Genomic DNA, 239,485 nt, shown 5'->3' with positions numbered 1-239,485 from the left:
TTGATGGACATACTAAAGGGATAGAAAGGGAGGACGTAGGGATTTGTAATGCAGGGATCTGGGTGGAAAAGCCGTAAGTGTGCCAGCTTCCTCCTCTTTGTCTTGGTGGGGGCTAGTGCCAAGTGCAGAACTGGCTCACAGTAGGTGCTCAGCAGCTCTGAATGCATGAATGAATGAATGAACGAACGAATGAATGAGTGATAGCCTATTCCTGTGGGTTCACAGCTGTTGGGAACACCCGTACCCAAGTAATGCTGGTGAAGAGGCTGGCATCACCCGGGAGGGAGAACTTTGATGGTGTACTTCAGGTCAACAATGATATCTGTGACTCGGGTGAAGTTGGACAAGCCATGCTCAGAGAATTCTCAGACGACTCAAGACTTGAAGGAGTGAATAGCTTCCTGGACGACAGATGGAAGAACCCCAAAGCATCCAAAACACCAATTCTGTGAAATTTCATGGGGAATAAGGGCCAGTTCTTTCTTTGGTTATAAATGATCAGTTGCTCAAGGCAAGGGGGATATCTGGCTTGATCAAACTCAAGGTCCAGGTGGTGTCTGCTTCTTAGGCTGAACTAAGTTGAGTACAGTGTCCAGATCAAGAGCATTTTAGTTGAAGAAAATGGGGCTGCTTAATCTGGTGAAGAAAGCAGTAAGGACTGATTAAATAAATGCCTTTCTTCCTTAGTGGAGGACAGTGGACCCAGAGGAAGAGCTGTTCGGGCAGCAGAGGCACCCAGCGTGATGATAGCAAGCTCCTTGTCAAGGTAGTGATGGCTGACCTGGTGAAGGGTGGTGCTTCCCACATTCTTTCTTGTTTGTTCCCCACAACAGTCTTCAGGTGCATTTGAGGTGGATGGCAGTGTGCTCTCATTAGCTAAAGAAGCTGGGCCACTAAAGAGTGTTTAAGTGACCCGCTCAATGTCACATAGCTCAAGGAGCAGAGCTAAGCTGGAACCCAGGCATTCTGAGTTCCAGGCTACCCGTGAAAAGCATTGAAGGAGAAGCTGGAAAACTGTGGCGGGGACTCCCGTGGGATGCCATAGAGGTGATTCCTTCCGTGGGAGGGAGAAGGGCTACCTGGAAAGATGCCTAGCTCCTAGTGTCTGTGACTTTGACGAGGTCAGAATGTCAGTCTCTGCTGCAAACTCTCTGTGTCCCTGACTACAGACGATGAGAGGTGGTGAGCAGTTAACATTTTTCCTGCCTGTATGCCCTGCACCATTTCTGAATGAGTTACGTCATTTATGCAACAGGATAATTTAATGAAGTAGCCACTTCCGCCGTGTGGAACACTACGTTCTGATACTCAGGGCTGTACTTCAAGAGTTGTAACTTCTGGATTAATTGCAGAATCAAGCTTTCATTTATCTGAGATTTCTTAATCAGCAGGAGTGGGAAATCAGACACACGTTTAACGTGGGCTAAAAAGCACTCGGCAATATAACAACTAAATGCAACGTGTGATCCTGGACTGGGTCGAGTCAGCAAACAAAACAAAACAGCTTTTAAAAAAAATATTGAGCTCACGCCTGTAATCCCAACACTGGGAGGCTGAGGCGGGTGGATCCCTGGAGGTCAGGAGTTTGAGACCAGCCTGGCCAACATGGCGAAATCCCTAAAAATACAAAAATTAGCTGGTTGTGATGGTGGGTGCCTGTAGTCCTAGCTACTTGGGAGGCTGAGGGGGTGAGAATCGTTTGAATCTGGGAGACGGAGGTTGCAGTGAGCCAAGATCCCGCGGCTGCGCTCCAACGTGGGTGACAGAGCGAGACTCCGTCTCAAAAAAAAAAAAAAAAAAAAAAAAAATTATTGGGACAATTGGGGAACTTTGAATATTGACTCTGTGTGTGTGTGTGTGTGTGTGTGATCACATTGAGAGTTAAGTAGAAGCATGTTCTTGTTCGTAGGCGATTTTGTGCTGAAGTACTTACGGGTGATTGCTGCACTGCTTGCAATTTACTTTCAAATAGTTCAGCAAAAACGATAGGCAGGGACCAGGAGAGAACAAACGTGGTGAAATGTTAACAACTGATGAATCTAAGTGAAGACTGCATGGCGTTATTTGTACTGTTGTTTCAACTTTTCTGCAGGTTTGAATATTTTAAAATGAAAGCTGGGGGGACATGGTTAACACTGAAATAGAGGCAAATTTCAGGAAATAGTTTTACTGTATAGTAAGTCTAAAAATGAAAAGCTCCAGTGGTAAGTAGGCAAGTTGAGGCAAACCATACTGCCTCTTTTCTTTTCCTAGCAGTGGAAAGCCAGAAAGCTACAGAATGAAACAAAGGCTATTTTGTGTGGTAGATGAACTCATTTATCAGCTGCATTCAGACTAGAAAGGCAGAGGCAGAGATCAGCCTGTTGAAGGTTCTTTTCTGCATCCCGTCCCATCACTCTGATTAACCCTGTCGTGACTTCCCAGTGTTTATCCAGGAGGCAGCCCTATCCAAAACTTGGATATAGTCAGGATTCAAACATGCAGCTAGGCATAAAACATCTTTGGAATACGAGCCATAATGACTTTTGTTTTTCTGGCAAATACTTTTTGTTTGAAGGAAGTACAGAATTTAAGAATCTATTTTAAAAAATACTTTAATGTTGAAAAGTCAGATAATTTACCAAATAAAAAAGTAATGTTTGCCTTTCTAATTCATTACAAATTTACTACAGTTCATCTAAGAGCAACAAAATACAAAATTCTTTACGAGTAAGTGCTGCTGGAAAGTGTTTGGGTGGTCAACGTGCAATTTGAAAGGTTATTCAGCTTGTTAGAGACCCATTTATGGATCAAGGAAAACCTTATATAAGCCCAACCCGGTTGTCCATCTGGTGCGCCTCATTCAACTCCCAGGAGACAACTTGGTGTGGACTTGATAGCTGGCCAGATCTGGGTTAGAATCTGGACTCCTGTAATTTACTTATTCCTGATATTGCCTATCTGTGTTCTCTTGCTTTTCTCCCCAGTTTGGTTAGAGGTTTATCAATATAATTAATTTTCTCAATAACCCAGCTTTTCATTTTATTGGTTTTCTCTATTATTTTTTCTTTTTCTATTCTGTTGATTTCTATTCTGATCTTTATTATTTTTGTTCTTTTGCTTACCTTGGATTTTCTTTGTTCTTCTTTCTCTAGTTTCTTAAGGTTGTTGATTTGAAAGTTTTCTTCTTTCCTCATGTAGATGTTTAGTGCTATAAATTTCCCCCTAAGTACTGCTTGAGCAGAATTCCATACATTTTGGTATCTTATATTTGCATTTTCATTCAATTTGAATACTTTCTAATTGCCCTTTGATTTCTTCTTTGATGGGCTACTTAAAAACATATTATTTAATTTTCAAATATGTTTGGATTTTCCAGAGTTCTTTAATTCCATTGTGGTTAGAGAATTTCTTTTGTATAACTTCTTTTAAATCCATTGAGATTTGTTTTATGTTTTTAGAGTTGTTCAAATCTGTATTTTTACCGAATTTCTGTCTGTTTTTCCTATCACTTCTTGACAGAGTAGTGTTCAGATCTCTAATTATACATGTGATTTGCCTATATTTACCTGTAATTTACATCAATGATTAGTTTGTGTATTCTAAAGTCCTGTTATTATGTGAAATGAAAGGGCTAAAAGTATGTCTTGTTGACCCCTTTATCGTATGAAATGATCTCTTTATTTCTGGTAATACTCTTTGCTCTGACGTCCACTTTGCCTGATATTAATATAGCAACTCCAGCTTTCTTTAGATTAGTGTTAGTTTGGGATATGTTTTTCTATGCTCTTCCTTTTAACCTATTTTTTTAAAAAATTGGAAATTGATTTCTTTTAGGCAGTATATAGTTGGGTGTCATATTTTTAGCCAGTCTGACGATCTTGTCTCAATGGAGGTGTTAGGCCGTTTACATTTAATGTGGTTATTGGTATGGTTTTGTTTAACTATATCCTCTTGCTAATTTTTACTTTTCCCATCTGTATTTTGTTTTGTTTTTCTTCTTTTTCTGCCTTCTTTTGGATAAAACGAGTACTTTAAAAAATAATTTCACTTTATTGGCTTCTGTTGCATTATTTTAGTAGTTGCAAGGTTTATAGTATTATCTTTAACTTATCACAGTCATTTGTCAAGTGATTTGATATCACGTAACATATAAGAATCTTATAATTTCATTTCTCCCTTCCAATATTGTTACGAATGTTACTTCTACATAAGCTATAAACTCATGATGTGTTATTTTTTTTCTTTAAATAGTGATCTTTATAAAAATATTAACAATAAAGAATAAAGCCCTTTATGTTTACCCACATAGTTATCATTTTTCGTGCCCTCCATTCTTTGTATAGAAGCTGATTTCCATTTGTCATCATTTTCTGCCTGAAGGACTTCCTTTAGCATTTTTTATAGAGGAAGCTGCTGGTGATATAGTCTGTTAGATTTTGTCTTCCTGAAAAAGTTTTTATTTTACCATTGTTTTTGAAAGATAATTTTACTTTGTTGTTCCAATGTCTCTGGCTTGCATGTTTCTGATAAGAAATCTGCCGTCATCCTTATCTTTCCACCTTTGTCCATAAAGTATCTTCTCCCTCCCCCACTAGCTGCTTTTAAGATTTTTTCCTTATCATCGGTTTTAAGCAATTTGTTTATGATGTGTCTTGGTGTGTTTTTCTTTACACTACTTTTGCAGAGCTCATTAAGGTTCTTGGATCTATGAGTTTATACTGTAGATGTTGTCAAATTTGGAAAATAGCCATTATTTCTTCAAGTATTTTTCTGTTTCCCCCCTTGACCCCTTGAGGGAGACTGCAATTACATGTGTATTTTTAGGCTGCTTGAAGTTACTCCACAGTTCAATATGCTCTGTTCATTTTGTTTCAGAGTTTTAAAGACAAGACTCTGTGCTTCATCTTAGGCAATTTCTATTGCTATTTAATATTATCTTCAAGTTCACTAATTTTTTGTAATCTGCTGCTAATCTCATCAGGTGAGTGTTTCAGACATCATAATTTTTATTTCTAGAAATTTGATTTTGTTCTTCTTTATATTTTCCATGTCACCATTTAACATGTTAAGTCTTTAGCTCCTTGAACATATAGAATAAAGTTTATTAACTATTTTAGTGTTTTTGTCTACTGATTGTATAATGTCTCATCATTTCTAGGTTGGTTTATTTATTTTTATTTTTATTATTTTTTTGAGACAGAGTCTTGCTCTGTTGCCCAGGCTGGAGTGCAGTGGCACGATCTCGGCTCACTGAAACCTCTTCCTCCTGGGTTCAAGCAATTCTCCTGCCTCAGCCTCCCGAGTAGCTGGGATTACAGATATACGCCATCATGTCCAGCTAATTTTTGTATTTTTAGTAGAGATGGAGTTTTACCATGTTGGCCAGGCTGATCTTGAACTCCTGGCCTCAAGTGATTCACCCACCTTGGCCTCCCAAAGGGCTGGAATTACAGGCATGAGCCACCTGTGTTGGCCTCTGGGTTGATTTAGATTTATTTATTTTATTTTATTTTTTACTATGAGTTATATTTTCCTGCTTCTTTGAATGCCTGGTAATTTTGAAAATTAGAGGCCAGTTGTGAATTTTACCTTATTGGGTGCTGAATATTTGTGTATCTCTATCAATATTTTTTGACTTTGTTTTAGAATGAAGTAGAGTTACTTGGAAACACTTTGATCCTTTTTGGGATTTGCTTTTAAGCTTTGTTAGGTAAGATCCGAGCTGTGTTTAGTCTAGGGCTCATTTCCCTCCAGCACTCCAGCATTCTGAGTATTCTAACCAATGCCCCATTCGTTATGAGGCTTTCTACTCTGTCTGCTGAGAGCAGGAACTATTTCTGGTCCTGGGTGGGCTATGGGGATTGCTTTCTCTCATTCTTCTACGTAGCTTTTCCCCTAGGCTTGAGTGACTTCTTCCAACACATGCACTGATCAGTACTCAGCTGAAGAGTCTCTTCTGTTCTTCAGTCTTCTCTTTCTCCATGTATCTCTCCCTTCTCCATTGCTCTGCCCTGTGAATTCTACTTGCCTTGGCTTCCCTATGCTACCATCTCCATCTCTTCAACTCAGGGAAAGCATTAGTCTCTGTATGGGTTACCCCTCCCTGCAACATGGCCTGGAAACTTCCTCAAGGCAGTTAGCCAGGGCAACCATAGGGCTCACCTTGTTTGCTCTCCACCTCACAGGCCTCACTGTGCCTCATATTCAATGTCTTGAAAATCATTGTTTCATATATTATGCCCAGTTTGTGAGTTGTTTCAGGAGGGAGAGTAATCTGTTACTTCATATTGGCCAAATGTGGAACTCCTGAATGACTTTAGATTAGGCAAAATCCAAAGTAAACATCAAAAGAACCAAAGTGCTTAAGGGATTTAATATTACTAGTAATTGATTCTCTAATGTCAGTTATTATACTTTACATTAATTCTTATTTAATTTAGTGCTTATGAGTAGAAATAAGTTCTCTAAGTGTTGGAGCGAGGAACGTGAAACCCATACTCTGCCTAGTTCTGCAAATAATAGACTTCAGTTGTGCATTTCATCTGTCATCGACAGTCATTTAGTTAGCACTTACTAGGTGCTAGGACATAAATAAGTCAGATGTCTTCCACTGAAGATCTTAAGGATGGCCATTAGATTAGTAAGCATATACATGTAGATATTTCAATATTAAGTGGTAAGTATGATAATAAAAGTACAAATCGGGTGCTTTAGGACCATAGAGAGGGTCACCCATCTGAGGAGCACATGAAAAGGTGGTGATGGGTAAAGAGGGTCTTGAAGGATGAGTGGCAAGTGATTAAACAAATAACAGGATAAATGTATTACAAAGCAGGGAGACTCAGAACAATATGACATATAGGGCATGGTGGCTCATGCCTGTAATTCCAGCATTTTGGGAAGCTGAGGCAGGAGGATTGCTTAAATCCAGTTGAGTTTGAGTTATGGGGGAGACCCTATTTCTTTTTTTTTTTTTTTTTGAGACGGAGTCTTGCTTTGTTGCCAGGCTGGAGTACAGTGGTGTAATCCCGGCTCACTGCAGCCTCTGCCTCCTGGGTTCAAGTGATTCTCCTGCCTCAGCCTCCTGAGTAGCTGAGATTACAGGCATGTGCCACCACGCCCAGCTAATTTTTGTATTTTTAGTAGAGATGGGGTTTCACCATATTGGCCAGGATGGTCTCGATCTCTTGACCTTGTGATCCACCCACCTTGGCCTCCCAAGGTGCTGGAATTACAGGCATGAGCCACCGCGCCCAGCAGTGAGACCCCATTTCTACACAAAATTTAAAAAAAAAAAAAAATTAGCCAAGCGTGGTGGCAGGTGCCTAAAGTCCTAGCTACTCGGAGGCTGTGGTGTGAAGATCACTTGAACCTGGGAGGTCAAGGCTGCAGGGAACCATGTTTGTGCTACTGCTGCACTCCAGCTTGGGCAACAGAGTGAGACCCTGTCTCCAAAACAAACAAAACAAAAAACAGCAAATAAAAAAAACCAAATATGACACTAAAAGTATTTTGTAGGAGGCCAGGGGTGGCCCCAGGTGAGGCTGAGGGGTAGGTAGAGTTAGATCAAGGAGGCTTGGATGCCACACTAAGGAGACAAGATGATTCTAAACAAGGAAGCACTGTCAGGATTTTAACAGGGGAGTAACCAGGCTGCAATGTGGAGGATGGATTTTAAGGGGTGACAATCTCAATTCTCAACAGGCAAACCAATTAAGATCCTATGGAAATGGTCCATATAGGAGGAATTGATAATATGACATTGGTAAGTGGAAGTAGGGGTGGAAAGGAAAAGACCGATTGAAGAAATAGTTAGATGATACTTTCTGTAGAACTTAGTGACCATGTAAGTATGGGGATTGCAGAAATGGCTCCCTGATGTGAACAGAGAGGAGCATCCTGAACTGAAATAGGAAATCTAAAAGGGGAAACAAAAGGCCCAGTGACCAAAATAAGCTCTGTTCTTGATAGTCCAATGGAAATGCTTGGCAGATCCTACATCTATCATTGCTTATGACACAATATATTGAAACGATGGATTTACATGGCTTACCCTCTTGCCTGACTAAAAGTCAAATGGCAAGGTCATGTCTTATTTGTCCTGTATCCTCAGGGCTGGCTACCCCACCCAAGCTCTGGGAGAGGTCTGCCTGCAGCACAGGTGACAGGAAAGCCATCGATGGTTGAGATCTCCCAGGGAGAGGAGAGGAGACTGAGAAAAGCAGTGACAAGCAAGAAAAAGATATCCACACCTGGGGTAAGAATTTGAGAAGTAAATGACCTGGTGGCCTTGCATTGTCTGTGGCTCTTCCGTGGGCCCTGTGAAAGGCCACCTCAGTGCAGGCCTTCAGCCCCGTCAGTGTCCAGGCAAGCCATTCCCTTTGTATGCTTTTAATATTAACACGAAGGCTTCTAGTGATTGTGCAGAAGTCATCTCCATCCATCACTTGACTAACTTTGCTTGGAAGAAAAGTGGGGAGTGGATGGTGGAGGAGGGGTGTTATTGCAGACTGGACAGAGGCAGGAAGTTATTGGAAGAAAGAATTTGGGGTGTGCATGTAGTTTTTCTCCCACTCCTTCCCTACCTAGAGGAAAATAACTCTGATTTTGATATTATAATGGCAGTAGGGAAAAGATTATACAGGTCAATATTCTGTTTTATAAACACATCTACTATGCTTAAACTAAGAGCTATAACTGAATTATTTTCGTGAATATGCATTCTACTTCGAATTTCAAATTTTCTGTTATTTATGTATTTAAGAGACCAAATATTTAAGAATATGACTTACAGAAGAACAACATCTTAAATAATGTTTTAAAATTTCAAATAAAGAGCAATAATGGATGAAAATTTAAATTTTAGGGGCACATAAGCCATCTGCCTCCCACCATTGCCCCTTCCCAAGCCAGTTTCCCATTACTGCTGATTCACTTAAAAACCCAGCTGCGTCCGATTGCTCAAGTTGCAGATCTTTAGATGATCCTGGAAGGCCTCCTCAAACTGGATTTAACCAACTGATCTTGCTTCTTTTCCAACAAGTGTGATCCTCTGTGACAAGGATTTGACCTTCAGCTTTTGGGACAGGCTTTCCGAGTCAAGTTCCAAAGTTTGAATGGAACGCGCAATACATGTTTCTGTGGCTTTTTCAGTCCTGCTGATCAACAGCATAATTTAATACTTGTACTGTCTGTTCCCTTTTCTGACAAGCACAATCTGATAAACAGATTGGGAGGAGCAGTGCAGCACTGTGTGATTCACACTGCGAATGAGGGGAAAAGGAGAGGTGGAGAGAGAATGAACCTGGAGTCACATGAAATGCAGCAGATTGAGCCCTCTGACGCGAACGTTTCAGCATGTGCGAGGGAGCTTTGTGGTAAGTGGTTAGGGTTATCGATTTACATTCCCCTTCAAATTCGGAAGTTTTGAAATCATTCAGTTTCAGAGAAACTCACCTAGATTAAAATACAAGGGAAAAGACGGACCTATACACCTACAGTAGGCTATTGTTACGGGTGGTAGATGCTATGGTAATTACTTCCTGTGCTCGTTTCTGTTCACTCGAACCTCTGACAGCTTTTTAAGAGGAGGTGTAAGAATTCTGTAGTTGGTGGGCTATTTCCACTGGATTGGGCAGTTTTCTGCCTAATTAGGAAAGGATGAAGGCCCTTGGATTAAATGCCACTTAAGGACTTCCCTGCAACGCCCCCAACACACATCCCCTACCTCCTCCATTAACTGCATTTGGAAGAATTCAATCTGAGCTTCAAAATAGGAGATGCCAACTATTGTTTACATCAGTGAAATCATAAAAAGGCACATCACAAAAGCACACTCAGAAGATCCTTATTTACTGTTCTGAGGCTACGCTGGGGAGCACAATGACATTACCCAGTGTTTTTAATACTTGTCTGAAGAGTCACTGTATTGGGCATTATTAAAATATGGAGTCCCAGGCTTTTCACTTAGAAAGTGGAATTCAGACCAGGCATGCTGGCTCACCCCTGTAATCCCAGCACTTTGGGAGGCTGTGGTGGGCAGATCATTTGAGGTCAGGAGTTCGAGAGCAACCTGGCCAACATGGCAAAAACCCTACCAAAAATACAAAAAACTAGCTGGGCATCGTGGCATGTGCTTGTAATCCCAGCTACTCAGGAGGCTGATGCAGGAGAATCACTTGAACCCAGGCGGCGGAGGTTGCAGTGAGCTGAGATCGCGCCACTGCACTCCAGCCTGGGTGACAGAGCGAGATTCCATCTCAAAAAAAAAAAAAAAGTGAAATTCAGAAATCTATGGGGAGATGGGGTACAGGGGTGGTGGTGGGCTGGAATTATAACTTAAAAAAATGCCTTTTGTGTGTCTTAAGAACAGGCAAGTTTGGAAATCACTGATAGAACCCATGATCAACTTTCATGGATAAAAGCTGCCTGACAGTGATAAAGTCAGACACAATGCATATTCTCAGGGTTTTAGTCTTATATATGAATATTAGTCAGTCACAAATGTTATTAGTAATTCCTACCAGTAGATTCCTACTAATAGTTACTGCAATGCCATTTGTCTAGTGTCTTGCAGTGGAGCACACTGCAGCTGCCGATGCCAGCAAGCTTATTTTTTGCATGGGTTGGAAAGGGAGAAAGAGTTGAGCTCAAAGTATGATTCAGACCTGGTGTATGTGTATGTGAATAAGTGTTGTTTTTGTGATCAGATTATATTATCAAATCAAACTAAAAATTTGCATCAAATTTTGATTTTTTATAAAGCATGTCCTCGATCAACTTAGTTTTTGTGATCTCACATGCAATCCCACCCAAATGGAATTTTTCTAGAGTGTCTAAAATTGTTTTATTTCGTAACTCTCAGAGTTACAAACTCCTAGTTTGCAGACATCTTGTTTGGGCTGTACATTTGAAAAAAAAGAGTTAGCTCCAATATTTACACATCTAGAGATTTCACACAAAAGTCTGGATTCCCAGGTTTTCTAGAAAAATGAGATGTTTAAGTACAAGGACGCTGTTCTCCTATAGCTGCAACCTGCTGGGGTTGAGTAGGGGCTGCTCCTTCGAATACTCCGGTTCAGCTATCTCTTACTGATTCATGTAACTTGCCCTGCCCTTGGAGGCATCTGAGTTTGCCGCCCCAACTCTAAAGGTGATATCTTATTTTCTCATACATCTTTATGTCATCAGGTCTTAGCCTGCTTTGTAGATCATGAATGGATGAATGGGGAAAACAGCCACTTAACTGCCCCTCCCATAAACAGACTGTTCCCGGACAGTCAAGCCTACAGACTCCCTAAATGAGTATCTGCCCACCTTCTGTGATTCTCCAATGGTTCCTAAATAAAGTCCATATCCTTGTCTGGCAGTCAAGATCAGCTCCCCTCTCACACTCCCAAAATCCAATTCCACCTTCCTTTTCTAGCCCATGCTTCCCTCATCCCTTACTATGTGCTGACCCTGTCTTGTGCTCCTCCAGCTCAGAGCCTCTGACCCCCCCCCCAAATACTCCTTCCTTGCAAAGTCTACCCATCTTTCAAGCGCCAGCTCCCCAAGGATGGTTTTTCTAATATCCCCGACTAGATATGATCCCATATGATTGGGCATTTCTAGAATCCTTGGTTTGTAAATAGGAAATGACACATATCCCATTGTGCCTTGGACTGTAGTTAGGTGTGCACATACCTTAATTCACCGCTGGATGTGCAGAGAGCCCTGCTCCTCTCACTCCCCAGAAACCCACAGCAGAAACCATGTCATGGTCACCCTAGTATGAGCAAAGCCAAGTACCCAACATACTGAAGAAGATGGTCAAAATACTTAACTACAGCAGTACATTTCCGTTATAAGGAGAAAATGCTATTAATTAATAATCTACTCCTTTCTCCTATTGCACATAAAAACTTACTTTTTCTTAAATAGTTGTTTTGGGTCCTCCTTATAAAACTTAATCGAACATTAGCCTTAATCATATCCTTTATTTGATGTCTTAGGGTCTTAGTTACTTTAACCAAGACATAGTGATGGATAATACAACCTCCAGTGTGGTCAACGGATTGAATGAGTTAACAGGTAAAGTGCTCAGTACAGGTCTGGCACACAGCAAACACTAAACGGATGACTATTACTATTATGGAGAAACTCATCTAATATTTGGAACCAGTTTATAAGTGGCTTGCCTTATTCTAGTTTTCTAAAATACTTCTTAGAAAAGAGCAGGTCAAATAGTGTAGCTTGTCTGCCCTAAAGATTTTTTATTTTGCTAAAAAAAAAAAAAAAAAAAAAAAAAAAAAAAAGATTATTCCAACTATCAAAGATTCAGGCAACAGTGGCTTTTTTTGAGACAGTCTTGCTCTGTCACCTTGGCTGGAGTGCAGTGGCACGATCTTGGCTCACTGCAACCTCCGCCTCCTGGGTTCAAGTGATTCTCCTGCCTCAGCCTCTGGAGTAGCTGGGACTACAGGCATGCGCCACCACGCCCAGCTAATTTGTGTATTTTCAGTAGAGATGGGGTTTCACCGTGTTGGTCAGGATGGTCTCAATCTCTTGACCTCATGATCCACCCACCTTGGCCTCCCAAAGTGCTGGGATTACAGGCGTTAGCCACCAGGCACGGCCAACAGTGGCTTTTTAAAAAGCAAACTTTTAGCGCTACCAAGGTAATGATTGATTTGGGAAAGGATTACCAATGGATGTTAAAACCATTTGGTGAGAGTGTGTTGAGATACAGGATATTTATAGTCTCATAGCATCATCCCATAGGTAATCATTACTTACAAAAAGAAAAGGCTACCTTTACACTGGGTAATTTGGTGAATGTTACTTCAGCCAAGAGGCCAAAACTGCCGTTAATAATATGGGCCAAACTGAGTCTTGTGATATGATGCACTGAGGACATGTTATCACCTATGTAGTATTCTCGAAACCAAACAAACCTGACTCTACCAATGAGGGACAAATTGGACAAATCCAAATTGTGCAACAATCTACAAAACAGTTGACCTAGACTCTTCCAATAAGTTGATGTCATGGAAAGATCCCCCCAAAGAAAAGCAAGGGGTGGGGGGTATTATTAATAAATGTAATGCGTAATCCTTGATCAGATCCTCTAGGTGCAAAGCACAGCTATTAAGATCCTTTTGGGGACACTGGTGAAGTTCGAACATGAACTTTACATTGAATAATAAGCAGTAGTGAAAACTAAGATTGTGATTCATTCACACCTGTAATCCCAGCACTTTGGGAGGCCGATGGGGGTGGATCACTTGAGTTCAGGAGTTCAAGATCAGCCTAGCCAACATGGCAAAACCCATCTCTACCAAAAAAAAAAAAAATTAGCCGGGTGTGGTGACACACGCCTGTAGTCCCAGCTACTTGGGAGGCTGAGGTGGGAGAATCACTTGAACCCAGAGGTGGAGGTTGCAGTGAGCCAAGATTGTGCCATTGTACTCCAGCCTGGGTGACAGAGTGAGACCCTGTCTCAAAAAAAAAGAAAAAGAAAAAAGAAAAAAGATGATTCAATTATATTTTGACATTTTGATTGACCTGCTCTTTCCTAAAGTATTTTGGTATCTGGGAATCTACATGTTTCAAGACCTAAAAAGGTGAACATTACAAGTGAAATGTTTGCTCCATTGAACTGGATCAGAGTTTCTGTAGAAACAATGTGCAACTGGGATGCGGTCATATAAATAGACCGAAGAACTTAGAAAAGAACAAAGTGGATGCCAGTAGCCAATGTACACCATTCTGTGCAGTATTTGGTTGGGACAATGCTAACTGCACATAAGCAGTGCTGGGTAAACATTAACTGATGATAATAACCAGCAGAGTCCCAAAGTGAGGCCCTTGCATTATTGATTTGAGGAAATTCTGCCTAACGAGAATGGATTGCTAGTAAATCATAGAGCAATTTTATTCTCCTTTCAGTGGGACGTGGATGACTGAGCAGCTGGTGGGAGCAGCCCTGTCTGTCCCCATCTGAGAGAGTGGTGTATTAGTGTCAAATAGGGAAATTACGCAGCAATGTGGAAGCCTGGCTAGCCATCATTAAAGTAATTCAGCGTTTGGGCCGCCTGTGTTTCAGGCAGTGATAGGAGCCATTAACAGCTCACTTTTAGTTTCAGAAGCCAGAGATATTTTCATTACTAGTGTCCTCAGGCATACACTTTTTAATTTAAAAAAAGAAAGTAAGTTCAGGATGGAAATAACCCGTCACCACAGGAATATCTCTGCACCAGAAACACATTCTCGTTGACCTGTCAATCTTACCAACATGCCAGATTTATTTTGAGTGTCTGGAATGAGGAAGAGGAGGGAAGAAAGGTGGGTGTAGGGCTGATCGAAGAATCAGGGTCACTAATACCTTGGAAAAGCTGAGGACTTCATTCTAAAGTGAAATCTCAGGTTTTTTACTTCTCTGGCTAATAATAAAATGATAGTTTTGGCTCTGAGATGTTCCCTACTTTTTGCAAAACCATAATGCCCTACTTATAAGATGCTTTGGACAGGTGTTATGGTAGACTGAAGGTGGTCACAAATGCTTTGTTACTTTCCCCAACAGGAGGTTCTTATTTCCCCCTCCTTGAGTCTGGGCTGGCCATGTGGCTGTTCAACAACAGGAAGCAGCGGAAGTGTACCGTGCCGTCCGGGGCCCAGGCTTTTAGAGAACTGTGGCTTTCTCTGCCTTCTTCTTGGAATCCGGTTACCATGTTGAGGGGCCCAAGCCACACAGAGGCCAACAGCCAAGTATTTGCAGCCATCTGGGTGAGCCATGTAGGACATTCCACACCAGTAAGACCCCCTGGATTGCAGCAATGGAGCAGACTCGTGGAGCAGACCCAGCCCAGCGAAGGCCAGTATCGCAGGTCAGAACAAAATGTTTTAAGCCATTAAATTTTGGTGTGGCTTGCTCTGCAGCCTGAAATAGGTGTAACCAAAAAGTCCGTAAGAAGGAAGATTTACCTTGCTAACCAATGCAGAATAACAAAGCACATGAAATAACATTTGCTGAGTCAGAAGACCACTGTCTGGAACAGGTGATGACATCCTTAGCCTTTAGTAGGTTTTGACTTCAAAACTGACCCTGGCTTTCAAGCCTCTTTTTGATGCTCAACACGGACAATTTCAAAAAGAAAAAATTTCACTTTAATCCAGCCTCACCCCCACATGTGTGTTTCACACAGACCATCTTTTTTAAACAGAATTTATTGTATTTAATACATTATAAAATTTGAAAAATTGTAGGAAAGCAGCAGACTTGAACTGGAGCAATTCTAACAAGGAATAATTCTGGCCCCTTGGCAAAACTGATCAGTTTTAAAACAAAGTAAAGTTCACATCTGTGAGGTGGACAAAAAAGTGTGACTTCTGTACAAACTACATGTAAAATTTCATGTCTAACATCTTTGCAATGTGCTCATGAGGGTTTTTCTGAAGTCCCGCCTGGTCCCAGCCTAAAGAGGGACGTGGAACCTCCATATACAAAAAAACTGGATTCAAGGTGTTTGGTTTTTTTGTTTTTTTTTAAAAAAGGAAAAAGAAAGATAAAGGAAAAAGAAAGAATGGATGGCTGTTGGCAATGGAAACTGTAAGGAGACTGTGTCCTCACCGCTCATGGCTTGTTTATTAGTCAGAGACCTCGGGAGGCCTAGGACACTTCACGGCCATCACAGCACCAACTGCGGCTATCACCTTTTTTTTTTTTCTTTTTTGCATTTCCTACCTTTTGACATATATATATATATATATATATTTATATATTTTTTACACCTTGAGGATATCACTATTCCAATTGTTCCCATATGAATACAGGTGTGGTCTCTATTGGATATAAATGTGTCTTTTATTCGATTTTAGGTCCAGGACTTGGTTTGCTGTTCCAACTGCACAGAAATGTCCCTTTTTTGTTTGTTTGAGTTATTGGTTTTGTGTGTTTTCCTTTTTGCATAAGAAATATGTCCATTTAGTCCAGAGGCTCTTGCTTTATCCGGATGACGGAGGGGACGCGGGGCGTCCGCCTCAGTTCCCGCCGAAGGACGTATTCGCTGAACTGGGACGAGTCCACTCCTCCCCCACAGGAGCCCACGATTTCAAATCCTCTTTGCTGCAACCTCTCAAGGACCTGCGAGGACAAGACAAGCATCCAGTTAGGGGTGAGGTAAATCCTATGGCTACATAAACACCCCAAAGTTTGAGATTATGTGCAGCTCTGGTTCATCTCATCCAGCACCCATGTCCCTGTGAGCTGCTCCTCTCAAAGGAAGATCCTGGATTAACGGGCAGGAGAGAGGAAGTAAGCATTTCTAGTGCCTAAAATGTGACTTTACATGCTTGCTTTACACACACCAGCTACAACACTCGGTGGTGTTAGGCCCGTTTTATAGATGAGAAAACTGAGGCCCATGGCTAGTCAGTGATGGAACTGGGTTTCCAACTCAGGTCTGTTTCGCTTCAAACCTGTTTTTTTTTGTATATGCAATGCTGCCCTCTCTGTCAAAAATGAGGGTTCACATTTCAAAGCTCATTTATCACTAAAATACATCCTATGAGATGATAAATCTGGAAAGGACAGTGATGGCAGAGTTTACTTAGCCAGTGATTCATTTGTATTCTCAACTCCGCCTTTGTTCGAGTTTCCTAATACCAAGTTAATATATATGTTTCAACCTGGAAGATTGATGTAATTTCAATAGCAGAACAAAGGGACTACTGAAGACACTAGAGGATTATCTACAGATTTTCAAGTTTATAGCATTTGAAACAGATGTATTTCCCTGCATGCATTCAAGGAGACAAGAATCAGCACAATGATTACATATAAGAAAATGTATGAAAAATAAAGATATTCTAAACTTTTTATACAAATGTAAACCATAGAATCTGTTTCTTAATTTTGAAATCAAATACCTAACGCCAGCAAGATTCCCAGGTTTGGCACTACATGTCTGACACTCTTAAATGCAGGAAACAGTACCTGTGACTCTTAGACACAAATACAGGAAACTGATCTGGAGCATTCTGTTTCTTTAGGAATCCAACAAATATTAGACTTGCAAATATTTCCTGCCAGAGTTCTGAATATAATTAAATTACCTCCACACCACCTTGAAAGCAAAGTGATTCAGCCGTAACTCAAAAAAAAAAAACCACCATAAAAAACAAAAAACGCCCACCTCAAAAAAACTTTTATTAGAAGGAAGTGAAATGTAGTCAATGTAACGTGAATCCTTACGTTTAAAAAAATTATTATTTTTTAGTTGCCTACTTCAATATAGAATATAGTCTGCTATGTTGCAAAACAGCTTACTAGATGAGACTGGAAAGCAAGAGAGTATGTTTTCTAAAAATTAAAACCTCAAGTGCTGGCAAATTAAAAAAACACACACAAGTCCTTATGAGAACAAAATTAACATTCTACCCAGCAGTGCGCTATTTCTGTAGGTAAATTCACAATGCATATGATACCCGTCAGCATAAGGACAGGAAGAAAACAATCCCTAATTTCAAAATCAAGACGTGCTTTGGTGGCAGGTAGATACAAAGACGAATAACAGCTCCCTCCACGTATTCCCCAGCAGAGGCAGGAATGCAGCTTTCAGCAAGAGGCACCCCAGCTTGCTTGGCCAAACCAGACCCTGGAAAAGATTCCTTGCCATGATTAGGAGGGGAAATCCAAAGGGGAGGAAGCTGTGAACAGCAGAGAACCTAACCCTGATGTCCGTTTTTCTTTGAGTCTTAAGGTCACTAAATGCTAACAGGAGGAAATCTCTAAGCTCTTCTTCAGAGTTCGATAGGCATCATGTGATAATTATTCAATGTGATCCAATGTTACCTTGGATGTGGTCAAAAGCTTATTTCAATGTAATGCAAACAGCTGATGGAGCCATTACTTTGGAAACAACAACACGTTCACAGCAAAGTTCCTTAAACTGAGTGATCATATAACAACTTAGTGAGGTATAGGGTGTCATAAGCCTTATCCCAGAGTCTCTGCGTGCCCACAGGCTGGTGACTATTTCTTGGTCAGTGGAGCAGGAAGCAAGGGTAGGTCATGGCTGTGTCATACGATCACGTTAATCCAGATGAAAATTTCCACATCTGGCGTGGGAAACTGTCAAGCATATGAATTGACGATCGTTATTCACTGGCCCCAGGGTGTGGCCGAGGCCTTCCTGTCCTGGCTCTGAATGGTTCTGCCCCTCTGTCTGCTCCAGTGGCAGCCAGGGCAGGCTGTCGTGTGGAAGGGGACCGGCTTTCTGGCTTTTAAAGAGGTTTAAACTGCTGAGACCGTCTCAGGAACGCTGTGCAGGGCCATGCGGGAGCGCCACACACCTCCAGGGGGCGCTCTCCACACAGGTGAGAATGCAACCCTGCGACCCAGCGGCCGCCCCGCCGCCTGGGAGCATGTGCCTTCCGCTAGCATGCTTAGGGAACATTTTCTGCCAGAATTTTCTGCTCTTCTGTTCTCAGACATCTGTTCATACATTTAAAGAGTTATAAATAATCATGGAACAATCCTTAAGAGGCAGCACGGAAGAGTGGGTGCTTCGAGTCTCTGTGCTTTGGGAAGGGTTCTGCTGACTAAATACTGAACAACTTCATGGGCCCATTCCAGTTAAAAAGAGGGAAAAAACTAGAACCCTCACTCTATTGACTTCCAACGGTTTTGTGTCACACGGAGCTGGAATCGAGACCCAGGTGCGCCTCTGCCTTCTCATCAGAAAGACAGAGGGGATTAACAGTGCTCACCTGTTACGGTTGTAAGACGACAACGCATGTTCAGGCCCTGGCCCAGGGTAGGGCAGAGAGTCGGTGCTCAGCACATGTTAGCCTCTGAGTTCTGAATTCCACCCCCACATCTCCTGCTCCCCTAGACTTCTCCATCTCAAGAAATGGCAGTTCCACTCACCCAGTTCCTCTGTCACAAATCTTAGTCATCCCGGGCTTATGTCTCACAACCCACAGCCGTCAGAAAACCTTATTAGCTCTATCCTCCAGACACTCAGAACTGGACACTTCTCAACTGCTTGTACCACAGCTTGCTGCCTGGTCTCCTCGCTTCTCCTATTCTCTAGCTGCTGTCACAGTGTTCACTTTAAAATACGAGTTCTGTCAGTTCTCCCTTCTGCTCAAAACCCTCCAGTGGATTTCCATTTGGCTCACATACACAAATGAACCCAAACCAAAAGGGGCCAAAATGAACAATCCTAGGGCACTTGCCACCCCCTAACGAGGCTCTCCATGATCTGTCCCTGATCTTCCCTCCTGTCTGGGCACTCTCTCCCTGATTCACTTTCTTCAAGCCAAACTGGCTTTCCAGATAGTCCTCAATATGCCCAGCATACTCTACCCCAGAAATCCACTTACCACCTCCTGGGCAATATATTTATGTTGACTGTTTGCCTCCCACTCCACTCCCATAATGCAGTTCCATGAACACAGAGCTGTCCATCTTGTTCTCTGTTTGTCTCGCTGAACCTGAACTGCTGGGCTCAAGTGATCCTCCTGCCTTAGCCTCTGGAGTGACTGGGACTATACGCGTGTGCCACCGTGCCCAGCTGTTGTGTTCTATATCTGTCCCTTCTGTATCTCCAGTGCTGATCCCAGCACCTGGCATAATCACAAGACTTACGGAATGACTGCTGTAGAGGGTGATAATTCACCTACCCAACAGAAGTGTCACTGAGAGCTTCTCAGCTCTTTGGAGGAAAGGCACTATGTGAGGGCAAGGTTAAGTGACAACGGTGAGAGTGACATTTGATGCACACAGTGTGTAACAATGCTATACCTGGACTGAGTTGAGGTGACAATAGCCATTTAGTGGAAACCTGATGACGTGGGTCGAGTCGTGATTCCAGCCTGCATTGACAGAGTTACACATCACGTCGCCAATTTCTGGAAATACTTCTTCTATCAAGGATTTGTCACCGCTTAGTGTGATCCTTTCTCCGAGGTCTGGGGCCACACGCACGACGAGGCACTCACAGGGCCTTGAAAAGCGACCAGTTTCTCTGTCCTGTTTCCATCTTTCCATCTCCAACAACATGGGCTGAAGCTGAAAATATTTTGCCTCTTCATATAACAAAGTGTAGTCCTGGAAAAAAAAAAAAAAAAGTATTTCACAGTGCAAACTGCAAACATAAAGTACTGAACATGTCCACATGTAAGAGGTGATTTTTTCCACCTCTTGTTATGTCAATAATCAAATCTGCATGTGCGTTTTTCACTTGCGACAGGTTCGTAGAGGCTCAATTTGCATTCATTCATTCAGTGAGGATAAAAGGAGCTAAGCAGATTAGGGCTGGTCAGGCCTTTTTACATGATTTAAATCCTGTAACCCTCATCATTGCCCAGTGAATTAGGAACCTTTATTATTCCCATTTGCAGATGAGAAAAGTGAGATGTGAAAAGATTCACCCAAGACTTGTTCCTTTTAGTAGAAAAAATGTCTCTGGGTGTTTCAAGTTTGCTTGTGTCGCTGAGAACCCGATTTCTGTCCTCTTGGATGGAACGCATACATTGACCAAGGGGAGGCACAACCTTGCCAATAGGTACCCTTCAGCAGAAGCTCCGGGTCACCTTTGGTGGCTACAGGAGTGTGTGGGACAGATATGAGGCTACAGACAGGCGGGGATGGGCACCTGGAGGGCAGGCACGTGGCTTTTACTTGAACTTGGGTGTTGATCTGTGATGGTTCGGGGGAGGCTGGTGGAGATCTGGAAGGCGAGTGTACTGCCCTGTGCCACCTGTTGGAGCTGCCATCATAGAGTCAGAGACATAAACAACATTAGGCCTTGATTCCTGCAAGATGTGCAGTGAAGAAAACCTGTCCATTTCTGCATTTCTGAAAGCATGAACACCTGGTCTTTTGGCATGGTTTCCTTTCCTCCACCCTCAAAATAATCTATTGAATTGAAACAGAAATCTAACAAAACAGGTATTAAAACACACACGTAAGCCACTGAATGGGAAGACAAAAGAGAATGAGGGGGAGGCAGCAACTCAGGAACAATGTTAACAAGCAGGTCAATGTTATGGCTAAACGTAGCTATGGCCACAATCATTTCTGGGTGTGAGATAAGTGGATACTTGTCTAGACACGTTGACTGAGAACATTTTAATCAGCTGACACAGGCATTTGTGCCTTCCGTCCATGGGCAAGAGCTGGCAGGGGATGCCCGGTGCCTGCACGACAGCCAGTGTTGCAAACATGTGGTCCGAGTGCTTCAAAGAGGCCCCTGATGTCCAGATGGGTTAGAGCAAGAGAAGCAGAAGATGACCATGGGATAATTATTTTCATTTTGCACTTTGCTTCTTCTCTTGCAAATCAAGCAATAGCAGGAGCAGCAGTAGGGGCATTATTCAACACTTCCAGAGAAAACAGCATGGAGAGATGAGAGTACTTGGCGGCCTTGAGGTGGGTAATCCACTTTCCATATAAAGAAACTCGGACCCAGTAGAAGATGCTGATGACGACACTCATCTCAGTGGAATGGGCTGCTGCTTTATTCTGTCCTTTTCCTGGCAACCCCCTTACCACAGGAGTCTTGGTTCCTTGCAGGAAAGGAGCCCATTGCTCTGAAAATCTTCCTTGCACATGTTTCTACCTGCTTAGCCTCCTGACCCAGAGGAGATACTGTTTTGCTTTAAGGAGTTGAAAACTAGGCTGAGGTGTGGCCACTCTTAAGACAGGGCAGAACCAGGGCCCCTAGCCCAGCCTGAGGGGTAGGAGTGGGGAAGCCACTGCAGGTTCCTCCTGGTTCTACCTGGGATCCCCACTCCAGGCCTTTGTCATCTTGGCATCACACCAACTCTAAGATACTGACCTAAATACTTAGTTACCAAGATGACAGCTCTCAAGATTTTAAAACGGCAATGAGAGTTACACAAGAAAGAGAAGTGAGAACTTACGCTATTGCTTTTATTTTCTTGTGAGATTTAATTACAAAATTTAGCACAAGGAAGGATCTAGACTCCAGTGAAAATACCACTTATCGGCTGGGCGCAGTGGTTCACGCCTGTAATCCCAGCACTTTGGGAGGCCAAGGTGGGTGGATTACCTGAGGTCAGGAGTCTGAGACCAGCCTGACCAACATGTCGAAACCCCATCTCTACTAAAAATACAAAAATTAGCTGGGCATGGTGGCGGACAAAGCCCTGATCTCCCAATGTGTCCAAAGTGAATGAAGTGAATGAAGCTAACAGGACTTGGGGTTAGAAGTCCTCCCCACACTGACCCTGAGTCCTCACCATCTTTTCTTCCCTCTAGGTTCACAAGCCACTTGTTTAATAATCCACTCTGAGGTCTGGCCCTGGATGGGTAGTGAGGCTCGCAACATAATGTTGCTCCAATTCCTTGTTACCTACTCTTGGAAAAGTCGAGAAACACTGGCCCTTTTCAGATGTTGGCCCTGCTCAGTGACCACTCTGGGATCCTGCTAGGGTTTATTAAAGCGAGAATTCAGAAGTGCTCCTATGAAGGTCATGTTGCCCCTGGGCTATGGTCTCACGGGCCTAGCCTTGAACTGCTTTAAGCCACCAGGTGTTCTTTTATTCTCTCTTGACCATCCTGGCTCCATTTTTTCCTTTACTATGTTGTTCTATCTGGTCTCCAGAGTAGAGTCACTGCTGCGCCATGGGGAGCAGATGACAGAGAACAGCCAAGTGCTCATGCTTCTCTCCGGCGGCCACTCACCATGCTGCCTTGCCTCTAAGCACTGGCCGGCTGGAGAACTGAAATGGTCCTTGCTGCGTTACCATTTTCTGCACACCGTGAAGTGCACGCTGGCCATTCATTTTCTTGGCAGGCTCCTTTGTGTCTGTCTTTCTATCCTGCCTAACACCCGCTTACAGTTTCAGCTCATCAGAAATGAACCCGCAAAGCAGAGTCAGTCCCGCTGGCTGCTGCCTTTAGAAACCTCCTTTCCTTCCTTAAACGGGATCATTTAACTTGACTCTCTAAGTACCATGGTTTTTAAAGTTTAGTGTGTTTTTGTTAGGTTCTCTGGCCTTGTGCTTATTTCCTTCAGGCCTCTGAATCTTCAGAAATCTTTCCTTAAGCCTTTGTTCTAATCTGGCAATGTCCTTTCTGGGGCTTTTATAAACTTGAGATGACTGGTCTCTTGTTTCCAAGGTTCTTGGTGAAAATAGGCAGGAGTTTATGCGGCAGCAGCAGGTTCAGCACCTGTGTTTCTGAAGGAAATGAATTCACAACATCCGCTTTTCCTCCCTTCTGAGCAATGAGCTTTCAGCAAAGCAACTCAAGAGCGTGCTAGCTGCTGTCACTCTTCTGCCCTGGTCCCATATCCATTTTATCTTCTCTGATTAAGAAAGCACCATCTGGGGCCAGGCGCGGTGGCTCAAGCCTGTAATCCCAGCACTTTGGGAGGCCGAGACGGGCGGATCACGAGGTCAGGAGATCAAGACCATCCTGGCTAACACGGTGAAACCCCGTCTCTACTAAAAAATACAAAAAACTAGCCGGGCGAGGTGGCGGGCGCCTGTAGTCCCAGCTACTCCGGAGGCTGAGGCAGGAGAATGGCGTGAACCTGGGAGGCGGAGCTTGCAGTGAGCTGAGATCCGGCCACTGCACTCCAGCCTGGGTGACAGAGTGAGACTCTGTCTCCAAAAAAAAAAAAAAAAAAAAAAAAAGAAAGCACCATCTGGCCAGGCACAGTGCTCACACCTGTAATTCCAGCACTTTGGAAGGCGGAGGCAGGAGGATTACTTGAGGCCAGGAGTTCCAGACCAGCCTGGGCAACAAAGGGAGACCCCGTTTCTACAAAAAGTGAAAATATCAGCTGAGTGTGGTGGTCTGGGCCTGTGGTCCCAGCGAAGTTGAGGCTGTAGTGAGCTATGTTTGCATCACTGCACTCCAGCCTAGGAGACCAAGAAAGACCCATCAAAAAAAAAAAAAAAAAAAAACACCATCTGTATTTCTTGCTTAGCCCCCTATATAGTTAAAGGGAAACCAGTTACTCACAGACCTATTATCATGTTTAAATCATTTCAAAATCTTAGAATACTATTTTTTCTTTTTTTCTTTTTCTTTTTTTTTTTTTGAGATGGCATTTCGCTTTTGTCGTCCAGGCTGGAGTACAGTGGCATGATCTCGGCTCTCTGCAACCTCTGCCTCCTGGGTTCAAGTGATTCTCCATCCTCAGCCTTCCGAGTAGGTGGGATTACAGGCGCCTGCCACTATGCCCGGCTAATTTTTTGTATTTTTAGTAGAGACGGGGTTTCGCCATGTTGGCCAGTCTGGTCTCGAACTTCTGACCTCAGGTGATCCGCCTGCCTTGGTCTCCCGAAATGCTTGGATTACAGGCATGAGCCACCACGCCCAGCCTGAATACATACTTCTAAATAATTTAAGAATTACAATAATTTCACACATGAGCTTCCCTAAGATCCCGAGGACAGGTACATGGGACAAGAAAACAGACACGGGTGGTGGACTCCAAAAAAACAGGCCAGGTTTTGAAACTTCTTTCTTGATTAAATAATTGGAATTCAGAAAACATCCTCCCTAGAGGGAGGAAAACGATATATTCAGTGTAACAGGTTCCTACTGCTGCTGTGAGAAACTACCACAACTTTGGTGGCTTAAAACAACACAAATTTATTCCCTTACAGTTCTCCAGGTCAGAAGTCGGAAATGGATCTCACTGAGCTGAAGTCATGGTGCCAGCAGGGATGCCTTCCTTCTGGAGGCTGTGGGGACAAATCCACTTCCTCATCTTTTCCAGCATCCAGAGGCTGCAAAAATTCCTTGGCCCATGGCCAGCAAGCACATCACTTCCCTCATCCCATCTTCTCTAACCCCGGCCCTCCTGCCTCCCTCAAATAAGGACCCCTGTGATTATACAGAGCCCGCCTGGATTATCCAGGCTAATCTCCCCCCATCTTAAGACCCTTAACTTAATCACATCTGCAAAGTCCTCTTTGCCATGTCAAGCATCGTATTCACAGGTTCTGAGGACTGGGGCAAACTTCCCCTCACAGTCAATGGTTCTGCGAAACAGTTCAAAGGCTTATTTTCTGAATGTACCTGAGGTTCTACTCAGTAGCTGACAGGTCCTTAACACTCAAAAGGCAACTCAACTGTTCACCTATTTCATTTTAAAACCTGTGTAGGTGCCAGATGCCGTGGAAGGTACCGTGAGCACAAAAAGGATTTTTCTCTGGGGAATGTCTGTAATACCTCCCAGGAGCTCTAGCTCTCCCCATCCCCAGGCTCAGGGCAGTGGGATCCTGCTCTTGGGACCCTCAGCAGTGGGTGGTTCCCTAGCAGGCAGGGCACCTATGTATCAGGGGTACCACCAACAAAGCAGGGGTGCCCAGAAAATGAGAGGATTTTACCTTTCCCATTTCCAAAACAGCATCCAAGTAGCGGTCATCACAAGAAAAGACAAATCTCTGCAGCACTTACTTTCCTTTGATTGTAAAGATTTTGTTTTTCTTGTCAGGGACGGGAGGTTGGGGGAGTGGCCACTGCAGTTTTTTCAGTGTTTGGGGTACTAAAGCTCTTAATTGCCCTGGCTTGTAATACTCCTTTGGGCTGGAATAATTTATTTCTTTTCTTTTCTTTTCTTTTTTCCTTCCTTCCTTCCTTCCTTCCTTCCTTCCTTCCTTCCTTCCTTCCTTCCTTCCTTCCTTCCTTCCCTCCCTCCCTCCCTCTCTCCCTCCCTCTCTCTCTCTCTCTCCCCTCTCTCTCTCTCTCTCTCTTCTTTTTTTCATGGAGTTTCTCTCTCATTGCCCAGGCTGGAGTGCAATGGCATGATCTCGGCTCACTGCAACCTCTGCCTCCCAGGTTCAATAGATTCTCCTGCCTCAGCCTCCAGAGTAGCTGGGATTACAGGCACCCACCATGAGGCCCGGCTAATTTTTGTATTTTTAGTAGAGATGGGGTTTCACCATGTTGGCCAGGCTGGTCTTGAACTCCTGACCTCAGGTGATCTGCTCACCTCAGCCTCCCATAATGCTGGGATTGCAGGCGTGAGCCATCGTGCCTGGCCCATTCTTTCTTTTCTTCAAAGCCTGGAGGGACTGGCCCATGTGCCCCTTTTCTCCTGCCACTACTTGATATTTCTCACCAGGCGGTCCCCTCCCCATCCAGGGGCACTGACTCCCAGCTTCTCCTGACTACTCTTGTTTCCTGGGTCAAGGATACCCAGACTAGGATTAGTCTTGATGGCTACTGAAAGAAATGGAAGCAGCAGCAGTGTCCCCGTCTATGCCCTGCCACTGTCTCCACTCCCCGTCTTACAGACAGAAGCACACACAGGTGGCCGTGCCAGGGTGCTGATGGCGGGACGGAAGGCAGGCCCACCAGCATTCGGAAACAACACCCTGGCTTGGTAAGTCACGAGGACGCCACACCACAGGAGCTAGGCCTGATGTCTAGAGCGTGCTGAGGGTGGGGACCAGAGACACCATCAGAAATGGTGCCGGGGCTGGGGCTGGCTGCTCTCCCATCCTCCCAGTCCTGCCTCCGGGAAAATATCCTTGGGAGGAGAAAAGAGGGCATGGGCAGTACTAGACAACGCCAGTCAACAGACCACAGATACAGCCTTGGTGGCGGCAGCTGAGGCCGTGGTCTGGGGCATGTCCTGAGTGGGCACTCCCGCAAATACCGGTGAAGAAACTCCAGTGAGTGGGGGCCTACCCAGGTTGCCACTCTGCCTTCTCCGAGAAAGTTCTACCCACAGGAATGAGGACCTAGAAGCAATGTGTGTGCTGCCACATTGGCTAAAGGGCAGGCATCAGAGCCAAGCTGAGCCAATCAGATGGTGTCTCTGTAGGACCAAGGGAGGGAAAAGAGGCCCTGGGCTTGCTGAGACTGGCACATGTTAATAGCAGCTCCTGCAATTGAAGTCCTCAGGGTGGTCCTGGTGTTTCCACCCCTGAGAGAAAGCTTCCACTAATTCTATGAGGTAAACTAGTAAGCGCTTCCTGTCAATACTCCCTTTAACTTTTCCTTAAGCTGGCGACTGGTTCTCGAGCAGGAGTAATTTTGACACTAGAGGGCATTTAGCAAGGTCTGGAGACACTCTTGGTTGTTGCAACCAGGAAGCGGGTGCTAGTGGAATTTGATGGGTAGGGAGGGATGCTGCTGAAAACCCTACATTGCACAGGACACCCCCATCACAAAGAATTGTTTGGCCCCAAATGTTACTCTGAGCTTGACAGAGATCGTTTATATTGCAGCCTAAGGAGCATGCAACTCACCTTGATCCAATGATCAGTTCATTCCTAGCATCATTAATGGTGGCTCAACCACATGCCTTTGCTACTGTGATGTAACATGAAGCAAACAGCATCACTGTGATGTATTCTCCCCAACATGTCTAACTTAAACCCATCATGTCTTTAGAGATGACTTCCAGTTTACAGGAAATTAGGGGATAGATTCATGAGCTAAACTACACACGACAAGGCCCAGTCTCCAGCAAGTTGTAAAAGGCATTGTGGGGTCAAGCAGGGAAACGCGAATATAATTGCAGAATTAGAGGAAATAATTGGTTTTTTTTTTTGAAAATGGAAAGGTAAAGGTTATTGTCCAAAATAAGCACAGGAAAAGATCCAGAAGGCTACTCACTAATGTTTTACCATCGGCAAGCTGAGTGGTGGGAACATATGGTATAGTTTTTTTTTTTTCTTTTGGTTTGTTTATATTTTTAAATTTTCTACAATGTACATGTACTTCTTCTATAATATTAAAACGTTATTAAAAATAAACAATAGAGGTTGGATGTGGTGGTGGCTCACACCTGTAATCCCAGCACTTTGGGAGGCTGAGGCAGGAGGATTGCTTGAGCCCAGGAGTTTGAGATCAACCTATGGCAGCATAGTGAGACTCTGTCTCTACAAAAAATGAAAACTTAGCTGACGCATCTCCAAGACAATCCTAAGTCAAAAGAACAAAGCTGGAGGCATCACGCTACCTGACTTCAAACCATACTACAAGGCTACAGTAACCAAAACAGCATGGTACTGGTACCAAAACAGAGATATAGACCAATGGAACAGAACAGAGTCCTCAGAAATAATACCACACATCTACAGCCATCTGATCTTTGACAAACCTGAGACAAACAAGAAATGGGGAAAGGATTCCCTATTTAATAAATGGTGCTGGGAAAATTGGCTAGCCATAAGTAGAAAGCTGAAACTGGATCCTTTCCTTACTCCTTATACGAAAATTAATTCAAGATGGATTAGAGACTTAAATGTTAGACCGAATACCATAAAAACCCTAGAGGAAAACCTAGGTAGTACCATTCAGGACATAGGCATGGGCAAAGACTTCATGTCTAAAACACCAAAAGCAATGGCAGCAAAAGCCAAAATTGACAAATGGGATCTAATTAAACTAAAGAGCTTCTGCACAGCAAAAGAAACTACCATCAGAGTGAACAGGCAACCTACACAATGGGAGAAAATTTTTGCAATCTACTCATCTGACAAAGGGCTAATATCCAGAACCTACAAAGAACTCAAACAGATTTACAAGAAAAAAACAAACAACCCCATCAAAAAGTGGGCAAAGGATATGAACAGACATTTCTCAAAAGAAGACATTCATACAGCCAACAGACACATGAAAAAATGCTCATCATCACTGGCCATCAGAGAAATGCAAATCAAAACCACAATGAGATACCATCTCACACCAGTTAGAATGGCGATCATTAAAAAGTCAGGAAACAACAGGTGCTGGAGAGGATGTGGAGAAACAGGAACACTTTTACACTGTTGGTGGGATTGTAAACTAGTTCAACCATTATGGAAAACAGTATGGCGATTCCTCAAGGATCTAGAACTAGATGTACCATATGACCTAGCCATCCCATTACTGGGTATATACCCAAAGGATTATAAATCATGCTGCTAAAAAGACACATGCACACGTATGTTTACTGCGGCACTATTCACAATAGCAAAGACTTGGAATCAACCCAAATGTCCATCAGTGACAGACTGGATTAAGAAAATGTGGCACATATACACCATGGAATACTATGCAGCCATAAAAAAGGATGAGTTTGTGTCCTTTGTAGGGACATGGATGCAGCTGGAAACCATCATTCTTAGCAAACTATCACAAGAACAGAAAACCAAACACCGCATGTTCTCACTCATAGGTGGGAACTGAACAATGAGATCACTTGGACTCGGGAAGGGGAACATCACACACCGGGGCCTATCATGGGGAGGGGGGAGGGGGGAGGGATTGCATTGGGAGTTATACCTGATGTAAATGACGAGTTGATGGGTGCTGACGAGTTGATGGGTGCAGCACACCAACATGGCACAAGTATACATATGTAACAAACCTGCACGTTATGCACATGTACCCTAGAACTTAAAGTATAATAATAATAAAAAATAAATTTAAAAAAAAATTAGCTGAGTGTGGTGGTGCAAGCCTGCAGCCCCAGCTACTTCGGGGGCACTGAGTCGGGAGGACTGCTTGAGCCTGGGAGGCTGAGACTGCAGTGAGCTATGATCGCACCACTGCATTCCACCCTGGGTGACAGCACAAGACCCTGTCTCAAAAAAATTTTTTAAGGCTGGGCACAATGGCTCATGCCTGTTATCCTAGCACTTTGGGAGGCTGAGGTGGGTGGATCACCTGAGGTCAGAAGTTCAAGATCAGCCTATCGATATGGTGAAAACCCATCTCCACTAAAAATGCAAAAATTAGGTGGGCATGGTGGTGGGTGCCTGTAATCCCAGCTACTTGGGAGGCTGAGACAGGAGAATCACTTGAACCCTGGAGGTGGAGGTTGCAGTGAGCCGAGATCGTGCCACTGCACTCTAGCCTGGGTGACAGAGCGAGACTCTGTCTCAAAAAAAAAAAAAAAAAAATTTTTTTTAAATTAATTATTTTAAAAAATACCCAATAGACTTTTGAACATATCCAGGGCTAGGTAAGGGAGCTGCCTGCCAGAAAATTTGTCTATGTCTAGGAATGGTGGACATTCATACAGATAGAAAATGAAAGATGTCAGCAACATGGGGGACACTTACCAAAGACAACATTAAAGATAAAAGGCTACAGAGAGAGAGAGAGAATTGTATGGTTCTCCATAAAAAATGGGGCCAAAGCTCTAGACTCTTGGTGTGCTGAGAGCTGCAACCACATGTGTGCATGTGTGAATATGCATGCGTACATGTGCATGTGCAGGGCATAAAGCAAAAATGAGCAAATCAGTAAAAGTGGAGAGAGGGGAAAATTAAGGGAAGAGGGGCAGTCATATCCATAATAAAACACTGCAGAAAAGTTCTGTAATCACTTATGCAGAGAACAGATCTCAACAGCTTTCCATGGAAGCCAGGACACAAGCGGCTGCCACTTAAATGGTGTTCTAAAATATGAAATTATCTCAAAGATGAAATGGGTATCCAGCTTGGACAGCACATTTGCAGAATGAGATTTTAGGGGTGGAGGATCTTGTTTTTTCAGGATTGCATGCACTTGCTCACGCAGTATTAAATGGCTAGGGAGAGAAGCAGGTAATCAACAAACATTCTCCCCAGCAAACGTAGTGAAAGAGATTCTCTCCTCATGCAAAAAACCATGTCCCAGTCGGGCGCGGTGGCTCACACCTATAATCCCAGCACTTTGGAAGGCTGTGGCAGCCAGATCACTTGAGGTCAGGAGTTTGAGGCCAGCCTGCCCAACATGGTGAAACCCCATTTGTATTAAAAATGTAAAAATTAGCTGAGCGTGGTGGCACACGCCTGTAGTTCCAGCTACTTGGGAGGCTGAGGAAAAAGAACTGCTTGAACCCGGGAGGCAGAGGTTGCAGTGAGCCGAGATCACGCCACTGCACTCCAGCCTGGGCGACAAAGCAAGACCTCAAAGAAACCAAAAAACCCCAAAAACCATGTCCCTCCCAGGTAAAAGAGAAAACTCTGACGAGGAAGAAAGCACCAATAGTACTGTTCGGGACGCACAGACTCAAAGCTCCTCTGTGTACCTGTATTTGTGACTCCTGTAAACTGCACTGCTCCTGCTGATGCAGTTCCATCACCAGCCACCAGAGCGGAAGGACCCCTTCAGCTTCCGCTGCCCCTCCCAGGTTCCAGAACACCCAGTACTGTAATTTACAGCCTGTCACCCAGAGGTTCTGTGGGAAATGTTTTAAGGCCCTGGGATAGGTGAGTTTCATTTGACATGCTTTTGTTTGTTTTTCCTCAAGCGTGGGTTACAGCTAAATCCTTAGCCAATTAAAGGGTGTGTTTGGTACTTAGGATTGATAAATAGCAGGTCTTTAAAGGCTCTGGAATCCGCAGGAAGCACGCAAAAGGTGCAGAGAAGCAGCTGTGCCAATCCTAGGCAGGTGGGCGGGTGAGTCCTTAAGGAAACCGGCCACAGCTGAACTCCGTGTGGAAGTTTTTCCCTCCCCAGCATCTAACCTGAATGCTCTTGGAGGAAAAATAACACCTGCTATGTAGGTTTACGTGCTGAGGGTTAAACCAAAGTACATGCCTAAAATACCTGGCTCAGTTTCTGGAACATACTGCAACTAAAAATGAACGGCTATTATCATTTCTAACTGTAATTCCCAATATATTCGTTTGTGATTCCCTGCAGCCTGCGTCCTTTTTAATAATGGGAATTATAAATTAATATTATTCTGATAAGCAGCACACAATGATGATATTACACGTTTTGTATTTTCTACTTAGTCCCGTATAACTTTGAAAAGAAGTGCATTGCCTACTCATATTTAGATTGCAGCTTCCTGCATCTCTTTTAACCCTTTTTTGCTGTATTTCAGTGAATTAATACTAAGCATTGATTATGTGCCCAACACACAATGTCCTCTGGAAAAACATAAAAATGTCCCTGCCTGGAGAATCGCTTGAACCTGGGAGGCAGAGGATGCAGTGAGCCAAGATTGCAACACTGACCATCTCAAAAAAAAAAAAAAAAAAAAATAGTCCTTGACTGCAAGAACTTTATAAAATGCGGCAAGGAAGTGAAGATATATACACAAAATATCCAGAGTCCAAACATCAGGAAGTAAATCAGCAGGTTTCAGATGAACTGGTGGGAGCCAGAGCCTAGTTTGAATGTGAAGCTCACGCCACTCATCTATTTACCCATCCATGCGTTCATTCACTCACGCCACAAATATTTACATGCTTAATATGTGGCAGGTGCTGAGCGTGTGGGACAGATGCTGCTGGCTTGCTTCCCTAACAGCCATTTCAACCTCTCTCCCTTGCCTATTTCTCTTACTACAGAGGCTAAAAATAAGCAAAAAAAAAAAAAAAAAAAAAAAATCCCTTTCTCAGCCACCAAGGGGAGGCTCCGTTCTGGCCGATGAGCCACAAAGGGAAAGTCTTCTGTGGGATTGTCTGACAAGGACAGAGTCTTGTGAGTTGAAAAGGTGTCTGCCCCTTTCTCCTGCCTTGACTGAGGATGTGACGCCTGGAATGGCGATGCCTGGTGCCGTGATGCAGTCACCATATGATCTTGAGGTGACAGGTATGAAGCCAGAATGTCAACACTGAGGATGGCAAAACGAAAAGACAGAAAGCCTCCTGGTCCTCGATAACATTGCTGGGCAGATACCTCTGCCAACAACCACAGGCCTCTGACTTCTCACGTGAGAAAAATGAATCTCCAATAGTGTAAGCCGCTGTTCATTGGCTATTCCCACTCTCGTAGCCGGAAGCATCCCTACCTCACAGCCGGCCAGATGGTGCTGCACAGTGAGTGACAGACGCACTGTGTGTGCATGCAGAATCGGGGGTACAGGTGAGCCTAAGCTACATTGGGCCCAGGTAGGTTTGCTGGGGGACGTGGTGAAAAAGATGAGTCCTAAAATCCAGTAAAGGCCAGGAGAATGGCTGTGTAGGCCCACAGAGGGGCATTTGTCAGGGGGCAAGAGGAGGGTGTGTCTGAGGCACAGAGAGAAGTCCTGTAGGGACATGTGGAGGGTGAGAGTGGGTGAGGTGGGCAGAGGCTAGAGCCTTCTGGGCCTTGTGGGCTGTGACAGGGATGTAGTACTTTGCTCTGTGAGACAGAGGAATGAATGGAAGAAGCCGTGGCTGCTCATTTCTGCTTGACCCTCTGACTCTGGGAGGACGTGCAGCTCTCCAGGAAAATGCCTTGAAGACACAACAGAGCCGAGCATACGGCCCCCCCAGGTCTCCTGCCTGAGTCACTACATTCCTTAAGAGATACATGACCCTAGTCCTTGCCTTTTCTTCCATATGAGATAACGTCTGACAGGTTGGTGAGGACGCTTCTGTAATCTATAACACGCTGTACTCTTACACCCAAAGCTCGATGTATTCTGCTTGTGGCGTCTGAGCAAGCATCATGTGATTTTCCGTGTACTGAACCTCCACCGCCTGTATACAAGCTGTGGGCTGAAATCCTGTGTAGGACCTCAGTAAGACTTCTGAGTCAAACTAACTTTAATTCTTGAAAAGCTTGGTTTATCTTCTTCATTCCACAGTTTCAGGAACAAGAGAAAGTTCCTGCAGAGTTTCAAGCAGGAGCAACTCCTGATACAGTATCCTTTTTAAAAAGTGTCACATGGTCAGGGATGGGGTAGGAGATAGTGGCAGGGAGAGAGAAAAGGTGGGTGTAACTGTCAAAGGACTAGAGGAAGGATCCTTGTGGTGATGGAACTGTTTCGAACCTTGACTGTATCAGTGTCAATATCCTGGTTGTGATAGTATTTTGCAAGATGTTATTACTGGGGGGGCTGGGTAACACCACATCTCTATTATTTCTTACAACTGCATGCAAATCTATAATGATGTCAAAATTAAAAGTTGAATTTTTAAAAAGCATCTCAGTTTCCATGCAGAGAGTGAGTCAAAAAGGGGTTAAGAGTGGGAGCGTGGACTCCAATTATGAAGCCATTCCAAGGAGTCCAGAGAGCTGCTGGGCCTTGGGCTAGGGAGGTAGGATGAGGGCAGCGGACTGATTCGCGATGCGTCCAGGAGGTTAAGATGACGGACGCACTGACAGATCACGTGTGGCAGGCGAAGAAGAGGAAAAAGTCCAGAAGGACTGCAGGTTCCTTCCTTGAGCAAGCAGGTGGATCTGGCATCTTTTACTGAGATAGGATACAAAGGAAGAGGAGCAGATTTTGTTCTTGGTGGTGGTGGTGGCAGAGGGGGAGGCAGGCAGAGGGAGCTCATTTTTGGGCATGTAAAGTTTAAAGAGCGAATGAACTATCCAGGCAGGGATTCCGGGTCAGTATTTGGAAATGCGATTAGCTAAACATGAGGTGATTTTCATATTTGTACTAACCAAACCTTCTCCTGATGAAGTCCAGGCTATATATAACTTAGCAAAAAATATGAAATCCTATGGCAGTTTTTCTTTACTAGTATACATGTCTGTAGCTGTGACGACTTCTTTTTTGACAACTTTATTTTAAAATTGTTATTTTATTGTTTTATTTTAATGACCTAAGTCATATGTGAATGCCTGCTCACTGTAAAAACTAATGATAAAATTCATACCAAAGCACATGGAACTAAAAGTGAAATATTCTCCTTTACCCCTTTCCAATTCCACTGCCTTTCCTCTAGGAAAAGATGAGAGAGTAAGAAGTCATTCCCCCACCTCTCCAAATCATGCTTTGGCCCTTCTCTCTACAAGAGCTTACTTGCTCCCCAAAGTGGGAAAGGGTCCAGAGCTGACTGGGGAGCGCCTGACATTGGTGGGGCCAGGTTGGACGAGTGGCCGGTCACTGCTGGAATCTGTGCCCTGAGCAGGGACCCAGCTTCCTGACTCCTCTTCCTGTCTCCACATGCAGCAAGCACCTGCTTTCAAGAACAGGCCTCGTTCTCTCCCTAGGTCTCTCTGTTCCACCTGCAGCTGCTGTGGGATGCTGGCCTGCTCTCTTCAACTATGCTATTCATCAGCCGTGGCCTCGAAGACGTGGGGCTGCCGTCTAAACCCAGTCAGTTCCCTTGATCATGTCTGAGAGTGTGTGACCCCAGGTGCAGACTGAGGGCTGGAGGTAGAGACTGCACTTTGGCCTTGGGCCTGCAGAGTGTTGTCTAATTCAGCTATGATCTGAGAGCCCTGGATAAAATTTTTGCTCAAATTAATAAAGTAGCCTGGAGAACAAGGCAGGAAAGAGGTTCAAAAGTTGTCAGGCCAAGAAAAAACTGTATACACTACGTTGAAAATTATCCTTGAACAGCCTCTAGGAAGGTACCATATTAGAAACTGCTCTTTGGAATACCATGCAGCCATAAAAAGGAACGAGATCATGTCCTTTGCAGGGATATGGATGAAGCTAGAAGCCATTAGCCTCAGCAAACTAACACAGGAACGGAAAACCAAAAACTGCATGTTCTCACTTATAAGTGGGAGCTGAACAATGAGAACACAAGGACATAGGGAGAGGAACAACACACAATGGGGCCTGTAGGGGTAGGAGGAGGGAGAGCATCAGGATACATAACTAATGCATGCGGGGCTTAATACCTAGGTGATGGGTTGACAGGTGCAGCAAACCACCATCACATACGTTTACCTATGTAACAAACCTGCATGTCCCGCACACGCGTCCCAGAACTTGAAATAAAATAATAGTAATAACAATAATAATAATAAAAAAGAAATCGCTCCTCAATATGCTTCCTTTCCTGAGCTGGAAGATATCACTACTGATGAAGTGGCTTTTGCTTAGGAGCCGTGTTGCACAAATCAAGCCCGCATGTCTTCAAAGCCTGGAATCAAGCTCAGTGCAGTGAGATGCACGCCATTGAGGTGGCCTGGGGAACTGCCCTTGGCTGAGAGCAGTGGGCTCCTGCGCCTTCCTCAGGCTCAGTCCAGGGCTGCGGGAAGCTCATTCACTGGCTGCAGTTATTACACTCTCTCTATTTTCTTGCCAATTGCATATAGTTGTTTCCATGTAAAATAAATGTGCACATGATGCAACTCCTCTGTGTTCTCTTTTCCATTTGGCTAATAATCCTTGGCATGTGCCCCACTGTTCAAAATCCTGAAGGAGAAGATAAATAAGGGGCCCCTGAGCTTCTCATTAACTTGGGATCTACCCTTCTGGATCTTTTTCTGTGCTTTTATATATGCATACATACCTGATCTTTTACATAAATAGAAACATACATATGGTTCTGCAACTTAATATTTTCACTGAATCACGGAATTATGGGATTTCCCCCGCACATATCAACAGATATAGATCTAACACATCTTTGAAACTAGTCCATAGTATGGATAGTCTATAATATTTGTAACCATCTGTCACTGTTGAACTTTTTTAGAAAGTCCAGTTTTTGCTATTATAAACATGACTATAATAAACATCCTACATATAAATATCTTTACATATTTGAGTATTTCTAGCAGATTAAAGAGTATGTATATTTGAAACTTTAATATTTACTGCTGAATTGTCCTCCAAAAATGTTTAATGAGTTTTACTTCCAACCACACTGTACGTTCCCTAACACTGTATATTATACATCTTTTAAAATTTTGCCAATCTAATGGATAAAAGGGAGTATCTCATTTTATTTTTGTTTCTTTGATACAAAAGAGACTGAACGCCTTTTCAAATGTTTATTGCCAATTTCTGTTTTTTTCTTTGGGAAAATGTTGTTCATAGCTAAAAAATTTTTTCCACTGGGTTGTTTGTACGTTTCTTATAGATTTTTAAGATAGATCTTTTAGGATGGGTATTCATCGTGTGTTGAAAATATTTCTTATGGTCTGACACTTATCTTTTATTTGTATATGATGTCTTTAACTCAACTTTTTTTTTTAAAAAGATAGCTTCTGGGTAGGAAGTCTCATTTAGACAGGCCCTTTCTGCCTCAAAATTATACTTTTAGAAATTTCTTTGTATTTTTTCCTAATACTTTTATTGCCCTTGTTTTTGTATTTATTTCTGAAATTTTGTGAATTTATGATGTAGGATAGGGCTCTGGCTTTACAATTCCCTCAAATGTCTCAGTGCTGATCGTCTCAGCGCCTATTGCTGACTACTGCTTGCTTTTCCCACTGATGTGAAATGCCACCTTTATAGTACATCCAATTCCTGTGTCCCTGTACATCTATCTCCGGACCCTACTCTTCTCCATTGATTTGTATATTTCAGCGCTGTCAGAACCACACCTTTAAATTAACATAGCTCGAAAGTCTGTTTTGACATTGGTAGGACACATCCACATTACCCACCTTTATCACCATTACTATGACCAGAAATACTTTTTTTTCTAGCTATCCTTACACTTTTTTTTCTTCTACACAAACTTTATGAATGGTTCAAATTTCATTTTGAAAAATCTATTACTTAAGTGGGTTTGTCCTGACTATATAGAATAATTTGAGGATAACTGACATCTTAACAATATTGAGGTTTCCCATCCAGGAACCTAGAATGTTTCTTCATTTATTCAACTGTTTTACAGTTGTATGTAGAGATTTGTGGTTTTCTTAATCAGCCTTCGCTTGTCTCTTGTTAGGTTTATTCCTAGGTGTTATAATTTTTGTTGTATATTTTTCTATTATAGTTTATAATTGGCTCTTGCTATTCTCTAAAAAGGCTATTGACTGGCCGGGCACAGTGGCTCATGCCTGTAATCCCAGCATGTTGGGAGGCTGAGGCAGGCGGATCACCTGAGGTATGGAGTTTGAGACCAGCCTGCCCAACATGGCAAAACCCCATCTCTACTAAAAATATGAAAACTTAGCCTGGCGTGGTTGTGGGCACCTGTAATCCCAGCTACTCAGGAGGCTGAGGCAGGAGAATTGCTTGAACCCAGGAGGCAGAGGTTGCGGTGAGTCAAGATCACACCTCTGCACTCCAACCTGGGAGACAAGAGCGAAACTCCTCAAAAAAAAAGTGTATATTGATCCTCAATTGAGCTGCTTTAATGAGTTCTTTATAAGTTCTAATAGTATTAAGTTGGCTCTTTAGAATCATCCATTTGAAGAAACATTATCAGCTGCAAAAATTACATTTTCGTGAATTCCCTTCTAATATTAACACTTTCTATTTGTTCTCCTTGTCTGACTCCATTGCCTAGAGTTACCAGCATAATGTGGGCTATCTCAGCGTGACTAACCTTAACACTTGTTACTACCTGTAAAAGGAACAATTCTAAAATTTTACTGTTCATGTATGCTTTCGATTTCTGGGAGCGGGGAGGGGAAGTCTTCATTAAGCTAAGGAGGTTTTCTTTTGTTCTCTAGCTCTCTAAGACATATCAGAAATGAGCTTTGAATTTAATCAACTCCTTTTCAGTTTGTTCAAGTGAATTATAATTCAATTCTTTAAATGCAAAGCGATCCTATTTTAGTCATGTAGAAGTTTAATGACCATATCCACTATTTCATGAATACAGCATAACCATGTGAAAGAGAACTCTGGCACCTTTCAACTTGGTGTATGTTAATAATGTAGAACTAGAAATATATTTTTGGAGCACATAAAAAAATCACATATTTATGCTATTGGTGATTTAACATGGATCCCTCACCTTGAAATCATCAGGAATGAGGAGTTTGGATGTTCGTAGAAAATTCAAGATATATCTGAACATCTGTCCATCTCTGTCAATGAAATAGTGCTGTTTGAGACTGTCCAAAACAATGGGCTCTGTACCATCAAAAAGTCTTCCGATTCTGTGATAGAAAAGAGGGAACAGTGAAGACAATTAGATCAACTATTTGGCCACTGAGACTAAGAGGTGACTTTTATCACTGTCAAAGGTAGCACTTTTGAAGATGGCAGTAGGGAAAAATCACGATTGTCTGCAAAGTGTTGGTCCCCACTTGATAAATATCTCAGGATGAGACCATTCAAAATAGTCCTAGGCTTTGTCAAATAAATTCTTTTATTCACTGTCTTTCACCCGCAAAGAAAATGTTCCTGACGTGGTGATTATGGCTAAGTGCTGTCACTGTAATGGAAGGTCACATCTTTCCCCGTGTTACTTAAAACAAGCTTCTCTGCTACTTAAAAAATGTTATTGCTCCAAAGTGTCTTTGAAACAGATTCTACTAAAAAAGCAATTTTGTTTTTAAGAAATCGTTTTCTGAGTTTTTGTCACCCATGAATCCCAAACTTTCTAAAAATAAGGCAAAGCCTGTATGTTGACACCTACATTTAATGATAAAAAAAGAATAATTTAAAATACCACTCATCTAGGTGAACATGTTTTCCAATAACAATAGACACTACAGTTTCTTAGGTCTCAGCAAAAAGCATTTTTTAACAGCCAGGCATCATTACAAAAAAATATTTGGCCACCCACAAAATATGACCTGTTCAGGAACATGGGTAACTATGCTTAAAAACAAGAATCCATAATATGCTTTTCCCAGTTTTGGAATGAACATTTGTATGGTGTACTGCAGTTAAAGTGTTTTGCATCTATCATCATTTATCCCATTAATAAAGGCTGAACCTACACACATTAGTATATGTTCAGTTAATAGAAAGTGGTCATATCTATACTGTGAAAACACAGAGGGCTGGCTAATGACATGCAAACATTCCATATCAGAGAATAGAATTTACATACTAGAAATCAGTTCCTGTACCAAAAGGTACATTTTACTTTCATTAACAGTGTGGGCAGGCAAATGGCTCCATTTTTTAACGAAAAGCTTTTGCTGATCTCCTAACAAATCTCTCTCTGATTTGGAATAACATCATTCTGTTGCTCTGAAGATGATTTTGAAATTACACATTTTCTAATCTTAGGTTGAAGCGGGGCAGGTGTAATGATAAATCAATAATTCCACCCCTCTTAAAATACAACAAACAAACAAGTAGGAAAGCTACTTTCCTCTCTCCCCCAAAACAAAGGCATGTGAATTTTTGTTTCAACAAAAATCTTTTAAAGATAATTTTAAAACTCATGTTTTAAAATCATTTTTAAAAACTCATGTTACCTTACTCTGAAGGCAGTAAGGGCAAAGAGGAAAGCAAGTACATATGGTAGGGTTATTTTCTAAAAGTCAATAAATATTTTTGAGCTAGTGTTTTATCCAACTTTCCATGAATTGCCCGTGATTATCCAGGGTGTGGATTATAACCTTTCTGGGATTCTTTCACTGCATGCCACCTAGTCATTCATTTCTCACTGACACATCAATCAAACAGTAGGCTTGAAACTAAACTATGCTTAGTCACTTACTTCTAGTGTTTCCAGGACAATTTGATACAGGATGAAAAAGAATGAGATTTGTTTGCCTATTATTAAAACATTTTACTCTTCACTCTTAATAACATGATGAATTTCCAGTTGACAGGGGAAGAAAAGGGAGCTATATTAAGTACTTTCCAGATGCCTTATACCATCCTTAGTACTTTATATATGTAACAAACCCATTATCTTCATTTGAAAGATGAAGAAATAGGCTTGAAAAGATGATTAACTTGCCCAACTAGTTAAGCAGCATTGGGGGATCTGTGCACAGTCTGTCTGGTCCTAGAGGGGCCTCCCTTACAACGATCGGAATGAAAAGAATTACCAATATCGAATGAAAGCTTATGGTCTAGAGTTTTATTTCTGCCATATATTCGGGGAGTGAGAATTTTACAATGAAATCCAAGCACCTATACCGAAATAAGTCAGTATCAGTGATCCTGTCACTTTAGTAAGAGAGGAAAAGTAGGTATTTTGTTCTTTTAAAAACCCTGTTTTAAAATTTTTAGATAAACTCTCATTTTCAGGTCTAGACTTGGATGTACGCTTGCACAGAATGAGTGATTAATAAACCTATACGGAGTGAACGTGTAAAGGAATCAGGACTGAGGAGTGTGGAATGAGAATGGGGTTTGGCTAGCTACTAGCTGTAATCTAGGTGAATCGACTTCTTTGTCTCCATTTCTTTTTAAAAATTAAGTCTCACTTTGTTTTATAAAATAACTTTAACTTTTTCTCAGGGTTGATGAGGAAATTCAGTGTGCTCATGGTGAGCTCAAAAAATGCACAGCAATAGAAAGTATTTCAAGCCAGCCAACAAAAATTTCTATAAAAGCAGCTCTTAGAAGACTGCAAGTGCTAAGGCACAGGGTTTAAGGAGAAAAAGGAACAATCCTGGAAGTGCATTGTTTATAGACCTTTCTAAAAATAGGAGAGAAGTGTCATTTAAATGGTTTTTAGGATGCAAAAACCAAGAATAAAAAACAACCTCGGGTGTGGATACAATGAAGCATCTTCACTTCCAACGTAGTTAAAATAGAAAAAAGCTGCGAAGAGCAGAGCAGGAGGGAGATGTGAAGCGGGCACTAGCAGAGCTGGCCTGCGAGTAACCTAGAAGCCGCCTGGCCGTCCGGGCGGGAGAGACAGTGGGGAGAACTGGACTCTTCAGGCGGCCTCCACCAAGATCAGAGGAGACGAAAAGCTGAGGAAGGCCTGGATTCCACCCAGCACAAGAGGAACCCTAGCCAGGGAATTTTTCTCATGAGGGGGTCCAGTCAAAGGGCAGCAAGCAAGGCCCAGGCCCTGTCAAGGGGCCCCCTTGCCTGGTGGAACCGCAGGCCCCCGCCAGGCGGTGGGAAGGAACGCGGTCGCCAGCTCGGCCAGACCTGATGGAAGGGGCTGAAAAACGCGCGCGGCCAGGGCAGGAAAGGCCGCGTGGGCTCCGTGGGAGCCGAGCCGGCAAGGGTTGTGGAGAGAAAGGGGGAATGGCTGGAAGGGAAGAGCGCTTGGGCCGCAGAGGCACAGGCCTGGCGGAGGTGAAAGCCTCTCGGAGAAGAAAACGTTCCCCATTGGAAGCAACAAACGTTAGGAGTAATAACAAGAAACGCAGAGCTGCTGATTTCTGCCAACTAAAAGGAGGAACGCTGGAGTTGTGAAAACACGGCGGAGGGGCATGTGGTGCCAAGGGTCGTAAAATGGCGTCCCTGGGTGGTGTCTGAGATCGCAGGGCTGTGTTGTGGAAAAGTATTGTTTGGCTAAGCAAATAATGGGGAAAATCGGCACAGGCTGTATTTCTTGTGGACATGTGAATGGAGTTACAAATCAAACTGCAGTGATTTGTAAACTCTGGTGCCTGAAAACTATGTGGAACTCATTACAGTTTACTAACCTTGGAGAACATTCCTGTTTTCCAACTAACCAAGACCAAGCTGGCTCCAGACGATGTATGGCTGGTTTTGGATTTTTTTTTTTTTTTTTTTTTTCCCACTCATTGAGTCAAGTGGCAATGCTGAGAATGACTTTCTTCCACCAATTTCTTTTTGTTTTTTAAGGATGATCATTACTATTTTAACTAACTTTTTTTACTTTTTAAAACATTTTATTTTGAACAATTTCAAACTTATGCCAAAGCAGAGAAAATAATAGAATGAACCCCCATATGACCATCAACCAGCTTCAAAAGCTGTCAATTCCTGGTTAATTTTGTTTCAACTCTACCTCGGTGCCTCACTGTCCTTTCAACTGGTAATTCTGAGGTAAATCTCAAACACTGTATTATTTTACTGTACATATTTCATAAACTAGTAAGATTAGAAAGTTCACTAAAAATATGTTCACTAAAAAAAGTTCATTAAAAACAACAGATACTGAATTCCACTGTTAATATTAGCTTGTTAATATTAGCATTCTGAGGCCGGGCGTGGTGGCTCATGCCTGTAATCCCAGCACTTTGGGAGGCCAAGGCAGGCAGATCCCAAGGTCAGGAGTTCAAGATGAGCCTGACCAACATGGTGAAACCCCGTCTCTACTAAAAATACAAAAATTAGCCGGGCGTGGTGGCGTGCACCTGTAATCCCAGCTCCTCGGGAGGCTGAGGCAGATAATTGCTTGAACCCGGGAGACGGAGGTTGCAGTGAGCCAAGATCGCATCACTGCGCTCTAGCCTGGGCAACAGAGCGAGACTTTGTCTTAAAAAAAAAAAAAAAAGTGCTCTGTTGATTACTCTTGTTTATAGAGCAAGTAATGCAAGACCTAATCTCTGAGGAAACCAAGCTTATTTGGTGGTTTTCTCCACTCTCCCTGGCATCATGTGCTGTCCATACTGTGCATTAAAGAATAGTCTTAAGTCAAAGAGAGTATGGGGCTAGGATCCTACATTTGGCTTAGTGTGAATCATTCATTAAGAATTTTTTTCTTGTGTATTCGTTCATTTTATGAACCTGATTTCTCTAATTTCCTGTGACTCAGGTTCTTAAGAATTTCTCTTTCTTTCTTTCTTGTGTAATCATTCAGTTACTCATTCACTCTTTCCACCAGTATTAGTGGGGGCTCACTATGCCAGATACAGGGGATGCAATAGTAAATCAGCCACAGTCCTTGCTTTTGTGGAATTTAAGTCGTCGGGGCTGGGAGTGCAGGTCAGGTGCAGTGTGATCGAGTGTGTCACTGGGTGTGTACGGTGGGCTCAGGAGGTGCACCTGGATCACCTAACTCAATCTGGGGTTGGCAGGGAAGAAAGAGAAAGCTCATCAGAGACCTGAAGGAGAAGAAGTTGGCCAGGTACAGGGGCGGGCGGTAAGGTTAGGTAAGCAGGGAGAAGGGTGGGGAAGATACAAAGGCTTGTAGCCAAACCCTGCCACGTGATTACTCTCTATCGGGGTGTACTCAGGCTGGCTGAGAACCGAGGCTGGAGCAGCAGAGGCCAGATCGTAAAAAGCCATGTGAGCCGGGTCAAGGAGTTTAGATTTGGTCTCAAGGGCAATGGGGACCGGTGTCAGGCTATGTTGTCAGGGATAGTAAGTAAAAGAGCACATTTAGGAGTGAGACAGAGTCAAGATACCACATCTGAAATCACACCTTCTCACAGACACAGCTTCTGGCTTACCCAAATCCTGTCTGTTTTGCCTTGCTTTGACTACGTCATTTGCATAATGCAGTGGTCCTTAACCCTGGCTACACGGTGGCATCACCTGGGCAACTCTGAAAAAATAGTGATGCTGGCTCCCCACCCCCAGCTATTCTGATGTAATTGGTCAAGAATGAAGCCCAGGCATCTGTATTTCTTTAAAAAAGCTCTGTAAGTCTCAACTGAGTTGAGAACCAGTGTAAAGAAGGTTGAGCAGAGAGACAAAAGAGGAGGCAAGTAACTCTCAATGGAGACCCTGTCATTCTGAAGTGTCACAGCATACTTTCTTAAACTGTGAAGGATCTCCAGGACAACCAAGTTCAGCCTCTCATTTACAAATGGAGACACCGAGTCCCAAATATATAACACTCAAGGATGCATGACTAGACAGACACAGGGCTGGCTCCAGACCCCAGCATGCTGCCCCGTGACAGGGTGATTGGCACAATGGTCAAGTTCAAGCCTATAGGGGACAACGGCTTTAATGCCAGTTACTACTCACTGAATAGCATTATGTGCCAAAGAGTGAGCCGGCTGCTTTAAGGGTTTGTATCTCATTTAATCTTTACAATGAGGTCAAGGAAATCATTGGTAGACTGAGAAGATACCCTACACTGAATTGAACCAAACCAAACTGAAACACCCCAAGGCTTCTTAGGTTCCTTTCAAACTGCTGTTACAACCGTAAAGAGGCCTGAGGAGGGATGGGAAAGAGGATTCCCAGGGAAATGGAAACCTCTGAGAAGAGGAGTATACGTGACGCTCCGTCTCCATTTACCTTGCAGCTCTTGTTCCATTATGTGCCGTGTCCCTACACTTAATCCTGAAAACTCTTACGGGATTTGTCGCTTTACAGCTAAGGAAGTTTAGCTTGAAGAGGCTGCCAACTCTGCCGAAGCTGCCTTCTGGCTCCAGGCTCTATATACCCCACCCTTCCCATACTGCGCTGTCTAGGGCACCCCATGCCACCTCATGCACCAAGGCATGTAACTCAACACCAGGCCCGGCTTTACCGAGAGGCCAGCAGGTTAATCCTTCCAACTCTCCCCTGAGGTCCATGCGTGGTAATTACAGAGGGAGGGCTCATCTGCATTGCTGCAGGATCGACCAACCCAGAGCGGGCGGAGGCATCCTGCTCAGGGGTGAGGCTGGGGAAAGAAGTGCAAAGGGAAGGGCACCGGTGGTTGGGCCCTTTTATCCATTTGGCTCTCCTTTGCCAAGAAATGCCTTTTTTCCTCTATGTCTAGGCTTCCAAGCCATGGGAAATATGGTTTGGATTTTAGGAAAAGATTTCATTTAGATTCTGGTCCAGATTTATTTTGCTAGCCAAGAGATTCAGAGGCTACTTACAAATGACATCTTTAGCATTTGGAGATATTTAATTACAAAAGTGATACCTGCTCATGTTGTCAACGGGAAAAGTATAGAGGGTGAACAAGCAGCAAAACAGAAGAACAATCTGCTGTGAGCCCACCACTCAGCAGGGAATTACTTTTTAAAATCTGATTTAAAGAGTATTTTTCTTTCTTTTCCTTTTCATTTTTGTTTTGGAGTGAGTCTCGCTCTGTTACCCAGGCTGGAGTACAGTGGCATGATCTCGGCTCACTGCAACCTCTGCCTCCCGGGTCAAAGTGACTCTCCTGCCTCAGCCTCCTGAGGAGCTGACATTACAGGCACCTGCCACCACGCCCGGCTAATTTTTGTATTTTTAGTAGAGTTGCGGTTTCACCATGTTGGCCAGGCTGGTCTTGAACTCCTGACCTCAGCTGATCCTCCCGCCACAGCCTCCCAAAGTACTGGGATTACAGGCATGAGTCACCACGCCTGGCCTAATGAGTATATTTCCATTGAACCATTTTGTTTTTGGAAGCACTTGTAGCTTCATACATTTTTATGGCTACTAATTTGCATTCCCAACCAACTTTTTTTCCTAATGTCTGAAACCTAAGATAGATAAATCCAGGGTGGAGGCTGGGTGAAGGTGTGGAAGTTGTGTGCATGCACAATGGAGACTGTGTGTGTGTATGTGTGTGTGTGCACATAAGAGGCATGTGCAGAGCTGACACCACAGGTGCAACCTAAACTCAGGACAGCAGGAAGCAAAGCAGTCCTGGAAAGAGGAGATGGTGTTGCAAACAAAGGGTTCCTTTGCCTCCTTTCTGCTGAGATGAGAGAGGAACGAAACAAAGTGGGTGGAAGGGAAGGAAATGCTAGGTTAATACATGAAACCTTTGGAAAAATAGGGGTTCAATATTGTATTCTCCCTGTGTTTGCAAATATTTTTAAATGTCCATAATAAAACGTTTTTCTGTTAGAAAAGGGAATGCAATGCTGGAGATAATTATAGTGTAAAAAATATCATTAGTCAATTAGTTGTTTCAGAAGTCTGCATTATCATAAACAGCATTTAATTCGTTTAAAGTATTATAACTGTTAAAAATTCCAGGAATAGCTCTTTAAGATTTCCAGACTCAAGAAATTTCATCTATATTTCATGAACACAGATAAAAATTAAGTCAGAGCTTGTTACAGAAATGGATAGAAGTCATTTAAGAGAAGGGGGAAATACCTTCTAAGTAAAAACAAACAAAACAAATTATATCTGCTTATGAGGAGATGTTTCTAGTACCTGTTCCCTGAGGTGGCATCATTTTCTTAAATGATACATAGAACTGAAGAAAGTAGGGGAGAAAGGAAAGGCAAGTTAGAAATATAAGAAAAAGTATGAGCGCAATAACAAGTCAGGAACTCGGCGTTTTGGGGAATCCATCACAGGGCCACTCAGGGGCAGCTGATTCTCCAGTAAGCTTATTAATCCTCCCCTGACTGTGGTTAGAACATTTTTAAAAATTAGAGGGTTACATTTTTTTACTATGAAAAGTACTATTACAATGAAACGGAACTTTTTAAGAACTGACATAAGTAGACTTTTTGTTTCTTCATTTACTGAATGCCCACCATGTTCCCTGTGCTCTTTGGGGCCTTAAACTGGGCATGACATGGTCCCATTGGGTGTCATGGAAGGACAGAGGAGAGGGAACCAGCTGGCCTAGGCAGGCAGGGCAGGCCTCCTGCTGGAGGCGATGACTCTGCAGGGTCTGGAGTAAGGGGAAGTGCACAGGGCTTTGGAGAAGAGATTTTAGCCTGGGGGCTCAGCTGGAGAGAGGCCACGGAGGCAGGAAAGAACATGATGTGTGATGGGCGAGGTACAGACACAGCCAGTGAAGAGCATTTCTCTCAGTATTGACCTGAGCGGGGTAGGTAAGGGCACCATTATTCACAAGAGTTTTGGCACAGCCCTTCAGTCATGTCTTAGGAACTTCCTGGCATGTTCAGCTCCAAGACCCATAGACCTGGGTTTGAAACTTGCCTTGAGTTTTGATTTCTTCACCTGAGCAATGGGATAATACCTACCTCAAATAATTGTCATGAGGAATAAGTGGATATCTAATAAGCCCTACATTGAACTGAGTGTTCATCTGTGCAGGGCACACTATAGAATCTTGACACCTCCATGAGGTAGGTACTGTTATCCCCGTTTTACAGGCAAGGGGATAACTAATCAACTAATCAACGGTGAGGCTAGAAGTCACAACCAGGCGGCTGGACCACAGGGTCCAGCTGGGACCCACATCCTCACTGTGGCCATTCTGCTGCTCAGTAAAGCACTGTGCATGGCCTTGGCAAATGCTGACAGATTTGCATCTTTGGGAGACGATGTGCTATGCCAAAACAGAGTTCTGACTGAACAGAAAATCCTGCATGCATCTTGAATTGAAAGAAAACTTTTAAGATCACCTGGGCCTGTTCTCTGACTTGAGTGTTTAAACATGATTTCTAGGGCAAATGGCTATTTGTCTAAGATCAGTCCAGGATCAGATCATCATAACCTCCCTGGGAAGCCCAATTTAGTATTTTTTCAGCTAGAACAGTTTCTGTTTAGGTTTTCCCTTGCTTTTTATTTGGGCAGGCGAGCACGAACATATGCACAGAGCCTGCCCCCACAGCCCACGCCCACCCTCCTCCCAACACTGTTCTATATTTGGAGGTATTTCTGACACACTCCTTAGTCTATTCTCTTAATTTAAAACTCCATAATTTGTTTTCCATTTCACAATAATAATTACTATTCAGAGAAAAAAATGTTAAAATAGCCAACACGTATTAAGCATATCAAGTACTCTGTTAAAAACTTTATGGATTATCTAATTTAATCTTTTTTTTTTTTTTTTTCCCAGGCTGGAGTGCAGTGGCATGATCTCGGCTCACTGCAACCTCCATCTCCTGGGTTCAAGTGATTCTCCTGTGTCAGCCCCCTAAGTACCTGAGATTACAGGTGTGTAACACCATGGCCAGCTAATTTTTGTATTTTAGTAGAGACGGGGTTTCACCATGTTGGCCCCCATGTCTTGGACTCCTGACCTCAAGCGATCTGCCCCACTTGGCCTCCCAAAGTGTTGGGATTATAGGTGTGAGCCACCGCACCCGGCCCTGATTTAATCTTATTGCAGCTCTATAAAGTATTTTGATTTTCCTGATGGAGAAACTGAGTTACAGAGCCATCGAGTAACTTGCCAAGGATTTCTGAGCTACATAGTCTATTGTCCCTGAAGAGTGAGGGCCAGCCCATGCTCCATGCTGTCCCCGAATCACAGTGTCCGTCTGTCCCAGAAGTCCCAGCTCCTTTCCTGCTCTGGCACCTCCTGCCAATCTTTCTTCATCTCGCAGTTGTGCTGTTTGTTACAGAACATTCTCTTTTGCATGTGTTCCCAATGAACTTAATCTGTGTTGGAAGAACGGTTCCTATTCCTGGGTTTCTCAGTATTAGCAACCCTAACTACTGGACTGGGGCCTTCCTGTGTGAAGAAACATTCTTGATTCTTCATCTGTGGTGTCAACAGCTCTAACAAATGGAACAGACTCTGGGCCCTTCCCTGTGTGACTGCTGGTCTCCAGGTGGCCCCATCTCTCCCTATTTTTTGATTATTTCCCTTGGTGTTTTACTGTTCCAGACTGTTGGAATTAACTTACATGTCACTGCGGTCACTTCATATAAAAACGTCAGATTAATTATATGACACTATGAGAGGAGTATGGCCAAACCAGCTATATATATTTTCAATTTTACAATTTTTCCCACTTGCAATCATGCCAGCAAAAGAACAGCCTACAATGAAAGTATTTAAACCTTTTGCTTTTTACCTATACGTGAAAAACCAGAGGCTTAACACAGTGCTTAATTCAGAAAAAGAGAACTAGAAAATAGATGTAATTTACTTACAGACTAAGTAAATACTTTTTGGACACCTAACAGAAGATATTTGGAAGCAAATAACTGAATCTACCCTGATTCCTTCACACCCCCGCTTTATCCCTCCATACTCAGACACACACACACACACACAACTTCATTGATGGTATCAGTCAACACAATATCTCTTCAAATATTTACAGTATTGAAACGTGGTTGGATGAATGAAAAGGAATGAATTATTCTGTTGTTTATGATGTTAGAGTGACTAGGAAGCTTAAAAACACATTCAGAAGCTAAGCCTTGCAATGACCAAGTCAAAGGCAGGAGACAGCCTCAGGACGGTGAGCTATATCTCTTGAAAAGGAGGACAGAAAGCTGAAAATTGGACAAGAATCCTAATATACAACTTCAAAAGTATATAGACATTTTAAAGAATCTATACCCAACATTTTAAGAATGTCTAATTGCTTCTTCAAATCACCGTGGAGGATGAGGCTTTATGCTCTGAGAAGCTTTTAAGGTTTCTAATTTATGTCGCAAGCTTATTTAAATAGTCACCAAATCAAAATGACATGTGAAAAATATTAAGTTTATATCAGCTCATGATTCAAAGACAACACTTGTGGGTGTGTGTGGTTGGGAAATACCCAAGAAGGCGCTGACAGCATTCTGCCCTTGGGTGCACTGTGGCCAACAATGCACGGTCTGTAGGTGTGCGTCTTGTGCAACCGTCTACGCCCTTCTGGGCTTAGTCGTGGTTTATCATAGTTCAAAAATTTACCCAGAGGCCCCAAGCCAGTCCATAGCCATGCTAGGTGATAGGAATATCTATCAATATTTCTCCCTACCCCTCTAACAAAGAACAGAACCAAGCCCTAACCTGAAAATCATTGAAAGAAATAAAAGTTTCCCAGCTAACAAGGATTCCTCATTTTTTTCCTCTTCCTTTTAAGATGATCATGTATAGACACTGACAAGTTTTAGTAGTAGTTTGATGACTTCACTTCCCATCACTTGTGGTTTCCACTAGCTTTTCATTCAGAAGGCCTGGGTGCGAAAGAAATACTTTTCTCATTTAAAAATCTGCATAAAGAATTGTCAGTGGGTTCCTCCAGAGCCTGACACCTGGTGTACTTGGAAATACAAACCATATCTTCCCTGTTCAGCTTTTCCAATCGTTAGAGACATCAAGCTAGGGTGAAGAATGGAACTTCATTTTTTTTAACGTGGTTTCCTAGGTTTTCTTAGTTGTTACAACAACCTTTATTCCAGTCCATTTTCTCCGAATTCCACCCTTAATGCCATTTTGTTCCTTCTGCAATGTATCATCAAAATGATGCTGTTTTAATAAAGTACCTTCTTTAGGGCCCCTAAGATTACAGATCCGTGGGATATACTTCAAAGAGCATTCTTATTTTTTTTTCTTTTATATTGACTGTTTTTGTTGCTTTCGGACTAGAAGAGTTTTCCGTTTTTAGCTAAGCTCTAAAGCCCTCAGGACTTTTTAGCTTTTTTTTGAAAATCAATTTTTGGTGGGGTCGAAGGGGCCTCACCACGTTTAATGAGGCTGGGTGGGAGTTCTGGAACACACTCAGCTCCGATCACAGAAACAAGTTCGGGCGAGCTCAAATTCACCCTTCAGCTATGAAGCCCTCCCAGCCTGGCAAGGTTTGCCACTGTTTGAAAGTGGTGGTTAGCTGTTATGTACGCTTGTAATTTATCTTCTGAATATGGAGAACACAATAAGAAAAGTTGCATAAGAATAAAAATAATCATTACCACCAGAAAAGATAAACAGCAATGTTATTACTAAGCAAACTGACACTCGGCATTTGATACTCGGTAGCAGCAGGAAGCCATTATCCAGCGACAGTGTCTTTTCCACTGATACCACGTCTTGAATAGATTCAGACAGTCGGGCAAATAGCTGATATGATTGTGACACTGAAACATGATTTTTAAAAAACATTTTCATTTGCAAATGTCACTGCCATCAGATTGGAGCTTCCAGGTGCCTACTTTTGAAAGATGAATGCATGAAAAACACACATCTTAGAAGATTACACCTGACTCTCATCCCCTGCCCGGACCAGGACCATCCTGGGTACCTTTGAAAGGCAGCACAGAAAACATTCTGCACCCACGCAGCTGGCTGCTTTGGGGACAAACTGTCACCACTTCCTATCTCCAGGCGGCTTGAGAGTCATATTTCAGAAGCCAAATGTTGGTAATTCATCGAACTGAGGCTATAAATCCTGCATTTATAGTAAAAAGAAATGGTATTTTTATAGGCGATTTCTATAATAATAATAGACTGAACTGTCTGGTAGATGTGGTGGCCCAGACTCTTCTCCTAACATAGCTCATGTTTCAGTGGAGGACGTTTATGTGGCAGTTTTGTGGACCCATGAGATATCTTTCAGAGGGACTTTCTGATACTACTCATAGGAAGTTTGGGTTATTTATTTATTTCAGAGATAGTGTTTTCCAGTGCTTCCCAGACTGGTCTTGAACTTCCGGCTCCAAGCGATCCTCCTGCCTGGCTTCCCAAAGTGTAGGGATTCCAGGCCACTGTGCCTGGCCTGTTTTCTTTTTTTAATCCTGAATATTTAAATGCAAATTATAACATCATGGTTTTGGGGTATGAATAAATGCTTCTTTTTGGGAGTTGGGGGCAAAGGTTATTTTCCACATTGGCCTAATAAAAAACATTTCCCCAGCTTGAGAATAACTTGTACGGGATTTTCTTCCAGCCTAGCATACATATAGCGTAGATATCCTTGAAAGGAGATGCGTGAGATTCATGGGCTGGGCTGTATGAAATAACATCTAAAATATTAAACCCCTTTGAATGGAACTGTTCTCAAGACACAGTAAAGTGGTGCATATTTGTCACATGTTAACGTTGTAAGAGATTTATCTGAATCTTCTATGAAATGCCTATGAATTTTTCAAACAAGTAATTCGATTACATGGTTTATTATTATAAAAGTTCTTTCTGGTATGATGAGGGTAAACTCAAAATACGATGAAAAAAACAGAGCAACAATGCCTGGGGTGTTGCTCAATGATACTATTCATGACTGATCAAAAACGAGTACAGTCAGTATTATTGTCCCAAGCGACGTGGATCGTGCCAGAGTCAATAGGAAAGGCCTCACTCTGCCAGTGAGTCTCCTGCCACACCACCATGGTGCCCACGGTACTGCACGGTGACGCGTTTACATGTCATCACCTTTCTCTGCAGCTCAGGTGCCCCGACTTGGAGAGGCATGTGGATTGCGGGAAAACTTACTAAAACTAAAGATTTCCCTCACAACCTGGGAGATACAGATTAAGTACACAGCAGGTGGAAACTCAGGAATCCGCATCATCTGAAGTACCCTGAGATGACGCTGATACAGGGGGATTAGGGAAAAGCTATCAATTGGAGGAAAGCACTCTGAAGGCAGGGATCACTCTTCTGTTAATCTGGTCCATTGCTCTTTCCCTCCAGGATAGTGAGACCAGGAGAATCCTTTCTGGTTTGTGCCTTGAATGAAAAACGATGTAAATCTTTGCTACCCATATTAAACTAGGCCAGGCAGGTCCTAAGGCTACTCTAGCACCTAAGACTCAAAATGTTTGACTTTCACGCTGCAGCTGCCCTGGGGTGGCTGAGTTGTTCCAGGACATAAAGGGAGATACTAAGCAAAATTCATTCACATTCAACAAATATTTATCAAGCATTTGCTCTATGCCAGGCACCAAAGACTACTGGTGGATCTATTATCTGTTTTAAAAGCTAGGGCATAGGTTTGGAGGTCTTTTTTTTTTTTTTTTTTTTTTTAGGTAGAGTCTTGCTGTGTCACCCAGGGTCTGGAGTACAGTGGCATGATCTCGGCTCACTGCAATCTCCACCTCCCAGGCTCAAGCGATTCTTATGCCTGAGCCTCCCGAGTAGCTGGGACAACAGGTGCATGCTACCATGCCCAGCTAATTTTTGTAGTTTTAGTAGAGACAGGATTTCACCAGGTTGCCCACGCTGGTCTCAAACTCCTGAGCTCAAGTGATCTGCCCACCTCAGCCTCCCAAAGTGCTGGGATTACAGGCGTGAGTCACCGCACCTGGCCCAGAGGGCATATTTTTACAATAAAAATTTAAACAAAGTTTCCTGGATTGGTGTGTGAGTGTGTGCATGCAGGCATGCTTATGCGTGTTCCGTGTAGGAGTGTGAACCTTGAGTGTTGCACTGGTTGATGCATTGGCGGGGTGTTTTGGGGTCTACTGTTCCATCAGCAGCAGGAGGGTGGTGACTAACACAGCCACGGGCCTCAATCCTCCCAGCCTGGGGAACGGCCCTCAATATCCCAGCGTCGTCAAGCGCACCATTCTTTCCGGTGGGCACACCGTGCAAGGATCGAAGCTGGTCACTGACTGTTGCTAACAACTTTCTCTTCATAGGTACAAACAGCAAGCCATCAGACAAGTGGCAAGGTCACTGGTCCAAAGTCAACTTTGTCCCTGGCTGCAGGCAGACCTGTACACTGGACATATGGGCCTGAAAGAAAAGGACTTCAGAAACCCACAGGCAAATAAGAACAAGACCCACTTATCCCATTGCCCAGTCCAAGGCGGTCCTTTCCAAACTGTTCCAAGTCATGACACACACAGAAAATGATGGTGCCGTATTTGTATGACACGAGGGTAGCAAGAATTTTGTTCACGGCAGGAAGTGACTGGCCTGGAGCTCTGGCTGCCTTGGGGGCTGAAGGGCTCCACAAGGGTAACCCATGTCCCAGCACTAATGGAGATGCCCTTGGCTAGGGAATAAGGTGAAGGCTGCCTTGAGAAGAAAGTGGCTTGAAATATCGTAGACAATTTGACCTTTTGTCTAAAAACCACTCTAAGAACACAGTTCCAAAAGGGGTGTGTTGGATTATACAGCTGAACATGGGAAACAGTAAAAAATCCTGTGCCCAGTACCTGCCCCAGACCAATACAATTGGGATCCAAAGAGCCCACATGGGCTGGGCACAGTGGCTGATGCCTATAACCCTGGCACTTTGGGAAGCCAAGGAGGGAGGATCACTTGAGCCAGGAGTTTGAGACCAGCCTAGGCAACAAAGTGAGACCTCGTCTCTACAAAAACATAAAAAATTAGCCAGGCATGGTGACATGCACCTGTAGTCCCAGTTACTTGAGAGGCTAAGATAGGAGGATTGCTTGAACGTGGGAGGTTTATGCAGCAGTGAACTGTGATTGTACCACTGTACTCCAGCTGGGGCAACAGAGTGAAAAAAAAAAAAATTGGAATCTTTGAGGGGTAGGGGTAGGCAATTTTTTGTTGTTGTTATTGAGTCCCAGTTGATTCTAACCTGCCCCTAAGTTTGAGAACCATCGTTATCAGGCTGGGAGCCCTGGCTCATGCCTATAATCCCAGAATGCTGGGAAGCTAAGGATGGTGGATCGCTTGAGCCCAGGGGTTCAAGACCAGCCTGGGCAACATGGTGAAACCCCGTCCCTATAAAAAATTAAAAATTAACCAGACATGGTGGCGTGTGCCTGTAGTCCCAGCTACTCGGTGGGAGGAAGGCTTGGGCCTAGGAGGTAGGATCATGCCACTGCACTGCAGGCTGAGTGACAGAACAAGATACTGTCTCAAAAAATAAAAATAAATAAATAAATAAATAGAGAGAACCATTGTTATCAAAGAGGAGGAAACAATAAGCATCGTGGAGTCAGAGTGGGAGCTGGAGGCCTGGCTCTTACCCCATTTCCCAAAGAAGACTGACTCTTAAGGTGAAGCCACTTAACCTCTCAGAGTTTCAGGGCTCTTCTCTGTAGGGATAGAGGGATAAATACAGTCTCTACCTATAAGGTTATACATGAAAATATATGCAATGAAACCAGCCCAGCCTTTACATTTAACTTTATAATTTGAATAACGTTACTCAATTATTTTCCCTTCGCTCTTTGGAGGATCTGGCCTCCGAATACAATATTTTACCCAATCATTAATTTATATATGGAACAAACTTTTGAATGTTCACCTGTGGCTGGGATGCTACCAGGTCCCAAGGATACAGGATGAAAAATAAGTGAGAAAGGGCTTTCCAGGGAAAGGGTTTCTGTCTATGATGAGACTAAGTTTTGGGTAAGTGAGAAGTTACTGGAAGTTGAGCGTATGATCCGGAGTCCCGCCCTAAGTTATTTCACATTAGGATACCCAGTATGACTCATCTGGCCATCAAAGGCTCTGGCAGGGATGCAAATGTGAGATGTCTGTGGCTAGCAGAGTGGCCTTCACCTTCACAGATCCAGGGTGATGTGTGATAGTGACAAAGTCTGCTTCTAAATCTAAACTAACATGAAAACTAGATTTTGTCTTGAAAATACAGATGAACAAATAAAGATGTATTTTTTGGGGAAAAAACATGTAGGAATAAAACTAGTTTTAATATAGGCAGAAAACTATATGTCAAAGTAGGCCTATTTATCATGTGTGTTCTTTTTGTTTCTTGTTCTAGAAAAAGAACACCTAGATGTCACACTTCCATCTAGACGTTCTTTTGCTTTTTTGAAAAATTTTTGTGGGTACATAGTAGGTATATATATTCATGGGGTACATGAGATACTTTGAAACAGGCATGCAATGCATAATAACCACATCATGGAGAATGGGGTGTCCATCCCCTCAAGCATTTATCCTTTGTGTTACAAACAATCCAAATATAACTTTTAGTTATTTTAAAATGTACAATTAAATTATTATTGACTATAGTCATTGTGTTGTGCTATCAAATACTAGGTCTTATTTGTTCTTTCTGGATACTTTCTGTACCCATTAACCATCCTCTCTTCCCCTCCACTCCCAGCCCACTACCCTAGTTGCCATTAGCAAAAAGCTCAATTACTTTTGCACCAACCTAAATATTTTTCTTAATATCACTACTCACTGAAACCTTGCTTACTGGTGGTTTACTTGTTTCCTGGCTGTCCTTCGCCCTCACCCAGGTAAACTATAAGAGCAAGGACTTTTGTTGGTAACCATGCGCTGGCAGATAAGGCAAATACAATAAGTCTGTTGAAAGCATGAAAGAACAGGCCAGGCTCAGTGGTTCACACCTGTAATCCCAACACTTTGGGAGGCTGAGGTGGGAGGATCATTTGAGGCCAGGTGTTTGAGACCAGCCCTGGCCACACAGTGAGACCCCCATCTTTACAAAAAATATACAAATTAGCTGGGTATGGTGGTACATGCCTGCAGTCCCAGCTACTCACGAAGCTGAGGTGGGAGGATCACTTAAGCCCAGGAATTTAAGGCTACAGTGAGCTATGATCCTGCTACTGCCCTCCAGCCTGGGTGACAGAGCAAGACCCTTTCTCAAAAAACAAAACAAACAGGACAAAACAAAAACAAACACAACAGAGGAAACTCCGGCACTGTATGGCATCTTTCCTTTAAATTATGCTCCAAGACTTATGAGCTAGATTACTTTAAAAATAAGGCCTTTTTTGTTCCCTAGTGGCAAAGGAAGTTTGCTGAATCTAGCAGTTGTGCAGGGTAAGGAAGGACTGGCTTTTCAGCACGAAACATAAAATCCAGTTTCATTTTTTTTTTTAAAGTCATTTGAAGCCAACCATTTCATTGACTCTTTACCTATATAACTGAGGAGCAGTTTTGGAAAAGCAATATTGTAAGATGAAAAGAAGAGAGAGAGAAGAGGAAAATTTCTTCTATTACCCTGGAGAAACTTTCCATTTCTCATTTGCCAGGTGCTTTCCCCCCTTTTAAGTTCCTCCATAAACTAACTTTCTTTTTTCTTTTTTTAAAGATTAACCCATCTTACCAATCAAAACTGTTCATCATTTTATGCGTTTCCTTAAGACTTTTCATAGCAGCAGGGGTATGCTCTCTTTCCATCTGTGCCAAGACTATACAGTGAAGGTTGATTTCAACTCATCTAAAAATCCCTAATACCTATTCTGTGACGTTTACATTTGCTACTGACACTGAATTATAAAGCATGTGGATATAGAGAGCAGGTTATAATAAAAAGCTCTCTATTCAATGCCATGCAGTGATTCCGAAAGCAAGTGCAGTGAATATACTGAATGCTTTTTTTTTTTTTTTTTTTTTTTTTTTTTGGCATTTCTGTTGAGATCCTAAAACAACGGCCTGCACGATGAGGCTGCTGGACCCATGTCTAGGAACTGTAGTGTTAAAACTGGAACTGTAAAGTCATAAAAAGTGATGGCACAGAATCCCCAACCTAATACAGGATTACAGCAAACTCCCTAGGCTGGCATACAACAATTACACAGAAAGCCAAATATTTGAATGCAATTATCCTCTGAACGTATGCACCAGTCCCTTAGTGTTGCAGTTGTCTGGTTTTCCTTTTGGTGTAGCTCCACATAAGCAATCCGGTAATGGCTAACACATCCGAGAGTGACGCACGCCAAAAGCTGGATTGCTGCTGGCAGGGCACACATGTTTGGCATCTCCATCCTAAAGCTCCAAATACACACACCCCTGGGTGGCCATGGGTGTCGGCTGCAAGGCTGAAAGTAGAGTCTCTTGTGTTTTGCAATTACCTACATATGCCAGCGTGCTTAGTAACTCTACTGCTATTTAGAAGAGACCAATTTAACATAATCTACTTATGTGGGAGTTAACTCATGTACTGGGTTTAAAATATACAAAAGCTTTGTCAAGCAGTCAGGTTGGATGGCTCAGGGGACTGAAACATGAGATCTTGCCTTTTACCTCCAGGTCACTGGTTGACAATCAGTGCTTTTAGCTAAGACCCCCGTCTTATTACCACTTGATAGGTTCAATGAATTAGTAGTATCAGTCTACTTCTTGGTTTTAAAAATGGTTATCCACATCTGAATAACCATCAATACAGCTGCTATTAAGATTGTTTTTGTTGGAGGTGATAGTAGAGAATGAATAGACCTAACTTTGAAATCAGACTTGTGTCTTCTTTTAAAGCAGAAATAGAATGTATTTTCAATATTATGCATGTGGCTAAGAGGATATTTCAGTGTCAACAGCAGATCTTAAAGAGGTCATATAATATGGTACCAATATTAATTACTTATGAAAAATTACTTAGTTACCTAGATCTTTTATTACCAATGATGTTAATAAAGGGTACCTTGGATTTTTGACTAAGATATAATCAGGTCTGTTCTTAAAATTTTCAGAGTCCAGGGCAACAGTGCAAGTGGAGGGTCTACTTTGCATACTTCTAGATATTTACAAGCTATAAATCAAGCTAACAAACTATTAATAAAATATGTTCTATCTTCTTTGTCCATTTATAATCCTTTTTTGATGGTGATCTATTTTTCTTGACTTAAAACATACTTATTTAAAGTGAAATTATTGCAGATCTGAATTGGGTGTTTTTCTTGGGGATTACAATTCAAAATGGCAGTGAGAACTGGAGACTCTTATGATCCTCTGAAAGGAATCAGTGTTTACCACTGAGATGGTGGAGATTAACCTCTGTCTCAGAAACACCTCCTAAAGAGCTATTTTGCATCTTACATACACATTGGTTAAGACAAAGTACATTAGTGATATATGTAATACTTCAGTTAATTTGAAAACTTTAGTCCCTTTAGCTAAAAAAACATCTGATGATGGAAATGAATAACAACATGAGTGGTTAACCGTGAGGTGTAAAAGTCAATTTACTCACTGAATCATTACTCAGGGTTTACAAGCTAAAAAAAAAGCACGCCCGCACGCACACACGCGCACACACACACACACTGGAACCACTGGCAACCTTGGTAATTAGAGAAATGAAGATTGAAAGCTATTTTCTTTTGGTGAAATGGCCATTATGAGATACATGAAATATTCATTGAGGAAGAGACCTACATTCTCTAGAAGGGATCATACATCTTGGTGCCATTCAGAGCCAGATGGTGAAAATCAAGACCTCTTTGGAAAATTGCAGAGGTTCCTATTTATTGGTCTGGAGCAGGGCCTTGCATGGCTTTTTAATGCTTCCCAGGTGCTTCTAATGTTTAGCTATATAGTCCACCATACTACTTTTTGGAGGACAAAGTTCTAAGGGTGCTCTTTAGCCAAGAAGGTAGGTTAAGTAGAGACAGAATTTTAAAAACACCTACAACATTTCAAAATGGAGTAAAGGTTCTTTGCAGGACCTCTGAAATTGTAGAAAGATAATATTACATCTTTTATGGTCACTTGTTACATACAAATTAGTAGTTTTAAACTACAAGTCTTTCCCTTGAAATCTAGGAAAAGCCCTCCTATCCTCTGCGTGACACTAAGGAAGAGAGGTAGGTGAGAGTGGAACCAGGGAATCCAAGAGGGTGGAGCAGAGAATGGTCCCATAGGGTAGGAAGGGTTTGAAGCACCCCAGAATCTACAAAACTAATTGGAGTTATTTGTGATTCCATGGCCATGAGCAACCTAATGTCCTCAGATTTATCCAAGAGAGGTTAATAATATGCAAGAGATTTTCCCAGTAATTGGAAGGAGCACCTGATGCCTATGGGAAAAGCATGAAGAACTAGTTCTCTGTATCTTTGATTACTAAAATTTGTGTATGGGTCCCATTAAATTGGATATTGCTTTGAAATGAACATTTAATTACCTACAAAAATACGCCCCCCAAAACCCAAGAGGAAACAAAGCAATACCCAGTGGTCAATTCAACAGCAAAACCAGTGTTACCTGAGCAGTGTCATTTGCTTTAGTAATAGCAGCTGAAACAGAGGTTACCTTGTAAGGCTTGTTTCAAAGAGTCTTGACAAATTCTTAAAGATATCTCCTAATGATAAGGATGTCTCGGAACTTGTGACCGGCTTGGCTATTTAAGATAAAGGAGGAGAAGGTGCAGGCCAGGAGTCCCCCGAGATGGGAGTCATCCAGGCAAGAATCCAGATGTAAAGCTGTTTCCATGGCTAGGAAAGCAAGAAATGGAAAATATTTGGAATTTGAAAGGCAGTTTGAAAAGAAACAATTCCTGGGTTTGGCAGAAGATTAAGTATGAAGACAATATTATGTGTTGGGTACAGGGCCATGGTGTGCTTTTCATAATCACATTTAATCCTCCCAATAACCTTGCAAGGAGACCTATTTGTGCCTATTTTACATGAGAGACGACAGGTGTTCAGAAATTAGACCTTTCCATAGCCAAAGAACTGTTCGCCATTTGCCAGCATCCAGTCCTAGAACTAATGAATCACAAATTATTTTTGCTCTTGCTCCCGTGATCCTAGGACTCACTGGTGACAGAAAGCAGAGGGAAAGTCTAGGAAAGGAAGATCAACAATTCTATCTTTTCTAATCACATTGGTGAAAGAGACATTCACTTTTTGATGTATTTCAGTATCAGGTTGGGGGAGGGGGAGGTTCAGTGAGATGCTTTTATAAAAACATCTGTTTCATAGTTCAGCGCTGTCCAACAGAAATAAAAACCAAGACACATGGAATTTTACATTTTCTAGTAGCCACGTTAAAAAATCAAAAGAAACGAGTGAAATTAATTTTAATAATATGTTGTATTTAACTCAACATATTATCATTCCAACATGAAATCAACATAAAAGTTATGAGTTTACATTTTTTTGGTACTAAGTCTTTAAAAATCAGTGTATATTTCACACTTAGATGATATTTCAATTTGGATTGGCCATATTTAAAGTGCTCAATAGCTATACGTGGCGACTGACTACTGTATGACACAGCGCAGGTAAAGAAAGTGATGAGATCCATGCTATTCGATGCATGTTTCAGGGTGTGGATAAGAAGGAACAAAAGTAGACTCTTAGAAATATCCATGGAAAGATGGACTGAGAAAGAATCTCCAAATGGGACACTATATGAAGTCTTTACCTCATAATATATAGCGACAGAATAATGAAAGTAACAAATTATTTGAGAGATACGAACTGAATGAATAGAGCCTCTCTCCCTCTATCTTCTACTTTGGCCAGCCCACCAAGTGATACTAGGGAGCTTCCTAGGGGCTAAACCCTGGGGAATGAGTCAGTGGAAGGAGACCCACCTAGTTACAACGAACATAGAAGAAAACCAATTTCTTAAGTCACAGAAAATGTAGTTTTTATTAACTTCCCTCCTGTCTCAAGGTTTAATTTAAAAAAACTGAAGCAAAAGGCCATCAGATCAGACCAGTAAATCTTGCTACAGTTTAAGGTTTGCTTTTTGTCTCTTAATATGCATTTTGTGACTTAAACCCTAGAATTAAGTGTTCATTTAAAGAGGCAGCTGTGATTTTCTGTAGTTGATGGTGGTATTAACAGAGGGTTGGAAGGAATGGAAATAGGCATTTTCAAAAAGAACACTACTTATATAACAAAATACTTGAAAAATAAAGCCATTATAATAAAATGATTTTTTGTAGTCCCTATTCCAATATACTTAGGGAAGGTAGTGACTAAATAATAGTAATAGATGACTAATACGATCATTTCATTTTAAAGTATATAGTCTTTTGGATAATTGAACCAATGGAAATCTATTTTATTTAAAGCATTTCTATTGTAGAAATTAAATCTGGAAATTAAGAGAGAAAACATTTCATCTTTCTTCTTTTCATCCTTCACATTCTTTCATCAATTATCAAGTAATGGAGTGAGATTTTAAAACAAAAAACAAAAAAGTTGGCCTTCATGTAGTATGCAAGGTGATAGTGACTTTTATGTCAGTGCTGTCTACTTAGACTGTAAGCTATCTGTTATCTGTCACTTCATAAGATATTCTTAAAAATGTGCCCTTCTGAAGCTCAAGGGCTTCATCAGAAACAGAGAACCACCCTGTTTCCTGACATTACTCCACATGAGTGCATGCCTCCTCCCCTATCCACCAGCAAAAAAACTTCCCTTACAGGATCTGGGCATAGCCCCCAAATCTGGGGCAGAGCCAGGAGGGTTGTCCCAGGGTAGAAAGGAAATTATTTCTTTGAAACTCCTTTAGAAATGGGTGGTTGGGGCCAGGTGCAGTGGCTCACACCTGTAATCCCAGCACTTTGGCCACGGCCAAGGTAGAAGAACTGCCTGAGGCCAGGAGTTCGAGACCAGTCTAGGCAACATAGTGCAACCCCATGTCTACAAAAAATTTAAAAAATTAGCCAGGTGCAGTGGCTCACACCTATAGTCCCAGCACTTTTGGAGGCTGAGATGGAAGAATTGCTGAGGCCAGGAGTTCAAGACCAGCCTAGGCAAAATAGTCTGTCCCTGTCTCTACAAAAAATAAAAAAAAAATTAGATGGGCATGGGGGCATGCACCTATGGTCTCAGCTCCTGGGAAGGCTGAGGTGGAAGGGTCACTTAAGCCCAGAAGGTCAAGGCTGCAATGAGCCATGTTTGCACCATTGCATTCCAGCCTGGGCGACAGAACAAGACCCTGGCTCCAAAATAATAATAATAATAATAATAATAAAGAAATGGGTGGGCAGGGGCATGGGAGGAGATAAGTCATAAACATAAATGTATACTGCCTATTTGTAAATCACCCTCTATCTTTAAACAATTTGTATATTCATTTATCTACCTTACGTTCGTAAGTTCCATGGCCCGCCCTTTTTTTAAAACTATACTATTTTGGCTTCATGGATTTTTGCATACAGATCTAAATATAATGCCTCACTGCTGAGAATCTCTTTTTTTTTTTTTTTTCTAGTTCACAAGTTGATGAACCAACTCATCTCCTATAAAATTATCAGAACCTATAAGAAAGCATGTTTTTAAAGAAGGAAGGAATGAAGGTGTTGGGGAGAAATCACCATCTTTTTGGTACTACATTGAGAATTATGAATATCATTGTAGAGCAAAATATCACAGTATTCCATTCTCCTGTGACATTTTTACATGGACTCAACTAAGCTGCGGGTCCAATCCTGATTCGAAGATGTCCAGCCTAGGCAGCAGGGCGGCTCACGCACTTTCACGTCCTGCCCCCTGCCTCCACGAGGCTACGCTGCTATGCTTGTCAAAGGAAAAACAGTTAGGTTATCAAATACATGCACGTCAGAGTCTGATTTTTCAGTTTTTCAGATTACCTGGATTCAGGGTATTTGGTGAGGGTGGCCAGGCTGCTGGTGTACATGTGGCCGCCCACATCAATGTGGACAGGCGCATTGGATTTTGTGAGTTGTGCTGGAGTAGGGATGCCTTGGTTGTTCAGTGGAGATGCAGGGGATCTAGTGATCAGAGGTCTTGACATATTGGGCCGACTGTCCTACAGAGAGATAAGCAAGTTTAGACACTTTTTCTCTTTACAGCAGAAAGATAGGAAATACACATAGCATAAGGAATGAACAAGTGATTAACGATACTCATTCAGTAATAAAACCTGAAAAACCGGCAAGCTCTTGCTTTTGTTATCATGAGTATCAGAAAAACAAATTCTGTATTAAAGAAAAGGAAATCTTCACATGCTCAGAAGTAAGGAGCTGAACTAATGTTCACTTCAAATAACTCTGAGGACTATGAAGGCTTATTATACTAACAAATTCTTGCATTTATCAACTGACAAATCGCAACTAGTATGACATGAAAAGTCTATTCATTCCAAATAAAACAACAATCAAACACTTCAAACAATACATATCTAAATAAAATGCATATGAGTTAGCCCTCTCTTTGAAAACTTCCTTATTTCTATGCACTTGGAATAAAAACAGACCTCTGACACCTGTGTTCTACAAAATGTTTTCTTAAACTTTTCTTTTTCAAATCGGGAAAAAGACAGCATACTGGTCTAGCCATCAGCTCACATACTCAAAGCAACCTCGCAAAGAGGTACCACAAATTTATCAGTCAATATACCCTCAAATGATAAATATGTGCTTGCTCATGGACCACAAGCGAACTGCTCTTCTGCCTGACTTCTTGAAGAAATCAAGTTCCCAAAGTGTAACTGAGGCAGATGTTGATGTGCGGTTGCACAAGCGAAGGTGCAATGGGAGCAAACAGACCAGAAAGAGGATATCACCTGCTGGCAGCAAGAACATGTTTAAGAAATTGTACCCTTTTCTTTTTTTTTTTTTTTGAGACAGGGTCCCCAGGCTGGAGTGCAGTGGTGTGATCATGGTTCATTGCAGCCTCAACCTCCTAGGCTCAAGCAATCCTCCCGCCTCAGCCTCCCTAGTAGCTGGGACTACAGGCACCCGCCACTACGCCCAGCTAATTTTTATGTTTGTTGTAGAAACAGGGTTTCTCCATGTCACCCATGCTGATCTTGACCTCCTGGGCTCAGGCGACCTGCTCATCTCAGCCTCCCAAAGTGCTAGGATTACAGGTGTGAACCACCTCACCCTGGCAGAAACTATACTCTTGAGAAAATAAATTATTACATCCTTTCCATGGATACAATATAAATATTTCAAATGCTATCAAAACATGGTTGTTTGCTTTTAAATTAGAGCCCAAACCACAGACAAGTAAAGATAGGTCTCTGGTATTCAATGAAGGGGTCAAACATTTAGAGTATCTAACTGAAGAATAAGCTAAAATAGCATTTATGCACGAATTCTGTAACACCAATGACACACGTATACTCTCAGATTTCTAATTCAGCCAGAGATTGCTTTCAAACATGCAAACAATGTATGGCAAAGCCAGGGATTTTGAAAAATGCCTTTGATGGAGACCACAAAGGGGAAGTCATCTAGCTTTTCTGCATAAAACACAGCATGATAAAATATAAATTTGCAAAACATCATAGATTTTATGATCTGGAACAGCTTCAGGAGTTACCTGGGGCACAACTGTTAGACCACTTAGCATTAACCACATGTCCAAGCAAGACTGTGAATGCACATGCTTTCTGAAACTCAACATCTACTGTGAATGGGGTGGTGACTGGGCCTTTACGCAAAATGTTTCCCATCTGTGTTATGTGTTTCTACATGCTGAATTAACAGAGCCTAGAAACAGTTACAGAAAAAGAGTTAATGTTTTAGTTCTGAAATCGGCTGGTCGGCTCAAGGGTGTTTACTACATTATTCTTTATATGTTTCTAGATATTTTTAACAATGCAAAATAGATATTGAAAAACACAACAGGATGTTTGTAACACACAAAGAAGGAGAGTTAAAGGGGTATTGGGTATTGGAAAAAAATTTAAAAACCAAGACAGTTGGTAGTAAATATAAAACAGGTAAGGTTCAGAAATACTAAAAGTAGCATTTTAAAAGGATGACAGAAAACACATTTTTCCTTTAAAAATGCTATCATACAACCTCCACTTTTAACAGACACATACTGACTTCCTTTTAGAAAATGATTCCCTGGGACAGACACACACACGCACACGCGCGCACACACAGGCACACGCACACCTCCCTCCCTGTTACATTTTAGCCCATCACAGTGCGGCACAGTCTGTAATAGTTTTTCAATTGGACACATTCTCTATCCTGCCTGAGGGTGCTCAGGCGAAAATGAACAGATTTGCAGGGTTAATATTGTCGTTAGACTGTGACCTCATTCAGCACGGCTCTAACACTGCCAGGTCTATATAGAAAGAGAAAAAAATGAAAGCGTAACTGATCGGTTGAAGCATTCCAGATTTCTCAGAATATATACCATTTACATTGTAAGTCATAAATGCAATGGATATTGCTAAATTTAAAATTAAACTAGTGTTTCTTCAGCTCAGGGTAGGGGTGGGGTGGGGTGGGCACTGACCCTTAAGGGCGAGGATTAGAACTGCCCTCCTTTGGTGAACCCTCTTGGTTCTCCTAGGCGCTCTCCCCATCGTGGATGTTCTCCTCTTTCTGCAGGGTTGCTCTGGCTATGCTCATTTCTAAGGCATTAACTGATATTAGTTAACACAGTCAGGGCTTTTCACTTCACTTGGTATTTTCCATATGGGGCAGATTGTAAGAACTTTTTTTAAGAGACAGAGTCTCTCTCTGTTGCCCAGGCTGGAGTGCAGTGGTGTGATCAAAGCTGCTCACTGCAGCCTCAAACTTCTGGGATCAAGCGATCCCCCCACCTCAGCTTCCCAAGTAACCAGTACTACAGGTACGTGCCACCACACCTGGCTATTGTTATTATTATTGATATAATATCTCACTCTGTCACCCAGGCTGGCGCCATTTCATTTCATTGCAACCTCCACTTCCCAGGCTCAAGCAATTCTCCAGCCTCAGCCTCCTGAGTAGCTGACACTACAGGTACAGGCCAATAATGCCCAGCTAATTTTTATATTTTTAGTAGAGACAGGTTTTTGCCATGTTGCCCAGACTGGTCTTGAACTCATGAGCTCAAAGTGATCCTTCTGCCTCGGCCTCCAAAGTGTTAGGATTACAGGCATGAGCCACCACATCAGGCCTCATTTTATATTTTTAATGTTTTTAGAGACAGGGGTCTCACTGTGTAGCCCAGGCTTGCCTTGAACTCCTGCCTTCAAGCAATCCTCCTGCTTCAGCCTCCCAAGTCACTGGGATTACAGGTGTGAGCCACTGTACCTGATATATAAGAACTTTTAAAATCCTCAGACTGGTGTTGGAGGAGGATATTTGGGGCTGAGAGTATGGACACTTGTAATAGATGTTGGAGTTGATGCTCAATATCTATCCCATTGACTCCAGATGCTTCATCTAACACAGTTGTGGCAACCTCTTTCCTTGGCCAGTAGCTGGAGCTGACACTTTCTCAACTTTACCTAGATGGACACTGAAGTCCAGGATGGGACGCTGCTACCTGCAGCTGCCATCTCCCTGCCAGTTTAAGGATGAAGCCAATGCCCAGGATGGCAGAGCTGAGAGCTGGAAGGAAACCAGGTCCTCACTGACATTGTTGACACACTGCATCAGCCATCTCTCAGCCTCCCACCTCTAGATTTTCTGTGACTTGGGAAAATAAATTTCTGTATTTGTAAATCGAGTTTGAAGTGGGATTTCTGCCACCTGTCTTGATAAGTAATCCTTCCTGTTACACAGCTGCTTCCCTGCGAGGTTGTTTGGCTTGGGGGGCCTTGGCCAGGGATGCCAAGCATGGCTACCCGCTGAGACGCAGCAGAGCCTTCTGTCGTTCCATCATCGTCCTCAACTCTACTTTCCCATCACCATCTTAGTTTGTGTATGTCTTTCAGGATTACTTCTAGAGAAAAGAAAACCATAACCTTTAACCAGAAAGAGTGCAAGTGACTTGGATGCGCCGTCACACTGCTGAAGAAACAACTCAAGAGTGCTGAAGACTATTTCGATTTCTGTGCATTGCTCAGGCAGAGCGCTCTGTGCCAAAACTCCTTCCGGAATACAGAGGAAGAATCCGGGAGACGAACCCTGTCCTAACACGAAGCTACTTGATTACTGCTCCTCCCTTGTGCAGTCCATTGTTCTCTCCTTCAAAACATTTTTATTTATTTTTATTTTTTAGAGACGGGGTTTCACTCTCTTGCCCAGGCTGGAGTGCAGTGGCACAATCATAGCTCACTACAGCCTTGAGCTCCTGGGCTCAAATGATCTTCTCGTCTCAGTCTTCCCAGTAGCTAGGTCTACAGGTGTGCACCACCACACCTGGCCAACTAAAAACATTTTTTTGTAGACACGGGGTCTTGCTATGTTGCTCAGGCTGGTCTTAAACTCCTGGCCTCAACTGATCTTCCCACCTAGGCCTCCCAAAGTGCTGGAATTACAGGAATGAGCCACCAGGCCTGGACCATGACATTTTATTATTATTATTTTGAGACAGTGTCTCACCTCTGTCACTCAGGCTGGAGTGCAGTGGCATGATCTCAGTTTGGTGCAGCTTCCGCCTCCCAGGTTCAAGCAATTTTCATGCCTCAGCTTCCTAAGTAGCTGGGACTACAGGAGTGCACCACCACACCTGGCTAATTTATTTTTTTCATGTTTTTAGTATAAATGGGGTTTCGCCATGTTGCCCAGGCTGGTCTCCAACTCTTGAGCTCAGGCGATCAGCCCGCCTCGGCCTCCCAAAGTGCTGAGATTATAGGTGTGAGCCACTGCGCCCAGCCCATGACATTTATTAACATCTCTTGAGTGCCAGGCATTGTTCCAAATGATAAGTGAACAAGAGTAAACAAAACAGGCTGGTCTCTGGCCTCACCAGTCCTGCCGTTCAGTAGAAGAGAGCCCATGAAACATGCGACTACAATCAGGACAGAGGAAGGCCGGGCTACTGTGGCAGCTGATGGAGGGGACATTTAGCCCAGGGTTGGGGGCTCAAAGGATAGGGAAGGATCCCTAGAGACTGAGAACTGAGAACTTAACAAACACTGGGAGGTAGGAAGGAGAGTCCCAAGTGGTATTCCCAAGGCTCCAAAGTGGGAGAGTGCATGGTACCTTCCAGAAATTAAAAGTTCAGCATAGTGTCGCAACCACTTATTTTTTTCTCCCAGGTTGAGGGATAATGCGGGAGACAGAAGCTTGTATGGTGATCTGTGGTCTGAGAACCACAGAATTAAATGATAATTTACAATGAAAAAATAAATGAAGCCCACCATAATAACATCCTTGTGTCTGGAGAAGAAGAGGTAGAAAGGTAGGGAGCTAAGACCCCACGTTCTAAACAGAGCTGTCCCTAGAACTTTCTGCAGTGGAGGAGATGCTCTGGACCTACACAGTTCAATACGGTCACCACCAGCCACAAGTGGGTGTCATAGTGAGACTGAATCTTTAATTTTATTGTAGTTAATTTAAATTTTAATTTAGGCCAGCCGTGGTGGTTCATGCCTGTAATTCCAGCACTTTGGGAGGCCAAGGTGGGCAGACCACCTGAGGTCAGGAGTTTGAGCCCAGCCTGGCCAACATGGCAAAACCTCATCTCTATTAAAAATACAAAAATTAGCCGGGTGTGGTGGCAGGTGCCTATAATCCCAGCTACTCGGGAGGCTGAGGCAGGAGAATTGCTTGAACGTGGGAGATGGAGGTTTCATTGAGCCAAGATTGCACCACCCTACTCCAGCCTAGGCAACAGAGCAAAACTCTGTCTCAAAAAATAATAATAATAATAAATAAATTTTAATTTAGATAGCTACCTGTGGCTAGTTGCTATCATTTTGGACAGTGTAGTAACTTTGGGTAGAAGTAAACTTTGCTAGAATTTTTTTTAATATTCTATGATTGGAATCATTCAAAATCATGATTGGAAGCCCAAATCATGACCAACTTGAATTTCCCACTCCTGTGATGGAGAAGCGGGGGTATTTTAGAACTGAATACAATTTATTCTTATTTCTTAGAGACAGGGTCTCACTCTGTTGCCAAGGCTGGAATGGAGTGGTGCTATCAGGGCTCACTGAAGCCTTCAGCTCCTGGGGTCAAGCGATTCTCATGCCTCATTTTCCCAAGTAGGTGGGACTACAGGTGTGTGCCACTACACTTGACTAATTTAAAATTTTTTTTTTTCTTTTTTTCTAGAGATGGGAACTCACTATGTTTATCCGGGCTGGTCTTGAACTCCTGGCCTCAAGTGATCAAATGCCTTATGACCCCTCACACACACATTCATTTCCTTCTCCCTTTCTAACAGTATTTCTCCCTTCTTTACTGACATTATACTTTTTTTAAAAAAAAAAGAATGATGCCCTACGGATTTGGTAGAGCACTGAAGAAAAGGTGTCAGGAACAAAAGGGCACGTACTGTATGACTGTATTCACATGAAGTGACAGGCAGGCAGGATGATGACAAAGATCAGAACAACGGCCACCTTTGGGAGTAGTGGCTGGAAGAGGGAGTGACCAGCAAAGCTGCACATCTTGATCTCAGTGGTGACACAGTTGTATACACATGCATGCGGAGGATTCGTTCACTTTAAGTTCTATTAAATAAAAATAAGATAAACTGAAAATAATCTTGGGAAAAAATCCTCCAATTAGAACACTTTACTGTTGAAATACTTAAATTTCTGTGAAATAACACTTTTTTTAAAGCCAAAAGAAGTGCTTATTATTTCCTTTGATAGAATTCACCAAATCTGACTAAAATATACTCTGACCTGAACCAGCCCTTGGGAATTCTATTTCTAATTCCTCCTTTCCCATATCTGTCCTGTACAGATTTTCCAGGCGTGCTGATCAGTGCATCTTTAACATTTCCATTTCCTAGCTCCTTCCCATAGCTTCATCATCCATCTCACCTATCCAACAGAGGAGCGATGATTTTTTTGGTAGTAGAATCCTTCAAGGGATTTGACTTCAGGCATCTTTCAAAAGAAGCAAATGAAAAATCTGCCTTCTAACCTAGCTGTGTGCTGTTCAAACAGGAGCCCTAGGGGTACTGCCTTGAACAAATGAGCTGAAGTTTAAACTGAAAGTTTTAATGACTTTATTTGTTAAGAATGTATGTCCCTGTCTTATGTCACGTTTCACGATTGAGTTTGACCATATTACCTCCTTCACTAGAGAAAGAAACAGGCTTCTTAGTGATAGCTCCAGAAAAGCATGTCAGTGGTAAAATACCCATATTCTCTGACATTTTAATTCATAACATTCAGTAGAGCAGTGAAAGAATTTAATACAGATTGTAACTTTTCCACAAATTTCAACCTCGATTTAAATATATTTCTCTCTCTCCCTCTCTCTCTCTCTTTCTCTCTCTCTCTCTCTCTCTCACACACACACACACACACACACACACACACCCCATCTGTATTATATGGCATACTTGGATATGGGAATGTTCTGACTAACTCTGATAGTCTGACAAGGGTAATCAAAAGTGTCTTAGGCAAGGATCTTGCTTCCTGGGACGGAAATCTGTAGTTGCCTTGGGAGTGTTGTTTCAAGAATGACATAATCGTTGGACTCTCAATAAAGGTTCTTACAAGAAAACATCACTTGACTGACCATAGCTACTTAATTGTATAGCAAGACTCTCAACCATAAAGTCAATGTATTTTGAAAGAGGCCTCACTGGTTTCTTCACTCATTCAAGTGCTATTTATTGGGCACCTATCACCTACCAAACTCTATGTTCTCTATTGACTTTAACTAAATAGCAGAATGAGCCTGAAGAGAAAGAAAATAATCTTTCTGGTAATTTCACTTAAGTAAAACAAAACAAAACAAAACAAAACAAAACAAAACGCAGCAGTGATTCAAAATTGATGAGTACTGTATGCATAATTTATTTAGAGAACAGTTTCTGTCAATCTTGACCATTTGGGAAACAGCAAAGAATTAGCCCAAAAGAGTCTTCTGAGTATCCAAATTTGATGTCAAGCTTTCTAGTCACTTTATTCATAGGAGCCCCCTTCAAATTCATAGAGACTACTTACTCTTTTTTAAGAATGTAATAAAAGTTTTTTAAATTTTATTTTTAATTGACACTCAATTGTACATATTTATGAGGTACAGAGTGTTAATTCCATATATGTACACAATGCTCAAATCAGAGTAATTAGGATATCCATCACTTCAACCATTTATCATTTCTTTGTGTTACTTATTCTTAATCATTATAAGAAGTGGGATTATTGGTTTTCTAGCTCACAGGACAGTAGCTACTTGCTAAAATCACCTAAAACTAAGTCATCCAAAGATCAAACCTCAGATGAAATTAGATTGGAAAGTATATAATATATTGAATAAAAATTTCCATCCCAAAACAGTAAAGGAAAACATTTTTCTAAGTTAAGACAATTTTCAAAACTCCATATAGCTGGCAAAGTCACATATACAGGGCACCCTAAGTAAGGGTACAGGAGAAGAGCCCTGTTCCTTCAGAATCTGAAGACCTGGTTTGAACTCAGCCGCCCGCCCTGTACAGTCTCTGAGAAGTTACCAAACTGATCTAACTCCAGTATCCTCATCTTTAAGACAAGAATAAATCGCCCTACCTGACAGAGGGGCAAAGATGGCAGTAGATGAGACAGTGTTTGGGAAGACATCTAACAGAGTGTCTGGCATTTAGAAGGAAAAAATGAAGTTTATTTCTTTCCTCTGAGCACAAATAAAGTGAAATTTGACAAGCCAGATGGACAGACAGACAAGCCTTCTACGGACCTAGTGAGAAGTACAGGGAACTACTTTAAGGTCACTGAGTGGCAAGGTCCAACAAAAAGGCAGTGCTTTGCATTGATGTAACACAGTATTGCATTGTGGGGTGCACATAAATAAAAAGAAAATGGGACAAGATGCTAATTATGTGCCTTGGACAAAGTGTATGAAAGGAAGTAGAGAATGAAATCATTACAGTAGGTTCATGAAATGGTACTTGAGCTGTATTGCTTTTTCTTTTCAGATTAAAATCGTAATTTCACAGAATTAAAAACAAATTAAAAATAGGGTGCTTCAAAGTTGTTTCAAAATGACCAGGGACTGTGTTAAATTAATCTGCAGTTCTCTCCTAATCTGAAGTGGTAAAATGTTACCCTTCTTGCTGTGGGGCAGGACAAGGCGTTACTGCTGTTTATCTATTTCACTGCACAGTCTGTCTGCCAGATACAGAGTGAGTGTCCTCAACATGACTTTTTTTTTTTTCTTTTTCATAGTGAAATATGTACCTGAGAAGCTCCCTTATTAGATTACCAAGCTGAGGCCATGAGAAGAATGACTATTGGCCAACATTTCTCTGCTTTTAGTTCAAAGAGGAAATGAACTTGAGAAAAATAACATCTGAATAGAATTTCGCAAGTTTCTTATAGCCGAATTAATTTTTAAAATAGATTTCTTACATATTTTTAAATACACTTAAAACACTAGAGAATAATTTAAATACATTCTACAGCTCAACTATAGATACTATTCACTTTTAAAAAGCTAAAACATAGCATTAAAAATGACAGAGCAGCTTCAGTAATAATAGTTCTATAGGGAAAGGCCATTTTTGCAAATGTGTGTAGGTACAATAAAAAATTCTAGCATTAAATGCACCAAAATATTAGCAGGCATTAGGACCGGGTGATGATGCTACAGGCAAAAATTTTTAGTTGCTTTTATTTATGCTATATAGAGTTGAATATTTACTACTATTGAATTTTAAAAATGGAAAAAAAATAGCACTCAATGGCCCCATCAAATCATTTAGTACATCCTCTTGACACACTGCTATATTTTACCTTTATAATAGGGATTTTTGACATTTTTAAGAGGCCAGAATGAAGAAACACAGGAATGGAACTAAACTTAGGGATAATACTTCCCTTTCCTTAATTTTCTTGCCAGGAAGGAAATGCGCGGAACTGAGTATTAAATGGGCTTCAGGTCAAGGAAGCTTGTATTCAGCTGACACGCAAGACGATTCCATTTGATCCTGAAAGACAGGGTCAGTCGCCTATGCTTCCCACACTCTCAGGGTCTATCTGGTCATCTGCCCCCTCTTCTAGATCCCTCCATTCCCAGCTCTAAAACACGGCAAGAGCAAAATGATCAAAGCAATCCAAGTACACTGCCTGTGTTTCCTGAAGTCACCCTGCACATGCTCTTGTGGGGGGAAGACGCGAATGACAGCAAATGTTGGCAATGAAACAGCATCTAACACGTAGAGAGGGCCTTCAAGTCTGAAATCAGAAACCTCTGCACAATGTTAGGTATTATCACCATTTCAGAGAAGGAAGTTGACTCTGAGGTCAAGTGGCTTAGCCTATAATTATCTAGTAGTAAATTTACTGTGATATTTTACATGCTAGCCATTGTGTACCCAGATAAGGTTGCCACTCTCTTATTACTAGGCTATACATGCTCTGGCATTCCCTGGAGGAGGGAGGGATTTGCCTTGTTCCTTTCACCCTGTCTGTGTTTGGGGGTGAACATACTGGCTGGAGGCTTAGAAGGAGGGTCAGTGATCAGAGAGAAGGCGGGGACCAGCTGGCCCAGGAAGTGGACACCTCCCCTACCACAGAAAATTGGCACTTTATTCACTCCCCTAACTCTCAGTTCCATGTGCATTTAGCAGGACATATTGGCCTCTACATAAATCATAAACTTACTAACTTCTTAGATGTGGTCATAGAAAGTTCTCATTCAGCAGAGTATCCAAAGCTAAATGTGCTCCTTTTAATTTGAATTGAGTCTCTGGGAACCTCCTCCGAGACTCTTTTTTGTGGAGATGGAGTCTCACTCTGTCGCCCAGGCTGGAGTGCAGTGGCGCGATCTCGGCTCACTGCAGCCTCTGCCTCTTGGGTTCAAGCAATTCTCTTGCCTCAGCCTCCCAAGTAGCTGGGATTACAGGTGCCCGCCACCACGCCCAGCTAATTTTTTGTATTTTAGTAGAGACAGGGTTTCACCGTGTTGCCCAGTCTGGTTTCGAACTCCTGAGCTCAGGCAATCCGCCTGCCTCGGCCTCTCAAAGTGCTAAGATTACAGGCGTGAGCCACTGTGTCTGGCCTCCTCTGAGATTCTTAAGTGCCCATTTGCTTGACTTTTTTGAATTAAAAAAAGAAAAGTTAAAATATACAGGTTTATATGTACATGACTTACTCTATATAATAAATGTGTTCATAAAAAGTTCATTTGCTCATTTGTTCATTCATTTAGAAAATGTTGGCTGGTTGCTCTATTTGGTGCCAGGCTAGGACACTGTGCAAATGAACTCCTCAGGGAGTTTGTAAGTTTAATGTGAGAATTAGTCATATGCACAGGGAATTCCTGATGACAAGAGACCCCACATAAATAAAAATTTTTTGGCCAGATGTGGTGGCTCATGTCTGGAATCTCAGCACTTTGGGAGGCCAAGACAGGTGGATCACTTAAGGCCAGGAGTTCAAGACCAGCCTTGACAACATGGTGAAATCCCATCTCTACTAAAAATACAAAAATTAGCCAGGTGTGGTGGTGCATGCCTGTAGTCCTAGCTACTCGGGAGGCTGAGGCAAGAGAATCACTTGAACCAGGGAGGTGGAGGCTGTAGTGGGCCGAAATTTTTTTTTTCAATCAAATTATGTCTGAAATACTTTGAGAACTAAATAATACTTAAATACCCCAAAGACTGCACTTCTCTGGGTTTTATAAATCCAGGGTGTATTATTTTTAAATAAGACGTACCTATATTTAGTAATTCCACATTACAAAGATCACACTTCTAACTTTTGCCCCAATTACCTTTTAAAGAGCAAACTATTTGTGGCACTTCTAACAGTGTTGACAAGGAGTAAGGGACCTAAACTCAGAACGTTTTCCCGAGGATGCAACAACATAGAGACCAAGTTTTAGCCTAAGCCATGTCACCAATGAGCTATGTGGCCTCGGCAAATTCTTTTCTCCCTCACTTCAGCTTTCCCATTTATAATCTATGCAGTCGGACCAGATGCTCTATAATGCTCTTTCCAGTTCTGAATTTTTACCAGTCTATGATTTTTAAAAACTATAAGCCATAGAGATTCAAATATCTTAAGAAAGCTAACATTTTAGAAGGTCAGAATTGGAATTCAAAATGCCTTTGAAAGAAAGGAGAACTGGTCATGAAATGAAAGGCATTCCAAAAGCATGAGTGCAAAAAAAGCCAACCCAGGGAGATTCCTTAACAATCACACCATTTTCTTTAGCTGATCGGGAAGATTACATTTTAATCACTGCTGCTTTCTATTTGCCTCCACTGGCAGGAGAAAACAGCAAATAAAAAATGGTGCTTAATAAGCAAAATGCCTACTTGGGAAAGACTCTTTACTTAGTGTCATTTTATTGGAGTATCATTTACTTATTTATATCTTTCATTGTTCTAGAATATTAGTCTGAAAGCCGCTTGAGATTCGCCTGTAGAACAGAAAAAAAAAATTGTCTCAATGATATAAAGTGATGCTCTTTAAAAATAAAGTAACGATCTCTTGTAAGCAGAATCAGTGCCAAGTTTTCCAAAAGACATATTCGGTAATAAAAATGTTTAAAGGTGTTGGGGAGGAGAGAGCCAAGCACAGTGGCTTATGCCTGCAATCCCAGTGACTTGGAGGCTGAAGTAGGAGGGATGCTTGAGGCCAGGAGTTCGAGACCAGCCTGGGCAACATAGTAAGACAGTGTTTCTAAAAAGATTAAAAAACTAGCTGGGCGTGGTGGTCTCAGCCTACAGTCTGTGACTCAGGAGGATGAAACAGGAGGACTACTTGAGCCCAGGAGTTCGAGGCTGCAGTGAGCTATGATCATGCCACTGCATCCCAGCCCAGGCAACACAGTGAGACCTCGTTCAAAAAAAAAAAAAAAAAAAAGAAAAGGCAGAGAGATGTTGAGGGAAGTAGTGTCATGTTTACACTCAGACCTAATGGGTCATGTGTCCTGTTGATAGGCTCCAGGCCTAGCGATTTGCCAGAAACACTCCTCCTGGACCTAGGTGACATCTGGCATTCACTGGCATTCATTTGTCCTCAGAAAATATAGACCAATTCTCTTCTGGCCATTGGGCTGTCCAGTTCTTAGTTATATTTGTCCTATTTGGACCAATAATGCCTGCAGCTGAACTGCCAGACCTGGTATTAGCACAGGAGATTTGTTTCTTGGAATATTTTGGAGAGGACAGTGGCGGATGAAACTTCCTGCTTAGGAGCAGATGGGTGAGAAGATATCACTGAAAGCACAGATTAAGAAGCAGGCATTCGAATGAGCCCTGAAGACAGCAGTGAACAATCATCCTCCTCAGTATTTTATTGCATTGAGCTATTCTTTACAATTTTCACACTGTAAAGGAGACATCTGTGTTCTTGGAGATATATCTTAAAATAAAAACCAACAAGAGTACAAAACAAACCAACTTTTAAAAGATCAACCTGACTGGGAAGAAAAGTTTCCTGTAAAAATGGAAATGCATTAGAAAATCATCGTGCCTTGTATCCAGATAGTGCCTTATGCACAGGAAGCCGTCATTTACGAGATCCCAGAACTCCAAAGACTTTACGAACAACCATGACCCTTGTAAGGTCCAGAGGAAGCAGTAGAGAAAGCCAATACCATCTTTTGCAAAGAAGGAACACACGGAGGCAGCAATATTTAGATTAGTTGCTCAAGTTCAAACAAGCTAGTTGATTTAAAAGTTAGAAGCAAAATATTCCAGGATCTAAACTTGCATCCTCCTATCTTAGATGTCTGGGGCAATCTCGTGGCGTCTGACCCACTAGGACTTAGACTCTGAAAACAGGCCTCTTTTTCCTTTTTTTTTTTTTTTGTTTTTTGAGACGGAGTCTCACTCTGTCACCCAGGCTGGAGTGCAATGGTACAATCTTGCTCAGCTCACTGCAACCTCCACTTCCTGAATTCAAACGATTTTCCCGCCTCAGCCTCCCGAGTGAGTAGCTGGGATTACAGGTGTGCGCCATCAAGCCCGGCTAATTTTTGTATTTTTAGTAGAGATGGGATTTCACTGTGTTGGCCAGGCTGGTCTTGAACTCCTGGCCTCAAGTGATCCACCCACCTTGGCCTCCCAAAGTGCTAGGATTACAGATGTGAGCCACAACGGCCAGCGGAAAACGGGCCTTTCATTTGCCCGTGGCAGCAGACGGCACTGCGCTACAGCATTCCTGCCCGAGGAAGTGAAATGGGCGACAGAATTTCTTTGGTATTGTTAAGAGCCCAGCTGAATTTCATTAGATGGTTTTTAAAGCAAAAGACACAGTATAGAATGCCAAGACAATGACAGGGGCTGGGAGAACACAGCGGATAAATGCAATTTTGTCTGAGAAGAAAAGGGGTCAGGGTCAGAGAAGCAGGAAAGGGACAGACAGCAGCTCTAAAGAGGCCAAGAAGTTAGAAGAAAGGGAAGGGGAGCAGGAAGTGAGGAAAGGACAGTGGTGTGGGAGGGAGTGAGAAAGAAACTGATGGAAAGGAAAATATAGGAGAAGAGAGAGACAGGAGGACAGGGGTGTGTGTTAGGGAGGAGGGATCAGACTAGTTTCACCTCCTCATTTTCTCAACCTCCTGTCTACTTACATATTCAGGAGGTCAGGCTAATGCCTGGGTGCTTCCCTATAGATCTTGTTTATCCACGGAAGGAACTTACTTGATCCCTCTGCAAGTGGGCCCTTTTGCATGAGAGAGGTTTGTAAGAAGAGTTTAAAGGGTCCTCCAGCTGCTGCACTTTGCTTCACTCCTCCCGCCAACCATTCTGAAAGATCTCTCTCTGTATGGCTTCCTCCTGAAGATCCTGGGGCTGAGGCCTGATTTTTAGAGAATCAGGTAGATCCTTGGCCCTGATGGAAAGTTCACCACTAAATGAGCTCACCGATAAACGGTTATAGCAAGTAGAACAGAAGATCACAGGCATCAGCTGAAAGCCTGCAGATGCAATCAGAATAAAATCAGGTGGTGAGTACCATCCAATTACTTTTCCTATCAACTCCCCACAGTACTTCATGAAATCCTTTTTTATTTTTGGTACTTGGTAGAAAATGAATACACAGTACTGAAGATGACAAAGCAAGCCGATAAGGCAGTGCTCTGATCTCTTTCCAGTAAGTGACCTCAGTAGTGATTTGTCCCTTGGGACAGCAGGCATCAAATGCTGTTTGATTTGTTACCTACCCAGCCCAAATGTCAATTAAAAGAAAAAACAAACCCCACAATTTCATGCTGTTAATAGGCACACATGGCAAGTAAAGGAAAATCAAACACTCACAAGATGATAGAGATTTTGTGGAAATGAAGTAAACACATAATACTTCCCAGGACAGAAACACTGATGCAGTCACCCCGCACAGTAAAAACTCCAGTAACCAGCAGGAACTAGGCAGCCTGTGCTCGTTGAGGAATCTCTGGGTTATCAGCCCACACTCTGAGAAGCGGGACATTGGGAGTGCTGGTAATACTGCAGTTTTAAAAAATGACAAGAAGGCAGCTGATATGGTTTGGCTCTGTGCCCCCACCCAAATCTCATCTTATAGCTCCCATAATCCCCATGTGTTGTGGGAGGGACCTGGTGGGCGATAACTGAATCATGGGGGCGGGTCCTTCCCATGCTGTTCTCGTGATATTGAATAAGTCTCACGAAATCTGATGGTTTTAAAAAAGGGGAGTTTTGAGGCTGGGCGTGGTGGCTCACGCCTGTAATCCCAGCACTTTGGGAGGCCGAGGTGGGCGGATCACCTGAGGTCAAGAGTTGGAGACCAGCCTAACCAACATGGAGAAACCCTATCTCTACTAAAAAATACAAAAATCAGCTGGGCACGGTGGTGCATGGCTGTAATCCCATCTACTCAAGAGGCTGAGGCAGGAGAATTGCTTGAACCCAGGAGGCAGAGGTTGTGGTGAGCCATCGCACTCCAGCCTGGGCAACAAGAGCGACACTCCGTCTCCAAAAAAAAAAAAAAGAAAAGGGGAGTTTCCTGGCACAAGCTGTCTTCTCTTGTCTACCGCCATGTGAGATGTGCCTTTCACCTTCCACGGTGACTGTGAGGCCTCCCCAGTTACGTGGAACTGTGAGTCCAATAAACTTCTTTCTTTTGCAAATTGCCCAGTCTCAGGTATGTCTTTATCAGCAGCGTGAAAACAGACTAATACAGCAGCCAAACAGCTCTGCAGGGCTGACTCTGGATTCCTGTAGCTATAAGAGACAGATTCAGAGTGGGTAGGGTGGGTCCCCCCAAGTCCCCCAACCAGGGCAAAGTGTTTTCAGAAATGAAATATGGTACTCAGAATTACCCTAGGAAATCAGTCTACCTGCAGGCTCTGCAAGGGTAGAACTGGATTTTGCTTGCTGTACCCCCCGTCTCTAGCACAGAGCAAGACAGTCAGTAGGCACTAAATAAACATTAATATGGCATTCCAGAAGAGAATTTAAAAGGTGGGTGCACCACAGCTCACCATCTTTCACCTCCCTTCACATAAACTTTTTCTTCTCTCCAATAACCATATGAAATATTAGAAAACACTTTAGTATGGAGAATAAAAGCAGAAAGGGAAACAAACTAATTTGTAAAACACAAAGCTATAATTTTTTTTTTTTTTGAGACGGAGTCTCACTCTGTCTCTCTGTCTCCCAGGCGGGGTCCGCCTCCTGGGTTCAAGTGATTCTCCTGCCTCAGCCTCCTGAGTAGCTGGACTACAGGTGCACACTACCATGCCTGGCTAATTTTTGTATTTTTAGTAGAGATGGGGTTTCCCCACATTGGTCAGGCTGGTCTTGAACTCCTGACCTTGTGATCTGCCCACCTCGGCCTCCCAAAGTGCTGGGATTACAGGTGTGAGCCACCACGCCTAGCCAAAGCTATAATTTTTCATGAAGATTTTCAAAATTTTGCAAACAATTATTAAAGATTTAATGATTATTTTTAAGGGATACTTACAAAACGCCAGTCTATACATGTTGCTCACATACCATCCTTATTCCTTTTTCCTTTTTTAAAAATTAAAACAAAATTTTTTAGAGATGGGTTCTTCCTATGTTGTCCAGGCTGGTCTCAAACTCCTGGCCTCAAGTGATCCTCCCACTTCAGCCTCCCAAAGTGTTAGGATTACAGGCATGAGCCACTGCGCCAGCCATCCTTATTTCCTTATTCCCTCTGTTTCCCACTGATTCTGAACTTACTGTGAAATCCCAACACACTTTATACTGCACAGGACACTGTGCTATACAAAGTAAACTTTATTATAAATGTAAACTTTACAAGTATTATCTTTTCTGCTGATGGATAATGTGTACTAATGAACTTCTGATATTATTAATTACAAGAATAATACATGGTAAATTCATTATTTTTCCTGCTTTTATTATATTCTCAAAGCTTTTAAAATATAAATTCTCAATTAAGACATGGTAAATGAAAATTTGCCCGGCTTTTACATTTATGCTTAAATCTCACAAATGATGATTTTCACCTGTATTCAGAAATGCCTAACTTTAATGATGGTCTTAGATAGTCACTGCTTAAAGAATCCTCATGTAAATGAAAAAGTGCCCTCAGAAGTACAGAACATACCTCCTTCCTGTTTGTCTTATCTATGGCAAATATGCAAAAGATGAGACTCTGGTAGGTGCACGATACTAAAATATTCACCTCTTGTTCCTACGTCAGTCCAGTATTTTATGGAAACATGTTTTGTTGAGGCAAATTAAAAAATATTCTAAGTCTAAGTTATTTGAAAATGCTCTGGTCATCTAATGAAAATCCTAAACTAGAAGTAATGAAATGCAGTTAATAATAACGACACTTAACGTTCTGTCCTGTTTATCACCATTTAGAGGGGATGACCTGATATTAACAGTCACTCAACCATTTATATAAACTAAGACTCAAAATAAATTCCATCACTGGAATTATTTTATCTGCTAATAACACACTCGATATCCTGTTTCATGTACTCGGTCTACGGGTATTAAAATGTTAAACAAATTAAGCAGTGATTACCACATCTCTCTCTAAAGATACATTCAGTTGTACTAATATAATTCAGTTGGACAAGAATAAAGAGAAAGATGGGAGGAGGTAAGAAATTAGCATATCTGAAATGTAAAAAATAATTGTGGAGAGGGACTGTGGCTGCTCTAGGTAAAAGTCTATATATTCAGAGCCAATTGCTACCATTTGTTACTCTTAGTTTAAAAATCTATAAGAAAGCATCAAAATCAATTCAGTTCAGTCTTAATGAGACAGCTCGAGTGAGAGCCTATTCACTGTACCTGTTCTAATTAGCATGAATATGTCCTCAATGTCAAATCTGACAATACAGTTAACTAAATTAATGTTAATCCCGTAACACAGGACTATATTTGAGTTAGTAGCTCTAAAATAGATTTTGCATATTAGCATTTTTATAATGAATAGCAAATGAATTCAGGGCTGGAAAAGATCTGGTTTATGATCGTTTCTGAGAAAAGGGAAACTGAGGCTCAGGGCAACTGAGTGGTTTGCTCAGTGCCACAGCTGAGAAGCACCTGGGAAGCACAGCCGCCAGCGTCCACACACACACGTGCCCGCTATTTTCTTTCTGCCATCTCCCCAGAGAGAACTGGAGCCTTCATAACCATGTAAAACTAAATGGAAGTCAGATGATATCCCCCTAAATTATTGATGACTAACAGTATTTGTCAAGACTTTACAACAGAAGACCTCAGGTACCCCCACAGAGGTTATTAAGTATAATCCTTGCTTTTTAATTGCCACTTAAGCTGAAATTACTACCTCTTCAAGATTTATACGAAGATAATTTAGAGATTTAGTTTGAGGTGGATGTCGACACACGCTAATTGACCTTAATTCACACATATTTCTGAAGTGATGTGAAAGATAAGGGATGAGGAAATTTGACAAATTAGAACTCCCCCAAACCCCCAAAATTAAAAATAACTGCTAAAAAGACGGTGTCGGCTGATTCCATATTTTAGCTCTAAAATGTTTGCTGTGTCCCAAACAAGAGGCTGGAAAATTATTAGCTTTCAATTCATGCCTACAAACTCCTCCTCCAGCTTGCCTGGAGATACCGAGATACTGAGATAGTAAGAGTCGTCCTCACTTTGAACTGGCATGGCATTAAAATATCTCAGCGTTGGGCTGGCATCTCCCTGTTTTAATTTCCTAAAGGCTGGAAGTTCAGAGAGCTGGGCTCCAGGCTCCTGCACACACCTGCTGCCCAAAGTCGCTAAGCCTTCTCATGCTATAAAAAGGAGGCAGGAGAACCCCACTGGTGGGGTGCCCATACCTGTTCATTGTGGAACCTCTTCTTTACAGAGGAAAGCTTACATTTTAGCTGCAGATAAAAACCCAGAAGGCAAAGCTGCTGGCAGAACGGGAGTGAAGGACGGGGACAGGCCAAGTCCTCCCTGGAGATGGGGGGAACCTCAGGGCCCTGAAGGGTGGAGCGCTGGCCTGGATCATCACAGAAGGGCTTTGGTTGTGACAGCCTGTGAGTCTGCTAATCACAGTAATGCCAGGTGGCATTTGGGGGTGCCCACTGTGTGTCAGGCACCATTCTCAACCCTTGACATCACTATCTCATTTAATCCTTACAGTGGCCTTGTAACACTTCGCTACAAACACCACTATGGGCATATGCCAATATTCTTAAAAGCTTTTTTGCAAAAGCTCAAAAATCTCTCGGTTCAACGCATTTTTCAGGTAGCAGTCATCAAAGACTTAAAAAAAGATTCCCTAAGAAATTGCCTCTTTTATAAATGGAGAAAAGAACACTTCCTTCACAGGGCTGTCTGGGGATTTAATGAGGGTATGAGGTGTCTCCTACAGGGCTATGGGCACAGTAAGAAAACAATAAATTTTTCCTTAAAGATCTATCAAGATTGTGCCCCAATAGCTACAGAATTCTAAAGGCCGGATTTATGGTTATTAAAAACTTCTATACTCGATTCCTGTGGACTCACAGTTCACATTAAAAGAACATAAAAGCCGAAAGGTCAGCATAAAAAATATATGCTGTATAATTTCATTTACATGAAACTCGAGAAAAGGTACAGCTACAACTAATCTCCAGTGGCAGGAAGCAGAGCAGTGGCTGCCTGGGGGCTAGGACACGGGGGAGGGGCTGCCGGGGAAGGAGCAGGAGGAAATTCTAACCTGACGAAAACGGTCTATACCTTAATTGGGGCAGTGTATTTGTCAAAACTCACTAAACTGTACACTTAAAAACAGATGTACTTGGTTGTATATAAACCATACCTTAATAAAGGTGACTGGAAAAAAAAAAAAAAAAAAGTAGTTCTAAAGAAAAAGATGCAACAACTGGATGCTTAGCCAAATTCCTCTTGAAGGTTCTTCCAGGGACTGACATTCTACACTCATGTTGTGAGCTGAACTGTGTCCTCCAAACACTCATATGTTGAAGTTCTAACCCAGTACCCCAAAATGTGACCTGACTTGGAAATAGGGTTGCTGCAGAAGTAATCAGTTATGAGGAGGTCATCTGAGAAGAGGGTGGGCCCCAGTCCAGTGATTGGCATCCTTACAGAAAGGGGAAACTAGGATAGAGACAAGCACACGGGGAACACGCCACGTGAGCACCAAGGCAGAGATCGATCAGTTGATGTGTCTACAAGCCAAGGAACACCAAAGATTGCCAGCAACCCACGAGCAGCTGGGAAGAATCATGAAACAGATTCCTCCGCACAGACCTCAGAAGGAACCAACCACGCCGACAACCTTGATCTCAGACTTCTGGCCTTCTGAACTGTGAGACAATCCATTTCTGTTGTGTAAACCATTCACTTTGTAGTACTTTGTTATGATGGTCCTAGGAAAATCATATAATCTGGTACACGTGCTTTACTCCAGCTACATAGGATTAGACACTTCAACCAACTGTAACTTTCTCAGGTTTAATCAAATCTCGATGGCACCTCTTTCTGAACCATGCCCATTACCATCCCCAAGACAGAGGCCACTGGGCTCTTCTGAACAGCAAATCTGCTTGGAGCTCATGAACTAAAAATAAAAAGTTAGTATTTTCTGAGCACTGACTATGTGCCAGGCTCTGTGTCGAGTGCTGTGTGCAAGTCGGCTTATTTACCCTCTTCAGTGACCATGAAACAGGAATAAATACCATTTTCTGGTATAGAAACTGAGGCTTACAGACAAAGCTAGTAACTAACTGAGACCTAGACTAGATTTTAAACATCTCCCACAGTGCCTTGTATACCGCTCCATGAATCTGGAAGTATTACTCTTAGCTGACAGCCATGGGGATAACTTTTGGAGTTTCTGAATTAGAGTTAAAGTTATTTTAAACAGAGATACTTTTTTTTAAAGTTACTCAAAAATTACATTTTTGTTTTCCATGGTGATGTTGTAGATTTGCGTCTCCCAAAGTGTTATGAGAAACCGTGGTGCAAGATATTACCAAGTGGAGGCAGGGGAGGATTAACGATCAAGTAAATTTGGGAAACACTGAGTTAAACAGGCTTCTTTATATAGGGCTTCCAAGAGGATGGCACTGTTTGCCAAGCTCCCTGACCCTGGAACTCTATTTCTTTAGATGTCTATTGAAGGGTCAGTGTTTCCTCTACTTTGGGGGAAACTCTGTTGCAGATAGTGACTTACTTTCTGTATGAAACTGTCATGGGATTTGGCTATTTTGAGACTCAATTTCTGCATTTATAAAATGTAGATAATAGTCCTCCCCCGGCCACTCCAAAGAGATCAAATTAGATATACGTGAGAAGCACATTAAAATCTGAAAAAAGCTGAGTGTGGTGGCTTAAGCCTGTAATCCCAGCTACTCAGGAGGCTGAGGCAGAAGGATCACTTGAGCCCAGATGTTCAAGGCCAGCTGGGACCACACAGTGAGATCCTCTCTCAAACAAATAATAACATTTAAAAATTTAAAACAAAAAAATAAAATCAAACCATCATACGCCTAAGGTAAGCCTTGTGTGGTTTTCTGAGAATCTTACTATCTAACAGAGTTTTTTGAGTCTGGAAAAATAGTGGTGGGGAGCCTCCCATAATCTATTGTTGATTCCTCTTTCCTAAATTAAGAAAAGCTTCAAGCAGCTTGGGAAATGCAATTTGTGAAACAACAAAGAGTTTAGGAGATCAAACTCTGGCTGATGCCGGAAAGATGACTTGGATTCTGGGGTCTGAGCACACTCACTGCTGGCCAACGGGGCTTCAAGCAGAGAACAGACTCGAATCTGCAGTCTCAGAACAGCTCAGCCTGAGCAGGATTTGGAGACTGCAGCAGTCCCACTGGAGACAATGTAGGGGACAAGAGGGAATGAATTCATAAACTTCTCAATTATTATCTTGGTATCTTCTGGTGCAAATACTTTGAGCCCATCGTTGAAAAGGTGCATCCTGGGCCGGGCGCGGTGGCTCAAGCCTGTAATCCCAGCACTTTGGGAGGCCGAGGCGGGTGGATCACGAGGTCAGGAGATCGAGACCATCCTGGCTAACATGGTGAAACCCCGTCTCTACTAAAAATACAAAAAACTAGCCGGGCGTGGTGGCGGGCGCCTGTAGTCCCAGCTACTCGGAGGCTGAGGCAGGAGAATGGCGTAAACCCGGGAGGCGGAGCTTGCAGTGAGCTGAGATCGCGCCACTGCACTCCAGCCTGGGTGACACAGCGAGACTCCGTCTCAAAAAAAAAAAAAAAAAAAAAAAAAAAAAAAGAAAAGGTGCATCCTACCCATAACAACTGGATTAGGATCTAGTCCTCACCAGGCACACACTGCCTGCTTTCCAGCAGGGGGAGGGGGATGCCTGTTGCTAGGAACAGCTCCCAACCACCCTTACTTATGGGCCAAGGTGAAGGCGCCAAGGAGCATGCGAGACAGTGTGCTCAGAGGCTCCATCACTATCCAGCTTTAGTGAGACACAGAGAGAGACGAGACTCCCAAAGATTCCCCTATTACAGACAAAATGAGAAAATTCAAGGTCCTGTTTTATTTCAAAACATTGTCTTTACAGATAGAATTAGCTCACTTTAACTGTATGTATTATTTATATTTTTTCCTGTAGGAATGATCTGCATTATTTACATGAGCCCCCAAAGTCACTCAGGCTCAGGAATCAGGATCCCAGTGATATTATTCATCCTGTATTGTTCTTTTTTCAATATTGTTCAATTTTTCCCTAACCTTTAAGCAGCTGCCATACACCCAAACATTAAGAAAGCTCTACCTTTCAAAACCCATATGTGGTATGTACATACATGTTTGAATGTGCATATGATATCTCTGGAAGAATCCATAGGAAAATGTTAACAGTGGTTGCCTCTAAAGAGGAAAATGGGGGATTGGCAGTCAGAAATAGGAGGCAGAGTCATTTTTCATGGTATATTTTTAAATTTTAACATGTACATGTGTTAAATTTTAAGACATTTTTTAATTTAAAAAAAAAATCTAAAGGCACAAACCGCATATGCTCTTCTGGAGTCATTTGTTAGAGGCACAACTTGTAGTTCTCCTTTAACAAAATGCCTTGATCTCACTGTTTATATGTACTGCCTGGATGAACTCCACCCAGAAAGGACCTCTGGAAAGAATGCTGAATATCAAAAAAGTTCATTTCCCTAAAAAAAAACTCTCTCATAGAAAACCCAGCCAATACTAACTGCCAATCCCCAACACCTTCCTTTGATGAGTGGTACAGGGCAGAATGATCCAAACACCAACTTTAAAAATCTTGGTTTCTTTTGCACACGCAAGTCTGTTTTTCTATCAGTATGGACTTTCCAGAAGGCCTTAGGGGTTAGGAGGAAGCTCCATTGTGCTAAGCAGGGTGCAGGCACACTCTGTTGAGGTAGGACCACTAGTATCCCCACAGATCAAATCTAGATTAGAGATACTAAAGTAACCACATGACAAACTGCAACAATGCATGTGCTCTGATCCGCTGGCGGAACGAATCTGCTTCATTTCCAGGGCTGAATTCAGGGATGTGATTACCTTTTGTGAGCCAATATTTAATCATTCCCCACAGCCTCCAGTGAGGTCCAACTAACTGCTCCACCTCATTCCCTTCTCTGCAGCCAAGTCAAACTGAACTAACTTGGTATTTCCCAAAGATTTTCCAAAACCTTTGCATAAGCTGATCCCTCTGCCTGGGATGCTCTCCTATGGTCAGCCTCTTCCTGCCTCTGCAATTTCTTTCCTGAAGCCCACATCTAAGCAGCCTCACTCCCCTGATAACCAACTGTCATGTCCCCTTGTTTTCATTTTCTGTAGATACATTTATATTTACTACTATATAATATTTCCTCCCTCCCTGCCTGGCTTCCTTCCTTCCTTGAGACAGGGTGTTGCTCTGTCACCCAGGCTGGAGTGCAGTGGCATGATCATAGCTCACTGTAACCTCAAACTTGTGGGCTCACACGATCCTCCCGCTTCAGCCTCTCACAGTGATAGGATCACAGACAGGAGCCACTGTGCGCAGCATATTCTCTTAATGTTACCTATTTCCCCTTTCTGTCCATCTCATTCCCCCTACAATATAAGCTCTTGAGAGGGCAGGACGCTTGTCATTTTGTGGCCTGCTGTCACTTCCAGAGCCTACACCTGTAGTAGGTGTTTAGTGAAGAGTAGTTCAGAGAGAGACATACAAATTATTTAGACAGTTTACACAGATCCTATGTTTCTGGAGGCAGGTGGCCAGTCTTTAACAGCATTTTCCTCTGGGTTGAAAAAAAAAATCCAAGGCGGCACAAAATTGTGACAGTTAAATGTGAGAAAAGAGACCAGTGAAGAAGCAGCCCTCTCCGAGGAAAGCCCGTTTGTTGGTTATGCATTTCTGGAGATTTGGGGAGCAGCAGGAGGAGGGAGACCATGCTGCCCATGCACGATGAACCTCCCTGGGCCTCAAGGAATTCATGAAATTCAAGAAATCTGCGGGATTCCTTCCAGCTCTTGGAGGCTGTGATCTAGATCCGGGTTCCCAAATAGAGGACGTCGCACCACTGCAGAGCTGCAGGATTATTTGAGGTGGCACGTGATGACCATTTTAAGGCTTCTAAATAGTCCTACATGTGTTTGAATAGGTATTAGAAAATATAACTAGCACATCAAACCTGGGATTTCGTGGCGACTGTCACTTGAGATGAGGCTAGCATAGCCAAGAGAAAGATGCTAGGGAAACAGAAATATGGCAAAGTCAGAAAGAGCAAAAGTCAAGCCCAAGGCACACGGAAAGGTTCCTCTGTTCCTCTGCCTCCTTCAGTGCATCCAGAGGGATGCTGGAGACCCAGGAGGGGCTCAGTCAACACTTGAAAATGCTGAGCCAATCCCACTTGAGAAAAGATAAAGAAAAGAAAGAAAAGACTAGGAAATGGAGAACAATGTGTGGATTAAAAGCAGCTTCTCTCTGAGGGAGCCTTTCACCTGAAGAATTGGTATTTTCAGTCCCATTTATCTTACATTTTTCTTTTTTTGTCTCCAACAACTTTCAAACCACAGAACATACAATGACCAGTTTCCCTAGGATTTAAAGCAGCCTATTTTCTGTAAAATGTAGTGATGCGTAAACAGTGGAGCTGCGAGCACTAATGCTTTAACCCCTTAATTCCCAAACTACCTGTTTTTTAACTTCCCTGCCCTCTGCCTGAGACATTATCATAAGCAACTTAAAAAGCCAAAGTTTCTCCTCCTTGACCCTTTAGGGACAGAAATTTACTCTGTAATGCCAGGAAGGGCCATACACATCCTCACTGACTGCCCTCTGCAAGGTGAGAGGTCAGGATCAAGGACAGGTCTGCCTGCCCAGAGGAGGGGAAAAAGCATCTGCTGAAACGGAAACTATAGAAAACTTTAAAAGGTGAGGAAGAGAAACTAAGAGAGAGAAGAATAAAGCTAGCATTAGATGTGGAAGACAATTGAGTGACTTACTGCTCTAATGTCATTCCATGTCAGCGGCTGAATTTTTCTTTTGTGTACTCAAACCAAAACAAAGCTATTATTAAGGTTGTGTCAAGATCTTCAAACAGGTGAGGCTGAAAAACACATTTTTAGGTTTACGTGAAAGAGGCCTACTGCAAAACAAAAAAAAAAGTGAGGGGAGTGGGAGGGATGATGAGGTGGAACATGAAGGATTTTTAGAGCAGCAAAACTATTCTATGTGATACCATAATGGCACAGATATGTCACTATACGTTTGTCCAAATCCATAAAATGCACAACACTAAGATGAACCCTTCTGTGAAGTATGGACCTTGAGTGATAATGGTGTATCAGTGTTTCAGCAATTGAAACAAATGCACCACGCTGGTTCTACATGTCAATCTTGTGGTAAGTTGTGCTTTTGGGAGGCAGGAGGTTTATGGGAACTCTACATAATTTTTGCTCAATTTTGCTGTGAACCTAAAACTGCTCTGACAAATGTTAAGGAAAAATAAATAAGAGGAAAAATTATAATTGCAAATCCAGTAATTTTTTTCCAGAGAAAGCCAGCAAATAGCAGCCTAGCTCTTCCCTGATGAGCATCCAGTCTACTCAGGTCCAACTCAGCCTGAAATCTAGAAACTCTCTCTGCATACAGGCACTGCACTTAAAATCAATTAAAGTAATGCTAACAAGAGCCTATTTTAATTCAAAAAACACCAGACCCAGCATGTTGCACAGAATGGAACTCATTGGTTCTCTCTGTGGTCTGAGAAATATTTCTAGACAGTGCTCCTATTTTATTAGCTTTTCTTTCAATACTATGGGCCCCTACCTTGAACTTGATCCTCAGCTTTTGTCTCCTGCTCAAAGTAAAAAGGGTGCTGGAGTTCATCTGGTTGAATGAGGAACAGCCTTTAATGGGGAGCCAGGATCCTTTCCTGGCCAGGACTCCCAAGGGAGTACAGTGGGCCCCATGTGAGGAGGAGGGTCCCAGAATGGTGGGAGGCAGGTGAGACCACAGTGACAGATGAACGTGGGTCAATCTTTTCCTTCTGAGTTAAAGTCTATAAAAAGTTAATAAAATAATCTAAAGCCAATCACTCCACCTGTCCTCAGGATCCCGCCATGCCTACACCCTGCCATCTCTCTTGCTCTTTCTAAACAGGTTCAGGTCCTCTCTCTTCTGAAAAACATACGGGATCCACCTATCATCTCCTCTGGAGCTCTGCCTTCCTCCAGCTGCTGCTCTGCTGCTTGACTCCTTGACAGTCAAACGGGAGCCACGTTTCTGTTCCTCCTTCCTCACCTCTCAGGTTCCCTCAATTCTCGCCAATATGGCTTCTGCTCCTTGCCCCACAGAACTGTTCTTGCAGAGATGACTAATGGCCTCCCTATAGAGCAGCTGCAGGACACACACCCAGGCTTCATCTCACTTGAAATTTTAGCTGCATTGAACAAAATGGACCACTCCCTTTGCCCCTGAAACTAAGGCCCACAGTTCCCCTCCTCCCCTCCAGCCACTTGTTGTGGTTCTATGCCGGCAACACCTTCTCTGCTTTGCCTCCAAAGATTCCAGTTTCTTGAGGCCCTCTTCTCTTTTGTCACTGTAATTTCTTTCTAAGCAAAACAATCTGCCCCAATAGCTTCAATGATCATCTGTAAACAGATGAAATTCCAAATTTAGTCCTCCAGCCCACACCTTTGCCAAACCTGTGTATCTACCTGCTTATCCAACATTTCTACCTAGTCACACCATAAGCCCCTCAAGCCCAATGCTTCTAAAGCAGACTCATCACAGCCCCTTGTATTCCCCTGCAGTGGCCTCTGTTTCCACACGTAGCACCAGCATGTCAATATCTACTTCTGTTCACCCACTACCGCCATCCTAGTCCTCAGACACAATGACCTCTCCCCTTGCTCTGATCCCTCTGCAATCCATGGTCTGCATCTCCTCCTCCGCTCAAATCCCTTCCATGACTGCCCTGCCTATATATAAGATGAGGCTTGAAACCTTTAAATGGCCTTGGCACTTGCACTTTAGGGTCCCTGCTGAACTCTTCAGTTTTCTCTCTTACCACTTCCCTATCCTTTCTAGGTTACAAGCCTATGAACTTTCTTTTCTAGAATATTCTGGAATGTTTCATGTTCTTTCCTGTATCAGAGCCTTTGCTCATGTACATTTCTGTCTACCATGTCTCTTAGTCCAAAATCCTTCTCTTTGTTGCTCTCTCTGCACCCCCAGAAGTTAAAACAGAGTAAATCCCAAAGGAAAAGGAGAACCAAGAGAAACTAACCAGCTGACAAAAAGTACCAAGATAGAAAAACAGGTAAGTTCATCTCCATTTATTAACTGTACTTTGTCCTCTCAGGCCACATTCTTTAAATTTAAAATAAAATGCAACCCAAGGAGGTTGTGCCTAACAGAATACAAATTTCCAAATGATATTAAATAACTCTGAGAACACTGATTTTAATTTCTGCAGTTGTGAATGATCAAAAAGACAAATGGGATCCATGACCAAATCCCATAAAAATAAAAAGTAAAACAGGATTAGTGACAATAGTCACTGACATTTCCTAACAGAGGAATGCTATGTCCTAATAGGAACAGAATTAAACTAGGAAAGCGAGAAGAGGTGCTAAACATAAACAACATCAACAAAACCCCAAGGTGGATGGCTAGACCTACAGACAAGGATCCAGGCCTGTCTCTGGCCCTTCTCTTCTGTAGAAAGGGTGCTTACTTACAAATCAGAGTCTCCCAAGGCAATGGAAATGGAAGACTAAACAGATTCATGCCCTGGGTCAATATTTATTCCCTTAGGATTTCAAAGCAGTATGTCTAGAGTTTTTTTTACTCCTTTCCCTACACCCAAATTATAACATGGATCCCCTCAAGTTGGAGTTATTTCCCTAAGAACTTCTCAATTTTGCCCTGTCAACCCTCTACTTTGAGCAAATATATATTAGGTGATTCTGAACCTCTATAAAACAGTTTATCTTTGTTGTATTTCCAAAGATTTAGAGGTTGAGCCAGGGGAAGACAGAAGAGATATGAGGGTTAAGGGGAAAGGAAAAAAAGAAAGAAAAGAAGAGTAGGCTTGAGGTAAAAGGGAAAGGACATCCATATAGACCCAAAACACAGAAGAGGCTGAAAGTCCAGATTTGGTGACTTTGGGGCAAGTCCATCTTGGTCCTACCCCTCCCTCATGCACAGAGGGCACAACCTACCAAACCAGACCCACGCCTCACTAGGACAGCAGTATTACCACCACAACCACAGCTAATTTGGCTGGTGATTTATTTGGGGTGTATGTGATACCTACTATGTGCTAAGAAATCAACAGAGAACAAATTAAAATTGGAACATACGTGATAGAGCACTTGACCTAACCTTCAGGGCACTGTCTTAATCGTCTGACCCTGCAGAGAACAGCACAGTGCTAGGCACACAGTAGGTGTGTAAAACTATTTAAGGGATGATGTGGGGTTTTTTCTTCATGTGCTATTGGAAGAGCTTTTTATTTCTAACCTTCACAGCTAAGGAATTTGTTTTCATCTTTTCCAATAAGGGTAAAATACTTAGATTCTTTCTGTTCAAGGCAAAGAGGGCAAAGATTATCAAGTAACCTTAAAATGTTACTATAACATATTTTTATTCATTTCTATGAGTACTTTCAGTACTGAGTATGTACCAACCACTGTGGCAGGCATGGGGAATAGGGCAGTGAGAACACAGACCATGTCCCTGCCCTTGAGGAACAGACTTTATTTATTTAAAGAGTAGAAGGAATAAAAATCATGAAAATATTATTTCTCACTCTTAAAAACATATAACCATTACTTTTATGGAGGACTACTCTGATTATGGCAAATAAAAAATAAAATAGGGAGGCCAGGCGTGGTGGCTCACACCTGTAATCCTGGCACTTGGGAGGCTGAAGCAGGAGGATCCCTGGAACCCAGTAGTTTGAGACCAGCCTGGGCAACATAGGGAGACCATGTCTCTATTAAAATAAAATAACCCAAAATCAATTAGAAAATTTCAACCACAGGTTGAAATACTTTAAATCAAATACATACACATTACATTAAGTCAAATATTGTAAAAAAGAAGTATGTGTATATATCCTTAAAACATATAAATCCTAACCAAAAATGACAGCATCGTAAGGTATACCAAAGTATGTTCAACTTTAAAAAGCCTGACCCAGTATCAAAATTCGTATCAAGGGCAAATGGGAGCGATAAAAACAGAATTTCCCTCAGTGTACTTAAACTTTGATCTAATTTAGAAGTGTTTGATTTGCAGACAGTTTTTGCCAGGATAGAATCATAGGTTCTTAGCGTGGAAAGAGATTCTAAATATCACCTGACCAGGTATTCCTGGATCTTAACTGCCCTATTCAGAAGGGCTCTTCCTAAATTTGTTTGGTGAGGTCACCTCATTGACAGCAAGTAGGAGGATCAGGATACAGTTTAGCTGTGAACAGCAGCCTCCTGAGCTGATCTCATTCTCCAAAGCTAATCCCACGATTCGTTAGTATCACAAATATGGATGAAGCGTTTCACAAACAAGTGCTTACCTTTCTTAACAGTTTCTTTGGATTCCATCAATAATACCTTAGCTGCTTTCTTTCATAAGAATGAGGGAGAAAGGCCTGATTTCTTGACAGACCTATCTGGAGAGCGGCAGTTGGAAGGAAAGTGTGTATCCCAGAGAACAAAGATCTTAGCCCTTGAGCGATTCATTCAGATTTTGAGTGGTATACCGGGATGAGGACCGGCTGAATAAAGCAGGATGTAATCCCACCATAAAGGCTACACATAACCTAACAAGTGAGGAGAGGTGGCTTTGTCAAGAAGGAAAGAGATTCTGAGTCTTTGAGTCAGGACCAATTCCTTTTTTATTCTTTTTTTTTTTTTTTTTTTTCTTGAGACAGGGCCTTACTCTGTTGCCCAAGCTGGAATGCAGTGGCATGATCATAGCTCACTGCAGCCTTAAACTCCTGGGCTGAAGAGATCCTCCTGCCTCCGGAGCCGCTGGGACTACAGACATGCACTCCCACAACCGGCTAATTTTTAAATTTTTTGTAGAGATGGGGTGTCATTATGTTGCCCAGGCTGGTCTCAAACTCATGGCCTCAAGCAATCCTCTAGCCTCAGCTTCCCAAAGTGCTGGGGTTACAGGCGTGAGTCATGGCTCCCTGCTGATCACTTCCTGCCTCTAGGCCGGAATCTGCTACTCACCTTCTCTGGGCCTCTGTCTCCTCACCTGTGATGTCTACCCTACCTAACAACGGGCTGAGGTGGTCAGAGAAGGTTGGCTCTGGGTTTATGCAGTGCCTTACTGTGATTATGTTGGTATGAGTGGTCAGTGTGGCTGGCTTCTGTGGGGGTGTGACTCAACCAATGGGGAAAAAGATGACACATTAAGAAGAGGAATCCTGGGGACTAGAGTAGCTGCTCAGTTTCCATCTATATTAATCATGGTTTTATGAGTTTTCCTGTCTTTCCCACTTGACTGTCAAGTCCATGGGAAACAAGACCTTCAGTGCCTTGTTCTTTATTGTGTACTCAGTGATCAGCGAAGTTGGTGCTCAAATGTTTGTTGAGTGAATAGAACAAGTGAAAGACCTGGGATCCAGTCCTAGGTTTGCCATTGACCACCTCCTTCCTGGAGCAGGTCACTTAAGCTCTGTAGCCTGAGTTGCTATGAGGATCATACGGAATAGAGAACCTTGAGTATTTACATAACATGTGATACACAGATGTTAGTTACTGGGTTGACTGTGGGAACAGATTCTTCAGGAATGAGATATGTGGTAGCCCCCTTACCAAGCAATGCATTGAAGGCTAATAATCTAACTGCGATTCACGCTTTATGATGCAGATAATGTTTGCTGACTTTATTTCTAAACAAGCTAGTATAAACTAAACTATGACTAAAATGTGAATTATTTGATGGTTTTTGTCAACTGAGCAAGTATTTTATTTCAGTCAAGTAGGAAAAGGGGGCTAAGAGAATGACTTAATTTGTCTCAAATGAGCACTTTATTACAAAGAGTGCTACTGTTCTATGTAATATGTTGCCATAAAGTTTCATATTCTTTATTGTATTTCGATGAGATCTTTTCTAGCTAAGTGGCCATATGAATTTTTTTTCTTTGTTTCCTCTGTAGCCCAGGCTGTAGTGCAGTGGCACAATCTTGCCTCTCTGCAACTTCCACCTCCCAGGCTCAAGCAATCCTCCCACCGCAGCCTCCAAGTAGCTGGGACTACAGGCATGTGCCACCATGCTGGGCTAATGTTCATATTTTTTGTAGAGATGGGGTTTCACCATATTGCCCAGGCTGGTTTTGAACTCTTTGAGATCAAGTGATCTGCCTGCCTCAGCCTCCCAGAGTGCTGGGATTACAGGTGTGAGCCACCACTCCTGGCCTGTGAGAATATTTTAAAGCTATAATTTAAAAAAAAAAAAAAAAAAAGGCAAGCCATGGAATTTGCAATTTATCACCTGGTTGTATGTGTTAGATTTTAATAATAAAAGTATAAGAGTAGTCTAGCTCCATATTCTAGATGATGAAGATATTTCTTTATTGAAACACATTTGGAATATGGTTTACTGGTATCACAACATTCTAATGAAAATTATAAATAAAAAGTGACTGATCTCTGTAAGTACACTGCTTATAATTAGGAAAAATCAAATTGTATTTTTTATTACGAGATGGATAATCTTATTGAAACCTGAAGATTTCTATTGCCCACACTTGTAATTCATTTTAGTTTTTTATTTATAATCTACTTAAAAATAGACATAGAAAATAAAATCTATTTAGTGTTTGTTCAAAATTAATCCTTTAAATATTTTACATAAAGTATATTTAAACTTTTCTCTCTGTGGCATAAAGGAGAGAAAAAAAGTTTGTGTTTCATTTTATTTTTATATTTTAGTAAGTCACATAATACCTACACCTATAATTTAATATCCATCTTTCTCTAAGCTTTAGTTTCTCTTATTTGTCTCTTGATTATCATTATTTTATCCTTGCCAAAGATGTGAGTTCTCCAACTGGTTTCTTTGTACATCTCCACACTTCTGCCTGTGCTTATAAATATTTTGTAATTTTTTTGGACCCTTTGTCTTATCTTTCAAACAGACTACTGAAGATCATCTGTAAATTGTATATAATCTCTCTCATTTTCCTCTAACCTGTCAATAATCTCTACCCCATAGAATATAGATATATATTTTATACATATGTATTTTAAAGCTATCATTTATTCAGCACTTACTATGGGCTTTCAATACATGTGTATTTGTATTATTCCTATTAAGAAATGTAGTAACCTGCCTAAGATCATTCAGGTCAATGATTCATGTAACTTTAACTTGGTCCATCCCTTGGTAATTCTACCAGAACCCATAGAGAATATGAGTTTTGCTCCAAACTGATGTACCTCTTCCTTTATGACCAGAGGTTCTTTAACCACTTACTTCTCCTATACTTTTTTCTACTGTCATTTCTTCATTGTCCTTTTTACTCTCATATCACCGAAGTGTTCTTTATCTCTTGTGTTATCTGTTGTCACCAGCAAAAGACCTATGTGTCTGTGATTTCCACTTCTGAAGGATGTTCTTGTGGTAAGAAGTCAGGTGACTCCAAGACAGCAGAATCTTTTCACTCACCTGTTCTGGCTGGGCAAGAGCTCCCTGCCAAGGGCATCATGGAGGGAAAAGCCTTGGACTGCAGGGGGCTGTCATCCTTTGCCAAGAGGTAAACCCTTCCCCCATAAAGTACCTCGGTATTACCAAACATTTTCTATTTGTCAGGCACTTTATAGTCATTGTTATTGGTTCTTTTTACTAGCTATAACTGCACAGAACTGCATTCCTTTTCTCTTTTAATTCAGTGCTCTGAATGAAGTGGCAAAGGCTGAGGGCCTTGGGGAGCAAGTCTTCAACTGCCAAACAGTCAGTGAACAGATAAAGAACCACAGAAACACAGGACTGGTCCCAGTGAGCGTCAGACCCCCAGCAAGGAGCCAGTCTGCACTGACCCACTGCAGAAATGGCTCCAGGGGGCTCGACTTTGTATTTTTAAAAAAGTCCCCAACTCAACCTAAGACTGTAGCTTTCTGCCACTGATGTCTCGGGTGTATACCGACATTTGGAAGACTGGGCTGTTCATTTCACCTGAACCCATCATGTTCCCCTTTCTTTTCCTGAGGCTCCAAAAACACAAAAATCACACTAGGATTCACTCCATTTTCAAAAGACACATCCATCAATACACTTGTGATTTGGTGTCCTTTTTATCTTCTCTTTAATACCTAACTGGACCGTATTTATAACTTTATCTACAAGGTACAGCTTTAAAAGTACCACTGTAGAAGTGGCCTGGAGTTGGAACCAGAACTTGAACTTTGTTTCTCGGTAGGTAGGTGAATGCAAAGGTCAGTTTTCCTCACCTGTAGAATGGGCCTGCTGAAAGTTCCTATCTTTTCTCTTCAGCTTGCTAATATTCTGTGCATAGATTCACAGGACTTATCACACAGTCAGCGTTTATTCATTTGGTTACTTATTTGCCTCCCCCATGAGACTAAGTGATTCCTCCAAAAAAAAAAAAAAAAGATTTTTTTTCTGTGTCCCCTCAGTCTGTCTAGCCCAATACCTGACACTAGGAACTGCCCTACAAAGTCCCTGGAATGAAATCACATACAGGAAAGCCCTTTGCCAACTGTGAGGCACTATCTACAAGCACCTTAGTGGTTACTCAGAGTGTGGCCCCACAGACCTGAGAGGTGAAGGAAACCACGCTGGGCTCCAAAGCCATACATTTAGTGAGTGGGAGTTGTAATTAACATGTGAACTGACAGGGTACCAGTTCTGGATTTTGTGGGATTATTGTACATACGCTCAATCTTAAAATATGTGGCTTCACAACAGGGTGAATATTCAGAGTGGCTCATATGTGGTGGAATGTGGCAGCTCACTTGGAATGGGGACACCTAAAATACAAGTGTACTAAGGCTTACCAGAGAAGCCTGCAGTGTTACAGCAAAGAAAAGGCTTAAATTTTTTGACAAGATAATATTTTATTTTTTCCTGGGTTTCCACATTCCCCGTACATGCACTTCAGGTTTAACTGCTTAGTCTTTCAGTTCGGCTTAGGCCAGTTTTGGTCCCATTTCTGAGATACTAATACACACCCCTTGCTCTCCACGGCTGACCTGGGAACACTCACCAATCAGATAAGACTGGATCTCCAGCCAGTCCTTTGGACTTGCCCTAGATATTCCACTGTAGTTTCTCCAGTGTCTTCTCTTAAATATTTCTAAGTTATTCTTTACCTCCAAATTCCTACCTTGCACACAGTAAGTGCTCAATAAATGCTTTCATAAATGAATTTGCTTTTCAGAGTTTTTCTGAATAGCATTCTCTTTCACTTTGCCTTTCTCTCCTTAGATCTTGGCTCACATCCCAAGAGGTGGTTCTAAAAACCCCTCAAGGGAGGAGTTACAGGATGACATGGGATTCTATGACTCCATGATCCTTTTCATAAATTAAAAAAAAAAAAAAAACACGAGACACATTCCTGGAACATTACCACCTCCACCACCTCCATAAAGTGATCCTGAAAAAACAGTAAAATCCAGCATTGTGAACACCCTACCATTAATTATAAAAGACGAACATGTGAAAGAACTCTGGGGTGAGCGGAAAAGAAGCTAGCATAATCAGCTTTCTAATGTTCTTGTTATACTTTTATTTAGGTCTGTGTGTTTCTACAGCAACATGTTTCTAAATTGCTACCTCAATCCACTGAAAAATAAACATTCAGCAAGTCTCTTTTTTTCTGGAGTAAAAAGCAACAACAACAATATTTGTTCAAGATGTAAGAAAATATCTAAAATCTATTTAGATATAGTTTTGTCAGAAAGAATATCACAAAATAGAAGCCAATATTCCATATAAACTGGCTTAATACAATATGTTATTCTATAAAACCCAAAAACCTATTCCATAAGGACTATGCTGGCTGAATACTGTAAGTACTTGAAGGGCAAACTAAATCAGAGGTAATAAATCCCTGCACTGTCACACCAAAAACAAGTTACAAAAGATCATTAACTGGTCAGCAATAATGTATCAAAATACCAACCAATTATCTTAATTCTATAGTCTATTTCAACCGTATATTAGTACACCTCAACTTTAAGTGACATTTCTATTGATTTACATAGTATCCAAGACAGAAGTCAAGTATTAGAAAATTATAGTGCATTTTTGCATTAGGGAAACGTAAACATCATAGCATAAGCTCTAGCCAAATATAGACCCTACTTCTAGAATACTGAAATTAAGAAATTTATGGAGATTATAGCTATAATGACCTTCATAATATTTTAAGAATCCCAGTATAATGACCATTCCCTTCATCTCAAGCCATTCCAAATAAAATTTAATCTCTTTTGAAAAACTGTTGATTTCACTCTGTTCATTGTTGTCTCATTTCATTTGTCAATGTGCTGTAGCCTGGGCAGCAGTTATGCCCATCAGTGGGCTCCCCAAGTCCTAGTGTTAATTTTTTAGCACTAGAAAATTTCCGGTCTGGCATGGTGGCTGACGCCTGTAATCCCAGCACTGTGGGAGGCTGAGGCAGGTGGATCACCTGAGATTAGGAGTTTGAGATCGGCCTGGCCAACATGGTGAAACCCCGTCTCTACTAAAAATACAAAAATTAGCCAGGCATGGTGGCACACGTCTGTAATCCCAGCTACTCAGGTGGCTGAGGCAGGAAAATCACTTGAACCCAGGAGGCGGAGGCTGCAGTGAGCTGAGATCGCACCATTGCACTCCAGTCCGGGAAACAAGAGCAAAGCTCTGTCTCAAAAAAAGAAAAGAAAAGAAAAGAAAATTTCTAAGCCTCTGTAAAGAGCAACAGGAAGGGTCTGCAGAACTAAGTTAGAAGAAGGTGTGGAGTTAAATCCCACGTGGGCCACAGAACATACAAATCTTAAGGAAAAGTAGAGGAGAGAAAACAGGCTTTGAGGTAAAGCATCCACACGGATGGGCTTTTTTAGGTTAATTGTGAGAGGGAAGAGGGCCCAGGTAGGCCAGAGTGCCAGAGCCTGCACTGAGATCTCGTATCTCCCAGAAGACCTGCAAAAGTGCCACTGGCCACAGTCTATGGACACCGCAAAAGAAGAAACGGCAGAGGGGCTCCCTGCACAGCACCTGGACAAGCTACTTCCAAGGGCCAAACTGAAGGCTGGTAAAGATCTGCATTTGTTCAAATGTAAAGCATTCTGCACTAAGATAACAAACTGATAGCAAATATTCATATAGTGCTCATGTTTGAAGCACTTTTCAAGCAGTATCTCATTTAACACCCACTCTCCTGTGAGATCAATGTTATCATCATCCCCGTTTGACTGAGGAGGAAACTGAGGCACCCAGCGGTCTGGGCAGAGCTGAGATTTGCTTCAGGGGATGTGGCTCTGGAGTCTGTTCTTAACGTGGCTCTGGAGTCTGTTCTTAACCACTACGTGATATAGTTTCTCAAATGAGGTTGCTCCAAATCCCAGACTCAGCAAAGGCTGGGGGCCCCACACAGCAAAACGGAAGCATGCCACACACTGGAAATATCATTTTGTGTGTCTCTGCCTACTTATGTCATTGCTTTGTAATGCTGTCTTTTAACACGTTCTCTCTTCTTCAGTTGTTCCAGAAAGCATCACAGGTAATAATGTGATTTCATGTTCTATCATCTTCTCTTTATTGGATTCTTTTATTTGAACAGTTGATAAGAACTCTGGAATCGACAGGCCATGGGTTTGAAAGCACAGACTGTGGAATCTGACAGGCTGGGTTCAAATCCCAGCATAGTTACTTGCCAGTTGTTAGGGCTTAAACAACTGAATCAGCATCTATGACCCTTAGCTTGCTTCCTCCTTTACAAAATGAAAATAATAACCGTAATTCCTGGAAGGGCTGCATGAGGATTAAATGAGAGACCACATCAGCCAGTGCTCAAGATGTTCAGAGCACATGCACTGCCTAGGAGTCTTTTCAAGTGCAGGGGCTGATTCAGGGGCACAGAGTGGCGGGATTTTTGCATTTCCCACAAGCTCCCAAGTGACGCAGATGCTGCTGGTTGGCGGACTACTTTCAAGTTTTCAGTATGTCTTCATTATTATTAACGTTAATCGTTATATTCTACTCCACAGCTACAGAACCAGTTAGAGATTGTGACAGTTTACATCAGAACTCTCCAACGAATGAATCAAGTTTGTCTCAGCAGACTGCAGTACAACGAGATGGGAGCCCCGTGCCTTATGCCGCTACAGTGCTCCCCACATTCACTCCTGCCTGGATCTGGTCTAACAGTCCACTCGCTGACCCGTAACAGCCAGGAATGTGGAAATAATTCACGTTTCTAAGTTCCTTAAAACTGCATGTCAAAAGCCATAGCAACTTGAAATATCAGAATTAATCCACAGGCACAAGAAACTTATCCTCAACACTTATTTCTCAGATTATGATGAAAATGAAGGATTTTTTTCAAATATCAAATTTGCATATACGTGTATATATGAAGATATTATCTATGAACATTTTGTCTAAATAGAGGGTGAAGCAGAGAAATACACAAATAGGAAATTCTATTTTAAAGCTATAGAAAGTGTACTTAACTAGTTTGGTCCCTGGCACATGGTAAAAGGGCCCAAATAGGAACCGGTGCTATAAATAATTGCTTCCGTTTTCTTCTTGTGTTAAGACAGAAAGGATGGGGATTGAATGGGGAGATACTAGGCTGAACTGGGTTAAACCGGACTAGGGACAAGAAGTAAAACTAGAAATTCATGATCACAAGCTCCCAAACTAGTCCTGACATTTTAATTTGCAACTGAATTACTCACAAAGGAAGCAACATCTGTCTCTGTCATTCCTTAGCATTCCTTTCTGAACTCCTCCTCTTCTCGCCTAGAGGCCTACCACCTAATGCTGTCTTAAATCTGCCAGCCTCTTCGGGCAGCACGTTTTACCCGCCTTCCTCCCAGACTGGATCAAAACCTTCCAGGTTCACTGCCAGTTGGGGGAAAGCGGTACACTTGACTCTTGAATGACAGGGGTTTGAACTGTGCGGCTTCACTTACATGCGGATGTTTTTCAATGAAAGTCACACCAAGTGTGCCTGCCTGTCCTGCTTCCCTTTCTACCTCCTCTGCCTCCTCTGCCTCTGCCACCCCTCAGACAGCAAGATCAACCCCTTCTCTTTCCCCACTCAACCTGAAGACAAGGAGACCTTTATGATGATCCACTTCCACTCAATGAATAGTAAATATATTTTCTCTATCTTATGATTTTCTTGATAACATTTTCTTTTCTCTAGCTTGCTTTATTGTAAGAATACAGATGATACATAAAACATACAAAATATATGTTAATCAACTGTTTATGGTATTGGCAAGGCTTCTGGTCAACAGCAAGCTATTACTTAAGTTTTGGGGAAGTCAAAAATTAGTTATAAGCAGCGTTTTGACTGTAGGGGGTTGGCTGGCGTCCCTAAGCCCTGAGTTGAGTTGTTCAATGGTCAACTGTAATTCAGGGTGTGAACGAGTCCAGATACTCCCAGGAAAGATTTGGATTATGAAGAGGATTTTCAAGTGGCATTGCCTCTTCCCAGTGGAGATGGTGTTGCAGGGTTGGAGGTGCAGAATGGGCTGGTGGAGTGGGGATCATTAAGAAGCCTGAGTCCATCCTCAGCCCTCTCCCTCCAGGTCTCTCCAATTCCCTCAGCTCTCCCGGGTTACATAAATGAACTCATCACTAGAGGCCTGCACCATCTTCCCTCTGCCCTGCAGCCCACAGGATTAAAAACAACCAAGGTCCCTGCCTGGAGAAAGAGAAGCTGAATCACACACCTTAGGATCGAGAGGGTCTTCAGAGAAAGGAAATTCTCATTGGGGTTGAAAATGTGAAAAGCTAGCCCAAAGCAAACTGTGTACGTGCAAGAGTTGCCTAAAAGCACATGTGATTAAAAACTCCAAAGAAAACACAGACACTTTTGACTAACGATACCGTAAGATAGCTCCTACCTCCGTTATTTTTGAAAATTCTGTTACCCAAGACTTGGGCAAAATGTATCATATCCACCCCCAACCAAAAAAAAAAAAGCCCTGTCTGTCATGAATGAAAGTTTGCTGTCATATGTAAGTGGATCTTTTTTAGGAAGAAAGAAAAGGCTCTGTCAGGTTGCTATATACTATAAGCTAAAAGGTAAGAAGTCTGACTGTAAAGAAAGTGTTGAAAGGAATTTGGAGAATCACTGAAAACCCAGAACACGCCTCATTAGGTTCAGCTTCCTGTAGTGCTAGTGTGGGCACAGCAGGGTCTGTTGTCCAGTTTACGGTCATGGGCATTAGATAACACAACCTCATATTCAGATTGAATCTCTACCCATACCCTTTGCCGTAGTGTATTTCAAAGGACTGAAAAGATCATTTATTTCCGGGCCATCTAGAAGCTCATGCTGTTATAAAGACTCAAAACCATTCACCACCCATGTTCTCTTGGAAGAGAAGAGTAGGCAAAGGAAAAGTTTTTAAAAAATCTGAAAATCCAAAAGAACTTTATAGAGCCCAAAACTTTAAGAGTTCACCTGTTTCCCCTCTGATGATCATGTAGCAAGCAGAGAATTATTTCAGCTTTAAGGGTACAAGTCCACTAATTGCCCAGCCTCTGTGAATCCCTCTTGAGGGCAAGGACTGAATCCTGCTCCTCTTTGCAGCACTTAGCAAGCAGAAAGATGCTCAGTTAACAGTGGATGAATTGAATTCAGCATCTTAGAGCACTAAAAATGTTAATTAAAGAAGTGTGCCTGTGCAATGTTTCAAATCCTAAAGCACGTTTTCGTTCATGTTAGTTTATCAAGGTCAATCCATATCCCCCTTTTTTGAACAAATTAATTCATACTACCTTATCCCTTATATAAATTGTCCAAAGAAATCTTTAAAAAGGCAACTTGACTATTGGTACAATGCAATGAATGACAGTTAAGTCAAGAGAAGTAAAATCGGTTCTACAAATGAAAGTTCTAACACATGACAGACCTACAGATGACTAGTTTACATTTACGTTCCTAAGATTTTAAAGACACATACTACACCGGAACTCCTGTATCGATTCTGCTTTCGAAATGGCAGGTAAAACACCAAAAGGTGTCTTGAAACTCAAGTTTTATTGGATAACTGAAGTAGCGCTTTGACTGGCCTGGACCCACTTGGGTGAAAATTTCATCCAAGTGGTCTCACATGTAATTAGTGGTTCCCGGAAAAGAAAGGCTTCTTCCTGCTTGAAAACTACTTAGTAATGACAAGAGGGTGGTCTTTCGGTGACATTTGCTTGGGGAGCCAGATTTTAAAATCAGGATGACACAAAGATTTAAGTTTTAGATGAATGGGGTCTACTTTCTCCCTTGGCAGCAAGTATTTCTTTTTTTATTTCATGGGTCAGCTTGAGTACAGAGTGAACTGACATCAGATATGAGTTTATATCAATTTAAAATAATACTCCTGAATACTGGTTGCGACATTAATACATGAGTGCATGAAAGAGAATATAAAGGTTCAGATTTCTTTCCCAAAATGACTGCTGCAAAACACTGAGTGCATCACCTTTTAACTGTCTTTATTTTGATCTCGTTTAAACAGGTAAAGAAGCCAAAATTTTGCCAATCAGACTACTTGCCAGGGGGAAAACGATTAATTTATAGATTCCTGTTACAAAAGCCAAAATAGTAGGTGCTCAGTAACTACTTCCTGAATGAAGAAAGTTATATACTTATGTACAAGACATTTAGTTTCTCCACCAACTTGAACTTTTCATAAAGGAAAGCAAACATTCTTGCAGCAGAAAAAGGAACGTAGCCACAAACTAGTATTAAAAATCAGAAAAGCACCCACTCTTTAAAAGGCAGTTAATCTTAATAGTCCCAAATAACCATGGCAAGAAGTCTTGTTACAATTGCTATACTCCTTTCGTGTTTATAAAAATTTGATTCCATCTATAAGAAATAAAGAACATCCCTCCCTCTTAGTCTTCAAATTCAAACTAGGACTTTAGCAGTTATTTCAATTAATACATAAAACGCATGCCTTTTTCTATTAAGTAGATACATTAAATATTCCTTCTTCCTTGCCCCTACAGCACCTGAGTCGATTCCCTGAGCTGTCAGCCTCTGGCTTCTCCTCAAAGGTAAGTTAATGAACAACTAACTGTGTCAGCCTGCTTGCAGCCTGCTGCAGTTCCCACCCCGCAAACTATAAGGACCAACGGCCCACAGTGAAGACAATAAAACACAAACAGGAGATGTGCACCAGCCCCCACAATCTTTCCACTAATAGATGTCCTCTCTACAGAATTCCTTAAAAGTATTTCTGGAAATAATCTAGGTTAGGGTCAAGCAAGTGCAACTAAAGACACCTTTGCCACAGTTTGCAAATGCTTCACACTTTTGTTTGGCACAGGAGAGAGACATGTCTACAGAAACTGTAGTGACAAAACTATGACATTCAGAATCTAAACTTTATTAGTATTTTTTCCTCTGAGAATGATAAAGAACACAATTTTTAATCTCTATCATCCCTCTAACCTGAAGTACTGTTCTTGGAGGTAGGAAAAATGCTCTATTTTTATGCAAAGGGGATAGTTATAAGGATGGAAGACACAGTGGTAAGCAGTTTAAAATGGACTACATGACCTCCACCTGGGAGCTTGCAAACCGTACCAATAACTGAATCATTTTAGATCACAATAGCTATTTGGGGGACAAGGGAACTAAAACTACCCTTTACTTTTAACACAACCATTCAAGAGAATTAAAGAGTGGACCAGTTAAAGCGACCATCACAACCATCGCCATAATTCCTCACTCACCCCAAAAGCCAGATACTTCACGTGAGCAATCACACATTCCATAATCTTTGTTAATCCTTGAATGCATTCATTATTCAACCAGTCCCATCTATAATATACTTAATAACACCCTCACAAAGTAAAAAGAGCAAATGCATTTAAAGAAACTGGCTCTTCATCTTTTGAGAAACTTGCAACATTAGTAGAAAATCAAAACATCAGTGTGTGACCTCTCTGTTACCAAGAAGTCTCTAAGACGGTCAACAGTGGAATTCCATATGACACTACTTGATGAAGTCCAGACAGTATTAGGCTAGAGAGCCTATGTTTATGATTAAGTAATAATGACTGAAGCTGGAGCTGCACCGGGCATTTCCTGGGGGTTAATGACCAGCCAGAACAGTTGATAACCCAAAGCAATGCCACAGGCCAGCAACCTCTGCCAGGCATTAAGCCCCAGGAAATGCACTGAACCTCAACCCTTACAGTGATTTTAATACATAAAGAAGGAAAAAGTTTGCTATAACTTTCTACTGAGCAATACTTCGATTGCTCAGACTTCGTAAGTGAAAAGCTGACTATTAAATATGTGCAAACTGAACAACTTTTTGTAGTGTTTTAACTAACAGGGACTTGGAGCTAAGATCTTGTTTGAGAGCCATAATAATCATATAAGCCACATATGGACACTCAAATCTATATTTAACTTAGGAGTTACCTGACAATAATGCAAGAATAATAAAAGCATCAGTATACAGTCTTTTTGGAGCTGATTTATTTTACTCAGGTAAATAAAAGATAACGACTGAAAGATTGCATTCCTTAGAACAAAACCAAACCAATGAAACAAAACCCTCTTATCTTTTGTGGTTCTTTACGTCACAATTCTATAGTACACTGGTGTCAAGAAACCAGCAGACAGATGCCAGCAGAAAAACTGTTTCATTGTTATCCCAAGGCCATGTATGCCTTAATAAACTTTCTTAGGCTTTTAACTCTTAATTAATCAGGTGCTATTCTAAACTAGGGCATTTCAAGGGTGTTTACTGTATCAGAAGAACGTGAACATTTATTTTTTCTTTCAAAGAAAAAGCAAACCCTAAATTCTCCTCCCCATTCTTAAAACTCTCTAACACAACCTGTCAGAAATGGACTACACACCCGAAGTACAGAAGACACATAGCCTACAGGTCTTGTGTATTTTAGAGAACTCTGGTGTTTATATTACCACTCACAGCCCCTTTCTCAGTTGGCCTTGAGGCTTGCCCATTAGCTGGTAAACGTTTGAAAGGGTCAGTTTGTCCAGAACTGGAATTTCCACTTTGGAAAAAGCACAGAGGTACCTGCCATATGTTCCTGGAGGGCCTGCACTATACCCTCAGACTTGCAAAATTCCTACTTCTGCTTGATGGCAGGCAGGTGAAAGTTGTAAAACCTCCAGTGGCTACACCTGCCTGCAGAATAGAGCACAGTGTCCGAAGACCCTGGTTCCTGACTCCTACAGAGTGTCCAAAAAATGAATATAACTTTACTAATACTCACGAAAATACTACCCTGGGGAAAATAAGGGAAGAAGCAACTAACACTAGAGGCTCCAATCTCGACCCAGAATTTGGCACTGCTTAGACTTAAATAATGTTAGGGGTGAAATAATTTCTTCCTCTTTGATGAGGACAGTGAAGCCAAGAGAAATGAAGTGATTTGTTCATGCTGACTCAGCTGCTGGGTTAGCACTCTTGCTCTCATTACCCACTTCATAGGTATTATCTGCCCTCTAGATGGTGAGCTCCATGGGGCTAGGGGGAGACAGCAATGTTTCAGTGCCCACAGTGCTGGGCACCACAGGTCCATACTCTAATTTGTAGCCTGACTGAAACTGCAGATACCACGTTCCCACCTGAATAATAACTCTAACAAGAGACTTTAGTTTATGAAAACTGCACCCCACACGGCCACTTTACATTCAGCTACATGTTACAGTATAAACTGGCACTCAACTGCCTGGCTCTCCACTCTCAGGCTCTCCACTCTCCACCCCTTTTCTTAAAAAAAAAAAAAAAAAAAAAAAAGGAAACAAAAAAGCTACAGGAAGTGGGATTGGCACGTTTTCTTTTCAATAATTTATAACTGTTTTTCTACCTTCCAAAGTCATGGCGAATATGTAATAGAGTCTTTTAAGGGACACTTGATTCAAATATGTCTTAAGCAACTGCTTCCTTTACATTTACAGCGTTCTCGCACTCTTTGCCTTATAAAACTCAACACATTCAATGAAGAGCGGCTGCAAGAGTGAGCTAATCCTTTTGTTCAGCCAACTTTGAAGTTTTTCGCCTTACTGCACAGAAGTGATTTGTTAGGTAGCATGCCCTCTCTCACATTTTTTAAGGTTAGGTGTAAAGTTTCCCAAAAAGCACCAAGAGAGTTAACTTCTAAGGGGGAAACCAAATCCGATTCAGTACACTGCCTACTTTTTAAAACGTCCCCCCTGCCCAGAGCTGCATTAGCACAAAAGTTAGTCCCGAAGTGGTACCAAAGAAACATTTCATGCATAGAGTTTGGTTTGGTTACCTGGGTGGGGGAAACAATAGCAGGTGAAACTACTGTGGGAGAATTGGTGCTTCTGTGCCCATTGGCTTCTGGAAGAAGAGGCAGGGGGTCGTGTTTCACGGAAACCACCACCACCGCATCCACAGGCTCCGAGGGGCGGATACAAAGTCTTTTGGGGGAAGAGGGGCCGCAGATTTCCCCCGACCCGAACACCGACTCGTACAGGGCGCGCTTGGGCGCAGCCTCGGATTTCACTTCGGGCCCGACCTGGCTGTCTTTGGGGAGGATGTAAGTGTTCCCCAGCGAGGGCGGCTGGGGGCGGTGGTGGTGGGAGGGATGGGTGGGGGGGGTGGTGGGAGTGGTGCCGTGCCGCCCCGTTCAGAGCCTCGGCGTAGCAGCCCTGCGGGGCGGGCGAGCCCAGCTTGGTGCCAATGCCCGCGATGCTGTTGAGCGTGGCGATGGAGACGGCGCCGATGCAGTGGTTGGTGTAGGTCTTGGAGAGCTTAGCCGCCTTGGACAGCATCTGCATCCTAGTGCCTAGCAAGTTCTTGCCGATGGCTTTGTTCTCGTACCAGGTCACATCGCCCTCGCTGCAGTGGTCCCGGGGCCGCTGGAAGAACGCCTTACAGAGAGGGTTGCGTTTCGACAGGTACTTGACGAAGCTGGCGTAGGGGCAGAACTCGGTGCCCGTCTCATACATGCGGGGCAAGTTCTCCTCGTCGCTGCTCTCGGCGCGCTTCTTGCTCCACGACGACGAGCGCGACTTGTGGTAGGGCCCGAGGGACTTGAAGTAGACGAACTTGCGACCGTCCTCGTCCATGGCCAGCCCAAAAGAGTCCTCCTCCAACTCACGCTGGTTCTCGCGGCCGCGGGTACAGAAGTACATGCACGTCTCGAACCAGACCTTGTTGAGCAGCCCGAAGGGCGTGTTGGTGCTGAAGACGCTGGAGGTGTACAGCTTGCGCAGGTCGGCGCGCGTGATAGCTTGCTTCTGCACCACCGGCCCGGCGCCCTGCTCCTCGAGCTTGCGGATGACCGCGGCCAGCGTCAGGTTGGCGCTGCGCAGCTCGGGATCCTTGGTGAGGTCGAGCGTGCGGCAGTACGGGGGCTCATTGAGGTAGCGGTTGAGGGAGCTGCGGATGCTGATGAGCGACGACTTGCTGTAGAGCTGGCCGCTCTTGGAGCGGGCCTCGGCATAGAAGGAGCGCAGCACGCGGCACAGCGCCCCCTTGTCCATGGTCTCGAAGTCCGGGCTCTGCGCCTTCTCGCTCAGGTACTCCCGGAAGATGCGCACGGCGTAGCGGGTGGCCAGCCGGGTGTTCTCGCTCAGCCGGGCCCGCTCGGGGCGCTGCAGCACGTCGGGGTCCAGCTCGGCGCCGTCCCCGGGCGGCCCGCCGCGGGCCCGGGGCGCCAGCAGTCGCGGCGGCGCCTCGGGCTCCAGCGCTGCGCTCTGGTCCATATTGATCATATGGACCGGCTCGGGCTCCAGCTCCTCCCCGGCCGAGTCCTCGGGCTCCAGGGGCTCGTCCCAGTCCAGCCCCATCTCCTCCTCTTCCTCCTCCTCCTCGTCCTCCTCCAGCCCCCCACCTCCGTCCTCCTCCTCCTCCTCGTCCCCCGTTATCTGCACCTCCTGGATCTCGTCCTCCTCCTCCTCTTCCTCCTCCTCCTCGCCCGCGCTGCAGTAGTGCGGACGGCCGTGGCGGCGGCCGCGGCCCCCCGCGCCGCGCTCGCCCTCGCCCCGCTCCCCATTGTTCTCGGCGGCGGCGGCGGCGGCGCTGGCGCTGCCGCCCGCGCTGGTGTTACAGTCCCCGCTGCCAGGCATTCTCGCCATATTGCCGTCTCTCTGCCAGTCCTCGGGCAGGGCGCATGCGCTATATTGGACCGCAGCGCTGAGAGCTTTTGTGTTTAATGACCTTCAGCTACCGGGAGGCAAAGCCGGGCTCTTAAAGGAGCCGCGCTCCAATTGTCATTCCCGAGCGCAGCTCCGGAGGGGCAGCGGCGCGCAGGGGATGGAGGGGAGGGGGGAGGGGGGGACAAGTTAGACGGGAGAGAGAGGGTAAAGGACGGAGGCTGACCAGACCTTCTTCCTCCCCCACCCGGCTCCCACTTCTAAGAAAACTTTGAAGGAAAAAAAAGGAAAGGGAGGGAGAGCTGTCGGTGGGGGCGAAACACTCCCAACTTACCCTCTGGCGGAGAATTGCGCGGGCCCGGGCAGGAGAGAGGGAGGGCCGGCGGGAGGGCGGGATGGTCTCGTTTCTCTAAGTAATGCCCGAGGAGCAGTGCCCCTTCCACTGCCCCCTCATTGCCCCCCGGAGCCGGGGGGTCGGGGCGGCGGCTGCGCCGGGCGGGCCACGGGTGCTGCCGCGGGAAACCAGTGTCTGGGGCCGCCTGGAGCGGAGCGGAGCAGGCAGGTTAATGAGCAGGGTGGAGGAGGCACGGCGAGGCCCCGCACCCTCTCGGCGCCCGCGGCCAGGGCGCAGCGGGCGAGGCTTGGGAGCGGGATGGGGCTGGCGGCGGCGGCGGCTCCCCCACCTACTTGCTGGCGGCGAGGCGCGGGGGCCTGGGGCCAGCCGCGCGGCTCCCAACTCCCTTTCCGACTCTTGCAAAGGAGCGAAACACGCCCCACGTCAGCCTCATCCCTTTCGACTTTTCCAACAGCCACATTTAAGCTGTCATTAAAGACCTGGGGCGCTCCCCGTAGGTCTGGGGCAAGTCCGCGCCGGTCCAGCCAGCCCCGGGAAGGAGCGAGCGAGAGAAGACTGGGAGGGGCCGGTGGGAGGGGAGACGAGGGAAGAGGCGCTGGGGACCCCAGGGGCCCCAGGGACCCTTCCGCACCCGCCCAGGGGCGCCGCCCTCCCTGCCCCCGGGCAAAGTGACACAACTCCCTCGGGCGAGGCGCTCCACCGGGCTGGAGCTAAAGTCTCCCTAAGGCCCGTCGGGCAGGCGGAAAAAGCGAACTTGGGTCTCGGCCGACCCTGCTACCGCCACAATTCGGCAATTCAGAGCCGGAGCGCACTCTCACTCAAAGTTTGCCAACCGCCATTCGTTCGCCCTCCGGGCTGCGCTGCCTCAGGCGCGCGGGGGCGGGCACCTCGGAAACTGGAAAAGCAGCCAAAGAGCTCGCCGGGTCCCGCTTTCCCATAGGAGACACTGCCCCACTTCCAGCCAAACGCCCGCCCCCGGCGCGCCCAGGCTCCGGGCGCGTCCTTGCGTCGCCGCCTCCCGCTCTCCCGGCCCAGGGGCAGCGTCCCAGAGTCGCCCGGGACCTCGGCTGTTCTCTTTGGAGGCACAGTCCAGGCCACCTTCGGAGCTCGCGCTGCATCCTAACTTTCACCTCCTCCCGCAGCCCGTGTGTCCCCTGGTGTGCGGGCCGGTTTCGAGTCCCTGGGGTGAGGGGACTCGAGGGAGTCAGGTCCCCAGCAGCGCGGCCCGGTGCCAGGCCATCCTCCTGGGAGACAGCCTCGCCTGCTCCTCGGGTGCCCTCGAATTTGCCTCCAAGTCCAAATTCTCGGCAGTTAGGCTGTGAGAATCTTGTCAACTGCCTGTTCCCCCCTTCCCTGGCCCTCCTGTCTTGCTCTCAAGGGATACATTTTACGCATCAATTGAAACTCATCCATCAATTTGTATTTTTTTTTTTTTAAGAAAGAATGAAAGACCAGGTCTCAGGGCCGCGTGGGCTTCTGTGTGGGAGTTGACGATGTCTTTTTCTGCAGCGAACGCTGCTGGTCATCCGCGTGGCTCCCCGGCCCTGGACGCCACCCGAGCTTTGGGGAAACCGCGCCAGGTGTGAAACAAGTTAGAGCAAGTCCCTGCCTCGCGGGCCGCCTCCGGCTCCTTAGGGAAACACACACACACACACACACACACACACACACACACACACACCCACACTCTCATCCGCCTTGCTCTCCGCGGAGAACCGTCCGGGAATCGACCCCGAGGTGTGGTCCGAGAGGTGGCCCGCTTTGTTCACAATGCACTGCCCTCCCCACCCGCCCTGGACACGTGCAGAAAGGCGTGTTCGTTTCTCCGAGGCTGCGGTGAGAAGCTAAGTTAGTTGCACACTCGGACCCGCACATAGTGAGCTGGCACACACTAGTCATACACGGCTACTTCCAGAGGGCTGGCCCTTTGTCCTGGGATGCTCCCAGGTTTTCGGGCCGCGGTGCTCAGAACTCAGGTGGGTGCCCGGCAAGTTACCTACCAGGGGCTGGTCCCCCGCGGCCCTTGCCATAAGCGCAGGGACCCGGGGGCCGCGCTGGCTCCGGGCTGTGCTCGTGGCTTGGTCGGGGACCCAGGCCCACGCTCTAGCCTGGGAGCGGAGCCCCCCCCAAGGTCTCCCCACCTCTGCGGGCGGCGGGGTCCACCCCCGCTCCCACCAGCTCCCCTCCCTACTGGGCGAGCTGCTTTGAATTGCTCGCAGTTTGCCGGAGGCGGTGTGCTGGGTTGGACGCTCCGGGAAACAAAGCAACCCAAAACAGCTCCCAGTTGACGTCAACTTATTTCCAGAAAAGAAAATAGTTTTGTGCTCCCAGGACAAAATACCCTCCAGGGCAGGTCTCTACTGGCAAAAGTCAGAGGAAAGAAAACCCCAAGCGCAAATAACTTTTTAACGGACTTGGAAAAGCAGCAGTTTTGGGTGCTGCTTGGACAGTTTGCAAACAACGGGCAGGACCCGCGCTTAAATTCGATATGAAAAACGCACCTTGGAAAGTATGCCTTGGCCTGATTACCGGGCAACTGTGGATCTGCTTCGTTGCACCAGCTCCGGAAAGGCTACCAAAATGATCTGCCCGTAGGATACGTCATTAAATACTGGAAAAGAAGACGTCTTTGGGCTACTATCTGTAGGAGTGATGGGAAGAACACCCAGAAACACAGATATGAACCCTGCTTCCCCTTGACCAAAAAAAAAAAGAAAGAAAGAAAAAAAAAAGTTGCTTAATTTTTAAAACCCAATAACACAAAATTACAGTGCAGTTCATAAAGTAGTTCAATTCCAAGTTTAATAAATGATCCCTTAAAAACATCCTGTGGTTCCATACAACTCAATTCCAAAATGAAAGAATCAAAAAAGCTTTCTTCTTATTATTTCTGTAGAGGCAATATTGGTTGTCGTTCTGCCTATCAGCCAGCATTCGATTCCTCTACTTGACCTCTGCATATCATGAAGTCCATTGACTACCACCTTGACAATCGAAGCTGCCGGTCACCCCTTTGAAAGGATGCTTTATTTCTTGTGCAGGATACGTGACTTCTTTATAATCCCAGCACTATAGGGAACATTTATTGCAATTATTTAACTGTCAGAACTCTTTAAACTATGGTATGATGTTTACGACTTTTAACAAGATTCTCCATCTTTTGCTGGTGGGGGTGGGGGGAGGTCTCTTTGTATATTTGTGCTTCTCCACTTCTCAGAATACTTGAAAACAGTGAAACGGTTATTTCGGGATGAAAAACTCCAAATGTTTCCCCCTTGATTCATAACCCAACTACTTCCATTTCAGGCTAACATTTTATGAAAGGTTATACTATACAGAATCATATTCAGCTCTTCCTCCTTTTTGCTTCCAGTCTTCTGAGTATCATCCCTGTTAATATACTGGATATAGTTGCTTTTTATCTGTCTGTTTCCTCTCTACTAAAGCAACACACACCCTTGTAGTTTCAGTCTGGTGCCTGGGGACATGGTGAGCACTTGTCATTTATATTGAATGAAGAGAATCTGTGTTTGGTTAAATCTTACATTTTGCAGGGAAGTTTTTGTGAAAAATTAAAAATAACATGAATCTGAAGTTCTATATTAAAAACCAGGACAAATAGTAACTACAAGGCAACATTATTGTTTGCAAGTTAAGATGAATTTAATGGCTGAATATTCCCTCATCATTAATTCTCTCTCCAGTGGAACATGCTTTAGAAAGTTATTGCAGAAGTAGAATGAGGGACCCTTTTCTCTCAGCAGAGTTAATGTTGCCTGTTCTGAAGGCAGATCTGGGGAATGGAAGTGTCTCTATTAAGAGAGGTGGGCTGGGGAGGATTTAAATTGTTAAATTTGAGGAATTTTGTGGGCTCTTGAGAGCAGAGGCCAGAAAAAGCATTTAGTTCATTATTTTAAAGACACAAATTAAAAGAGAACACCATACTCTCTTGATGTAATTACTAAAAGATGCATAAAGGGCTTTCAAGGCTAAATATGAATTCAAATTGAAACTATTTTGGTATATCTTGGTTTTAGAGGTTTTTTGTTTTGTTTTGTTTTGTTTCTTTCGAGACAGGGTCTTATTCTTTTCACCCAGGCTGGAGTGCAGTGGCGTGATTATGGCTCACTGCAGCCTCAACCTCCTGGGCTCAAGTGATCCTGCCATCTCATCTTCCCAAGTAGCTGGGACTACAGGCCTGCTCCACCAAGCCTTCCTAATTTTTATATTTTTTGTAGAGATAAGTTTCCCCATGTTGCCCATGTTGATCTTGAGCTCCTGGGCTCAAGTGAGCCACCACTCCTGTCTCAGAGTTTAGCTATTAATTCTGTTGAATTCAACTGAGGATCATCTTGAGTAATGTTGTTTGAACTCAGATGAAGATCGAACCCATGTAATCTAAGTTGACAAAGTGCAAGAAAAGAAAAATAGCTCCACAGGAGTAGAAACTATGTCTTATTTATTTCTGTATTTCCAGTTCATTTCCTATTCAGTTTCTTGGTATATTTTAGCAGAGTGACTGGCACATAGTAGATACTCAATAAATATACACACATTTATGTGTGGGGAGAAAGCTAACTTCAACAAAACGTCGTATAGCAGAGTGGTGAAAAACTCTCTCTGAAGCCAGCCTACCTGGGTGTGAATCCTCGTTTGCCTTACTAACCACCCTTTTCTATGGCTCAGTTCTCTCATTATATTACCTGGGTGATAATGATAACAGTCCCTACCCCTCAGGATTGTTTTGAGAATGAAATAAGTTGATATGCACAAAACACTTAACACATTGTCTGGAACATTTATACACATGCAACCATTACTTCTTATTTATTAAGGCCCTATTGTTTCCCAAGCTTGATAGCAAACAAGAAAACTAAGGCCAGAGAGGAGGAAAAAAAAAAAGTGAAGACATTTTCCCAAGGTCTCCCAGACCTGACCAGGGCAGGCAAATCTGGTTCCATAGGCCATGCTTGAACCACTTGACCATATTCAGCCTCTAGGAACCAAAGAGTGAAGAGAGGAAGAGAGACAGAGAAGAAAAAAAAAAAAGAAAAGAAAAGAAGGAAAGAATGAAAGAAATAAAGAGGAAGGAAAGAAAAAGTCTTCAATAATTCAGAAAGAAAGGAAAATAAGGAAGGAAGGAAAGAAAGAAAGAAAAAATTCAAGGGAAGAATTCAGAAAGAAAGAAAAAGCAAGAAAGAAGGAAGGAAAAAGAAAGAAAAAGAAAAAATCTTCAAGGGAACAATTCAGAAAGAAATAAAAGAAAAAAGAAAAGAAAGAGAGAAGAAAGGAAGGAAGGAAGGAAGGAAGGAAGGAAGGAAGGAAGGAAGGAAGGAAGGAAGGAAGGAAGGAAGGAAGGAAGGAAGGAAAAGAAAGAAAGAAAGAAGAGAAGAGAAAAAAGAATCTTCAAGGGAAAAATTCCCTACCATTAAAATACCCCTGTGTATAATTGGATTTGGGAAACTTGGAAAGGCAGAATAGTACTTTGCCAATGTCTTGGACTGTGACATAATGTATAAATGGACTGAGAAACAGTGTCACCTTTGTCACTTGGCCACCTAAACACTGGTACAATTTTTCTTGGCTATTGGAAGTAGGGGCCCATCTGTGTCTTAGAAGAAATGGCAGTGAAGAATTCAGAGACAGAAGGAATGCCCAGAGATTCAACCAGACTAGAAAGAGGCGCTTTCTGTTGAAATCCTAGGCTATTGTGAATCTCCTGGGGCAAAGAGGGTATTCCTACTTTTTTCTTCAATGCTTTGTCAAAAAACAGGTCAGAGTAAACTTAATGCAGTAATTGACAGAATATTTAGTTCCTAATTGCTACCTGGTAACTACAATTCTACGTCTTTCCACCTAATAATCACCTACTTGTTTCCTAGGCTATTTGTGAAACAAATAATGTGCAAGAGAAATGTAGTTTTCCGTAAGTAAATTGGGTTTTTATCGAGCGTAAAAGTGTACCATCTTTCATCGTTATAATATTCTGATCATGAAACTTCACTTGGTTAATAAAGAAGTCAAATGTAAAGGTTGTCAAAGTTAAAAGAAACCTAAAATTCAGAATGATTGTCATTTCTTTATCTTCTAGCTGTATGTCTGTAAAAGGTATGTGGGATTAAAGTGGACATTAGTCCTGTTATTAAATAAAATTTTATTTCAATGTCATTGGAATACTAATTATGGTGGAAAAGGAGATAAAGGTATGTGATAATGTCATGTAACAAATATGTATTTTTTAAATAATGGTAGAACTACTTACAATGGTCTCACAATCTAAAATATTCCTGAAACGATTTGCTGTGATTTCAAATAAAGTGGTCTGTTAATTTAGTAAAAGCAAAACAAATAAAAACTTAAACACTTTCTACCCAAATGTTGGTATGAAAATGTTATCCTTATATTCTTTTAACTGTCAATATCAATTAAAATATCCTTTTACAGGAGAATCGCTTGAACCTGGGAGGTGAAGTTTGCAGTGAGCGATTGCGCCACTGCACTCCAGCCTGGGCAACAAGAGTGAAACTCCATCTCAAAAATAAAAATAAAATAGCCTTTTAAGAATGCAATTATTAGGCAACCTCTTCAAAAGTCATGAAAATGTTCATATTCTTTGACCCACAAATTGATTCTAGAAGTTCATCGTCTTAGGAAATATCCTGTTCTACTTGTATTTTGGTAAAGTTTGCTTTATTGCATCCAGGCCACCTGGACAAATGAATTTTTTGGTATATGTCACAAACTATGCTGTAGAACTACATTTTATAATGTCTTAGAGACCTATCTTTGTTCACAGAAGTTTAGAGAATAAGTATTTGTGGAATGGAGAAGAAAGAAGTTAATTAGGGTAAAATCATGTCTTATCAATGTTCTATAGCAATGTCAGTTACCACTGAATGAGTAACGATAATGATAGTGAAAATAAATGATATGTACTCAAAGGGCAAAACGAGATAAATTTTAAAGCTCGTATTTCAATATCTTCATGACATTGAGAAAGTTTAAGGACCAGATTTTTAAGCTCTAGGTATCAGAAATTGGTAGCTGGGTGTATTGGGGCAATTCACAGGATGTGCGGAGGAGTGGGTATGTACCTGCCCTGTGGCTGTGTTTCTAAATGAACTAAAAAAGAAAAGAAAAAAAAAATCCCCTTTTAAATACCCAGAAGCACTAACCCACATTTTGAACTAATTGACTTACTTTTTCTTAGGAAAGCTTAATTTAACTGATAGGGGCACATGGGTTTATCTGAATATTTAAAGAAGCCCTGGGATGGGTTTGTTCTATTTCTTTAATTTGATGCTAGAGATCCAGGCTTTGCACCTGATGGAAGGAGACTGCCTTGGAGAGGGGCAGAGAAGCAGCAAACATTGTGACCTGGTCCCTCTCTTCTGTGACCTAAGTTTGCAGAGCCAGGGCATGATTGCTCCCAGGGGAAGCCTCACCATTCTTCATGTTTAGTCTTCCTACAGCCTGTCCCTGGATTAGGATACCCGGGGGGTCACGTGGTGTCATTATTCCCAATAAAAACAAACTCTCCTGACATGGATTGCATCTGTCGTATTACAGTCTTTTCTCGTTAGAGCTCATTGCCTTAAACTAAAAAGCACAAAACAAAAATGTGGTTTATCATTCTTTTCTGATTATAAAAGCAGTAAGTGTTCATTGGCAAAGATTTGGGAAGTACAGAAATCTGGAAACATATATGTGTCATATTTCTTTCTTGCTAACGTTTAGTGAATGCTTGCTGTGGGCCTGGGTTTTTACATTAACACTCTCGATTTCTTCTTATGAGTATATGTGAGGGTGTTTCTATTCCTATTTCACATGTGTAGAAACACAGAGAGCTTCAATAACTTGCCCAACCTCACAGAGTTAGTGAGGCCAGACTCTAGGGCACACACACTTTCTGAACAACTCACCAGACCATGACCTTTGAGTTCTGTTTCCACTGCCAGAGACAACCACCCAAATACATTTGGGTGTTATTTCCGTGATTTCAATCACATGCCATTTACCGTTTAAGTGCTACATACAGTATTTGAAAATCTGTAATTCAAACTACATAATCAGTGGATTTTTGGCAAACTCTGCCAAGCACCTGCTAAGAGACAGGAAAGAAAGAAGGCTGTCTCCAGGAGCTCCCTGACTCCAGGGAGGGGCAAATTTTCAATAAGCCCAAAATGGTCAATAGTGTTTCTTCTGTCAATAGCATTTCTCCTGTCTTTCTCATGGTTATCGTAGTGCAGTCTGCCATAGAAAACACACAAACTTATTCTCTATCCACCTCTGAGAAGTTAGTTGAACTGTCAGAGTTTGAGGATGAATTCCTCAAGCTTTTCTTGCTATTTATATGGTGTTACTTACAGAATACAGCTTTTAAGTGGATGGTCACTGAAATGCCCAGGAAAGTGTTTGCTGTGGCTACTGTTCCCAGTTAGGTGACACTTTGGATATTGTAAGTGCTTTTTAGACCTCAGTACCATGCTTTAGTGGTCAACATGCTTTCTAAATTCACTATTAACTTTGCTTTCCTAGAATTGCTAGTTTTTAGATTTACAGCCTGAGATATATGAACTTTAGAGTACACCAGAATTAGCTGAATTACCTGGAGAACTTGCTTAAAATATGCAGATTCATGGGTGCCAACTCCAGAGATTCTGATTTAGTAGCTCTTGAGTATGGCCCAGGAATGCATATTTTTAACACACAGCTCAAACAATTCTAATACTAATGTGACCACACTTTGAGAAACACTGCCTCAAAGCTCATATATTAAGCAATAAAATAATTTCCTCTCTAGCAATCATACTGGGGCGGTGAATTCACTTGAAAATTGAATGCAAGTTGGGAAACCTCTTCAGAGGATGCACACACACACACACACACATACACACACCAATTTTGCCTACCATTTCAGCAGGGATTGGAGTCAAGCCTGCTTTCTTGAAGCTCTGCAGCTACCTGGTCTCCAATACCACTTTAATACATATCCTCCCCTGGTCAAAACATCATCGTGGCTCCTTTCTTACTTTAGTTTCAAGTCCAAACTCCCCACGGTCTTGCCACAGTCTAATTTCCTGACATTCTCTGTTTCATCTCCCTGATATGAGTCCAGCTCTCTGTTGGGGAAGACTCCAGAGAGTTCTGGAAAGCTCAGACACCGGGAGGACATTTGGCTGGGAGTCCCCAGGACAGTGATCATGGAACTTGTGTGTGTTTCCAAATCACCCGGAAGGCTTGTTGAAGCAGGGTGCCTACATTTCTCAAAAGAAGACATACAGATGGCAAACAGGCACATGAAAATGTGCTCAACGTCATTGATCATCAGAGAAATGCAAATCAAAACTACAATGAGATATCATCTCACCCCAGTTAAAATGGCTTACATCCAAAAGACAGGCAATAACAAATGCTGGCGAGGATATGGAGAAGAGGGAATGCTTGTACGCTGTTGGTGGGAATGTAAATTAGTACAACCACTATGGAGAATAGTTTGGAGGTTCCTCAAAAAACTAAAAATAGAGCTTCCATACAATCCAGCAATCTCACTGCTGGATATATACCAAAAAGATAGGAAATCAGTATATAGATGAGATATCTGTACTTCCATGTTTGTTGCAGCACTGTTGACAATAGCTAAGATTTGGAAGCAACCTAAGTGTCCATCAACAGATGAATAGATAAAGAAAATGTGGCTTGTATACACAATGGCGTACTAGTCAGCCATAGAAAAGAATGAGATCAGCCAGGCACAGTGGCTCAAGCCTGTAAGCCCAGCACTTTGGGAGGCTGAAGCTGGCAGATCACGAGGTCAAGAGATTGAGACCATCCTGGCCAACATGGTGAAACCCTGTCTCTACTAAAAATACAAAAAATTAGCTGGGCGTGGTGGCACGCACCTGTAGTCCCAGCTACTCAGGAGGCTGAGGCAGGAGGATCGCTTGAATCTGGGAGGCAGAGGTTGCAGTGAGCCGAGATTGCGCCACTGCACTCCAGCCCGGGTGACAGAGCAAGACTCTGTCTCAAAAAAAAAAAAAAAAGCAAAAAAAGAAAAAGAAAAGAAAAAAGAATGAGATCCTGTCATCTGCACCAACCTGGATGGAACTGGGGGTCATTATGTTAACTGAAAGAAACCAAGCACAGAAAGATAAATATCACATGTTCTTACTGGAGACAGAGAGTAGAAGGATGGTTACCAGAGACTGGGAAGGGTAGTGGGGTGGCTGGGGGAGTGGTGGGAGGATTAATGGGTACAACAAAATTAGAAAGAATGAATAAGAGCTGCTATTTGATAGCACAACAGGGGGACTATAGTCAATAATAATTTAACTGTATATTTTTAAATAACTAAAAGAGTATAATTGGATTGTTTGTAACACAAAGGATAAATGCTTGAGGGGATGGATACCCCATTCTCCATGATGTGATTATTATGCATTGCATGCCTTACCAAAATATCTCGTGTGCCCCCAAAATACACACACCTACTATGTACGCACAAAAAAGAAAATAAGAAAAGAAGAGAAGAGAAGAAATAGAGTGCTGGGTTCACCCTCAGAGTGTCTGATTCAGCCAGTCTGGGGTGGAGCTGAGCATGTGCACACCCTCAGGTGATGATGCTGCTGCTGGTTCCTGGACCCCACTGTGAGAACCACTGGCCTAGAACAGGCAGATACACATCCCCAGAGGGAAGAGTCAGCATAGCAAAGGAGGAATGGTGGGGCTAAGGATCAAAGGTGTGGAGCCTGGCGAGCCTCTCTGGGTCAATTCAGGAGGACTGGGGGGCTTCAGAATCTTTTTTATGGCTCCCATGGTAGGAGGGGCTGTTAAAAGGCCCGAAGCCGAATGGACTCAACTCTAAACTATCAACTTCCTTTCCAACGGGGAAATTCCCCCTCTCCCTTCCACTGATTTGAATTGTCTTGATTCTTTAAGGCCCAGCTCCGAATCCCATGTCTTTAGGAAGGTCGAAAGCAGTGACCTTCTGCAGCAGGACGCAATGGCCAGGCCCTTTTGCCAGTGCCCTTCAGTGGAGCACTCTCCCTTTGGTTGTAAGTTGCAAGTTCTCGGATTTGCATTTGGCTTTTCTTCCTTCTACCCTTGCTCCTTGGGGTTCCTTCTCTTTGGGAGGCTTCACATTACATGTGATTCTCAACATTGGCTATACCTTAGAATCACCAGGGGAGCTTTTACAAATTTAAACACTGCAGAATAATGTAAGACAAATATTAGCCCTTGCCACCTTCCCCCAACCAGGAAAAAAAAAAAAAAAAAAAAAAAAACATAAGGAAACCGTGCTAAATTTTGTTTAAGTATTGAACATAGGATACATGAGTGTTCATTCTCTCTACTTTTGTCTATGACAAACATTCTCACAACAAAAAATATGTATCAATGCCAGATCCCACCCCAGATTTGTTCAAATAAAAGCTCCTCCAGCCACGTGTGAGCCCCCCAAGAGCCCCTTGTACACTCTGGTTTTCTGTTATTAAATTCTTTTTAATCCTTCTTCAGGCCTCTCCTAGACTGCAGTGATTCTTGTGATTGGCTGCATATTAATATCACCTGGAGAACTTGCAAAAAATACTGATACCCAGATCCTTTTCCAAAAGAACCAGATCGAATAGGTCTGGGAAGTGGCCTGGACATGAGGACTTTTCAAAGTCCTGCAGGTGATTCTAATGTGCAACTAAGATTGGGACCCGCTGCCCTTAGACTGGCACCATTCACACATGTCTCTTCAGGGGTCCTCAATATCAGGTCTGGCAGGGGGTGGGGAAGGGTGTGTTCTGGGGTATGTTTAGGTTGTCCGTGAACCTGCAGAAATTGTATGCAAGATGTTCTGTATATGTACATCTGTATATTTTTCTAGAATTAAAATCCATAGCTTTCCACATCTTAAAGGAGTCTGTGATGCAAAATAGTTCAAGAAACATCCACGTGGGTGTAGAGCAATAAGCATATGCATCCTCTGTCATTGCTAGAAGGGTAAATGGTACAGTCTTTTTAGAGGACAGCAGAAAAATGCAAATCCCTTTCAACGCAGTAATTCATTTCTAGAAATGGGCTGCACACAAAGATATATGTACAAGGGTGCTCTTGAAGCATTGTTTGTAATAAAGAATCATTGGATACAATCTAACTTCAGAGGCAGATGATGAATAAATAAATTATGTGTCATCTATTCAACAGAACACTATCTATAGATATAAAGAATAATGTAGGTTTGTAAGTGCTGAGTGCAATGGTCTCCAAGACATTTTATTAAGCAAGATAAAAACATTAGTGGAAAGTATAAGCCCATTTGCTGAAAAAAAAAACCTCTGACCTAAAATGATCCATACATATTTTACAAATGTAACTGCAGTGGAATAAAAAGAAAACACATAAAATCATTTACGGTGGTGACTTTGGGAGAAGAGAGTGGCATTGAGGGACTTTAACTTCTTATACTCCATGCTTTGGTATTGTTTGAATTTTGCAACATGAGTATGTGTCCCTTTATTGCTTATTTAATAGGAATTGGGTCCATGTGCTGTCATTTCTGAACTCTGTCTCCGTGGCCTTTGTTGCTCTGTTGAGTGGCCCATGTCTCCAGGTGCCTATTGTAGATATATGTCCTGGATCTCTCTGCTTGCATGTCAAGCAGGTCCTCCAAACCCAATAAGTCTAAAACCAACACAATGATCTTTTTACCACCCCAGCCCTCTGTTCTAGGTGTTTCTATTATAGTGCCTGCCACACCTCAGACCTTTCCAAGGATGCTGCCTTGCTCACAACCACTGATCAAGGGACAGATTTGTCACGTGGTCTATCACATGACCAGCAATTATAATGAATGTGCCCAAGGATGGGTCCCTGGGCAGCCAATCCCTGGGCTAACTAGAAGGCTGGATTGAAACTCCTGAGCCAAGCAGTCTCTCTTTCTCTAGGAATCAGGGTCAGAGTAGTCAGTAGTTAGAAGAAAGGGGGCAGGGCCATGGAATCAGCCCAGTCCCATGCTGGCATGAGCACCTGCTGAGGGCCTGGGCTGCTCTGTATCCAGACCCACAGTCTAGTCAGCCTCCAAGGAGTCTCACTCTTCTAGAGTGCTGATGTTGGGTTTGAATGAGGTTCCACTTCCCTTTTAGTCTCACTATATCCCTACAGGTAATCAGCCCTGTCTTAAATTTCTCTTGCTTACAACCAAGAAATCCTAACTATGCCTTCGCCTTCTGCCCAGGTGCAACACCCAAATCTCAGACTCAGGGAAAGTCACCACAATTCACCCTGTATCCATAACTGAAAACTGGACAATATCCTATCCTCCTTCTCACTCTTTCTCAGACTCCACTTCCACTGAAGCACCAAGCCCTGCCAATTGTATCTCAAGATTTGTTTGTTTGTTTTTGAGATAGGGCTACACAGGCTGGACTCCAGTGGTGCCATCTCAGCTCACTGCAGCCTTGACCTCCCAGGCTCAAGCGACTTTCCCACCTCAGTCTCCTAAGCAGCTGGAACTACAGGCACACAACACCACGCTCAGCTAATTTTTATTTTTTGTGTGTGAAGACTGGTGGGGTGGGGGGGTGGGGGGGTCCCCTTATGTTGCCTGGGCTGGTCTTGAACTCCTGGGCTTAAGTGATACTCCCACCTCAGCCTCCCAAGGTATTGGGATTACAGGCATGCACCACCGCACCTGGCCTCAAGAATTGTTTTTAAATCCATCTATTACGTCTTCATCCAAAGGTTGATTAATAGTCTTTTCCTTTCTATTAATCAGCTTGGGGTACCATTAACAAAATACCATAGACTGGGTGGCTTAAACAACAAAAATTAATTTTCTCACAGTTCTGGAGGCTGGAAGTCCAAGATTAAGGTGTCAGCAGGGTTGGTTTCTGGTGAGACCTTTTTTCCTGGTTGTAGATGACCGCTTCTCTGTGTGAGAGCCTGGAGAGAGAGGGATCTCTGGTATCTCTCTCTTCTTATGAACACATCAGTTCTACCAGATTAGGGCCCACCCTTATGCCCTGGTTTAACCTTAATTACCTCTTTAACAACCCTATCTCCAAATAGAGCCACACTGCAGGGTTAGAGCTTCAGCATATGAATTTGGGAGGAACATGGTTCAGTCTGCAATATCATCCAAATCTGCTCCTCCTGCTTTATTTCCCATCTCTGCAATACACCCAAGCTAGGAACTCTGCAGTCCCCTTCCCTGCTTCCTCTCCTTTACGTCAAATCTATCCCATTCAGCTTGTGCTCTCCAGTTCCAATGGCATCACACTAATTCAGGCCACTTCTGCTCTTCAGTGATGCAGCAAACAAAGTAGAAGGTGAAACTGGAGGCTGCACCGCCCACAGGAGAGTGGGCAGCCTGCAAACGTGTCCAGGCTGAATTTAGTCTCTGATCCCTGGTCCTTTGTATCCTTTAACTTAGACTATTGGTGTAAGTTTGTCTTCCCTGAAAACCAACAAACCAAACTATAATGTACTCCCTGCCTACTCCTTAACGGGGGTTCACCATTCTCCAAAACCAGCCTCACCCTCCAGCTACCAGGAAGTAATTGCTTTTCCTTGAAATCACTTGTCTCTCATCCTACCTTGGCTCTTATGCCCTTGGCCATACTCTTCATCTCCTGGCTCAACAACTCAACTCCCAGAGATCTTTTTGGAATGGTTTCACATGTTACCTCCTCTTGGAAGCATTCCCTGACTTCAGCAGGCCTGGGCTTCCCTCTCTCTATAGCAAGAGAGTGTAGTATAGTGGTAAGTGCATGGGCTCTGGCACCAAACAACTTGGATTCAGATTCTGGCACTGCCACTTATGTGTTGCGTGATCTTGGGCAAAATCCTTCACCGTTTTGTTTGTAGAATACGGGATTGTTTTGACGACTAAATGAGTTAATATGGATAAAGAGCTTAGAAGAGTGCCTAGCATACTGTTAAGTGCTCATCCATGTTAGCAATGATCATGATCTTGCCTTGGTAGTGCCAACTACTGAACTGTGAGTCTTCCGGTCTCAGCTCAAGTCCTCTGAGGCAACTTCTCTCACTCTGTATGGCAGATTTCTCCTTTGGTTCCCCAGCACTTTGGACAGACCCATGTTTTAGCAGTTGCATGTATTGTAATTGCTATTTGTCTTCTTAACCAGACTCCTTAGGCTTCATTCAAAGACAGGGGCTTTTTTTTTTTTTTTTCCTGTGGTAGTCACATTGCCTAGCATAGTTACTGGCACATATTTGACAGATGTTTCTTGCATGTATTGTAATTGTGAATTTATATGCCTGTATCACCCATTTGACTGTGAGCTCCTTGTATCCATTCATTTTTTTGCACAAGGAGAAGGACTGGGGTGCTAACTCAGACTGAGCATGGACTTGGAGCCAGACAGCCTCACTGAGATCAGGCAGTGCTACTTTTTGGCTGTGTAACCTTGAGCAAGTCACTTTTCCAGTCTCATTCTGATTAACTCAATACACACCCCCAGCCTGGGCTCTAGCTGCACTGCAGTGTGCCTTATATCTGAACCATCTATTCCCACCATGTCACAGGCCTTTCTCCAAACAGCTCCCCTCTGCCTAGGATGCCGTTCCCTCTTACACACTTGATACATTCCTAGTTATCTGTTAGGACCCAACTCACACATGTCTTTGAGGCTTTTAGAAAGCCATCTCTGATCTTTGTCCTATGGTAATACTTCTATATTATTTTATTGTAATAATATCTTCCCAGCAAGGCTACTCTCTCTCTGTCTCTCTCTCTCTCTCTCTCTCTCTCTGTGTGTGTGTGTGTGTGTGTGTGTGTGTGTAACAATAGTTTCAGGCCGGGCACAGTGGCTCATGCCTGTAATCCCAGCACTTTGGGAGACTGAGGCAAGTGGATCACCTGAGGTCAGGAGTTCAAGACCAGCCCAATCAACATAGTGAAACCCCATCTCCACTAAAAATACAAAATTATTCAGGCATGGTGGTGCATGCCTATAATTCCAGCTATTCGGGAGGCTGAGGCAGGAGAATCACTTGAACCCGGGAGGTGGAGGTTGCAGTGAGCTGAGATCGTGCCATTGCACTCCAGCCTGGGCAACAAGAGTGAAACTCCATCTCAAGAAAAAAAAAAAAAAGAACAGTTTCAAAGGGTCATAAATACAGCCTGCAATATGTATTCAAAACCAGGCAAAAGGAAACACCACAAAGCATCAAAAGGAAAGAGATACTTGTGACTAAATCTTAGGCTAAAAATGATAATGTTAGTCTTCTAACATAATGTTTAGTCTTCTAAAAAGTTAGACCAACTTTTCTTTAAAGAGTAGCTATTATGGGTAAGATGAGAGAAAAGGAGGTGAAGAATTCATTAATATTGGGAAGATCCTTTGAAGGTGAAGACTGCAGGGTGAGAGTGCTAAGGTGTCAGATTACTGTGTAATTAGGGACCAGTTCTGTTCCAGATCATCTCTATCTCTGGCAGAGTCTCGCTTTATTTTTGCAAACAATTGAATTCTTTCATTCGTAACCTTTCCCTTTATATGGATGTGGTTCTGAGGGGATTCATCAAAGAGCCTGGAGATCATCAGCTGAATCAGGTTGTCTTTACATACCATGTTACGGAAATGAAATCTTTATCTCCCTTTCTGTTTTTAAAACAGGATTTAAATTCTGTCTTTGTAAATGAAAGCCTTCCCAAAGTATACTCTGGAACTTACATCTCTAAGAGATATAAACCCATCGAGAATGCCCAATGGTACATTGAAAAGTTTTTCCTTTTCATCTATGAGAAAAAAACTTGTATTTCTTTATTAAATGACTTTCATTTTGTGGGCATTCATTTGATTCTTCTGGGTCCCAACTTACTTTTCTGGATGAATTAGACTGTCTTTAATTTGCTGCTTGATGCTTGTGTGGGAGTGAGCCAAGCTTTGTTTCCAGAACTTCTTCCCTGTGGGATGTTGATGTGTTAGTGCCAATTTTTTTTTTTTTTTTCAAAGAAGGATGGAAGAGTCAAGTTTAGTACTAAGGATTAGCTCAGCAGTGGTTGCTAAACTCTTTGAAATCATTAGATGAAAAGCAAAAATAGAGCTGTACTAAGTATACATATCATTGTTATTTTTGTTATTATTGTGGGAATTTTCCATTCAGAGAGTATATTATTACTGGATAATTTTCTCTCCAGATTTATGATGTTAAGTTTTGTTTAGGAAAAATGTGTTTCTTTGACAAGTACTTTTTACTTTTTTTTTTTTCCCAAGATAACTTTCTTGTCTTGGTAGAAGCTGAACCCTATGGGATTCATTGTATCCAGGCACTATGTTCAGTGCCTAACACAGACCCCAGCACACAGTAGGGACCAATGTGTTGAACTGAGTTGAATCTAATGGCTTGCCATTTTGAAGTGGTATCAAATAGCTGTAATCAAATATTGTTTCCTCTTCAATGAATTCAATGCAAGATTATGGCATTTGAAACCATTTTCTTCTTGAATTCCAGTTCTCCAGGCTTCATGGTCTGTCCAAGGATCCTAGCACTGTATCTGTGACCTGGGTAGGGAGTAGGAAGCCAGATTCCGTAAGGACAGTTTCTGCCCAGGCTTCTGCCCCGTGTTTTCCCTGGCTGCACTTCCCACCCCACCAGGCCCACACCTGCACTGCAGAGGCACGGGACCAGTTCCACCGAACACCTTCTGGCTGTCCTGAAATAAACCGACAGAACTTGCCACTCCCGGTACACCACCAGGCTCTGAGTTGGTTAACAATTCGCTGAGAAGACAGCTCTAGAATTGCTTCTGCCTACGAAGGGTGAGGATGGGTATATATAAGAGATTTCCAACTTGACAAATCCATTTGGGAAGGCTGAATTTGCAGTTTGAGGAGGGAGTTTGTTCAAGGAGCATCTGCATGAACATTCTGCTGGAGCAGCCTGTGGGCCGAAATCCACGAGGCTGGCACTTTGAGGTTCAACTTGATTCTACAGGCTCTGTGGTCTCATCCCAAAGTCACAACCCACACAACTGGCATTTCCCCTGGTGGCTTGGATTAGACAACAATCCCTAAGCTCTACTTTGGAGGCAAGATATTAAAAAAAAAAAAAAAAAGGTGGGGGTGGGGGCAGACAGGGAAGGGATTATGATCTATGTAGCTGTTCATTTCCAGTCAGGGATTTGTGCCCCAATATCCCCGGGGTGGTGGAGGCATCAGCCTTGAGGATAGTGCCACAAAAGGCTGTTCCCGGAGACAAACAAGCAGGGGAGGGTTCGTTTTCTTGGCTGCAAGTGGCTCTCTGGGAGCTAGGGAAGAATGAAAAGGGAATGACTCTGAGAGGCTCCTGCAAAGCTTCTCTTTGCCAGTGGAGTTCAGATACTGCCCAGTCTTCCCTTGACACTAGTTGCCTACTCTTCCACCAATTACATTTTAAAGAGCTATAGCCAACCACCACCAAGGTCTCTATCTTTTAGGATTTCTGCTAATCCTTACCTTCAGATAAGAGATCCCCAGGCATTGCTCAGTGTTTCAAGAAATGTGTTACTAATTCAAAGGTGCTGAAATCGGAAGGTTATTTACACACAAATTGTGTAACAACCACTCTGGAATCTATTTGCAATTCCAACATGCTTTCTTGAGAGTAAGTTAATTGTGTCTCCATCTTAGGGATGGTGTGGGGATGAGAGGGAAATGCTGTTGTTCTAGAAGCAGAGGTCTGATGCTTTTTTTTTTTTTTTTTGAGATGCAGTCTTACTCTGTTGCCCAGGCTGGAGTGCAGTGGCATGATCTTGGCTCACTGCAACCTCCGCCTCCTGGGTTCAAGCAATTCTCCTGCCTCAGCCTCTCGAGTAGGTGGGATTACAGGCATGCACCACCACACCTGGCTAATTTTTGTATTTTTAGTAGAGACCAGGGTTTCACCATGTTGGCCAGGCTGGTCTCTAACTCCTAACTTCATGATCCACCTGCCTCGACCTCCCAAAATGCTGGGATTACAGGTGTGAGCCACCGTGCCTGGCCAAGTGCTTCTTTGAAAACCTACTGTTATAGCAAATAGAAACTGAATGCACACTTTAAAGAAGATTGAGATTTCTTTTAATCTATATAAAAAAGCAGCTGTCCCTCTCCACCTGCCCCCTCTCTTACTCCCTAAAGAGGAGGAAAACAACAATGAAATTATATTTTTCAGAAAAATATTGTTTATGAAATCAAAATCAAGATGATCAAGGCCTCATTATTTGTAAACATTTGTAGGATTTTAAGTTAGCACAACATTTTCTATCTTTTTCTTCTCTGGCCATTGGAAAATTCATTTCCTACCCATTTCCTTCTACTTAATGAAGCATGATTAACAGATTCCATAAGGTGATGTTAAATGAAACCCTACACACAGCAAGAGTAATATAAGTGGAATTATCAAGAGGGAAAGAGTGGAGTAGTTAACAAATATAAGTGGATCAGCTCATGCAATTATTGTTTGTTTTTTTTTCCAAGACAGGGTCTCTCACTCTGTCACCCAGGCTGGAGTGAAGTGGCACTCCTAGCTCACTGCAGCCTCGGCCTCCCCGGGCTCAGGTGATCTCCCTGTCTCAGCCTCTTGAGTACCTGAGACTACAGGCATGCACCACCACACCCAGCTAATATTTGTATTTTTAGTAGAGACGGGGTTTCACCATGTTGCCCAGGCTGGTCTCGAACTCCTGGGCTCCAGCCATCCACCCACCTCGGCCTCCCAAAGTGCTGGGATTGTGGGTGTGAGCCACCACACCCAGCCTCAGCTCATACTTTTTTTAATGATTTCTTTTCCTACAACATTAAAAAAAAATGAGATAGGTTGTGTACAGAATCATTTATATAATAATTGCATCTAAAACCATCACACTGTAGAATAGTACGAATAAAAAATAAAGTAATTAACATGATCCATGGAGAGCTTAATCAAGGCCAACACTCTGTTTGCTTCCTGTTAATTTGTAACTAATTTGCTGCTACTGGTATACTTTTGATACACAGCTTTGTAGATTGCAAGCAAAACACTGGAAGCTCAACAAATTGTTCTGATATTTTTTGTGCTACATTGACCCTTGTTGATACTGTTGAAAATACAAAGCTGGATTCCAAATATATTTTCTTTGGGAAAATAAAGAATATTTTGTTATTATTATTATTATTTGGTTTGGGCATAACAATTTGATTTAAGAGGAAGGGACAGGAATTACTGTTTAATCTTTTCAAAAGGCAATTAGTCCGTTAACTGATCCCACCTCTATTGCATAAGTAGCATTTTAACAAAAGACTGAGCTAAAGCACTTGTAATAATCATATGTAACTTAATCATATGACCTTTGTATGGTGTGTTAGAGGTTACAAAGCACTTTTACATGTATTATCTCATCTAAACTTCACAACAAAAAATGAGTAAGTAGTAGTATTATTCTACACTCGACAGATAAGAAAACAGGCTGAGAGCATTTAAACAACTTGCCCCCAAATAATCCAGGTATTAAGATGCAGGGCCAGGAATTGAACCCTGTGCTTATATCCCAAATCCTGTATTCCTTCACTACACTACAGCTGCCACCTAAAAATCGCAGAAGTACTACATGGGGCTCTGAGAAATAATCTCAGTGCTTTGGGCAGAGCTTCTCTCAGTAACTGATAAAACCCACTCAGATCCCTTCCTTCCTGACAACTCACAGCTCAAATGTCATGGAAAAGAAACACTTCCTACCTCTCTCGCCTTTCTCCCGCCCCCGACAACACTCTTCTATTCAGGCTGTCAGATTCCTCTTGCAAAGCATTTGGGACACAAATCAGGGAGGTGGGGGGTGGGGGGTGCGGGGAGCACATTGCCTTGATTCTCATGACAATGACAACTAAACTGTTACATTAATTGTTGAGGGGGAAGAAGGGGTACAGATTATTCACAAAGAAAAGATAATTCCCAGCTCACCTCAGGTTATGAAATACCTGCTCTAACTTGATCTTAACCCTCTCCTAGCTTGGATCTGAATTCATCTATTGGAATTTAGTTTTAGACAGAAAGACACACAGCTTATAAAGCTATTCACTCCCAAATAATTAGGAATAATATATTGTCTGAGAAGCTGAATTAATTGGATATTAGCAGTCAATTAACTAAAAGGTCACATAGGCCGGGTGCAGTGGCTCATGCCTGTAATTCAAGCACTTTGGGAGGCCAAGGTGGGTGGATCACTTGAGGTCAGGAATTTGAAACCAGCCTGACCAACATGGTGAAACCCTGTCTCCACTAAAAAGACAAAATTAGCTGGGTGTGGTGGTGCATGCCTGTAATCCCAGCTATTAGGGAGGCTGAGGCAAGAGAATCTCTTGAACCAAGGAAGGGGAGGGGTTGCAGTGAGATGAAATCGTGCCACTGCACTGCAACCTGGGCGACAGAGTGAGACTCCATCTCTCTCTCTCTCTCTATGTATATATATATTTGAAATCGCATTCATTTCAGGTACCTCACTATATAGTGATTTTTGAGGTTATAGGTGAAACTAGGTTATATTATGTATGAATTACATTGCAGGATGGTAAGGTGTTATGAAATATTTGTTACAAAAAGGGGTTATTGCCACTGCACTCCAGCCTGGGTGACAAAGTGGGACTCCGTCTCAAAAAAAAAAAAAACAAAAAAAAAAAACAAAAAAAAAAAACAAACAAACAGGGGGAGCGGTTATATAAATTAAATCATATATATATATATATATGTACTCTGAGTGTAATTCCATTATTCTCTAAGAATGCCTCAGTCATGTATAGCTCTATTATTCTGTGAGGTTGTCTAAATCATATGCTGAGTATAACACAATTAATCTCTGAGTTTGTTTCAGGCACTTCTATGGTTCTAAGAATATTTTTGGCCAGATAACATTTCCAAATACTCCATTTGTATTTTTATTGCTAATTATAAAATATTTTTACTGGTAAATAGCCATTACATCTAAAATTCCTCAGCTTTTTCTTTTATAGAAGGTAAAGGCTTAATAGTAGATTTCTAAGTAACCACTGAATATGAAAAAAAGTCTTTCTCTCACTAATTAGAGGGTGGAGACCGAGTATCCATTCATTTCTGCGTTAACAGAATGTCCCTTGCACATAGCAGGCCAGTAAACACAAGTTATTGAATGAATGAATGGGTAAGTAAATGAACAACTGAGTTATAATTCTCCAAGCTTTGGAAAAACTGCCATAGCCTTAACAAACAGAGAAGAAATAATCAAGAACATTCCATATTGCAATTTAAAAAAATACCCATATCTGGTTATACAGTTGTCCCTCGGTATCTGAGGGGCACTGGTTTCAAGATACCCTCCCCAACAGGATGTCAAAATCTGAGGATGCTCAAGTTACTGATAGAAAATGGTGTTGTGTTTGCATATCACCTACATGCATCCTCCCGTTTACTTTAAATCGTCTCTAGATTACTTATAATACCTCATGCAATATAAATGCTATGAAAATAGTTGTTGCACTGTATTGTTTTTATTTGTGTTATTTTAATTGTTGTATTATTAAGTTTTATTTATTTTTTAGAATATTTGCAATGTGAGGTTGGTTGAATCTGAGAACGTGGAACTTATAGAGCCAACTATATATAGATATTCTTGGATCATGAATATGGTATGGTGACTGTGCATAGTAACTGATGTTCATAGTGTAACCCATTTCAAATAGCCATTCCTTATTTTAAAAAGTCACAGGGTAGCAAATGCAATCTTTGCTAAAAGGTGTCCACATATATAATGTTCCATGTTGCCTCTTTAGACAATGGTATGAAGTGTTTGGTGTAGAGGTCAAGAAGAACAAATTAACCCATTGAGTGAATTTATTCTGTTCAAATGTGAGATAGTACATGATACTTAATTCTGTATTCATTAAAATTAAACCTCATGCTAGTGGTAAGGTTTTATTTTTTATTTTTATTTATTTATTTATTTTTTAGAGACGTAGTCTCACTCTGTTGCCCAGGCTGGAGTGCAGTGGCGCAATCTTGGTTCATTGCAACCTCCACCTCCCAGGTCCAAGTGATTCTCCTGCCTCAGCCTCCCAAGTAGCTGGGACTACAGTGCCACCATGCCCGGCTAATTTTTGTATTTTTAGTAGAGACAGGCTCTCACCATATTGGCCAGGCTGGTCTTGAACTCCTGACCTCGTGATCCGCCCGCCTTGGCCTCCCAAAGGGCTGGGATTCAGGTGTGAGCCACTACTGGTTTTTACAGTTCTTGGCTGGCACCATTACAGAATAACACATGAAATTTCTTTCTGTGCAAGAAAATTAGGTAATTCAAGGAAAGTGAAAAGTCACAGGCATGGTACATGAGTCCGATTATACCAACTTCTTTGTATTGGTTTTGGGTGGTATTTTATTAGGGCCAGAGTAATCAGAAGAGCTAAGGGATGTGAACATCAGAATGGCTACAATATAATGATCCTATTTAAATGAATCAGTGTGTGGGGTTATGGCAATGGGATGAGGCACTCAGTTGCTTTTGATGCAGTAACTGCGAAGTAGACTATGGGGGTTACACCAATGAGCCACTTGTGCTGCCAAACATTCCAACAATTATTCATTCAGGAACTGCCCCCCATGGTAGTAAACCCTGAGATACTAAATAAATTAGACCATGAGCTAGTAAGGAGCTCCCATGTTTGCAGATGAGAGGATATAAAATCTCAAGATAGTTGCAGGTCAAACTAGTGTAGGAGTTGAAATAATGCTGGAAAAACTCAAGTAAACAAAGGCCCTCCTCAAAATGGCTTAGGTTTGAAGGAAATGACTTTATATTAAGTATACAACTAAGTTAATAGTTGAGTTTCTAAGATGCAGACCATGTATTTATAGTCTGATTTATATTGTAACCCTCCAGACCCAATAACCATCTCTGCCTTTTTTTTTTTTTTTGAGACGGAGTCTCGCTCTGTCACCCAGGCTGGAGTGCAGTGGCAATAACCCCTTTTTATAACAAATATTTCATAACACCTTACCATCCTTCAATGTAATTCACAGATAATATAACCTCGTTTCACCTATAACCTCAAAAATCATTACATAGTGAGGTACCTGGAGAAGGCAAATTCATAGAAACAAAATTCGAATGGTGGATGCCAGAGGCTGTGGGGAGGGGAGAATGAGGAGTTATTGTTTAATGGATACAGAGTTGCTGTTGTGCAAGATGGAAATTCTGTGGATGGATGATGGTGATGGTTGTACAATAATGTGAATGTACTTAATGCCACTGAACTATACACTTAAAAATTGTTAAGATGGGAAATATTACATGTATTTTACCACAATTTTAAAAATTGTGATGCTGCCCTACTTATAAAAGAGACAAAAAGGGCAAGATGTTTATTTTGAATTAATACGAACAATAAAATGTTAATGTTTGGGCACAACTATGCCGGAAGACATGATGAGGTGGTGAGAAGCTGGTTATCTCTGGAATCACCATTGATGTGTGTGCTACAAATGCAGTCAGCTATAAGTGCCTTTCCAGAGCAATGCTGCTGTGCACGGGATTTGCCAAATGGTGGCCAACTCTCAGAAAGCTCTGCCCAAAGCAAGGCACAGTTTTGCCTACATGTATATGGTAGTTGCATTTTTGGAAAATTCAGTGTCTTTAAAATCTTGCAAAATAGACATCGTGTTTTTCAATTCAATATGTAAAAACAAATTGAATTCATAGATTATTCTAAGCAATTTTTCACCTACAGAATGGGTTGGATGTGAAAGTCCTGAAGACACAGGAGAAGTTTTTGTGTTTCAAGACTAGTTCTTGCATTTGCTGGACATCCCCTATCCCTGGTCCCTGCCCACCAAATACCAGTATTGCCCCAAAGTCATTGTGACAACCGAAAGACCTCCCAAGGTTTCATCAAACCCCTTCTTGAGAGCCACTGACACATGCTGGTGATACTTTGTACCACAGGTTCAGGCACCCTTTCACTAGTGCTGGTCAGATCCCTCTTTCCACTATGATTTCCTTCATCTTGGAGCTCATAGTTTGATTATCTCTTACTGATTATAATTAATAAAAAATAAAACGGCTTTTTAACAGTGCTGCCTAATTGGCTGACAACCAAGTAACAGAGGATCTTAAATAAACACACTCTCCTCTTTTATAAACCCAGGCTCCTTTTATAAAAGCTGACAAATAAATGAGCTGATGTCAGATATTTGTTCTAAATATTAGCCCTCCGTGCTCGTTGCCATGGGACTCGTGATGCCCTTAGATAGCACAGTATCTTCCAGCCATTTAACAAGGATTAACTTATACTCAAAACGGCTCCCAGTTAACACGGACTTCTACTGTGGTCTTTCAAACACACAAAAAGTAATTCTCAAGAGCACAAGGGCTTTGAGGGTGAGCCTTTGAGTGCCTCCCAGGTAGCTGTAAGCACGGAAGACACTCAATACAGATCTGTTGAATTGAATTTGTCTATGTAAGCTATTTATAGTAACTACCAATATTAATTAATCAAAACACACTAGCTTCAATCCCTCCAGATAGACAGCATTTTAATGTACTATATTTCACTTTCAAGTATGTCATCATCTCACAATTGATAAAGAGAAATGTGAGTTGCGGTGAAGATCAAAACTTTTTGCACAGGTTCTTCTTCCAGTGATTTTATGATAGATAAAATGAAGAACCCGGAATCTGCAGAGTAATTATGTTAGATAGCTTCACATCATCATTTATTCATTCCCAGGATAAAACTGTTTCTCCTGGGCCCTACGAGAAACAAGTTTGGCTAGGACAAGCAACCCTCAATTATAGTGATATCTTTGCTGTGGAAAAAAATAAAAAATAAAACGTGTAATTAAATTTTGCAGGTGCAACAATCCTGCTACTACGAACCATGGAGGAAATCTGTGAAATTATCCTGAGCAATTTTCTCCAGTGTAATTTGGAAATTAGCCCACCTGGAGACATAAACCCACAATTTCCTCTGCCATTGTCTTATCACATCCATCTTGTCTTAAATGCTGAGCCTCCTGTTGCAGAAAGAAACAGGTTTGAACACCCGAATCTCAGCAATGGAGTAGAATATTTCAGAAGTTTGAATTCCAGACCCATTGACTTTCACGGTGGCTTTAAAAGACCATAAAAACCAACCGAAAGTACTGCAGGGCATAAACTAACCTGCCAGCAAAGCATCGCCGAGTCGTGGCAACTCGGATACGCGTGCAGACTTGAAAATGCAGAGCGCCGCGCCAAAGCCTGCGTTCCTGGGAAAGCACATGCAGCGTCTCCCAAGAACGTGGTGTGCGTGCGGGCAGGGCTCGGGAAACAAAGCTAGTTCACGCCAGAGATGGCGACCCCCTGGACAGGGCCGTTTCTAACTTTCCTCTCTCTGTCTCTCCAGGGGTGGAGGGAGCACGATCCAGACACCAGAACAAAGACAGCCAGGTCTAAAATGGTGTGTCTGTTTCTGCAAGTCACGGTCTTTGTGACCTGGGGAAATGGCTTAGTCTCTAGCTTGCCAGCTAGAAAGGGAAAGCCTTTATTTTCTCAAGCGCTTTGGGATCTTCAAAGGAAGACTCTGAACTATTATTCAAATATTTGTACATCATTTAGGCTGCGCTCTTCATACTTCATTATGCTCCCCCAAACTTCTCAGGGAATTTGGATCACTCAGAACCTTTAGCATGCTATCGTCCCTTCCTCCTTCTGCCCTCCCTAAAGCCTCATTGAAGGCACTGATCTTTTGATTATTGGAGCTTCTTCAACAGAGCCAAGGATGAGGCTTTAAGTGTCAGCCACAACGATATCCGGTGTTACTTTGCTATTAGCATGGCTTGCTTGCTTGCTTTTTTTCTTCATACAAATGCTTACACATTCCAGACACATGGACGTGTTAGTAAATACATATATTCACAGAAGGATACACCTCATACATGCCTTGGCACCCCTGTGTCTATACTCCTTATGGATAGCATCGCTTCCAGGAAGCTTTGCTAACATTGCTCCATCCGCTTCAGTAGGGGTAGATGTCCCTTTATAGCCCTCTCCAGGTTCTTATGCATACATCTGTCACAGCACTTTTCACCGTGTTGCGTAATTGTGTGTTATTGTTTGTTGTATCATTTGACTATGAATTCTTTGAAGACAAAAATTGTATTGTTTATTGCTGTTTCTCCTGTGATTAGTACAATGCATAGCACATGGTAGGAATTCAGTATATATTTGTTCAATGGATGAACGGATCCATCATCCATATTCTACTCCCTTGCTGAGATTTGGGTGCTCAAACTTGTTTCCATTCATCCATTTAACACACATATACTGAATTCCTATCGAATGAAATGTATAAAATGCATTTTAATGTATTTTTGCCAGTCTCTTGACTTCCCTTAATGTATTACTCTTTGCAAGTTGCTTTTAAGCTTTCAAGAGTTATACGTGCTCCTGGTAGCCATTTCAAACGATTCAGAAGTACATACAGAGGGGAAAAAATGAATCTGTTTTCATCATTCCTCATCAATCCCACCCACTTCCTCCAGAGGAAAGCACTGTTAAAGCCTTTCCTCACATTTATAAATGCATATTTAAATATACCAACAAAAATATTTTTTAAAAAAATAGGGTTATATTTTAGGATTTGTTCTGTCTTGCCATTTCTACTTAATATATAACATATCTTATTATTTTGTATATATAGGCTCAGAATATTTATTCATCAGGTATTCATCTACATATTTATTTATTAAAATGTTCAATGCACTTGTTTTAACAGGTTGAACAGTGCCGAGGGTATAAAATGAAGAGTGAAACTGCCTTTGTCCATTACCACCCTTTGCTTATTCCATATCACAGAGGTAAACACTTTGTAACTGTGCCAAGTTTTAGTACTTTTGGTGGTTATCCCAGCAACTATGAATCGTTTCTTGATTTCTCAACATTAGAAAGTATCTATGAACTCCTTGATAAGTTGAAGAATTTAGCAGTTTATGTTTAGTTATTTTAGTGGTTACATTAATAACCTTATATAAAATGCTAAAATTCCATCTTGCCCCATCAACCTTACCCAGAAAATACTGGTACCCTGCTGTGCGCTTTGCAGATGTTAGAACACCTACACTCTCCTTCCACTTCTTCAAACTTCTCTCATCTTCACCATCCGTCACTGTCAAGGTTTATGATATTTACATCTGGGCTTTAGTAGTTTCCATTTATTCTGTCCAGTGTCTCTGCTTTTGGCTTCTAGAAATTTTTTGAAATTTCTTATCTGCTAATGACACCTCCCTTGTTAATGTCGTTATCAATCAATTCTTTTCAGGGTATCTTTGTTATCATCTCGATGAGGCTTATGGAGGTAGTAGAGACAAACACAGGTGCTTATTGTGACACCTTGAACAGGGCTCTCCTTTTCTTTTCAATGTGACTATTTCTTTTAGATAAATTCATGAGCATTTCTTAATTTAATTTTTTTTTTTTTTTTTTTTTTGAGACAAGGTTTTGCTCTGTCATCCAGGCTGAGATGCAGTGGCTCAATCATAGCTCATTGTAGCCTTGAACTCCTGAGCTCAAGGATCCTCCCTCTTCAGCCTGTTGAATAACTAGGACTATGGGAGTGCAACACCATGCCTGGCTAATTATTGTTTAGTTTTTTTTTTTTTTCTGTAGAGATGATGTTTCACTATGTCATCCAAACTGGTCTTGAACACCAAACCTCAAGTGATTCTCGTGTCTGAGCCTCCCAAAATGCTGGAATTACAAGCGTGAATCAGCATGCTTGGCTGAGCATTTCTTAATTCTGATCACCCATAAATTCAATGGTGTCTGTGATCTGAATTGTGTTGGAAAGAGTTTAGGGATTTGGTAAGAAGTCAATGAAGATGATTATTTCTGGGCTATCACTATAACTCACTGTAGTATTTTTCTGTTTGCCCCATCTCCACCTTGCTTTTCTTTTCTTTTTCTTTTTTTTTTTTTTTTTTTTTTTTGAGACAGAGTCTTGCTCTGTTGCCCTGGATGGAGTGCAGTGGTCCAATTCTGATCTTGGCTCACTGCAACCTCAGCTTCCTGGGTTCAAGTGATCCTCCTGCCTCAGCCTCCTGAGTAGCTGGGACCACAGGTGTGCGCCACCACACCCAGCTAATTCCACCTTTATTCTTAGTAAACAGTAATATTGGTGTTCTTCTATAAATATTTTTGCTCTTCTATAAATCACTTTTACAAACTTTGGTAGTATATTGTTGTTTATAAAAGAACTGAACTGCCTTTAATGAAAACATATTTATACTAAAATTAAAACTCTATCAAGGATTCGAAATTGCTTGTATCACAAACTATTGTTAGTATTTGCTCCTATTTATATTCCCAAGTGGATAGTAAGCTGCTTGAAGAATTATAAAGAACTTCCAAGGTTGCATCTTACTTTTTTTTTTTTTTTTTTTTTAATTGTTCCTAGCAAAGTACATGCCATGTGGCTGGTGTTCCATTAGTTTTGCTGAACTCAACTGAACCAACCTTGGCCATACCTGTGGATTCTCCATTGCACACTCCAGGCTCTAAGCCATGGGAATAGTATGGTTTTACACATTTCTTCCCTAGGTGACTGTATGAAGGAGCCCTTGAGATACCTGAGAAACTCCCTTTTAATCATAATTATATATGACTTCTCTTCCCCGCCTGTATGCCAATATTAAATGCACCAGGGAAACTGATTTCCGCTACAGTGGATGCCTTACCCCTTCCAGTTGATCAAATTACACATCCACTCTTCCGTGGAGGTTATCCAGTGTAATTCTTAGTACTGGGGAGCATGAATAGGGTACCAATTACTTAAGAAGTGCTCATTAGGAATTAGAAAGCAAACATAATTACCACATGCCAATTGCATAGGAAATAGGAAGGCTTCTCAACAAAGCCAGGCTTATTTTATGCATCCCATATAGTTCCTACAGAATGTGTTTTTACCTGTTTTGTTTTGTTTTTTTCAGTCCACCAAATACTGGATGCATATACAAGATGAAGACTTAATAAGCAGGAAATGTGTAGACTGCAAACTCCTTATTTGTCTCACTCCACTATACTTCCAGCACCTAGCTGGGCACGCAGTCAGTGCTCTAAACATATTTATTGGATCTTTTTAATACCTCCAGTAGAAAATAAGTTAATTTTATACAGTGTGAACTTTTTCTCACCCTCTCACACACATACAAAGCATCCAAAGTTTTGAATGTTCAGTTAGTGTCCAATTAGTGTTGGACACACTTGGCAATCAAAACATATTTGGTGATTGGTTAATTGCTTTATTTTATGCCTGACCTTAGGAATTAATTAAATTAAACAACAGTTTTGCAGATGACTACAGAGAAAACAAAAGTTGTAGATTTTTTCAGTAATTGTCATCTGGTGAGTTCCACCTGATTTAGATAAAGTTAGGGTTTTCTGTACTGCTTCCCCTAAGAGGTTTAATTTCCTTCTTATAATGTAACTGTGGTCTCTTAAAGTGTAAGTGTAACATAGAAATAGTTTGGGGAAAAAGTCAGATTTTCCATAAATTACATGTAAAACCCAGAAGTTATTTCCCATCACCAAATTTTCATATTTTTATTTCTTGTTAGCATGCAGAAATATTTAATAATGATGAAATAGCCCATAAATGGCCAAGCTACAGCCTGAGAACAATAAGTGGCACTTAAAAAGGCTTGTTTTTGACTCCAGCTGGAAGGGGAAAACTGAAGCCATTTCTTCAGCTGGGCACCCTCTCTTGGTGCTTAGTCTCCCACACATTGGAAGGAGCCCTGTTTATCCTTTGAGTCACAAAGGAAGTACAGGATGATGAAACCGTGAGCTACCCCCATTTTTGCCTCATCTTTATCTACTTAGCTGTATGGAGAAGTTGGCCAACAGTAGCCTAGTCCTTGTGGATTCTCTCAGAAGCAGGTAAGTTCCAGTTTTAGTAAAGCTTTCCATGTTTCTGAGAGTTCAGGCTCAGCCTGCCCAAAGCCAAGTGGGTGACTTAGAGAGGTGATTCATTGAGTCAACAAACATCTATGGAGCACCCACCCTATGCCAAGCCCCATTCCAGGCTCTTGGTCTAGGCAGTAAGTAAGGCAAAGTTCCTGCTTGCTTCTGGCCGGGGAGACAAACAAGAATCACGCTAATGCATAATATGATGTCAGGTGTCCTGAGTGCAGTGACAACAAGGACAGGAGGGTCAGGGGATACGGAGTAATAGGCAGAAGGTGCTGTGCAGTGGGTGCGGTTTGCATCTAGTAAGGGATCTTAGGCTACCCAGTGTGATACAGGAGCTCAGTGTGGTTCCCTGGGGAACCTAGCACCTTTATCATTCAGTCAGATCTAAATTCTGATGAGGACAGGGCACACTGTTTACCAACATAGCTGGGCAAGCAGCGGCTGAGAACACACTCTCAGCCTGCCTTAGTGTGGAGCCCAAGGATGTGATTGATTATTGCTATTGTTACTACCTCTGTTGGCCTTGGCCATGAAGTTCGCATTGTTTCTAAATCTGATTCTAAAAGAAGCCACAGAAACTCACATACCAGAGGACACTGGGGAGGCAATGTGGCAAAATGGCTTAGAGCCTGGGTCAGCATACCATGGGCTGCAGCTAAGCCAGCCTGCTATCTATTTTTATAGGGCCCAGGGGCTAAGGATGTATTGTATTTTACATTTTTTAATGGGCAGCCAAAACTACATAAATAAACAGATCAATCAATAGAATACTTTGTGACATGAAAATTTTATAAAATTCAAATTTTAGTGTTCATACATAAGGTTTTACTGGAACACAGCAATGCTCATTTTGAACATGTTGTCTTGGCTGCGTTTGTGCTGAAATAGCAGAATTAATAGTGGTGATAAGATTGTATGGTCCATACAGCCTAAACTATTTACGAGTTGGTCCCATAAGACAGTCTGTTGGCCCTGGTTAATAGTATGGCTTGTGTTCAGCAAGGAACTGGGTATAACATTTTGGTATGTGCTAGAAAAAGAATACTATACAGATATGAAAAAGAATTAGATTTCCATATGGGTGATGTCTATGATATGTTGGGTAAAACAAAAACAATTTGAGTGTAATACATTTGACTTCTCTAAATATTCCACTAGGGTATCAGTTCCGTAAGTGCAGCCCTGTGTCTGTTTCATATATGTTTTTGTTTTTAGAGATGGGGTCTCACTCTGTTTCCCAGGCTATAGTGCAGTGGTTAATCATGGCTCGCTGTAGCCTTAACCTTCTAGGCTCCAGCAATCGTCCCACCTCACCCTCCATAGTATTACTGGGAAGCTGGGACTATAGACACACAACATCATGCCTGGCTAATTTTTAAACATTTTGGATAGATGAGATGGCACTATGTCGCCCAGGCTGATCTCAAACTTCTAGACTCAAGAGATCCTCCCGCCTCAGCCTCCCAAAGTGCTAGGATTATAGGCATGAGCCACCATGCGTGGCCTTTGTTCACTGTTAAAGCCCCAGTACCTAGAACCTTGTGTCCCCTGGTATACTCTCAATAAATATTTGCTGAGCTGGGCACAGTGGTACATACCTGTAGTCCCAGCTACTGGGGAAGCTGAGGCAGGATGATTTCTTGGGTGCAGGAGTTCAAGGCCAGCAAGACCTCATCTCTAGATAAATAAATACATACATATTTGTTGAATGAATGAATGACTATAACACAACACCTAGGGAGCTATATAAAATATATATGAAATTTGGTTTCATAAAAATTTAAAAGATAAAAATAAATTTTTTTTACATGGCCGAAACCATCATAAATAAATGTAGCCAACTCATGATAAACTTCAAGAAATCACCAAGGGCCTATTCCTTAATGAACTCCTACAAATCATTAAGATCAACAACCCAATAGAAAAGTATGCAAATAGGGCTGGGCATGCTGCCTCATGCCTGTAATCCCAGCACTTTGGAAGGCTGAGGTAGTTAGACTGCGTGAGCTCAAGAGTTCAAGACCAGCCTGGGTAACATGGTGAAACCCTGTCTCTACCAAAAAAAAAAAAAAAAAAAATTAACAGGGCATGTTGGTGCGTGCCTGTGGTCTCAGCTTCTTGGGAGGCTGAGGTGGGAGGATCACTTGAGCCTGGGAGGTGGAGGTTACAGGTGAGCCAAGACCGTGCCATTGCACTCCAACCTGGGTGACAGAGTGAGACCCCGTCTAAAAAAAAAAAAAAAAAAAAAACAAGTCAGCAAATAATAACAGGCAATTTATAGAAAGTAGCTGCAAATGGCTCCTTAAACCTATTTAAACATGGCCAAGTTCACTCATAAGAAAAAAGCAAATTAAACTACATGAGTTACTGTTTTTCTACCTCTCAGCTAACGAGAACACATTGTACTAGTGGAATTGTAAACTGGCAGAACTTTCTAGGGAGTACAGTTTGGCAATATGCAACCAAAATTTAAAGTGCATATACCCTTTTCTCTAATGATTCTAATTTCAGAAAGTTATCCTATAAAAATATTCACATTCGAAATGACACAATTGCATGGTTATTTATTGAGACATTGCTTATGATCCCAAGATATGGAAAATAATTTAAATGTCCATCAACGGGTGAAATAAATTAATGTGCAGCCTGCAAGATACCAGGCACCTCTAGAAAAGAAAGAGGCAACTTTTCATGTATAGATATGGAAGGATCTCCAACATATGTGAAGTATGAAAAAGTAGAATGAGCATGTATAGAATAATACCATTTTTTTAAAAAAAGATTTATATGGAGTTCTTTGCATAGACTATCTTTAGAAAAAATACAGAAGAAATTGGTAGTAGTGGTTGCCTTTGAGAACTGTAACTTTTACAAATATAATTAATATTGAAATATGAACTTATGAATTCAATTTAGAGAAAAAATGAGTATACATAGAAAAATCCAAATGAATATAAACAAACAACATTACAGGGAATTTTCAATTTTAAGTTATATATTTCTGTAATGTTTAATAGTAGATGGTAATTTTTAAAAAATATGATGGAGATAAAAGAGAGCAAAAGTAGGTTGGGTACAGTGGCTCACACCTGTAACCCCAGCACTTTGGGAGGCTGATGCAGGTGGATCACCTGAGGTCAGGAGCTCAAGACCAGCAACATGGTGAAACCCTGTCTCTACTAAAAATACACAAATTAGCTGGATGTGGTGGCAGGTGCCTGTAATCCCAGCTACTCAGGAGGCTGAGGCAGGAGAATCACTTGAACCCAGGAGGCGAAGGTTGCAATGAGCTGAGATCACACAATTGCACTCCAACCTGGGTGACAGTGCAAGACTCCGTCTAAAAAAAAAAAAAAGGAGCAAAAGTTTGCATGAGCTTTCAGTCAGAGATAGGGGTAATAGGACTTACTGTGACAGCTACTACAACTACCAAATCATCTAACAAATGTAATCTGGCTTCATGTGTGACCTTATTCTATGCAAATGGTACTCTCTGATGTACTCTGTTTCACCTTATAGGAATTCAAAAGCACTTGGCCATACATAAGTTCCATTAAAGAGGATAAAAGTTTATTTCATCTGATGCTGCTATCATCTAAATCTTTAGCACAACAAAAATACAATGAGGTCCTAATGAGTTATTTCAGCTATCATTTTGATTACATATATTAACAGGTGTTTTAGGAAATTTAAAAATATCCTTTCTGTTTAAGAAAAGTTGTCCAACTTCTTTCTCCATCTATCAAAATACGAAAGTGGCTCCTCAGGACGCTGGAGGAAGACCCTGACATTCTCAGTAATGGTAGCTGTTTTCTTAAGCACAGGACAGCCACCCAGCTTCCCTGTAAATGAGTGCCAGGCATTTCTTGATTTTGAGTTGGGTCTGTTGTTTTGCATCCTCATGTTAACATCAGTCCACAGATCAAGAAATAAATCCTATAGAGTGGCCTGTCTTTGTATTTTCTAGAATCCAGCTGGGTTTGGTGCCGGACCAGAAGGTTTTGTGTATTCGAAGTCATCTCTCATAGGAAAGACCAGGGTTCTGAGGCAATATTGGGATTGGAGTGAGAGCTTTGAGGGCTCATCAAGTGTGCTGGCAATACCCGGAACAGATATTTCTTGGCGTGGATCCACCTATGTTATCCAATACAGTAGCCACTGGCCATGAAATGTGGCAAGACAAATTGAGATGTGCTGCAAGTATAAAATACAGACCGGATTTTGAAGATTGGGGGAATAAAAGGTAAAATATCTCACTAACAATGTTTTATATTGACTACACATTGAAAATAATTTTGTGATGTATTGGGTTAAGCAAAATATATTAATAAAATTAATTTTATCTGTTTCTTTTAACCTTTTTTATGTGATCACTAGAAAATTTAAAACTACATATGTAATTTGCATTACATGTTTGTTAGTGCTAAGTTAGGGGGTTTCCTATTCATTAGCTCTTTCAGTCATTCACTTGACAACTATTTATGAGGAGATTACTATGTGTCAGGCATTGAGCTGGGTCCAGGAGGCATCATGATAAATGAGACACAGTCCCAGCCTTTAAGGAGCTTTCATTTTAGTGCAAGAGGAAGATGAGAAGTACTGAGACAGGTATTCACAGGGTGTTTTGTGAGTACCTAGGAGAAGGGAGCCCGCTGCACTGGCTGTGTAGGGTGTGATGATGGAGGCTGAGGCAAGAAAGGGTTCCCGGAGTAGGTGAAGTATAAAATGAGTGCTGAAAATTGGCAGGAATTAACCAGATCAGGAGAAAAAGGGATACGAGAGAAAGGCGTTGTAGGCGTGGAGAACAGCATGAGAACGGCATGTATAAGACTGGGAGGCAGAGAGTGCAGCTCCCTGTAGGAGGAGCATGTCGTCCTGCTGGAGTGTGGGGGTGAACTGAGGGACTGTGGAGGTGGCAGGCAGGTCTAGATTGCAAGGAGCCCCCCTTCTAGGTGTTTCCTGCTTCTGACTTTGAGTGATGCCTCATGAGCATTCCAGGCCACTCTTGCCCCGGTCTGATGCTGCCCCCCGATACCAGGCTGGAGGTTGCTTTGGGGAGCCAAAGAGAAAAGTGAACTTAGCTGGACCCCTAACTGCCCCACCTGTGTAGCCAGGACCTCCATCTGTTGGGAAGGTACATTTCTTGAACATTTCGGCCACCAGCATACTTTTGGCAACTAATGCCTTTTAACAAACAAGTTTTCAATTACGGTAAGATCATTATCTATCCATATTGGTAATATACTTAAGGCCTAAAGTTACCATCCAAATGGAATTTTCTACCTGTACAAAGAATTCTGTGTTTGACGAAGGCATTGCAATAAATTCTAGAGTCAGAAGTTTTTGTTCAACTATTTAATGAGTGACTTTAAACAAGGTCATTAACATGCAGGGGCCTCTGTTGATTTTTTAATAAGAGTTTTCAACTCAGTGATCTCTAGTTTTCTTTTAGTTTTAACTTTCACAGAGTCTGGTAAATGGTGTGCACACTAATAAATAATTATCTAACTAGGAAAAGGCCAGATACAATACCAAGAAGGCAAAAATGGGATTTCATTCAGTTTAATGGTCCAAGTCAGAGAACCAATTATATATTTTGCAATTATTATTCAAAGTATCATATTGAATTATGCTGTGTGACGCATCTAATTAAAAAAAAAACAAAATTGGCAAATGAAAACAATAAGCACGCTTTGGACAGATTTTCCGTGGTAGTAATTTTTAAATCTCCCAAATATGATTAACTAAAGTCGAAACTTAAAAAGTACAGGTATGCTTGGGCAACATAGTGAGACCTTGTCTCTATTAAAACAAAACAAAACAAAACAAAGCAGATTAGCTGGGTATGGAGGTACATTCCTATAGTCCTAGCTACTTGGCAGGCTTGAACCCAGGAGTTCAAGGCTGCAGTGAGCTAGGATTGGGCCTCTGCACTCCAGCCTGGGCCACAGAGGAAGACCCTTTTTCTTAAAAAACAAAACAAAACAAGCAGTCTCTTCAATTCAATCCAATTGTTTTATTGTATTTCGCTTTATAGCAATTCAAAGATACTGTATCTTTTACAAATTAAAGGTTTGTGGCAACACTGCATCTAGCAAATCAATCAGCACCATTTTCCCAACAGCATGTGCTGACTTTGTATCTTCGTGTCGTGTTTTGGTAATTCTCATAATTCTTCAAACTTTTTCTTATGATTAGATCTGTAATGGTGATCTGTGGTCAATGACTTGATATTACTACTGCAGTTGTTTTGAGGTGCCACGAACTACACCCATATAAGACAGTGAACTTAATCAGTAAGCGTTGCGTGTGTTCTGCCTGCTCCACCAATCAGCTATTCCTCAGTCTCCCTCCCTCTCCTCAGGCCTCCTATTCCCTGAAACACAACAATATTGAAATTAGGCCCAACTAATAACCCTACAGTGGTCTCTAAGTGTTCAAGTAAAAGGAAGAGTCACATGTCTAAATAAAAAACTAGAAATGATGAAGCTTAGTGTGGAAGGCATGTTGATGGCCGAACCAGGTGGAAAGCCTTTTGCACAAGTTATCTAAATTGTGAATGCAAAGGAAAAGATTTTGAAGAAAATTAAAAGTGCAACTCCAGTGAACACACAAATAACAAGCAAGCAAAACAGTCTTATTGCTGATATGGAGAAAGTTTGAGTGGTCTGGATGGAAGATCAAACCAGTCACAACATTTCCTTAAGCCAAAGCCTAATCCAAAGCAGGACCCTAACTCTCTTCAATTCTATGAAGGCTGAGAGGGGTGAGGTAGCTGTAGAAGAAAAGTTTGAAGCTAGCACAGATTGTTGGTTCATGAGGTTTGAGGAAAGAAACCATCTCCATAACATAAAAGTGCAAGGTAAAGGAGCAAGTGCTGATGGAGAAGCTGCAGCAAATTATCCAGAAGATCTAGCTAAGATCTATTTCTTCAATAAAGGTGGTTACACTAAACAGATTTTCAATGTAGATAAAACAGCTTTCTATTAGAAGCAGATACCATCCAGGACTTTGATAGCTAGAGAGAAGTCACTGCCTGGCTTCAAGGGACAGGTTGACTCTCTTGTTAGGGGCTAAGGCAGCTGGTGATTTTAAGTGGAAGTCAGTGCTCATTTATAACTCTGAAAATTGTAAGACCCTTAGGAATTATGTTGAATCTACTCTGCCTGTGCTCTGTCAATGAAAAACGAAGCCTGAATAAAAGCACATCTACTTACAGCATGGTTTACTGAATATCTTAAGCTCCCTGTTGAGATATACTACTCAGAAAAAAAGATTCCTTTCAAAATATTACTGCTCGTTGACAATGCACCTAGTCACCCAGGAGCACTGATGGAGATATACAAAGGAGAGATTAATGTCGTTTCCATGTCTGCTAACATAACATCCATTCTGTAGCCCATGGATCAAGTAGTAATTTTGACTTTGGAGTCTTATGATTTAAGAAATCCATTTCATAATGCGATAGCAGCTGTAGATTATGTGATTCCTCTGATGGATCTGGGTAAAGCAAACTGAAAATATTCTGGAAAAGATTCACCATTTAGATGCCATTAAGAACATTTATGATTCATGAGAGGAGGTAAAAATTATCAACATTAATAGGAGTTTGGAGGAAGGTGATTCTGACCCTCATAAATGACTTTCAGGGGCTCAAGACATCAAGACATCAGTGGAGGAAGCAATTGCAGATGTAGTGGAAATAGCAAGAGAACTAGAATTAGAAGTGGAGCCTGAAGACGTGACTGAATTGCTGCAAGCTCATGAGAAAACTTTAACAGATGTGGAGTTGTTTCTTATAAATGAGCAAATAAAGTGGTTTCTTGAGATGAAATCTACTCCTAGGGAAGATGCTGTGATCCTTGCTGAAACAATAACAAAAGTTTTAGAATATGACATAAACTTAGTGATAAAGCAGCAGCAGGGTATGAGAGAACTGACACCAATTTTGAAAGAAGCCCTACTATGGGTAAAATGCCATCAAACAGCCTTGCATACTACAGAGAAACCTTTCACAAAAGGAAGAGTCAATCAATGTGGCAAAATTCATATCTGTCTTAATTTAAGAAATTGTGGCCGGATGTGGTGGTGTGCACCTGTAATCCCAGTACTTTGGGAAGCCAAGGCCGGCTTGAACCCATGAGCTCCAGGTTACAGTGGGCTCTGATGGTGCCAGCCTGGGCAACAGTGTAAGACTCTGTAGAAAGAAAAGAAAAGAAAGAGAGAGAGAGAGAGAGAGAGAGAGACAGAGACAGAAAGAGAGAGAGAAGGGGAGGGGAGAAGAGGGGAGTGGAGGGGAGAAGAGGGGAGGGGAGGAGAGAAAGAAAGGGAGAGAGAGGGAGAACAAGAGAGAGAAATAGAAAGAGGGAGAGAAAGAGAAAGAAAGAAGGAAGAAAGGGCAGAAGGGAGAGAGGGAGGGAGGGAGGGAGGAAGGAAGGAAGGAAGGAAGGAAGGAAGGAAGGAAGGAAGGAAGGAAGGAAGGAAGGAAGGAAGGAAGGAAGGAAAAAAGAAAAGAAAAGAAAAGAGAAGAAAAGAGAAAGAGAAATTGCCACAGTCACTCCAACCTTCAGCAACCACCACCCTGATCAGTCACCAACCATCAACATTGAGGCAAGACCCTCCACAGCAAAATATTATGACTCGCTAAAGGTTCAGATGAACATTAGCATTTTTTAGCAATGAACTATTTTTAATTAAGGAATGTACTTTTTTTAGACATCATGCTATTGCACACTTAATAGACTACCATATATTGTAAGCATAACTTTTAATTCACTGGGAAACCAAAGCATTCATGTGACTCGCTTTATTGTAGTGGTCTGGAACTGAGCCCTCAATATCTTTGAGGGTATCTCTGGGCTATATTGCAATAAAAGTGTTATAAAAATATGAAATAAGCTAACAAAACTAGCACAGTTCTGACACAATAAATTTTCCAGTAGCTTTGGAGCATTTTCTAGCAGCCATCACAGAGCATTTGTGTGGAATGTTCTAGATTCTACTGTGGAATATAGAGCACTGTACTGGGAAATACTAAAACAGCATAGTAGAAAGCAGCAGTTCTCAAACTTTTTGGTCTTAGGATGCCTTTACATTGGTAGAAGTTATTGAAGACCCCCTAAAAGCTGTCATGGGTTGTATCTGTCAACATTTATCATCTAAGAAATTAAAACTGAGAAAACATAATATTTATTTTAAAATTCATTTAAAAATAAACAGTTACATGTCATGATACACAATATACTGTAATGAAAATGCCTATATTTTTTAAAACAAATGATTTAGTGAAAAGTGTGGCATTGTTTTACATTTCTGCAAATCTCTTTAATGTCCGTCTTAAGGGGCGGCAGAAAGATTCTCATATCCACTTCTGCATTCAACCTGTTGTCATATCACCTGTCATGTGACCTCTGGAAAATTCCACTCTACAACTATGGGAGAATGAGAGTCAAAGAGACAAATAATGCCTTAGTATCATTGTGAAAACAGTTTTGACTCACAGACTCCCTGGGTAGTTTTTTTTAGGAACCCCAGGGGACCCTGTACCACACTGTGAGAACTTCTGGAATACAGATCAGCTGAAAATAATTTGTACTCTGTGGAAAACGGAGTTTGAATGCAGGAATTTATCAGTAAGTATGAAATAGTGACAATTCTGTAGAGTAATAGAGTTGGGCACAGCTTTGAAGGGTGACAATTGCCTAAGGAGCAGTTGACACTAGAAACAAGGTAGCTGATGTGTGCGACACCCGTTATCAGGGGCCCAGAAAGCATTTTCTTGGAGGCTGGGCTGTCAAAGAAGCACAGTACAGAGAAGGAGGTGCCGATTTGGGAGGGACTTCAGGCCATTTGGAGTTTGCATGAGATAGGAGACAGTTTGCAGAGCTGAGAGAGGTTCTGGAAGGTTCCTGATACCCCACTGGAGACATTATCCAATCCATTGCTTTTCACACTTTCTACAAGGAGCAGAACCCCTTTTTCACAAGAATCCAACACAAAGCCCTAATATATACAGTACAGAGCAGTGTGTTGCTTTGGATGAAGTAGGGAAGAGGTCCATGTGGCCTGGCTTACTGAAGCATGAACTCAGATCCCTAGGCTCCCAGGAAGAGTGGAGGAAAACCACTGATCTAACTGCAAACAATCAGCAGAGCAGCGATAAATACTCTCTAAGGATCCTTCTCCTAGGCCTATGTGTCGGGGAATGGAGGATATGAAGGGAGATACCTGCATGAGGCGACCTCATAATTAAAGGCTCTGTCTAGACCTGTGGCTGTGGGATAAGACCTGGGGAAGGACACGATGGTAACATGAATGTGAGGGCAACAGAGAGACAAGACTCAGGCCTGTGGCTCAGATTTTCAGTCTTGGACCTTGGATTGGCCATTGGCCACAGGAAGACATTTAAAAAGCATGAAGAATGAATAACAACATTAATTGAGCATTTATCATATGCAAGCCATTCGGTAAAGCACTTTCCACAAATGGTCTTGTTTCATCCTCATGAAACCTCTATGGGATTTTATGACTTTCCACATTTTATGGAAACAGATTTCAAGAAATTAAGTAACTGGAGCAAAGGGGCATAGGTCTCAGTGGTGGAGCCAGGCTTTCTGAAATTCTCAATGTAAAGCTAGTTATATAAAGTCTTTCCGACTTTAAATAAACTTGAAAAGCATTATCAAAGACATCACAAGAATGCTTTGAAAGTATTTTGGCTACTGCGGTAGTTAGTATCAATGGCCTAGCTGCTGGCCATTCTCCTTTCTTTCTTGCTAACAGAACCCCATTTATATTCAGATATCTGGTGGCTGTGTGTACCAAGGAAGGTTAGATCCCACCCTACCCCCAGTGGGTCAACCTTGACTGGTATAAGCACAGCATGGTGATTCCATCCCCTACCAGAAATGAGCACACAAGGCAATTCTGGTCAGTGAGAGAGAAAGGCAAGTTTACTGGGAGACTATTATTATATGTGACTGCTGGTAAACGGATGCATGGGAAGAAACAGCATCTTCTCTGACTTCATGAAGTCATAACTACATGTGATACCCGGATTAGTGGCAGCCACCTTGTGAGCACGAGGGGAGTCGATCTGAGAAGGCAGAACTGAAAGGAGGCAATGCTTCTGTTGTTAGGTTGCCAAATTAGTGAATCCTGGAACAGCCCTATCTCTGTACTTCATAAGTGAATGCATTATTTTATTTTATTTTATTTTAGATTTTATTTTATTTTTGAGACAGAGTCTCACTTGTCGCCCAGGCTGGAGTGCAGTGGTCTCAGCTCACTGCAACCTCTGCCTCCTGGGTTCAAGCAGTTCTGCCTCAGCTTCCTGAGCAGCTGGGGTTACAGGCATGTGGCAACACACCAGGCTCATTTTTTTTTTTTTTTTTTCCATTTTTAGTAGAGATGGGGTTTCGCCGCGTTGGCCAAGCTGGTCTTGAACTCCTGATCTCAAATGATCTGCCTGCCTTGGCTACCCAAAATGCTGGGATTACAGGCATGAGCCACTGTGCCCGGCTGTGAATGCATTTTTCTTATTTATTAGAAATGTATTAGACCATTTCTGAGTCTCTTATTATTAGTGGCCCAAAGCATCCTAAGCTAATTGTGACTTATATTGCTCTATCTATTTAGAAAGGTAGCTGATCAAGCAATACCTTAAAACATATGGTTGTTTTCTTTTAGCAAGGCTTCTCTTAAAAAATATAAACTTAGCCAGGCCTTTTCCCCTTGTCTGGTACAGTTTAACCTGCTGAAAAATGAATAGCTATTTGCAGAACAATGTTAAAAGGTTACATGATGCACCTGCAAATATTCAATTATTTAGGCTATTGTTTACGTTCCATTATGGGTGAAAACCGCCTACATGCATTTTTGGTTTTTCTAACTCCAGAAATCTGAATGTATTATACACATGAAGTATAACATTTTATCTTGTGTTCACAAGATTCCGGCTAGGTCCTACATTGTAGCTCTTACAGGGACTAATTTTAAGTAAAAACTAAATTTTTTTCTAAAGGTTTCCATGTCTAATAGTCCTGATGGTAAACCCCAAATCATGGCTGCTTTGACACCCAAGGAATGCTTATTACTAATATGCACTAAGGGGAATATGAAGATCAGTGGTTCCGATTAGATAATGTCTATGAAAATCACTGATTTTTTTTTTTTTTTTCAATTGAGTCAGGGTCTTGCTCTGTTGCTCAGGTTGGAGTGCAGTGGTGCAATTATAGCTTGGGCTCCTGCCCTCAAGCCTTTCTCCTGCTTCAGCCTCCCACGCAGCTGAAACTACAAGTGCATACCACTACACCAGCTAATTATGATGATTTTTTCCCTAGAGACAGGGTCTCACCTTGTTGTCCAGGCTGATCTCAAACTTCCGGCTCCAAGCAGTCCTCCTGCCTTGGCCTACCAAAGTGTTGGGATTACCGGTATGTGCCACCATGCAGGGCCTGAAAATACTTTAAATAACGAAATTATTTTCAATCTTCTTTACCCATCTTTTAAGGATACTTTCATCCTTTCAGGAAGGGTTGCTGAAGATACCAGGTAAAGCATGTTGCTCTGCTCAAGGCCTCCCAACTAATAATAATAATAACAATAACAATAATAATAATAATAATAAAAGACCCTGAGCTGGGATTGAACCGCAAGTCCATCTTACTACAGAGCCACATCCCAAATTCTGTTCAAGGTGCAGGGATTTCCCCAAGGCCTTCGCCATGGCCACCTTCCTGTAGAAATTGCAATATGTAGTAAACTGCTCAAAAGGTATGCAGAAGGAGAGGGTGAAGCAACAGACCTCCATACTCTACATACATAGAGTAAGCTGTGCAAATTCTCTAGTTACCCTTAAGTCCTGCCTAAGGCAATCAAATAAAAATCTGGGGACACTAAATTATCTAATTCAAACCACCAAACTTTATATTCCTCTTAGCGTGTATAATAAATAAATTAGCACTCCTGGCGTGTCCAACAAACCAGCCACGATTTGGAGTTTACCATCAGGACTGTTAGACATGGAGACATGTTTTACAAATCATTTCTGTGTAAAATTAGTCCCTGTAAGAGATACAACGTGGGGCCTAGCCGGAGTCTATGGAACACATGATACAATACTATTTTTAACATTAGAGCATAAATCATGCGCTGTAGCTACTGTGTAAGTAACTATAACTACTAGTTACTTTGTTAATCTAGTAACAACTTCTGACACCTGGGCATATTCATGAAAGTCTTTACCATGTGTAATAATGGCTCATACAGAGCTTCATCACTACTGATTATGAGAATTAAGGTCTCAGTCCCCATCTCTTAAGAGTAGAGTTGTCTAATTCTTAAAACCCATCCTTGAAAAAAATCCCTTATAATACAAAAAGTTAGAAACAGTTTTTTTCTTTACCAGAAAAATAATTTAAGTAATCTTTCAAATTATTTAGTTCTTCTGCAGTGAAGTATAAGAAGATGACAGTGAAATGGCAACATATGCTTTGCTGAGAAAATCAGGAAAAAGAGGAAAAACTCAAAATCCTGCAGTCGCCTTGGGATTGTTCATTTATAACAGTTCCACGACTCCGATCACCAAGCTGTGGGCTCTGTGCCCATCACTCCATGTCCGCCAATCTCTAGTTCTCCCCCTAGCATCTGTTCAGGGGTTTCTGTCTTGCATGCATACTCACCTCTATTCAGCTCAGCCTAGTAAACCATCACTGTCGATGCTGATGGCCCATCCAACATGAGCCCCATATGTTCTTGCCCTTCTCTACTCCAAAGATCTTGACTTTCCAGTTCAGCAACCCAACCCCATGATCACATCCTTTATTTTGTCTTCAGTGGGAAGTGCTCCAGCTCTGAAAGCTTAAGCATTATAATCCCCTGTGCTCGGTAACCTCCCATTTTCTACCTTTCTTATGTCCCTGGAAGCAGCTAATCTAATGGGGAAATGGGGGCAAGCTTTAGAAGCAGAGATCTGGGTTTAAATATTGGCTCTGCCACTTGCTGGCTGTGTGACCTCAGGTAAATTATGTTTCTGAGCCTTATATTCTTTGTCTGTGACAGAGGATTTTGCAGGATGGTAAGGTGAGCTGCATATGACTGAAAGCACCTGGCAACACAGTTGATGCTCAATGAAGCTAATTTCTCCCCTTCCCTCCCTCTTCCTCACATCTATTAACTTTATTGTTCAATCTCAAAGAGAACGCTGGTCTCTCCAGTCTCTCGTCCCCCTCTGGGTTTCAAGGTCAGTCATTTCATTTCTCTGATGTTACACCACATGGCTCAGGTTAACACCAAGCCTGGAACAATGCACCACTTCCATGCTTCACTCTTGGACTGCCCAGAGCATTTAGCTTGGCCACGGAGGCCCTGTATATTTCTGTTTCTGAAGCTTCTCATAAGGAAGGAGGAGGAGGAGGAGGAAGACAAGGAGGAGGAGGAGGACGAGGAAGAAGAGAAGGGAGGGAGAAGCACTCAAAACAGGATTATAAAAATAGTGGAATATTTTGTTTAGAGGAAATACCCCAACCCCATCCTTGATGCCTTCGCTTATGTGGAAGAAGAAATCACATTAGCATAACAAGTGGCATCATTTACCATCTTGGTGAGCTTGAAGGAGCTGGGCTTGGACAGCTCCTCTTCTGCCCTCCAGGCATTTCTCTGTGCTCTTCTGCTCCATAGTCTAGAAGGGTTGCTCCTTCCTCCTCCTGCTAGGGAAGGCCTAGGTCAAGAGCTGCCAGTGACCGGAGTGGACGTTAGCCTAAATCAGTAGAGTATTAGGAAGATCACTTGTCTGTAAATGTATGCTGCATTCTGTAATATAAGCTTATTTAGTAATAAAGGTAAACTTTTGGCATTTGTGCACAGACTTATTTCTTAATTGATGTCTAGAAGTCAGGTGGAGGAGAGAAGGATTTTTATTGGGTCTCCTTAAAATCCTAAAGTTTATATTTAACAAATTAAGTCTTTCAAAGTTAAGAATATAGTGCACCTAGAATTGTGCTGTTCCTATGACAGAGAAGTTAAGACAAAAATCACAGAAGACCCTAGGTGAGGGGATCCGGGTAAATGCAGCACAAATGCATTGCAATCGGAGAGTATCTGCTCCTTTCAAGCCTGTTACTGGATCTGCAGGCCCCCATGATAGCTAACTTTATGTCAACTCAGCTAGGCTGCAGTGCCCAAATGTCTGGTCAACCAACAGTCTAGATGCTGCTGAGAAGGTATTTTGGAATGAGATAACATTTAAATCATTGAAGCAGATGACCCTCCATCATGTGAGTGGACCTCATCCAGTCAGTGAAGGCCTTTAGAGAAAAGATTGAGGCCCCCAGAAAGCAGGAGTTCTATCTCCAGGCTGTTTTTGGACTCTGGGCTGCAACATCAACTCTTGCTGGAACTTCCAGCCCACCCGCCAGACCTGCAGATTTGGGACTTAGCAGCCCTCACAATCATGTGAGGCAATCCCTTAGAATAAATCTCTCTTTCTCCATTGTTCTCTCCCCCATCTCCTCCCCTCTCCCTCTTCCACTTTTCCTCTCCCCACTCTTCTGCTCTTTATCTCTCTCCTCTCTTCATCTAATTGGTTCTGTATCTCTGGAGAACCCTGACTCATACACACACTTATCTTCAATGTATAACTCTATTTAGACATTAAGTTGAAAGTCTAAATTTAGGGCCTTGATGAATGATGTCAGGCCTGGCACAAGAGGCTTCCTCATTACCCCCTACCCCATTCTTGTGATAGGTCCTAAGCATCACTATACATTTCTTATTTCCAACTTTACCTCAGCCCTCAGTTTCCTTAGGATTCCTTCATTCTTCTCTGATATGGCAGAAGCCACAAGTGTATCTCTAATAACCTGTCTCCATTCTTCAGCAGAAACAGAATCCCAATGTTTAGATGAACATTTGGCCCTCTAGAATAAAGATCACATTTTCTAGTTTCCCTTGCAGTTAGGCTTTGGCATGTGACTATGTTCTGGTCAATGGATGTTAGAGGGAGGGGCCTGCATAGCTCGTGCACAATGTCCTTCCCTCCTCCTTCTTGCTGGCAGAATGGAGGGGCTGGACTGCCACAAAGTGACTTTGGGATAAGAAGCCACACACAGGCCGGGCGCGGTGGCTCAAGCCTGTAATCCCAGCACTTTGGGAGGCCGAGATGGGTGGATCATGAGGTCAGGAGATCGAGACCATCCTGGCTAACACGATGAAACCCCATCTCTACTAAAAAATACAAAAAACTAGCCGGGCGAGGTGGCGGGCGCCTGTAGTCCCAGCTACTTGGGAGGCTGAGGCAGGAGAATGGCGTAAACCCGGGAGGCAGAGCTTGCAGTGAGCTGAGATCTGGCCACTGCACCCCAGCCTGGGCACAGAGCAAGACTCCGTCTCAAAAAAAAAAAAAAAAAAAAAAGAAGCCACACACAGAGGAGCAATCCCAGAGAAGTGCCTAGGTGCCCCGCACTGTGCCACCACCACCTACCTGAGGCTCATCACTGCTGGACTTCTTGGGCTTCCATTTACTTTTAAGTAGACCCTCTTAAAGTTCTAAGTTTTGTATTGAAGAAGGCAAAGCTTTAACATTAGAAATGTTTGGCTGAGTACATTGGCTCACACCTGTAATCCCAGAACTTTGGAAGTCCAAGGTAGGAGGACTGCTTGAGACCATGAGTTCAAGACCAGTCTGGGCAACATAGCAAGACCCTATCTCTACAAAACATAATTTTAAAAAGTTAGCCAGGTGTAGTAGTGTGCACCTGTAGTCCCAGCTACTCAGGAGGCTGAGGAGGTGGGAGGATCACTTGAGCCCAAGAGTTGAAGGCTTTAGTGAACCATGCACTCCAGCTGGGTGACAGTGTGAGACTTTGTCTCAAAAGAAAAATTAAAAATAACTAAAAATAAAGTAATGTAATCCTAATTGTAATGGACTGAATGTTTGTATCTGCCACAGATTCATGTATTGAAGCCCTAAGTTGAATGTGATAATATTTGGAGATGGGGTCTTTGGAAGGTAACTAGGGTTAGGTAAGGTCATGAGGGTGAGACCTTCAAGGTGGAATTAGTGCCCTTATAGGAAAATATACCAGAAAGCTCTCTCTCTCTCTCCTTTCTTCTTTTTGTGTGCACAAAGAAGAGGTCATCTGAACACATAGTAAAAAAAGGTGACCATCTACAAGACAGAAAGAGAGCTCTCACCAGAAAGTGAACCCTGTAGGACCTTGCTCTTGGACTTTCCAGCCTCTAGAACTGTGAGAAAATAAATTTCCGTTGTTTAAGTCACCCAGTCTGTGGTATTTTGTTATGGCAGCCCGAGGGGACTTAATTCTAATTAAACACTAATTCTGACTCATGTGTACCTGGCAAGGGATTTCTGGTGAGGGAGTTTAGTGGTTAAACAACTGATGCTTTGAATTCCAATAGATTTGCATTTGGACTCTACATTACCAACAAGAGTTGGGTAATCTTGACTAAACTGGTTTACCACCTTAAGTATCAGGTTCTTCTTCTGAAAAATGGAGGTAATATTCAATTTACAAGGTTTTTGTGAGGATTAAATCAATGTGCCGAGCACATAGTAATAGTTTGCTAAATGACAGGTAGCCATTGCTACTGTTGTTAAGAATGTACTACAATCTATAATGTTTGTTTTGAACATTCTCTCTCTTCAAGTCTCAAGTTCCATCTCTATTAATCTAAGACACGTTAGTTGGAATTGCTGATAAAAGAGTTCTTAAAACCACAAATGACTCTTTGATTTCCTCTTTCTCATCCACTTTCCTTCTTGAAAAATTTGGTTGTAACATCACTAGAGCAGAGCCAAGTTGTCATCTGGGCCTGCTTTGGGGAAGCTGCAGTGACCCTGAGAAGGCACTGGAGTCTCAGTGGGTAAAGAGAATATATGTGTAGGAGGGCTGCTTATTGTAGGAATAGGAGTCCCATGGGTGAGGAGGACCTCCATGTTGGAGGGGAAGACTGGCTCAGGTCACTGGAGCCCAGGCAAGTTGAGGAGAGTACCCCCAAAGAGGGGATACTGAGATGAAAGTTAGAGCCTGGGGTGGGCTGCTGGGGCCTGAGCAAGGTGATGATGATGTGCACGTGGGAGGAAGGAACCAACCTGAGGTGTGGAGACTGAGAGGAGGGCATTGGGCAGGGAGGGGCAGCAGTGGCAATATTGATTACATACAGAGGACTGATCAGATAATATCCTGTATCATATAGGGTGGGAGACAACTACCCTGTGATGAGGGACTGGAATTGGAGGTATTGGTATGACCTAAAGTTTTGCAAGATAAGCAGATATAAAATCAAATGGGTATTTTTTGGAAACAAAAGGTGCTAATGACTATGTGTATGTACATATATGCTTCCTAACTCTTTCCACTGAGAGAATCTGGGAGCAAAAACACACCAGTAGCAAATGAACATACCTAGTACTGAGGTCTTGGTTGTTTTTTTGTTTTGTTTTGTTTTGTTTTGTTTTTTTGGAATATTGCTCTGTCACCCAGGCTGGAGTGCAATGGCACCGTCTTGGCTCACTGCAACCTCCACCTCCCTGGTTCAAGCAATTCTCCTGCCTCAGCCTCCCAAGCAGCCAGGATTACAGGGGCCTGCTGCCACATCCAACTAATTTTTGTATTTTTAGTAGAGACAGGTTTTCATCATGTTAGCCAGGCTGGTCTCAAACTCCTGACCTCGAGAGATCTGCCTACCTCGGCCTCCCAAAGTGCTGGGATTACAGGCGTGAGCCACCGCACCTGGCCCTTGGCTTCTAGATACTATTGCTCAGTGCAAGAAACCAGGACTTCTTGGAGAAATGATGGGTTCCAAGGCTGATTCTAAGACACTGTATTCATTGACAGTCACTCCCCATTCTGCCTTCCCCTCAACTCCTAGCAACCACTAATCAATCAGCTTGCTGTCTCTATGAATCCTGTACCTATTCTGGACATTTCATGTAGATGGAATCATAGAATATATGACCTTTGTGTTTGGCTTCTTGAAGTTAGCATGTTTACAAGGTTCATCCATATTGTTGCATGTATCAGAACTTCATTTGTTTTCATGGCTGAATAATATTCCATGTAGGGATGTACTCCCTTCTGTTATCCAGTCATTAGCTGATGGACACTTACATTGTTTTCACTGTTAAGACTATTATAAATGATGCTGGAATGAACATTCATGTATAAGCTTTTGTATGGATATATATTTTCAAATCTCTCTTTCTTTTTACACACACACACACACACACACACACACACACACACATCTGTTTTTGATTTTCTAGGAGTACAAATGCAGGGTCTTATGGTAGTAGTATGTTTAACTTTTTTGAGGAACTTCAAAATTGTTTCCAAAGCAGCTTCACAAGTTTACATTCCCATCAGCAGTGTTTGAGAATTCCTTTTTCTCCACATCCTCACCAACACTTGTTATTGTCTGTGTTTTAAATTATATAGCTATCCTAAGTGGGTGTGAGTATCTCATTGTAGTTTTGATTTGCATTTCCCAAATGACTAATAAGATTGAGCATCTTTATATGTGCTGATTGCCCATTCATACATATTCTTTGGAGAAATCTCTCTTTAAATTATTTGCCCAGTTTAAATAGGTTTATTTGTTTTTATTGTTAAGTTGTGAGGGTTCTTTATATATTCTGGATGCAAATCTCTTATCAGATTATGACTTATAAATATTTTTTCCTATTCTGTGGGCTGTCTTTTCACTTTCTTCATGATATCTTTTGTAGCAAGAATGTTTTTAATTTTGATAAAGTCCAAATTGTCTATTTTTTCTTTTGTTACTTGTGTTTTGGTATCACATCTAAGATACTATTGACAAAAACAAGATCACAAAGATTTAGTTCAATATTTTCTTCTAAGAGTTTTACTATCTTAGCTCTTAGAATTAGTTATGAGGTTTTTTTTGTATGTGATAATTTTATAAATGGTATAACATATGATGGCTTTTATTTCATTTTTGTCACATTCTTTTGCATGTAGATATCCAGTTGTTCCAGCAAAAGTTGTTGAAGACTATTCCTTCTCCATTAAATTGTTTGGTGCTCTTTTAGAAATTCAATTGACCATAAATGTAAAGGCATACTTCTGGACTCTCAGTTCTATTCTATTAATCTATACAACTATCCTTATGTCAGCATCATATCTATATATCTATCTTTATGATTACTGGAGCCTTTATTAAGTTCTGAAATTGAGGGAAGTGTGAGTATTCCAACTTTGTTCTTCCTTTTCAAGATTGTATGCAACAAACACAGCCATGATTCTGCATTGAATCTGCAGATCAACTTGGGGAGCACTGCCATCTTAACAATACTATGTCTTCCAATCCATGAACATAGTATGCCTTTTCAGTTCTTTAGGTCTTCAATTTTCTTCAACATAATTTGTAGTTTTCAGTTTACAAATGTTGCATTTCCTTTGTTAACTTTATTGTTAGATTTTTTTTCTGCAATCATAAATGGAAATGTTTACTTAATTTTATTATTGTATTGTTCATTATTAGTGTATACAATTGATTTTTAGTATTGATCTTGTATCATGCAACCTTGCAGAACTCGTTCATTTAGATCCTTTTTGGTGGATTTCTTAGTATTTTATATAATAAAAATTTATGTCACCTGAGGATATTTTTACTTCTTCCTTTCTCATATTTATGCCTTTATTTCAATTTCTTGCCTAATTGCCTTTACCAGAACCTCCAACTACACTTCCATGATGAATGGAAGTAATGAGAACACACATTCTTCTTTTGTTACTGACTTTAGGAGAAAGTGTCTAGTCTTTCACAATTAAGTATGATATTAGTTGTGGGGTTTTCATAAATGTCTTTTTATTGGGTTGAGGAAGTTATTTTGTGTTTTTATCATGAAAGGGTGTTGAATTTTGCCAACTGATTTTTCTGTGTCAATTGAAATGTTTGTGATTTTTGTCCTTTATTCTATTAGTATGATACATGACATGATTGATTTTCAAGTTAAACCAACCTTGCCTTCTTGGGATACATCTCATTTGATCATGGTTTCATATTTTTCTGGGTTCCATTTGTATTCTGTTGAAAATTTTTACATCTATATTTATAAGAAATGTGGGTATAGTTTTCCTGTCTTGTGATGGATTTATCTGATTTTTTTATCAGGCTAATACTGACTTCATAGAATAAGCTTGGAATTGTTCTCTCCTCTTTCATTTTTTTGAAAATATTTAATTATTTATGCTTAGGTGCAACAAGCAAATGGTATAAAATACCAAAGATTCAAAAGTGTTTTTAGTATCAGATTAAGTCATCCAGGCCCCTCTTCCAGAGTCTCATCACACAATTCCTTTCTCCAGAGGTAAAAGTCTTTATCTGTTTCTTCCACAGGCATCAGGAACTTATCAGCTACATGATAGATCTCATAAATTCCCCTTAGAGACCTGTTCCTCCTCCTGGGTTAATAACATCATGATCCACATAAACTTAAGTTCTCCTTACACAGCTGTATCAGTTCAGCATAGGCTCACCTGTGAATAACAAAGATCCTAAAGAACAAAGGGCCTAAATATGAGAATAATAGTTTATTTCTCTTTCATTTGATACTACAAAGCAACAGTAACCAAAACAGCATGGTAGTGGTACAAAAACAGGCACATAGACCAATGGAACAGAATGGAGAGCCGAGAAATAAGGCCACACATCTACAACCATCTGATCTTCGACAAGGCTGACAAAAACATGCAATGGGGAAAAGACTCCTATTCCATAAATGGTGCTGGGATAACTGGCTAGTCATGTGCAGAAGATTGAAGCTGACCCCCTTCCGTATAGCATATACAAAAACCAACTCAAGATAGATTAAAGACTTAAATGTAGGCTAAGCCCGGTGGCTCACACCTGTAATCCCAGCATTTTGGGAGGCTGAGGCAGGTGGATTGCTTGAGTCCAGGAGTTTGAGATCAGCCTGGGCAACATGGTGAAACCTTGTCTCTACTAGAAATACAAAAAAGTAGCCAGTCATGGTGGTGCATGCCTCTAGTCCCAGTTACTTGGGAGGCTGAGGTGGGAGAATCACCTGAGCCCAAGAGGTTGAGGCTGCAGTGAACCAAGATTGCCACACTGCAACTCCAGCCTGAGCAACTGGAGTGAGACCCTGTTTTAAAAAAAAAAAAAAAAAAAGAGAGAGAGAGAGAGACTTAAATGTAGGCCAGGCACTGTGGCTTGCCCCTGTAATTCCAGCACTTTGGGAGGCCGAGGTGGACGGATCACCTGAGGCCAGGAGTTCAAGACCAGTCTGGCCAACATGATGAAACCCCGTCTCAACTAAAAATACAAAAATTAGCCAGGTGTGGTGGCATGTGCCTCTAATCCCAGCTATTTGGCAAGCTGAGGCAGGAGGATCGCTTGAACCCGGAAGGCAGAGGGTGCAGTGAGCTGAGATTGCGCCACCGCACTCCAGCCTGAATGACAGAGTGAGACTGCGTCTCAAAAAAAGAAAATAAATAAATAAATACACATATATAAAATGATAAAAACTATAAAAACCCTAGGAGAAAACCTGGGCAATACCATCCGGTACATTGGAACAGGTAAAGATTTCATGACAAAGACATCAAAAGTAATCACAATAAAAGCAAAAATTGACAAATGGGATCTAATTAAACTTAAGAGCTTCTGCACACACCAAAAAAAAAAAAAAAAAAAAAAAACAAACAAAAACGCTATCAATAGAGTAAACAGACAACCTACAGATTGGGAGAAAATATTTGCAAACTATGCATCTGATAAAGGTCTAATATCCAGCATCTATAAGGAACTTAAACAAATTTACAAGAAACAAACAAACAACCCCATTAGAAAGTGGGCAAAGGACATGAACAGACACTTTTCAAAAGAAGACATACATGTGGCCAACAAGCATTTGTAAAAAAGCTCCATATCACTGATCATTAGAGAAATGCAAATCAAAACTACAATGAAATACCATCTCACACAGTCAGAATGGCCATTATTAAAAAGTCAAAAAAATAACATGCTGGCAAGGTTGTGGAGAAAAGGAAACACTTATACACTGTTGGTGAGAGTTTAAATTAGTTCAACCATTGTGGAAAGCAGTATGGCAACTTCTCATAGAGCTAAAAGCAGAACTACCATTTGACCCAGCAATCCCATTACTGGTATATACCCAGAGCAATATAAATCATTTTACCATAAAGACACATGCACACAAATGTTTACTGCAGGACTATTCACAATAGCAAGGACATAGAATCAACCTAAAAGCCTATCAGTGACAGATAGGATAAAGAAAACGTGGTACACGTACACCATGGAATACTATGCAGCCATAAAAAATGAGGTAATGTCTTGCAGGAACATGAATGGAGCTGGAGTCTATTATCCTTAGCAAACTAACACAGGAACAGAAAACCAAATACTGTATGTTCTCACTTACAAGTGGGAGATAAATGATGAGAACTCGTGAATACAAAGAAAGGAACAACAGACACTGGAGTCTACTTGAGGGTGAAAGGTGGGAGGAGGGAGAGGAGCAAGAAAGATAACTCTTGGATATTGGGTTTAATACCTGGGTGATGAAATAATCTGTACAATAAATCCCTGTGAAATGAGTTTACCTGTATACCAAACCTTCACATATATCCCTGAACCTAAGATAAAAGTTTAAAAAAATTAAAGAAATTCAGGACGTAGGCCTGCAGTCCAGGGCTGACTTGATGACCTTATTACCTCTTTAGGAACTCAGGTTCCTTCTAGCTCACTACTCTGCCATCCTCAGAGGATAGCCTTTATTCTCCTGTCCCCAAAACGGATTATTGTGGTCCAGGTAATAGGGTAGAAGAAGGAAAAAGAAACAGACAAAGGGCATGCCTCAGCTGTCTTTTAGTGAAGGTTCAGGAAATCACCACGTGACACATCTGTTTCTGTTCCACTGATCAGGATGTACTCATATAGTCTCACTTAGCTGCAAGGGAAGCTGGGAGATGTGGTCTTTATTTTAAGTCAGCATGGGCTCACTAAAATTGAGGGTCTTATTATGAAAAAAGAAGAGAGACAACAAATTAGTTACAAACACACATTTGATCTGTCAATTTTGCCCCAACATTTCCCCAAATGTATCACCGTTTTTCCTTTGCCATTCCTCCCTTATACAAGCCCTTATAGCTTCTCACCTGAATTACTACGGTACTGTAGCTTCTTACCTGTGTGTGTGTTTTTTTAAATTCCAATCTCTTTCCTTCAGAAAAATTTTCATTATATCTTTTCTGAAATAAGTATGAAATCCCATCAAAGCTTCAATGGCTTTCCAATTGCCTCCAGAAAAAATTTCCAACTCCTACCTGTGGTTTCCAAGTTTCATTCTTGACCTGGCCCTAGACCACTGTTATAGCTGTAGCTTCTGTCTGTCTCTCTCTCTCTCTCTACTTGAACATTTTGCTCAAGCCATACCTAAATCCTGTCCTCTCCACTCCCCCTAAATACACTATATATATATATACACACACACACACATATATATATACACACAAACATATTTTCTTAACATCTTAGTAACTGTAGTAGATCGATTACAAAAATTGTTTACCCTTCTTTTTGCAATGTGACTTTTGTGAACCCAAAAGTATCTGAGACAGGTCTCAATCAATTTAGAAAGTTTATTTTGCCAAGGTTAAGGACACATCTGTGACACAGCCTTAAGAGGTCCTAACAACATGTGCCCAAGGTGGTTGGGGCGTGGCTTGCTTTGTACATTTTAGGGAGACATCAGTCAGTACATGTAAGACTTTCATTGGTTCAATCTGGAAGGGTGGGACAGCTCAAAGCAGGGGATTTCAGGTCATAGGTAGATTTAAAAATGTTCTGATTGGCAATTGGTTGAAATAGTTATTATCAATAGAAGGAAATGTCTGGGTTAAGGTAAGGGGTTGGGGAGACCAAGGTTTTATCATGCAGATGAAGCCTTCAGGTAGCAGGCTTCAGAGAGATTAGTTTGTAAACGCTTCTTAAGGTCTGTGTTGATGTTAATGCCAGTTGGCTTTTCCCGAATTTCAAAAGGGAGGAGGGTATGATTAGGTTAACTTTGGAATGACCTTGGCTAAGAGGAGGGGTTCATTCAGACAGTTGGGGGGCCTTAGAATTTTATTTTTGATTTACACTTTGTAGCTCCTTCCATCAAGAGATGGGTCCAGTATCCCAGTCTTTGAATCTGGGCTGGCCTCGTGACTTGCTGGGGCAATGGAATATGTGTGAAATAAGTACATGCCAGTTCTGAGTGAGAGCCTAAAGAGGCCTTGTGTGCTTCAGCGATCTCTTGAACCTGTCTCTGTCATTAGAATAAGCCTGGGCTATCCTGTTAGACGATGAGAGGCCAAGTGCAGTGCTGCACATCATCCCAGTCAAGTCCAGTTCTAACCATCCAGCCCTTGGCTGACCTGCTGGCCGACCTCAGCTCTGTGAGCCAGCCCATTCAAGATCAGCTGAGTCAGGCTCAGATCAGTACAATGGCTTAGCTGACACATAGACTCGTGTAACATAAAGAGTGGTTGCTGCTTTAAGCCACTAAGCTATGGGAGACAGTGTTCACTATGGAATTAGATCAAGGACACAGTGCTTTTGCATGTGCTATTCCTTCACCTTAAAATGCCTATTTTTTTTGTCAGCTTAGTAAACTCCTAAACTCATCTATTTCTCGAGACCCAGATCAAATATAATCTTAACTGGAAAAGTTTCTTATCCCTATCTGGGCAGATCTAGCCCCTTTCTTTCTTTTTTATTTTTTTAAGAGATAGGGTCTTGCTCTGTTGCCCAGGCTGGAGTGCAGTGGCACAATCATAGCTGACTCTCACCTCTGACTCCAGGGCTCAAGCAATTCTCTGGCTTCAGCCTCCTCAGCATCTGATACCATAGGTGCAAGCCACCAAGCCAGGCTAATTTAAAATAATTTTTTTAGAGATGGGATCTTGCTGTGTTGCCAAGGCTGGTGACTTTGGTCTCAAGTGATACTCCTGCCTCAGCCTCCTGAGTAATTGGGATTACAGGCATGAGCAACGTGCCTGGCTAGACACTTTCTTTGACAAACCTCACACCTCTATTATAGCATGTAACATATAGATAATTGTTCACACAGCCATTTCTCCTTTTGGCTGAGCTAGCTGAGGGCAAGGACAACCTATCCTATGATGTGCACCAAAAATATCTGTTGCACGAATGAAAAAATAAATTCTAAGATGTTAAGTATATGTAATTCTTTCTCTTTTATTCTCTTTCTTCCAAACAATAAATATAGTGTCTTATTATGCTTAGGTCCTTCCTTCTATAATATGTCCCCACTCACCCGAATTTCAGTCACTGATCACATATTGGAGGATATGTTTACACCTCTTTTTCCTTGTCATGTGTGGCTTTTAAGCCTATGCAGTGTCATATTTTCATTGATTGGTAATTTCCCATATTGAACAGGCATGTTATTCCTTGAAGTTTTTGAATTCTTTTATTTTTTAAAATTCATTTACTTTTTTTTTAAATTATACTTTAAGTTCTAGGGTACATGTGCACAACCTGCAGGTTTGTTACATATGTATACATGTGACATGTTCGTGTGCTGCACCCATTAACTCGTCATTTACATTAGGTATATCTCCTGATGCTATTCCTCCCCCAACCCCCCTCCCCACAATAGGACCTGGTGTGTGATGTTCCCCTTCCTGTGTCCAAGTGATCTCATTGTTCAATTCCCACCTATGAGTGAGAACATGCGGTATTTGGTTTTCTGTTCTTGTGATAGTTTGCTGAGAATGATGGTTTCCAGCTGCATCCATGTCCCTACAAAGGACATGAACTCATCCTTCTTTATGGTTGCATAGTATTCCATGGTGTATATGTGCCACATTTTCTTAATCCAGTCTGTCACTGATGGACATTTGGGTTGATTCCAAGTCATTGCTATTGTGAATAGTGCTGCAATAAACATACGTGTGCATGTGTCCTTTTAGCAGCATGACTTATAATCCTTTGGGTATATCCCCAGTAATGGGATGGCTGGGTCAAATGGTATTTCTAGTTCTAGATCCTTGAGGAATCGCCACACTGTTTTCCACAGTGGTTGAACTAGTTTACAGTCCCACCAACAGTGTAAAAGTGTTCCTATTTCTCCACATCCTCTCCAGCATCTGTTGTTTCCTGATTTTTTAATGATTGCCATTCTAACTGGTGTGAGAGATGGTATCTCATTGTGGTTTTGATTTGCATTTCTCTGATGGTGAGTGATGATGAGCATTTTTTCATGTGTCTGTTGGCTGTATGAATGTCTTCTTTTGAGAAGTGTCTGTTCATATCCTTTGCCCAATTTTTGATGGGGTTAATTCATTTACTTTTTGAGACAGGGTCTTACTCTGTCATCCAGGCTGGAGTGCAGTGGTGTGATCTTGGTTCACCGTAGCCTCGAACTCCCAGACTCAAGTGATCCTCCCGCCTTAGCCTCCCAAGTAGCTGGGACTGCAGGTGTGCACCACCATACTTGGCTAATTTTTAAAAATTTGTTTGTAGAGTTGGGGTCTCACTATGTTTCCCAGGCTGATTTCAAACTCCTGACCTCAAGCAATCTTCCCACCTCAGCCTCCCAAAGTGCTGGGATTACAGGTGTGAGCCACTGCACCTGTTCTCAAATTCTTAGTTTCTCAATTGTTTGATTTAGTTTTCAATTACATTCACCACTACTCTTGTAAATAAATTTTAAAATTTACCTATTTGCTTTTTAAATTTTAAATTTTTAAAATAATCCTTTGAATGCATTGCTTACTTTTAATGATACTATTGTCCACTTCCTTAAAAGTGATTAAAAGACGCTCTGTTTGATCTCTTGTCTTGCCTGCTTCACTAATTTTCTATTTCCAAGTGAGAGTGGAGATGGCTGAGAAAATTGTTCTAACCACAGGCTAATTGGCAACGAGGTAAGATCTTGTGACCTGTGGTTTTTCAGTTCTTTAGTTCACCCGATTCACCTAGAGCTTCATTTGTTATGTGCCAGTTGGACATGGCTCAAGCATGTTCTTAGTGCAAAATGATAAGTTTGTGACAGAAAGGAGCTGAAGAAAGGTACCAAAGCCATCCTTCTGCTCACTGTAGCATTCCCAGAAAGAGCCTGCGAGAGCACAGCAGTCCATATGGGGCAGGGTCGGTGGGCTGCTCCCACCCTCTGCACTGTCACCCCCCAGCCCGCTGCCCCCTCATTATTCTTTGTTGTATTTTATGTGTCAGTCCCCAAATGTCTGAATGTATAATTAATCACCTCCTAAGTCTTATTGTGCACAGTGATGCTTCATCCACTTTATATTGAACACACTATATTTGATTATTTTGAAGAAGGAAATCCATTGACAAGAAGTGAGCTGTGTTTTTTGCAAGTTCTGATTTCATCAGAAAGCTCTTCTAGAACAAGCCAATTGCTTCTGATGTCAAACTTAGCAATCATTTGCAAAATAATACAACAACAATAACATTTAATGCCTTTCATCAGACCAGAGTGTAAACACTAATTAGTTATAGTTCATTGTATTCTGGTGGGGCTCAGTAAATTGTGATGCTTGTTTTATAGATATTGAAACAAAGACAAGAGATTAGTGGCACTTGCCCAAGGCTGCAGAGGACGATGTCAAAATTGTGGTTATAACTCTTGTGTCCTGTCCACTAGACCTCTCTGGATTTATAGGATAAAATGTTAAAGTAGTACCAACACCTAATATAATGCAATGAACAAGTCCTGCCATGTCAGCCATTGCACTTTATATGATACATTTAAATGAAAATCCCTTAGCATTAAATATTTAAGAAGAAAAGAGTAAACATCTCAAGTGCCTGGCATTAACGCATCATGGCGTAATTCTCCCTAATGGGCTGTGATTTTAAAATGAATTCAGCTCCTACCTCACTGCCACGCTGGGCAAATTAGGCCAACTTGGATGAAGCAAAAGATTTCTTGCTTAAGCACCAAGTTCAGCCCTCAGGAGGTTAATGGGGCCATATTACCGGGTGATGGACCACCACATCTAAAAGTGGTGTCTCAATAACAGCTCAAAGGACAGAGAAGACTTGCTGTAAAGTTCTTTGCTCTTTAAAATCCTGGATACAATTTACTTTTTAAATAACTGATTTTCCCCTCATTAAGACTGTTTCTCAGAATGGTGTGGAAACCCTCCCTCTGAACTCTTAAAGGGGTAGTTCGGATTGACTCCAATGCTAAGATTGTTAACGTGTCTGCCCATGTAACCACCAACAGGATTTTCTGTTTTCTCACTGACTGAAACTACAGCCTTCAAATTCCAGAAAGAGCCTAAAATACAACTTTCACAAGGATAAAGTCAATTGTATTTCATCTGGGATAGTTGATTTAAATTCCACAGGCTCCAGTGACAAACTTCTAGAACGCTTGTGCCAAAAGTGATCTAAATTTCTGCCATAAAACACATAAAGTGTGTCAACTTACTGATTTTGGTTTGTGATCTGCAAAATGGGGGTATTTGCACTATACATACCCATTTCATGAATATCTTAACTGAAATACTGAACATTTAGCAAGTCATTAAAAAATGCTTCGTTCAAAAATTTATTTGGAGAAGCCAAGAGAATAAGGCATTATCTCATGATGTTATGAGAATAAATCTAAGATGTGGGTACATCTGTGGTGTCTGTCCCTATCTATCTTATAAGTCCACTTTGAGTTATTTTTTTTCTTTTTTTCCTCATCAGCAGATTCCAGTTGAGTTACTTTCTGTATATAGTGTGAGGTATAGCTCAAAGTTTAAATTTTTCCTTATGAAACAATTTTAAGTTCCATTTGTTGAAAAGACTATCTTTGGACAGGCGTGGTGGCTCATGCCTGTAATCCCAACACTTTGGGAGGCCAAGGCAGGTAGATTGCTTGAGCCCAGGAGTTCAAGACCAGCCTGGGTAACCATGTGAGACCCTATCTCTACAAAAATAAAAATAAAAAAATTAGCTGGGTGTGATGGCACATGCCTGTGGTCCTAGCTACTTGGGAGGCTGATGCAGGAGGATTGCTTGAGCCCAGAAATTTAAGGTTACAGTGAGCTATGACAGCGCCAATGCACTCTAGCCTGGGAAACAGAGTGAGGCTCTAAGAAAGAGAGAGAGAGAGAGAGAGAGAGAGAGAGGAAGGAAGGGAGGGAGGGAAGGAGGGAGGGACAGAGGGAAGGAAGAAAGGAAGGAAGAAAGAAAGAAAAAGAAGGAAAGAAAGAAAGAAAGAGAAAGGAAAGAAAAAAAGAGAGAAAAGGAAAGAAAGAGAAAGAAAGAAAGAAAGAAAGAGAAAGAAAGAAAGAAAGAAAGAAAGAGAGTCTATCTTTTCACTACTCAATGGCCTTTGTCAACAAGCAGCTACATGCACCTGTGGGTCTGCTTCTGGATTCTGACAAGATATCACTGTTATCCTTATTTTTATTCTTCTGTACTTAATATGTCTTTTTTCTCTGGCTCTTCTAAGATTTTCTTTGTATAACTGAGTATGAGCAATTTGATTAGGACATGTCTTGGTGTTCCTTGTTCATGCTTCTTGTCTTTGGGGTTTGTTAATCTTGGATCTGTGGGTTTATGGTTTTTGTCAAGTTTGGAAAGGTTTTGGTCACTATTTCTTCAAATGTTATATTTCTCTCCGGATCTCTCTCTCTCTCTCCTTCTTTGGGAGCTCTAATTACAGGTATATTCAGCTGCTTGAAGTTGTCCCACATCTCACTGGTGCTTTTTTCATTTATATAAAACTAATTTTTGTCTTTCATTTTGGATAGTGTCTGTTGCTATGTCTTCAACATCATTAATCTTTTCACCTGCAATGTCTAATCTTTATCTATTTTTTTCCACCTCAAACACTGAATTTTCATCTCTAGGAGCTTGATCTGCCTGACTTAACTTTTCGGACCTATGGAATACAGTTATAATAACTGGATTTTGTTTGTTTGAGATGGAGTCTCTCTCTGTCTCCCAGGCTGGAGTGCACTGGCATGATCTTGGCTCACCACAATCTCCACCTCCTGGATTCAAACGATTCTCCTGTCTCAACCTCCTGAGTAGCTGGAATTACAGGTGTCCACAACCACACTCAGCTAATTTTTATATTTTTAGTAGAGACAGGGTTTCTCCACGTTGGCCAGGCTGGTCTCAAACTGCTCACCTAATGTGATCTGCCTGCCTTGGCCTCCCAAAGTGTTGGGATTACAAGGGTGAGCCACCACGCCCGGCCATAATAACTGTTTTAGTGCCCTATGTGCTAATTTAACATCTGTGTTAGTTCTGGATTGGTTTTCATTGATTGACTATTTTCATTATAAGTCATATTTTTCTGCTCTTTTGCATGCCTGGTAATCTTTAATTGGATGCCAGACATTGTGAATTTTACTTTGCTGGGTGATGAAGACTTACGTGTTGCTATAAATATTTTTGAGCTTTGTTCTGGGATGAGTTAAGTTACTTGGAAACAGTTCGATCTCTTCGGGTTTTGCTTTTAAGATTTGTTAGGTGGCTCTGGAGTAGAGCTTAGCTAATTACCCACCATTACTGAAGCAAGACTTTCCTTAGTCATCTACCCAGTGCCCTGTAAATTATGAGTTTTTCCAATCTGGCTGGTAGGAACAGGCACTATCCTGGCCCTGTGTGGTACTGGGCACGGTTTCCTCTAATTCTGTTGAATAATATTTTCCCAGTCTTGGATAGTTTCCTCACATGCATGTGCTGATCAAATTCTGTTAAATAATGCAGGGGACCCAATGCAGACCCCAGGGCTTCTCTCTGTGCAGCTGTTTCCTCTCTGATACTCTGACTCGCAAACTCTGGCAGCCTTGGTGTCCCTGGAATCTTGCTTTATCTCTTCGACTCAGAGAGTCCACCAGATTCTCTCTGGGGTCTCTATCTATTTTAGGTTGAATTGATCCCATTCCCAAAAATATGTTGAAATCCTAACCCCCAGTACCTCAGAATGTAACTGATTTGGAAATAGGGTCCTTATGGAGGTAATCGAGCTACAATGAACTTTTTAGAATGGGTCCTAATCCAATAGGACCGGTGTCTTTGTAAGAAGAGGAAACTTGGACAGAGACATGTAGACGTGTACAGATGGAAGACCACGGGAGAACACAGGGAGAAGATGGTCATCTACAAGCCATGGAACGCCAAGGCACCCAAAAGCTAGGAAAGAGGCCTGGAACAGACTCTCCCTCACAGCCTTTGGAAGGAACCAATGCTGCTGACATTTTGATTTCAGACTTCTGGCCTGCAGAACTGTGGTCGATCAATTTCTGTCATTTAAGCCACCCAATGTGTGGTACTTTCTTACAGCAGCTCTGGCAAACTTAACACATCTTCCTTGCGCCGTAGCCGGGAAACTCTTCGGGCAGTGAGCAGGAGCAAGCATAGGGCTCAGCACATCTGTTTTCCACCTCTCATTTTTTCGTTGCTTGATATCCACTGTCTTAAAAACCAGTGTCGGTTTGGTCTCTGTTGTTTCAGGTGGAAGGGTAAATGTGGTCCCTGTTATTATTGCTTCTTGGCTGGAAGCAGAAGTCCTCACGCATTTGATTCTTCATTGTACAGTGTCCAGTGTCGCTGTTTCATATTCTGGGGACTATGCTTCGGTTTGCCAATGGGATTATAAACTTTGAGACCAGAGACCTTTGCACCAACCACAATGCCTGAACTAGTCCCCTGTGCACGACAGGAGTGTATCTAAGCTGAACAGTGTATTTTTGGTTTTTCGGACTTAGCACACTGAGGATTGACTTGTGATGAAAAATCAATGGATGTGAAATTTCTTATTCCACTTGATATTTTTAGTGTGTGAAAAATAGCCTGAAACTAAAATATTTTAGTTCCTACCTTGTTTTCAAAGAAGTGACACTCTGACGATTTCCTTTTTAAATTAACAGTCATGTACCTATAGCACAGAGCTGTGGGAAAAATTCTTGGGCCCAAACCACCCAGCCTGTGAAGTAAAATGAACAGCTTGTCACTGCTCATCTGGATTTTCTATCTGTCATTTTTGTCCGTCTCTCAGTTCTTTTCAAGGAAGGAGGTAACACAATTTGGTACCCAGGCTTTCCTTGACATGGGTGTGAAAGCGAAAGGAGAGAATCGCATTTTTCGGTTTCATTCTGGAGATTCAAATTAACTCCATTTTTTATTGTACTGCTAACATGTCCACAGAGAGCTAAAACATACAGAAGAAACTCTGGTCCAAAATTTCCCAAGTACAAGCTTTTTAAATTGTAAAGCTGTAGACTCATGGCTTTAGTATATCATTTACAAGGCAAGCATTTTTGTCCTACTTTGAACAGAGGGAAGAGGCTCTTTCATTTGACCAAACTGCCAGCAGAATGTGCTGAAAACATAATTTCATACATTTATTCATCAATCATCAAGCATGCCCCTACCTCGGGGTCTTTGCACATATTGTTCCCTCTGCCTGGATTGTTCTTCTCCCAGATATTTACATGGCTCACACCCTCATCTCATTCAGGCCTACACTCAAGGGTCATTTTCGGAGCAAGGCCTTCCCTGCCCATCCTATTTAACAGAGCGTTGCAGCCCCACCACCCCTTCCTTATGTGGCATTCTTTTCACTTGACCTCCTTTATTTTCTTCATATCACTTATCACTTACCACCTGACAGTCAGTCAGAAAAATATCTATGTGTATCTACACATGTACATTGATCTAACATACATGTGTTTATTTATTTATCATCTATCCTCTTCTCCTACTCTAGTGTCTACTCCATGGAAACAGAAACTGTTCTTGCTATATTCTAGCACTTAGATCAGTGCCCGGCACACAGTATGCCTTCAGTTAGTATTTGTTGAATAAATGAACCCATGTTTGCTGATTTCCTCTCTGTGCAAAGGCACTGGAGGGAGGAGCTATGATGTGAATCACCTCAGCCCTGAATTCCAAGAAGTTCACCTTCTAGTAGAAAGACAAATAGAAAAAATCCATGACTCTGCTCCAAAGCAGAAGAATGGGTTGAATAATGTATTTTGAAAGCACAACTAAAAAAGGGGTGGGGAGAGGCAGGGGAGTTTTTGAGATGAGCCTCGTGCAGATGTGGGATGGGCACAGGAGAGGGATGAACTGCTCAGCCTCACAATACAGAGTGAGTAGATATGTGGAACCCCAGGCGTTGACAGAATGCTTGGGACCCAGATGGAAATCTGTGTGGGTTTGTGAAGATGTAGCATGCAAGAAAGGAGACATGGGGCCTGGTCTTGGAAGGCTTTGGAATGCTTGGAATTTGGAATCTATCTTAAAGGAGTTAAGTGGGTAGTAGTTTTAAACCACCTCTAGCTAATCAATCTTCTATCCAGGAAACATAGTTGTGTATCAGCATCTCATTGAATGTGAACTCGTTAATGTGGTGACCTACACTCATCTTGTTCCCTTAAACGTATGTGCAGAGATACCTTTTCTCTAAGCAATTATGTATCATGAAACTGTGGCACAACTGTAAGAATACTTAGTAGCTTTCACTAACAATTTGCTCATTGATTCATTTGCTTTTTAAAATTTTCAAATAAAAACTTGCCTTCATTTTTGTTCTTGTATAAAAATGAACCCAGCACTTTCTTGAGGAAGGCTCTTGATCTGATTACATGGACCAAATGAATTCCATGCAATCAGTAGAAGGACAGAACATGAAGTGAAACAAATCATAACATCCTCCCCAGCTGGGCAGGGAAACGTTATGGGCTTATGGAAACCTGATAGACTACAAAGCTTTGTAAATAACTGCCCCCCAACCCTTCCCACCCCATCCAGCTCATCTCAGTCCTGAGGCTCAGCAGACTGAATGACTGACTGGTTCTGTGGCTCCCAGCTGCTGAACCCAGTGGCTGAACCAAACCTGTGAGTCAGGTGAGAACTTTTTCTACTCCTCTCATTTATGGGGCAAGGGTGGGTTATGTCAAGGCTACTGGAAAAAAATCAACCTCAATGTGGATAAATCTGTTGGATTTACTCAGGGTTTTAGGGGAGGAGTCCGTGGATAGAGAAGGGGATGGGAGACTTAAATAATGTTAGAAACAAGTAGTACTGAGAATTGTGATGTTCAAATGAAGATCTCTTATGAGAATAGTGCAAAATCAACTTGGGTCTTAAAGCTGGAACAGGAGATATCAAAGAAATATCTGTTTTGGGTGGTCCCCTCCAGCCACAGTATCCTGTCCCCTTACAGTACTGGTCCCCTGAGAAATTTGAGATAACAGTATTCTACCCCATTCTGATTAGAACGTGAGCACTTATCTACCTATTTTCAAATGGGCATATTTTTGTTGGTTGGAGACAAAAGGGAATTCCAAGGAAAGGACGTGGACTGTAAAGAAACATTACAGCACTAGCTATAGGAATTGGGATCACTAGTGTTTTTTTTGTTGTTGTTTTTGGTTTTTTGGTTTTTTTTTTGAGACAGAGTTTTGCTCTTGTTGCCCAGGCTGGAGTGCAATGGCACTGTCTCAGCTCACTGCAACCTCCGCCTCCTGGGTTCAAGCGATTCTCCTGCCTCAGCCTCTCAAGTAGCTGGGATTACAGGCATCCGCCACCAAGCCTGGCTAATTTTTGTATTTTTAGTAGAGACGGGGTTTCATCATGTTGGTCAGGCTGGTCTTGAACTCCTCATCTCAGGTGATCCGCCTGCTCACCCTCCCAAAGTGCTGGGATTACAGGCATGAGCCACTGTGCCCAGCCCACTAGTGCTTTTAATTGTCATGGGAGACAATAATTTTTTAAGTGTTTCTTTTTTTTATTCTCTTTTTATCGTTGGAACTCAGGTGCTGAGTTGGAATTAACCATCCTTCACAGTATGTTGCTCATCATCATGGATCTGTGATTGATTGATTGATAGATTGATCAAGTGCTTTAATCTCCATCCTCTCCCCTAAATTTCCCAACCACAGGTGGCCTTCCTCATGGTTTTTAAGGTTTATTCCCTTGTTTTATATGTTCTTACCAGATGCAGATTGTTGTTTTATATGCCTCTTTCTTTTTTACTGTGTACAATTCCCTCAGGGCCCATCTATGATACACATTTACAGCTAATCCGTTACTTTTATATATAAACACATATATGTATACATACACACACACACACACACACACACACACATATATATATAAAGAGACCGAGTCTCACTCTGTCACCCAGACTGGAGTGTAGTGGCACAATCATAGGTTACTGTAACCTCCAACTCCTGGGCTCAAGTGATCCTTGCCCTTCAGCCTCTTGAGTGGCTGGGACTACAGACATGTGCCACTATGCCTGGCTAATTAAAAAAAAAAAAAATTTGTAGAGACCAGGTCTGGTTACCCAGGCTGGTCTCAAACTCCTGGGCTCAAGCGATTCTCCTACCTTGGCCTCCAGAGTGCTGGGATTATAAGCATGAGCCATGGCATCCAGCCTAATCCATTACTTGTAATGCAATCTACACTTGTTTTGCTAATCCACTCTCCCAGTGATGGGCAGAGACCTTGCTTTTTGGGAGGCTATTTCAAAGAGAACAGGATGCTGAATCTAGATCAATAGTTTTACATATAAATTCAGTCTTTTTGTATTTCAGTAATGTGGAAAACAAGCAAACCTTGCCATTATTGTTATTATTGACCAAATAAACACAGAACTTTGCCCAGACTGTTAAGTGTACACTGCCTGACCTTGACTTGGTGGAGTAAGGAAAAGAAACGGGTAGGAATTGCTGGGTATGTCTTGCTCTGCTCACTTAACACCTATGAACCTATGAGTAGTGGACTCATGCATTTTAAACAAATTGGCCATTCCAAGATAACCTTTCCAGGTCATTTCTCCAGGCTAAGTCCATTCAAAAACACTGCTCAAAAAACAGAGTATGTCTTGAGTACTGTTACATTCAGGGTCAAGGTACAGGCATTACAGTAATCCACAGAGCTAGTTATGTCAGCCAAGAGGAATGTATGCCGTCAACTGCCGTACAAAGATGTGTATCACAGCTGACGCTTCTCAACATATCTCTCTCTCTCATGCTGTGTTTGAGGAGGAAAGGCTCTTAATAGACAGGCTACCTAACAATTTAGTTTTTGAAATATGATACGGGAAAATCAGGATAAACAAGAGTCTTTCGGTCTGTTGGGTACTATTATTGAGCTGAAAATATGAGAAGCTAGAGGGAATAATGTTTTATACATGATGAGAGGTATTTTAAGTAGCCAACAATATTGTTTTAATGCATGTAATTTTTCAAATTATGCCACAGCCTCCTATGTCGTAGAGAATGGTTTGCGCATATACGATGCGGTGTCCAGATCTCCCATATGTTGGTTATAATTGCGCCAAAAGTTGGATAGAGAAATAAAGGAGTGTGGGTAGAAGAGAGAACTTAGTTAAATGTATTTGTTTTTATCCCCAAAACCACAGCTGTGAGCTTGGCATTAAACAATGAGAGGAGGAAGGAAGGAAGGAAGGAAGGAAGGAAGGAAGGAAGGAAGGAAGGAAGGAAGGAAGGAAGGAAGGGCAGGCAAGGTAAGGGAGGGAGAGGGAAACAAAAAGAAGGAAAAAAAAAAAGGAAGACAAAAAGTCCATGTGAACTTTGAAGCTATAACCTTCTCATCACAGTACAAATAATCAGTTTTTCTTTGTTGACTGGTTCTGCCTATGCCCAGTTATGAAGTCAGTGTTAATGAGGAAAAAATGCTGAACTTGGGTAAATAAGACGACCTAGGTTAAAAAAAAAAAAAAGAAAAGAAAAGAAAGACTCTGGCACTCAAACCCATGTGACCTTAAGCAAGTCTTTTTATCTTTCTAAATCTTATTTTTCTCATCTGCAAAATAGGCAAGACAATTATCTTACAAGTGGTTGTGCAGACTCAGTGGGAATGTCCTTAGAAATTGTCAAGTGTTGTTCACGTGTAAGGGTTCAAAAGACAATTTACCTCCAAGAAGTTAATTGAATGGATTAGGAGATGAATCAGCATATTTAGTTTTGTCGGTACTCCTGTAGGATAAATTATGGTTTCAGAGAACCCTGCCAAGTGAACTAGAGCCTTTGCTTCAGGAACTAGGTGCGTTCCACCTACCACCTACCTACTCCATCTTCAGAGAACCACAAATCAAGGACTCAAGAAAACACATTTTCAGAATAAACGATGCCTCTCTCTTCATCTTTCTTAGACACCCAGATCCTGTGATAAGGATAAAGGTGAACGAGGAAGGACCTTAAGGCAAGACTGTTTCAAGATGGACTCCGTGGGCCAATTTAATTTACAATTCTGTACACGACTTGATGTGCTGCAAATCCAATTAGTTTCAACCATTTTCCAAATCAGGGTTGTTATTATTTAGAATTAAAGTAGCTGCATATCTACAGATACTTGGAAAATTCAACTATTTTCCAACTATTTTCAACTATTTTCCAAATCAGGGTGGTTATTATCTAGAATTAAAGTAGCTGCGTTTCTACCGACACTTGGAAAACTATGCATAGATGAACTGCATTTATGGTTGGATGCTTCCTTTCACAAATTGCAGAAATCGGCTGTCCCAGTGTTTCTCTAAGAATAAGTAGTTGGCCTTTTACAGTCCTCCAGGGAAAGCCAGTGTCCACTTCCCTTTGTCTATAGAGTGAGGCTCTGCCTTCCTTGGAGTCTTCTGCCTTCTCTGGAGTCTTGGATAACTATTGTCTGTTTGGCAGAATTAGCAATGATTGGTACTATCCTAAGTGTCTAATTTTGAGTACTAGAAAAAAAAGTTTAACTTAGTTATATGTTGTGTATAGATGCCTTTGTTGCTTACAAATTTTGGCCTTCTCATTTAAATCACTTTCAACTGTGCTTCCTGTGACTTTCAGCCAAAATCATCCTAACTTATCTTGTATTCTTTCCTCAATAGTATATTGTATGCACTTACCTAGTCATACAATATTCTTCACAAGGAAACCCTGCACAATCGTAGTTGTTATTTGCTTGTGTCTCTCCTCACAGGTCTCTGAACTCCTCAAGGGCAGAGATGAAGGATTTTTGTTTGTTTTATGGTATTTCTTCCGTCTCATAATCAGACCTTAACACAATGTCTGGCACAATGTAGACACTAAGATTCTGTGGAATGCAGGGACTGATGACTAATTGTTCATTGTGGCTAAAAGGCCCTGGTAGAAGGTGACAAGTATTTATTGAGCATGACAGATTGTCCTCACTGTTCTCCAGGGAGCTGTCCTTACAAAATTCACATGAGAGTTTGCATTTGCTGAAGGTAAATCTTAAAAAAAAAAAAAGCTATAACAAGTTAGTCTGACACTTTTATGACAGTGATCAAAATTGCAATTTTTTTTTTTGAGACAGGGTCTTGTTCTGTTGCCCAGGCTGGAGTGTAGTGGTGCGATCATGGCTCACTGCATCCTCCACCTCCCAGGCTCAAGCTATCTTCCCACCTCAGCTTCCTGAGTAGCTGGGACTAAGGCTTGCAGCACCACGCCCGCCTACTTTTTGTATTTTTTGTAGAGAAAGGGTTTCACCATGTTGTCCAGGCTGGTCTCAAACTCCTGGGCTCAAGCGATCTGCCCTCCCCAGCCTCCCAAAGTGTTGGGATTACAGGTGTGAGGCACTGAGCCTGGCCTAAAATTGCAAATTTGATAGCAATTTTAAAATAAAAGATAAGGTGGTGGTGTAGCTTTATTCATGCATAGCAGTCATCCTCAAACACTTGAAAAGAATTCTTTACAAAGCTATGCTGAAGAATTTATTTCTTTGGGGGGATTTGGGGTATATGTTTCTTTATTTTTTTTTTCTGTTTAAATATAGGGGTGCTACTTACTCATTTGGATGAATGTTGTTGGGTACCCTGATTATTGCTCCCCTAACCTCCTGTGCTTCCCATGTCACAAAATACTCACTCCAGCGTCCACATACGCTGTCCACAGACTACCTGATTGTGCATGTTTCCTGCTAGACGGGAAGCCATCATCCCTGAGCTCAGCACTTCCTAGTTGTTCCATAAATACCTGGTGAATGAATGATTAAAATTTGGGGCGGCGGAATTCATGTTTGCACAAAAATCTTAGCCGTCCAAGAGCTAAGTCTGCAATCTGAACTATACGTGGAAAAAAGAGACAAGCAGGGGCCACATGGGGGGAGAGGAGGGAGGGGAAGGCAGAGGAAAGAAGCAGCCCATCTTCGCCCCACTCCGAGCCATCCTAAGGAAATGCACTAATAGGAAACTTGCACAAGGGGGCAGAGCAGAGCCGCGGTGAACGCCAACCTGTTGGCTCTCTTGGTCTTTGCTAATGGTATTTTTTTAAATAATATGGGTTAATACGGAGTTGGTTTGAAAATACAATTTCTCTTATTAAAAGGCACTGGAAGACCCAAACCCTTCTTTCACAGTGTCATCATGCATTCCAGAAAACACATTTTTTGTTTTGTTAAATAAGAACAAAATATGCATTTGATGGTCCTCACGTGCTTTCTGTGGCCTCTTTGCAGGAGAGTTAAATTGGTTCCAGAAAAGAGCCAAGAAGTTCATGGATTTCTGACAATTCACCCCCAAGGCTTGACCTCCACTTCTGCACTGAGTATGGGCTAATGAAAGGGCACTGAACTGGAATTTTAAAACGATGGATTCTAGTCCAGGTTTTCTCTCTAACTAGCTGTGTGGCTTTAAGTGATTTAACATCTCTGGGGCATATTTTTCTTATTTGCAAAACAGAGGGACTTATTAAGGGCATTTCTCAATCCAATACAACTATGGCTTGCAAGCTGTCTGAGTTCTCTACCAAAGATCACAGAAGTAAGAAAAAAAAAAAGAGGGTGGGGAGGGCTAAGAAGAAACAAGTTGTAAGAACTCAGGAGGGGAGCAGAAGAGGAGGTGCAAAGGCTTGGGTTGGCAAAGAGTTACCTTATTTTGAGAAAACACTGGACTAAGTTTTCTTCAAGCTCTGCATTCTGAGGTTCTGCTACTTCTTACTTTGTATCTCCATTTGGATATCTCCCATAGACTCAACTTGCTCCACATCAAAGTCATTTCTTCTCCCCATAAACCATCTCTTTCCCAGTGTCCATGCCTGCTGGTGGGTAGCACACTGAATATCACCTACACCAAACCCTGGAGTCCTTGCCAACCATTGTCTCTGTTTCCTACCATAGAGCTAAACTCTGCTGAGGGAGACAGTGAAAGGGTTAACAAATACATATGCCAACATAAACACTGATGAATTCCATAAAGACAGGAAGGATTCTTAATAAAAAATGTGCATATGCATGTGAGATAAAGAAAAGAGCCTAGTTTGGGTGGCAGAGGTCTCTGGGAAGATGACATTTAAGTTGAGATCTGAAGCAGGAGCCTACCAGATGGGTAGGGGTGGAGAGGGGGTGGCAGAAGTGTGTACAGAGGCTCTGGGGCTGCAGAGGGTGCATCAGAGGAGACCAAGTGTTGAGAAGACCAGCGTGACGTGGGGGTAGTGGACAAGCCAGAAAGGGGCAAGACACAGGTGAAGAGGCATACAGCATTCTTCAGGCCAACCAGGGAATGGTTTTATTCTAGGAAAATGGCCAGTCATCTTTTATTAAGTCCTCCTATTCATCATCTATATGCAATCAGCCATCAAATCTGGTTAATATGTGTTGAACATCTTTTCTGTCTCTTACATTTTTTCATTTTTAATGTCTGGTCTGGGCCTTAACCTCATGCGTTGAGAATTTCTTCATTGCCTCTCCTGGCTCCAGATCTCTTCCCTCTCCCTGACTATCCCTCCTCCCTGCTCCCCACCCTTAACATTTCTTCTTCCTAAGTCTGCAAACTGTTGCCAACTGATGTTCCTCAACACTTCTTTCATTCTATTATGCCATCACTCAGAATCTTCCATGGCTTTCTATTGTCTATCAGATAATGATTACATTCCTCTTTCCTTAAAAGGTAGCCCCATTTTGGCTGATATGGTTTGGCCGTGTCCCCACGCAAATCTCATCTTGAATTGTAGTACCCATGATCCACATGTGTCATGGGAGGAACTCAGTAGGAGGTAATTGAATCATGGGGGCAGTTACCCCCATGCTGTTCTCATGAGAGTGACTTCTCATGACATCTGATGGTTATATAAGGGAGTTTTCACCCTTTGCTTGACACTTCTCCTTTCTGCCACCATGTGAAGAAGGACATGTTTGTTTCCCTTTCTACCATAATTGTAAGTTTCCTGAGGCCTCCCCAGCCCTGCAGAACTGTGAGTCAATTAAACCTCTTTCATTTATAAATTACCCAGTCCTAGACAATTCTTTATAGCAGCATGAGAACAGATGAGTAAATTGGTACTAGTAGAGTTGGGTGCTGCTATAAGGATACCTGAAAATATGGAAGTGACTTTGAAACTGGGTAACAGGCAGAGGTTGGGACAGTTTGGAGGGCTCAGAAGAAGACGACAGGAAAATGTGGGAAATTTTGGAGCTTCTTAGAGACTTGGTGGGCTCCGAAAACAGGAGGATGTGGGGAAAGTCTGGAACTTCCTAGAGACTTGCTGAATGACTTTGATCAAAATGCTGATAGTGATATGGACAATGAAGTCCAGGGTGAGGTATTCTCAAATGGAGATGAGGAATTTGTTGGGAACTGAAATAAAGATGATGCTTGCTATGCTTTAGCAAAGAGACTGGCAGTATTTTGCCTCTGCCCTAGAGATTTGTGGAACTTTGAACTTGAGAGAGATGATTTAGGGTATCTGGTGGAAGAAGTTTCTAAGAGTCAAAGCATTCGAGAAGAAGCAGAGCATAAAAGTTTAGAAAATTTGCAGCCTAATGATGCAATAGAAAAGAAAACCCCATTTTCTGGGGAGAAATTCAAGCCAGCTGCAGAAATTTGCATAAGTAATGAGGAGCCAAATGTTAATCACCAAGACAATGGGGAAAATGTCCCCAGGGCATGTCAGAGACCTTCACAGCAGCCATTCCCATCACAGGCCCAGAGGTTTAAGAGGGAAAAATGGTTTTGTGGGCAAGGTCCAGGGACCCCCTGCTCTGTGCAGCCTTAGGACATGGTGACCTCCATCCCAGCTGCTTCAGCTCCAGCCATGGCTAAAAGGAGCCAAGGCACAGCTCAGGTTTCAGAGGGTGCAAGTCCCAAGCCTTGGCAGCTTCCATGTGGCACTGAGCCTGTGGGTACACAGAAGTCAAGAACTGAGGTCTGGGAACCTCCACCTAGATTTCAGACGACATATGGAAATGCTTGGATGTCCAGGCAGAAGTTTGCTGCCAGGGCGGAGCCCTCATGGAGACTTTCCACTAGGGCAGTGTGGAAGAGAGACATGGGGTTGAGCCCCCACAAGGAGTGCCCACTGGAGCACTGGCTAGTGGAACAGTGAGAAGAGGGCCACCATCCTTCAGACCCCAGAATGGTAGATCTATTGACAGCTTGCACCGTGCACCTGGAAAAGCCACAGACATTCAGTGCTAGCCCATGAAAGCAGCTGGAAGGGGGGATGTATCCTGCAAAGTCACAGGGGGAGAGCTGCCCAAGGCCATGGGAGTCCACCTCTTGCATCAGCATGACCTGGATATGAGACATGGAATCAAAGCAGATCATTTTGGAAATTTAAGGTTTGGTGACTGCCCTGTTGAATTTTGGACTTGTGTGGGACCTGTAGTTCTTTGTTTTGGCCAATTTCTCCCATTTGGAACAGGGTTTGCCCAATGCCTGTACCCCATTGTATCTGGGAAGAAACTAACTTACTTTTGATTTTTCAGGTTCATAGGTGCAAGGGACTTGCCTTGTCTCAGATGAGACCTTGGACTTAGACTTTGGGTTAATGCTGGAATGAATTAAGACTTTGGAGGACTGTTGGAAAGGCATGATTGTGTTTTGAAATGTAAGGACATGAGATCTGGCAGGGGCAGGGGAGGAATGTTATGGTTTGGCTGTGTCCCCATGCAAATCTCATCTTGAATTGTAGTTTCCATAATCCCCATGTGTCATGGGAGGGACCCAGTGGGAGATAAATGAATCATGGGAGTGGTTACCTCCATGCTGTTCTCCTGATAGTTAGTTCTCATGAGATCTGATGGTTTTATAAGGTGCTTTTCCCCTTTTACTCGGCACTTCTCCTTCCTGCCACCATGTGGAGAAGGATGTGTTTGCTTCCCCTTCCACCATGATTGTAAGTTTTCTGAGTCTTCCCCAGCCCTGCAGAACTGTGAGTCAATTAAACTTCTTTCCTTTATAAATAACTCAGTCTTTGGCAGTTCTTTATAGCAGTGTAAGAATTGAGTAATACATTGCCTATTCTGTTGTAATGTCCTATAACATTGTTCCTTTATACTTCAATAAGAAGCCCCATTCATAAATAAGATCCCAGGCATCTTCATGCACTCAAGTTTTAGTGATGTAGTGCCTTTTGCCTCTCTACTCCCTCTTCCTAACAGAATCCAGCATTTCCTTCTGGTTTTCATATCTCTTCCACATAGTCCACCCTGGCCAGACCATATATTCCCCTTCCTTGGCTACAATTGTTGCTTCGGAGAGAGCATGCCGAGTGGCCCAAATCAGATCAATCAGAGTGCACTTGGGACTTCTGAATCCTAGAACAAAGATGCTGTGTCCTGGATGATGTACATATGGATGTGAAGCCTGGAACTGCTCTGGTCATTTTGCCACCATGAGGTTTAGGCTGTAGCTAACTCTGTGAAAGCACAGTGAAGACATGGAAAGAAACTGGATCCTTCCTTAATGGGACACTAAACTTTACAGTTTCACGAGCCAAAAAAACCCTTTTATTGTTGGAGCCAACTCGATTAGGACTTTCTGTTGCTCGCAATCAAGAGCATCCAAACAGCTTAAGCCTATGCCAGGCACTGTTCCAGAAAAGTCCTTATTCTCACGAAGCTAACCTCCTAACACAGGGCTTGAAAGAAGCAGACCAAAAATCAAGAAATAAATAAATAAGATAACTTTATCTATTGGTAAGTTCAATGAAGAAAACAAAACAAAATGATAGACACAGCTTGGGCAGAGTGATGGCTACTTTAGATTTGGGATTGAGAGAAGGCTTCCCTGAAGAGGTGATTTTTTCTTTTTTCTTTCTTTTTTTCTTTTTTTTTTTTTTTTTGAGGCAAGGCCTTGCTCCATCACCCAGGGTGGAGTGCAGTGGTGCAATTATGGCTCACCACAGCCTCCACTTCCTGGCTCAATTAATCCTCCTACCTCAGCTTCTGAGGGGCTGGGACCACAGGCACGGGCCACCATGCCTGGCTAACTTTTTTTTTTTTTTTAGATAGGGATTCTGTATGTTGCCTAGGCTGGTTTTGAATTCCTGGCCTCAAATGATCCTCCCTCTTTGGCCTTCCAAAGTGCTGGGAATATAGACATGAGCCACTGTGCCTAGCAGGAAGTAATATTTAATAAGAAACAAGACCTATCCATGGGCAGATGAGGGGGAAGAAGATTTTAGGCAAAGGGAACAGCCAGTGCAAAGGCCAGGCAGTGGGAAATTGCCTGGTAGATTACAAGAACAGAAAGAAGCCACTACGGCTGAACAAAGGGTATGAAATAGCAAATAATGGTATGAAATAAAAGGTATGGAATAATGACGCTTGTTCCTCTTTCTTAATTACATTCCCCTCTTTCTAAACATCTTTTGAAGACTTCAAGGCCTAACTTATGCCCCAGCTCCTTCTTGAACTCTCCCTGACTGAGCTAAGGATCACTTCTCTTTTGTGCTAAAGAGTTCCTGGGCTCTCCCATCCTTAGCACCTGGAAACTGGAAATTGGAAAGTAGCTCCCATGTACTGTCTTCTACGGCTTTTGATGTTTTTCTTATGATTTTATTGACTCTCCTCAATTTGATTCTAGTGTTTGAGACAATTTTCTGGGGTTTTTTTTGTTTTGTTTTGTTTTTGGTGCGCCTATCACAAAAGCTTAATGCCAGTAAGCCTAACTGTTGTGAAAATACACCAAGCTTCTCGATTTACTGTCTCACTACCAGGGTGCATTTGAATATTGTCATGCATTGTGGGGTCAAAAATATCAAACATCAGCATTGTCATATGGCTCAACACACACTAAAACATCATTTTATATGACACTATAGTTCAACTGTGCAGCTAATTGTCCCAATGCATTGGTCATGGTTCCAGAAAAATTCTCTTTTTGGAACCTGGGTCCTCTAAGGAAATGCTCGGTTGTAATGAAGCTATGTATCTTTGGCCACCAGACTGTCCCTTAAATTAGTTGTGGGCAGCAAATAATCAAAACAGCAAGAATAAACAAGACTATGCAATTTAGCATTTGTTTTCATTTAGGCTTAGATGCTGCATTTGAATTTTATGATGTGATTAGTTTTTTGTGATATAATTTGAGGAAAGCAATGGGATGTTAGTACATGTGTGACCTCAGTCAAGAAATTCCTGGCCACTCTTAATAGAAGCCATGACTGTACCTGGTTATCCATAAAGGAAGAATCCACCTGGTTCTTGCTGTAGGAACTTGGTGTTGGAATTGCTTTTCCATGCCTGACTGGAAGAAGACAAGCCAGTGCCCCCAGGGATCTGCAGGCTGCCGCGAGGTTGCCTTGGCCCCCACCCCACTTCCCACCACGTGATGTGCCAGGAGGAAGACAAGCCAGTGCCCCCAGGGATCTGCAGGCTGCCGCGAGGTTGCCTTGGCCCCCACCCCACTTCCCACCACGTGATGTGCCAGGAGTGGTGAAAATTATAACCTTCCCTGGGCTAGAGGCCCTCCTTTCCCTCCAAAATGGTAACGTGGTCATATAATTTATATTTGTTTTATGAGTCTGTGTTCTCTATGTAAGATACATGATTCAGAGTCAATCATTTATTTTTCATCCAGACTAAAACATTTATATAAGCCTTTGGACCTCAGTCTTCTCACTTGTAAACAGGACCTGGACTAAATACTTCTAAGGTCATTTTTGGTAACAGGCCATGTGGTTGACCAATGACATTTTCATTGGTAAGATATTAATGCATCTATAACACACACACACACACACACACACACACACACACACACACAGAGAGAGAGAGAGAGAGAGACCTTTTTTCATAGAACTGATTTTTATCATAATTTCCATGTAACATTTCCATGCAAGTTTCTTTTAAAGAGTGGAAATAAATCTACTTATGGGCAATTCACATTTTGTGAACAACTTCATTACAGCTTAACCAAATTTCTTCAAACATGCCAAAGGCACTAAGAAGGACAACTTGAAAGTTCTAAAGGAAGCCGGTTGCATTTGGGAGAAAAAAAAAAAAAACAAACAGTAAAAAAAAGTGTCTGAGTGATTTCTTAAGTGGTGAAATCCTCCTTTTTTGCCCTTTTTCTTACGTTTTAAAAATAGCCTAAATGAAACCTTACTCAACCTTCTACAAGAAAATATACCTTTAAGCTGAGAGATAGTATTAGAAATTTCATCCTAAAGAATTATTTTTGGGAAAGGGGTATGGAGTGGAGTTATAAAAGCCTGAAGATAGAGGCTTCTAATTAAATTGACCTCTCAACCAGAACTGCAGAGTCTACGCTATAATCACCACAATTCGGTTTAAATCTGGGACAGAATGATAATTTTGTTAGTTCAGAGGTTTTTAAACTATGGCTCCTAACTGCTGGAGAGTTTCCGATTACTCTTCTAGGTTCTGCAAGGCATGTGTATTTGCTGGGGGACCAGGGGACTTTTAGTAAATGAATAAATAGGAGAGATTTTCACAGTCTCAGGAAGTTTAAGTGGGTCTCAAGATGGTCAGGAAGTGCTGGAGTTGTCTTTCTGGCTTTGCAGATGGCAACAAATCTACAACAAATTATGAGGGAGGAAGTGTGGAAGAGTTTTCTTACTTATGGCGATGGATTTGCCTTTATTCATCTGTACCCTCCATCCCAGTTGGTGTGCAGTGCAGGCTTGAGGAGGAAAAGCTGGTGATGGGAGCTGTAAAAGGAGAAAAGGGTAAAATTGGGCCAGCCCATGACCTTGGCCTCTGCCCTGCAAGTTAACCAACGGAGCTAACCAGCCATAAGCGAAACAGATCATTCACTCCTTAATTTGTTCAATAATATTGATTGAATGCAATAAGTAAGTAAGGTGCCAGGTGCAGGAGATACCAAGGCAGAAGAGGCAGGCAGAGTCAAAAGTTTACATTCTTGAGGGAGCAGACGTTCATGGATAAACATGCAGGTAAATGTTAATTACAATTGTAATAAGAGCCGTGATAGAAATGTCGAGGTTTACCGAGAGCACAGAGCACAGCAGCTAAGCCTAGATTGATCCTTTTTTTGTTTTTTTTGAGACAGAATCTTGCTCTGTTGCCCAGGCTGGAGTGCAGTGGTGTGCTCTCAGCTCACTGCAACCTCCACCTCCTGGGTTCAAGCGATTCTCCCACCTCAGCCTCCCGAGTAGCTGGGATTACAGGCGTCTGCCACCACGCCCAGCTACTTTTTGTATTTTCAGGAGAGATGGGGTTTCACCATGTTGGCCAGGACGGTTACTAACTCCTGGAGCTTGGCCCTTTCAAGGAACAAAAAAGGAAGCTCATCTGTCCAGAGCAGTGGTTCCTAAGGTGTAGCCCACAGAACCCTGGGGTCCCTTGAGACCCACATGAGAGATCAGCAAGGTCAAAACTGTGTTCATAATAACACTAATGCGTTATTTGCTTTTTCACTGTGATGACATTTATCTGAATGGAGCAAAAGCAATGATGGGTAAAACTGTGGTGCCTTCCTGATAATACAGGCAACAGCAACCACACTACGTGAGTGATCACTGTATTTTCCACTGTTGCACACCCCCAGTTTTTTAAAAAAAATCCAGTTTCACTTAAAAGTGCTCTTGATAGAGCAGTAAAAATTGTTAATTTTATTAAGTCTTGACCCTTGAGTATATGTCGTTTTTTGTTTTTTAAGAGATAAAGTCTCACCGTCATCCAGGCTGGAGTACATTGGCACAATCATGGCTTACCGTAGTCTCAAACTCCTGGGCTCAAAAGATCCTCCTACCACAGGCTTCTGAATAGATAGGACCTATGGGCATGCCACCATGCCCAGATAATTTTTAAAAATATTTTGTAGAAACAGGGTCTTGCTATGTTGCCCAGGCTGGTCTCAAATTCCTGGACTCTTAGGATTTGAGAGGCCAAGGCGATCCTCCCACCATGGTCTCCCAAAATGTTGGGATTGTAGGCATGAGCCACTGTGCCCAGCCCACATGTCTGCTTAGTGTTCTGTGTTGCTGACTGGAAAGTATGCATAAAGCATTTTTGCTGCATACTGTGCTATGAAGATGATCTCAAGGAAAAGTACTCGTGTGGTTGAGTTGTGAGCTGCACTAGCCACTTTGTCACGGAACGCCATTTTTATCTGAAAGAGCAAGTGGCAGACGAACTATAATTATTGAGGCTTGGGTAATTGGCAGATGTTTCCTTGAATGAAGGATACTTATCACCTCAAGGAAAACAACTGGTAGTCTTTGCTGCTTTGAGACCTTCACTTGAAGCTCTTAAGTGAAAGTTTTAGAATTCTGGAAAACTTCTTTCTGCAACTGCGACCTTGATATCCTCCCAACACTTACATATGCTTTTCTGATAAGATTGGTGGTGATACTATTCTAGTTACCTGTCAGACAATATAATCTCTAATTTTGCCACTGAAACTTACCAAAATCTCCTTTGTGAAAAATTGTATTTCATTTATAAATAAAGATACTGGAATTCTAAATAGAACCAAATCAAGCACCTTATCAATAAACCAGGTAGGGCTTATTCCAGGAATGCAAAAGTATTTTCATAGCTGGAAATGAACATATCATTACATTAATGTATCACTTAACCATGGAGATATGTTCTGAGAAGTGCATTATTAGGCAAATTTTGTCCTTGTTCAAACATCACTGGATATATTTAGACAGACCTCCCTTTTATAGCCAGCTACACACCTAGGCTATATGGTATAGCCTTTTGCCCCTAGGCCACAAGGTATAGCCTACTGCCCCTAGGCCACAAACCTGTACAGCATGTTACTGCACTGAATACTGTAGGCACTAGTAACACAATAGTAAGTATGTATCTAAACACAGAAAAGGTACAGTAAAAATAAGGTATTACAATCTAATGGGACCACTACTGTATATGTGGTCTGTCATTGACTGAAGCATCATTATACAATGCATGATTGACTGTACTTCAACAATGAAAGAAAATTAATATAAACATCAATAAAAGATTATGAGGAATTAGAAGTCAACATAGCAGCTATTCCTAATAAAATTCTAATGAAAATATGACTATAAGGAAATCACTTAAATAGAATAAAAATATTTCCAAAAAACCCTCCATTAAATGCACTACAACTTTAAAACCATTTCATTTAAAATCAACATATAGGCTGGGAGCAATGGCTCACACCTGTAATCCCTGCACTTTGGGAGGCCGAAGTGGGCAGATCACTTGAGGTCAGGAGTTCGAGACCAGCCTGGCCAACACAGTGAAACCCCCTCTCTACTAAAAATACAAAAAATTAGCTGGGCATGGTGGTAGGTGCCTGTAATCCCAGCTACTCGGGAGGATGAGGCAGGAGAACTGCTTGAACCTAGGAGGCAGAGGTTGCAGAGAGCCAAGGTCGCACCACTGCACTCCAGCCTGGGTGACAGAGTGAGACTCCATCTTAAAAAATATATATTAAAATTAAAAAATAAAATAAATCAACATATAGACAGGAAAGCTTGCTTTAACCATTACAATTTGACTTTGTCATGGAAGATTTAGTGAATGCAATAAAAGGGTAGTAAATAACTGAAATAAACAATTGGAAAGAAGAAATAAATATTTTTGCTGATATGAAAATGTAAGAGATACTGAGTTTCTAAAAAAATTAGAATTAGTAAGAGAATACAAGAGTATGAGGATATAGGATAATGACATATATATTAGCTTTTATCTATTCTAATAAGCATATAGAAATAGAGAAGAGAAAAGTATCCTCTTCAAAAAATAGTGAACAAAAATAGCTAGGGATATAATTAATAATATAGCTACATCTACATGAATAAAATTCAATCTTAGTAAAGGTCTCAAAACAACGTCTGAACAAATGAAAAGATATACCAAGTTCTTGGATATGAAAATGGAATATGGCATAAAATTATCAATTATTCCAAAGAAATATAGAAATTTTATGTAATTACAATTAGAATTGCAACAGTCTTGAGAGGGGGTGAGGAGGGGAAGAGACTGGATAAAATGATTTAAAATTTCATAAGGAATACATTTATTCACTTGAGAATAAATGCTCAGGAATAGCAGGAACATAATAAAAAAGAACAGTGCAAGAGGAATTGCCTTACCAGACATCAGAGGATATTATAAAGCTGTTATGAAGTAAATATTGTATTGGTATGAGAATGAGAAATAGATCACTGAAACAGAAAAGAGGATCTGGAAGTCTTGGATATGAGAATGTAATACACATCATATATCAAATGTGGGAGTTCAATGTAGTGGGAAAATAATAAATTATTTCAAAAGCAATACTGGCTATTCACCTGAATTAAAGTAAAATTAAATCCCTGTTTTATACCATAAACAAAAATACATTCCCCAGAGAGTAAAGTCTTAACTGTAGACAACAAAACAAGACAAATTATTGTGGAGGCTTCATGTATAATCCAAGGACAAGGAAACCCTAACAAGACTGGAAAACACAAGAGGCCACAAAAGAAAGATACAGTTGACCATATGGTAAATGTGGTATGATCCCATAATATACAGTTATTATTTGTCAATTAAAATAAAATAAAATAACTATCCCCCAAACGTGTAGAGTATTAAATATTCTAAGCAAATTCAAAACGTAAATGATAGATTTGGAAAAAATACTTGTAACCGAAACTGCAAAGAATGTACTTCTATCATATAGAAAGAGATCTTATAATTTGTCAACTCAATAGAAAAACGATGAAGGAATAAGAAAAGCAATTTATAGAAGCACAAAAGCAGAGTCAACAAATGTACAAAAAGATGCTTGAATTTACCATCGTTAGGGAAATGCAAATTAAAGTACTAATGAGACATCAGATCATGCCTATCAGGCCTGCTAAAATTAAAGACAACTACAACATATATTACAAAGTTGAAATGTAAATTGTACAGCGTTTTGGGGAAGTAACATGGCAGTATCTATTACAATTTGAAATATACATACTCAGAAGAACAAGCAAACTGTGGTATATGCATACAACAGACCACTCAGCAATCAAAAGGAAAGAACTATGCTACACTCAACAGCATGGTTCAATCTCAAAAACGTACTGACACAATAATCCAGACACAAAAGATTCCAGACTGTATGATTCCATTTATATCAAATTCTGGAACAGGGAAAACGATCTACAATATTAGAATATATGTATCAGTATGTTTAAATATAGCATTGTCCGGGGTGGCAAAAAAGTTGGAAAAAATGAATCCTCATTAGTACAAAATGGGAAAATGAACCACGGTAGTGCACCTTTAGACCAGCATACTGCCAAGGAAAAAGCAAAGAATGGAGCTACCCTGGTTGGCTTGGAGGGATTTCTATATGATATGATTTATAAGGGAGTACAGAAAAGCATTTATGATATAATCCATTTTGTGAAACAACGATCCCAACCTCCATATCAAAATGTGTACACATGTATATGCATGTGTGTTTTGTGGTCTGTACCTCATTATAGAAATATAAAGGAAAATATGGAAAATACGTACCAGGCATGTTAGCATGAGTTACACGGGGAGGGGAGGGAAGGAAGAGAGGAGGAAAGGGGCATTGAGCTAAAAGACCGAGCTAAAAACAACAGTATGTCTGATATGATTACATGTGCACATTTATATAATTAAAATTTATATTTATAGAGGATTACTCAAGTAAATGCTGTCAATCTTGTAGATATTTTAAATTTGGATTAAACTAGAACTTCAGAGCTCTGTAATTGGACTACATCATCTTGGTCCTTCTTTATTTTTACTGAATTGAACTTCAGCCCTCTCTATTTTACGGAGAAGAAACTAAAGCAGTAAAGCTTAATTGACTTCCCCAAATGAACACAGCTAGGAATTGGCCCACCATGGATCTGAATCCGGGTAGTCTAACTCCACAAACCACACACAACCCTGGCCATTTGCTAAACGCCCTCTGAGGCTCTAGCAGAAATGAGTGAGGCAAAATTTAAGGGGGTGCGAAGAGACTCAGAAAGCAAAAGAAACAGCATTTTAAAAATAATAAAATTAATGTTAAAAACATCCACATTGAACAAAATCATCAAAATCGTTAATGTAATTCCAGCTGCCTTGGAACCTTGTCTTTACTAACTTTTGATCTGTTTCTCATTATGGCTTTTTTTGGGCATTAATTTTTATTTCAAAAAATATTGCATTAAAATATTATTTATCTCAATTTCTGAGTTTTTTAGTGTCCCTTACATGTTGTGCCGGACCTGCCTGTCTCTACCATTTGGCCACCACGTGACACTAAACAAAACCTGTGCATCTCCAAAGTGGGAATGATAAGAGTTTCCCTGCCCACCGTGCCCACAGGACTAGGGTGAGAAACTAAGAAGATATGAATACAAAATTTGAGTGCAACAGGCATAGTGTTGCTACTGGAGTTGCTCATGAATGGATAAGCAATGAATCCCCAGACCTGGTTGTGCTCCTGCGCGCTTGGCGTGCCCACACCCATAGCTGGAAAATCGCCTGGAACCTAACGTTTGTTTGAATGGCAGCCGCAGGAGCCTTCACCCATCATGAACCCCTCTCGGCCGTTCTGAGCCTGTGGTGAGAGAATGGATCTCTTAAGCTAGAGCAGTGCTTCTCTAACTTAACTGCGACACAGATCCCCCCAGGGATCTTGTTAAAAACCACATCAGTCAGTCCAGCGTGGGGTGCAAGGGTCTGCATTTCTAACAAGCCCCAGGTGACGCTGAGGTTACTGGTCCACAAACCACAGTGCTTTGAGGACTGAGGAGCCAGGCTAGACGTTTGGTGAGGTCAGAAGGACTGTGAAATGTCCCCAAATAATGACAGCCCTCTACTCGCCAGGCACAGTTGTGCACAATCCTTAAAAGAGTCCCGGGAGATGGGTTCGTTTATGATGAAGCTCCCCAACCAAAGACCACCAAGAACACACTTCTGGTCACGCCGGGGTAGATTAATTCAGCTTGCTTCAGCAAGTGAGGACGCACGCCAGGGAACTGCAGGAGGGCATGGGAGGGGTTGTTACGGGGTTGGGGCTTGTGCTGGGAGAGTCTAAGGAGGGATCAAGGAAGGAGCGGACAGTTTTAGATTGAGTGCAATCCAAGAGCAAGGGCGATTTGACGATTGGGGGTATCTTGGTTATTTGTCCAGGAGGGTGCAAGATTAAAGTGGGCTAAGATTGCCGTGAAGAGAGAAGCAATAGTCAAGTTAGTCAGAAGAGGGGGGAGTGTATGTGTGTGATTGCAGAGTGCCCATCTCTCTGTTTCATGGTGGTCTGGGTTGCTGGTTTGTTCTCACAAGGTCGTGGAGGGACCCTGTCTGATTACTGTTTTTATTATGTGAGTGATGGTTATGTTTCCCTAGGAACGTCACAGCTAGTATTGTCCTTTGACCTGAGCAAGCTGGGACCCTGTGCCTCTCAGGGCTCCTCACATTGGAGCAACTTCCTGGAATTTTCTAGGTCCCTCCCCGCTGCCTGAGACTGGCCAGAGCTGGCAGTGCCATCACTCCGGGATGCCCTGAGTCCCGACTGAAACTCCCATTTCTCCCATTCAAAGTGCTCTCTGAATTTCTATTAGGTTGTTGAAAAAGCAATCACGGTTCTTATTATTACTTTCAATGGCAAAAGCCACAATTCCTTTTGTACCAACGAATACCTGAGCATTGGGGTCACCGGATGCCCTGAAGACATCACACCCATGTGATCCCCCATGGCCCTGTGTCTGGACACCTCATCCAGGAGGGCAGCCTGGTGAGTGGCTTGAGCTGCCAGAATGGTCCTGCCATGCTTCAGAGAAACCCGAAGTGTTCATACAGATGGGACCCCACCAAAGTTATTTGCCTGGGGCCTGGACATCCAACAGCTGGACCCCCTTCCAACCTCGCCGGCAGTTGCTGGAACTATTTTCATTTTCTTGAATATTGTCATCCTCATTATATAGAAGAGGAAACTGAGGTCCCCAGAGGTGAAGCAACTCCCCTGGCATTCAACAGCAGAGAAGCTGGGATTCCCGCTGCTCTACCCGCTGCGGTCCCTGCCACACCTCGCCCACTCCAGAGCACCTCGGAGGCCTTCAGACCCCTCGCATTTGTGCTCCATCTACGGCTGACGCTTCCAACACTGTGCCTAGTTTTCAAACTGTTTAAATTTTTTTGTTGTTCCTGTGTGGTACTTGGAACTCTCCAGGCGTCTCCCATGTTTTGCTCTTCCCCTCCTTCCTCTTCCTGACTCTGTCTTCTCTGGATTGCTTCTGATTAGGTGCCTCCCATGCTCCTTCTGAACCCCGGGCCAGATCTGTCACAGGACAAAGGAACACTTCAAAGTGTAAACTTTGGCTTTATGTGAACCCCAGAGACTGTGAACAACGAAGAATGTTCTCTCAAATGGCAGGAGGACTATCCAGATTGCTGGGGGTGGTGCTGATGTGAGCTGCGAGGAGGAGGCGCTGGGTGTGTGGGCAGAAATGTGAAATGTGTTAAGGCTTCTATTATGGGGTCAGCCCACCTAGTGTGGTCACCCTCCCCTCTGCTGATTTCAAGAGCTGGAAACAGAGGGAAGTTAAGCCATGACTAAGAAGCCTGGCGTCCTTTCAATGGAGAAAGGTAGCCCTGTCGCTTCAGTGAGATGAGGTCTGTTTCTTGCTGCTGGAGAAGATTCCAGAACACAAAAGAAGGCATGTCTCTGTGAGTCCAGCGGTCGGCTCACCCTAGAGGCAATGTCTATAATGGGAGGAGCCTGGGCTTTGGGGTCCACTGACCTGGGCTGAAATCTCAGCTTTCTCAGTTTATTAGCTGTGCAGCCTTGAGAAAGTTACGTAAGCCCTCTGTGCCTCAGTTTCCTCATCTGAAGAGTGGAGATGATAATGCTTTTCTCAAAGGGTGGTTGTGAGAATTGAGTAAGAGGGTGTCAGTGCAGTGACTGGCACTTTGTGGCTATTGTTATCATTTTTGTAATGTTAGACCGTCTTAGCAAGGACAGTCTGAATTTGTCAGCCGGCTCTCCTGCGTGTCACATCAAAGACCTAAGGAAATCTCTCTCATATATACATAGTTTGCTTTTTAAAAATCAGTTGCAAATTTATTATCTATCAGTATATCCAGGTCTTTTGCATTCACTTTACATTTTCAGCCTGTATCATACCTGCAGGTAATAAAGTTCAAAAGCACTGCAGCTTGTTATGTAATAGAGCATCTTTCATTTATCCAGAAACTCCCACGCTCCACAGTTCAACGTCAAATCAGTTCAAGTTCATTCTATTCATAACCTTCATAACTTCCTAGAAGACACTTGAATATCTTCTTTTTCTCCTTTAATATGTTATTTATCTCTCACCAAAGTTTTTCCAGTAGTTAAAAAAAAGTCTTAAAATACAGCTTCAAGACTATTCCTGGCGTGAGCACAGCATACAATTCATTTTTTAACCTCAGCATTTCTGAAGGCCAAGAGATCCGCTGGCTGTTCAGGCTGTAGCAGCAGCCGCAGTGGAGGAGGCTTAGTTAGCAGCCCCCATTTTGAGGTCAGTTTTATCAGGTTTGAATCACATCTCTACTGCTTAACAGTTAGCTGTGTGACTATGTCTCACGTTAGGTGGCAACGACATTAGTATTAGTCACAGAGGCTGGTGGTAGTCATTGGACGTGTTTGGGCAAGTGCTCGGCAGGGCAGCAAAGGGCAAGTGGCGAGGAACAGGCGCTGTGGGAGCTCTCGGTGCTGTTTTCAGCAGCCAGTCCACCTGAGAACAAGACCTCGCCCCTTTTGATTCAGCTACAGCCAACTGCCTCTTTCCCGACTTTCTGACCTCTGCACGTTATTCATTTTGCATAATATTATTGCCCATATCTGTTCCTAAAAATGTTGCTTTTATCATGCTGTCCTGGAAAAAAGCATGCAAAATTCCCTCTTGCTGTGTCTTGTTTTTAGAGTCCTCCATGCAACAGCCTCCCTTCCTTCTTTGCCTCTCCATCCCTCTACCTCTCTTCAAACCTTGGAGGATTCTGCAAATATCTGGAGATGGCCACGGGACTGTGACCCAGCCTGGAGACTTAGGGAGCTCTCAGTCTTGGTGAGCAACGCATGTTGCCCCAGAATCCCCCGGGGGGAAACATTTCCCCCCAGAAAAGCTGGGATCTGAACCATGGAGATTGCCTGCGTCCAGGAGTTCCTAGTGTGAACAGGGGTCTCGCTGGGCAGTAGTGAAGTCAGAATCGCTGAGAATCCCTGGGAAGTAAGGACAGAATAAAAAGAGAAGACGATGCAGGACACGGCATCTGGGAGCATAGAAGTCTGGAGAAGCTGGAGCCTGGAATGCAGGTGAGGCAGTGGGAGGAGTTGCCAGCCCATCCAGCTGAGGCCAGCAGAGGCAGGGCCCCCGAGGCCGGGCCCAGGGCTTTGGTTACTATCTTGTAGGCAGTGGGAGGTTATTGAACCTTTTTAAGCAAGGATGTAACATCATGTAATTTCCAAAGAAATGATCAGTTGAATGGTTGTAAAAGGATTTCATGGTTATTACAGAGAATTGGAAAAAATATAGAAAACAATGAGAAAATAAAAATCCTAGGGCCCAGAGTTAAACGTTATTGTACGACAATACGATAATGATAAACATTATCGATGACATTATTGTATTCTTATTATCTCTCTCCCCCACCCCATCGTAGCTATTGTGTAATGGGCACTGATTATGTGCCAGGGTCCGCTTCAAGGGCTTGCTTTGTCTAATCCTCACAACACTGCTGTGCTGTAGGTCAAATGCTGATTCCCATTTTCAGATGAGGAAATGTTCAAAGCCTGTCACACAGTTGGAAGCAGCAGCGTAGGGGGTCTAGGCCCAGACAATCAGGCTCCAACACCTGTATTCTGAATCCCTGGGCCACACTGCTGCTTGGGGGTCACACAGCATAGAATCAATATACACGTGCATCAGTAGATGGCCAGTCTTGTTTAAGACAGAGTTTGGCATCCTAGTATTCTGAACTGGGTTGTCAAAAGAGAATTTTGGTAAGGGCAGGAAGGAGCTTGTGTTGGTGGGGAGTGGTTTACAGGGAGGAGGTAGGACGGACAAGCGTGGTAGCCACAGCAATGGTCCAGAAAAGAGAGGTCTAAAGGAGAAACTCCAGTGGTCCAGAGGAGAGAGGGTAGGTGAGTAAGTGTAGAGAATGAGAGTGTGGCTGAGCACAGTGGCTCATGCCTATAATCCGCACTTAGGGAGGCTGAGGTGGGAGGATTGCTTGAGCCCAGGAGTTCGAGACCAGTCTGGAAAACACAGTGAGACCTCATCCCTACAAAAAATTTAAAAATGATCTATGCATGATGCTGCCCACCTGTAGTCCCAGGTACTGGTGGGGCAGGTGGTGGGGGATCTGAGGTTCCCAGGAGCTAAACCTAGGAGATTCAGGCTGCAGTGAGCTGTGACGGTGCCACTGCATTCCAGCCTGGGTGACAGAGTGAGACCCTGTCTCTGAAAAACAAACATACAAAAAGGAATGAGAGTGAGAGGGGATGGGGGGCGTGGAAATAGGAATGACCTTGATGAGTCTGTGTGTGAGCAAATGCATATGCACCATGATGCATCTGCACACACACGTGTCTATGTGAGTACAGGAGGGACTGAGGGAAAGGAAGGAATCAGGAAAATCATGGGGATTCTCTACTGAGCACCAGAGCACTGATAGGAGGCAGAAATGTTCAGGACAGGAGGAAGGTGATGAGTTTACTTTGGGACCTTATGAGTGTGTGTGCTGTCTGTCAGGAGGGGGTGTGCACTGGGCAGGTAGACACACGCAAGTAGAAAACAGAATGGAGTCAGCTGCACTGGTTTGTTCTGAAGTCAAGGAACATGAGGTACCCTGGGAAGAGTGGTCAAAATAGAAAGAGGAGGCATCTGCGGAGGAAGCTTGGGGACACAGAGAGGACAAGGACGGCAGAGTTGGATGGTATGGTGGAATCTAGATCTGAGAGAGCAGCCAAGAGCCCAGAAGCAGGGTGGATAGGAACAGGAAAGGGGGCTGAATTTGCGGTTCTCCTCCCCAGACTCCTATTTCTGCCAGACTGATTTCTTACTTGCCTTTTAAAATCGTTTTTACCTGCAGTTCATCTCACTATCTCAGCCTGGCTTGCTGTGTATGTATGTAAGGCCTGTTTATACCCTCACCTCCTCCAGGAAGCCTTCCCAACCCACTGGCCACTGGGCCTTGTACTTTGTTCAAGTTCCCTATCCCACTGTCATTTACCACATTTCCCCCAAGATTCCAAGCATCTGGGGGCAGAGCCTTTGCCTTCCTTGTAACCCCACGGTGCCTGAGAACCAGGTGCTGATTAATTGGTTGCTTGTAACCCACAGCATAGAGTGTAATATTTTACTTGTATAGTTCGGATTTTTAAAAATATTCTTTCTCGAGACACCAGAAGCTCCTCTGCCCTTTTTAGCTCAGACACAGCTTTGTGACTGCTTCCCATGGCATATTCTTTCCTGTTGGGCTAGCATTTTGCTACTCTTCACAGGCAGCCCAAGAGTGAAGTTTCACCTTCTGTTCAGTTTCCTTTTTTCATTTCCCCACTGGTCTCCATCGCAGTAAGCCTCCCACCCCTCTTATCCCCAAGTTATGACAACCCCCCATCCTAGAACCCCTGGTGCAATCCTTCTGGCGTGCCGTATTTGCCAAGCTGTTTAACTCTTTGTAGGTATTCATTGATCTGATGGGGTTGGGTGGGCAGAGCCTGTTCCATGCCCCTTCTCTAGGCACAAAATCAGTGCCTAAAGTAACATTTCAACCAGCCTTCTAGACAACTCTAATGGCAGGTATCAGATCTCGAGATGAGCTTCACCATTTCACCTTGAGTTCCTTCAAGACTCATAGGTTCCAGTTAGAGCCAGAAGGAATCCTCACTCATATACACATGCACATGTGTACATACATATGGATACGTATATTTATATGATGAGGACCAGTAATAAATACTGACAATGGCATTGATGACAATGACTACCATGTTCTGAGTACTTACTATATGCCGGGCACTATGCAGGGTGCTCTCTAGATGTCCGCTCTATTTAATCCTCTCTTCCCTCCCTGACACTTTTCCATGCCCTATGGAATCGGGCTTGATCGTAAATCACTGCAATGCAGGGTGGGTTTTCTTGGCTTTCTTTGTGGGGATGTGACAGAGTAGACCCAGGAACTCTTTGTAATCAGTGCAGGAGCTTTGGAGGAAATCCACAGCAGTGGGAGTGAATGTCCTAATCCTGCTTCATCTCTATGTCTTATCGTCTCTCCTCAGAGAGAGTGACCACGGCCTTGGATGCAATATATCAACTTGCGGAAGCAATGACATTTGTCCTCTCCCAGAAATCGGTGTCTCTCAGGCATATCCTGTGAAAATATTCCACTAAATAAGCAATGATTGATGGGATTCTAATTAAAAAGAGAATACAAAAGTTTAGCGGGGAAAATTTCCTGAGAAAGAATAAACCAGCTTCCCAATTTTGATTTTTAGTCCTGCTTAGGGCTATTACCATTCAGTTGGAAAGTAGTAGGAAACCAACAGTGTTGATGTTGAAAAATACAAACTAGAGCACTAACTAATCTCTATTTCCCTAAGTCATTCAAAAAAACTGTTAAGGAGGTAAAAAAGGGAACTTCACTGAGAAATATGGTGGATTCAGTGAGAGGCAGAGATTACATTTGGCGTTTGAGGTCAGTTAAGTAGCGTGAAACACTGAAAGACTGCAGAAGTTGCGATCCCAAGAGAAGTTAAAAATAAAACCTTTTAGAACATGTTCCATCCTATGTTTTATAATGCTGTCCCATTTTGAAAAGGCGTAAGAATGCATTAAATGAACACACTAGAAGGAAATGTAATTTGAAAAGTACAACCTGCGGGGAGAGGAGGAGGGCGGAAGGTGTGAGAAGCCAAGCCAGATGGCAGTGGGTGGGGGGGCGTGCGCTGGCGTGAGGGGAGGCAAGAGAAGTGGAAGCAGGAGGCAGGGAGGTTCTGTTTTGTGTTGAAGGATGATGTGTTAGTGAGTTCAGGCTGCCATAACAAAATAGCACGAACTGGGTGGCTTAAAGAACAGAAATGTATTTCCCTCGGTTCTAGAGGCTGGGATGTCCAAGATCAAGGAGCCGGAGATGCAGATTCTGGCAGGGCTCTTTCTGGCTTGCAGACAGTCACCTTCTTGCTGTGCGCTCACACAGCTTCTTCTTGGTGTGAAAGCAGAGAGAGACTGAGCTATCTGGTGTCTTTTCTTATAGGAACACTACTATTATTGGATCAGGGCCCTACCCTTACGAACTGGTAATTACTCTTAATGATGTCCCCAAAGACCCTATCTCTAAATACAGCCACCATGGCGGTGGGATTTCAACATATGAAATTCTGGGGTACACAAACAGATGGGTTGTTCAATAGATGGTTGTAGGCTACAGGAAGGGGCCAATGGAGAGAGGAAAGACAGGATGTTAGGAGGGACAACAAAGAAAGAGAGGATTAGTAGAGCCACAGTGGAGACCTGGTGTCAGGAGAGAGGAGTGGACATCTCAATAAATCAGGACATCTCATTAAATCAAAATTATCTGGTAAGTGGCAATGAGCTTGGAATTTGGGAAGGGTAAAGAGATCAAGAACAGCCTCCGTGGGGAATGAAATAAGAAGTTAGCTGGGTACTGCCAGGCAATATCAAGGGGCCTACTAAGGTGAGCTCACATGACTGCCACCCAGAGATCAGCTTACATGTCACCTCTTTATGGAGGTCTCATCTGCTTTAATTTTTTTGCATAGCACTTAGTCCTATCTGATTTGGTTCTCATCTCCGTTCTCCCGAGAAAGTACTCTGTGAGACCTTGGATTTTTTGCCTTGTATTTCTAAGGCATAAAGTAGTGCCTAACATAGAAAAAACCATGTAAATACTGGATGAATTGATGGATGTTGTAATGGCAGCAGGAAGAATTATGTGACAATCCACCAGTGCCACTCAGGGCCCCAGGATCAAAAGTGAGGAAAAAGGAAGGTTATCCAAGACCGACTGTTGGCAAGACAGAAAAGACAGAGAGGTCAAGGTGATGAAAGAATTAAGGGTGGCAGTGAGGACACTGTGGAAAGAAGTGTCCACTGAACCCAGGCGGAGTGAGGAGGGAGAGGTGACAAGGAAGACAGGCAGTGGGGGTGAGTAAAGGGGAAGCAGGGGGCACGGGCATGGTGGCTCACACCTTAATCCTGGCATTTCGGGAGGCCAAGCCAGGCAGATCACCTGAGGTCTAAAGTTTGAGACCAGCCTGGTCAAATGGTGAAACCCTGTCTCTACTAAAAATACAAAAACTGCTGGGTGTGGTGGTGGACATTTGTAATCCCAGCTACTGCGGAGGCTGAGGCAGGAGAATCGCTTGAACCTGGGAGGTGGAGGTTGTATTGGAGCTGACATTGCACCATTGCACTCCAGCCTGGCAACAGAGTGAGACTCTGTCTAAAAAGAGAGAGAGAGAGAGAGAGAGAGAGAGAGAGACAGGAAGCAGGGAAGGGACTGCAGACTGCCCTGAGGTCGAAAAGCAGGCTTAGTGGGAACACTTGGAGAATAATACACCCTGGTCAACAGAATGCAGGGAGTGGGAGATTGCTGAGCTGCAGAGATGCCAAGTGATGCAAATGGCCAACCTGTGTCCATGACAGTGGGTTGCCCACATGAAGCAGAAGTGAGAGGTACTGAAGTTTAGCCCATCAAGGCACTGCAAAATAGGACAGCCTTCCCTAACGTGTGTGTTCCAAGAATAGTAATTCTAAGACTTAAATTGTACTGACAGAATAAAGGGCTCTGTGGTCAAATAACTTTAGAAAATGCAAGTTAGAAAATGGATTCCCCATATTGCCAACTTCTATAAATCTTCAAAATACTTAAAAAGGCTTCAAAATAGTGTATTATGTTTCCCAGACTTATTTAACTGATGAATCCTTTTTTTATTTTTTAGAGATAGGGTGTCACTGATGCCTGGAGTGAGACCCCGTCTTAAAAAATATAAAGTGCAGTGGTATGATCATAGCTCACAGCAGCCTCAAAGTTCCAGGCTCAAGTGATCATCCTGGCTCAGCCTCCTGAGTAGCTAGGATTACAGGCACATAAATCCTTTTTTGTTTCTCTTTGAGGCAGGGTCTCCCTCTGTCACCTAGGCTGGAGTGCAGAGCTACAATCATAACTCACTGCAGCCTCAACCTCTTGGGCTCAAGCAATCCTCCTCCCTCAGCCTCCAGAGCAGGTGGGATTACAAGCATGCACCACCATGCCTTGTTATTATTATTACTGTAGACATGAGGTCTTGATACGGTGCCCAGGCTGGTCTCAAACTCCTGACTTTAAGCAATCCTCCCACCTTGGCCTCCCAAAGTGCTGGTTTTACAGGCATGAGCTGCCGTGCCCAGCTGTGTGAATCCTTTTTTATTTCCCTCCAGGAGCATCTCTAGGGTCTACTATACCCCTAAAACAGAGGTTCTCAAAGTGCGGTCCCTCGGACAGTGGCATCAGCATCCATTGGGAACCTGCTAGAAATGCAAGTTCTCAGGCCTCACCCTAGACCTATCTAATTGAAAACTCTGAGAGTGGAGCCAGGAATCTGTGTTTTAACAAGCTCTGCAGACAATTCTGTTGTATACTAAACTTTAAGAATGACTGAGCTAGAAAATACTTTGGGAAGGCTGGTTCATATTCATATTTGGAAATGACTATTTGGTAAGGGGTTGGATAAATGTTTCATATTAATGCTGAAGTCATATAGTAAGACTGCAGAAGTTGAAATGAAGAAGAAAAATGTGAGTCCAATAGTAATATGCAAATTAAGATTGCAATATTTAATACTAGCCTAATTAATACATCACATCAATATATTAACAAAATGATATTGGATTGACTATTCCTTTGGATTTTTCATGCTGTTACGTCCCTCTGTTAGCATGGATCAAGAGCTGACTCCTTTCCAATATACTTTGTCAAGTTGTTAGGAGGAGCAGGAGGGAGAAAGAAAGAGAAACGGATTTGAAATGTATTTCCCTTCTTTTCTTTTTCTCCATCCTTTGACAGAGGCACCAAAAAAGTAATTATGAGGCCAAAAATAGACAACAGTAAAAAGCAAAGAGAGAAGACAGATCGTATGTAAGCTATATCATCAGTTCTTGAATAACCAAACGTATCAGAAGATATAATTTTCAGGTGTTAAAAATGTATCTGTCATGCTCCTTAGCAGAATAATTTGGAGACATTCTTACCAGACATTTATAGTTTGCAGAATAGCTGTCAAAAATAACTCAGCTATATGAACACTTCAACTGTACAATGAAAAAAAAAAAAAAGTGTGACTCTAAAAGGAATCTGGGTGCATGTTTTCAAAAGCAAAATTTGAATCTCAGCCTAAAATCTAAAATGCATTTTGACTCAGAATTTTTTTAAGAGGGAAAAGAAAGAAGACCCCTTGAACAATTATGCATAGCTAAAATTTTTAGCTTTTTAAATGATGTGCACTTCAGCTAGAAACATTCTGTTTCTAATGCATTTAGACATAAAGACATCAGAAGTGAAAGAATAGCATGTGCAAAGATTTGCATGAACACAAAGGTTTAATGGGAAGAAAAAAAATATAAGAAATGCCCCTGATTTCTTAAGGTGGAAGTGTACAGAATTTCCATTGTCTTTCACTCACTGAACCCCGGCTCACCTTGCAGCAATATACATGATTGGTCAGGTGTCTGTGACTCCACTGGGCTTGAACTCCTGTGGCTATTTCTACTAAGTGGGGATGAGCTAGACTGGAGCAGGTCTAGATCAAGATCTGTCTTTCCTATAGAAAACCACCTGCGCTTCTTATAGAACTAGTGTGACTTATGCAACCTTTGAATGACTCACTTTTCAGATACTTTGGATCTTTGAAATACAATATTCTCAGCCACTAAAAATGGTTGAATTCAGCTAGGTGCGGTGGCTCATGCCTGTAATCCCAGCGCTTTGGGAGGCTGCAGCGGGTGGATCATGAGGTCAGGAGTTCAAGACCAGCCTGGCCAAGATAGTGAAACCCTCCCCCACCGTCTACTAAAAATACAAAAATTAGCAGGTGCCTATAATCCCAGCTACTCAGGAGGCTGAGGCAGGAGAATCACTTGAACCCGGGCAGTGGAGGTTGCAGTGAGCCGAGATCATGCCGCTACACACCAGCCTGGGAGACAGAGTGAGACCCATCTCAAAAAAAAAAAAAAAAAAAAAAAAAAAAAAAAGGCTGAATTCTGAAATTTTGGCCTCACTTTGAGAGTTGTCTCTTCTACCCAAACCTCATTTGTGCAGACTGCACAAAGTAGGGTCCAAAGTCATTAGACTCCAGATCCTAAAACCTGCCTTCCATCCCAGACTTGGAATGGCATTTCTGATAAGGGAGAAACCAAGGTAGTTCATACTGCAGGTGAATTTCTTTGACCATTGTGAGTTCCTGGAACTCACGGGCAAAGGAGCTGGCCCTCATAGGTGATGGCCATTTAACAAATCACCTAGATCTTTTTTTTTTTTTTTTTTTTTTTGAGACAGAGTCTTATTGCTCTATCGCACAGGCTGGAGTGCAGTGGCATAATCTCGGCTCACTGCAACCTCTGCCTCCCAGGTTCAAGTTGTGCACCACCATACCTGTATAATTTTTTTGTATTTTTAGTAGAGACGGGGTTTCACCATGTTGGCCAGGCTGGTCTCAAACTCCTAACCTCAAGTGATTCACCCACCTTGGCCTCCCAAAGTGATGGGATTACAGGCATGAGCCACTGGGCCAGGCTTTAAGTCACCTAGATCTTACCTCTTCATCAAATGATGATGGTGACTCTTAGCAGGAGAAAGCAGTGCTATAAATGGGAGTGGGGCCAAACCGAAGTTCAGCAGGCCATTCACCATTTCCGGAAATGGCTGTGAGGCTGTAAACACCCAAGGGCCCCTGATGAAAATTTTAAAGAGCAAGACAATTTTAAAAATGTTTACATACCTTGTCATGTGCAATGGGAGCATAAGCCCCATATACTCTCACTGCGGATTTCTCTTTCTGCTAAGTCAGTTACAGGGGGAGTTACAGAGGGACCCATCCTATAGCACTTAAATAAATGACAGTCTTGTCATTAGTTTACCTGTATCCACGTGTAAATTGGAGCAGAAGTATTTACACCTCTTTGGAATTACTTTATTGTGTTTCCTACTGAGTGGGCACAGAGTACTTTTTCCTCATTTGTTAAGATGAGGAAGGTAATCATTCCTAACTTTATAGTGAACGTGAAAATGAAAGAGGAGTTAAAATATGTAACATTCCTAGCATACGGAACGTGCTTAATAATTATTAGTATTAGTCATTACTAATCAGTATTAGTAAGAGGCAGCCGCATGTAGAGACTAAGAGCAAAGACTGGAAGCTCGAATGCACAGTTCAACTCCTGGCTCGACCACTCATCATATGTGACCCGGGGAAGTTACTTTATCTCTCTGCACTTCCATCTCCTCATTTAAAACATGGGGGTGCCAATAATATCACCCCCTTAGGTGATGGATGAGGATTCCACAAGTAATATCTTGCAAAGCCCTTGAAAAACAGTCTGGCACTTAAAGCACTGTATTGGTATTACATATTCAGTTCTTACGACAACCCTCTAAGGTGGTTTTCCTCACCTACATTATATAAATAATGAAACCAAAGCTTTGGGGTCACACAATTAACAGTGGGTCTCTATTTCTAAGCAACCAGAAGACCAAGTCATTTCACGACCCCACAGGAGAGGGTTTCACATGGGTCTTCAGCAGCACAGGACACTGTTCCATTCCCTGGCGGCACGTGACTGCCTAAGACTGGGTTATTATCTTTACTAGTATTCCTGATCACTTCTGGCACCAAGTGCTCTCAATCCAGAGCATGGTAGACGCTGGAGGTGGACAGCACTTTCTTCTGTTGATTTGATTAAACAAACAGGAAAGCAGGCCTCTTATGGTTCATATCTCTGGGAAACTGGCAGTAAGTGGATTGCATCAGATAACAAGGTCTGCTTTCTTTCTCCTCCTGCCCCACAGCCCAGGAAGAAACAGGCGACTCGGAGGTGTTGATCCTTCCAGCTGTCCCCGTTGAGCCTCGGTTGTTTGGGTGAAGGAGCAAAGGCCGTTTTGTTTTTTTGGTTTTGTGTTTTGTTTTGTTTCTGAGACAGAGGCTTGCTCTGTTGCCCAGGCTGGAGTGCAGTGGCACGCTCTCAGCTCACTGCAACCTCCGCCTCCCGGGTTCAAGCTATTCTCCTGCCCCAGCCTCCCGAGTAGCTGGGACTACAGGCGCCCGCCACCACGCCCGGCTAATTTTTTTTGTATTTTAGTAGAGACAGGATTTCACCATGTTGGCTAGGATGGTGTCGATCTCCTGACCTCGTGATCTGCCCGCCTCGGCCTCCCAAAGTGCTGGGAAAAGGCAGCTTTTTAAAGCTGGCTGGGCTTCGCTTTTCCAGGAGAGACAGGCAATGGTGAGAAACTAACAGCAAGACCAGAGGCGATTCCAAGTTTACTTGCCAATGTGTGTCACTGCCATCTGCTGGATGGAATGGGTATCAGACCGGGTCCCGTGTTTCTTTGCAGTGTTAACACGCAAATTCAGTGATTCCTATTGTGGGGGTTCAGAACCTAGCGGTGTATTTGCATCATTTCATAGCATAAGTGTCCGCAGATTTCGGAAATCCCATGACGAATGTGCACAGGAGGACCTCCACGTGAGTAATCAAAAGGCAAAACAGGACCATCTTTGAGGCAACATCCTACTTAGCATCAGTGCTTCCCCAGATGAAATTTGATCTGTTCCCAAATGATTGATCTAACTGGTTAGAAAAAACCCATAACCGAAGTGGAGTTTGCAGTGAGCTGAGATTGCGCCACTGCACTCCAGCCTGAGTGACAGAGCGAGACTCCGTCTCAGAAAAAAAAGAAAAGAAAAGAAAAAAGAAAAAGCTCATAACCAGCAGGTGAGGGCGTCTGGCAGAACTTGGGTCCTCTTGTCAATGGCAAAAAGTACTTAGAGGGAAGTGAAATCAACATTTGGCTTTATTCTTGTGTTCTCTGAAATTACGTGTTCATGTATTCAACAGTTATTCATTGAGCACTTATCCTGTGTGCCAGGCCCTGTATTAAGGAACTGAGAAAGCAAAGGTGAATAAACACAGTCCCTACTCTTAATAATATATGGATATTTTCTGAGTGCTTATTTTGTGCTAGGCATATCCATCCCGTTACATCTCATTTTATTCTCTGAACAACTCTAAGACTATTATTATCTCCTTTGCAATGATCTCATATTATTATCTCATTTGTAGTTCAGAAAACTGAAGCTTAGAGAGATTCAGTAATTACCAAGAAAATACAGCACAGACTCCAGAGATGGAGTGGGATTTGCCTATGGGGTGGTGGGAGTGGATGGGTAGGATAGAGAAGGATCAATACCACTGGACCAATGTGGTAGCTTTTTCTCCCCCTCACATAGAAAGTCTGAGTCTTTTGTTTTATACACATTTTCTGTTCTATTAGCTACAAATTTCCAGCAAAGTGAAAGAGCTACAAAAACAAGTAAGTGATGATAGCAGTGGATGCTTTGGAGAGATTTATCAGGAAGAATATCCCTTCCTCTAGCCAGCCTTTGAAATCTATCTCGTTAACATTCTCTTCAGTTTCATAACTCTTCTTCTTAATAGCAGCATTGGTGTCGGCAGCAAGGGCCGAATTGTCAGTTCCCATTGGATAGAAAACAAATCCCTATTTTGGTCAGCATGACAGAGTACTTTGCTCAGCAAGAGATAGAGACCAATTCACATGTTCTGATCACAACAATCTCACGCTGTTTTTTTTTTTTTTTTCTTTCTCTCTTGGCATAACAGTAGGGTGCTGGTGTGGTAGAGAGATACAGAGCTGAGGACGAAGAGAGCACAGGAGGAATGGAAGCTGGTGGCAGAACAAGCAAGCTCTCTGCCAAGGGCCCTTGAAAAGGGCTTAAATAGTATGTCCTGGACAGAAAGGACTATGGGTGTAGATGAGAAAGCAGAATGGCTAACGGGGGCTAATGACCGGGTTTTGTAGTCAGCCAGCTGAGTTAGAATCCCTGCTCTGCCACTAGCCTAGTCTTTGACTTCAGGCAAGGCACATAACCTTTCGAATCCTCCAGGCAAGAGGAGATACAACTGGGATTAGGGTAGGGGGAACACTGATGGAAGAGTCAGATCTATTTAGAAGGGAAAGTTGGCTAGGTGCGGTGGCTCACACCTGTAATCCCAGCACTTTGGGAGGCTGAGGTGGGTGGATCACTTGAGGTCAGGAGTTTGAGACCAGCTTGGCCAACATGGTGAAACCCCACCTCTACTAAGAATAGAAAAATTAGCCGGGCATGGTGGCAGGCACCTGTAGTCCCAGCTATTTGGGAGTCTGAGACAGAAGAATCACTGCAGAGGTTGCAGTGAGCCGAGATTGAGCCACTGCACTCCAGCCTGGGTGACAGGGCAAAACTCAGTCTCAAAAAAAAAAAAAAAAAAAAAAAAAAAAAAGAAAGAAAGAAAGAAAAAGAAGAAGAAGGTAAAGTGTACAGAACCTAGTAAAGGGTTAGCCGCAGGTGAACAAGAAGAGAGACGTGTCAAGTGGACACCGAGGTTTCCGGCATATTACCTAGGGTGGGTGCAGAATAAGATGGGTGCGGAATACTACTTGCCTCACAGTCTTGTTTGCAGGGCTCAGGGAGGCAGGTATTCCAGATGGCCTCTGCTACTTGTTCCCTAAATCTTAGCCATGGATGTTACCAGTGCCTGGGGTTTCAGAGGCAGCCGGGATAAGGTGGGACTGATGTGGACCGAGGGACTGAGACAGCAGGGGCCAGACTTGCGGCGGCTCCTCCAGAGAAAGTGCCCTTTGGGGTTGATTGATACTACGTATATACACTTCAGTTGGACATACTCTTATTTTCCCTCTTAACAATCCTATAATGCAGGTTAGAGAGATGGCATCGTTCCCATTTTTATAAAGAAATAAGGAATAGGTCAAAATACGGTTGTTTTTCCAACTAGAGTTTGCCCTCAGGGGCATCCACATGAGAACCACCAAGAAAAGTAGCTTATGGAATTGCATTTGTACATCAAACCCCTATGGAGAGAGTGATATTCAAAGTGTTTTCAGTCGAGTGATTTGCATAATTGTGTCAGTTATTTGTATGTAAACGGACTTTTAAAAAGCATCCAACCATTCATTTTATAATCATCTGACACATTTATAATATTTTAACACAATTAATTTGTACTATAAGGCACAGGTTTGTTTCAGAAGGCTCAACATAGGCCTACTTTAATGATGAATTCCAACTTAGTCAGACTTGGATAAATGGAACCACATGGTACACTTCATAAAGGAAAAGGCATTTTGGATAACAGGATGAAAAGAGCAGGCCATTGCGTGCCTGATACACTGTAGGCACTCCAGACCCAATTGCTGAACAAATGGAGGGATTAAAGAAAGACTAGATGCTTTGGTTTCCTTTGTGAATGCCGTTACACCGGATATGAATGAGGCTTCTCACTGCTACTTAATCTGGCTATTAGAAATGAAGCGAAAGATACAAAATCCACCCAGGCTTCAGAATTCCCCTGTCTATTCAATTAACATGCCCGAAACCTAGGTGTCCACTTGACACTTCTTGTTCACCTATGGCCAAACCTTTATTAGGTTCTGTAAACTTTCCCCTCTACATAGATCTCAAACCCGTCCATCAGTGGTTCCCCTACCCTAAACCCAGCTACGTCTTCTCTTGCCTGGATGACTGTAATAGCCTTCCAAGAGCTGTGCTTCATCCACCTGGGTCCCTCTAACCACTTCCCAGAGTGCCAGCAGAGCCATTCTTTCCAAACACCAATCTGATTATGTCACTGCTGCCCCTCTCCCAATCCTCCCCATCGCTTACTTGTAGGGTGAAGACCAGGTGCCTGTCCCTGCAGTCTGCATCGCTGCTTCCTCCGTCTCTTACTCCAGCCAGTTAAACCTTGAGTTCCTCCCCCTTTGCTAAGCCTCTCGTGGCTTGGTAAAATGCTGTTCCTTCTTCTCTCTCCCTTGAACTTAGTCTCTGTTCTCTCTCTCTCTGGCCTAGGCCCCTTCATCCTTTAGATCTCAGTGTGTGGCACTTCTGACCCTGGTCCAGGCCATTTGGGTGCTCTTTAAGTTAATGCTACCAGAACCCATATTCCTTTTCCTTCAAAGCACTCATCTCTGTCAGTTGTTCAATTATTCGATGAATGTCTACCTCTCTGTCTGGACTATAAGCTCCAGGAGATTGGAGGCTCTGAATGCTTTTTCTCACTATTGTGTCTCCAGCATTTAACACAGTAGTTCTTATACAGCAGGTACAAATATTTGTTCAATGAATGAATGAACGGACCTAATGAACACAGGCTTATTATTCTTAAAGGATAATCTCTCTGTTTTGTTTCTTCAGTTATCTCAAACCAAACTCATTAACAAGCAAAACATTATTTATATCTACCACGTTTTTATGAATGAAAAGCCAGAGCGAGCTGTGTCTCACTTCTGCATGAGTAAGCTATTAAAATAAGCATACATGCTTGCATCCACAAATTTCATTTTTATTCCCAAGATAGTTCATCCTAAAGATGGAGCAAATAAATGCTCTGTTTGCTTGGGAAATCATAAACTGCCGTCCAAAAGAAGGTTCAGAAATGCAGTTTAATAAACAAGTAAATAAAAACGTTGGTGAACTGATAGTTCACAAACATCATTTGAATGACTCAAATGCAATGCAAATGGGAAAAGATCTTAGCTAAAAACATCACATCAGAAGTAGAAAACTATCATTCTGATTCAGAAACATTAAGACAAGAAAGCATTTGTGCAAGCAATTGTTATTGCTAAACGTAGAGCTAAATGGAGGTTTAATTTAAGAAAGTTCTCTGATAAAATACGTCTGTCACTAATTACTCTTACATTTAAAAACAAATTGCTTTGGATAAATAATTTGATGCCAAAAGGTCCATAACGCATTATTCAATGCAAATCGAATAATATGCTTTCACCATCATCTAGTTGAAGTCTTAGTGAAGTTACTTTCCTAGTCCTTAAGTGGTATAATTTGTACAATGATTACTGAAGGCTCCCCCCAAAATAAATATCTCACGTCAGAGTAAGCTGAATGGTCAGTAAATCACCATTACTTAAGTAAATATGAACCAAGCTGTTCCTGTGCACCCCTACTATGCAAGCCCTGGCAAAGAATTACAAACACAAAAACCTTACAGCTAGAAGAGAGACCTCTAGTGTGTGCTGGAGAACTTGATATATTGTGCTTCAGGCATAATTAATACAGCAAAATCACTGCAGTCGTTTTGCATACTATGGTGGGAGATTTTTGCCAAATATCTTTCACACTCAATTCATTTCAAAATTTCTTCCCAGCTAGTATGTGACATTTTTGCCTAGTTACCCTCTTACAAATATAAGCCTAACCCAATGAAGTTTTCTCCGTGATGCAAAGTTTTAAAGTTTCATGGTCACCTTTGCAACCTAATTAGTAAACATTTAACCTACTGTCATCATAACAACTGCTTACAATTCTTTCCATTCAGGCAGCAGCAGGACTCCTGAGTCAAACTGTTGCAGTCAGTGTGTTCCTTTCCTGAACATCAGCCCCTCGTAGTAAGCCAAATGCCACACAAATACAAACACGAGGAATAAATCGGCACACTGCCCATTATCCAGGAGACAAATGGACCCACTGCTATTTTAAATTCACCAAGTAGGCTATTAGTTGCCACAGATTCCCATATATGTAGGTGAATTCCTTGATGTAGAATCAGGTTTAATGAATCATTCTACAGAATCAGCCTCAGCCTTTTAAAATCCTTTATTTTCTCCTTTTCCGCATTAAAAACACATTTGAGATACACACAGAAAATGTTTCTCTAAAAAACGCACACATACACACAAAACAGGAGGTCTCTTAAGGAGTCTACTGCTGAGAAGGTAAAAGCATTTTGCTCATTTTTAATTTGCTAAAACAATCCAAGCATGCTTGGTACCCAGAGGGTATTCTCAAATAAACTTGTATCTCTAGCTGCCAGCTTAGTTGATTGAAAACAGAAGGCAAACGTTTCTTAAAGAATATGTTAAACTGTTATGTCTCCCAGTACCACCCAGGATACACACACAGACACACGCACACACAACGCATAGTCAAGGATTTGCTTGAAAGCAGCCAGTTCTATTATCTAAAAGGTAATACATTTGTACCAAATTACTCCTGCCTACTGCGGTGCACCTTTTAGCGACGAAGCCAGTGCCACTGGGATCCTGGACAGTTCTCGCGTGCCATTCTCCACGTACAAAGCCAACGGCCCCATTTGCAACTTTGCTAACTTAGTTGGCTTCCGCCCAGCCGAACCCCGAAGCAGTCACTGAAAACGTTCTGATACCAGAAAATCATTTCCACGACAGTGCAAGTGTTCGAAAGCACAAAGGCAGACACTGTCTACCCGCGACAGTTCGCAAGTTGCGGTGGCGGGGAGGCTGTGCGGAGCGCGCGTGCAGGTAAGGGATTCCTGCACCACAGGTCTGCTTTCCTCTTCCTGGATGTTTGGGGCTCGACCTCACTTTTAACGCGAATTCACCATTACGCGCCCCCCACCCCGTTCTTACTCCAGGAGGCGCGGACTCTGTTTTCCAGCCAGGTCCCTCTTGGGGGCAGGAAAGGAAGCACACTTCACATTTCAGTAAAGAGGGGTGGCGGGAGTGGGTAGGGGGGGCGGCGGGAGTTGAGGGGAGCGGAGGAGGAAAGAGGTCAGAAAGGAGCCAAACTGCATCCCTCCCGCCCACCTCTGCGCCCCGAGCGCTGGTTCAGACGGCGGAGCCACAGGCGGCCGGCAAACTCTGTCCCTTTAAGGGAACCTAGGCCGCCAGGAGGGGAGGGAAGGATGCGGGCTTCGGACTCGGCGTTGCAGGCAGCGCGGGGAAGAGGCGAGCGCAGCAAAGCCACAGCCATTACCTGCAGCGCTCGCATCCTCCCCCCGTCCCAGCGCCGCCCCCACCCCCTCCCCGCCTCCCAAGGAGACTTCTAATCCGGAGCATGTGCCGTGCCCTTTATCCGGGGAGGAGGTGGGGAGGAAGAGGAATGAGAGCTTTTTAAAAATAAATGAAACCTTTGCATCCAAAAGGGGGAGGGGGGCTGGAGATGGGAGGGAGTGGGAGGGGGCTTTAAAGGCGCCCGGGTGGGCGGAGGCCGCGAATCTGGATCAGCCCGGCCGGAGACGAAGAGCGCCGGGCACGAGCCGCGGCTCACAAAGGGGAGCGGCGCGGTCCGGCCCAGGCAAAAGGGGGAAGAAAAAACCGCCCCGGGCCCCAGTCCGCTCGGCCGCCACAATGGCGTCTTTCACGGGGCGTCCGGGGGCGCCGCGGAGGCTGCCTGCGAGAAGGGGGCGGAGGGCCCCCTACCCCCGGCGGAAGCGCCGCCCCGGGCGCCGCCACCCCCTGCGCGCCCCGCAGGGATGTGCGCTGGGCTCGGGGCGCCCCCGCGGCGGCGTCCGGGAACCCGCGGCGCTGGGCGCTCTCGGCGGGGCCGGTTCTTGGGCGCGGAGCTCTGCGCCGGGGAAGAAAGGGACGCGCGGGGCTCGGGGGAGGAGGGAGGGGCTCGGGGAGGGCGGGGGAGAGCCGCGGCGGAGCGGCCGCCGGGGAGGCTGGCGCGCGGAGCAGCGGGCGGGCGGCTCTGGCACGGGCTTCCAGAGCCGAGGCGGCTCCTCTCCGAGATCCGGAACCCGGCCCCGAGATCCGGAAACCCGGCCCCGGCGCGCCGGCTCCCGGCCCCCAGCCGCGGCCCCGGCCGGCCGCACCCGCTCCTCCTGCCCGCTCTGCTCCGCCCTGCTGGCGCCCGCTCCCACCGGAGGAAGAAAGCCGAGAACCGGGAGCGGCAGCCCCGGAGGAGGCGGCGGCCCCTGCCCCGCCGCGGGTCCGAGGGGATCCCGAGTCGCCCGCCGTGGCGGGCGGCGTGTGTGCGAGTGTGCCGCGCTCTCGCCCCATGCCTGGCACATGCGTAAAAGCGAGTTGCGCCCAAAGTCCCAGCCATACCCTCCTTAGCAAATAATAACAAACCCAAACCGTCAGATCTTACCTGAAACATTGAAGCACAAAGTCTCTCTCCAAGTCCCCTTTTCCTTTTCCTCTCCCCCCTTTTCCGATTTCTCTCCCAGCGATCTGCTCGGCTCGCCACACCAGAGAGAAATGCAATAGCTTGGCTAAGGTAGACAGAACAAAATACAGAGAAGAGTTGCTCCAGGGCTTTGAAACCCCTCAAGGCAAGGATCAGGATACAATTAGCTCATGCCTCTACCTCTAGTCTAAATCAATCTCCAAAATAAAACTTAAATCAAATTAACTGGTCACAGGGCAGACAATTGATCTCCTTCAAAAATAAAGCTCTACGTATATGTATAGAGAAATATACATATAGGAAATTTTTTTCCAGATTTTTTTTTTGGTGGAAAAACAGTCTCATTCCAGCCTCCAACTTGCTTTTTACCCTCCTCTTGCACAGAAAAGCTGATTTTAATCGTTGTGATTAGTTTTGATGTAACGTTTCCGCGGGCGATTTCTGCAAATGGATGGAGTGTTTCTTTGCCAAAAGAGGGAAAAGCAGCAGATGATGATAATTATAAGGATTGTTGGTTGTTTCTTTTTATTTGTGTCTAGGGTTCTCTCTTCACTTTCTCAAGTTGACCTGACATTGCTATTACACTAAGGTCGCACAACTTGTTGAGGATCATCGCCCTGTCTCATCAAAGGATAGGTGATAATTTGGCAATAGAACAGCACATTTTTGGTTCCTTTGGCGACATAACGTCCCAAATGACGTGGATAAAAATAAGCACATGCAGTCTGCTTTGCCCCAATCAAGTCTGAATCAGCGCCTGAGGGTGATACACAAACTCATTTCAAATGTTCAACCATGCAGAATTGTAAAAAGATTGAAGGAGTGACACCGCATTTTTTTAATGGCAAAATTAAAAGAAAATAAAAACCCACATTAGGTGTAGCCGAGGACCTACCATTCAGTTTTATTTGATCAACCTGAACACACCTCACCTCCTCCTTTCTCTTTGCTATACTCCACCTGGTTATCTTTTAAAGGGGGGTTTGTATAATTCCATTATTTGACGGAAGTGCTCAACAGAGCTAGAAAGGCTAACAAAAAAACACATTTCCCCAGATTGCTACTCTGGTTCTGACCTCCCCCACTCCTCATCACTTCTTCTCTATGTCTTTGTTCAAGGAGATTGTGACTGGGCCAGTCGTTATCTTAGTTCTTTTTAGTTAGGGTGGGATATTTGGTTATAAACTCAAGGATCACCTCCCATTAGTGTTATATCCTTGCAAGATACTTCTTGAAATGGTATGTTTTTGAGCACTTCACAGCTCATTAATTCAAAGACTTTGCTGACATTTCTTATGAAAAAGATCAGGTTATATGGCCAAGGATGCTAAAGAAAGAAAGAAAAAAACCCTAAATAGAACCAGACATGTCCTGCAAATACCTGCAACTGGCAGCAGTTCACAGGAAGTATTTTTTAACCATCATTTTTCCTTTAAGGTAAGCAACTGCTGCAATGCCAACAGAAAAGGGAAGGACCAAGCTTTTAACAAGTAAATAGAGTCAATCAGATTAGTGCTATAATACATGAAAGATTAACATCAGAGTGAGAACCAGGGATGTTGGCAGTTTTTTTTTAATGTAACAAGTTTATATTACATGAGTATCTTTGCACATTCTTTTTCTCTCTCTCCCCACGCGCAAGGTTGATACATTCTCTGATCTACAATAAAAAATTTTAAATGTCCACAAGCCCTAAATTCAATGGAATAAAAACTTTGTTCTTGCCCCTAAGTGGCACTAAATGTTAATACAGGAGAATGTGAGAAGAAAAGAGACTATGGAAGAAATATCCCCAATCACTGATATGATGACTGAATACATTAAAGGTGTGGCCTAAAGTGACTTTTAATTAAAAAGAAACGAAAACAACCAAGTGTCACATAGAGAACCACACATCATTGTCCTAGAATTTTAGAACTGGAAAGATCCTTTGCAGACATCCAGTCCTTTGGCATCATTTTATAGACGAGGAAAACAGGCAGCTCGTCCAGTGTCAGAAGCCAGCCATTGAAAGGGGATCTGCCACAAGAGGCAAGACAAGAAGAAAGGTGAGTGACGTCCCTCTGTGAGTCCTGACCTTGCGAAGTTGAACATAGCATTCTAAATTTTGTTGACATGGCTTGAACCGTGCTTTTGAAATTCCCTTTTTGAGATTGTCCTCAAATCCTGTAGCACAATCTTCTAAATATCTTTGATGGCAAAAAATTTTTGATCTTTGATCATTTAAGTTTGGAAACAAGAACCACACAAAAAAATGATTGCCAGGTCTAGACATTAAGTAGATGAGAAGGATGGCTTATGCTACTTAGAGTCAAAAAAAGAAAATAGGACTAAAAACAGGACCGTTTTCTTATTAGTTTCTAAGAGGAATAAAGACAGTTCTCAAAATGTTTTAAACAATGAAATTATTACTGGAAAGAGGGCTTTCCTTTTTCAGATAACTGTTCTGAAGGGAATAATATTCATTTGAGTGAATTAAGTTCTGAAATGTACATTTATAAGACATTTTAATATTCCAGAATGACATTACTTACAAAAAGATGATCTTTTTAAGCATTAGGCCATTGATGTTTTAAAGTGATTCAACCTGTTTGGTTGATCTTGAACTTGTAGTAATTCCAGTGGCAAATAGACTGAAGGTAAATTTTCATTTTGTGGTGGGTATCTTTATTTTCTTGCATTTCAAAAGGATCTCAAAGTTGAGGCTGTATAAAATATTTTGAAAATTTATTTTGTTCCATGCAATACAAAGAAATCAGTAAACTTCATGACCTTTAAATCAGAGTAATGACAATTTATTTTAAATTTTAAAATAGGCTGTCAGTGAAATAGCATGTGAAAAGTCACGTTCATATCTTGCCAAGAATGACATACAAACTTAACAGACTTCAATCAGCCTCTGTAATCATAAAATGGCCTGAAAGTACTTTTGTACTTTTATCTAATTAATAATCTGCATTTTGTGGTGTCTGTAGCAATGTTTTTTGCCCATCTTTAAGAAACTGGGAAAAAGAGTATATTAAAAATCCATCTAACTTCCTTTTTTTTTTTTTTTTTTTGTAAATAATTGGTATGAGACCAGCAGCCTAACAACCATTAGCCACACGGAAGACAATGGCAATAAAATTGTCAGCAAGAAAACAATCAGGAAGAAAACTGTTTTCTTTCTGTTTTCATCTTCCAGGATCTCACTGTCAAAATAAGTTCTACCACTTTTAAAAGGCAGAAAAAAACAAGATAGGATATTTTGAATTGAAACTAGCAGCTCAGCTGAAAAAGGTTAGCACTACAACGGTTGTGGAAGAGAAAACAAGATGTTCTTTCAGGGGAGCAGCAGCCCCCCTTCTAATGTTAGCATGAGACAGCACATTTGATTGCATCACAGTCACTGAACCCTCAGAAGGTGCCACAGAACAGCACAGTTTTGTCCAGGGTAGCCCTGCGGTATATTCTTGGTGGTGATTTGACAAGATCTGGACATTAGCTGCTGAGATGAAATGTGAAATTGCAGAGCCCTCCACTGAAGCAGTCAGACTCTCAGATCAAATTTTAAAATCCCACTGCACTTGCCATTAGGGAGAAGAGAGAAGCCTCAGTGCTTGGGCTCAACCTGGGTGTGCATAGATACCACTGGCTGTGGTGAAGCTGCCACAGTTTCCCCTACCTGGTCACTAAACAACAGCATTTCCGTTATCGCTCCAGCAGAATCCACCTGTAACTACCACGAGAGGCCCTGCCACGTGGGAAGGCTAATTATATTGTTTTATTTTATCCCTGGGTCAGTTTTTGTGTGAGAAAAATCACCTGTTTTTTATCAGCCAACCTGAAACCCCCTATAATGCTGTGGAATGTGCACATTTTCCTGGAGTTGAATAGAAGCATTAATGAGCTCTAACAAAATGGGTTTGTGATTCCTGGAGTTTGGCCCCAGCCACCACCTGTTTGTAATTAGCCTCTGGAAAACCTATTAGTTTCCTGTATCACTGTCAATATTGAGTTTGTAATATCTTATCTTCTGAGAAGGTAAATCTTCTAACGGTTGCAGATATGCCAATGGGCATATTTCTGAAACAGAAATACGTACCAAGTCCTTGTTTTGAGACCCTTAAATCAATGTTTTTTGTTTTTTGTGTTTTTTTTGAGATGGAGTCTCGCTCTGTTGCCCAGGCTGGAGTGCAGTGGCACAATCTTGGCTCACTGCAACCTCCACCTCCCAGGTTCAAACGATTCTCCTGCCTCAGCCTCCCCAGTAGCTGGGATTACAGGCATGTGCCACCATGCCCAGCTAATTTTTGTATTTTTTTAAGTAGAGATGGGGTTTCACCATGTTGGCCAGGCTGGTCTTGAACTCCTGGCCTCAGACGATCCACCTGCCTCGGTCTCCCAAAGTGCTGGGATTACAGGCGTGAGCCACTGCGCCTGGCCCAATGTGGTCTTTTATGATAAGTTTCTTCTCTGGTCGTCTAATGTGAACGCTAGTTATAATCTCACATCATAAAACAATACAGATGTATGAAGAAATAAAACCTGACTGTGATTGGATATCCTTACCGCCATTTTTGGTAGTCTTATTCAGTTGAGAAATCTGTTTGTCCACAAGAAGGCAGATGTGTGGAGAAAGTTGTGAAGCATCTGTATTCATTACTGGCATTTGAAATTCTTTGCTGGATACTTACCTTCTATGTTTTAAATAAATAATTGCAAGTAGGTTTTATGACTCTAGTTGAGTTACAATAGTAATTCTGCCACCTCAACTTGTGGTATTACCTGATTCTTAGTTTCTTTAGCCATAAAATATGAATGAAAATGTCTATTTTGAAGGGTTATTTTGAGGTTCAATGGGATAATATATGGAAACTGTCTAGGACTGAGTCTAGCACACAGTCAGTTCTCAATAAATGATAGCAACTATTATCATTTTGGTTTATATTAGTTGAATAAGTCACATGGTCTCTAGTGTTTAAGTTAACAGCATAGAAGAAGGGTATCTTTGCAATGGGAGTACCAATTTATCAACATCTCTGTGGCTAATCTTTTTAAAAGCTAATAACCAAATCTTGTTTTATTATTTCATCAAGAAATTGCATGGACATCTCACTTGGTCACATGTAAAATAATGGGGTGAAATGAGATTTTCTCCAAGGGAAATCCTAGCTATGAAAAATTGTATGTTTGTGATGCTGCTTACTAGCGAGCACACTTTCTTTTAGTTCCATTGAGGATCCTTGATTTTGACAAGACTGCCTCACACATGTAAAACAATTAATTAAGCATTATGTATAATTGCTCGTGTAAGAAGTGGTACTTGACTAGAATTCTGCCACGAACCTCTTTCTTCATAATTATTTGCTTTTTGCCTTTCAGGAGTTACAAAATCAGTATAAGCAAGCACTTCACAAACAAAATTTTAAAAAAAGAAAATGCAGTTTTCAAAATAGGAAGAAATAAACTTCAGGGCTGATTGAAATCTCTAAGAAATAGTTCAATCAATCAATCATATCATACCATCCTATTTTCTACATTCTCCAGTTTATGTATTAAATATATTCTTTGCTAAGCTTCAGACCTTATCATTTTCAGATTATTCCATGCAATCTGTTAGGCTATCCATTTTAAAGCTAGTGGCTTTTTAAAGAAATGCAGTGGCTGTTTTAAAGAAATATTTTTAATAAGATATACATTTCCTTAGTTATTTTGTACTAGTTCATATTCCAGTGCCTCCTAGTAAACTATCTGGCACTGAAAGGTACTTCTGTTTGCAGTGTAATGTGTCACATGCACAGCCCATCCGGTATAGAACCACTTAGCTTTGCTTCACTGTTCTACTGTCTGAACCAAGACCATTCATGAGAAACCCCATAATACAATTGTGGCACCTCCGGGGCACCATATACATTTATGTAAGTTATCTCTTCTTGCATCCTTTGGGTGTCAGAACCTCTCAGCTTTGCTAACCATAAAAAATCCGCCTTAAGCATATTACCCACTTTAAAACTCTAATGATATGGATGTCATATTTCAATTTTTAAAAAACCTTTCCCTGCTCCACCCCTGAAAAAATCCAATAAAACTTATCCAGTGGAATCATGCTATGGTTAAACACATAAAATGTATTTAAAAGAAAAAGAATTGTGAATATGCTATAGCCAACCCTCCCCTCTCCCAAAAAATCACAAAAACAACACACACACACACACACACACACACACACAACCCAAAGGCCAAGAACAACAACAACAAATCTTGTCAATAAGTAATAATTAAACAAGAAACAAGGCCAGGTGCACCTAGTAATCCTAGCAATTTGGGAGCCAAGGCAGGTGGATCACCTGAAGTCAGGAGTTCAAGACCAGCCTGGCCAACGTGATGAACCCGTCTCTACTAAAAGTATGAAAAATAGCTGGGCATGGTGGTGGACACCTGTAATCCTAGCTACTTGGGAGACTGAGGCAGGAAAATCACTTGAACCTGGGAGGTAGAGATTGCAGTGAGCCAAGATCACCCCACTGCATTCCAGCCAGAATAGAGCAAGAGTCTTGCTCAAAAAACAAACAAACAAAAAACAAACACAAAGAAAAAGAAAGAGAAATAAAGTATTAACTCTTCCAACTGTGGCAAGAGCTGCTATAAACAAATTGCTACTGATAGCAAGAATCTGTGCACTTTCTTCAAAGTTATCAGGAGAGAAAGCAGTTTCTAGGGTCTTAATGAGTATTAGCCTGATCAGTTAAAATGTGCACTGGGAGATGGAGAGCAAATCAACAGGACTATTCAATACGGACATTTAAATGATTTCAACATTATTTTTACTAATGGCATTAATAATAGTAGTGATAAGAAACAATTATGACTGATGGTACAAAACTTCCATTGTGTAAAGACCATCTGGCTATGAGAGTCAGACATGAAAATCTGAAATTAAATCCTCAATCTGTCCCTCTAAGGTTGCTTTGTAGATAATGAATATCTTAATTTTTTAAAAGAGAAAAAGAAATCGATTGTACCAAACGTACAGCAGCTCCTGCTGAGAAAACAAAGTTGGTGTGTCTATTTCTTTTCTAACTGTAGATGTCCCTAAACAAAACAAACCCTCTGTGAAAGAGCTTGCAGATAATGGTAGTAACTCATCAGCCTTTTATTTTGTTTCTTTGCGTCTGAAGATTTTGATAGATAAAGCATTATTATACTCCTCTTATTCCTTATTTCCCCAAGGCAAGGGCAAGCATTACTGCAGGTTTTCTTCCTATAGTAAAGCCTACTTAAAGATGTCTTTTGGGGGGAGAAGAAGCTAAACCTTTGGTCTTCTACAACAAATACAAAGTTTAAAACTTATCTTTATGTAGTAAACACAGGTATCAAAGAGAAAGCATCTAACTCAGAACCCAGAAAATGGCCAGTATTCATATATATTTGTTATTTTAGTTTTATTGATCATACCCAGGGTTTAACTCTTTCTAACTTTTGGATTTTCTGGTAATATCAAAATACAGTGGAGATAGAAGGACAAATATTATATGATTCCATTTATGTAGGGTACTTAGAATAGTCAAATTCATAAAGATAGAAGGTAGAATAGTAGTTACCTGGGGATGGGGAGAGGAAGGAATGGGGAGTTGTTGTTTAAGGGGTACAGAGTTTCGATTTGGGAGGATGAAAAAGATCTAGACGTGGATGGTGGTGATGGTTGGACAACAATGTGAATGTTGTACTTAATGCCAGTGAACTGTATACTTAAAAATCATTAAAATGGACATTTTTATATATAGTTTGCCACAATTAAAAATCAATGAATTATACAAATATTAAACTCTAAGAAATAGGTGAAAGGAGAAAAGTACAATATGGTAAAAAACAAAGCAAAGCATCTAGTTCTCTGATTCTCTCCTTAATTAGTGTTACATCTGAGTTACACGTGGTCACGATGGCCAATAAAGAAGTGGGGCAGAAACCCCAGGACTTTGTGTTGACCATGTCATCACATTGAAGACCCAGCGTGAGTGGAAGCTGGGACTGATCTCCGTTCTTTGTCTGGCACAGCTAAAATGCCCCATTCATTGCAGATTCCTTCACTGTGTTACAAAAACTTGGATGTTCTGAGCCAGATCGAATCACTGGAAATTGCCGAATGGTGTGTCTGGATACTTGAAATTATGTAGGCAAAACAGCCTGGTGTTTGACAATATTTTAGACATGCCCTAATGTGTTTGTCATTGTGTAGATGTGAACTTGTACCTGAAAATACAACAGCTTGCAGATTCATAAAATAATGAACTAAACTGGTTATTTAGATTCATAAAACAAAAACCTGTTTTTACTTTTTTTTTTTTTTTTTTTTTTTTTTGAGGTTTGGATTGGGTTGGAGATAGCCACAGCCTTGATTTTCTTTCATAATTTCTGTGACCATCTAGAGATGCCTGATCTGTCCATTCAGCCTAAATAGCTACCTCTGGTCTCATTGTACTTGCTATAGTTTTATTGGTGCTCTTTTATTTTCTGAAAATAGAGGTGTTTATTTTTGTTTGTTTGTTTTGTTGTTGTTGTTTTTTATTCTGGAAATAATAGCAAGAGAACATTTTAGATTTTGAAGAGTAAAAACACATCTTTTCTCTGCTTCCTTCATTTCCTATAAGGGTGCCACTCTCTGATTTTAAAATCTATTCAACCTGAAAACTGACCTCTATCTGCAGTACACGTTTTATTATATTTTGTGGATTATTTGTAAGGAACATTGGTGCTGATGGCAGAGTGGCCTGTCACAATCATATTTAGAGGCATGCCTTTTCTAAATACTGGGATATTCAACTCATCCTCCCCGAATTGTATCTTGGTTCTCTTAGAAATGCATCAGGGCAAAAAGACTGAGAAGGTTTTCCCTTGTGCTTGATCTAGAAAGAACTAAGCCTATGGTAGAAACTTAAGAAAAAATGTAAAATTGATAATGAATAAATTAAGGGACAAATACAAGCCCAAGCAGTCTGCTTCTTTGCAGGTTTATAGGTAGTAGGATTGGGGTTAGGTGGTGGAGAAGGTGTAAAACCACTTCTCCCTTTTCTTCTTTGAGTTCATGGATGTCACAGGTTCTCACTGTCATTCCTGGAAGAACCAGAAAGTAAATTAAGATGATAATGTTAATCTCCAGTTTTAGACAACATGTTAAGTTTCAAAGCATCATGACACAGTTTTGAGTCTATATTTTAATCTCTGATATATTTAGCCTTAGCTAGCACTGACATTATTTTACCTAGTCCTGCTATTTTCCTGTGATAATGTTCCTATTTTCTAACACTCCTTATTCAGACAGAGACAATGAGAAGTTGTATTTGCACAATTTACCAAACACTCACCTCAACTGCTTCATTTTGTTCTTTTAACCCAGGTTGTTAATCTAATTGTATTGAAGATGAGGAAAGAAAAAGAATGACTTCCCGAAAGTCATGGAGCAGAGGAGAAAGAGCCTTCGTCTGACTCTAGGACCAGCACTTTTTGTATCAGATGAAACCTTGCATTTGTATTATTCCTAACCAGTTGTCTTGCTCTCAAGTCCCTCTTCTCTATATCCATCTCTGGCTTCCTAGACAAAAAACAGGCTCTTGTAGGAAGCGTATATAAACTAAAACAGTGAATAAACTTTTCAAATAATTTGTTCTATGTCACAAAAGTCAGTAAATAAAACAGGAGACATCAAATCAGCCAATTTCTTTATCCATGGGATATCAAGTTCCTCGTATGAAGGAAGAAACTAATCACTTCCTGCTTCCTCTCCTCCTCCTCCTTCGTTCTGTTTCCCTTTTCTATGAAGGCTCTGACTCTTGTAGTTGTTCTGATGTTGTACCCGTGGGAAGGGCTCCTGAGATTCTGTGATGATCTCTCTATAGACAGAGCTTGGTTCCTGGGAGGAGTCAGCACGCTCATTCATTGGTGTGCTCGTCAAATGCATAACTCAGATACATCAAACAAAGTGCAGCTCTTTCTTATACTTTAATTGAATTTAAAGTTCCAGGATACATGTGCCGGACATGCAACTTTGTTACATAGGTAAATGTGTGCCATAGTGATTTACAGTATGGCTCTTTAGAACCTCAGTAAGACCTTTGTCCTGTAAGTTAGCAGGAAAGGGGTGGCTTTGCCCCAAAGGAAGGGTAACTATTCACGATCAGGTTGAGGTTTCTATTGCCCATGCCCACACCTATTTTTTTTAATACAAGGAAGGAGGGAAACAGGGAGGCAGATGAGTACACAAGTGGCAGAAAATACCTTTCCAATGCTCCCATGTTGATTAATATGCCCGCACCACCAAGCTGGGTCATAATCCCTGTAACTTGACTTCGTTCACAGGGTCCAATGCGGGATGCCTGGAAGCCGAATGGGCACGGATAGGACTGGAGAGAACAGAACACAGGGTCTCCATTCTTTGGACACCCTATTCGTATTCTATTCCCAATTTTTTAAAACTTGCATAACATCTTTCTTCTCCTCTTTGCCTTTCCACATCCTCTCTTGATGATAAATAAAGGGAAAGGTGTTTCCCAACAAAAGAAAGTTCTAGAGGAATGTATTCACAGCCTAATTGGCTGGCTCTTAATTTTGAAGAATCCTGACTATATCTGTTTCCTAATTAGACTGGGAGAACCTGATGGGGGTGCTGATATTACCTCCTCCAGGAAATTAGGTGTATAAGACAGCTTCTATCCAAAGGAAACTGTCCACTCTTTCTCTAAGTAATTACTTTCCCAAACTTCACATCGGTGAAACTTGAACCTTTTAGAAGAGAAAGGCCTTGCACCCTCTGCCGAGTTGTACATCCCATGTGCCAAATCACAGAAAAAAATCTTGAGGAGGTCTAAGTTGAACACTTTAAAGTTAGAAGATTCTCCCAGTTTTCTCTGCCTGTTCTATGACTCTATATGTAGTTTCATATTGATTATAGGTGTAGATACGCATATTTCCTTTTGACGAAGAAAAAGGAGTTTTGCTCCTGCAAATGAAAACAAATTCCATTATTTCTTAATGACTCTAAGTTTGCCCAAACTGAATTGAACCCTGCAAAGGGTAGTCAGGTACTTGCCTCTGGCAGAGGCCACTATGTAATACATTAGGGCGAGAGGGAGGAAAGCTTGTCACACACGAAGCCATTGTACCATTTTATATACAACAGGAAATATCTCCCAGGCCCCACGGGTAGTCTAATAGCCTAAAGCATCAGAATTGATTACCCTTGGCTTGCTTAATTCCAAATGTCCTTGAGAGTCAACAAAAGACTTGGTTGATGCAGAATTCGAAACTCCCTGTCCATGCTTAAGCACTGTAGTAGTAGCTGTCTGGACAATAAGAAGAGATGTTTGAAAAGAGTATGAACCTAAGCCACTGACTTGTGATATAGAAATCAAGTCAGTCACCCATTACACCCACAACATTTGCGTTATGCAGAGGAGTTGCTTCTCCCTTTCACAAGCAGGAAAAATGTGAACTGCAGTGAAGACAGCCAGAGACTCTACTTCCTAGGGCATAGACTTACCTTGCTGATACAAGGGCCCTGGGCCTCAGTAGGTGCCTAACAAAAAATAAGATAAACTTAAAAAAAATTGAAAATAACATTAAAAAATTGAAAATAAAACCATCTATTCAATGGTTTCTTTCTGCTCTCGGAGTAAAGACCAAAATCTCCCAAGGGCCTGCTGGATCTGGCCCGTCTCCCTCTGCACTCTCATGAAGCTCCTCTCTTCCCACTCTGAGTACCCTTAGCTGGTCTGGCCTCCTTTAGCTCTTCCAGCTCAGCTCACTGCCCCGGAGCCTTTGCACAGGAAGCATCTCCGGTAAGTAGAATGCGGTTTCCTTCCTCTAGCCTAGTAATGACTGTTCATCCTTCAGCTCAGATATCACTTCGTTAGGGAAGGTTTTCTTCCCTTTGGGACCAGATCAGTGCTGTCTGTAATAAGCACTCATAGTTCACTGGACTTTTTTTTGTGAGTATTAATCAATTTGTAAGTATTCCTTTATGGGATTATTTAATTACCATTAGCTTCCATAAGGAGGAACTGTAGTCATGAACCACATAGTGCATTCCCATCAATGAGGGACCACATATAGGGGAGTGGTCCCATAAAATTATAATACTGTACTTTTACTGTATTTTCTGGAATGAAGGTAACAATCCCATGTAGATTTCCAGGACCTCAGCGCTAGAGAGGGTCACTCAGTAAATTTAGTGTGAAAATCTGTGTTCCAAACCATCACCTAAGGACATTCTGATGCAAGTAAAGCCTCATCACACACTAGAAATGCTGGTTTAGGTTGGGCATGGTGGCTCATACCTGTAATCCCAGCATTTTGGGAGGCCAAGGCAGGAGGATCATTTGAGGCCAGAAGTTTGAGAACAGCCTGGCCAAACAGCAAGACCCCATCTCTACTTTTTAAAAAAGAAAGAAACACTGGTCCACATTACTTAGAGGAGGAAACTTTAGAGAACACAGCTAAGTCCGTGTTCTTTGTCTAAATATTTTGTGTTGTTCTATCTGTAAGAGGTAAGGAGAGGGCCTTGAGATTTCCCTCAGGATGAATTCAGTTCTCTGTGGGAAACAATTCTCCACAACCACCTTTTAGTTCTAACCTAGAGCCAATAGGTGGTAGCCTTGTCAGGGTTGGTGGTTCCTGATTCGATTGAGAGTACAGGAAGATTATGAATCAATGGTTCATGGCCACAGGGTAGGTGCTGAAAGAAGATAAGAGGGCAAACTAATGGAACCCCATAACCAAGCTACATGGCTCCATCTTGGACATCTGAAAGAGGTAGTGTGGTACAGTGAAAACAATATCAGGCCAGAGTTGCTCCTGCCATTTACTAGCTGCACAGCCTTGCTTGAATGAATGTTCTGGGCATCACTTTACTTATCTATAAAATGGGGGCAATTAATACTACTTTGTGGTGGTGTCAGAAGGATCAGACATAACATATATAAAGCCCTTGGCAAGTAATACACATGCAAAAAAAGCACACGTGTACATACATATGCGCGCGCGTGTGTGTGTGTGTGGTAGATTATGTGTATCTTGGGTTTCAAGGAAAAAGCCAAATTATATGTTATTTTTTATATTATAAAGCCTTGCTTAGAAAATAGGTAATAATCTCTGAAACACAGATTTCTGTTTTTGTTTTTGTTTTTTGTTTGTTTTTTTGAGACAGAGTCTGACTCTGTCGCCCAGGCTGGAGTGCAATGGCACGATCTCAGTTCACTGCAACCACTACCTCCCGGGTTCAAGCAATTCTTCTGCCTCGGCCTCCTGAGTAGCTGGGACCACAGGCGCGTGGCACCACACCTGGCTAATTTTTGTACTTTTAATAGAGAGGGGGTTTCACCATATTGGCCAGGCTGGTCTTGAACTCCTGACCTCATGATCCGACTGCCTCGGCCTCCTAAAGTGCTGGGATTACAGGAATAAGCCACCATGCCCGGTCTCTGTTTTTATTTTTAGGGGTTATGTGAATTTAAATGGAAGCATTGTCACATCTATACCTTCTTACTTCACTCAGGCAAGAAGCTGAAAGGGAAATTCTGTGTCTTTAACTTATCCTCCACCTCTCAGAAAAAATAAAGCAAAACATTTCAAACTCTCCAAAAATTTTGTCAACCCATTAAGTGTTTATTAGCATTTTACTTCCCAAGTACAAATCCGAAATAGAATAGTTTTAGCCAATGAGATGTTTACTGCCTAGTTAGGAAAATAATGTTTTACATTGGAAATAATCAGAGAACAATACCAGGTGGTATGCAAAGCTTTCTAGCTCACAGAAGGGCAGAGCAGAGGGAAAATGGACCATGTAACCCAAGTCTGTGACCATGGATTTGTGGGAATGGAAGAGAATATTCACCCTGAAGAGTATGAGATGGGGGCGAGGTGCTGAGGTGGGTCACTGAAGGTTGAACAATAACCTCAGAGACAGTCCAAGGCCTCCCTGGGGTGGTAGAAAGGGCAGAGAAAGTCAAGTTTTTCCAGACTTATCAGAGAGCAGAACATGGATGCACCCAGCAAGGGGAAGAAAAATTGGAGGCGGGAGAACTATAGTAGTTTCTGATTAAAAATGGAGATGCAGTCAGGTGCAGTGGCTCGCACCTGTAATGCTAGCACTTTGGGAGGCCAACAGGAGGATTGCTTGAGTCCAGAAGTTTGAGGCTAGCTTGGGCAACCTAGCAAGACCTGGTCTCTACATTTAAAAAAAAAAAAAAAAAGGGAGATGCCTCTCTGGATGTTTGTGTTCATGCTTTGGTTGGGTTCACGGTGGTTGCTTTAGTTGGGGGTGGGTGGAGGACCCATGAGTCATTGCTGGGCTCCTCATAGCTGCAGTGAGGGGTCAGAGCATGCGATCAGCTGTCAGTGGGGGTTGGAACAGTCCTGTTTGGGCTGCTCTGTGAACATGTAGAGAGATTCCATCATCTCTCACAGTACATTTTGCTTTCTGTAAAAATTGTCCTTGGGGTAGGAAGATCCTCATTTTCGGTACAGAACAAACACAAATAAGATATTTCATATCTTCTCTGCCATTTTCACCCTTTCCTGTAATTGGAAACTCTTGCCCCCAGTCTCACCTGTAGGATTCTATCTTCAAATGTAGAATTCTCTTTTCCTCACCGACCCCTCCCTGTCTGTCTCTTTTTTCCCCCCTTCAAATTTTCATGATCTTTTATTTTTCCGTTCTTTTGATTAATGATAGTAAAGGGAGTAGGGGAGAAGAGGGAGAGGACTCTTCTGTTTCATTAGTTTCTGGTAAAGTGTGCAGTTTTTAAAGGCTGCTTTCAAAAATCCACACACTTTCTGTTGAACAGTCTTTAATTTACCTCCTCTTTTCAGACTTTGGTTTTGTGCTCAGAGGCATTCAGATCTTGTGCACCTCCGCATGGTGTCTGAACTGCCTCCAGCTGATTCTGAGGGTTGAGCTTTTCTTTGCCCTTCAGCTTGCTATTAACCATTTTCTTCTTATTCCTGCAGTATGCTCGTTTCCCTCAAGTTCACTGCTGCGGACTTTCTCTTGGGAGTCACCCCCAATTATAATATCAAACCCAGTTTGTGGGGTGATCTAGCTGCCCAATGCAGCTCTCATACTCAGACCTCTCCCTGTTACATAAGACAAAATAAATTCTCTTCTCCTCACTAGTAGGCACTCACCAAAGTTGCATTTAAGTCTGGGTTGCTTATAAAGCATCAACATATCACCTCCCCCAATTGCACCTAGTATGTTTCATAGGCAAAACCTGAGAGATTCTGTGTTGTTCTAATTCCATTTATTGTGTTAGCAACTCAAGCTATTACTCAGTGACTAGATGTATGCATATTTCTTTTTAAAATCTTTTGGATACTTGGGATTTGAAACCTAATGGCTTTTTCATTTCTGTAAGTTATTTCCCCAATGAGACACCTACAACTTGGGTCGTTGAGGTTTGGGGAAAGGAGTAGAGGGGCTTCAGGGTGCTTCTTCTTGGGTAGCAAAAGTCACAGTAGGTTACTACTTTTGGGTTTCTTGGAGAGTCTTACTCTGTGATGTGGGGGTCCTCCCTTCCTCCTTCCCTCCCTCCCTTCCTTTGTATCCTTTCATTCCTCTTCCTCTTCATGACAGTTGCTCTTGCTTTCCTTTCAACTAGAAGTGAAGGTGTCTTCATCACTCTTAGGCTCTCTTTCCCCTTATCTTTCTTTGATTTTTTAAAAATTTATTTTTTTTTTATTTTATTTGTTTTTTTTGAGACAGGGTCTTGGTTGGTTGCCCAGAACTGGAATGCAGTGACACCATCATAGCTCACTGCAGCCTCAACCTTCCGGGCTCAAGCCATCCTCCTACCTCAGCATCCCAGATAGCTGAGACTACAGGGTGTGCACCACCAACACCTGACTAATTTTTGTAATTTTTTTGTAGAGATGGGATTTCATTATTTTGCCCAGGCCGGCCTCAAACTCCTGGGCTCAAGCGACCCACCTGCCTCAGCCTCCCAAAGTGCTGGGATTACAGGCATGAGCTACCATCCCCCTTACCTTCCTAATCATCTCTCCCCGTCCACTGCACCCAGGCTTCACTTCCTCTTTAAGTCCTCAAGGTAAGCTTCGGAACCAACCTCTGCCTGTGACTCTGAGTCTTTACAGATGTCATTCTTGTTTCACTACTTTTCAGTCTAGCAGAATAGCTCAGCCCTGTATCAGCCAGCAAGCTTCTTTCCATCTTTCTGTCTATTCAAAATATTTTAAAGGCCAGGCGCAGTGGCTCACACCTGTAACCCCAGCAGTTTGGGAGACCAAGGCAGGCGGATCATTTGAGGTCTGGAATTTGAGACCAGCCTGGCCAACATGGTGAAACCCTGTCTTTACCAAAAATACAAAAAATAGCCAGATGTGGTGGTGCATACCTGTAATTTCAGCTACTCAGTAGGCTGAGGCAGGAGAATTGCTTGAACCTGGGGGGTGGAGGTTGCAGTGAGCTGAAATCATGCCACTGCACTCCAGCCTGGATGACAGAGCAAGACTCTATCTCAAAAAAAAAAAAAAAAAAGCCCAAAATATATTTGAAATATGTAGGACTTCTTTGGAGTTCTTAGGGCCTAAGAACATTCTGGAGATTTTGCACTTAACACTTGAGTCCAGTACAATATGTAATGTAGTTGTAAACATGACCTTGCTCCTAATTCCCTAAAAACCAACCAGATGTCCCTAATCTTGTTTCCAGACCTCCTGACCCCAAGCAGCCTCCTCTAAACCATCTCCTATCCTAGACCTCTGGGGCTCTGAGAATATTGTTGTTCATTACATCCATTCATTCATTCTTACAGTTGGTGAGAAAGGCCCACAAGGGGCTTTGAGGTGTATAAATATAAGACCTGAATTACAGTCTCAGGATGTTGCCAGTTCCAAGTCTCTTAGGGTAGGGACCCGAGGACCCCTGGGAAAGGAACAAACAGAGATTTTGAATGAATATAATTTTCCTATCATAAAACAGGAATAGTTCTGTTTACATATCTCTTGCTAAACTTAATTCTGTATTGGCTTAAGTGCAAGCTTGATCAGAGATACTAGTAGAAGGAAGCTTCTGTGAGCTCTGGTCCTATTGTACGAACTGGTCTCTAATTAAGGAAGAGTTTTCCCTTAAGGGTTATGCACAGAATCTTACTCTATTAATTTGTTTCTGGGCCTTGTTGCTATGAACTTTGGCCAGCCTTTCACCCTTATCTGTGAAAACACTCTGAGAATCCGGCACATCCACACTTTCTGGGTGAGAAGAGAGAAATGTGGCTCCCGTTTAGGCTGCATCTGACCTATCCTTGTCCAAGTGAACATAAGAGTAAGACTCCTAGTCCTGGCCTCCTCCTAACAACAAAAGGAAGTTTCAGTTTCCTAAAAAGTCTTGTACTCCCTATCATCAGAATCCCTCTTCTGGATTGAGATTGGAAGGGAAACGATAGTGAAAACGTCATAGGAGTCAGAGCTTTTCCACCTTGACTGTGTCATTAAGCAACACGTTCTACACCATGGAATTTAAGGTGCCATCAACTGTAAGTCATAACATTATTTTCGGTCTGATATGGTTTGGCTATGTCCCCACCCAAATCTCATTTTGAATTGTAGTTCCTATAATCCCCAGATGTTGTGGGAGGGACCGAGGGAGGTAATTGAATCATGGGGGTGGGTTTTCCTCTGCTGGTCTCATGATAGTGAGTAAGTCTCATGAGATCTGATGGTTTTATAAAGAGGAGTTCCCCTGCACACGTTCTCTTGCCTGCTGCCATAAAAGATGTGCCTTTGCTCCTCCTTTGCCTTCCATCATGATTGTGAGGCCTCTGCAGCCATGTGGAACTATGAATCCATTAAACCTCTTTTCCTTTATACATTACCCAGTCCCAGGTATGTCTTTTATTAGCAGCATGTGAACAGACTCATACAATGTTCCACAGGAAAAAAGAAACCAGCCAATTAAACTACCATAATCACTGATTGAAAAAATATGCATCCTAGAATCAATGAAATATGTAGCACAGTGATTACATGTACAGGATTTAGAGTCAGGCTGCTTGGGTTTGAATCTCAGCTCTATTATTTAATGTTTGACCTTGGGCAAGCCATGTAACCCCTGTGCCTCAGTTTCCTCATCGTTGGGATGATAATAGTCGTATCTACTTGAGAGGGTAATTGTGAGTATTGAATAAATGCCTATATGTAAAACACTTAACAGTATTTAGAATATAATAAAGGCTTAATAAATGTTAACAATTTTTAGTTGAATGCTAATAAAGTGTAGTTAACAGCTAAAAGTATTGAGCAATTACTAAGTTTCTGGTGTGGTGCCAACCACGTAGGATGGATTATCAAGTAACTCAAGGAGGAAGATGCTGTGATTATTCCATCTTAAACTCCTTTTTTTCTTTTTTTGGAGACAGTCTCTCTGTCACCCAGATTGGAATGCTGTGGCACGATCTTGGCTCACTGCAACCTCTGCCTCCTGGGTTCAAGTGATTTTCATGTCTCAGCCTCCTGAGTACTGGAATTACATGCACATTCCACCATGACCGGCTAATTTTTGTATTTTTAGTAGAGACAGGGTTTCGCCACTTTAGCCAGACTGGTCTCAAACTCCTGACCTCAAATGATTTGCCTGCCTTGACGTCCCAAAGTGCTGGAATTATAGGCATGAGTCACCACATCCAGTCTTAAACTCCTTTTTAAGGAGATCCTTCCTTTTTTTTTTTTTTGAGACAGGGCCTCATTCTGTCACTCAGGGTAGAGTCCAGTGGCATGATCATAGCCCACTGCAGCCTCAAACTCCTGGGCTCAAGCAATCTTCCTGCCTCAGCCCTCTTGGGTAACTGGGACTACAGGTGTACACAAGTAGGCCCAGCTAATTTTTTTTTTTTTTTTTTGGTAGAGATGGTGTCTCACTATGTTGCTCAGGCTGGTCTCAAATTCTTGGCCTCAAGTGATCCTGGTGAACATTTTTTAGTTTACCATTCTGGAGGTCAGAAGTCTAAAAATCAGAACGTCAGAAGGGCTATGTTCCTTCTGGAGGCTCTAGAAAAGAATCCATTTCCTTGCTTCCTTTTACAGTTTCTGCAGGCCACCTGCATTCCTTGACTTATGGCCCCTTCCTCAAATCACTCCAGCTTCTTGCTTTTATTGTCACATCTCCAACTATTCACTCGGATCCTCCTGCCTTTCTTTTATAGGACACCTTCAGAGTCCACCGAGTCCACCTGGGAAATCCAGGATAACCTCATCTCGAGATTCTTGACTTAATTACACCTGCAAAGTCGCTTTTTTCCATGTAAGGTAACATTCAGAAGTTCCAGGGATAGAATGTGAATATTTTTGAGGGATCGTTATTCAACTTGCCCCAGACATAATAAGATTTGCATTAAAAAAATTGATGGAAGAGGAGAGAATGGACTAAGGAAGACCAGTTAAGTGACTGATTAATACTCCACATGAGGGATGATCAGGTCATAGACCAAGATAGTCGCAGTGGGGAGAGAAAGGTAGAGTCAGATTGCAGATGTTGGGAGGTAGATTTGTTCTCAAAGCATTATCCTGAGCACTAGGATTTCTGACAAGCCTTCAGGTGGTACATGCTGCTGGCTCTTGAACAACAGCTTGAGTGGGAAGGTCCTGGGGAACACCAGCATTCAAGGGGTGTCAAAAGGAACCCAAGGCCAGGTGTGGTGGCTCACACCTGTAATCCTAGCATGTTGGGAGACTGAGGTGGGAGGATCAGTTGTGGCCCAGAGTTCAAGACAAGCCTGGGCAACATAATGAGAACCCATCTCTACAAAAAATAGAAAAAAAAGTTATCTGGGCATAGTGGTGCATACCTGTAGTCCCAGCTACTCGTGAGGCTGAGGCAGGAGAATCGCTTGCGCCCAAGAGTTCTAGGTGGGAATGAGCTGTGATTGTACCACTGTGCTCCAGTCTGGGCAACAGAGTGAGATCCTGTCTCTAAAAACAACAAGAAGAAGAAGAAGATGAAGAAAAAGAAGAGAAGGAGGAGAAGGAAGAGGAAGAGGAGGAGGGAGGAGAAGAAGAAGAAGGAGAAGGAGGAGAAGGAGAAGAAGAAGAAGGAGAAGGAGAAGAAGGAGAAGGAGAAGAAGAGAAACACAAGAGACAGAGACCATAGCTTCTGTGAAGAATCCCAAGAGAGGATGGTATCCTGAAGCCCCCAGGAAAGGAGAGGATTTTAAGGAGAATGTGGTCAAGACAGGAAAAGAAAGATACTAAAAGCTGTCCAAAAGATTTAGCTACTAAGTCACTGGTGTCCTTAAAGAGAGCAGGTTTGGTGGGGTTGTGGGAGCCCAAAGTCTGTACCATTTTGCCCTACGTTCTCTGAATAGATTATATTCAACTATATTTATCTAAAAATGTAGGGCTGGGTTAGCAGAGAGGGGCAGAGGCACAGGGAACACTCTGTCTTAACTCCAGCAGCAGCTGTGCTGTCACAGGCACTCAAAGCCATGTCATGTCAGTTTACAGTCCTGTTCTTGGCTCTGGGTGTGATGCCATCTCCACCTGTGAGCTTATTTTGGGACATGCAAAATATTTATTTGCAAAAGTGCACAACAGCAGACAGCATGAAATAATGGACCTTGTAAATATCCTACAGCTGCAACAGCAACTCCAAATGCCTAGCTTAGTGGACTGAAGGAAGAAGGGTACTTCAGGTGAAGGCTGATGTCCACTTGCTTACTTATTGAGTTCACTCTTCCGGGGACTCTGTCAGGCAGAATTATTTTCTTTTGGTGTTATATTCTATCTTATCTTTCCCACCGTATGCATTAAAAACAGGTTGTGTTTTTGTTTGTTTGGGGTGTACATTGACCTAAAATTATGAGATTACAATTTGGTCGTAAATTGTAATTCCATCATTTTAATAGAGGCCTTGCCTCTAAGATTACATTAGTGATTGTTAGCTTGTCTTCATATTCTCTACTTTGATGCCCTTCTATCTCTCTGGACAGTCATCTAGTCTTTTAAAAGAGCACAGTTGCACATTTGTTAAGGCATAAGGGGGCTAACTTGTTCTTTTCTGTATATGACTCTACCAACTGTGACCTTACAAAGCAGAAAGGAGGTATCTACAGTATTATGGTGAAGATTTGTGCAGGAAAATACTAAGAAAGAATGAAAATGGAAACTGGAGGCCCATTGGCTCTGTTTCTCTACTATTTTAAAAGGAAACAACCACTTAAAACTGGATTTTCTAAAAGGAAAAAAATAAGTAAAAATAAAAGCTAACTTTGGGTTGCGTTTATTCATTTGCATATTCCCCTTTTCCTGTTTGTTGGAATCAGAGAAAAATAACTGTCATCTAACCTTTTGACTTAAACACAATTTGGCATTTTAGTTGGCTCATTCTTTCACTGTCAAAAGTTTTCCTTTAAAAAAAAATTTTTCTCTATCCACTTTGAGATTGATGTATTCATTTCTATTCCACTGGAGTAGCATTTTAAAAAATCTGTTTTGGCGTCACAATTATTCTACCATTAGAACACTGGATTCAAACAATCATTTCATTTCACTTTATCTGCTTCATAGATGATCACCAAAAAGATACGCTACATCAAGGCCTTCTTGGTACTTGTTTTTTTGTCCACTTGGTGCATGGCTGGTGAGTTTAATGAACAAAGTAAAGTGCACCGGGTTAAGTAAATGAGTATGTTTATGATACTTGCATTGTGTCCAGGCTGAAACAGATGAATGACAAGAGGTGAGTAGCTACTACTGTTGACTAGGAATAGACAATATTGGACATAGACTTCTGTGAACTCTATCTGAGCTGGCTCTGTCAGCCCCCATCTCTCTGGGAGTTGGGGTTATTATTCTCCTTTTCTAGGAGAGAAATCTGAAGCTCAGAGAAGCTAGGTAAACTCTTCCAGGTTACAAAAATTGTATATTTCATTGAATTTTAGATGTCTAGGTTGTATTGATTTTATGTACCATACAGAAAGAAAGATATACCACCACAACTCTACCACAGTAATTGTTTTATTCCTTAGAATTTTCATTGTATACCTATTGGAAGAGTTTCTTGGCTAGGCTCAGTGGCTCATGCCTGTAATCCTAGCACTTTGGGAGGCAGAGGTAGGTGGATCACTTGAGCCCAGGAGTTTGAGGCCAGCCAGGGCAACGTGGCGAAATCCCGTCTCTACAAAAATACAAAAAAATTTAGCCAGGCATGGCGGTGCGCACCTGTAGTCCCAGTACTCAGGAGGCTGAGGTGGGAAGATTGTTTGAGCCCAGGAGGTAGAGGTTGCAGTG

The 239,485-nt window shown here is 42.2% G+C and overlaps 1 protein-coding gene across 1 annotated transcript; it reads right to left on the bottom strand.

Moving 5' to 3' along the window:
• Window positions 1-15,173: 15,173 nt before the first annotated feature.
• On the bottom strand, window positions 15,174-110,823 carry KCTD1 (potassium channel tetramerization domain containing 1). The gene is given in 6 exon segments (XM_007974393.3): window positions 15,174-16,105; window positions 19,772-20,077; window positions 38,485-38,629; window positions 63,095-63,273; window positions 108,679-109,005; window positions 109,007-110,823. Coding segments are annotated over 6 exon segments (2,598 nt in total). The 5' UTR covers window positions 110,489-110,823; the 3' UTR covers window positions 15,174-15,946.
• Window positions 110,824-239,485: the final 128,662 nt, after the last annotated feature.

Source organism: Chlorocebus sabaeus, chromosome 18, assembly GCF_047675955.1.
Source record: "Chlorocebus sabaeus isolate Y175 chromosome 18, mChlSab1.0.hap1, whole genome shotgun sequence".
NCBI classification, from domain to species: Eukaryota; Metazoa; Chordata; class Mammalia; order Primates; family Cercopithecidae; genus Chlorocebus; species Chlorocebus sabaeus.
Note: the sequence above shows the minus strand (reverse complement) of the source record. Positions and strands in the feature narration are given on the sequence as shown.